This window comes from Salvelinus alpinus, chromosome 37, assembly GCF_045679555.1.
Source record: "Salvelinus alpinus chromosome 37, SLU_Salpinus.1, whole genome shotgun sequence".
Lineage (NCBI taxonomy): Eukaryota > Metazoa > Chordata > Actinopteri > Salmoniformes > Salmonidae > Salvelinus > Salvelinus alpinus.
Genome location: NC_092122.1, coordinates 11,629,043 through 11,884,042, shown reverse-complemented (window position 1 = coordinate 11,884,042; position 255,000 = coordinate 11,629,043). Strand labels below are relative to the sequence as shown.

At 45.8% G+C, this 255,000-nt stretch overlaps 5 protein-coding genes and 3 pseudogenes across 46 annotated transcripts in view; 4 read left to right on the top strand and 4 right to left on the bottom strand.

Annotated features, from left to right (window-relative positions):
- LOC139566125 (carbohydrate sulfotransferase 11) overlaps window positions 1–46,963 on the top strand; it is a 91,359-nt gene extending 44,396 nt beyond the window's left edge. For all 3 annotated transcript variants that reach the window (XM_071387064.1, XM_071387065.1, XM_071387066.1), the window contains exons 3-4: window positions 39,900–40,129; window positions 41,915–46,963. In XM_071387064.1, coding sequence (XP_071243165.1) covers window positions 39,900–40,129; window positions 41,915–42,539 — 855 coding nt within the window. In that variant the 3' untranslated portion in view covers window positions 42,540–46,963. The remainder of the gene's footprint in view (window positions 1–39,899; window positions 40,130–41,914) is intronic.
- Window positions 6,450–14,762, top strand: LOC139565683 (uncharacterized; annotated as a pseudogene).
- On the top strand, window positions 21,376–33,016 carry LOC139565682 (uncharacterized; annotated as a pseudogene).
- A 7,361-nt stretch (window positions 46,964–54,324) lies between the features above and the next one.
- LOC139566123 (solute carrier family 41 member 2-like) lies at window positions 54,325–82,911 on the bottom strand. Its single transcript, XM_071387061.1, has 11 exons — window positions 82,489–82,911; window positions 80,898–81,543; window positions 80,246–80,353; window positions 74,881–74,952; window positions 70,179–70,323; window positions 69,827–69,973; window positions 67,446–67,593; window positions 67,253–67,332; window positions 64,865–64,996; window positions 64,429–64,577; window positions 54,325–55,879 (listed from the first exon to the last, which is right to left on the bottom strand). Exons 2-11 carry the CDS (start codon window positions 81,414–81,416, stop codon window positions 55,694–55,696), a joined length of 1,686 nt encoding a protein of 561 aa, XP_071243162.1. The 5' UTR covers window positions 81,417–81,543; window positions 82,489–82,911; the 3' UTR covers window positions 54,325–55,693.
- On the bottom strand, window positions 61,320–64,404 carry LOC139566128 (E3 ubiquitin-protein ligase TRIM47-like; annotated as a pseudogene).
- Window positions 82,912–83,062: 151 nt separating the features above from the next.
- Window positions 83,063–85,783, top strand: LOC139566127 (enoyl-CoA hydratase domain-containing protein 3, mitochondrial-like). Its single transcript, XM_071387067.1, has 6 exons — window positions 83,063–83,199; window positions 83,546–83,667; window positions 83,760–83,857; window positions 84,056–84,256; window positions 84,318–84,496; window positions 84,743–85,783. Exons 1-6 carry the CDS (start codon window positions 83,063–83,065, stop codon window positions 84,897–84,899), a joined length of 894 nt encoding a protein of 297 aa, XP_071243168.1. The 3' UTR covers window positions 84,900–85,783.
- A 480-nt stretch (window positions 85,784–86,263) lies between these two features.
- Window positions 86,264–177,176, bottom strand: LOC139566122 (USP6 N-terminal-like protein). Of its 4 annotated transcripts, XM_071387059.1 has the most exons (15): window positions 176,968–177,176; window positions 162,690–162,790; window positions 111,717–111,790; window positions 109,104–109,186; window positions 107,388–107,427; window positions 106,888–106,968; window positions 102,503–102,610; window positions 101,831–101,940; window positions 100,983–101,031; window positions 98,995–99,115; window positions 92,884–92,978; window positions 92,431–92,496; window positions 92,070–92,169; window positions 91,680–91,832; window positions 86,264–89,272 (listed from the first exon to the last, which is right to left on the bottom strand). In XM_071387059.1, exons 2-15 carry the CDS (start codon window positions 162,691–162,693, stop codon window positions 87,606–87,608), a joined length of 2,751 nt encoding a protein of 916 aa, XP_071243160.1. In that variant the 5' UTR covers window positions 162,694–162,790; window positions 176,968–177,176; the 3' UTR covers window positions 86,264–87,605. The 4 variants fall into 4 exon arrangements, with proteins under 4 accessions (XP_071243160.1, XP_071243158.1, XP_071243159.1 ...); XM_071387057.1 differs by lacking the exons at window positions 162,690–162,790; window positions 176,968–177,176 and adding an exon at window positions 140,243–141,735; XM_071387058.1 differs by lacking the exons at window positions 162,690–162,790; window positions 176,968–177,176 and adding an exon at window positions 120,804–121,194.
- Window positions 177,177–207,145: 29,969 nt separating this feature from the next.
- The window catches only part of LOC139565913 (CUGBP Elav-like family member 2), a 213,320-nt gene continuing 165,465 nt past the window's right edge, over window positions 207,146–255,000 (bottom strand). For 4 of the 37 annotated variants that reach the window (XM_071386573.1, XM_071386565.1, XM_071386574.1 and 1 more), the window contains 11 exons: window positions 252,977–253,025; window positions 250,041–250,175; window positions 243,855–243,884; window positions 242,105–242,184; window positions 231,471–231,701; window positions 230,560–230,623; window positions 226,319–226,450; window positions 223,434–223,553; window positions 214,263–214,460; window positions 213,760–213,903; window positions 207,146–213,575 (listed from right to left, as the gene is read on the bottom strand). In XM_071386573.1, the coding sequence (XP_071242674.1) occupies window positions 213,448–213,575; window positions 213,760–213,903; window positions 214,263–214,460; window positions 223,434–223,553; window positions 226,319–226,450; window positions 230,560–230,623; window positions 231,471–231,701; window positions 242,105–242,184; window positions 243,855–243,884; window positions 250,041–250,175; window positions 252,977–253,025 (1,311 nt within the window). In that variant the 3' untranslated portion in view covers window positions 207,146–213,447. The remainder of the gene's footprint in view (window positions 213,576–213,759; window positions 213,904–214,262; window positions 214,461–223,433; window positions 223,554–226,318; window positions 226,451–230,559; window positions 230,624–231,470; window positions 231,702–242,104; window positions 242,185–243,854; window positions 243,885–250,040; window positions 250,176–252,976; window positions 253,026–255,000) is intronic. The other 33 variants (XM_071386594.1, XM_071386598.1, XM_071386566.1 and 30 more) reach the window with 32 other exon arrangements.

Below are 255,000 nucleotides of genomic sequence, written 5' to 3'. Positions count from 1 at the left end.
AAGGTGCCATTGATTGTTGGAATGTCTGGCTCTCTCTTTCTCCCGCTCTCTTTCTCCCACTCTCTCTCTGTCTCTCTCGCTCTCTCTTTCTCCCTCTCTGTCTCTCTCGCTCTCTCTTTCTCCCGCTCTCTCTCTGTCTCTCTCGCTCTCTCTTTCTCACACTCTCTCTCTCTCTCTCGCTCTCTCTTTCTCCCACTCTCTCTCGCTCTCTCTCGCTCTCTCTTTCTCTCTCTCTCTCTGTCTCTCTCTCTCGCTCTCTCTTTCTCCCACTCTCTCTCTGTCTCTCCCTCTCTTGGAAGAGATCCAACACAGCGAGAGAGAGAGATGGGAAGAAGATGCAATTAAAAAATGGGAAGATTAGGAGAGGGAGGGAAAGAAAAACTGAGGATGTTGTGAGAGAGGAAAATGAATAGAATCCGAGCTGTGTATATATGTTTGTGTGTGTGTTGTCAGAATTTATGTCAATTGTAAAATATTTATGTCTGTAATGTCTTTTTCATGTTTGTCAGACCGCAGCGAGACCAGCTGTTGCCATTGGCGGTCAAGTGGTTCCTCTCCCCAGACACCTCAGCCTCTGACCTGTCAGCTGTCTCTACAGCTTATACCAGGGCATCTTAGTAACCTCAATACCATCTCTACCGTCCGTAACCTTGCCCTACAGGAATACGCACACACACACACACACACACACACACACACACACACACACACACACACACACACACACACACACACACACACACACACACACACACACACACACACACACACACACACACACACACACACACACACACACACACACACACACACACACACACACACACGACCACCACATTACAATGCTCCTCGCATCTCTGCTGCGGCTGCAAGCCACCAGTTATCTGACTGATCAGATGTGCTCCATTGGATTCAGGCCAGGAGACACAGACCTTCATTCCCGTATGGGTTAATAGTTCCACCTCCTGTATGGTAATACCTTCTTCCCAGGCTGATGAGTACTGCAGAGTCTGTAAACTCACAATACTGTCATTACCAACCCAGGGCCTACCTGTTAAATGCTGATGCAGAGATCTGGCTGGGATGTTGGGAAGGGAACTGTATGCATGCAGATATCAGTTGTACAGCCGCCTGGCTGGGACATAACTGGGATGAATGGAACTGAGCTATTGTGACTTGTAATGTGGTGTCAGTGGAGCGGAGGAGAATGATAACACGTGTGCTGTATGTGTAGACAGCAGATAAACCTGTCTGGGTAGTAGCAGAGGAACAGAGAGAGCTGTATGTGTTAACCGTTTAGGCAGTACTAGGAGCTTATATCGTTCTTTGTTGAATATTCTGTGTGTGTGTGTGATTCTGTGTGTGTGATTCTGTGTGTGTGTGTGTGTGTGTGTGTGTGTGTGTGTGTGTGTGTGTGTGTGTGTGTGTGTGTGTGTGTGTGAGTGTGTGTGTGATTCTGTGTGTGTGATTCTGTGTGTGTGTGTGTGTGTGTGTGTGTGTGTGTGTGTGAGTGTGAGTGTGATTCGGTGTGTGTGAGTGTGGTTCTGTGTCAGTGCCTCTACTAGTGTGTGTGATTCTGTGTGTGTGGTGTGTGTGTGTGTGTGTGTGTGTGTGTGTGTGTGTGTGTGTGTGTGTGTGTGTGTGTGTGTGAGTGTGTGATTCTGTGTGTGTGATTCTGTGTGTGTGTGTGTGTGTGTGATTCTGTGTGTGTGTGAGTGTGATTCTGTGTGTGTGAGTGTGGTTCTGTGTCAGTGCCTCTACCAGTGTGTGTGATTCTGTGTGTGTGGTGTGTTTGTGTGTGTGTGTGTGTGTGTGTGTGTGGGGGGGGGCCTTCATGTCACTGGTTTAGACAGCTTCATCCTTAAACAGATGCTGTGTTTACCCCTCTAACACTGCTCTGGTTGGATTCTCAAACCTCCCCTGGATGGTTTTGGTTGGATGATTGGACGCTGGGCTAAACATGTTGATGACTGAAGAGGCAGTGCAGTGCACCATGGAACAGGAAGAGAGAGAGGCAGATTTGGAGCCTGCGGTTTACATGATGTCGTGGCAGAAGTCTTCTATCCTGTTTTCCTCAATGAGAGAGTGGCCTGTCAGTGTAACAGTATAACTTTAAACCGTCCCCTCGCCCCGACACGGGCGCGAACCAGGGACCCTCTGCACACATCAACAACTGACACCCACGAAGCGTCGTTACCCATCGCTCCACAAAAGCCGCGGCCCTTGCAGAGCAAGGGGCAACACTACATATTGGTTTCAGAGCAAGTGACGTAACTGATTGAAATGCTACTAGCGCGTACCCGCTAACTAGCTAGCCATTTCACATCCGTTACACTCACCCCCCTTTCAACCTCCTCCTTTTCCGCAGCAACCAGTGATCCGGGTCAACAGCATCAATGTAACAGTATAACTTTACGTCGTCCCCTCGCCCCGACACGGGCGCGAACCAGGGACCCTCTGCACACATCAACAACGGTTGCCCACGAAGCACGGTCGTTACCCATCGCTCCACAAAAGCCGCGGCCCTTGCAGAGCAAGGGGCAACACTACATATTGGTTTCAGAGCAAGTGACGTAACTGATTGAAATGCTACTAGCGCGTACCCGCTAACTAGCTAGCCATTTCACATCCGTTACATCAGCATAGATGTCCCCCACCTCTCTCTCTTTCTCTCTCTCATACCAGTGGTGTGTGTGTGTGTGTGTTCTCACGGTGGTTGGTGAAAGCAGACAGTGAGAGCTGTATCTATTGTCTGTGAGGGCGAGACTCAACAGGCACACGGGGGAAAGTCTCTCACCTGAACACAACTAACTACCACCACACCCCAACCGAGCCTAGCCTGGAGCAGATTACACAAATACAAACACATTACAGCGTTACAGCACTGTTTTGTGTACTCGTACAGTACCTTTGTACAGTGTAATCCTCAGTATGGTAAAAACAGGCTTTGGTCTCTATTCTGTTCTGTAATGCACTTTAATGAGAGTAACTCATCATGGTTTCTCTATGTATACAGTATGTATACTTTCCAACTGCAGCAAAGTTTAGCCAATAGACAGAGACCGGTACATATGTGTTATGTCTCTCTCTGTGTATGTGTGTGTGTTTGTGTATGTGTGTGTGTGTGTGTGTGTGTGTGTGTGTGTGTGTGTGTGTGTGTGTGTGTGTGTGTGTGTGTGTGTGTGTGTGTGTGTGTGTGTGTGTGTGTGTGTGTGTGTGTGTGTGTCAGGAGATGTTGACAGCTCATGGAAAGTGGGAGCAGTTTATCATTATCCTCTATAATTATAATTTAGGACTTCCTCCTTCCTGCCTCTGTGTGCGTCTTACATACATGCACACACTCCGGTACACTCCATCAGTATAGCGTTGTGTATACTCAGAATATAGTTGTGTATACTCACATACTCTATCCGGTGGTGTGTTAAGTGCAGGTATGTAGTGTTATGCTTCACCAGAGCTGTAGATACTATACACCTGTCATGTCTCTGGTACTCTGGTAGACTGTAGATACTATACACCTGTCATGTCTCTGGTACTCTGGTAGACTGTAGATACTATACACCTGTCATGTCTCTGGTACTCTGGTAGACTGTAGATACTATACACCTGTCATGTCTCTGGTACTCTGGTAGACTGTAGAGACTATACACCTGTCATGTCTCTGGTACTCTGGTAGACTGTAGAGACTATACACCTGTCATGTCTCTGGTACTCTGGTAGACTGTAGAGACTATACACCTGTCATGTCTCTGGTACTCTGGTAGACTGTAGATACTATACACCTGTCATGTCTCTGGTACTCTGGTAGACTGTAGATACTATACACCTGTCATGTCTCTGGTACTCTGGTAGACTGTAGATACTATACACCTGTCATGTCTCTGGTACTCTGGTAGACTGTAGATACTATACACCTGTCATGTCTCTGGTACTCTGGTAGACTGTAGATACTATACACCTGTTATGTCTCTGGTACTCTGGTAAACTGTAGATACTATACACCTGTCATGTCTCTGGTACTCTGGTAAACTGTAGATACTATACACCTGTCATGTCTCTGGTCCTCTGGTAGACTGTAGATACTATACACCTGTCATGTCTCTGGTACTCTGGTAAACTGTAGATACTATACACCTGTCATGTCTCTGGTACTCTGGTAGACTGTAGATACTATACACCTGTCATGTCTCTGGTACTCTGGTAAACTGTAGATACTATACACCTGTCATGTCTCTGGTACTCTGGTAAACTGTAGATACTATACACCTGTCATGTCTCTGGTACTCTGGTAGACTGTAGATACTATACACCTGTCATGTCTCTGGTACTCTGGTAGACTGTAGATACTATACACCTGTCATGTCTCTGGTACTCTGGTAAACTGTAGATACTATACACCTGTCATGTCTCTGGTACTCTGGTAGACTGTAGATACTATACACCTGTCATGTCTCTGGTCCTCTGGTAGACTGTAGATACTATACACCTGTCATGTCTCTGGTACTTGGTAGACTGTAGATACTATACACCTGTCATGTCTCTGGTCCTCTGGTAGACTGTAGATACTATACACCTGTCATGTCTCTGGTACTCTGGTAGACTGTAGATACTATACACCTGTCATGTCTCTGGTACTCTGGTAAACTGTAGATACTATACACCTGTCATGTCTCTGGTACTCTGGTAGACTGTAGATACTATACACCTGTCATGTCTCTGGTCCTCTGGTAGACTGTAGATACTATACACCTGTCATGTCTCTGGTACTCTGGTAAACTGTAGATACTATACACCTGTCATGTCTCTGGTACTCTGGTAGACTGGAAGCAGTGGAAAAATACTGGGTTTATTTTCACAGGAGCGCCCTCTCAATTTCTCTCTCTCTTTCCTTATCTTTCTCTCTCTCTCTCCCTTTCATTCTCTCTGGTTCTATTTCCCATGAGAACCTGTCTCTATTCTCTGGTTACAGGTATTTAGTGTCAGTGGGGCAGGGAGAGATGGGATAGTGGAGGTATTAGATATCCCACACTCCTCTTATCTAAATCGGCCATCTCAGGGTGTGGTCTCAGTGTGACCTCACTTAGTCCTTTTGTGTGTGTGTGTGTGTGTTGTCTGGTCACATACAGTGGAAACATCCTGTGTTGTGCTGCTGGCGTAAACATTGCTCCCTTTCACCAGTGCACCCTCTCCCTCTCTACAATCACTCGCCTCTCTTCTTCCTTTCTCCTCTCTTCTTCCCACTCTCCCATCTTTTTCTCTCTGCCCTCTCATGGGATTTCACTGACCTGAAGCCTTGTTACACTGTTTCTCTGTAAGAGGGTTTCAGGCAGCTCTCTGTCTGGTCTTGCTCCTCATAAATGGCATCATGGAAAACTCATACCGCCTGGTCTGCCCTCTGTGGAAAATATGATTTTACCCCATAAAACAGTAACCTTGTCAGGGTTTATAGTGTGTGTGGTGACAGAGCAGTGTTCTTGTCAGGTGGTTCCTGGTTCTATAATACAGAGAGAGAGGGAAGAGAGGAGGGGGAGTTACAGGTGAGATTAGTATGAGAACGAGATTCTTCCTGTATTGTGTTTTCTCCCGGCTGTCTGATGATGTGAGCTGCTGCTGTAGAATCAGGTGGATCCTAATGTGAGCGATGCCCCTGCAACGGTGCGTGTGTGTGTGTTAGTATGTGTTTGATTGGTACACTGTCAGCTGAATACCTGTGTGGCCTGTGAATTCCAGGCTGTGGGAGACAGACTGCCCCAAGTCCTCTACACGGTGTGTATGTTAGTATATGTTTGATTGGTACACTGTCAGCTGAATTAACAAGTGACATCAATAAGGGATCTTAGCTTTCACCTGGATTCACCTGGTCAGTCTGTCATGGAAAGAGCAGGTGTTCTTAATGTTTTGTACATTCAATGTATATCTGTCATGCACTTTTTCTGTCTCATAAATGTCTCTCTCTCTCTCTCTCTCTCTCTCTCATAAACTTCTCTCTCGCTCTCTTTCTGCAAACTATTCATCACAGAACACATTTTAAAAGTATACAAGAAGCCATCAAACTGGTGTTTAACAGCTAAGTTTAGACTGGGTGCACGTGGACATATATCATTTTCCGCCAGGGAGTTTCCCACACCTCCTCACTCCTGTAAAGTCCCATTGATATGATGTGTGTGAGGTCAGAGGTCAGAGAGGGGTATTGGAGCCAGTGTAAGCCCCAGTGGGGTGTCTGGTGTCAGGGGTAGCGTTTTGGAAGAGGAGCGGGGAGTTGTGGGGTTGAGGGAGGGGGTGGGGGGGTCAGAATGACGTAAGACGTACTGTGCTAAAGTGTGTGCCCTGCCACCCACTACCCAATCCTAGAGCGCCTGATTGGTCATGTGACTGCCAATGAGGTACGAGAGGGTAACAAGGTGCTATTGATTGTTGGAACGTCTGTCTTTCTCTCTTTCTCTTTCTCCTGCTCTCTCTCTCTCGCTCTCTCTTTCTCCCGCTCTCTCTCTGTCTCTCTCGCTCTCTCTACACAGTGTGTGTATGTTAGTATATGTTTGATTGGTACACTGTCAGCTGAATACCTGTGTGGCCTGTGAATTCCAGGCTGTGAGAGACAGACTGCCCCAAGTCCTCTACACGGTGTGTGTGTGTTAGGAGGGGGTAAGTTATTGGAAATGGATGACATTTTGGAAGAGCACATTACAGTATATTCCATTCTCTCTATCCTTCACCTCTCTCCATATTTGAACAGGTTGTGTAAGGCGGATTGATAACTGTATTTCATCCTAGTCTACAGAGTCTACAATACACTCATCACAGCTCCTTCTTTTCCTGCCAATAGATCCCATTGTGAAGCTTAAACTCTGTTCTCTGGGTGGCAGCAGCATCAGGTTATTGTCCTCTTTATTTCCATTGACCCTCTTCATAGAAAATGAAGACTAGTGATTCATAGTTTCATACACCGACCGTTATTCTTGAAAGAATACAGTAATTGAAGCTGTAGTGACTTAATGGGTAACAATATTAAAACGATAGATATGAATGAATCAGATACAGACAACAGCCATGTAAAGGGTTAACTCTAATCCAGGAAGTGAAAAGCACACAGCAGTATCAGTTGGGGAGGGGCATTTCAACATGACTTTGCTGAAGCGAAACTGAAGTAGAGCGACATACAGACTATTTTATACAGGACAGGGAACAAACTTTAGAAATAGCTGAGTCTCCTATATCTGTGGCACCACAAACAGAAAGAACATTATCCACAAACGCATACAGGTGAATATAAATCATTATGGACAGTTAATATATGCTTTACCATGTTTGTCTTCTATTTTACTTTTATCTACAATATGTTAAACTGTTCATACTTAAAGGACTTTTATCTATATTGTTACATCATCTATGATTAGTTAATGTTGTCCTAAACTGAATTCTAGAAAATGTTTTATGGTTTCACCTTTGGTCTCTGTCTAGATATGGCCACCTCCAGCAGTCTCCTGTCTGAAGAGCAGTTCCTGTGCTCTGTCTGTCTGGATGTGTTCACTGAGCCAGTCTCTATTCCATGTGGACACAACTACTGCAAGGCCTGTATCAGTGGATACTGGGATACCAGTGACCTGTGCCAGTGTCCAATGTGTAAAAAAACATTTGATAAGAGACCAGATCTGTTTGTCAATACTTTAATTTCTGAGATGGCTGCTCAGTTCAGACAGACAGTTGAAGTTAAAGCTACCAGCAGCCCACACCAATGCCCTGACATAATTGTAGAAGTATCCTGTGACATCTGCACTGGGATGAAGCTCAAGGCCCTGAAGTCCTGTCTGGTGTGTCTGACCTCTTACTGTGAGACTCACCTGGAGCCTCATCAGAGAGTCCCAGCCTTAAAGAGACACAAGCTGATCAACCCTGTGGAGAACCTGGAAGACAGGATGTGTAAGAAGCACGAGAGATTCCTGGAGCTGTTCTGTAGGACTGACCAGACGTATGTTTGTGTCTTGTGCTTAAAAACAGACCACATGACTCATGACACTGTCCCTCTAGATGAAGAGTATGGAGAGAAGATGGCTCAACTGGGGAAAATGATGGCAGAGGTAGAACAGAAGATGCACACACATTTTAGGAAGGTTCAGGAGATCAAACACTCAGTAGATCTCAGCAAGAGAGAAGCAGAGAGAGAGATATCAGACAGTGTGCAGGTCTTCACTGATCTGGTGCGCTCCATTGAGAGAAGCCAGGCTGAGCTCATTGAGGTGATTGAGGAGAAGCAGAAAGCAGCAGAGAGGCAGGCTGAAGGGCTCATTAAAGAGCTGGAGCAGGAAATCACTGAGCTACAGAGGAGAAGCACTGAGCTGGAGCAGCTCTCACACACTGAGGACCAGCTCCACCTCCTCCAGAGCTTACCATCACTCTGCACCCTTCCACCAACCAAGGACTGGTCAGAGATCCGTGTTCACAGTGATCTGTGTGTGGAGACTGTGAGGAGAGCTGTATCTCAGCTGGAGGAGACACTGAATAAAGAGATGGAGAAGCTTCCTGAAGTCAAACTGAAGAGGATTCAGCAGTATGCCATAGCTGTGACTCTGGACCCTGATACAGCACATCCCAAACTCATCCTTTCTGAAGATGGGAAACAGGTGAGATATGGAGATACAGAACAGGATCTCCCAGACAAGACAGTTAGGTTTTCCATCTGTCCCTGTATCCTGGGAAAGGAGGGCTTCTCCTCAGGTAGATTCTACTATGAGGTGACAGTCAAGGGAAAAACTGACTGTGATGTAGGAGTGGCCAGAGAGTCTATCATCAGGAAAGGGTTGATCACACTAAGGCCTGAGGATGGATACTGGACTGTGGCACTGAGGGATGGGAGTAAGTACCTAGCCTGTAACTCCCCCACTGTCCCCCTCTCCCTGAGAGAGAATCCCCAGAAGGTGGGGGTGTTTGTGGATTATGAGGAGGGTCAGGTCTCCTTTTATGATGTGGAGGCCTGGTCTCATATCTACTCTTTCACTGGCTGCACCTTCACTGAGAAACTCTATCCATACTTTAGCCCCCATGTTAATGATGGTGGTAAAAACTCTGCCCCTCTGATCATCTCTCCTGTCAATCACAAATAATGACTTTTAACCTGAAAATCTACAAAAATATGTACATTTAATCTGTTGTCCTACATCAGAGAGAACATTTCACTGTAATATTCCTACTGACTTGGTTGTTGTTTGTTATCATCAGCATCATGTCAGTCTGTTAGACATGATGAGTAGCCTACAGTATGCAGCAGCATTGTAAGATATTAAAACATCTCTCCAAGCTCATAACAAGGTATGATTCATATCTGAGAGTTACATTTCTGTGGAAGTTCTGATCGTGAGATAATATAAGCAATATGTTTGTTTTTTAGCTCATGTATTGTCTGCACTGTATATCTCTGATCCACCTATAATAAACTGGGATGTGCATGGAGTCACATTCAGGATTTTCTGAAAATTAAATCCTGTTGAATATTGACAATTTGCTTTATTTCTAGTAGTCCTGCTGTCCCAGATGTTTACAATAGTGATGGCTATGACATCAGTTTGGAATAGTGGAGGTCAGTTGAGGTGTCTGATGTTGATATCATATGGAAATGGTCTGTTTACAGTGTTTTGCTGTCTCATCACTGCAATTATCAAAGATACATTTTCATGCTTTACAAATAGTCACCTGTTATGGCACCTTGTCTGTCTTTCTGTCTGCACATTCATTGTGAATAGAGTAAGATAATAAGTGAATGAAGAGGAATGAAAGAGAGACAGAGAAATATGACAGGACATGTGGTTGTTGACATTAAACCCATGCTATGCCATCAATTCAAACTCTAACAGATGTAAATAAGCACCAGAGAGAGAAAGAGTTGAGCCATGTAAAGGGTTAAAGGCCAATTCCTCCACTTTTCAACATCCTATTCATCATATCAGCACCAAACCAGTGTCTACATACTATTATGTGAAAACGGTACGTTTCTATGATCTGTGGTTAAAAATATGAGAAGAACAAAATAAATGCTCCTCTGTGACATCACAGGGTAGGATTAAACGTTTTTTTAAAACTGTGATTTTCAAAACCTGCAAAGAGTTTCTAGCCAGAGGGAGGGTATTGTCTTGCTTCCCACGTCACCACGAATCTCATAGTGTTTGAAAATCACAGTTTTTAAAAATGTTTTAACTTTGTCACCGTGTAGAACTTCTTAACACAACATCAGTGTCCGACCTCTCTAATGCTCTTGTGGCTGAATGGAAGCAAGTCCCAGCAGCATGTTCCAACATCTAGTGGAAAGTCTTCCCAGAAGAGTGGAGGTAGCTCTCCAGGAACAGGGTTGGAGAAAAAACCTACATGACGGTAGCTCTCCAGGAACAGGGTTGGAGAGCCCTGCTCTATATCCATTGATTCTTGAATAATATCATTGATAACCTCAAAATAGTATATTGGTTTACTCCATTGTTTGTAAACAACAATGTAGCTTATAGTTTCAAATTATGGTGATGCTGACATCATGGACTGTAAATCATTTTATCCATACCATATATCATTGATTTCACTTGGGGGCTCAACTTACTGTTGAGAAGTTGGACTAGTAGAATACACAAGGTGCAATTTCCAAATTTGGTTCCAATTTGTTTAGAAATGTTTCTCGTTCATCACTGACAGTCACTCAATTAACTCATGTCAGCTAACAGTTCTTTGTAGAATTGCAGGGATTAGCTGTAAAACTGCACCAAAAAAATCTACCCATGGTAAAATGAGTAGAATTGCAGAAAATTTGCTTTAAAACTGCAACATTTTCTTGACGCAGGGAGAGATGGGATAGTGGAGGTATTAGATATCCCACACTCCTCTTATCTAAATCAACCATCTCAGGGTGGGGTTTTAGTGTCACCACCTCAATTAGTCTGTTTGTGTGTGCCAGCGCCACTGTGCTGGTGTGTGTATATGTGTCTGTGTTGTCTGGTCAGAGACAGTGGAAACGTCCTGTGTTGTCTGGTCAGAGACAGTGGAAACGTCCTGTGTTGTCTGGTCAGAGACAGTGGAAACGTCCTGTGTTGTCTGGTCAGAGACAGTGGAAACTTCCTGTGTTGTCTGGTCAGAGACAGTGGAAACTTCCTGTGTTGTCTGGTCAGAGACAGTGGAAACTTCCTGTGTTGTCTGGTCAGAGACAGTGGAAACGTCCTGTGTTGTCTGGTCAGAGACAGTGGAAACTTCCTGTGTTGTCTGGTCAGAGACAGTGGAAACTTCCTGTGTTGTCTGGTCAGAGACAGTGGAAACGTCCTGTGTTGTCTGGTCAGAGACAGTGGAAACGTCCTGTGTTGTCTGGTCAGAGACAGTGGAAACGTCCTGTGTTGTCTGGTCAGAGACAGTGGAAACTTCCTGTGTTGTCTGGTCAGATGCAGTGGAAACTTCCTGTGTTGTGCTGCTGGCATAAACATTTCTCCCTTTCAACAAAGCACCCTCTCCCTATCCTCCCCTCTCCCTCTGTCCAATCACTCTCCTCCCCTCTCCCTCTCTCCTCTCCCTCTCCTCTCTTCTTCCCACTCTCCCATCTTTTTCTCTCTGCCCTCTCATGGGATTTCAGTGACCTGAAGCCTTGTTACACTGTTTCTCTGTAAGAGGGTTTCAGGCAGCTCTCTGTCTGGTCTTGCTCCTCATAAATGGCATCATGGAAAACTCATACCGCCTGGTCTGCCCTCTGTGGAAAATATGATTTTAACCCATAAAACAGTAACCTTGTCAGGGATTATAGTGTGTGTGGCCACAGAGCAGTGTTCATGTCAGGTGGTTCCTGGTTCTATAATACAGAGAGAGGGAAGAGAGGAGGGGGAGTTACAGGTGAGATTAGTATGAGAACGAGAGGTTACTTCTTCCTGCAGAATGTATTGTGTTTTCTCCTGGCGCTCTGATGGGAGCTGGTGTGTGTATGCTTGTATGTGTGTGTGTTTGATTGGTGCCTGCGTGGCCTGTGAATGCTGGCTGTGGGAGTGGAGAGCAGCAGGGGTCAGAGACAGACTGCCATCAGTCCTCTACACAGTGTGTGTGTGTGTGTGTGTGTGTGTGTGTGTGTGTGTGTGTGTGTGTGTGTGTGTGTGTGTGTGTGTGTGTGTGTGTGTGTGTGTGTGTGTGTGTGTGTGTGTGTGTGTTGACTGCAGTGATTCTAGGAAGTGTAATGTGAAAGCTGTATTGACTTTTGTCCTGGTTTATTCAGTACTGATTTAATTAATATGACAATTAAAATTAATCAGTTCCAAAGTTCAGCCATGTAAAGGGTTAACTGTTCCAGGAAGAGAACCACACAGCAGTATCTGGTGAGGAGGAGCATTATTGACGTCAACTTGCTGAACTGAAACTAAAGTAGAGAGACACAGTATATTGTGTACAGGACCAAACTCTCCAGCACATCCTAAATCTATTAAACAGCAATACATTCAGACTATACTCTGACTCTCCTGGCCTTTGACACCACAAACAGGAAGGACAAAGATATCATCCACGAAAACATACAGGTGAGTAGAGAGATTGACGTGGAAAGTTAAGTTGAGATTAGCTTTACTGTGTTACCCGTCTAGATTTACTTGTTTGTCCAGATTCTACTGTATGTTACACTTTTTATCCTATAGTTATAAGATGTATCTATGTTGTAACGTCATGTATCAACATTTGTTAATATCATGTAAGACAATATTGACCACTCTAAAGCTGAATCTATCAAGAACTGACTGATTCCACTAAATGTTTTATGGTTTCACCTTTGGTGTCTGTCTAGATATGGCCACCTCCAGCAGTCTCCTGTCTGAAGAGCAGTTCCTGTGCTCTGTCTGTCTGGATGTGTTCACTGAGCCAGTCTCTATGCCATGTGGACACAACTACTGCAAGGCCTGTATCAGTGGATACTGGGATACCAGTGACCTGTGCCAGTGTCCAATGTGTAAAAAAACATTTGATAAGAGACCAGATCTGTTTGTCAATACTTTCATTTCTGAGATGGCTGCTCAGTTCAGGCAGACAGTTAAAGCTACCAGCAGCCCACACCAATGCCTTGACCTAATTGTAGAAGTGTCCTGTGACATCTGCACTGGGATGAAGCTCAAGGCCCTGAAGTCCTGCCTGGTGTGTCAGACCTCTTACTGTGAGACTCACCTTGAGCCTCATCAGAGAGTCCCAGCCTTAAAGAGACACAAGCTGATCAACCCTGTGGAGAACCTGGAAGACAGGATGTGTAAGAAGCATGACAGACTCCTGGAGCTGTTCTGTAGGACTGACCACAAGACTCATGACACTGTCCCTCTAGAGGAAGAGTATGGAGAGAAGAAGGCTCAGATGAGGACGACTGAGGCAGAAGTGCAGCAGACGATCCAGAAACGACTGCAGAAGGTTCAGGAGATCAAACACTCAGTAGATCTCAGCAAGAGAGAAGCAGAGAGAGAGATATCAGACAGTGTGCAGGTCTTCACTGATCTGGTGCGCTCCATTGAGAGAAGCCAGGCTGAGCTCATTGAGGTGATTGAGGAGAAGCAGAAAGCAGCAGAGATGCAGGCTGAAGGGCTCATTAAAGAGCTGGAGCAGGAAATCACTGAGCTACAGAGGAGAAGCACTGAACTGGAGCAGCTCTCACACACTGAGGACCACCTCCACCTCCTCCAGAACGTACCATCCCTCTGCACCCCTCCACCCACCAAGGACTGGTCTGAGATCAGTGTTCACAGCGATCTGTGTGTGGGGACTGTGAGGAGAGCTGTGTCTCAAGTGGAGGAGACCATTGTGAGTGAAGTGAAGAAGTTGTGTGATGCTGAGTTGAAGAGGATTCAGCAGTATGCAGTGGATGTGACTCTGGACCCTGATACAGCACATCCCTACATCATCATGTCTGAAGATGGGAAACAAGTGAGACTTGGAAACACAAAACAACATCTCCCAGACAAGCCAGTTAGGTTTTCCACCTGTCTCTGCATCTTGGGAAAGGAGGGCTTCTCCTCAGATAGATTCTACTATGAGGTGACGGTCAAGGGGAAGACTGACTGGGATTTAGGAGTGACCAGAGAGTCTATCACCAGGAAAGGGCCTATCACACTGAGCCCTATGAAAGGATACTGAACTGTCTGGCTGAGAAAAGGAAATGAGTACAAGACTCTAGCTGGCACTGGTATCCTGCTCCACCTGAGAGAGAATCCCCAGAAGGTGGGGGTGTTTGTGGATTATGAGGAGGGTCAGGTCTCATTTTATGATGTGGAGGCCAGGTCTCATATCTACTCTTTCACTGGCTGCACCTTCACAGATAAACTATATCCATTCTTCTGCCCATGTCTTAATGATGCTGGTAAAAACTCTGCCCCTCTGATCATCTCTCCTGTCAATCACAAAGAATGAGTTTTAACTTGAATCTACAAAAAGATGTACATTTAATCTGTTGTCCTACATCAGAGAGAACATTTCACTGTAATATTAATACTGACGTGGTTGTTGTTTGTTATCATCAGCATCATGTCAGTCTGTTAGACATGATGAGTAGCCTACAGTATGCAGCAGCATTGTAAGATATTAAAACATCTCTCCAAGCTCATAACAAGGTATGATTCATATCTGAGAGTTACATTTCTGTGGAAGTTCTGATCGTGAGATAATATAAGCAATATGTTTGTTTTTTAGCTCATGTATTGTCTGCACTGTATATCTCTGATCCACCTATAATAAACTGGGATGTGCATGGAGTCACATTCAGGATTTTCTGAAAATTAAATCCTGTTGAATATTGACAATTTGCTTTATTTCTAGTAGTCCTGCTGTCCCAGATGTTTACAATAGTGACGGCTATGACACCAGTTTGGAATAGTGGAGGTCAGTTGAGGTGTCTGATGTTGATATCATATGGAAATGGTCTGTTTACAGTGTTTTGCTGTCTCATCACTGCAATTATCAAATATACATTTTTCATGCTTTACAAATAGTCACCTGTTATGGCACCTTGTCTGTCTTTCTGTCTGCACATTCATTGTGAATAGAGTAAGATAATAAGTGAATGAAGAGGAATGAAAGAGAGACAGAGAAATATGACAGGACATGTGGTTGTTGACATTAAACCCATGCTATGTCATCAATTCAAACTCTAAACAGATGTAAATAAGCACCAGAGAGAGAAAGAGTTCAGACATGTAAAGGGTTAAAGGCCAATTCCGCCGCTTTTCAACCTCCTATTCATCATATCAGCACCAAACCAGTGTCTACATAATATTATGTGAAAACGGTGCGTTTCTATGATCTGTGGTTAAAAATATGAGAAGAAAGTTCCTAAAAAATGCTCCTCTGTGACATCACAGGGTAGGATTAAACGTTTTTAAAAACTGTGATTTTCAAAACCTGCAAAGAGTTTCTAGCCAGAGGGAGGGTATTGTCTTGCTTCCCACGTCACTGCGAATCTAATAGTGTTTGAAAATCACCGTTTAAAAAAAATGTTTTAACTTTGATGTCACCGTGTAGAACTTTAACCCAACATCAGTGTCCGACCTCACTAATGCTCTTGTGGCTGAATGGAAGCAAGTCCCAGCAGCATGTTCCAACATCTAGTGGAAAGCCTTCCCAGAAAAGTGGAGGCTGTTATAGCAGCAAAGGGGGGACCAACTTCATTTGAGCAGGTGTCCACATTGTTGGTCATGTAGTCTACATTGACACTGGTATTGTGCTGGAGACAATGCAAATGAGGTTGAAAAGTGGTGGAGTTGTCCTTTAATTCTATTACAGGAAGATTAAAGCACATGGCAGTTTTTTTTAACGCTGATGGAGCATCGAGTGATGAGAGTGAGAAGGAATGGATTACAGCGGTAAACAAAAAGGGAAACAAGAAGTAAACTGGTCGTGGAGTCTACTAAATCCAAGCCTAGTTCTGATTGTTCTTTAGTCAGTGAGGGTTCTTGATTGATCGAGATACCTGGGAGATCGGTTTTGAAGTGAAAATAACAAGAAATTGGTTTATTTGTGGTTTTGTGTGTCCAAGGAGCAGAAAGTGTGTCTTTTGCACCTGAAAAAGATATTGAATTGTAATGTGTTATATGTGTGTGGATCTGTGAAGCAGGGCACATATCAAGGGGGTTATCTCTGGAGTGGCGCTAGAAGTGAGTCTAAAGGATGTAACTGGAGAAATAGGTGCAGGGGTTGGTGCACGCTGACTACCCCGTATGGTGGATGGAGGGGTTGGTGCACGCTGACTGACCCGTATGGTGGATGGAGTGGTTGGTGCACGCCGACTGACCCGTATGGTGGATGGAGTGGTTGGTGCACGCCGACTACCCCGTATGGTGGATGGAGGGGTTGGTGCACGCCGACTGACCCGTATGGTGGATGGAGTGGTTGGTGCACGCCGACTACCCCGTATGGTGGATGGAGTGGTTGGTGCACGCCGACTGACCCGTATGGTGGATGGAGTGGTTGGTGCACGCCGACTGACCCGTATGGTGGATGGAGGGGTTGGTGCACGCCGACTACCCCGTATGGTGGATGGAGTGGTTGGTGCACGCTGACTACCCCGTATGGTGGATGGAGCGGTTGGTGCACGCCGACTACCCCGTATGGTGGATGGAGTGGTTGGTGCACGCCGACTGAACCGTATGGTGGATGGAGTGGTTGGTCCACGCTGACTACCCCGTATGGTGGATGGAGCGGTTGGTGCACGCTGACTACCCCGTATGGTGGATGGAGTGGTTGGTGCACGCCGACTACCCCGTATGGTGGATGGAGTGGTTGGTGCACGCCGACTGAACCGTATGGTGGATGGAGTGGTTGGTCCACGCTGACTACCCGTATGGTGGATGGAGTGGTTGGTGCACGCCGACTACCCCGTATGGTGGATGGAGTGGTTGGTGCACGCCGACTGTCCCGTATGGTGGATGGAGTGGTTGGTGCACGCTGACTACCCCGTATGGTGGATGGAGTGGTTGGTGCACGCTGACTACCCCGTATGGTGGATGGAGGGGTTGGTGCACGCCGACTGAACCGTATGGTGGATGGAGTGGTTGGTGCATGCCGACTGTCCCGTATGGTGGATGGAGTGGTTGGTGCACGCCGACTGTCCCGTATGGTGGATGGAGTGGTTGGTGCACGCCGACTGAACCGTATGGTGGATGGAGTGGTTGGTGTACGCGCAGAGTCAGGCGCAGAGAGCAGAGGGTTCAGTGATTTGTAGATATACACTGCTCAAAAAAATAAAGGGAACACTAAAATAACACATCCTAGATCTGAATGAATGAAATATTCTTATGAAATACTTTTTTCTTTACATAGTTGAATGTGCTGACAACAAAATCACACAAAAATTATCAATGGAAATCAAATTTATCAACCCATGGAGGTCTGGATTTGGAGTCACACTCAAAATTAAAGTGGAAAACCACACTACAGGCTGATCCAACTTTGATGTAATGTCCTTAAAACAAGTCAAAATGAGGCTCAGTAGTGTGTGTGGACTCCACGTGTCTGTATGACCTCCCTACAACACCTGGGCATGCTCCTGATGAGGTGGTGGATGGTCTCCTGAGGGATCTCCTCCCAGACCTGGACTAAAGCATCTGCCAACTCCTGGACAGTCTGTGGTGCAACGTGGCGTTGGTGGATGGAGTGAGACATGATGTCCCAGATGTGCTCAATTGGATTCAGGTCTGGGGAACGGGCGGGCCAGTCCATAGCATCAATGCCTTCCTCTTGCAGGAACTGCTGACACACTCCAGCCACATGAGGTTTAGCATTGTCTTGCATTAGGAGGAACCCAGGGCCAACCGCACCAGCATATGGTCTCACAAGGGGTCTGAGGATCTCATCTCGGTACCTAATGGCAGTCAGGCTACCTCTGGCGAGCAAATGGAGGGCTGTGCGGCCCCCCAAAGAAATGCCACCCCACACCATGACTGACCCACCGCCAAACCGGTCATGCTGGAGGATGTTGCAGGCAGCAGAACGTTCTCCACGGCGTCTCCAGACTCTGTCACGTCTGTCACATGTGCTCATGTGCTCAGTGTGAACCTGCTTTCATCTGTGAAGAGCACAGGGCGCCAGTGGCGAATTTGCCAATCTTGGTGTTCTCTGGCAAATGCCAAACGTCCTGCACGGTGTTGGGCTGTAAGCACAATCCCCACCTGTGGACGTCGGGCCCTCATACCACCCTCATGGAGTCTGTTTCTGACCGTTTGAGCAGACACATGCACATTTGTGGCCTGCTGGAGGTCATTTTGCAGGGCTCTGGCAGTGCTCCACCTGCTCCTCCTTGCACAAAGGCGGAGGTAGCGGTCCTGCTGCTGGGTTGTTGCCCTCTTACGGCCTCCTCCACGTCTCCTGATGTACTGGCCTGTCTCCTGGTAGCGCCTCCATGCTCTGGACACTACGCTGACAGACACAGCAAACCTTCTTGCCACAGCTCGCATTGATGTGCCATCCTGGATGAGCTGCACTACCTGAGCCACTTGTGTGGGTTGTAGACTCCGTCTCATGCTACCACTAGAGTGAAAGCACCGCCAGCATTCAAAAGTGACCGAAACATCAGCCAGGAAGCATAGGAACTGAGAAGTGGTCTGTGGTCACCACCTGCAGAACCACTCCTTTATTGGGGGTGTCTTGCTAATTGCCTATAATTTCCACCTTTTGTCTATTCCATTTGCACAACAGAATGTGAAATTTATTGTCAATCAGTGTTGCTTCCTAAGTGGACAGTTTGATTTCACAGAAGTGTGATTGACTTGGAGTTACATTGTGTTGTTTAAGTGTTCCCTTTATTTTTTTGAGTAGTGTATTTCTCTGGCACAAAACGGTCACGCCAAATACAGGTTTGGAGTGAACCTACATGATGGTAATTCTCCAGGAACAGGGTTGGAGTGAAAACCTACATGATGGTAGCTCTCCAGGAACAGGGTTGGAGTAAAAACCTACATGACGGTTGCGCTCCAGGAACAGGGTTGGAGTGAACCTACATGACGGTAGCTCTCCAGGAACAGGGTTGGAGTGAAAGCCTACATGACGGTAGCTCTCCAGGAACAGGGTTGGAGTGACAACCTACATGACGGTAGCTCTCCAGGAACAGGGTTGGAGTGAACCTACATGACGGTAGCTCTCCAGGAAGAGGGTTGGAGTGAAAACCTACATGACGGTCGCGCTCCAGGAACAGGGTTGGAGTGAAAACCTACATGACGGTAGCTCTCCAGGAACAGGGTTGGAGTGAACCTACATGACGGTAGCTCTCCAGGAACAGGGTTGGAGTGAAAACCTACATGACGGTCGCGCTCCAGGAACAGGGTTGGAGTGAAAACCTACATGACGGTAGCTCTCCAGGAACAGGGTTGGAGTGACAACCTACATGATGGTAGCTCTCCAGGAACAGGGTTGGAGTGAAAACCTACATGACAGTAGCTCTCCATGAACAGGGTTGGAGTGAACCTACATGACGGTAGCTCTCCAGGAACAGGGTTGGAGTGAACCTACATGACAGTAGCTCTCCAGGAACAGGGTTGGAGTGAAAACCTACATGACGGTAGCTCTCCAGGAACAGGGTTGGAGTGAACCTACATGACGGTAGCTCTCCAGGAACAGGGTTGGAGTGAACCTACATGACAGTAGCTCTCCAGGAACAGGGTTGGAGTGAAAACCTACATGACGGTAGCTCTCCAGGAACAGGGTTGGAGTGAACCTACATGATGGTAGCTCTCCAGGAACAGGGTTGGAGTGAACCTACATGACGGTAGCTCTCCAGGAACAGGGTTGGAGTGAAAACCTAGATGATGGTAGCTCTCCAGGAACAGGGTTGGAGTGAACCTACATGACGGTAGCTCTCCAGGAACAGGGTTGGAGTGAAAACCTACATGATGGTAGCTCTCCAGGAACAGGGTTGGAGTGAACCTACATGACGGTAGCTCTCCAGGAACAGGGTTGGAGTGAACCTACATGACGGTAGCTCTCCAGGAACAGGGTTGGAGTGAACCTACATGATGGTAGCTCTCCAGGAACAGGGTTGGAGTGAAAACCTACATGACGGTAGCTCTCCAGGAACAGGGTTGGAGTGAAAACCTACATGACGGTAGCTCTCCAGGAACAGGGTTGGAGTGAAAACCTACATGACGGTAGCTCTCCAGGAACAGGGTTGGAGTAAAAACCTACATGACGGTCGCGCTCCAGGAACAGGGTTGGAGTGAAAACCTACATGATGGTCGCGCTCCAGGAACAGGGTTGGAGTAAAAACCTACATGATGGTCGCGCTCCAGGAACAGGGTTGGAGTAAAAACCTACATGATGGTCGCGCTCCAGGATCAGGGTTGGAGTGAAAACCTACATGATGGTAGCTCTCCAGGAACAGGGTTGGAGAGCCCTGCTCTATATCCATTGATTCTTGAATCATATCATTGATAACCTCAAAATACTATATTGGTTTGCTCCATTGTTTGTAAACAACAATGTAGCTTATAGCTTCAAATTATGGTGATGCTGACATCATGGACTGTCAATCCTTTTATCCATACCATATATCATTGATTTCACTCGGGGGCTCAACTTACTGTTGAGAAGTTGGACTAGTAGAATACACATGGTGCAATTTCCAAATTTGGTTCCAATTTGTTTAGAAATGTTTCTCGTTAGTCACTGACAGTCACTCAATTAACTCATGTCAGCTAACATTTTTGTGTAGAATTGCAGGAGATTAGCTGTAAAACTGCACCAAAAAAATCTACCCATGGTAAAATGAGTAGAATTTCAGCAAATTTGCTTTAAAACTGCAACATTTTCTTGACGCAGGGAGAGATGGGATAGTGGAGGTATTAGATATCCCACACTCCTCTTATCTAAATCAGCCATTTCAGGGTGGGGTTTTAGTGTCACCACCTCAATTAGTGTGTGTGTGTGTGTGTGTGTGTGTGTGTGTGTGTGTGTGTGTGTGTGTGTGTGTGTGTGTGTGTGTGTGTGTGTGTGTGTGTGTGTGTGTGTGTGTGTGTGTGTGTGTGTGTGTGTGTGTGTGTGTGTGTGTGTGTGTGTGTGTGTGTGTGTGTCTGTGTGTGTGTGTGTGTGTTTGATTGGTGCCTGCGTGGCCTGAGAATGCTGGCTGTGGGAGTGGAGAGTAGTGGGGGTCAGAGACAGACTGCCCTCAGTCCTCTACACGGTGTGTGTTTGTGTGTGTGTGTGTGTGTGTTGACTGCAGTGATTCTAGGAATAGTAATGTGTAAGCTGTATTGACTTTTGTCCTGGTTTATTCAATACTGTTTTAATTAATATGACAATAAAATTAATATGTTCAGCCATGTAAAGGGTTAACTGTTCCAGGAAAAGAACCACACAGCAGTTTCTGGTGAGGAGGAGCATTATTGACGTCAACTTGCTGAACTGAAACTAAAGTAGAGAGACACAGTATATTGTGTACGAGACCAAACTATCCAGCACATCAGAAATCTATTAAACAGCAATACATTCAGACTATACTCTGACTCCCCTGGCCTTTGACACCACAAACAGGAAGGACAGAGATATCATACACGAAAACATACAGGTGAGTAGAGAGATTGACGTCGAATGTTAAGTTGAAGATAAGCGTTTACCTTGTATATTTACTTGTTTGTCCAGATTCTACTGTATGTTACACTTTTTATCCTATGGTTATAGGACTTGTAAGTTATGTTGTATCATCATGTATCAACATTTGTTAAAATCACATAAGACAATATTGACAACTCTAAAGCTTAAACTATCAAGAGCTGATTCCACTAAATGTTTTATGGTTTTACCTTGGTGTCTGTCTAGATATGGCCACCTCCAGCAGTCTCCTGTCTGAAGAGCAGTTCATGTGCTCTATCTGTCTGGATGTGTTCACTGAGCCAGTCTCTATTCCATGTGGACACAACTACTGCAAGGCCTGTATCAGTGGATACTGGGATACCAGTGACCTGTGCCAGTGTCCAATGTGTAAAAAAACATTTGATAAGAGACCAGATCTGTTTGTCAATACTTTAATTTCTGAGATGGCTGCTCAGTTCAGACAGACAGTTGAAGTTAAAGCTACCAGCAGCCCACACCAATGCCCTGGTATAATTGTAGAAGTGTCCTGTGAATCCTGCACTGGGATGAAGCTCAAGGCCCTGAAGTCCTGCCTGGTGTGTCAGACCTCTTACTGTGAGACTCACCTTGAGCCTCATCAGAGAGTCCCAGCCTTAAAGAGACACAAGCTGGTCAACCCTGTGGAGAACCTGGAAGACAGGATGTGTAAGAAGCATGACAGACCTCTAGAGCTGTTCTGTAGGAGGGACCAGACTTGTGTGTGTCAATTCTGCACAGAGACAGACCACAAAACGCATGACACTGTCCCGCTAGAGGAAGAGTATGGAGAGAAGAAGGCTCAGATGAGGAAGACTGAGGCAGAAGTTCAGCAGATGATCCAGAAACGACTGCAGAAGGTTCAGGAGATCAAACACTCAGTAGATCTCAGCAAGAGAGAGGCAGAGAGAGAGATATCAGACAGTGTACAGGTCTTCACTGATCTGGTGCGCTCCATTGAGAAAAGCCAGGCTGAGCTCATTGAGGTGATTGAGGAGAAGCAGAAAGCAGCAGAGAGGCAGGCTGAAGGGCTCATTAAAGAGCTGGAGCAGGAAATCACTGAGCTACAGAGGAGAAGCACTGAACTGGAGCAGCTCTCACACACTGAGGACCAGCTCCACCTCCTACAGAACTTTCCATCCCTCTGCACCCCTCCACCCACCAAGGACTGGTCTGAGATCAGTGTTCACAGTGATATGTGTGTGGGGACTGTGAGGAGAGCTGTGTCTCAGCTGGAGGAGACACTGAATAAAAAGATGGAGAAGCTTCCTGAAGTGAAACTGAAGAGGATTCAGCAGTATGCAGTGAATGTGACTCTGGACCCTGATACAGCACATCCCTACGTCATCATGTCTGAAGATGGGAAACAAGTGAGACTTGGAGATAGAAAACAAGATCTTCCAGACAACCCAGAGAGGTTCAATCTTGTTGTCTGTGTATTGGGAAAGGAGGGTTTCTCCTCAGGTAGATTCTACTATGAGGTGAAGGTCAAGGGGAAGACTAACTGGGATTTAGGAGTGACCAGAGAGTCTATCACCAGGAAAGGGGTGATCACACTAAGGCCTGACGATGGATACTGGACTGTGGTCCTGAGGGATGGGAGCAAGTACCTAGCCTGTAACTCCCCCACTGTCCCCCTCTCCCTGAGAGAGAATCCCCAGAAGGTGGGGGTGTTTGTGGAGTATGAGAAGGGTCAGGTCTCCTTTTATGATGTGGAGGCCAGGTCTCATATCTACTCTTTCACTGGCTGCACCTTCACTGAGAAACTATATCCATACTTCAGCCCCTATGTTAATGATGCTGGTAAAAACTCTGCCCCTCTGATCATCTCTACTGTCAACCACAAAGAATGACTTTTAACCTTAAAATCTACTAAAATATGTACATTTAATGTGTTGTCCTACATCAGAGAGAACATTTCACTGTAATATTAATACTGACGTGGTTGTTGTTTGTTATCAGCATCATGTCAGTCTGTTAGACATGATGAGTAGCCTACAGTATGCAGCAGCATTGTAAGATATTAAAAAATCTCTCCAGGCTCTTAACAAGGTATGATTCATTCCTGGGAGTTACATTTCTGTGGAAGTTCTGATCGTGAGATAATATAAGCAATATGTTTGTTTTTTAGCTCATGTATTGTCTGCACTGTATATCTCTGATCCTCCTATAATAAACTGGGATGTGCATGGAGTCACATTCAGGATTTTATGAAAATTAAATCCTGTTGAATATTGACAATTTGCTTTATTTCTAGTAGTCCTGCTGTCCCAGATGTTTACAATAGTGACGGCTATGACACCAGTTTGAATAGTGGAGGTCAGCTGAGGTGTCTGATGTTGATATCATATGGAAATCGTCTGTTTACAGTGTTTTGCTCTCATCACTGCAATTATCAAAGATACATTTTCATGCTTTACAAATAGTCACCTGTTATGGCACCTTGTCTGTCTTTCTGTCTGCACATTCATTGTGAATAGAGTAAGATAATAAGTGAATGAAGAGGAATGAAAGAGAGACAGAGAAATATGACAGGACATGTGGTTGTTGACATTAAACCCATGCTATGTCATCAATTCAAACTCTAAACAGATGTAAATAAGCACCAGAGAGAGAAAGAGTTCAGACATGTAAAGGGTTAAAGGCCAATTCTGCCACTTTTCAACCTCCTATTCATCATATCAGCACCAAACCAGTGTCTACATACTATTATGTGAAAATGGTACGTTTCTATGATCTGTGGTTAAAAATTGGAGAAGAAAGTTCCTAAAAAAATGCTCCTCTGTGACATCACAGGGTAGGATTAAACGTTTTTTTTTTTAAACTGTGATTTTCAAAACCTGCAGAGTTTCTAGCCAGAGGGAGGGTATTGTCTTGCTTCCCACGTCACTGCGAATCTAATAGTGTTTGAAAATCACTTACATTTTTTTTTTTACTTTGTCACCGTGTAGAACCCAACATCAGTGTCCGACCTCACTAATGCTCTTGTGGCTGAATGGAAGCAAGTCCCAGCAGCATGTTCCAACATCTAGTGGAAAGCCTTCCCAGAAAAGTGGAGGCTGTTATGGCAGCAAAGGGGGGACCAACTTCATATGAGCAGGTGTCCACATTGTTGGTCATGTAGTCTACATTGACACTGGTATTGTGCTGGAGACAATGCAAATGAGGTTGAAAAGTGTTGGAGTTGTCCTTTAATTCAATTACAGGAAGATTAATGCACATGGCAGTTTTTTTTAAGCTGATGGAGCATCGAGTGATGAGAGTGAGAAGGAATGGATTACAGCGGTAAACAAAAAGGGAAACAAGAAGTAAACTGGTCGTGGAGTCTAGTAAGTCCAAGCCTAGTTTTGATTGTTCTTTAGTCAGTGCGGGTTCTTGATTGACCGAGATACCTGGGAGATCTGTTTTGAAGTGAAAATAACAAGAAATTGGTTTATTTGGGGGTTTTGTGTGTCCAAGGAGCAGAAAGTGTGTGCTTTGCACCTGAAAAAGATATTGAATTGTATTGTGTTATATGTGTGTGGATCTGTGAAGCAGGGCACATATCAAGGGGGTTATCTCTGGAGTGGCGCTAGAAGTGAGTCTAAAGGATGTAACTGGAGAAATATGTGCAGGGGTTGGTGCACGCTGACTGACCCGTATGGTGGATGGAGTGGTTGGTGCACGCCGACTACCCCGTATGGTGGATGGAGTGGTTGGTGCACGCCGACTACCCCGTATGGTGGATGGAGTGGTTGGTCCACGCTGACTACCCCGTATGGTGGATGGAGGGGTTGGTGCACGCCGACTGAACCGTATGGTGGATGGAGTGGTTGGTGCACGCCGACTGAACCGTATGGTGGATGGAGTGGTTGGTGCACGCCGACTACCCCGTATGGTGGATGGAGTGGTTGGTGCACGCCGACTACCCCGTATGGTGGATGGAGTGGTTGGTGCACGCTGACTGTCCCGTATGGTGGATGGAGTGGTTGGTGCACGCCAACTGACCCGTATGGTGGATGGAGTGGTTGGTGCACGCCGACTGACCCGTATGGTGGATGGAGTGGTTGGTGCACGCCGACTACCCCATATGGTGGATGGAGTGGTTGGTGCACGCCGACTACCCCGTATGGTGGATGGAGTGGTTGGTGCACGCCGACTACCCCATATGGTGGATGGAGTGGTTGGTGCATGCCGACTGAACCGTATGGTGGATGGAGTGGTTGGTGCATGCCGACTGAACCGTATGGTGGATGGAGTGGTTGGTGCACGCCGACTGAACCGTATGGTGGATGGAGTGGTTGGTGCACGCCGACTGCCCCGTATGGTGGATGGAGGGGTTGGTGCTCGCCGACTGACCCGTATGGTGGATGGAGTGGTTGGTGCACGCCGACTGACCCGTATGGTGGATGGAGTGGTTGGTGCACGCCGAATACCCTGTATGGTGGATGGAGTGGTTGGTGCACGCCGACTACCCCGTATGGTGGATGAAGTGGTTGGTGCACGCCGACTACCCCGTATGGTGGATGGAGTGGTTGGTGCACGCCGACTGACCCGTATGGTGGATGGAGTGGTTGGTGCACGCCGAATACCCTGTATGGTGGATGGAGTGGTTGGTGCACGCCGACTACCCCGTATGGTGGATGGAGTGGTTGGTGCACGCTGACTGTCCCGTATGGTGGATGGAGTGGTTGGTGCACGCCGACTACCCCGTATGGTGGATGGAGTGGTTGGTGCACGCCGACTACCCCGTATGGTGGATGGAGTGGTTGGTGCACGCCGACTACCCCGTATGGTGGATGGAGTGGTTGGTGCACGCCGACTGAACCGTATGGTGGATGGAGTGGTTGGTGCACGCCGACTACCCTGTATGGTGGATGGAGTGGTTGGTGCACGCCGACTGAACCGTATGGTGGATGGAGTGGTTGGTGCACGCCGACTACCCCGTATGGTGGATGGAGTGGTTGGTGCACGCCGACTGACCCGTATGGTGGATGGAGTGGTTGGTGCACGCCGACTGAACCGTATGGTGGATGGAGTGGTTGGTGCACGCCGACTGCCCCGTATGGTGGATGGAGGGGTTGGTGCTCGCCGACTGACCCGTATGGTGGATGGAGTGGTTGGTGCACGCCGACTGACCCGTATGGTGGATGGAGTGGTTGGTGCACGCCGACTGACCCGTATGGTGGATGGAGTGGTTGGTGCACGCCGACTGTCCCGTATGGTGGATGGAGTGGTTGGTGCACGCCGACTGAACCGTATGGTGGATGGAGTGGTTGGTGCACGCCGACTACCCTGTATGGTGGATGGAGTGGTTGGTGCACGCCAACTGAACCGTATGGTGGATGGAGTGGTTGGTGCACGCCGACTGTCCCGTATGGTGGATGGAGTGAGGAAGCCCAGTGGTTGCCTGTTAAGTTGGACTTTGTATTGTTTATTGCATTGGTTATAAACTGCACAGCGCAAACAAAGAAGAAATCAGACAAAATGGGCATCGCTGTGAGTGTGGCTGAAAGTTTGTTGGGACTCAGGGATTTTACAGCATTACAAGGAATCCTGTTGATGAATATTCCGTCCACACAGGCCCCTGAGTCTGTGTAGAGATGTGATTTGGATTATCAAATCACATGGGGTGGATGGGGATTTTTTGTATATATATTGTTTTTGTATGATGTTTTATTATTACATATATTTTTTTACAATGTATATTTTTCTATAGCTTACCACCCCTACAGTAGGTGGCAGCGGCATGCAACTTTAACCGCCGTAATACCATAGAAGAAGAAAATCAAGGAGGATGATTTTAATGTCATTTTGCTGGTGAAACAAATAAACATTCCCCAACAGTGAAACTAACATGGAAAGACATTTATCTTGCAGTCTTTCAAAATAAATATCTGCAGAAGTCTACGTCTGGTCTTGGGTCTCTTTTGACATCACAAACAGAAGCACCGATCCACAAAGAGTGAGTGCCGAGGACAGGTGGCACTTCATCATGTCTACAGTTTCTCCTGTTGTATCTGCAGTTAAATTTGTCATCCTTTTGTTAAACACTAGCACAATGCCCTATACATAAAATGTCTTTCTCACCAGTATTTTAGTGGGACATCTCTCAACCTCTCTTTTTAACAATATCATTGAGAAGGTGGCAATTGTTGCAGATTATAAAGAGTGCAAAAAAAGCAATAATCTTTAGGCCCACAATTGTGTTTACAGCTGTTTGAATATTTAAATTAATTATCTATATCCGGGCTCTCCAACCTTGTTTGTGGAGAGCTACCCTCCTGTAGGTTTTCGTCTCATGTCACGGTTTACTAGGAGGGGTGGGTAGGAGTCAGGCGCAGAGAGCAGAGGGTTCAGTGATTTGTAGATATATTTCTCCGGCACAAAACGGTCACGCCAAATACAGAGGCATAAACACTGACCAGCCCAAACACAGGGCGCATAAACACTGACCAGCCCAAACACAGGGCGCATAAACACTGACCAGCCCAAACACAGGGCGCATAAACACTGACCAGCCCAAACACAGGGCAAACGATCCGGAGAACAATGAAAAACACATCCACAACCGACAGAAAACACAAATAATCCTGCACAAACCTAAGCGGGCCTAACAGGCTTAAATAGACCAAAATCAAGAAACAAAAAGGAACAGGTGCAACTAATAAGACTAAACTAACAGAAAAGGAAAAAGGGATCGGTGGCGGCTAGTAGACCGGCGACGACGACCGCCGAGCACCGCCCGAACAGGCAGGGGAGCCACCTTCGGTGGGAGTCGTGACATCTCATCCCCAGTTGTAACTAAACTCATTCAGTTTATCAACCAGCTAATTATTAGAATCAGTTGCTCTGGATTAGTGTTGGAGCGAAAACCTACATGACGGTAGCTCTCCAGGAACAGGGTTGGAGGGAAAACCTACATGACGGTAGCTCTCCAGGAACAGGGTTGGAGTGAAAACCTACATGACGGTAGCTCTCCAGGAACAGGGTTGGAGGGAAAACCTACATGACGGTAGCTCTCCAGGAACAGGGTTGGAGTGAACCTACATGACGGTAGCTTTCCAGGAACAGGGTTGGAGTGAAAACCTACATGACGGTAGCTCTCCAGGAACAGGGTTGGAGTGAAAACCTACATGATGGTCGCGCTCCAGGAACAGGGTTGGAGTGACAACCTACATGACGGTAGCTCTCCAGGAACAGGGTTGGAGTGACAACCTACATGACGGTAGCTCTCCAGGAACAGGGTTGGAGAGCCCTGCTCTATATCCATTGATTATTGAATAATATCATTGATAACCTCAAAATACTATATTGGTTTACTCCATTGTTTGTAAACAATTTATGTCTAGTAAACCACAATGTAGCCTATAGCTTCAAATTATGGTGATGCTGACATCATGGACTGTAAATCCTTTTATCCATACCATATATCATTGATTTCACTTGGGGGCTCATCTTACTGTTGAGAAGTTGGACTAGTAGAATACACAAGGTGCGATTTCCAAATTTCGTTACAATTTGTTTAGAAATGTTTCTCGTTCATCACTGACAGTCACTCAATTAACTCATGTCAGCTAATAGTTTTGTGTAGAATTGCAGGAGATTAGCTGTAAAACTGCACCCAAAAAATCTACCCATGATAAAATGAGTAGAATTGCAGAGAATTTGCTTTAAAACTGCAACATTTTCTTGACGCAGGGAGAGATGGGATAGTGGAGGTATTAGATATCCCACACTCCTCTTACCTAAATCAGCCATTTCAGGGTGGGGTTTTAGTGTCACCTCACTTATTGTGTGTGTGTGTGTGTGTGTGTGTGTGCCAGCGCCACTGTGCTGGTGTGTGGCTATGCTGGTGTGTGTATACAGTATGTGTCTGTGTTGTCTGGTCAGAAACAGTGGAAACTTCCTGTGTTGTGCTGCTGCCATAGACATGGATCCCTTTCAACAAAGCCCCCTCTCCCTATCCTCCCCTCTCCCTCTCTACAATCACTCTCCTCTCTTCTTCCCTCTCTCCAATCTTTCTCCTCTCACTCTCCTCTTTTCTTCCCACTCTCCCATCTTTTCTCTCTGCCCTCTCATGGGATTTCACTGACCTGAAGCCTTGTTACACTGTTTCTCTGTAAGAGGGTTTCAGGCAGCTCTCTGTCTGGTCTTGCTCCTCATAAATGGCATCATGGAAAACTCATACCGCCTGGTCTGCCCTCTGTGGAAAATATGATTTTACCCCATAAAACAGTAACCTTGTCAGGGTTTATAGTGTGTGTGGCCACAGAGCAGTGTTCATGTCAGGTGGTTCCTGGTTCTATAATACAGAGAGAGAGGGAAGAGAGGAGGGGGAGTTACAGGTGAGATTAGTATGAGAACGAGAGGTGAACGAACCTATTCCAGCAGAATGTATTGTGTTCTCTCCTGGCAGTGAGCTGGTGCTGTGGTGCGGGTGTGTATGTTTGATTGGTGCCTGCGTGGCCTGTGAATGCTGGCTGTGGGAGTGGAGAGCAGCAGGGGTCAGAGACAGACTGCCCTCAGTCCTCTACACAGTGTGTGTGTGTGTGTGTGTGTGTGTGTGTGTGTGTGTGTGTGTGTGTGTGTGTGTGTGTGTGTGTGTGTGTGTGTGTGTGTGTGTGTGTGTGTGTGTGTGTGTGTGTGTGTGTGTGTGTGTGTGTGTGTGTGTGACTGCGGTGATTCAAACACTGTGATTCTAGGAAGTGTAATGTGAAAGCTGTATTGACTTTTGTCCTGGTTTATTCAGTACTGTTTTAAAAATAATCAGTTCCAAAGTTCAGCCATGTAAAGAGTTAACTGTTCCAGGAAGAGAACCACACAGCAGTATCTGGTGAGGAGGAGCATTATTGACTTCAACTTGCTTAACTGAAACTAAAGTAGAGAGACACAGTATATTGTGTACAGGACCAAACTCTCCAGCACATCAGAAATCTATTAAACAGCAATACATTCAGACTATACTCTGACTCCCCTGGCCTTTGACACCACAAACAGGAAGGACAGAGATATCATCCACGAAAACATACAGGTGAGTGGAGAGATTGACGTGGAAAGTTAAATTGAGATTAGCTTTACTGTGTTACCCGTCTAGATTTACTTATTTGTCCAGATTCTACTGTATGTTACACTTTTTATCCTATAGTTATAAGATGTTGTAACGTCATGTATCAACATTTGTTAATATCATGTAAGACAATATTGACCACTCTAAAGCTGAATCTATCAAGTGGAAAGTTAATTCCATTGATTCCACTAAATGTTTTATGGTTTTACCTTGGTGTCTGTCTAGATATGGCCACCTCCAGCAGTCTCCTGTCTGAAGAGCAGTTCATGTGCTCTATCTGTCTGGATGTGTTCACTGAGCCAGTCTCTATTCCATGTGGACACAACTACTGCAAGGCCTGTATCAGTGGATACTGGGATACCAGTGACCTGTGCCAGTGTCCAATGTGTAAAAAAACATTTGATAAGAGACCAGATCTGTTTGTCAATACTTTCATTTCTGAGATGGCTGCTCAGTTCAGACAGACAGTTGAAGTTAAAGCTACCAGCAGCCCACACCAATGCCTTGGTATAATTCTACAATTATCCTGTGACATCTGCACTGGGATGAAGCTCAAGGCCCTGAAGTCCTGCCTGGTGTGTCAGACCTCTTACTGTGAGACTCACCTTGAGCCTCATCAGAGAGTCCCAGCCTTAAAGAGACACAAGCTGGTCAACCCTGTGGAGAACCTGGAAGACAGGATGTGTAAGAAGCATGACAGACCTCTAGAGCTGTTCTGTAGGAGGGACCAGACTTGTGTGTGTCAGTTCTGCACTGAGACAGACCACAAGACTCATGACACTGTCCCTCTTGAGGAAGAGTATGGAGAGAAGAAGGCTCAGATGAGGACGACTGAGGCAGAAGTGCAGCAGATGATCCAGAAACGACTGCAGAAGGTTCAGGAGATCAAACACTCAGTAGATCTCAGCAAGAGAGAGGCAGAGAGAGAGATATCAGACAGTGTACAGGTCTTCACTGATCTGGTGCGCTCCATTGAGAGAAGCCAGGCTGAGCTCATTGAGGTGATTGAGGAGAAGCAGAAAGCAGCAGAGAGGCAGGCTGAAGGGCTCATTAAAGAGCTGGAGCAGGAACTCACTGAGCTACAGAGGAGAAGCACTGAACTGGAGCAGCTCTCACACTGAGGACCACCTCCACCTCCTACAGAACTTTCCATCCCTCTGCACCCCTCCACCCACCAAGGACTGGTCTAGGATCAGTGTTCACAGTGATCTGTGTGTGGGGACTATGAGGAGAGCTGTGTCTCAGCTGGAGGAGACTCTTATAAGTATAATGAAAAGCCTGTGTGTTGATCTGTGTGTTGGTGCTGAATTTAAGAGGATTCAGCAGTATGCCATAGCTGTGACTCTGGACCCTGATACAGCACATCCCAATCTCATCCTGTCTGAAGATGGGAAACAAGTGAGATATGGAAACACACAGACATATCGTCCTAATACCCCAAAGAGGTTTGATGAAAGTGTAAATGTCTTAGGAAAGAAGGGTTTCTCTTCAGGTAGATTCTACTATGAGGTGACAGTTAAGGGGAAGACTGACTGGGATTTAGGAGTGGCCAGAGAATCCATTAACAGGAAGGGGAATATCACACTGAGCCCTAAGAATGGATACTGGACTGTCTGGCTGAGGAATGGAGAACAGTACAAGGCTCTTTCTAGCCCCAGTGTCCTGCTCCCCCTGAGAGAGAAGTCCCAGAAGGTGGGGGTGTTTGTGGATTATGAGGAAGGTCAGGTCTCCTTTTATGATGTGGAGGCCAGGTCTCATATCTACTCTTTCACTGGCTGCACCTTCACTGAGAAACTATATCCATTCTTCAATCCATGTCTTAATGATGCTGGTAAAAACTCTGCCCCTCTGATCATCTCTCCTGTCAACGACAGACTGAGTTTTAATCTGAAAATCTAACTGGCCAGCAAAATAAATACATTTTAAAATAGTAATAATCTGTTGTCATACATCACAATTAATGCCTCCAAGACATGCTAACCTCTCACCTCTCACTCATCCTTATTCACGATTCATTCAGGATTATCTGTCATAATGGTAGCATACACATTAATGTAAAAGTTTTTAAAAACCTATTCTATTCTTTTATAAGTGACTCCAAAATGACACAATACATTATTTACAAATTAATTTATATTTGGTACAAAATAATCTGAAACGCAACCAAAACAAACAGCAAATGGATGTAACAAATGTGTAGAGTTACAAGTGTGATGTAGTCATTGTGTGCTAGGAATATGGGACCAATTACTCAACTTTTTACTACTCTAATACACATATAAGTGAATTTGTCCCAATACTTTTGGTCCCCTAAATGGGGGGACCATGTATAAAAAGTGTTGTCATTTCTAAATGGTGAAACCAGTATGTACACAAATACCCTTAAATAAAAGCAGAGAATCTATACTTTAACCTCATAGTAATAGTTTTGAGTTCAAATACAAACTATTGGAGTATAGAGACAAAATAAGAAGAAATGCTTCACTGTCCCAATAATTACGGAGAGCTCTGTATATAGTAATATACATTTTTTGTTCCGAAAATTTGGGGGTGCAAATAAAACCACCCGCGGGCCAAATTCTGCCATTTGGGGCCCCTGATGTAGAGAATCTAGTTTCAGGCGTTTCTTTTGCGTGTGTGTGTGTGTGTGTGTGTGTGTGTGTGTGTGTGTGTGTGTGTGTGTGTGTGTGTGTGTGTGTGTGTGTGTGTGTGTGTGTGTGTGTGTGTGTGTGTGTGTGTGTGTGTGTGTGTGTGTGTGTGTGTCAGTGTCACACTATTGGCCCCGCTCTGCTGGATTCCATTTTCTCCCTACGTTCCTGCCAGGAGCACCTCTGTGTTACACGGCGTGTGAGGGATTATTCCTTCCTGGGAATCCTGCAAATTAATCTTAATCACCGTGGAAACAGGCTAGTGGAACATATAGGGAGGGAGGGAGGGACAGATCCGGAGATGGGAATTCAAGAAGTTGCTCTGATTGGGATGTGGTGGTGTCATTCAGTGAAACAGAGGTTCTGTTCTCTTGTTTTATATAGCTATTGTATTTCATCATAACTGTGTGTTGTTGTGCGTGTCTGTAAGCCTGTGGATTGACGGTAGCAGCAGCACTGGTCTGAGCACCCAGACCTCTACTAGCCTATATTTAGTATGTGTGGTGGACATTGTTTTGAGCCCAAATGGACTACAGAGACTGGTAATAATGCAGTGAGAGAGGGTGAGTGTGTCAGCCAGCAAAGCAGTTACCCTGCCAACTGCAGTGCTTCTATTCTGGGGCATGGGCACAAAATGGCTGCCGTTAGTCACAAGATGTAAATTACATCTGCATTGAGACAGTCTTAAGATGCAGGTCCATGGGTGTAGACAGTGGTGCGGGAGCAGTTTTTTGTAAATGACGTTATCATTTCCTCAAAGTTTGTACCGACAGATGTAGACAATTGATTAGCCTGTCAGTATAGAAGATGCATAAAATGCATCATCCAATTGCAACGTCTGCCTATGCCCACTCATATTTCCTCAAGACAATGTTCCATTTTTAATACCCTCAAACATATAATTAGGAATAGGCTACCTGAAGTCAAAATAAGCCACCATCATTGTCAGTCATTTAACCGGTGAAACGTCCAAACTGCATCTCCAAGTCAGCCATTTGATGGATCTCAATGAGTTTCATGGGAATATGAATATAGATCTTCTTGAATCACTGTTTTTTGAGTGAATTAGAACAGATGGTGTTATCACACTTAGCCTTTCTTGTTTCAATTAAAGCATAAATCCTGCCTAGTGGTGCGCTCTGAGTTTTGGCACATGACATTTTCTTTTATGACTTTTCAGCTTCAGCTAACCATCCTAACCATCAAAATCTCACAGAGAAGACATGAAATAAATCTTTATTTGGTTTGTCATTATCTTGTTTTTCATGACATTTTAGTCGTAATTAAATTAAATTAATTTACAATTGTTCAGAATACATTTTTCAGAAAAGGTTTTACCCGCTCCGTGTATTGTCAAATTGAAAAGAGTGAGGGAGTGTCCGTCCCCCCCGCACTCCGGCTGCACTACATCGCTGGTTGTAGACCAGTGCGGAGAGACGGAGAGCAACTCTTTCTCTCTCTCACACACACACACGGAAATGTACAGCTTGTAGCATGCTGACGTGTTTATCCCAGTTGCTTTGAAATGCAATTTAGGAGAAGAGCATGAGAAAATTGAAAATGGAATTCAGACAATGCCTTTGCCAGCTGTGCAGTTCCTCGGCTGGGTCGGAAAATAAATAGTTTTCTATTTTCTGCTCTTTTCACCCTTGGCAATGTCGCAAAACTAGATTGTTGTATTATTGTGTGAGATTAAATGTAATAGTCTCAAGGGGCTTCTTAGCTGTGGATTATGAGAGAATAGGTGAAAACACACACACACTCTGACTGAAGGAGTTTGATGTCAGTAGACCTACACTTCCATCCAGACGTGACTCAGCCAGGTCCTGGTCAATAACATGATCCTGTCTGTTATGTAACAAACTTCTCTCTCTTGTAATGGATTAGGGCCTGTAAGGGTTGGGTGAGTCTATCGTTATGACAGAGGTGCACGGCAGGGGTACTATATATGTTCTCCTGTGTGTTCTCTGTAGGCTAATGTATAGGATGCCAAGAGCTTACTGTGTATCTTTCTTTTGGTGTTGTATACTGTAGCTGATTGAAATGGAGGTGCAGTAAGGTGCAGTGGTGGATTTAGGTACAGGCAACATGGGCAGCCGCCCAGGGTGGCATCTTGCCGGGGGCGGCCTGGGGCGCCTGCACAAAAAAAAATCGGAATGGTGACATTTTGCGCGATCGGTTTTCTATCGCCTATTTGATATCATGTCACAGTGTGGGAGTGTGGGTCAATGAACCTTGTCGGAGTGGGCGCACTGATTCTAGTTTGTGAGCTAGGTAGGCTACTGCCTGGGAAGGTCTCCCACTAAGAAGTATGAGATGGGGAGGGGGGCGGGGGTAGGTTGACCTCAGGTCTCCCCACTGAAAGCCCGAGGTAGGGGGAGCACCTCTAACTTTGTACAGTACTAATGCAATTAGTTAAACCAGTCACACTACAAAATGCTACCAAACAAACCACAATTCAGTCATAATACTGTGAATATATAGTTTCACAGACATGTTTGTTTTTCTGGTTTGTGTGAAATCGTTAAGAATAATATAAAACCAGTCTGCACACCACCAAGGTGAACTGGTTTCGTATTGACTCTTTGTTGACAGTGTTGGGGGATGGGTAATGTAGTCTTCACTCTTGGTTGACAGTGTTGGGGGATGGGTAATGTAGTCTTGACTCTTGGTTGACAGTGTTGGGGGATGGGTAATGTATTGATGCTTGAGTGCCAAATCAACACATTTGTTTCTATTTGTCTTTGTTACTACTTTTTCATATTTATGAGTCTTATTTTTGTATATATTTTTATATTTATATAGTTTTAAATGTTATGATTATTTATTTTTGTTGCAAATGTCTGAATAAAAATAAGTTAGTACATAATGGTGCTCTTTTGTTGTTGTATGTACACACTGGCAAGTTTGTTGAATGTAATTGTTGTGACATATAGAGTAGAGAATAAGGCGTGGGTGGGTTGAAGCACCCGTGGTCTGAAGAAGATGAAGTACATTGAGCCTGTTTTAGTATGGGGCCCTATAAACACACACACACACACACACACATGGAAGAGGTAGAACAATTGCAAAGTTGGAGCCATTTCAGAGTTTCATCAGATGTATGGTGTAGTATAGGTTCAGGAGCAGGATTTACAGCTGGATGTTTCTGTCCATTTCAGACTGGAATGCAGATGATGTCCCGCCCACAATTATGGCTGTCTGCCCTTTCTCCTTTACCTGTCTGTCCTTCTCCCTCTTTCCTTTCCTTCCCTCTACCTGTCTGTCTTTCTGTCTCCTGTCCCTGTCATTACTGTAGTACAGGTTTATTACAGTAGTCCAGTCCAGAGAGGAGGATGCTGGTCCTTCTGCCCTCTGGCTCTCCTCTTCCTGCTGCCTCCTCAGGAGAGTCCGCTCACCAGGGTTAATGATGCACATCTTATAGCTTCCTTTACACTTTTTTAATACTTTTTTTTATCACTCTCTGTCCCTGTCTCTCTTTCTCTTAGTCTTCTCCCTCCCTCCCTCCCTCCCTCCCTCCCTCCCTCTATAGCACATATCCTACATTTGCTCTAAAACAGAGTGAATCAAGTTGTACTGTATTCATGTAGGCCGCCAGCCTTTAGTCTCTCCTTCCCCTCCCCTCTAGTACTTCACCTGTGCCTATAAAGAGTTAGTCGTTAGTGTTTGCGACCATCAGCAGAACTGCAATGGGCTATTTATTATAGCTGCGCTGTGCAGAAGAGGAGCTATCGCATATTTCAACATGGGCATATTTCAACTTAACCTCAGTAAGACTGTTAAGTCAATTATGAAATGAAACATGGAAACGCAGATATTAATAGCTCCTTATTACTCACACATTTCACTAACAAAAGTGCAGATACAGGAGAGAACGCTTATGTGAATACAAACACAGTCTCTTGGCTCATCACCGAAGGCTAGTTTGATGTGTGGAAATGTGACAGGCTTGACTTAATATTAGCATATTCACTTATGGAGTCAGGGAGGGACATACTGATTTTAGCAAACTGGAAATGTTGCTGCATACACACACAGCACACATGCACACACAGTACACATACACACACAGCACACATGCACACACACGAACACTCTAATGTGGTTCGAGGGTTTTGTGTCAGTTGCACTACTCTGCGAACTATGAACACTATCAGACGTGCTGGCGTTTTTGATTGACTGCGCGCCCTGAGGGAATGGAACAAGAGATGACGTTGGAGACTACAGACATCACACACACAGAATCTCAATCGACGAGGACTTTATTGTAGTTACAGAGGAAGTGCTGATCTGATACAAGGGTCTGAGAAACCACGACTACAGAGAGGGAGAGACCGTCAAAGAGCGATGGCTCATCCAGATACCTAGGAGGACTCTTTCTAACACAGGCAGGAGAAGAGCGCTGTGCTCATGTACTTACCGGTATGCAGACTGAATGTCTGCGCTGTTACTCTACAGTATGTTGCTGTAGGTTGAGGCTCAGAGACAGACTTGGATAGTGTCTGTTCTCCCATAGGAACAGCAGGGCAGAATCACTTAGGGCCTTGTGAGCTCTGACTTCCACCACTGTAGGCTGTCTCTATGGAGAGACACATCTCTGATATCCTTTTCTACCTCCATCTCCTCCTCCCATCATTAACACCACATAAGAGCTTCCCTCGCTCCTCAGATAGGAGAGGAGATAAAACGACAGGAAGATAACTATCCAACGGGCAGGGGGAGACATGCCAAGATTCTCTCTCTCTGTCACTCTGTTAATTATAGTACTTGTTCTCCACTGAGAGAGATGTTCTTTCACTCCATGAAGTTCTGCTCAGTGTGATCTAGGGCCTTTATAGCCCTGCGAGGAGCAAAAGTGAAAATTCCACGTAACAAAGAGCTGGTATTCACAGTGTCTCGCCCTCCCAGTCAGCTTTGATGTGATGTGGCATAACAATGGAGTAGTGGAGATAAGACAAAGAAAAAAAGGGGGAGAAAAAAGATGAGGGGGAGGGTGTCACTTTTTTCCCTCCGACTCATTCATTATCTAGCATCACTTGTTTGTTGAGTCAGTCTCTCGGGCCTCTCAAACTAATTTGCGGAGAAGTGAAGTTGACATGTCGAGAGATAGAGAGGGAGATGGTGGAGAGAGAGGAGAGAGATGACAGAGACAGATACAGTAGAAAGACAGAGGGAGATTAGCATGCCTTGTTAAACTAGCAGTCCTGTCTCTGATGTGTATGGCTGTAGCTCAGTCCTGTCTCTCTGATGTGTATGGCTGTAGCTCAGTCCTGTCTCTCTGATGTGTATGGCTGTAGCTCAGTCCTGTCTCTCTGCTGTGTATGGCTGTAGCTCAGTCCTGTCTCTCTGCTGTGTATGGCTGTAGCTCAGTCCTGTCTCTCTGCTGTGTATGGCTGTAGCTCAGTCCTGTCTCTCTGCTGTGTATGGCTGTAGCTCAGTCCTGTCTCTCTGCTGTGTATGGCTGTAGCTCAGTCCTGTCTCTCTGCTGTGTATGGCTGTAGCTCAGTCTTCATCCAAGGTTCCTGAATACAAAGGAACTCCACCACAGCCTTCCAACTACTCTACTATAGAATGTAAACACACAGTACAGTACCTGTCCATACCTGTGTTTAGGACAGGAACTCAGATAAAGACATAGAGTGTGTCTGAAATGGCACCCTATTTCCTATAGTGCACTACTTTGGGGCCCAGGGCCTGGTCAAAAGTAGTGCACTATGTAGGGATTATGATGCAATTTTTAGATGCACAATAGACTTCACCCGTGGGACCATAACAGCAGTAGTAGTAATATCTCAGAGTTGATGTTTCTGTCACCCATGACCATCAGTCTCTGATTACCTCTTAAAGGGAATGGGCTTTACTTAAAGGGTAATAGACTGTGACATGAAGTGTAACTATCATAACCCCACTGCGTCTGCTCTTTTGAGCTTTTTGTTTGATCATATTTCCCATTGCTGTGCTATACACATGATCTCTTCAATGGCTAATTGATCTTAACTGGCAGAACCTGTCACACAGTTATATTTAGTTGTGCAAGCATAATTTCTTCACGTTTACTCAGATGCCATATACTGTATATACGTGTCACTTGATAAATGGTTAATGGGGGGGGTTCAAGTACTAACACAAGGCTTTTAGTTTGGTTAAGTGCTGAGAGCATGGAGGTTGTCCCAGACAGGAGTTATTTTAGCAACCCTCCTCAAAGGCCTAGCCCTATTCTCTACTCTCTGGTATGGCATACAGCTGTGGCACTGACTGGCTGTCGTGCTGTGTGTGCACGTGGGTGCGTCTGAGAATGTGCAGCGACTCAGGGCACGGTCTGATCGATTTAGAGTCCCCGGGGAAACAAGGGAATTCCCTGAAAGGGTTATTCAGGGTACAAAACAAAAATAATCACCAGCTCTAAGAAAACATTCCTGCTCTTTAGATCAAGAACATCCATCCCTCACTTCCTCCTCTCCCCTTTCCATTATTCCCTCCCTTCTTCCCCCATCCTTCTTCATTCTGAAATGTTAATGTGTGGGTCAAGAGAGCTACTGTTGAATGAAATGAGAACTATGCATATTGTAATAGTCAGCTCCCCATAGATCATCATTTGTATTCCAGAAGATTAATCTCTCTCTCCCTCTCTCTCTCTCCCCCCCCAGTCTGAGTTTTCCAGTGTCGCCATCCTCCACCAGGCCAGGAGAGACCATGTAGCTGAGTCATGTCGGGCCCACAGTGCATCCAGCCGCAAGCGCCGGGTCCTGACCCCCGGTGACCTCAAACACCTGGTGGTGGATGAGGAGCATGAGCTCATCTACTGCTATGTCCCCAAGGTGGCCTGCAGCAACTGGAAACGCGTCATGATGGTCCTCACGGGACGCGGCAAGTACAGGTCAGTAGCACAGGAAACTATTATTAAGATTTGAGAACATGCAAGACACATTTTCTGAAAGGGACACAATAAATAAACGATTAAAGATGTAAAAAGCTGAATAGTGGATAATGTTTTATTTATAATACTACTACTGATACGACTACGCTGTCACAAAAAATTACACACAGAACACAAAACACCTTCCTAATATTGAGTTGCATCCAGCCCTTTTGGCCAGTTCGTTGGGTCATGGACTCTACAAGGTGTCGAAAGTGGTCCACAGGGATGCTGGCCCATGTTGACTCCAATGCTTCCCACAGTTGTGTCAAGTTGACTGGATGCCCTTTGGGTGGTGGACCATTCTTGATACACACGGGTAACTGTTGAGCGTGAAAACCCCAGCAGCGTTGCAGTTCTTGACACAAACCGGTGCGCCTGGCATCTACTACCGTACTCCGTTCAAAGGCACTTAAATATTTTGTCTTGCCCATTCACCCTCTGGATGGCACACATACACAATCCATGTCTCAATTGTCTCAAGGCTTAGAAATCCTTCTTTAACCTTTCTGGCGCAGGCGTTCCATTAGCGACCCACCTCGACAACATCCGGTGAAATTGCAGAGCGCGAAATTCAAATTACAGAAATAGTAATATTTAACATTCATGAAAATACAAGTGTCATACATCAGAAAAAAGTTTTACTTCTTGTTAATCCAGCCGCTGTGTCAGATTTCAAAAAGGCTTTACGGCGAAAGCACACCATGCGATTATCTGAAGACAGCGCCCCACACACAAAAGCATAAAAAAAATGTTCAACCAGGCAGGTGCGCCACGAAAGTCAGAAATAACGATAAAATAAATGCCTTACCTGTGAAGATCTTCTTCTGATGGCACTCCAAAAGGTCCCAGCTACAGCACAAATGGTCCTTTTGTTCGATAAAGTCCTTCTTTACATCCCCAAAAACTCAGTTTAGCTGGCACGCTTCATTCAATAATCCACCGGTTTCCCTCCTTCAAAATGCATACAAAATGAATCACAAACGTTACCAATAAACTTCTCCAAACAAGTCAAACGACGTTTATAATCAAACCTCAGGTATCCTAATACGTAAATAAACGATACAATTTAAGACGGAGAATCGTTATTGTCTTTACCGGAGATAAACAACAAAGAACGCGCTCTCATCCACGCGCATGAAAACACTACAGCCAAAATGGGAGCCACTTAGAAAAACTACAAAATCTAGCTAATTTTTCCAAAAACAAGCCTGAAACTCTTTCTAAAGACTGACATCTAGTGGAAGCCATAGGAACTGCAAATTGGGAGGTTTTCCCTTCATATTAAACATGACAGCCATTGGAAACTCAGTAGCTCAGTCCTTTTTTTTCTGGATGGTTTGACCTCGGGTTTTTGCCTGCCATATCAGTTCTGTTATACTCACAGACATTATTTTAACAGTTTTAGAAACTTTAGTGTTTTCTATCCAAATCTACCAATTATATGTATACCCTAGCTTCTGGGCCTGAGTAACAGGTAGTTTACTTTGGGCACGCTTTTCATCCAGATGTCAAAATACTGCCCCCTAGCCCAAAGAGTTTAACAAGTGACATCACCAAGGGATCATAGATTTCACCTGGATTCACCTGGTCAGTCTGTCATGGAAAGATCAGGTGTTCTCAATGTTTTGTATACTCCGTGTTTATAACTGCTGTTACTATTACTACCACTCCTACAATTTAGATACTTTTCATTGTTTGTGTTTTTATTCTGTTCCTCATGGTCTTTATTTCTCTCCATCCCAGTGACCCTATGGAGATCCCTTCCAACGAGGCCCACGTCCCGTCCAACCTGAAATATCTGAACCAGTACAGCATCGCTGAGATCAACCACCGCCTCAAGAGCTACCTCAAGTTCCTGTTCGTCCGGGAGCCCTTCGAGAGGCTCGTCTCCGCTTACCGCAACAAGTTCACCCTCAAGTACAACTCCTCCTTCCACCGCCGCTTCGGCACCAAGATCGTCCGCCGCTACCGCAAGGACGCCACGCAGGAGGCGCTGCTCAGCGGCGCCGACGTCAAGTTCCGGGAGTTCGCCGAGTATCTTGTCGACCCGGCCACCCAACGCGACGGCCCACTCAACGAGCACTGGCAGACGGTGTACCAGCTGTGCCACCCCTGTCACATCCACTATGACCTGGTAGGCAAGTACGAAACCCTGGAGGAAGACGCCAACTACGTTCTGCGGCTGGCGGGGGTGGGCGAGTCGCTGCGCTTCCCGACCTACGCCAAGTCCACCCGCACCACAGACAGCATGACGGCCCAGTTCTTCAGCAACATCAGCTCCCAGCAGCACAGCCAGCTCTTCCAGCTGTATAAACTGGACTTCCTCATGTTCAACTATTCCACGCCAAGCTATCTGCGACTGGACTAACGACTAGAGGACCAGGACATGACTAGCCAGCTGGGACTCTGGGCACGATCCACTTTTATTAAGAGAAGAAAAAAAGAACAGAGAAAGAAGAGAATAGATATTTTTGCGGAAGCTTTATTCAAAAACTGTCGTAGCTGTTTCTGGGGGGTGAACAGGAAGGACTGAGGTGAATGGGAGGGACAGAGATTGAGGAAAGGTGCTGGATCCGATTTGACGTGAAAGATTCTTGGTTATCCAATCAGCATTGTCCTGAAGGTGAAAAAGGAGGAAGTGGAGATCCTATAGCATCAGAATGCAGGGTTCGGGTGGAGCTGATGTCAGAGGTTTTCTAAGAGGGGACAGAGGAGAGAAGCAGGACTCCTGGAGAGTGGTCGATGTGTGTTCTGTATGTACATGAGGTGGGACTCTTGACCAATTAGGCTGCTTTGGAATCTGCACAGCAAACGGTGGCCTCGCATGCACGTGCTCTGGCCCCAAAGCATCATGGGAGCTGAGCTTATTTTATAACGAACAATAACGAAACTCCGTCAAATTGTAAAACACACCCATGTCCTTCAGTGTGCTGTATCCTGGGTGTGTTTGATAGCACCCACCAATTATACATTTGATAAGTAAACTGGCTCTTGGCTCCACCTCAAGCCCTCCTCATTATAGCTGGCTATGAATTTTGCTCTAAAAACCTCTAGAACCATCAGGCGTAAACAGTGGAGCTACAATTTACAGCCAACTGCTCTAAAGTAGTAGCTATGCTGTCAGGATCGCCATCGTCATAGGTGAAAAGAACTCCTGAATCCTGAGGTTTGCCAGGTGAGGCCTCAGACTCCCACAGCAGGATCTGAAAAGGCGGCCATTTTAGAAAGACACTGAGCACCCTCGAGGCTTTGAGCCACAGGAAGTGGTCAGAAGGAGTGATTGACAGGTGTTAGGTGCCTCCCACTGACCCAGAGAGGAACTGAAGAAGAGATGGCCCGTGTGGCTGTGAAAGGGTTTAAGGGACATGATCTCATAAATCTGCCCACACCACGCCCCAAAACCAGGGAGGGCCATAACCCTGCCTACGGGCCATGCCCCCCACGACGACCAATGTTTTCATCAGACAATAAAACCAAGACAATGCTGCGAGCAGCAATAAAAAATATAATTTAAATTACTTTTACTGTCGGGGGTGGGTGTGGTGGATGAGAGAGAGGAAGATTTTAATATTTTTTTTCTTGGCAGATTTTTTTTAAAGATAAAATTGTTTTTATGAGTTTTGTTTTTCATGTTTTTTGTCCTGAGTTGCCTCCGGTACACTGTTAATGGTAACATTTTAATTGTCTTCCTTTTTCCCGAAGGGCGTACAATACAATAAAGTTAGGTCCATGGCTTTGGTTTCTCTGTGCGTGAGAACTGGGATATCCCATGGGATTTAGAGTTATTCCCTCTCTCCCCCTTAGTCAACTGAGTCTGGTGCCAAAGGGTTGGAACACTGCCAATGACAGAAAGGGACAGTCAACTCAACTCATCAGTACTTTTCGGTACATACAATAATTTACAAAACATTTACAATCCTGTGATTGAAAACAAACTATAGCATGAAAAAAGTATTCTACATACATATCTACAGTGCAGACTACTGCTCAGAATCAGAAACAACAGCAGTGGTTGACTTCATAATAATCGATAATAGAACCGTCTACCTTTGAGTCTGGCGGTGAAAGTCAGGTTCGTGTCCGCCCTCCTCAGGTGAAAGTGCGGTGTAATCATTACTCTGTGTAGTCTATGGGATCACAGAGAGTCGTATACACAGTGCAGGAGTGGGCGACGGAGGGAGAGAGAAGGCCACCTAATTAGCCAAGCTGGGAGGGAGGGAGTCCTCTTTATTCTTTACACCCCTTTGTCATTCTTCCTCCATTCAGGCTTCAAAGAGAGAGGGACGTTTAAGTTGTGTATTTTTATGTTGCTAGGTCTGAGCAGAAGTAACAGCAGCACAGAGGAAATGATCACTACTATATTCATCTGTACCTCTGACCGTTAGTTTAGACAGGCGTGGTGACTAATGACAGGCTCACCTCATTTTGTCATAGCTTCTAAAATATTGGTGGCAGTTGTGGTGTGTTTGCATGTATGTGTCGTTATAATTAGCAAACGGTTTGGAGGAACAAGGCCCTTCACATAGCCCTCTGATAAAGAGGAAGGCTATTGGTTTGGCCTACATCTCCGACCCCATCCACTTACAGAAACAATGGGAGCATTCTGAGCTCTCACACACACACACACACACACACACACACCCGCTGATGTTGATGCCACGCAGCCTCTTACTCAGCAGCTGTACTCTAGTGAGGGTTGGTAAGTGAGGTACGGAGGGAGAGGGGGATGGTTGGGTATGGACACATTTAAAACACCACACACTCAGCTTATCTCTAACTGCCTATTTAACCTCCAAAATGAGACACTTAACGCAAAGGCTTCACAACTCTGCAAACAGTTATGGAGTCCTCTCCTCTTTACTCCAACCTCTCTCTCAAAATGGCCCCATATAAAAACAGAAGTGGGTTTTTGGACAGTGGCAGTGATCTCTACCCTCACAACAGGAAAAGGGCAGGCTTCTTATACAAACAGAGCTGTTAAAATCCCACAGAAGCCCAGCCTAACGATCCCTGTGGAAATTCTGACCTGATTCAAAAAATATATATATTCTCCATTCTTATTCCATATCCTAGCTCACTCTACCTATAAATCCACCTGATTCCAATTCTGACATGTCCATTTAGTGTTCCTGTGCTGTAAGTATTTATTGACGAGTGTACGGGTATATTTATGTTGTAGAACGACGTCTATTGTTGGACTGAATTACATATTTACTGTGTTGCTAAATGCAGAAGCACAGGAAGTGCACGCCCCTCTGCACATTCGTAAACATATCCACTCTGGGGCCGGGGGGGTTCTAGCCAGAGATAAGCATGGATGGGGCAGTTATCTGTCAGTGTTTTTGGGGGGGGAATTATGTTTTTATCTTTATGTCTATGAGATATTCTTATCCAATCCATCTCTGTGCAACAGTGAAAACCTCCCCATAATGCCCATGGAACTTCCTTTGTGTTACACATAAAAGGGTCCCCATGACGTTTCCTGCTGTTACGAATTAGCCCTTTGGTACCAACTCTCAGACCATGAGGCTTTTCAGAAATGTTCGAAATATTGTCAACTGTTGAAATCACTGGAAGGTTGTTAGAGCAGATCTCCCACTCAACTGCACAGAAACCAAAGCCTGGAATGGTAATAGAGCTCTTTCCTTATCTTAATTATGGTTTTCCATGTTCCTCTGTCAGCAACACTCCACAGCAGCTTCCACACTTTTCATTGACCTCATAGAAATATAACATATAGATAGAACACAGTTTCTTAGATATGACCTGCAGCATACGTGTGTTGAAGTGAACCATGATCATTTTGTTAATTTCAATGATTCTGTCCAATCCATTCTATGGTTGCCTCCTACATAGCCTATAGTACATGACCACAGGGCACTCCAGTCACCACAGACAGTACCTTTTTATAGGGTCACCACAGACAGAGTCAATGGGTGCTGAAATGATCTGTGCCTTTTCATTCCTCTCATTGGAGCACTTTACTGTCATCTGATTGGTCAGTCCACACACACACTCTCCCTCATCAACTGTCAGATGAATGTTGTAAAACAGCATCCCACACACTAACACAGATCACGTGTAGACTCATGTGACCACATCAAGAGGATTTGCAAATAGAGGGTTTTAGAAATGCTTTCTCTGCTCAGATCTTCCCTCCTCTCCTAAGCCTTCAGATACTGAATGGTTTTCTGTGGCTCTGTGTTGCTCAGAGGTTGTACGTACACCCTTCAAATCCACACTTCAACCCTCAGATCTCTGTGTGCTGGTTTCAGTGTTCTCATCCGTTGCCAGATGGTGAGAGTGTGTGTTGAGGTGTGTTCACTTAAACCAATGTTGTTGACAGTCTAGGCTGGCTACTCTGCTGTTAGATACCATGTCATCGGCCGGCTTGTGTCGGAGAGGTCACTATGTGCTGTACCAACGAGTGTGTGTCTGAGCTGTGTGTGTGTGTATATATATACATATATATTGGAGGTCGCGCTGTACTGTATTGTACCTGCTCTGCCTTAGAGTAACTCCAGGAACTCAAACAGGCTACGTTGTATTTATTTAGTCATTCACCAACGACTACACATAACATTCCTCCTGGTGGTCTCCATGGCAACACACCTGGACTTTTCTCACGGGACAGACTGTTGGTTCATCGTCAAGGCCCTCTCACCAGAAACATGAATAATTGAATATATTGACTGCAGGTAGTGGGAGAGGAGTTGTGATTCCCCCAGCAGTGTTCATTCTGGTTCATTCTGTCTGATGTTTTCACAATAAAACGCCTCAAACTCAAACCCAGATGCCCGGACTACTGTTTTTTTCTTTACTCTGCAGACAAGCAAGTGTGCGAACACAGACACAACAAACACACCAAATTCTATATATCAAACGCTAATCACACACAGACATTTGTCACATTATCACTCACTGCCCAGTGGTTTCATGGGTATTTTCTGGTTGGCATGGATATCGTCTCGTCAACCCATGCCACCTGATGATTCCAAGCTTGGCATTACAACACATGCCATCTGTTTTGTTTGTGAAAAGCCTGCACATGCCGGTCTGCCAAAACAATTTCCCGGGTTACCATGGTTACTCCTGAGACATTCTTGTGCTCCATGATGGAAGTATATTCATGTGGTACGTATAACGTACCAGCTGTCATGTGTGGTTCACTGGTCATGTGTGGTAGCTGCTGTTATGCGGAGTAATAAAAGTGGACAGTTAGATTTTATCCATGACTGATGCTTTTTGCAGGAGAGGCAACCCCAGGTATTTACCTCATGATATCTACCAGCCTTCCAACCATTACTGAGTGTCAACGCAACTACACTCAAGAGCTGAGCCTGGGATTGAACCTACAACCCTGTGTACTAGAGGTGAGATCGTTACCTGGAGAGCCAGTGGCTCTTTAACACTCAGAACACTTATCTAGCTAAACTAGCTAATGACAGACATTTGACGAACTGTGAAAGTACAATTATAACTGGTGTAAAGCTGCTGCTATGCTGATGAATCAACCAAATGCTGAGTCACTGAGGCATCTGCTATTTATTGCACCCTGTAGTTCACATAGGGCACTTTCTCAATGTCAACAACTGGGTTTGAATCCGTCCCAATATGGCCACTTGTTCCAGTGCATGTATACAGCCTGCTCTCTGTGGAAAGGTCCTGAGCTCTCATTATACAGACCTTGTGCTCAGCACAGTGGTTCCTTTCAAGTGGGCACCTTTGAAGAAATGGCCAGGGCCACGGAATCTATAAAAAAAAAAAAGAGGAGTTGGAACGTTCTCATCCCTATCTCGCCACAGATCAGTCTCTCATTATTAAAAACACAGTACTGTCTCCTACCACCTTTCTGAACTACATATCAATCCCTAATATAAGCAGAGATAACCCACCCAGAGAACTACAACACAATACAAAGTTATGCATGAAACTTACTGCCACTGTAAATTCCACCACCTGCTTTTTCCAAGACATCGGAAACAAGTTAATAGTCCCATTCTAATACATCCAGCATCTCTCCACATACAGAGGCATTTCTCCACTTCTGTCAGAAATACATCCAGCATTTCTCCACATACAGAGGCATTTCTCCACTTCTGTCAGAAATACATCCAGCATTTCTCCACATACAGAGGCATTTCTCCATTCCTGTCAGAAATACATCCAGCATCTCCCCACATACAGAGGCATTTCTCCACTTCTGTCAGAAATACATCCAGCATTTCTCCACATACAGAGGCATTTCTCCACTTCTGTCAGAAATACATCCAGCATTTCTCCACATACAGAGGCATTTCTCCATTCCTGTCAGAAATACATCCAGCATCTCCCCACATACAGAGGCATTTCTCCACTTCTGTCAGAAATACATCCAGCATTTCTCCACATACAGAGGCATTTCTCCACTTCTGTCAGAAATACATCCAGCATCTCCCCACATACAGAGGCATTTCTCCACTTCTGTCAGAAATACATCCAGCATCTCCCCACATACAGAGGCATTTCTCCATTCCTGTCAGAAATACATCCAGCATCTCCCCACATACAGAGGCATTTCTCCATTCCTGTCAGAAATACATCCAGCATTTCTCCACATACAGAGGCATTTCTCCACTCCTGTCAGAAATACATCCAGCATCTCCCCACATACAGAGGCATTTCTCCACTCCTGTCAGAAATACATCCAGCATCTCCCCACATACAGAGGCATTTCTCCACTCCTGTCAGAAATACATCCAGCATCTCTCCACATACAGAGGCATTTCTCCACTCCTGTCAGAAATACATCCAGCATCTCCCCACATACAGAGGCATTTCTCCATTCCTGTCAGAAATACATCCAGCATCTCTCCACATACAGAGGCATTTCTCCACTCCTGTCAGAAATACATCCAGCATCTCCCCACATACAGAGGCATTTCTCCATTCCTGTCAGAAATATATCCAGCATTTCTCCACATACAGAGGCATTTCTCCACTCCTGTCAGAAATACATCCAGCATCTCCCCACATACAGAGGCATTTCTCCATTCCTGTCAGAAATACATCCAGCATCTCCCCACATACAGAGGCATTTCTCCACTCCTGTCAGAAATACATCCAGCATCTCCCCACATAGAGGCATTTCTCCATTCCTGTCAGAAATACATCCAGCATCTCTCCACATACAGAGGCATTTCTCCACTCCTGTCAGAAATACATCCAGCATCTCCCCACATACAGAGGCATTTCTCCATTCCTGTCAGAAATACATCCAGCATCTCCCCACATACAGAGGCATTTCTCCACTCCTGTCAGAAATACATCCAGCATCTCTCCACATACAGAGGCATTTCTCCACTCCTGTCAGAAATACATCCAGCATCTCCCCACATACAGAGGCATTTCTCCACTCCTGTCAGAAATACATCCAGCATCTCTCCACATACAGAGGCATTTCTCCACTCCTGTCAGAAATACATCCAGCATCTCCCCACATACAGAGGCATTTCTCCACTCTTGTCAGAAATACATCCAGCATCTCTCCACATACAGAGGCATTTCTCCACTCCTGTCAGAAATACATCCAGCATCTCTCCACATACAGAGGCATTTCTCCACTTCTGTCAGAAATACATCCAGCATTTCTCCACATACAGAGGCATTTCTCCACTTCTGTCAGAAATACATCCAGCATTTCTCCACATACAGAGGCATTTCTCCATTCCTGTCAGAAATACATCCAGCATCTCCCCACATACAGAGGCATTTCTCCACTTCTGTCAGAAATACATCCAGCATTTCTCCACATACAGAGGCATTTCTCCATTCCTGTCAGAAATACATCCAGCATCTCCCCACATACAGAGGCATTTCTCCACTTCTGTCAGAAATACATCCAGCATTTCTCCACATACAGAGGCATTTCTCCACTTCTGTCAGAAATACATCCAGCATCTCCCCACATACAGAGGCATTTCTCCACTTCTGTCAGAAATACATCCAGCATCTCTCCACATACAGAGGCATTTCTCCACTTCTGTCAGAAATACATCCAGCATTTCTCCACATACAGAGGCATTTCTCCACTTCTGTCAGAAATACATCCAGCATTTCTCCACATACAGAGGCATTTCTCCACTTCTGTCAGAAATACATCCAGCATTTCTCCACATACAGAGGCATTTCTCCATTCCTGTCAGAAATACATCCAGCATCTCCCCACATACAGAGGCATTTCTCCACTTCTGTCAGAAATACATCCAGCATTTCTCCACATACAGAGGCATTTCTCCACTTCTGTCAGAAATACATCCAGCATTTCTCCACATACAGAGGCATTTCTCCACTTCTGTCAGAAATACATCCAGCATTTCTCCACATACAGAGGCATTTCTCCACTTCTGTCAGAAATACATCCAGCATTTCTCCACATACAGAGGCATTTCTCCATTCCTGTCAGAAATACATCCAGCATCTCCCCACATACAGAGGCATTTCTCCACTTCTGTCAGAAATACATCCAGCATTTCTCCACATACAGAGGCATTTCTCCACTTCTGTCAGAAATACATCCAGCATCTCCCCACATACAGAGGCATTTCTCCACTTCTGTCAGAAATACATCCAGCATCTCCCCACATACAGAGGCATTTCTCCACTCCTGTCAGAAATACATCCAGCATCTCTCCACATACAGAGGCATTTCTCCACTCCTGTCAGAAATACATCCAGCATCTCCCCACATACAGAGGCATTTCTCCACTTCTGTCAGAAATACATCCAGCATCTCCCCACATACAGAGGCATTTCTCCACTCCTGTCAGAAATACATCCAGCATCTCTCCACATACAGAGGCATTTCTCCACTCCTGTCAGAAATACATCCAGCATCTCTCCACATACAGAGGCATTTCTCCACTCCTGTCAGAAATACATCCAGCCTATTTCCACGGCCCTGCCTTCTCATTGGCTATAAACCCTGTCATTAGAGGGAGGCTGCGGACAGTGGCACATCAGGGGAGTGTGTGTGTGTGTTCATGTGTAGGGAAGGGAAGTTAACAGCTGCTGTGTCCATATGAGCTGTGTCACTGTGGGTATCTGTGGTTTGGGTGAATGCATGTAATATTTATGCTTAAAGGCAAATGCAACACCTGACAAAGTGTTGCATCACCGCAGGTCTCCAAAACAATCTCTCTCTCTCTATTTATGCTGTTCTCTGTCACTCTGTGTATCTCATGGCTGTGTCCCCCTCAGGCTTCCATATGTTGCCACACACGCAGATGTGTGATTCCCACCTCAAATTAATGTTCACCACCCACCCAGTGGCTATCACTTTCTCCCTCTTTCTGGGTTTCTTGCCAAATGAGATCGATTGGGGTCTAAGTAAAGAAGAATCAATTGGTGTTTCACTTCCTCAGTAGAGTGAATGTACTAGGCTGAGTCATCGGGCCCTGCTGACAGCGTCATCGATTCCTCCCAGTCCCCCTCAGTGACATAGCCAGTATAAACCCTACTGTAGGTTCAGAGGTGATAAAGACACGGTTAGATTATGAACCAGGCCGACTGTAGACAAAAAAAAGACTTGAGCTGTTCTTATTTGAACTCTTGGCAACAGTTTAGGTCAGAAGGTTAAACCTGGCATCTGACGCCACCATCAGTCACCAAGGAATCTCACCCCTGGGAGGGAGGAAACTCTCCGTTTACGTCTCTTTCCTACCAGTTATTTCCCATCTCCAACCTATCCCTTTCTCTCTCTCAGTCATAGTAGGAAACCGTATGATAATGATGATGATTATCATTTTAATAACCCTCATTTCGTTTACCCCTAACAGCCATGATTATCTCTCACAGCAACACTGGGCCGATTGAGTTTCCATAGAGGCACACTCTGAAATCACTGGAGAGAAAATAATCAGGGGAAAAAAGAATCTGTTTCCTATTAGCTTCCAGGGTGAATCAGCTATAGTTTTCCCTTCAGTTAGAGCAGTAAGCCCAGAGAAGACCCCTGGAGTAGGCTTCAATGTCATGGTCCCCCTGGTGCAGACTGTACCCCTTTTCCCAAACCGTAGTCAAACCTGTCAACTCAAATCCCCCCCCCCCCCCCCGGTATCCCTCTCAGTCCCCCTCCCCCCAATACAAGGTTCAGCACCCCTCGTTAACACCAGAGCGTCTAGACATCAACAGAGGCACACTGTTACATGCCCACAGAATACTGTACATACCACAAGCATGGATAATTAAGAGTGAGTGTGTGTGTGTGTGTGTTGCAGTCATACAGTACATGATTCCATGATTCACGCCTTCTGACTTCACTGAGAAAGAACAAAACCACAGAAAAATTAAGGCGTATTACGGTACATGGGTTAACGTAGCATGGTATCAGTACTGTCAAATATGAAAAGATAAGAGAAATCCATTGGATAGACTTAGGCCTAGTTGAAACTAAAAGGTGGATGTGGTTGGAACGCTTCTCACCATCAGATCTACTAAGTATTGGTCAGACAACGGACTGTGATGCATTCAGAAACAAGCATTACAACAAACATGTTCTAGATCCTCTCTAGGTTAATGTTCTAGATCCTCCCTAGGTTAATGTTCTAGATCATCTCTAGGTTAATGTTCTAGATCCTCTCTAGGTTAATGTTCTAGATCATCTCTAGGTTAATGTTCTAGATCATCTCTAGGTTAATGTTCTAGATCCTCCCTAGGTTAATGTTCTAGATCCTCCCTAGGTTAATGTTCTAGATCCTCCCTAGGTTAATGTTCTAGATCCTCCCTAGGTTAATGTTCTAGATCATCCCTAGGTTAATGTTCTAGATCCTCTCTAGGTTAATGTTCTAGATCCTCCCTAGGTTAATGTTCTAGATCCTCCCTAGGTTAATGTTCTAGATCCTCCCTAGGTTAATGTTCTAGATCCTCCCTAGGTTAATTTTCTAGATCACCCCTAGATTAATTTTCTAGATCACCCCTAGGTTAATGTTCTAGATCCTCCCTAGGTTAATGTTCTAGATCCTCCCTAGGTTAATGTTCTAGATCCTCCCTAGGTTAATGTTCTAGATCCTCTCTAGGTTAATGTTCTAGATCCTCCCTAGGTTAATGTTCTAGATCCTCTCTAGGTTAATGTTCTAGATCCTCTCTAGGTTAATGTTCTAGATCCTCTCTAGGTTAATGTTCTAGATCATCTCTATCTCTGATCTTTCCCAGGAGAGGGTTAAGGACTACTGCTCAAGCTCATCTTTGATGTCCAGAACCAGAGAATATCTTTATTTTTGCCATGCAACTCTATTTGCAAGGCGTCAGAATGTAGAGATACTATAATGTATAAAACTTTCACCACTGTCAGACTGAGTCCATACGCTGTTATTCAAATGCTTTTCTCTTTCCAACTCCATACTCTGTGCCAAGTAAAACTTCAGCAATTATAGTAAACCCTTCTTCACACTTCCAATGAATTCCATAATCATAATCTGACGTGACACCTTTCAAACGAATCCTCTAACATGTATAACACCTCCAGAGACAGATCGACCTGTAGGTGACATAGCCAAGATATCATAACTTCACACACCAGTTGATATGATATGACATTTTTTATATAAGTACCCACCCAAAGGAGCATGTAATGTCAACATGTCTCTGGGGGTGCTGTTCCCACCTCTCAGGTCTCTCACATCTGAAAGAGAGAGCGATCTCTGAGAAAGAATGGTTAGAGAGCGAAACTAAGGGAATGAGAGAAGGAGTGAGGGAATGAGAAGACATAATGAGAAGGAAGCAGTGACAGGAAGAGGGTAGAAAGACAGGAGTGTGTGTGTGTGTGTGTGTGTGTTCATCAAGTGAAGGTCACGAAAGGTGAAATACCACACTGGTGTTACCATGGAGACTGGAGGAGATAGAGACAGTGATTGTCCAGTGATCTCCTGAGGGCATCCAAAGAGCACACAATATATTTCTACCACAGTAACACCTCAATCATAACATTGCTTTACTGCAGAGAAGTGTCGGTATACACGGATTTGTCTGAATCGGAGCTGATCTTGTACTTCCCTGTCTACAGGCATTTTATCCTAAACCTCTTTAGACAAGAGCTTTGACTGAACAACCACTAATACTACAACATCCAATTAACCTTTCTGAGGGACCGGCAAATCTTCACTCAGGATAATCACACATTTGAAGGCAGCTTATTTATTAAACATTTATGAGTCACAAAATGGTAATTCGTCTTCCGTTTCCGAGAACAGATTGCGAATATGAAAACAACAAACCCTTTTAACAGCACATTATTAGAGGTTAGAAAACAACAACAGCTCCAACAGAAAACTAAAGGAATATGGCATCAGAAAGAATAACATCTCATCACCCTGTGAATCTCCGCAGGCACATTTCATTGGAATATCAACGGCAGAGAGCCACCGTAGTGAACATACGTACATACGTGTAAACAGAGTGCGTTGCGTGTAAACAGAGTGCGTTGCGTGTAAACGTCCACGGTCAAAACCACATGATCGTGCGGGACCTGACTGCAAAACGCCACAATAGTACCTACTCTGTGTGACTGGACCCCCATTATAGATAGATAGAGATAGAGAGAAAGAGTAAAGAATCAAGTCCCTCGAGAGGTATAAAAATAGCAGGTATCCAATACATTCCTTTGCGTATCGTTAACTGTCACGATCAGGCTGCTGTCCCCAATTCTATTTGTCCTTCCTTGTGATCATGCAAAACAAAACTAAGGGTACAGATGGCCACATGAAACCCCACACAGATAAACAAGTGAGGTTCAATCTGTGACTGACCTTAATGAGAGACTATATGAAGTGCACCCACAGAGCGTGAGATGCATATCGTCTGGGCTGAGAGTAGACTCAGTGCTCTAGTATAGACTATATAAAGCTTTGGACCAGGGGAAGGCAATACTAGTCTGTAACAACATAGTGTGCAGGCTTTTGTTCCATCCCAGCTCTAAAACAGCTGATCCAGCGACTAACCCTGCAAACCCTGGCCCTAGCTGTCCAGGGCCAGTTGTGTACCTCCTGTAACCTGGCCTTTCTCCACCCTGTCTGTCCATGTATCTCCCCTCCGTCAGGACTAAACAATGCAGCCCGTTGATCTCACTAACTGAAGGCTTCCAGCTAAATTTGCAGTGTCCACCGGATATAAGTGACTTGTTGCAATGAAACAACAAAGGTCAAATCTCTTAATAAATTGCACTGTAAGAAGCATATGATTTTTAGAATGCAATGTCATTGGTTGAATGGAAAAAAGAAACCAGATGCAGAGAAATGTCTTTCCAAATAATATCGTTTTTTTTTTCTCTTCTAAATGAACATCTGTAGCTCCTCATTGGCTCAATCAGCATATTGTTAAGTGCTACTCTGCCCAATAGGAGAGACAGAGGAATGTTCCAGCGACCAATAGCTGAGCGAGGCAAACCGCCTCAACGGCAACAACCCCGCAAGGCATAAGAGAAGGGGTAGGGGTTCTGGGTCAGGGGTAGAGGCACGGGCGTGACCCCTCTGCCAGGGATCAGGGGTCATCTCAGTCACCCACGTCGCTGTCCTGGTCGCCGATGTACCACAGGAATTGGAAGCTGAGGGCCAGGAGGGCGGTGCCCAGGAGGTCGCCCAGGGCGGTCAGGTAGGGGATGGAGAAACTGTCTGGGTCTTTACCACTACGCCACATAGAGTACACCATCCAGTCTGCTATACACAGCAACAGGAACACCTGAGACACACACACACACACAGAGACTTTAATATACAGAATGACTTTACATAATGTAAATCTGTACAAGAGAAACATGTAATAATAAAGGGAGGGAGAGGGAATGAGAGAGCGCTGATAGCTTAAAGTTAGTTCGCTTAAAGACCTATCACACAGCAACACAATTACCATCACACGTGTAAATCAATGTAAGACATCATTGTAAGACATCACAACCCCAATATAAACAGATGCACACACATACATTTTCTAAGAAACACCATGGAAACACAAAGAAAACTGAGCCAAGGAATAAGGAGAGAGAGAGAGAGAGCTCACTCTGCTCCAGGGGAGAGGTAGAGACAGAAGTGCATTTCCTACTACACTGTGACAAATACTCAGACCTAAGAGCATATTTCTTTCCCAAAATTATAATTCAATACAAAGAATTTGAAACTATAAAAGATGAAGAAAAATTCAAATATTTGTTGGGTGAAAAGCCAAAATGTGCAGTTTTGGCAGCCAAATATCTGTCCTCCTGCCACAGCCTGAGGGACAGCCAGTGAAAAATGCAAAGTAATGTTGATAATATTTCCCATTTAGCTTAGTTTTGTTTTGTCTTTCGTACCAGGTCATGTGTCTTCTCAGTCATGTTGACACTGGTCTACTACTGTTGCTTTAATGTATTGTTGTTCTGATTAATATTGTTGTTGTAGCTGTTATTAATGGTAATCCCATGTCCACTACTACTATTATTATTACTGTTAGTCCCACCATTTATTTATATATTTTGTGTATATATATACATATATATTTTATTTAAATTTTTCGATATGTATACTTTGACAATGTAAGTAATAATAACTTGCCATGTCAATAAAGTCAATTGAATTGAATTGAATTGAATTGAGAGAGAGAGAGAGAGAAAGAGAGCGAGAGAGAGAGAGCGAGAGAATGGAGATGAGCGCTGGGCCATTGTGTTTTAGAGAAAAGAAACTGTCTGCCAGTGGTTGATGTTATTCCTGTTTCACTGTCCAAAAAACAAAGAGCTTGAAACTCTGCCCAATGCAATTAGCCCGACCAGAGACAGAGAGGCAGTATGACAGCTATACTATAAGGAATAAAACTAAGCATTCGACTGATAACCATATTTAAAGGAAAACAAGGAGAAATCTACTGTTACCAGCAGCAAATACATTATAGGGAAATGGATCATTTCAAATACCAAAATCACAAGAAGCATATACCAACCACGTCTTGGGATAAAGAGGGAATTATTTGTAACGGTGTGTGTTTCAAAGGTGTGTCTGAATTCCTCGGTCCATCTAGAATTCTAAGAATGATGGCTTTGAAATGTCTGCCTCTATGCAGAACGCGTTAAGTATGGAAACCCCCAAGGGTCACACGACAAAGTCTATTTGCCTCGTCACACATAGTGGGTAGCGTGCAAAGTAGGTAGCCTGAAATAATACTGACTTTACTCCTTGTGACAGAGCAGGGAATCAAACACTTCCTCTTTCTCTTAAAGCCCTCTCTCCTTGTCTCGGTCTATCAAGTTCAATCTTCTTTCCCCTCTGTCCTTTTATTGAGTGTCACTGTCCATCAAATACCCCTTCGACAGACCCCCACCACACAGACAATCAACAGAATAAAATGTTTAAAAGACTTTAAAAACTCTCCCCAAATCGCGTTGTCTAAATACGTTTTAGGAGACAAATCAACAGACAGACAAGCAGAGAGAACGACGTCCAACCTCCCCTTCCACCATAACAGTATTAACTAGAATGGTCTAATCAATGCAGAGAAGAGAGCAGAGGAGAAGACTCCAGAATGGAACCAGACACTGTTTGATGTCCTGCGGCTGGATGGGATCCTGCATCAGCCCTTTGTCTTCATCTTTCTAATGAAAAAGATTTACACAGGAAACGCTTTGAATGTGTTTGGTCTAAAGCGAGTGTCTTTGTTTGTTTTCAAGTGTGTGCTTTGAATGTGTTTGCTTGGAAAACGGATGTGAAATGCCAGAAGAATGAATAAGCAACAACAGAAACATACCTATCTAATACCTCTTTCTCCCTGCCATCCCTTTTCACACCAGCCAATTCTGGCTAGACAGTACTTTGTCCTTCTCGGAGCATATAACCAGGTTGCAGGCTAAGGTTACATCTAGGTTTTCTGCATCGTAATAGCTCCTCCTTCACCCAATTTGACAAACTAACCCTGATTCCGATGACCATCCTACCCATGCTAGATTACGGAGACGTAATATACAGATCGGCCAGTAACGGTGCTCGAGTGGCTAGATGCTCTTTACCATTCGGCCATCAGATTTGGCCATCAGATTCGGCCATCACAAATGCTCCTTATAGGACTCTATACTCCTCTGTTAACTGGCCATCTCTACATACTCAACACAAGATCCTCTGCTCATTTCTAAAATTCTCTTAGGCATCACTCCCCCTATCCAAGATACCTTTTGCAACCCTCATCCTCTACATACAACACCTGATTTTCCAGTCACATTCTGTTAAAGGTCCTCAAAGCTAACACATCCCTGGGACGCTCCTCTTTCCAGTTCGCTGCAGCTAGCGACTGGAACGATCTGCAAAACACTTAAACTGGATAGTTGGACACTCATTGACATTTGTAGCTGTTTTGTGTGATGTGCTTGGTCTCTGCCTTTTCTGTACTTCGTGCTGTTGTCTGCCCTTAAGGTTTGTGCCAGGTTGTGTTGTTGCCATAGGTCTCCCTTCACAATGGTGAAGGTCATGATGCTCCTCTGTCCCATCTCAATTACACACTAACATTTGAAATGACGTGTTTAGCTTGTGTCGTGGAAATTACCACCAGGGACACCTGAAGTCAATCTTAAATGAATCATTCTTTATTAATCAGCTGAGAGGTTCCAACAAACTTAATGCACCAAGTAGTACACGTCTTTCAGGAGCTCTGCCGGGGCAGTCCAGTTAGTTCTCTTATATACTGCTTACAAAGACAAGTTACACTGCAAAGTGTTTAGACCCTTCCCCTTTTCCACATTACAGACTTATTCTAAAATGTATTAAATGTTGTTTTTTTTGCCTACAAAATGTACACACAATACCCCATAAAAGACTCATCTAAAAACAGGTTCCTGGAACTGTTTGCAAATTTATTACAAATTTAAAAAACAGAAAAACCTGTACATAAGTATTCAGACCCTTTGCAATGAGACTCAAAATTGAGCTCAGGTGCATCCTGTTTTCATTGATCATCCTTGAGATGTTTCTACAACTTGATTGGAGTCCACCTGTGGTAAATTCAATTGATTGGACATGATTTGGAAAAGCACACACATATAAGGTCCCACAGTTGACAGTGCATGTCAGAAAAAAAAACAAGCCATGAGGTCGAAGGAATTGTCCGTGGAGCTCCGACACAGGATTGTGTCGAGGCACAGTTCTGGGGAAGGGTACCAAAAACTGTCTGTAGCATTGAAGGTCCCTAAGAACACAATGCCCTCCATCATTCTTATATCAAAGAAATTTGGGTCCACCGAGATCAGCATCATGCTGGAGGGATGTTTTTCAGCAGCAGGGACTGGAAGAAAAGTCAGGATCGAGGGAAAGATGAACGGAGCAAAGTACAGAGAGATGCTTGATGAAAACCTGCCCCAGAGTGCTCAGGACCTCAGACTGGGGCGATGGTTCCCCTTCTAAAAGGACAACGACCCTAAGCACACAGCCAAGACAACGCAGGAGTGGCTTCGAGATAAGTCTCTGAATGTCCTTGAGGGACCCAAGCCAGAGCCCCGGACTTGAACCCAATCGAACATCTCTGAAGAGACCTGAAAATAGCTGTGCAGCGACGCTCCCCATCCAACCTGACAGAGCTTGAGAGGATCTGCAGAGAATAATGGGAGAAACTCCCCAAATACAGGTGTGCCAAGCTTCTAGCGTCATACCCAAGAAGACTCGAGGCTGTAATTTCTGCCAAAGATGCTTCAACAAAGTAGTGAGTAAAGGGTCTAAATACGTATGCAAATGTAATATTTCAGCTGTTTTTTTAAATACATTTGCAAACATTTCTAAAAACATGTTTTTGCTTTGTCATTATGGGATATTGTGTGTAGATGGATGAGGAAACAAAATGTGGAAAAAGTCAAGGGGTCTGAATACTTACCGAATGCACTGTATATTTGCATGATTTAGCTTATTAGTTATTCATAATTAACGTTTGGTTCCTGCATGTGTCTGGCACATCTCCCATCTTATAGAATATATTCTGGGCGTTCTGCCAAAAGGTCTGAAGAGGGGGTCATGACCGTCTCCCCCTCATATCTCTACCCAGCACCTACAGGAACCAATGATTGTATGAGACAATATGTACAATTCAAGGCTCTGTTCAGAGAACAAAATGTTCCTTCACACTAGCTATCTACTTCGATCTAACTAATTGTGGAAGACATTGATGATCCTGGATGGGCCTCTCTGTATTGTCCGTGTCAGACTTGAGAGGTGGGAAAGGCACAGCAGGAATTGCATGATGCCATCTCTGAAACCACTGAAGCCCCATTCAAAGAATCCTACCAAGGAACGTGTGGGAAAGCAAAGGGAATTCTCTAAAGTAGAGGGAGACGGGGATAGAGGTTGAATTCTAAGAGAGAACACACAGTTCTTAGTATAGGGCAGAGTCGAGTGCAGCAGCTGAGGGTGTGAGTGTGTACTGGGGTTAGAGAGTGAGAGAGAGAATGAGAGAGAGACTGCTGACTGGGAGATAACACCCTGAGCAAACACAGCACAGGTAACTTTCCACTCCTCAGAGAGAGAACAGCCTGAACAGGCACTGCACACTGGGGTTGTTCACAAGCATAGGGCAACACGTCTATTTACATAACCACAGAAACATTGAAGCACTTTAGGACCAGCAGTTTAGTTGAAAGATACCACTGTCCTCTCTGTTGGACTGTAGACAAACAAGTTATTTTGTACTTTATAGCAGGCATGGAGGGGGGGTGGGGGATAACTGCATCACATGTAAATACAATAAATCCTACTTTATTTAAGCTGAATTGAATAGAATATATTCAACCTCTATCCTCGTCTCCCTCTACTTAAGAGAATTCCCTTTGCTTTCCCACACGTTCCTTGGTAGGATTCTTTGAATGGGGCTTCAGTGGTTTCAGAGATGGCATCATGCAATTCCGGCTGTGCCTTTCCCACCTCTCAAGTCTGACACGGACAATACAGAGAGGCCCATCCAGGATCATCAATGTCTTCCACAATTAGTTAGATCGAAGTAGATAGCTAGTGTGAAGGAACATTTTGTTCTCTGAACAGAGCCTTGAATTGTACATATTGTCTCATACAATCATTGGTTCCTGTAGGTGCTGGGTAGAGATATGAGGGGGAGACGGTCATGACCCCCTCCTCAGACCTTTTGGCAGAACTCCCAGAATATATTCTATAAGATGGGAGACGTGCCAGACACATGCAGGAACCAAACGTTAATTATGAATAACTAATAAGCTAAATCATCCATCTTGGCCATGTTCTGTTATAATCTCTACCCGGCACAGCCAGAAGAGGACTGGCCACCCCTCATAGCCTGGTTCCTCTCTAGGTTTCTTCCTAGGTTTTGGCCTTTCTAGGGAGTTTTTCCTAGCCACCGTGCTTCTACACCTGCATTGCTTGCTGTTTGGGGTTTTAGGCTGGGTTTCTGTACAGCACTTTGAGATATCAGCTGATGTACGAAGGGCTATATAAATACATTTGATTTGATTTGAATTTGATTTGAAACAGACTTTTCATGTGACAGAGAGATATTACCAGATATCCTTATTAAGGACCTTTAAAATAGTCATTTTCACACTACCATCTCTTCAAGACTGACACTTAGTTGTGACATTAAAAATCATGTTGGGTGATTGACAGAGGTGATGATCAGAGGGGCAGAGTTTTCACTACTTATATTATTACTGGGGCAGAAATATGGACAGCGATTCACAGCTCTCCTCACAGTCTTCACACACAGATCGCTGTGAACACATATCTCAGACAAGTCCTTGGTGGGTGAAGGGGTGTAGAGGGATGGGAAGCTCTGTAGGAGGTGGAGGCGGTCCTCAGTGTGTGAGAGCTGCTCCAGTTCAGTGCTTCTCCTCTGTAGCTCAGTGATTTCCTGCTCCAGCTCTTAAATGAGCCCTTCAGCCTGCCTCTCTGCTGCTTTCTGCTTCTCCTCAATCACCTCAATGAGCTCAGCCTGGCTTCTCTCAATGGAGCGCACCAGATCAGTGAAGACCTGTACACTGTCTGATATCTCTCTCTCTGCTTCTCTCTTGCTGAGATCTACTGAGTGTTTGATCTCCTGAACCTTCTGCAGTCGTTTCTGGATCATATGCTGAACCTCTGCCTCAGTCTTCCTCATCTGAGCCTTCCTCTCTCCATACTCTTCCTCTATAGGGACAGTGTCATGAGTCTTGTGGTCTGTCTCAGTGCAGAACTGACACACACAAGTCTGGTCAGTCCTACAGAACAGCTCTAGAGGTCTGCCGTGCTTCTTACACATCCTGTCTTCCAGGTTCTCCACAGGGTTGATCAGCTTGTGTCTCTTTAAGGCTGGGACTCTCTGATGAGGCTCAAGGTGAGTCTCACAGTAAGAGGTCTGACACACCAGGCAGGACTTCAGGGCCTTGACCTTCATCCCAGTGCAGGAGTCACAGGATACTTCTCCAGGCTTGGCAGGGGACTCATCTTTACCTCTGACTCTCATCTTCTTAAAATTCTTTACAACCTCTCTGAACGTTGTGTTGACACGAAGCTCAGGTTCTCTGTAGAAAATCTCCTTACATAATGGACACTGGCACAGGTATCCCAGTATCCACTGATACAGGCCTTGCAGTAGTTGTGTCCACATGGAATAGAGACTGGCTCAGTGAACACATCCAGACAGATAGAACACAGGAACTGCTCTTCAGACAGGAGACTGCTGGAGGTGGTCATATCTAGACAGACACCAAAGGTGAAACCATAAAGCATTTCCTGGACTCAGTTGGCTCTCTATATTAAAAATAACCAACTCAAAGGATTCAGAGTTGTCAAGCAAGCCAGACATTGATTCTAACCAATCTTTTGTATTTAAATATTTGAAAAAAGGTACCAGCCCGTTTTACTACTTAATTGTGAAAAAATACCTTTACCAAAGGCAGACATGTTTAACAAGTGATCATGCTACGGTATGAGGTTTATGTTACTACTTGTCCAGGTAAACGTTTTTTTTTAACTCACCTGTGTTGATGTTGACTGTTAAGATTCCTAGATAATAAGACGCTCACAGAGATCGAACGCAGCGTAGTTGTGTAGCAAGACTTCTGACGAGGAGTAGGGTTTCAGTGCCTGATACAAGTCTCTTCACTTTACTTTCACTTCAGCAAAGTGTGGTTTGCTTATTGCTTCTCTTAAAAAAGGTACAGAGCAAACATATTTACACGCGGACAGTAGTTCCCAACCCTTTCTGGTTACTGTACCATCAACTGAATTTTGCTCTGCCCAGAGTACCTCTGAAGTACCACCTCATGTGCATTTTACCAGTAGGCCTATGGTGTCATGAGTATGCTCAAGCACCCCATGTGGATAGGCCAAGTATCTCCAGGTGTCCTAGTACCCCTGGTTGGGAACCACTGCTCTAAAACAACTACAGCTCTTCTCAATCTGTTAATACTGTAATAATATTATCATATACCCTCCTGCTCATAGTATCTTACAGTGTTAAAAGGCTCACTAGTGAAGTTGAAGAGTAATGGCAACTAACATATGTCTTCCTTCCTATAAAGACCAGTGAGTAAGCATCGACACCCAAACTATCAAAGCTAAGTTCAATGGAACCAAGACTCACAGGATGGCAGTTAGGCCTTGCTGTGTACAACAACCCTCTAGGTGTGCATTTACTATAAGCACCAACTCACATTCTGAGCCTTTGCTTCCATAATCGATCCGAATGCCATCAAAGCGGTAAAACACACACAAGTCAGACTTCCTCAGGGATAAAATCACAGAGCTCTAGGAATGCTTAGGATACACACATTTCTACATTTACATTTTAGTCATTTAGCAGGCGCTCTTATCCGGGGCGATCTACAGGAGCAATTGGGGTTAAGTACCTTGCTCAAGGGCACGTCGACAGATTTTTCACCTAGTCGGGCTAGGGGATTTAAACCAGCGATGTTTCGGGTTACTGGCCCAATGCGCTTAACCGCTAGGCTATCTGCCGCACCTGATTTTCCTTCAAATGTCACTTTGTAAGGAGCACTCTCATCTCAAGTTGACGTTCATCATGTGTGTGGTTCATTTATGTTTAAGCGTTTTGAAAGCAGAGTGAAAAAGGGTCTCTGAACACAGCTCGCTTTTGATAGTGTCACAATAATAGCAGTGTCTCGCAAAATAACAGCTTTTAATAGAAAGTCATGTCAGCCAGTGAATTCCCAAGCTCAGATGAAGGTCACAGTTGGAAAAAGAACTTGCAGACTATGGGTAGATTGCCAAGGAACTATCCCCTACCACCTGATCACACACACACACACACACACACACACCACTGACCTGTAAGAGGGCGGCAGCCAGGTAGACGGTCATGAAGATAGGCGTCAGGGTGGTGTGGCCGCTCTTCATCAGGTGGATGGTGTACAGGAAGATCAGGTGACCCGGGAGCACCAATAGGAGCAGCACCTGGGCCGAACGGTGATTGGCTCCTGAGAGAGAGGAGACGAGAGGAGTTGGAACTGTGCAACTGAGTCTAACAATAGAACAGATGCTAAGATGGTTCCTAACCTGTGTATCTGTCAGCCTAAACACTGACTGGGGATAATTATGGGGTAGATCTTCTGCAGCACCTACAATTTATGTCTTAAAATCACAGCGAGATGGACTTGAAGAGGGGGAGAAATATCTCTATGTTAAGCAATCTGTCCTGTAGGATGCCCTGTTTAAAACAGATCACATTTCCACAGTTTAAGTGAGTATTGGTTAGGTGCTTTACCTGTGCCACAGAAGGTGCGGCAGGGGTAGTAGCAGCCTTTGGCTTCCTCTGGTACCTCCCCAGGAGCACTGTGGAAGTGCAGGTGAGTGGAGATACGGCTAGACTGGATGGCTACCAGGTTCCCCCCAATACCTGGAGAAGACAGAACAGGCAGGCTTAGGGCTGGAGCTGACTGGAGGCAGCTGAGTAGAGAACGGAAGTGAGGGTTAGAGAGAAACGCGAGGACCCAGATTTGTATCCTTCCCTAAACAGTTGATGCCTTCCAGTCACAGATCTAAGGTAACCCAACCTCTCCCTCCAAAGAGCAGGGACGTACTGTAGTTTCTGTCATATTACTTTCACATATCAAGTCCTTCCAGATCAATTAGGACAGAGGGATGGGTGTGAGTTTTGGTTTGGAATGCAGCCAGGTTGTGTTGTATCTCAGTACATTGCTCAACACGTCAGCCTGGCCTCAACCAGAAGGAGCATGAGACAGCAGTGATGCTTCGCCACAGTCTGAGACATAATGAATACATATTACTGTGTGGGATAACTGCATTACAGAGAGAGAGAAAGAGAGAGAGAGGAGGGGAAAAAGCGAGAGAGGTGGGGATAGACAAAGACAGGGAAAGTAGGGGGAAAGAGCGTGCCCCATCTACTTCGGCTCAGCTTCCTCATATAGATTGTCATTTGTATCAAGCAGAGGAACAGTGCTCATGAGAACAGCAGGACAAGGCAATTGATATCCACACACACAGTCAGTCAGGTGACTCAAGAGTAGTCTAGCCACGCAGCACAGGAAATGTAGAAACACTCACAGCTTCCAGGTGGGCAGACCAGACAACCACTCCAACCCAAAAATAGTGTATGAGACAAACAACACTGACAGAAAGTAGAGGAGATGAGAGAGGCTGTGGTCAATGAGACAAACAACACTGACAGAAAGTAGAGGAGGAGATGAGAGAGGCTGTGGTCAATGAGACAGACAACACTGACAGAAAGTAGAGGAGATGAGAGAGGCTGTGGTCAATGAGACAGACAACACTGACAGAAAGTAGAGGAGGAGATGAGAGAGGCTGTGGTCTGTCAGACAGAAAGGGACAGAAAGAGAGTTTGGGGTTGTGTTTTAGAGATGGGTATATTTTGGGGTAGCAGGGCTTATCTCCCCTCCTGTGCTTGTTATCCTGATCAGGCAGGCCTAAATGAGGACAGACACCTCTGCTGCCCGGAGATTATGGCCACTTAATCCAATCTTCGCTGCCAATCCGTCTCTCCACTGACATTTAACTTCTCCATGTTGCTGCTAAATAGAACTCCCCACCCTCCTCACGCCTCTCTCCCCACAATCTTATCTCTTTCCCCCCTCTTCATCTCTCACACTCCTCCCTGCCTAACCCCCGCCCTTCTCATTCCACCACATCCCTCATTTTCATTGCACCTCTCATCCATCTCCACTCCACCATTCAATCCCTCTTCTCCCTCTCCTCCAGAGGTCTGGGGAGAATGGTGGTTCCACCTCAGCAGGGGGACTAGCTGCTGTAATTTGGGTCACTGGGTCTCACGGCGGGAGAGGAGGGGTGGGGTGAGGGTAGACCACAGGGGGTCCCGTCTCCCACTATCTCCCGCCCCATCGGAGTAGCTCTGGGACAACAGACGGACTGTCTGCCTGCCTCTCCACATCTCATCTCCATTTTCCTTTCTCTAATTTCAAGTCTCCTTTCTCTCTCCCATCCATCTCCTTTACCAGCTTCACTCATCTATCTTCTTATATTCTGTATCCAGTTTAGAAGAGAGGAACTGTGCATGTTCAGAGTGAAAGCATCAAATGCTCAGTCTAGTCATCTCCTCTTCCCTATAGGATAGTAACCACCGCTATGTGTTGTAATATCACAGATAGTTACAGGGTTGGTGATGAAACCTCCCTTTTACAGCCCCAGAATCATTTGTCTGTGTGGTCCCCCTACACACCCTGACACACACACCCTGACACACACACTTCCCAGATCACACAGCCATTTCCTGATTTGTTGACATCTCAGCAGTAACATCGATTAGAGGCACACAGTCGTCTTCCATCGAGTTAAATGTCTCTCATTAACAATGTTTAATTAAAAGCTGATCTCCGGTTGTCAAAATGCCAGCAACAGCCTTGGCAACGGTCCCCCGGTAAGGATGGGAGGAGGGTGACAGTAGCAGTGATATAGAGACAGACGTTTGTGTTTAGTCCATTACTCATTATTTTTCTAACTATGAAGTTTGAATGTAAATTCAGTCAAATTGGTGCACATTGTAAGTCACATTGTAAACCCACAGTGTGTCAGTCACATTGTAAACCCACACAGTGTGTCAGTCACATTGTAAACCCACACAGTGTGTCTTTAATCAGTCAGTGATATTGCGTCTCACCGTTAATGACAGGGGTGTACACCACGATGCCAGCCAGGTTCGGGTCAGACACTGTTTTGTCCAAGATGAGACCTCCGATACTGCAGAGCACAGAACATTCACACATTAAATGGTGCTATTATTCTCATCACGTGAATGTACAATAGTCTGCTGCTATTTCTCTATGACAGTGAGTGAGAGCATCCACACACACCTGCTGATGACCATGGCTGTGATGACAGGCTCCCAGCCGGAGTAGAGCAGGGTGCGGCTGGCCGGGTGTTTGGAGGAGATCACCATCCACACTGGAGTCAGAGACAGGAAGAAGGCACACACCAGGGACGACGCGTACGGGTGAGAGTCTACAGAGACAGACAGCGAGCGAGAGAGACAAATCCAATTGTATTCATCACATGCGCCGAATACAACTGGTGCAGACTTTTACAGTGAAAAGCTTGCTTAAGAACATTTCCCAACGATGCAGAACTTAAAACTAACACAAAAGGAAAAATATACATGAGACAAGATCGAATAGAGCTATACTCAAGAATAGAGCTATATACAGGGAGTACCAGATCAATGTGCAGAGGTAGATATGTACATGAAGGCAGACAGACAGAGAGCGGCAGAGAGGAAAGGGATTTTTTTTTAAAGAATTAAAAACAGATGTAATCCCCAGAGTGAAACAACTGGTGGGAGTTACAACAACAAAACAACAAACACAATTTATCAGCTTCAGCTACATGAGGATTGACAGAGCAGGGGGGAGATACTGTCCCTCCGCTCCCCAGGAAAGACAGCGTGACACAGAGCAGGGGGGGAGATACTGTCCCTCCGCTCCCCAGGAAAGACAGCGTGACACAGAGCAGGGGGGGAGATACTGTCCCTCCGCTCCCCAGGAAAGACAGCGTGACACAGAGCAGGGGGGAGATACTGTCCCTCCGCTCCCCAGGAAAGACAGCGTGATACAGAGCAGGGGGGGAGATACTGTCCCTCCGCTCCCCAGGAAAGACAGTGTGACACAGAGCAGGGAGCAAGAAAACAACAGAGATTCATAACAAAACAAAGAAGTTCTGTATTTGTATGACTCAGTACAGTAGCTACAGAACATCTAACTTAAAGACCTGAGAAACCGATCATCACTCACTAGCAAGACACAATCCTTGGAGGGGTCTACTTTAGACTGAAATTTGCATGCGCACACACTTAATATTTGGCCAAAATCTAATGATTATTACAGCACTAAATCAGAGTCATGTTGGAGAATAGAGAAGGGGAAAACACCTGCTTAGTGCCCAGTAGTGAGATATGTGACTCCATCATCCCAGTCTCCTTACCCGATTTTCGTCTCACCATGATCCCATTCCACACTTAACGGCCCTCATCATCAACCCCCTGAAGACATAGATATAAAACCCAGAGAAGGGAGCTCTATGTAGTCACAGTGGGTGGAATTGGGTAATAGTCCCTGTCATGATGACACCGGTATACCCACCAGTCCCTGGGTTTAGCCTCGACTCTGGGTGTCACTGTGGTTCACCATTCCCTCACCACGTTTCAGATTTAGGTCTTAAGATAAATGTTTGCAGTAGCCGACCGTGGCCTGTGGCCTTGGGTGTGGGTATATATATATATTGTACACCATCAGGTTAAAATGACTAACTTTAGCTGTGAGTAAACTGCACATTAGTCCAATTAGGCAGAACACCGCGGACGGGACGGACACGGCTGGCCCTTACAACAGAGACACTGTCCTCTGTGGTAACATCCCAAATGGTACCCTATTCTCCATGTAGTGCACTACTTTTGACCAGGGCCCATAGGGAATAGAGTGCCATTTGGAACACAGCCTGTCCTAACTGGAAGGCCAATAGTAAAGGGCTTACATGTGTTACATATATATACTGTATGTTACAGGAGAAGGTCAATTTGGGAAATATATACGTTCCCCGTAACACATTTGAAACAGGAAAGGAGCCAGCATATATTACAAGTTAAATCAGTTGACAGACAGTGAGCTGGTATGGGTTGTATCAGGACAACTTAGGCCAGACAGATTTACTGAGCTGGTATGAACTCTTCTATTAAATTATCTCAGAGGTTTTACTGTAGCCTTTCATAGATTTTGAGTCTCTGGTGATGAATGCTTGTTTCATAGGGCTCAGACACGTCAAGGTTAGTAAAATACACTTTCCAAGGGAAACGCTTGCTGGTCCACTGTGTTGGGTAATGTAACACGAGGAAGCGTGTGTGAGGCTGGGCATGGCATATATTAAATATGAACTATTTTGTGGGAGATGGAGAGAGGGAAAGCGAGGGAGAGAAAGATATGGTCTGTTCTGATGAATTACCAGTAATGACACAAAAAATAACAGCGTAAGAGTGCCATCTAGTGGTTGAACGATGCAGTCTGATTCCAAATGGACCATTTCTTTACACTGTTGGACAGATATATTATTCACCTTTTTCAAGAGGAAATAAAACAAACAGAGGAAGGATGAAGTGAAGGATTGTGAACTCAATATAGAGGGTAAAAACTAGTTGACTGGTTTTGTGTCTTATTTCCAGATGGAAATATCCAGTCCAAATCCTTACCCAGGCAGTTGTAGAGCCCCTGGCTGATCCAGGCCAGGATGGCCAGGGTGATGAGGTCACCGAAGCTGGCGGCGATGGGTGTAGCCACGTTGTCGGGGTTGATGCCCGTCTTCTTGGAGCCCACGATCACCCCCACCATGATGAAGCCTGGGGTTCAGACGGTACAGAGGTCAGGGCGACATGCCTGCACATACCTCAACCTTCCATGTGTGTGTTTGCTACTAATATATAGCATGAGACCCATCAGCAGTAGGTGATAATATGTTGGGCTGTGACTGTTTGATTGTCTGACTGCGCACATTCCATATCAGAGTACATGTGTGTGTCCTTATCTATCTGTGCGTGTCTGTACCCTGCAGCATAGAGGCTATGAAGGCAGTGGCCACGCTGGCAGAGCAGAGCAGCACGGCATGACTCATCTGGAACTTCCCCTCTGGGATCCAACCCAGAACCACTGCTGCCACTGCTGCCAGGAAGCCTACTACTGTAGCCTGTACCTAGAAAGAGAGAGAGGATGACAGAGGGAGAAGGAATATAGGGAATGAGAGAAAGGGAGAGGTGTGGGGGCAGTGTTAACAGGAATAACATCAACCTGTTTTTCTAACAATGTTTTCCTATTATATGATACACTATCAACATTGAAGACACTTCCTCAAGGGGCCATTAAACACTGCGTGCTTGAACACTATCCATCACTCAGTCAATAATTACCACAAGTACTAACCAGAAGTACACACACTACGCAGATAGACAGATCGGGAGATAAGGGCACAAATTCAACACCGCTCGCCAATGATCCCTCTAAGACGAACACGGGCGCGCAGCTCCCCCGGGACTGCCACACAGAACAAATATTAGCTCACTGTGAGAAGCATGAGATTGAACTTTACTCAACTTTCTAGAGCAGTGTTCACCCAGGCATTCCTAGTTGATTGCCAAAGATTTCTGTAAAAAAACAACAACGATAAAGCCTAAAGTTCCTATTTTTATATATTTTGGTCTCGGCCTGTTGGCGGTAGGTGAACCCGATTCAGCTGCCCTGCGCACCGGGTAGGTGAACTGTTGCCATTTTGAACCAATTCATGTATCTGGCGGGCAAATCAAGTGCACTATAGGCTTACCGCAGGCCAATCGGATGGCTTAGATGACCGTGTCTGCAGTAACGTAGCAGGCATAACAGAAAGCTAGAGAAAAGTTGATACTGTGAGATTTCAAAACGTTTAAAACCATGACTAAATCAAATCAAATCAAATTTTATTAGTCACATACACATGGTTAGCAGATGTTAATGCGAGTGTAGCGAAATGCTTGTGCTTCTAGTTCCGACAATGCAGTAATAACCAACAAGTAATCTAACCTAACAATTCCACAACTACTACCTTATACACACACAAGTGTAAAGGGATAAAGAATATGTACATAAAGATATATGAATGAGTGGTGGTACAGAACGGCATAGGCAAGATGCAGTAGATGGTATAGAGTACGGTATATACATATGAGATGAGTACTGTAGGGTATGTAAACATAAAGTGGCATAGTTTAAAGTGGCTAGTGGTACATGTATTACATAAAGATGGCAAGATGCAGTAGATGATATAGAGTACAGTATATACATATGAGATGGGTAATGTAGGGTATGTAAACATTATATTAAGTGGCATTGTTTAAAGTGGCTAGTGGTACATTTTTACATAATTTCCATCAATTCCCATTTTTAAAGTGGCTGGAGTTGAGTCAGTATGTTGGCAGCGGCCGCTAAATGTTAGTGGTGGCTGTTTAACAGTCTGATGGCCTTGAGATAGAAGCTGTTTTTCAGTCTCTCGGTCCCTGCTTTGATGCACCTGTACTGACCTCGCCTTCTGGATGATAGCGGGGTGAACAGGCAGTGGCTTGGGTGGTTGTTGTCCTTGATGATCTTTATGGCCTTCCTGTGACATCGGGTGGTGTAGGTGTCCTGGAGGGCAGGTAGTTTGCCCCCGGTGATGCGTTCTGCAGACCTCACTACCCTCTGGAGAGCCTTGCGGTTGTGGGCGGAGCAGTTGCCGTACCAGGCGGTGATAGAGCCCGACAGGATGCTCTCGATTGTGCATCTGTAGAAGTTTGTGAGTGCTTTTGGTGACAAGCCGAATTTCTTCAGCCTCCTGAGGTTGAAGAGGCGCTGCTGCGCCTTCTTCACGACGCTGTCTGTGTGGGTGGACCAATTCAGTTTGTCCGTGATGTGTACACCGAGGAACTTAAAACTTTCCACCTTCTCCACTACTGACCCGTCGATGTGGATAGGGGGGTGCTCCCTCTGCTGTTTCCTGAAGTCCACAATCATCTCCTTTGTTTTGTTGACGTTGAGTGTGAGGTTATTTTCCTGACACCACACTCCGAGGGCCCTCACCTCCTCCCTGTAGGCCGTCTCGTCGTTGTTGGTAATCAAGCCTACCACTGTAGTGTCATCCGCAAACTTGATGATTGAGTTGGAGGCGTGCATGGCCACGCAGTCGTGGGTGAACAGGGAGTACAGGAGAGGGCTCAGAACGCACCCTTGTGGGGCCCCAGTGTTGAGGATCAGCGGGGTGGAGATGTTGTTACCTACCCTCACCACCTGGGGGCGGCCCGTCAGGAAGTCCAGGACCCAGTTGCACAGGGCGGGGTCGAGACCCAGGGTCTCGAGCTTGATGACGAGTTTGGAGGGTACTATGGTGTTAAATGCTGAGCTGTAATCGATGAACAGCATTCTCACATGGGTATTCCTCTTGTCCAGATGGGTTAGGGCAGTGTGCAGTGTGGTTGCGATTGCGTCGTCTGTGGACCTATTGGGTCGGTAAGCAAATTGGAGTGGGTCTAGGGTGTCCGGTAGGGTGGAGGTGATATGGTCCTTGACTAGTCTCTCAAAGCACTTCATGATGACGGAAGTGAGTGCTACGGGGCGGTAGTCGTTTAGCTCAGTTACCTTAGCTTTCTTGGGAACAGGAACAATGGTGGCCCTCTTGAAGCATGTGGGAACAGCAGACTGGGATAAGGATTGATTGAATATGTCCGTAAACACACCAGCCAGCTGGTCTGCGCATGCTCTGAGGACGCGGCTGGGAATGCCGTCTGGGCCTGCAGCCTTGCGAGGGTTAACACGTTTAAATGTTTTACTCACCTCGGCTGCAGTGAAGGAGAGCCCGCAGGTTTTGGTAGGGGGCCGTGTCAGTGGCACTGTATTGTCCTCAAAGCGGGCAAAAAAGTTGTTTAGCCTGTCTGGGAGCAAGACATCCTGGTCCGCGACGGGGCTGGTTTTCTTTTTGTAATCCGTGATTGACTGTAGACCCTGCCACATACCTCTTGTGTCTGAGCTGTTGAATTGCGACTCGATTTTGTCTCTGTACTGGGACTTAGCCTGTTTGATTGCCTTGCGGAGAGAATAGCTACACTGTTTGTATTCGGTCATGCTTCCGGTCACCTTGCCCTGGTTAAAAGCAGTGGTTCGCGCTTTCAGTTTCAGACTAGAGGGAGACTCAACAAATACAGCAAAGAGCTGCTGTTTTTATGAGTGAGTTCATGTTTAAGTTCTCTCTCAGCACTGTCAACACTTTGTATTCAACACTTTTATAAGCCATAAAATACACGTTCTTCCTATTTCCACTCAGCGCTGCAACAAGCACTGCAGCAGTAATGAATGAGTAGGAAAGTGAAACCTATAGGCTTGCGTTGTTGTTATTATTAGCAGCCTGGGTCTTTTTTAATATCCAGGAATATTACACTTTCTCTGTTCATAGGAGTAACAACATGAATTTGTGCATGAGGCAGAAATAATGCGGGGCGACTCGAGTTTGCTATCAGCTGGAAGACGTTCTCCCTTTTTGGTCATGGTCAGTGAAGGAAAGGGAAAGCGGAGGGATATTTGGCCCGAACAACAATGCATTGGCAGGGTAATTCAAGCATAGCCAATATGCGGTGATAATGTATTGGGCCTATAGCTTACTGCACAAACCTCATTGCTACAGTACCTTTTCTAATTGGTTAATATTGCATAGGCTTGTTAAGAAAAGATCAACGTTTCCCTTTACTGTGGCAATTGTGATCGAGTCAACGCAATATTAACCACTTTCAATGTAACATACCGAAACACAACAAACTAAGCAACACATTTGTTGTAGGCAGAACGCATTGGAGTAGGATTCTATTGCATTGACACGCACGACTCAGTCCGTACTCTACACAGACCTGTGCAGCATAACCAGAGCCGCAGTGGGCCTACATGCAAATAGACCATCGTCATATGGATCTGTGCCATTTACTTTGAACTGGACAGTGTTGACAGCATGAGCGGTCATGAGTAGATGTGCTTGTTTTGAGATCAAAGCGAGAGTTGCATGATGCACGTGCACATTCTGTTATTTTCCTTTGCTAGTTAATGAGTTATTAGCCCAGTTATAATTTGTAGTCAGCAATAGAGGTTTGATTGCTTCCTATAAGAGCACAAAACGTGTACATTTCTAGACTTCTTTGAAAAGCTTTTTTTTGTCTTAAAGGGGCAGTGTTGTATTTTGAGACAGGCTTGAATAAGCTAAATAGCCAATAGGCAGAGGGTAGCATAATTTGTCTGATTCTCTGTAATAATGGCATGGGAATAATAATACATTGTATTTTGTAAAGTGGTTTCTTGCATCAAGCAACACAACATGTTCAGTCATCTCGCTTTCAGACGGACAAGTGGATAAACCGTTTAATGTCAAGCCCTGCAAAGTCTCATGGAATGTAGGCCTACATTGAACACCATACATTGCCTGCTATTGTAGGCTGAATGATAGAACAGCTATTTCCATGTTAAAATGTTATGGGTGCATTTTCTCCATAGTTTTTTATGGTAGGCCACTGGTAGATCAAATATCCATAGCAGCTTACTTGGCCACTGTTATAACTAACTTAAAGTGGGTACAGCCTCAGTCTTCGCATTAAACACGTGCTGGAAGTTGTACAACATTTTCACAACGTTCAAGTTTGCGCTGAAATTTGCTCAGTGGCAAAAAACATTGCTGCTCGCTATGAAGCTGACTGTGTGTGTGTGTGTTTACCTGTTTTAACGCCAGGTTTCCTATGATCAGATTCCACTTCTCTATGGGAGAGTCCATCTTCCCCACATTCACCTGCACAGTGACAGACCACAATCAGCAACTCAAATCATTCAATATTCACTCCTACTCAAATAAACTGCCCAGGGCCTCCCGGGTGGCGCAGTGGTCTAGAGCACTGCATCGCAGTGCTATGCTGCGCCACCAGAGTCTGGGTTCGCTCCCAGGCTCTGTCGCAGCCGGCCGCGACCGGGAGGTCCGTGGGGCGACGCACAATTGGCTTAGCGTCGTCCGGGTTAGGGAGGGTTTGGCCGGTAGGGATATCCTTGTCTCATCGCGCTCCAGCGACTCCTGTGGCGGGCCGGGCGCAGTGCGCGCTAACCGAGGGGGGCGGGTGCACGGTGTTTCCTCCGACACATTGGTGCGGCTGGCTTCCGGGTTGGAGGCGCGCTGTGTTAAGAAGCAGTGCGGCTTGGTTGGGTTGTGCTTCGGAGGACGCATGACTTTCGACCTTCGTCTCTCCCGAGCCCGTACGGGAGTTGTAGCGATGAGACAAGATAGTAATTACTAGCGATTGGATACCACAAAAATTGGGGAGAAAAGGGGATAAAATTTAAAAAAATAAAAAATAAAAAAAATAAACTGCCCAAAAAAACAGATTAATAACTACTTTGAACAGTTTGCAGGAACCGCTAATCACATTACCAACTAATATGATTAAACTAAACACAATGTTCAATTGAGTGCATTGTTTCAGATGGGAAGGTTTGTGACTGTTCTTGTTCACTTAGCAAAAGTATGCAGAGCTTAGCAGTTTTGAGTTTAGTGAACAGGAAGTGAGCTGAGGGAACAAGTGAAACACAACACTGAGTTTCTCTGTGTGAGACCGAACAGAATGATGTGAATGTGTATCTGTGAGGAAAGAGGGAGGGGAGGAACGGGCCAAACTGAACAAAGAGAGAATTCTGTCCCATCACTTCATCAACTTCTCAACCCCAGATCATTTGAATAGGGGGAAAGAGAGGGAGGAAAAAAAGTAAGGAAGCAAGATGGGAGAACCAGAGTGTAATGGTGTGTGAGAGAGTGTATGTGTAAGACAGGAGTGGGAGACAGAAATAGAAATACACTTGAGTAATGTAACCTGTGTATCACCTTAAACTGTACACGGTTGTGTCTGGCATTCACTGAACTGTGGTTTATACTCCTGAGAGCTTCTACCCAGTCCTCATCTGAGATCTACCCAAGCCCTTTTAATAGTGTCTGTGGATACCTCTATGTGGGCCTGTAGCACATCATACAGTCTAGAGACCGACCCTTTTGAATGGGGTTTGGATCAGGCTATCTAATGTAGGATTATTGGGCTTAATGCCATACTGTGGGATATGTGTCCTTAAGAAATTCCTGATAGGAAGGTATCTGAAAATATGTGTTGTTGGCATGTTAAACTTACCCTGTAATTGTTGAAAGGAAGCTAACTGACCATCAATATATAAGTTACCAATTGTTGTGAGCCCCTTCTCCCTCCACTGTGAAAACACCATATCATCCAATGCAGGGTGGAAAGCATGAGTTAAGCAAATCGGGCAGTCAATGTATACAGTGGGTATGTTAAGAAAATACCTCATCTGTGTCCAGATCGTAAGAGTGTGGCAAATGACTGGGTTAGAGTCATAAGTGGCGTTTTCCACATATGCTGGACTGTTAACAAATACAGGGAGTGAGGAACGTTGACAGGAGGCCTGCTCAATCAAAAGCCATGAAGGCATATCATTCTGTCGCATCCCAGGAAAACTTTCCCTCCAGAAAGACACAATGTTCAGATTTGCAGCCCAATAATACGGTTTAAAGTGAGGAAGGCCAAAGCCCATCTCTATCTTGTACTTGTATAAATGCTTCTTTGAAATTCTGGCTGCCTTGTTATCCCATAAAAATGGAATTACTATTGAATGCAGTTTCTTAAAATAGCTTTGTGGTATGAAATTGGGTAGACATTGGAAGAGGTAAAGAAACCTGGGTAGGACAACCATTTTAATAGCGTTTATACGACCAATCAAGGAGATAGGCAGAGTTTTCCAAAAATCTATATTTTGTTTAAGCTGATAAATTTTCATGTCCCAATTCACTTTCAATAGCTGATTAAGTTCTTGTCACTACAATGCCAAGGCTTGTGAACTTGTCCATCACTGTTCTAAATGGGGTAGATTGCAGAAATTGAATATCCACAGGCTGTGATATGGGCATCAATTCGCTTTTGTTGCCAGTTTATCTTGTAGCCAGAGAAGGAGTCGAACGTATTTATCAAGTTAAGTAAGGGGGGAATAGAAGTGTTAGGCTTGGATGAAAACAAAAGAACATTGTCTGCATATAGGGCAATTTTGTGCTACGTGTCTTTTATTTTAACCGGAGCAATATCGGCACATGCCCGAATGAGAGTAGCAAGGGGTTCCATGGCTATAACGAAGAGAGCAGGCGAAACAGGGCAACCCTGTCCAAACCCGAAATGCTCCAGAACCGACATCATATACTTCCACTCAATCTGATCAAATGCCTTTTCTGCGTCAAGAGCAATTACCACTGCCTTAACTTTATGATCATGATACATTACGTTGAAAAGGCGTCTCAAATTGAAGTATATGTCGGCCCGGGATTTTATTTTTACCTTTATTTAACTAGGCAAGTCAGTTAAGAATAAATTCTTATTTTCAATAACGGCCTAGGAACAGTGGGTTAACTGCCTTATTCAGGGTGAAAACAACAGATTTTTACCTTGTCAGCTCAGGGATTCGATCTTGCAACCTTTCGGTTACAAGTCCAACGCTCTAACCACTAGGCTGCCTGCCGATAAAACCTGTCTGGTCAGGGTGTATTATGTCAGAAATATATTTTTTCAATCGGTTTGCCATTATCTTTGTCAACACCTTATTTTCTATGGGGAGTAACGACACGGGGCGATAAGACGACATCTCCATGGAATCTCTATCTTTTTTTTAAAAGATCAGTGCTATTGTAGCCTCATACAGTGTTTGCGGGAGTTTGGCATTTTCTTTGGAATGTTTAAACATTTGCAACATAAGTGGAGCTAGACTGGCGCAGTACTTCTTATAAAATTCTATTACATATCCATCAGGCCCAGGGGCCTTTCTGTTTGGAACTTGTGCTATCGCTGTGTTAATTTCCTCTAAAGTTATCCCAGCATCGAGTGCAGCAGCTGCCCCCTTGTCTAGTTTAGGAAGTTCACATTCAGTGAGAAAGCATTCCATAGTTTGTGGATCAGCAGCATCCCATTTTGATTGATATAGCTCTGAGTAAAACTGCGCAAAGCATTTATTAATATCCTGCGGATCTGTTACTATTTTACCCTTCTTGTCTTTAGTTTTGTGAATAGCTCTAGATGCCTGTACATGCCTTTGCTGTCTTGCTAATAATTTATGTGGTTTGTCACCCAGTTCAAAATAACTTTGTTGCATTCTAGCAAGTAAAGAGCCCACCCGTTTCGAAAGGATGGTATTGTATTCATATTTCAACTTTGTGATCTTCTCAAGGACTGAATTCGAGGAATTCGTCCTAAAAACATTCTCCTAAGTCTCAATTTCTCCCAGCCCAGTATTGGCACATTTCTTCCTCTCTGATGTATAACAAATAATGTAACCTCTAATCACAGCCTTTACAGATTCCCAAAGGGTGGAGTCGTCAAAATCCCCAGTGTCGTTAGCTCCAAGGAAAAAGGCAATCTGCTCCTTCAAATACTGACAAAAAGCCTCATCTTTCAACAGGTATGCGTCTAAGCGCCACGGTCGCCAACCTGATATTGTCGAGTTTCAGCACCATGGACAGAGGAGAGTGGTCCGTAATTAGAATGGGGTGATAGGTAACCGACTCAGCTGCTGAAATTAGTTTGGAGTCCAACAAAAAAGTCAATTCTGGAATATGATTTATGAACTGACGAAAAGAAAGAATAATGCCTATCTGTTGGGTCAGTCTCCAAATATCGACAATGTTAAGGTTTGTCATCAATGTATTTAGACAGACACTGGCATTTGATTGTTGAAGTGACCTTGATAGGTGTTTATCTAAAAGAGGATCGTACAGTTAAAGTCACCTCCAACAATAACACTTGTATCCGAGATATTTGGTATGGCCTTAAATACCATTTGAAAAAATTATGGATCATCGAAGTTGGGTCCATATAAATTGACGAAGGTTATTGGTTTCGAATTCAGTGTACCAGCCACAATAATATACCGACCATTAGGATCTGAAATCGAGGATGAGTAAACAAAAGGAATGTTTTTCCTTATCAGGATTGCTACTCCTCTTGCTTTTGCATCAAAATTAGACTGGTATATCTGACCGATCCAGCCGACTCGTAGCTTGGCCTGAGCCGAGCATTTAATATGAGTTTCTTGAAGAAGCACTATGTCAGCGCCCAGTGATTTAAGATGAGGAAAAAACCGTTTCACGACATGACCTAAGCCATCACAGTTTCAACTGACTATCTTTATTCCACCAGGTCTACTCTGTGCTCCGTCACTATGTGGCATTTCTTATTCTAGAGCAAATTGTTGCTGTCATACAAAACCCAAAAGAAAAACGTCCCGCCGTGCAAGAGCTTGTCATGCCACCTGTACTAAATGTGAACATAAAACACAGACCCCATCCCATCCCATTACTGAGTGACTTCCCCAAACGAAGCACTCCTTGACTAACACACAAACCTTAGGGTGTCTAGACATACAGCTTAACTCGTCATCTATAAGTGCTCCGCATATAAACTAACATTAAATAACACTTAACCTTCATGTTAGGGGGTGAGTGGCTCTAAAACATGATAGGCTAAACAATGCTATATAAGCCATAACATCTCACCCATCATATAAGTCCCAATTTCTGATCTTCTGATCGAAAAGACATAGGCAGGAAATTCAAACACATTCCTGGCCTGTATTTGGCCATTTAGCCGGTTGACACAGCCGTTCTGTATCCTCAGCCAGGGAACGTGCCTGACAAGAACAGATCGGCCTCTTTTGGGTTGTCAAACGTACGTGTTGATCCCTCGACTTAGTGAGTTTATAGCAGCCAGCAGGTCACTGAGCAGGTTCTGTGGAGAACTCTCGGTAGCTCGCATCTTCAGCTAACTCCTCGTGGGTCTGCGATGTTGAAATTGGTTCATTGTCTATCTCATTAAAATGATCTTGTTTAGCTCCCCCTTTTTTGGTGGCTTTTCTCTTTGTCATATTGCCAGACAATGTTATAGGTTGTGAGAGGTTAAGATAAATATGAATTTGTTTCAAAATTGAGCGGAGCACTAGCAAAGCACGTCTACTCCATAGCACGCTCTCTAGCGCCTCCCTGTGTGTGTGTGTCTTACCGCGGTGGATAGTCTGGATGCGAGGGTCATCTCCAGGTTGCCCTTCAGGCCCAGCAGAGCCGGAACCAGGATGAAGATCTCTGTAATGTACTTAAAGGCATCCCAGTGCTGGGTGAGAGGAGAGAGAGTGAGGAAGAGGAGAGAAAGAGAGGAAGAGGGGGAGACAGAGAGAGAAAGAGAGGAGAGAGCGATATTAGACATGTCATTGTTGGCTACTGGCTAGTACAGCGCAGATGGGAGCTTACTATTTGTTCATTGTCAGCAAATCTTAGTTGTCCCCATTCAAATATTTACATTCAAATTCAAATGTTATATCAAGAAGTAAATAAGGCGAACTGCCGTAGCTTCCAGTCGTATGTTCCTTCCTAGTAGCCTATCCCTACTAGTATTGGCTGAGTGGCTATGAGAATCCCTTAAACAATGTAATATCAATAGACAGATATCCCTTTATCACCTTCCTTGAAAGCTCTTACAGCCATTTACTCTGGACTACACATGAAATGGAGTCAAAAGTAAACAATAAAAAACAACTGATTTAAACTGTCCATCTCCTCCAAATCCATCTCCTCTACCCATTTGAACTTCACATGCACTAGCCCACACCCCAGTCTCAACAGGACCTATGCTCTACCATGCCCCATCCCAGTCTCACCTGTACTATGTCCAGCACCATCCCTGCCGACACCGTGCCAAACCCAGCCAGCAGGAAAGGCACCACGATCTGCAACGCCATGGCCAGGGGCGACTCCTTGGGCATGTTCCGCGTGGGGGGCCTCTGACTCTCCTCTTCCTCCTTCTCCTCGTCATCACCCTCCTCCCCTGAGAGTGTCCCCTCAGGGAGCATGGGCTCAGTCTCAGAGTACCGCACATCCCCACCGTCTGACAGGCTAACGGACGTCCGCGCTACCCGGTCCGAGTGCCGGCGCACCTCCAGGTGAGGGGGGTCAGGCCGGTAGCCGTTCCCATCAGGTTTGGGCCCCAGGTCGGCCATGGCCAGACCACGCTCCTCCTGGAGCTTGGTGTATCCCGTAGGGACCATGGTTTGGAACAGAGAGGGGATCCACCCGGTAGGCACTGGCTTCAGAGAGAGACTGCTCCAGCCACCGGCGGCTCCGCTCATACGCACCGCTAGGCTAGGGCCCAGAGAGTCACCCAGTGTGTGGATGTTCATGCTAAGCAATGCTGCTGATGAGTCCGTAATGTCTCATCTCCATTCATTCATGCTGGGGCAGTGTGAAGGAGGGCAGGCTGGGCTGGTTAAATAGGAAGAGGGGCATCCATGTCCACTACGATCAGCACTGTGGAGACCAGCCAAGGAGAAAGACTGTCACTGTTCTCTCCAGCTCATGCAAGCAAAACAAACACAAAGATAGTCTAGCTATTCTCCCCGGGGCAAAGGCAAACCACATTTCATTTCAAACAGACTAGATAGCCTACATTGTTTGTTTTGGTTCTGTTATCAGAAGATCCTGAGGCTGAGGAGAGGAGGAGCTGGTCTGCACAATGCATGCTGAGTAATAAGTCACTATCTGGTTGCTTTCAGGTAGGCCTATTGTATGTCTGGTTGAATGTCTCTAAAAACCTGCACAAATATGATATCAAAGTGCATATGTGTTGTCTATGATTGTATTTATTTTTTAATCATATAACATAAGCTCTGCTTATGACCAAGTCTTGAAACAGTGAAATACATAAGCAACATTGAATAGTAGGCTGCTGGTTGCTTCTCTGGCCAACGTAATTCAACACAACCTTTCTTCTCAGATAAATTGATATGATATTTCGGGAAAATGTAGAAAGCTATGCCATATGGATAGTTCCATAATATATTGTTTTTACATTGGAGAGGCCCATGTCGCACCAGCAAAGGAAAAAGACGGTTGATGTGTTAGAAATCAGTCTGTCTGTCAGTCTACGTGCGTACTGTCAGAACCAGGCTAAAAGCTCTCACTAAGTCCTGTGCCTTGGTGGATAGATACTTCCTAACAAGTGTTTAACACAAATAGAACGGGTAGCAAACTGAAAAGCGAATTTGACAAGGAAGTGAATAATAACTGCGTTATCCCGCTTTTAAAGAATAGTTTTATTACCGTTATCACATTTATGTCAAAATGTTCTTCTGGCAAGGCAATCTAGCCACATAACGTTAAACATCCTGCTTGGATGTTAGCGCGAGCTAACATAACTGGCTAGTAGTACCGCCAAGCTAGCTAAACAAACAGGGGGAAAGCAAAAATGCTTACCTATACAGGGGAAATGCGCTTAACTTCAGGACGTTGATACTAATTTAGACTGTTATTATTTTCCTTTTTCTGTTCCGGATTTCTCTGAAGGATGCCCTTTTCGACACTAAGCTCGTCGCGTCACAGGAAAAGTGCCACACAGACTAGTAGTACGCAAGCGCAGAGCACACCTTGCACGCTACATCTGGCAGGACTGTCTTGACCAGGGGCTACTAGTTGTATCCTTATAAAATGAGTTCAGAACATTTATGTCAAGGACGTCAAATAGGCGCCGATTCCTATGCGTAAATATGATACTTGAAATATGAATTCACAAATTTTGATAGACAGTTTGTGATTTTGCATTGATGCGCTTGTTACAAAAGAGCTATTCTGAAATTGTATTGTGTTATGACATAATACATGCAGTAGTTGCAATCAATATACAGTTCGTCAATTTATAATCCATTACCCCAGAGGGAAGTATGACAATGTTTTGAGTTTTGTCACTCCGAAACAGTAGAAGGCGCTATACACCAATATAATGCAGGTGTTCAACCGGTGACCCAAATGTTGACGCAAGGACAGTCGAAACATGACTCGAAATTTGTTTTACCGAGCTGCTAATATTGTCCAATTCAACAGGTTTACACATCTAGCTGGGTCAAGGTTACTTTGCACGCAAACTCAAGCAGAGCCACTGACTGTCAGACAGCAAAACAATGGAATAAGGTATTCAAGTTGTCAGCAAACTAACAAAGCTAGCTAGCTTGACTACTCTATCAGTTTGATTCCTGTGGTTAAAGACCTTATGCATTGGTCGGCGACTCTTTTGCAAAAGGTGTGCTCATGTCGCGCGCATTGTACATAAGCTGTCCATTTTGGGCACGCGCTTCCATCTCTTTAATACAAAAACGGATCACCTGAAACGTGAAATGCTGTATCTAGCTAGTAAGCAATATGTCCTATAAAAATCTCACTATTACACTTCAGGTACACAGTGCATTGCTCGGTACTGTGTATTGATTTGTGTTCCTCTTTAAATGATTCTTGCTACTGTAACTAATTACATGTGCAGGAGAATAACCCTGAACAACCCCAAGAAGAGGAATGCCCTGTCTCTGTCCATGCTGGAATCACTGAGAGGCAACATCCTGGCTGACATCGACAGCGAAGACCTCAGAGTCATCGTCATATCAGGTAAGATACCAACAGAGTGCTGATCCATGATCAGATGTGCCCCTTGGTCCCCCCTTCATAAACACTGTTGTATTGTGTTATGTGTGTTCCAGCTAAGGGACCAGTGTTCTCCTCTGGGCATGACCTGAAGGAGCTGACGTCAGCACAGGGCAGAGATTACCACACCAAGGTGTTTCAGGCCTGCTCAGAGGTGTGGTTCACTGTCGTACTGTATACAAATATACTGTACACACACATCATCATCATTATTGGCGGTCGCTCCAGTCGAGTATGATTGTCCTCCATAGTCTTCTATTTGGGGGTCTTCAGATGGCTGTGTACATACAGTACACACACACACACACATTCTCATCTACAAACACACTCATACCTCTTGTTGTTATTGAAGGTTATGACCCTGATACAAGACATTCCCGTGCCTGTGATTGCCATGGTGAATGGGGTTGCCACAGCAGCAGGATGCCAGCTTGTTGCCAGTTGTGACATTGCCGTGGTGACGGAGAAGTCCACCTTCGCCACGCCAGGGGTCAACGTGGGTCTGTTCTGCTCAACACCAGCTGTGGCAATAGGAAGAGCTGTCCCCAAGAAGGTAAACACACATGCACACAAACACACACTGTGCAGCACTGATATATTCTGATATTTTACAGGTCGCCATGAAGATGCTGTTCACAGGAAGCCCGATCTCGGCCCAGGATGCTTTGAGGCACGGGCTGGTCAGTAAGGTGGTTCCTGAGGAGCATCTAGAGGAGGAGACTTTAGCCATCGCACGGCGGGTCTGTCAGGCCAGCCGGCCCGTTGTAGCCCTTGGCAAGGCCACCTTCCACAGGTGTGTGTCTCTCACTCCACAGATGTTTTACCACACTGTAGCACTCAACCCTTCTGCCTACCATGTATTCATTCCTTGTTTGCATTACGTTTCGATGTTTTTGTTGGTTTGAGTGGATATCCACTGATACTTGCATGCAAAAAGACAGCAAAAGACTCCCTAATTTTTGTCTAGAAAGATAAATACTATATATATGTGTAGTTTTATACATATTTGAATCATAATTTCATTTAATTCCTCTCCCAGACAGATGGCCCAGGGGCGGGATGCGGCCTACGCTACAGCCTCTCGTGTCATGGTGGATAACCTCGCTCTCAGAGACGGACAGGAGGGGATACGGGCCTTCATAGAGAAACGGAAGCCTGTGTGGACAAACAAAGCAGAGAAGGCCAATGACGAGTGATGTCTGCTGGGCTGGCCTACCATGGCCTGTGAGGGGTGCACGGGCTGGTGAGGTGTGCTTGGCCTGCTCGAACCAGGGACCCTCTGCACACATCAACAACTGACACCCTCAAAGCATCGTTACCTATCGCTCCACAAAAGCCACAACTACTTCAAGGTCTCAGAGCGAGTGACGTCATCGATTTAAACGCTATTAGCGCGCACCCCGCTAACATGCTAGCCATTTCACATCAGTTACATCAGCAGCTTCTGGAATGGAGAGGGAGCCTGTGGATGGTTGAGGTGTTAACAGGATGCACCTGAGCTCAATTTCAAGTCTCATAGCAAAGGGTCTGAATACTTGTGTAAATAAGGTATTTAAAAAAAATGTATTTGTATACATTTGAAAACATTTCTGAACCCGTCATTATGCGTAGATTGATTTTAATCACTTTTAGAATAAGGCTGTAATGTAACAAAACGTGGACAAAGTTGAGGGTTCTGAATACTTTTCAAATGCACTGTATATTTCTGAATTTAAGTGAAAAACAATATGTAGCATTCAAATTACCTCATGTATTAAACAAACATAAAATACATTTACTAAAGAACTGATGAAGCCAATCTTCCGATTGTTTTATATTTAAACATAATAGGCACAAATACATGAATGGGATGCAGAGGTATTGTATAATAGATCCTGTGTTTAGTTCAGCCTGCACTGGTTACATGGTGGCTGTGGGATTGAGGCATCCATTGAATGTTTAACAGTGGCTGTACTACCACCAAAGACAGTGCTACTAAAGTACAGTAATGTTCCATGTTCTATGCATTAGCACTGTACCGCCACATGATGGCACCATTGTATCCCTTGAGAAGCAAAGGTCTGATAAAAGGCAAATTGAGTGGAGTGTTCAGAACTTTTTTTAATGATCTTATGGTAGCCTATTGCTATGACCAAATTCCTAGTTTGGCCCACATACAAATATTTTGATCTCAATAAAGTACAAGACAACAATGTGCTAAGTGAAAAATACCATGCAATACTCTTAGGAAAGCACGCAGGGGTCCTGGAAAAACTGGCCTGTATAATCCTTTAAGAAAAAATGGTCTGTAAAATTAAGATGAGGGTGTTGGCAGCTGCATAGGGTTGGAAGAGGTTGCAATTCATTTTGACTGACGTTTCTCTCCACTAGAGGGCAGTGTTTCCTCAAATATCAGCAGATGAATAACGTTGGCACTTCTTATCCCTTTTTCCAGTATCCGGCATGAGCTTTGTGGTCCATGCATGTAGAATATGTACGAAGACACTTCACTGATGTATGAAGGGAATAGCAATAACATTCTTACAGAAATAAATCCGCACACAAATATACAGACACATGATCAGAAATGCACACCCCAATTTGTTTTATTAAGTAAAGAAAAGTCTCTGAAGAATGACCTGAAACCATTTTGCAATTAATTATTTAACAAAAAGAAGGAATGACTTATTTGCATGTTCAAATAATAACAGTATAATTATAACCGTGAGAACGATAAGCATTGTATCAAAAAGTACATAGTTGAGAATCAACACTAAAAAGGTAGGTGGTTGAATATGTATTCAAATGTGTGACGTCACACTACAAAGTAGTACGTACAGGTCAGTAAGTATTGATGTGTGTATATGGAATGATTTAATATGTAAGTGCTGGTAACTGAACAGCAGTGAATGTGACTGCTGAAAATACAAGACATGAGTTGACAATTAAAGCATATTGCGGCTTAGTAAGTACTTCAATACCAGTACACATTCCCCCTCTATAGAAACCTCTTGCAGCTAGCTGACACCTACTCTGTGGTGATGAAAATACCGTACTGTTAATATGCAATTAATGTTCATGTAAACTTTTCAGAGGGAAGTAAATTATACATTACCCTCAGGGGAGAAAATAGGTGTTTTTTCTACGGACGCCAAAACAGTTCACTGTTACAGTCTCAATATGGGGTATAAAGCAGACACTGGCCTCGATACCCAAACATACTGTACACACTATTCGGGTTACAGAAATGCTTTGCAATGACTAGAAATGACAGTGGTCGCTAAACTGAGCGACAACAGAATAATACCAATGAAAAAATTAAAGTTGTAAAAACTGTCCTTATACAGTGGAGGTGCTTCAGAATTTAAACGATTTATTTTCGACAATGATTTTAAATCGTCACTGATCCGTAGTTCTACTATTTGACATAGCTTTGTTTCTTCTTTCAGAAAAATAAGATATTCACAAGCATATAGAGTAAATTGACCTCTAAAGTAGATATTTTGGAAGTAACTCCGAAAAAAATAAAGATGGAAAAGAAAAATGGAATCACTGAGTTTGTCTCGCCAGGAGAAGTGTCCCCTGCTACTCATAACGTTTCAATAACTCAGTATATTAACAAAACATCATTTACTGTACATTTTCAACTCTAAAATATATATATACTTTTAACTCCTGTTGTTAATGATTTAACATCCGAAAAATAAAATAATCAATCTTCAGTGGGTTTTCAAAAGGGATCCATAAAAACGTCAAAAGCTGGTATCCTGCAGCATTCATGATGCAGTATGACTTTTAAGGTCAGAACGTCACATATAAAGCACAAACCAAAGTAAAACTCCTTAACTCCAGTAGGACTCCCGCTTGTCTCTGCTGCCACAGTGTCAGTGACTACACCTCAGTGTCTTTCTATCCCTCTCTCCTCACAGCAACATAGACTCCTGCATGGTGAACGCCTCTGGTGCGTGCCTGTAGTGTGGTCCTCCGAACAGCGGGGGGAGCTGCTGCCTCATGGTGGGCTGCTGCTGCTCGTGGAACTGTGTCCTGTAGTGAGCCAGGCCGTCAGGGCCGGGGGGGAAGGTGAACTCCTGCACAGGGGACATCTGGGCCCTCTGGAAGCTGGGGGATCGGGGTACACCTAAAGGGGCACGTGTCATGTCACCACCTTCCTGCTGCCCCCACGGCTGCACGTCCGCTGCCCCTCCCCAGCCTGGCCCCTCAGGCAGGTAGGGCGGGGTCTGCTCCCCTCTCCTGCGCTCCTCGTACCTGTTGTAGTCAACAGGAGGGTACACCGGATAGGCGGCTGCAGCGGAGGTGAGCCGTGTGGGCTGGCGCAGGTATGTGGAGGCGTTACTACCAGGGCTGTCCAGCTGCTGTATGGTGCGGGGGGCCAGCGGGCCTACAATGGTCCGGGGGGGCTGGGCTGAGCTGGGAGGCTGCCTGTGGGTGGTGGCATAGGAGTTGTTCATGAGGGCCTTCTCCGGAGAGTGGCTGGGCCGCTGGGTGGTGACGTACGCTCTCTCCCCATACATCAGACCCATAGGTGGGGTGCCTCGGGAGGGCGGGGGGCCGTAGTGCCTGTCCTCTCCCAGTCCCCTCTGCTCAAGGCTCACACTGTACGGGGGGTAGTGGAGTGGCACCATAGCAGGCCGGCCGGGGGAGTACTGCTGGGGGGGCGTGTGGTACTGGCTCTGGCCGTTGGGGTGGACATAGGGTTTACCCCCCGCAGGGCTGTTGAGGGACAGGGCAGCAGGGATGGGGCGTTTGGCCTGCCTACCCACTGGTCCTTGCAGGCTGGGGGTGGGGGGTAGGGACGGCGTCTCGCTGCGCCTCATCTGCGACGGTGGCCTCTCCAGCTCCAGGACCTCCACAAAGTCCTGCTCTGCCCCCCCGGGCACGTTGTCGTACTGGGAGGCGTTGGAGCCGCGGTTGGAGCCTGGGATCAAGCCCCTGGAGCGGGGCCGGCGGTTGAGCAGCAGGGTGTCGTCAGGGCTGGAGGGGGCCGGGGAACCACCGCGGCTCAGCTGGATCTCCCTGGCCGCCGCTGCCTTGGCCGCTTCCAGCTTGGTCTCGGACGGCTTGACCCAGCGCGGGGCGATGTCTTTACGAGAGCTGCTGGAGGCGGCATTGGAGTTGTGGTTGGCCGTGGCGTGGTTCTGAGGCTTCCCTCCGTCCACCACTTTTGTAGGAGGGTTGTTATGTGGCGAGGGAGAGGGCGCCGGAGATGGTGTAGGTGTGGACCCTCTCTCTGGGGTAGCAAGGGGGGGGGCGGAGGGCTGTTTGCAGTGGGGGTCGAGGTGGACGGAGGGCTGTTTGCAGTGGGGGTCAAGGTGGACGGCGTTCTCTCCGGACCCCCGTGATCTGGCCTCCCTCTTCTCAGCCTTGTGCTGCCGGACCAGCTTATCCAGGGAGTCCCTCCCCGCCCGGTTGGGGGGTCGGCTGTCCCGCTGGTGCTCGGGGGAGGGGCTGGGCGCTTTTGGGGGCTCGGCCGGCTGGGCGTGGCTCTGACCATTCGCCACGTGGTTCTGGTTCACCGCCGGCTCTGGGGGAAGCTGCCCAAGAAGCTTCTTGGGATACTCGTCCTCTTTACCTGCACAGATACAACAGACAGGCGGGTTAGAGCACCTGGAGGGAGAACACAAAACGGCAAAGGCATGTTTTCAAACAATGAATATTAAAAAAGGGCAATATGGATTCATGCAACATCACTGCCGACGGGGGGTGAAAATAAAGAGAGAATTACATTCACCACAACACTGAATAATCACGTCTCCACAGGCGAGAAACCAACCAAGGACATAACAAAATACAACATCTGAAATATATTTACTGATATTAAAATCCCAGAGTGCGAGCCAGAGGCGTCCAATTAGGAAGGGCCATTCAAAAGTGTAGACTGAAATAATATGTTTTCCCTCAGTTTCATTAAAATGTTCTTAGCTGCAGCAGCAGGCCGACTTCAAAAGGTCAGACTGAAATGAGCTAACGGACTGTACTTGAAGACTTTAGAAGCGCTTGTAAGAGGTTAAGTAGGAAACATGGCTGAGTTAGCACTCAAGGACAAAAACCATAAATATCTCAACTCCATGCTGTTTTAAACTCTATTACTTGATGAGTATATTATTACTACTACTATTACATAATCGTATCTACCAGTGTCACGAAAAAAAAAGTACAGTACAGGGGACACAGATACAGAGAAACAGAGAGTGAAGGTGTGACACTGGATGTGTTGGGCTCTGGTAGGAACAGTGTGTCCACAATCACCATAGAAACCAGGAGAAACAAGCTGGAGAAGAGGAAGTGATGTGACAGGACCAGGAAGTGTTATGAGTTTGAACCAGGAAGTGCTGTCACTGACTGTTATTGAATCCACAAACTAAAGTGGCTCTCTATTGTGTAAAAAAGTGTCCCATTTTCCTGTTCTTAGACTGAATGGGTGAAAACAATATGGAGAAACTCTGCCTGTAAGTCACAGCCTCCATCACTCCTACACAGCTTCCTGTCCTTCTCTACTTTCACTTAGAACCACTGATCTGAAAAGCCTGGATAAGGGAAATAATGGCTCTTAGGTTGGGGATAAAGGAAAGGAGACAAGAAGTCGGAAGCCATTCAAATGTATTGGGACCCAGCCGAGATCAGTACTTTATTGCTTTCACCCACCCAGTCTTCTCAGTTTGGACTCAGGAGAGGAAGCCACTTGAGAGTATTGAGGATTCACCCAGGAAATATGTGTTCACTGATACAGGTGCTTAAGGGTTGCCAAGTTAAGGGTAGGATGCAGTCTCCACCCCACAATCAAACGTAAACACAGACAACAACCTATTCAAACCTTTGTTTAGCCTCTTATTAAAAACCTCATCCAGCAATTTAACTGTCAAAGTTGGAAGAGTTCTGGGTTGAAGATGAGCGCCGAGTGCTGCAGTCGAACAAAAAGCATCCGCTGTTGGATGATACTTATTATCCTGACACCAGGAAGAGAAAATAGCTCTCTCAGTGTGTGTGTGTGTGTATGTGTGTGTGCGCACAACCAGGGTGGTAGGATGCCACAGTACATTAGGACATTTGGAGGTTAAGCCATTATGTAGTCTACAATGTTGAGCGGTGACCAGTCAAAGCTTTAGGCAAGATGTATCTTACTAACTGAAAGTATTGACTTAAAGTATCTTATTAACTGTAAAGTAGGAGTTAAATGGTTACTACTGTATTGATAATGACTATCTGCAGTACCTCACTAAAAGCAGTCAGAGACAAAGAGTTTGGGAGTAATAGAGAAGGACAATCCCTCCACTACAAGACTCCAAGGTAGCTTTAAAGCAATAGCAGCCTGGCCTGAGTTGCAGTAGCTACTGCACAAGGTTGCGGTAACATTGTGAGAATGCTCTGTAGGAGAACCCCAGGGCTGCTGGGTAGACAGGCGACAGACAGACAGACGTAAAACGGAGGGACTGACGGAGGGAGGGAGGGATGGACAGATGATGAAACAGGGGAACACCAGTCAGGATAGCCCACCGGTTACTGTCGTAGGAGGGGATGTGGCCCCCACTCCCACCCACACTTTTGTAGGCTGGGCCGAACCATTGGGAGAAGAGGGAGAAGAGGCAGATTAAGCAAGAGACAGAAAGCAAGATGAGACACAGACTGCTATCACTAATTACTACTACCACTGGTAATACTACTACACAGCAGCCAGCAGGAGAGCTATGTGAGTGTGTGTGTGTGTGTGTGTGTGTGTGTGTGTGTGTGTGTGTGTGTGTGTGTGTGTGTGTGTGTGTGTGTGTGTGTGTGCGCGCTTGAACTGGAACTGTGTGGTTGAGGGTGAATGTAAGTGAAGTAACATATGCAGGGTGATACATCCGTGTGTGTGTGTGTGTGTGTGTGTGTGTGTTGATATTTTGAGCTTGTGTGTGGCAGTTGTCTAATCTGTGTGTGTGGGACAAATGTATAGCCTACTGTAATCAGTGTGTGTATGAGATGTGTTGGGGGCAGGAGGCTACCTGGTGCAGCCAGCTCCAGTTTGGACCTCCTTAGCTCCAACATGTTGTTCTGCAGCTGCTCAATCACAAAGTCATCCTCATAGAAGAAGTCCTTGGCCAGAGTCACCTGCAGAAACTCAACCAGATCCTCCATAGACAGCTTCAACAGGTGCTCTGCAAACAAACACACACACGGTGTGAGAACACTTTCTCCTGTGCAGTTTGACGACAGTCACAGATCTTAGAGGTTAGCGGAGGTGGTTCAGTGAACATGAAGAGCAACTTTGCCTGAGCCCTGAAACTGGGACTTTAGTTCAGCGGGCTAAAACAGTCTGGTGGCGCACAGACAACCACGTGGTCACAAGGCAACCACGTGGTCACAATAGCACAATCCTACTGTTCTGGTCTTACTCTTGTGCAGTTTGAGGACCGTGTAGGACATGGCGGTCAGAACTCTCTCTCCCTCCAGGATATAGATGTCCCAGATCCGCAGGGTCAGGGTGAAGGGGGTCTGAGGGAGAGATTGGAAGAGAGAGAGAGAGGAAGAAAGACAATGAAGGAGAGCGAAAGAGATATGGAGAGAGAATGAGAGAGCCAGAATGGAGGAGAAATAAATATATTTTCATAATATAATTTTTAACACTTTCTTTAGCCCAACACCCGCAGTAGGCATGGTGTGATAACGACTGTTGCTTTACAAAGACATATTTAGAAAACAAAATCTGCAGGCCTAAAGGATACAGAGGGAAGGGGATGTGATTCAGCCACTCACCCTGTCCAGGAAACACTGGAAGAACCACTTCATAGTGTACAGGCTGGTGAACACCTCCTGTGTGTCCTGAAACAGAGGCCAATGAGCCATTACCACTCCGTGTCCGTGTGTGTGTACGTACGTGCGTGCGTGCGTGTTAAAAAATGTCAGTGGCCTTGGTTAAACAGCAGTGGTGAATCCGCCAATGTGCCCAAGGCCCCATATTAAAAGCAGAATAAAAGCCATGTTTGTCTGTCTGTGTGTGTGTCTGTGTGTGTGTATGGTTGTGTGGTGTATGGTTGTGTAGACATGGCATTTCTTTCTCATTCCACCACCCTTTAATCTCAACACATCAAAGGCTGCTGCTGTGCCACTCAACTCAGTCCCCCATACCAGCAGGCTTAGGGCTGTCATTTATATACCACTACCCCCTCCCCAGGCTGTGTGTGTGTGTGCGCGCTCTGTGTGCCTCACCAGGTGTGACTTCAGTTTGGGCATCATCTTCTTGAGGATGCGGTCATGGTGCTCCTGGAAGCGCATCAGCTTGGGGAAGCCGGGGATAAAAAACCCTAGAGGGGAGGAGATCACAGAGCATTTTATCAAATGTAGAAATTTACTCTGGTGGTTCTCGCTGTGTGTGGGTCTGAATGGAAGGGACGTGAGATTGGGTGTGTATACAGTGTGTGTGTGTGTGTCTGAATGGAAGGGACGTGAGATTGGGTGTGTATACAGTGTGTGTGTGTGTCTGAATGGAAGGGACGTGAGATTGGGTGTGTATACAGTGTGTGTGTGGGTCTGAATGGAAGGGACGTGAGATTGGGTGTGTATACAGTGTGTGTGTGGGTCTGAATGGAAGGGACGTGAGATTGGGTGTGTATACAGTGTGTGTGTGGGTCTGAATGGAAGGGACGTGAGATTGGGTGTGTATACAGTGTGTGTGTGGGTCTGAATGGAAGGGACGTGAGATTGGGTGTGTATACAGTGTGTGTGTGGGTCTGAATGGAAGGGACGTGAGATTGGGTGTGTATACAGTGTGTGTGTGGGTCTGAATGGAAGGGACGTGAGATTGGGTGTGTATACAGTGTGTGTGTGGGTCTGAATGGAAGGGGTCTGAATGGAAGGGACGTGAGATTGGGTGTGTATACAGTGTGTGTGTGGGTCTGAATGGAAGGGACGTGAGATTGGGTGTGTATACAGTGTGTGTGTGGGTCTGAATGGAAGGGACGTGAGATTGGGTGTGTATACAGTGTGTGTGTGGGTCTGAATGGAAGGGACGTGAGATTGGGTGTGTATACAGTGTGTGTGTGGGTCTGAATGGAAGGGACGTGAGATTGGGTGTGTATACAGTGTGTGTGTGGGTCTGATCCGGCATCCGGCGCCGAAACGAGATGGCCGCCTCGCTTCGTGTTCCTTGGAAAATATGCAGTATTTTGTTTTTTTATGTGTTATTTCTTACATCGGTACCCCAGGTAATCTTAGGTTTCATTACATACAGTCGGGAGGAACTACTGAATATACGATTAACGTCAACTCATCATCGTTCCTACCAGGAATATGACTTTCCCGAAACGGATCCAGTGTTTTGCCTTCCACCCAATACAATGGATCTGATCCCAGCCGGCGACCCTGTGCGACGCCGTAAAAGGGGCAAACGAGGCGGTCTCCTGGCCAGGCTTCGGAGACGGGCACATCGCGCTCCACTCCCTAGCATACTACTCGCCAATGTCCAGTCTCTTGACAATAAGGTTGATGAAATCCGAGCACGGGTAGCATTCCAGAGAGACATCAAGGATTGCAACGTGCTCTGCTTCACGGAAACATGGCTAACTCAAGAGACGCTAACGGAGTCGGTGCAGCCAGCTGGTTTCTTCATGCATCGCGCCGACAGAAACAAACATCTTTCTGGTAAGAAGAGGGGCGGGGGGGTATGCCTTATGATTAACGAGACGTGGTGTGATCATCATAACAACACACAGGAACTCAAGTCATTCTGTTCACCTGATCTAGAACTCCTCACAATAAAATGTCGACCGTATTATCTACCAAGGGAATTCTCTTCAATCATAATCACAGCCGTATATATTCCCCCCAAGCAGACACATCGATGGCCCTGAACGAACTTTATCTGACTCTTTGTAAACTGGAAACCACACACCCTGAGGCTGCATTCATCGTAGCTGGGGATTTTAACAAGGCTAATCTAAAAACAAAACTCCCTAAATTCTATCAGCATATTGATTGTGCTACCAGGGCTGGAAAAACCCTAGACCATTGTTATACTAATTTCCGCGACGCATATAAGGCCCTCCCCCGCCCCCCTTTCGGAAAAGCTGACCACGACTCCATTTTGTTGATTCCGGCCTACAAACAGAAACTAAAACAACAAGCTCCCGCGCTCAGGTCTGTTCAACGCTGGTCCGACCAATCTGATTCCACGCTTCAAGACTGCTTCGATCACGCGGATTGGAATATGTTCCGCATTGCGTCCAACAACAATATTGACGAATATGCTGATTCGGTGAGCGAGTTCATTAGGAAGTGCATTGACGATGTCGTACCCACAGCAACGATTAAAACATTCCCAAACCAGAAACCGTGGATTGACGGCAGCATTCGCGTGAAACTGAAAGCGCGAACCACTGCTTTTAACCAGGGCAAGGTGACCGGAAGCATGACCGAATACAAACAGTGTAGCTATTCTCTCCGCAAGGCAATCAAACAGGCTAAGTCCCAGTACAGAGACAAAATCGAGTCGCAATTCAACAGCTCAGACACAAGAGGTATGTGGCAGGGTCTACAGTCAATCACGGATTACAAAAAGAAAACCAGCCCCGTCGCGGACCAGGATGTCTTGCTCCCAGACAGGCTAAACAACTTTTTTGCCCGCTTTGAGGACAATACAGTGCCACTGACACGGCCCCCTACCAAAACCTGCGGGCTCTCCTTCACTGCAGCCGAGGTGAGTAAAACATTTAAACGTGTTAACCCTCGCAAGGCTGCAGGCCCAGACGGCATTCCCAGCCGCGTCCTCAGAGCATGCGCAGACCAGCTGGCTGGTGTGTTTACGGACATATTCAATCAATCCTTATCCCAGTCTGCTGTTCCCACATGCTTCAAGAGGGCCACCATTGTTCCTGTTCCCAAGAAAGCTAAGGTAACTGAGCTAAACGACTACCGCCCCGTAGCACTCACTTCCGTCATCATGAAGTGCTTTGAGAGACTAGTCAAGGACCATATCACCTCCACCCTACCGGACACCCTAGACCCACTCCAATTTGCTTACCGACCCAATAGGTCCACAGACGACGCAATCGCAACCACACTGCACACTGCCCTAACCCATCTGGACAAGAGGAATACCCATGTGAGAATGCTGTTCATCGATTACAGCTCAGCATTTAACACCATAGTACCCTCCAAACTCGTCATCAAGCTCGAGACCCTGGGTCTCGACCCCGCCCTGTGCAACTGGGTCCTGGACTTCCTGACGGGCCGCCCCCAGGTGGTGAGGGTAGGTAACAACATCTCCACCCCGCTGATCCTCAACACTGGGGCCCCACAAGGGTGCGTTCTGAGCCCTCTCCTGTACTCCCTGTTCACCCACGACTGCGTGGCCATGCACGCCTCCAACTCAATCATCAAGTTTGCGGATGACACTACAGTGGTAGGCTTGATTACCAACAACGACGAGACGGCCTACAGGGAGGAGGTGAGGGCCCTCGGAGTGTGGTGTCAGGAAAATAACCTCACACTCAACGTCAACAAAACAAAGGAGATGATTGTGGACTTCAGGAAACAGCAGAGGGAGCACCCCCCTATCCACATCGACGGGTCAGTAGTGGAGAAGGTGGAAAGTTTTAAGTTCCTCGGTGTACACATCACGGACAAACTGAATTGGTCCACCCACACAGACAGCGTCGTGAAGAAGGCGCAGCAGCGCCTCTTCAACCTCAGGAGGCTGAAGAAATTCGGCTTGTCACCAAAAGCACTCACAAACTTCTACAGATGCACAATCGAGAGCATCCTGTCGGGCTGTATCACCGCCTGGTACGGCAACTGCTCCGCCCACAACCGTAAGGCTCTCCAGAGGGTAGTGAGGTCTGCAGAACGCATCACCGGGGGCAAACTACCTGCCCTCCAGGACACCTACACCACCCGATGTCACAGGAAGGCCATAAAGATCATCAAGGACAACAACCACCCAAGCCACTGCCTGTTCACCCCGCTATCATCCAGAAGGCGAGGTCAGTACAGGTGCATCAAAGCAGGGACCGAGAGACTGAAAAACAGCTTCTATCTCAAGGCCATCAGACTGTTAAACAGCCACCACTAACATTTAGCGGCCGCTGCCAACATACTGACTCAACTCCAGCCACTTTAAAAATGGGAATTGATGGAAATTATGTAAAAATGTACCACTAGCCACTTTAAACAATGCCACTTAATATAATGTTTACATACCCTACATTACCCATCTCATATGTATATACTGTACTCTATATCATCTACTGCATCTTGCCATCTTTATGTAATACATGTACCACTAGCCACTTTAAACTATGCCACTTTATGTTTACATACCCTACAGTACTCATCTCATATGTATATACCGTACTCTATACCATCTACTGCATCTTGCCTATGCCGTTCTGTACCACCACTCATTCATATATCTTTATGTACATATTCTTTATCCCTTTACACTTGTGTGTGTATAAGGTAGTAGTTGTGGAATTGTAGGTTAGATTACTTGTTGGTTATTACTGCATTGTCGGAACTAGAAGCACAAGCATTTCGCTACACTCGCATTAACATCTGCTAACCATGTGTATGTGACTAATAAAATTTGATTTGATTTGATTTGAATGGAAGGGACGTGAGATTGGGTGTGTATACAGTGTGTGTGTGTGTCTGAATGGAAGGGACGTGAGATTGGGTGTGTATACAGTGTGTGTGTGTGTGTCTGAATGGAAGAGACGTGAGATTGGGTGTGTATACAGTGTGTGTGTGTGTCTGAATGGAAGGGACGTGAGATTGGGTGTGTATACAGTGTGTCTGAATGGAAGGGATGTGAGATTGGGTGTGTATACAGTGTGTGTGTGTGTCTGAATGGAAGGGATGTGAGATTGGGTGTGTATACAGTGTGTGTGTGTGTCTGAATGGAAGGGACGTGAGATTGGGTGTGTATACAGTGTCTGTGTGTGTCTGAATGGAAGGGACGTGAGATTGGGTGTGTATACAGTGTCTGTGTGTGTCTGAATGGAAGGGACGTGAGATTGGGTGTGTATACAGTGTCTGTGTGTGTCTGAATGGAAGGGACGTGAGATTGGGTGTGTATACAGTGTGTGTGTGTGTGTCTGAATGGAAGGGACGTGAGATTGGGTGTGTATACAGTGTCTGTGTGTGTCTGAATGGAAGGGACGTGAGATTGGGTGTGTATACAGTGTGTGTGTGTGTGTGTGTGTGTGTGTGTGTGTGTGTGTGTGTGTGTGTGTGTGTGTGTGTGTGTGTGTGTGCTGAATGGAAGGGACGTGAGATTGGGTGTGTATACAGTGTGTGTGTGTGTCTGAATGGAAGGGACGTGAGATTGGGTGTGTATACAGTGTGTGTGTGTGTGTCTGAATGGAAGAGATGTGAGATTGGGTGTGTATACAGTGTGTGTGTGTGTCTGAATGGAAGGGACGTGAGATTGGGTGTGTATACAGTGTGTCTGAATGGAAGGGATGTGAGATTGGGTGTGTATACAGTGTGTGTGTGTGTCTGAATGGAAGGGATGTGAGATTGGGTGTGTATACAGTGTGTGTGTGTGTCTGAATGGAAGGGACGTGAGATTGGGTGTGTATACAGTGTGTGTGTGTGTGTCTGAATGGAAGGGACGTGAGATTGGGTGTGTATACAGTGTCTGTGTGTGTCTGAATGGAAGGGACGTGAGATTGGGTGTGTATACAGTGTGTGTGTGTGTCTGAATGGAAGGGACGTGAGATTGGGTGTGTATACAGTGTCTGTGTGTGTCTGAATGGAAGGGACGTGAGATTGGGTGTGTATACAGTGTGTGTGTGTGTGTGTGTGTGTGTGTGTGTGTGTGTGTGTGTGTGTGTGTGTGTGTGTGTGTGTGTGTGTGTGTGTGTGTCTGAATGGAAGGGACGTGAGATTGGGTGAGCTCTATAGATATCTGGTAAGAAGGTGTAAGGGAGGGTTCTCTAGAAATGCGTTTCCTCACATTTTATGGGGCCCAGAAGAGACAGCCTAAGTCCTTGAAAGGTATGTGAGAGTGTGTATACAGTGTGTGTGTGTGTGTTTATATTCTATCCGTAGGGCACGTTCCTGTGTCAGTGGGGTCATGTTGGCCTTAAGGAATGTTTGGAGTAAAAGACCAGAGCTAACTATCCTATGTGGTCTAGGGCACGGCTGTTCATGCCTACTTAGTGTCTGGTCTAGTATGCTACCCCTGAATTGACTTGTATCCTATATGGTGAAATGTATGGCATGACTTAGGCGTGGGTTTTGCGTGGGCTACTGAATGACGGTCTAACACTTCTATAGGATGTTACACAGTGTGTAGAGTGTGTGTTTTGGTGTGTTTACCATGCATGGCGTGTTTCTGTCCAGACAGCAGTTTGACCAGAGCCCAGAAGGCATCCTCTTCATTCATATAGATGAGCAACAGAGCAGTGATCTGACTCATGCCCTGGCAGTACCCCACCTCCTACACACACACCACACACACACACACACACACACACACACACACACACACACACACACACACACACACACACACACACACACACACACACACACACACACACACACACACACACACACACACACACACACACACACACTTGTATAATGTATAGACAAACATAGTTGCAGTTGGAAGTTTATATACACCTTAGCCAAATACATTTAAACTCAGTTTTTCACAATTCCTGACATTTAATCCTAGTAAAAATTCCCTGTCTTAGGTCAGTTCGGATCACCACTTCAATTTAAGAATGTGAAATGTCAGAATAATAGTAGAGAGAATGATTTATTTCAGCTTTTATTTCTTTCATCACATTCCCTGTGGGTCAGAAGTTTACATACACTCAATTAGTATTTGGTAGCATTGCCTTTAAATTGTTTAACTTGGTTCTAACATTTCAGGTAGCCTTCCACAAGCTTCCCACAATAAGTTGGGTGAGCTGATGTAACTGAGCTGGTGTAACCGAGTCAGGTTTGTAGGCCTCCTTGCTCACACATGCTTTTTCAGTTCTGCCCACAAATGTTCTATGGGATTGAGGTCATGGCTTTGTGATGGCCACTCCAATACCTTGACTTTGTTGTCATTAAGCCATTTTGCCACAACTTTGGAAGTATGCTTGGGGTCATTGTCCATTTGGAAGACCCATTTGCGACCAAGCTTTAACTTCCTGACTGATGTCTTGAGATGTTGCTTCAATATCCACATCATTTTCCTGCCTCATGATTCCATCTATTTTGTGAAGTGCACCAGTCCCTCCTGCAGCAAAGCACCCCCACAACATGATGCTGCCACCCCCGTGCTTCACGGTTGGGATGGTGTTCTTCAGCATGCAAGCCTCCCCCCTTTTTCCTCCAAACATAACGATGGTCATTATGGCCAAACAGTTCTATTTTTGTTTCATCAGACCAGAGGACATTTCTCCAAAAAGTATGATCTTTGTCCCCATGTGCAGTTGCAAACTGTAGGCTTTTTTATGGCGGTTTTGGAGCAGTGGCTTCTTCCTTGCTGAGCGGCCTTTCAGGTTATGTTGATATAGGACTCGTTTTACTGTGGATATAGATCATTTGTACCCGTTTCCTTCAGCATCTTTACAAGGTCCTTTGCTGTCATTCTGGGGTTGATTTGCACTTTTCGCACCAAAGTACGTTCATCTCTAGGAGACAGAACGCGTCTCCTTCCTGAGCGGTATGACGGCTACGTGGTCCCATGGTGTTTATACTTGCGTACTATTGTTTGTACAGATGAACGTGGTACCTTCGGGCATTTTGAAATTGCTCCCAAGGATGAATCAGACTTATGGAGGTCTACTATTTATTTTCTGAGGTCTTGGCTGATTTTCCCATGATGTCAAGCAAAGAGGCACTGATTTTGAAGGTAGGCCTTGAAATACATCCACAGGTACACCTCCAATTGACTCAAATTATGTCAATTAGCCTATCAGAAGCTTCTAAAGCCATGACATAATTTTCTGGAATTTTCCAAGCTGTTTAAAGACAGAGTCAATTTAGTGTAAGTAATCTTCTGATACAGTGAATTATAAGTGAAATAATCTGTCTGTATATGACTCCAAACTAAGTGTATGTAAACTTCTGACTTCAACTGTACATACAAACTCACTTTTCTATTTCTACACAGGAACAGAAAAGGTTGGTGGATGGAGAGAACGGGGAGGATGTACAGGAGGAGCTGGATGAGGGGAAAAAAGAAGGACGAGGGAGAGGAGAAGGAAGAGGCTGTAGAAAATAGTTGATTGGGAAAAGGAGAGGTAGAATAAAGAAAAGCAGTTTCAGGGGATTCATTCTGGAATGTGTGTAGTGTGACTCACCGTGTTGTACATGGAGTAGGCTGTTAGGACGTGGAACAGAGCCTGCTGCCTGAAAACAACAACAAACAGTCAACCTACTAATGACTAGACGTCATCTGATGGAAGTGCAGGTTAACTAACAGGAACACCTCAGGAGCTTCACAATTGATCACAAAAGGGGAATTCAGGTTGCTTTTTTATTTAACCAGGTTAGTCTCATTGAGATACATTTTTCAAGAGAGATCGGGTCTTCTCTCATCATTCAAATGCTCTAATAGTCGTACTGTCTTCTAAATGAGATGAACAAGTGCATTAGTGATTTTTACTTTCTATATTTGGCCAGTAATGGCAACCTTTGTGTTTGAGGTAGTAGGAAATGTTATGCTTTCATGGTCAGTACTGAGGCAATGTGTTTAGTTCCTGTGAGGCTGTGGCTGCCAGGTCCATGCTGCTCTCTGACTCTGCAGGCCACAGTGTTTACTTCCCAGGGGCCCCTGGTTCTGGCTCTCTCCATGACGTCATCAAGCAGAAGTAAAAACACAGAAAAGGGAAGTGTGTCCTCTGACTTCCTTATCGGGAAATGTCAATGTCAGCCACCATTATGACAGAAAGAGGTATGGCCAGATAGATGTGCATCATGGCCCAGGCTACGACCAGGGGGTTTTCCTAGTCAGGGCACATGGTCAAGAAAAAGTCCAGACCCTAATTACGGGTACTATTCTGTAGTAACTAAGTGTAGATAATGTACTTCTCATCATGTTGAGTATGAGATACTGACTTGACGTCGTAGCGGGTCATGAACATGATGTGGTTCCTGTGTTGTGTGTGTGTGTATGTGTGTGTGTGTGCAGTCGGAGGGAGATACTGACTTGACGTCGTAGCGGGTCATGAACATGATGTGGTTCCTGTAGGTTCGGTTCACATCCAGGTCAATCTGACGGACGTCAGGAGACAGACCTCGAGCCCTGAGCTTCAGCTTCTACACACAGGAAACACAACAACACAGAGTCACTGAGGGAGTGTGTGTGTGTGTGTGTGTGTGTGTGTGTGTGTGAGTGAGAGAGAGTTTGTGAGAGTGAAATACAAAGGAATAAAACTACTCATCCATCCCGCAAATGTTTGAGTTATATTAAAGCTCAGTTGTGACTAGAAACTCAGTATTCCAGTGCTCACACACACACACACACACACACACACACACACACACACACACACACACACACACACACACACACACACACACACACACACACACACACACACACACACACACACACACACACACACACACACACACACACACACACACACCTTCCCCTCCACACACATTCATCTCCCCCATAATAATGGATGAAGCTCTGAAATGTAATAAATCCAGGGTTTGCCGGCCTGGTTATGAATGTTAATGAAGCTGGCTGAGTGGAGAGAGACAATAGGAGAGTGTGAATGTGTGTAGTTTCTACATGACTTTGCCCGGGGAGGAAGGAGGGAGGATATTGGTCCTATGCTGTGAGCTCTTGTCTCGTGCTTCCATAACGTACCTCGTAGAAGTCTTTCTTCTCCTCCTTTATTTTGGGAACGTCGAGGAGCAGACACCACACCTCTCCTCGGAGCTGTAGGGGAATTCCCTTATAGATCCGCCTCACCAGCTGGAGGTAGACATGAATACGGGGAAAAGGACATTCTTAGTGCAACATCAAAGAGACCATGCTTCACCTTTCAACCACACCCCCTAGCCCTAACGCTCAAGGTTCAAAATGCCTTTGTGCCCAATCAAATGAGCTACACAACCGAACAGTTTTCATGATGAATTGACAGTATGAATAATCTGACTCACATTCAGCATTAAGGGGGTACAATCAATCATCAATCAAATGTTACTCAAGTGGATAGTATGAGAGGACAGGTGTGTGTGTGTGTGTGTGTGTGTGTGTGTGTGTGTGTGTGTGTGTGTGTGTGTGTGTGTGTGTGTGTGTGTGTGTGTGTGTGTGTGTGTGTGTGTGTGTGTGTGTGTGTGTGTGTGTGTGTGTGTGTGAGAGAGAGGACAGGTGTGTGTGAGAGGACGTGTGTGTGTGTGTGTGTGTGTGAGAGGACAGGTGTGTGTGAGAGGACAGGTATGTATGTGTGTGTGAGGACAGGTATGTGTGTGTGAGGACAGGTATGTGTGTGTTGTTTTACAGGGTCACACACAGACAAAAGTATGTTGACACTTTGAACAAAATCATGGCTATTAATATGAAGTTGGTCCCTCCTTTTCTGTAATAACAGCCTCCACTCTTCTGGGAAGGCTTTCCACTAGCTGTTGGAACATTGCTGCAGGGACTTGCTTCCATTCATCCAGAAGAGCATTAGAGAGGTCGGGCACTGTTGGACGATTAGGCCTGGCTTACAGTTGATGGAGTTGAGGTCAGGGCTCTGTGCAGGCCAGTCAAGTTCTTCTACACAGATCTCGACAAACCATTTCTGTATGGACCTCGCTTTGTCCACAGGGGCATTGTCATGCTGAAACAGAAAAGGGACTTCCCCAAACTGTTGCCACAAAGTTGGAAGCACAGAATCGGGGGGGGGGGGGGGCCTAGCCCGAACCATGAAAAACAGCCCCGGACCATTATTCCTCCTCCACTAAACTTTACAGATGGCACTACAATAAGGCAGGTAGCGTTCTCCTGGCACCAAACCCAGATTCGTCCGTCGGACTGCTAGATGGTGAAGCGTGATTCATCACTCCAGAGAATGCGTTTCCACTGCTCCAGAGTCCAATGGCGGCGAGCTTTACACCACTTCCAGCCAATGCTTGGCATTGCGTTGATCTTAAGCTTGTGTGCGGCTGCTCGGCCATGGAAACTTTGCTTCCAGAGGCAGTTTGGAACTCAGTAGTGAGTGTTGCAACCAATGTTCCCTCAAATTTCTTGGGGCACTGAGCAAATTTCTGGTCTGCTGAGGGCAAACTTGAAAATTCTGTGCAACTTCCAGCTCGTGTTTACTGTGAACACTGAGGCTGTACCCTCCTTTATGTTAGTTATAATAGTGGCCAAGTAGGCTACTGTGGCTATTTGATCATAATATAGGCCTACCAGAGTGGCCTACCATCAAAAACTATGGAGAAAATGCATCCCATAACATTTTAACATGGAAATAGCTGTTCTATCATTCAGCCTACAGTAGCAGCTTTACAAAGATGCCTAGAAATGTACACGTTTTGTGCACTGTAGGATTTAATCACTCCCCTATTGCTGACTACAAATGTTCTATAACTGGGCTAATAACTCACTAAGTAGCAAAGGAAATTTAAATATAGGCCTAATACATTATCAACGCATATTGGCTTTGTTTGAATTGCCCTACCAATTAATTGTTTTCTGGGTCATTAAAAAAAATTATATTTCGAAATTTGAGGAAGGCTATATGATCACACTGGTAATAGATCCGTTGTTGTATTTCTTGTGAGGCACAGCTGAGTGAGGTGAGCATTCAGTGAGCATTTAAATAATATGCTTTATTTTTATTTTACTGGGCTGATGGTGACTGCATTTGACGGTCAGTCTCAGCGGAGGGAGAGAGCAGCAGACGGAGGGTCCGCCTCTCAACATCCCTCTGCTCTCCCTTTCCTTCACTGACCCTGACCTAAAAGGGTGGGGAAACTCGAGTCGCACAGCATTATTTCTGCCTCATGCACAAATTCATGTTGTTACTCCTATGAACAGAGAAAGTGTAATATTCCTGGATATTAAAAAAGACCCAAGCCGCTAATAACAACAACGCAAGCCTATAGGTTTCACTTTCCTACTCATTCATTACTGCTGCAGTGCTTGTTGCAGCGCTGAGTGGAAATAGGAAGAACGTGCATTTTATGGCTTATAAAAGTGTTGAATACAAAGTGTTGACAGTGCTGAGAGAGAACTTAAACACTCACTCATAAAAACAGCAGCTCTTTGCTGTATTCATTGAGTCTCCCTCTAGTCATGGTTTTAAACGTTTTGAAATCTCACAGTATCAACTTTTCTCTAGCTTTCTGTTATACCTGCTATGTTACTGCAGACACGGTCATCTAAGCCATCCGATTGGCCTGCGGTAAGCCTATAGTGCACTGCTTTCCAGGCCCGCCAGACACATGCAATGGTTCAAAATGGCAACAGTTTGCCTACCCGGTGCGCAGGGCAGCTGAATCGGGTTCACCTACCGCCAACAGCCCAAGACGAATAAAACAAAATAGGAACAAGGCTTTATCGTTGTTTTTTTACAGAAATGTTTGACGATCGACTAAGAATGCCTTGGAGATCAACCAGTCAGTGAACACTGCTCTAGAAAGTTGAGTGAAGATCAATCTCATGCTTCTCTCTGTGGGCTGATATTTCTGCACGGTAGTCCCGGGGAGCAGCGCACATTTTAGAGGAAATAATGGCTGCAACCAAGGCCAGACGATTTTTACTCACTACGCGCTTTAGCACTCTGCGGTCCCGTTCTGTGAGCTTGTGTGGCCTACCACTTCGCGGCTGAGCCGCTGTTGCTCCTAGACGTTTCCACTTCACAATAACAGCACTTACAGTTGACCGGGGCAGCTCTAGAAGGACAGAAATTTAACGAACTGACTTGTTGGAAAGGTGGCATCCTATGACGGTGCCACGTTGAAAGTCACTGACCTCTTCAGTAAGGCCATTCTACTGTCAATGTTTGTCTATAGAGATTGCATGGCTGTGTGCTCGATTTTATTCAGCTGTCAGTCAAGCAACGGAGGTGGCTATAAATAGCCTAATAGCCTAACACACACACAGTGCATCTTCATTACTCAGCAGGCGGAACACAGAGAGAGGTGGGAGAAGAGAGAGAAACATTGATTTGGAAGGAGATGTGTTTAGGCATCGGATGGCCAGTGATGGGTGATAATTAAAGGTTAACAAATCAGTTTAGGTTGTATGCTCATAGTGCATGTTAGTATGTGTATGTGAGTGAGTGTGTGTAGTATACGTGTTCTCTGAGTGTGGAGGTGTGTGTTTGTACTGTGTAGTATGTGTGTGTGTGTAGTATGTGTGTGTGTGTGTGTGTGTGTGTGTGTGTGTGTGTGTGTGTGTGTGTGTGTGTGTGTGTGTGTGTGTGTGTGTGTGTGTGCCAGATAGACCCACTCAGGGCTTGACGTCTCTACAGCGACAGCCCTGTAATTAGGGCTCTGATGAGGAAGTCAATGAGTGCACCTGCTACACTAATCATCAATTGGTGTGTGTGTGTGTTTGTGCGCATGGTTTCTTTTGGTGAGTTTAGTGTCTGTTTGTGTGTGTGTGTGTATGTATGTGTATGAGATCTAATGGCTCTTCAGCGTAGAGAACCTGCCTTACAGACGCTAGAACCTGCCTTACAGACGCTAGAACCTTATGACTGCATTAGTATGCTATTGTTTTCAGCAGCACAGGAAACAAAAAGAGCCATCAACCGTAACCTGTTTAACCAGCCGAGAGAAACGAGCGGAGCACTGACTGACAGAATACGGATACCCCTAAAGGGGAGGTGGGGGGGAGAAACAACAAGTCCTTGGTGGTTGTTGCTTGTCACGCAATTCTTGAAACCAGAGAAAGAGAGAGAACAAAGCTAAAACATTCCCCTAGCCAAGGTTAATTTAAAGACAAATCTCCAATTCCCACTGGAACCACCTCAGCGTACAGCTGAAGGACTTCAGAACTGAATGCCCGAGGGCCCAACACCTATCATAAAGAAGACCCCAAACTCAGGTACTAACAAAGACCCCTACAAATGCTCTTCAGGGAGAGACTCACTAATATTTGTTCACCAAAGAGAAGAAGAGATGTGAGGCATGAGGAGTGGAGGAGAAGAATGTGGAATGTAATATTTGACAACAGGAATGTGGGAATGAGATATTTTAAGAGAGACTGCAAGAAGGGGGAGAGATGGTGAGGGAGGAAGAGAGAGATCGTACCTTTTCACTGTTCTTATACTTGTCCCAGCTCTTCATCATCTTCAGCCATTTTGAGGTCCTTTCTACCTCTATGTGTTTTTGCTGAGGGGACACAGGAAGTGGCATGTTAACACTTCCTCATTACCAAAACTCTGGAGGAACTGTATATGCAGACAAATATGCAGTAGCATACATTTTGCTTCATAAACTTAACACTTTTTATGATGTAGGATGAGGCAAAGGTTACAGTGAAATTAGAATGCAATCTTAAAATCAGCTCAGAACAATATGAAACTCATCGTGAGCTACAGTAGAAGCCTACAAAGTGTTAGGATTCTGAAAAGGAAAGAACTTCTACATTCTCAGCAACCAAAGTTCTATTCATAGCAGTAATAATAATCGTTATGCATGTGAAAGACATTTTCTTCTTTCTCATCTGTGAAGGCCATTTTACAGCGGCATAGACATGTGGGATGGGAGAGATGTAGTTAGCCCTGAGGGTCTGAAACATGGTCGCTCACCTTCTCTTCCACCGAGTCGTAGGACGGAAGGTCATTCTCACTGGAGAGGAGAAACAAACAAGCTTTTGCATTGCACAGCTTTGGTTTATTTTATAGACACATTCTTGCTTTGAAAATATGCAAGGTATCAATCATTGTTTGACCATGGGCTTAGCTAAGGCTTTGCTGGTCTGGGCCTTTAAGAACATTACACATTTGGTAGATGGGTGGAATGTTAGTAGGCTGTCTCTCTGTCCAACTCAACTCCCTCATACGCAATGAAGACGGACAAGATGGAGCCCCAAGATGATATGTCTCAACGTGAATACGGACCACTCAAAGATTCTTTCCAGAGGAAGTGGAGTCATTAAAGAAAGAAATGCTGTTTCTGCCAGAGCTCGTTTAACCTTCCCTTTAACACTCATCAAAGGGAGGGAACATTACACGTCAGCAGCCAAGCAAACAGGAAATAACACATTAAAACATTCCTCCATTCTGGCTACTGTCCTGTCCCAGTTTCAATGCCTCTATGGCTATCTGTCAGTTACACTATGAAACTAACAGTTCACAGCAGCACAGTTCTGTCTGTGCCACTACACCCACTGGCTTAGAACATAAAAATGGAATTTCCCCATGGTGGGGGCCTGTTCCAATACTCTCAAAATGCATCCTTCCTTCTTTTAGTAATATTAACTAATCTGTCCATGACTGGGCAAGTGAAAGTAAGGTTTCCTCTCCATTGCTTTAACCAATCCAACATGGTCAGACCTGTGATCAGGTCAGATCTGTGACGACTTCATGGAAGGGAACAGAGTCTGGGTCCCAACCCCCACTTCCCGTGTCTCTGTCCCGGGACTGCCCTGACCCCTGAACCTGGCCTTTGACTGCAAACTCTCTGTGCTTCCTGTATGAGTTAGTTTGTCGGTGTCTGCCTGTAAATGGGGCATTCCCTTCTTTTCTCCCTCCTTGTCGTCGTCACACCTAGTCAGTATGACCTAGAAAGGGCTCTCCTTCATAGGCTATTTCATGGAGCCTGAGGCCTCATCTCTACTGTCTTAACCATGGGCCCCAGCTCTGTGTCCTAACCAGTCCAAAGTCCTGGCATTAGGCCAGAACCATAACCTTCAGCCAAGCCCCCATCTGCTCTCTTTCCATCCCTCTCTCTCCCAGACCATAGCCTTCACCCAGGGCCTCAACCTCTCCATCCTTCCTTCTCTCCAGACTGGAACCTTTTCTCCATCTCTCTCCAGACCGTGACTGGCCCTGGGCTCCGGCACATCATCCCTCTCTCCCCTATACCGTGACTGGCCCTGGGCCTGAGCTCCCACACCGATGCCCTGTGATTGTGGCTAACCCGGCAGCTTCCTGCCTGGACCAGCCCACATGTGCCAGCCTATATATAACTGTTATAACTGCCTAAGAACAGTGTTGTTTAAGAGCCATGCAACCCCACTGCTGGCCATGCCAAAGCCACATAGCACACCAGGATATAGAGAGGGGCTTATACTCAACACCAAGCTGTATAGAGAGTCACTTTCTCCTACTTCAAGACAATGGTACTATTTTAAACTAGTGTTCTTTGAAGTTTTTACTGAAGTTAAATATCAGAACACAAACAAGGGGGAAGATTGTGGTGTGTGTGACTGAATCACATTTCAAAGATTATTTGCCATGTTTAATGAATTGATCACCTAAGGGTGTGTGTGTGTGTGTGTGTGTGTGTGTGTGCGCTCTTACTGTACGAAGCCGAAGCGGTCAATGACTTTGTACAGGTGGAAGCTTGCATCCTCCCAGGGTTCCACAGTGGCGCCCTCTTTTCCCTGCAATCAAAGAGCCTCATGGGTAAAGCAATAAATAACAAGTAGTTTGAAATGCATTTGTGCTTTAAAAAAAAACATTCTTGGGAAGAAAAATGTTTTTTTACTTTGAATGCAGCACAAATGAGAATGAATACCAATGAGATACTTTGAATGTTAAGAAGTAAAGTAACTTAATGCCTATATAGAACTGAATGGCTACATACTTTGTAAACATCGACACTATTACAATTGAGACAGAACATGAACATCAGTGTTATTCTATACTGAACAAAAATATAAACGCAACATGTAAAGTGTTGGTCCCATGTTTCATGAGCTGAAATAAATGATCCCAGACATTTTCCATACGCACAGAAAGCTTATTTCTCCCAAATTGTGTGCACAAATTTGTTTACATCCCTGTTAGTGAGCATGTCTCCTTTGCCAAGATAATCCATCCACCTGACAGGTGTGGCATATCAAGAAGCTGATTAAACAGCATTATAATTACACAGGTGCACCTTGTGCTGGGGACAAAAAAGGCCACAAAAAATGTGCAGATTTATCACATAACAAAATGCCACAGATGTCTCAAGTTGTGCAATTGGCATGCTGACTGCAACAATGTCCACCAGAGCTGTTGCCAGAGAATTGAATGTACATTTTTCTACCATAAGCCGCCTCCAAAGTAGTTTGAGAATTTGGCAGTACGTCCATCCGGACTCACAACCACAGACCATGTTAATGGCGTTGTGTGGACACGCGGTTTGCTGATGTCAACGTTGTGAACAGAGTGCCCCGTGGTGGCGGTGGTGTTATGGTATGGGCAGGTAGGTATAGGCTACGGACAACGAACACAATTGACTTTTAACAATGGCAATTTGAATGCACAGAGCTACCGTGATGAGATCCTAAGGCCCATTGTTGTGCCATTCATCCACCGACATCACCGCATGTTTCAGCATGATAATACACGGCACCATGTCGCAAGGATCTGTACACAATTCCTGGAAGCTGAAAATGTCCCAGTTCTTCCATGGCTTGCATACTCAGACACATCACCCATTGAGCATGTTTGGTATGCTCTGGATTGACGTGTACGACAGCGTGTTCCAGTTCTCAACAATATCAAGCAACTACGCACAGCCATTGAAGAGGAGTGGGACAACATTCCACAGGCCACAATCAACATCCTGATCAACTCTATGTGAAGGAGACGTGTCGCGCTGCATGAGGTAAATGGTGGTCACACCAGATACGGACTGGTTCTGATCCACGCCACTACCTCTTTAAAAAAAAAAGGTATCTGTGACCAACAGATGCAAGGCAGTTAACCCACTGTTCCCCGGTAGGCCGTGATTGTAAATAAGAATTTGTTCTTAACTGACTTGCCTAGTTAAATAAATGTATAAAAAAAGTCAAAAAAGGTGATGAATCGAAAAGAGAGCGAGCTAAACGATGTCCAGCTGGCTGAGGTCTGCAAGGCCTGAAGACCAGCTGGATGTCTAAAAACATCTCTTCCTCCCGCACTCCCTCTGTTTACTGGAAATCCTGTCCTAACTTAACCCAGCTCCCTCACACAGCAGAAACAGGGTAACATGAATATAAATACATAAAAAAGACACATCTGGGATGAATAGATTGTTGTTACATCCAACCTCAGGCCGAACACACACAGAGCCTGGAAGAGATGTCAGTGGAGACACAGACTGTGTCTAAAGCCCGTGTCATGTGGTATCTGCGTATAGACACAGGGGCGCACGCACAAGACAGCTGTGTAAAATCAATGCCATAGCAGAATTGGAGCATGATTCTGTTCAGTGTTCCACTTTGTCAAGCTTTCCATGTTTCTGGTGTCTATGATTGCCTCTGTCCCAGTTCGAGAGCGTATACAAGGCTTCTTCCAGTATTCTCCTGTAGTCAAAGGAAACCGGAGGGATAGGCCGTACTCCATCATACCCTTGACTGAAACCCCATTGATAAACATTTGAGGTCTGTAGTGAGAGCATGAACTCCATCTTTGTCTTGATGTTTTGATATCAGTCCCCTTCCCCCCCGACACTGTCATTATGAAACTGAATTGGTTTTGATTGGACTCGTTCCGCCTCGCCAACGAGAGAAAATGGACTCCTCTAGTAATCAGGGTCAAACATCAAAACATAATTAAACTCTGTGTCAGAGTGCCCGCCTCTCTCCTACACGCCATCCCTCCCTCATTGCTCCTCTCTTAACGAGCGGGCTTGATTATACTGCCCGCTGGACTAAATTAAAAAGGCTCATTTATAAACCAGGAACGATGGCTGGTTATAGTGATGATGCCACAGGCAATGGAAAGAGGTGCCACACACACACACACACACGATGGTGTGGATGGACACAGACTTTTCACCATCAGTCTGACAAATATCACAATTTTATGACAAGAAAACAAAGCACAAATCTCTGGAAACTTCCTGGAAATATTGTTAGCCCAGCTTCTGTCTGGTAGTGACAGACGAACATTCAATGCTGCAGGTGATTTACTGTCCTTCATTAGTGGAGGGGTTCTTACCTTGTCATATTTGGAGATGATCTCAGCCCTCTCCTTCTCAAGCCTCAGCACAGCATCCTGCTCTGTACCAGACGCTGCCAGAGAAAACAGAGGGGGGGGGGGGGTAGAAGTAGAAGGAGATGGAAGAAAAGGAGAGGAGAAGAGTTCAAATGTCAACCTTTATATTGTGGTCCCAGTAGGCTCAGTGAAGGCCAATACAGACTGGAAGTGGTCGTGCTGTACCTTTTCACTACTATCAAACACTAAGTGGTTCAGTTCTCTGGCCCCACACTGAGCCAGGGGTCAAAGGTTAAAGCCTGGCCTACTGTAGCACACACTGGGGGGCATGTCTGAGTCACACTGGTGGAACCAGCAGGACTCACCAGGGGTGGTGTGTATCATACACAGCTAAGAGGCTGTTTGAGAGCGGTAGTGTGTGTGTTTGAGAGCCGTTGAGTTGAGCCACTTTGAGCTCAAAATGGAGACCAGTGTCATAGAGGGGCGTCCCTATGTGACAGACGCGGTGTGTGCACACGTCAGCTATTACGCTCCAGGATGACCAGGATGCGTGACCAGGATGACCAGGATGCGTGAGCGTGACCAGGATGCGTGAGCGTGACCAGGATGCGTGAGCGTGACCAGGATGCGTGAGCGTGACCAGGATGCGTGAGCGTGACCAGGATGCGTGAGCGTGACCAGGATGCGTGAGCGTGACCAGGATGCGTGAGCAGGATGCGTGAGCGTGACCAGGATGCGTGAGCAGGATGCGTGAGCGTGACCAGGATGCGTGAGCGTGACCAGGATGCTGAGGGCGCCGAACAAAGGTGCGCGCACACCTCTATCTCAACTGTACCACTCAACCAAGTGAGTTTCCTCCATTTACAATCCTTGGTTTCCTCATCAGATGATGACTGTAGGAGCTGACCGGTCGAATGTAAAGGTCCGACAAACAGTCACTCCACACACACACTGCCACTTCCTGATTCAGCAGCCAATGGGAAGCTCAAAATACAGGAAAACACGCTAACAAAGCTGGCACAGAATATACGTGTGTGTGTGTTGTGGGTAAAATTGTGGGAAACTAAAAAGTCTAGGTCAGATTTATTGAAAGAGCCCCATTGGTTCTATGAGTTCACCAATAACAGGTAGTTCTTGTGATGGAATGCGGTCAGCCAGAATATACTGTGTATCTGTGTTTTCTATTAGCAAAAGGCTGGTACTAAATCATCCTTCCTGATGGAAAAAGATAGTGAATCTTTCCAGGCGACGGACCAATTGGCATTTCACCTGCTTTGATGTACCTGCACTGAGCTGCCAGCCAAATGCAAATCAGAAAGACAAGGTCTGTGTGTGTGTGTGTGTGTGTGTGTGTGTGTGTGTGTGTGTGTGTGTGTGTGTGTGTGTGTGTGTGTGTGTGTGTGTGTGTGCACCTCAGACACATTGGACTCACGCGGCGATTGAGAATAAACAAAGCACTGAACTAATTTTCTGTAAATCTATTTTTACACAGATTGAGGCAGCTTGCCAACCATGTCAGTGTGAGAATAAATACATTGCTCCACACACAGCACAAGAAACAACACAATACTGTGTTCTTAGTGAAAGAGGCTATTGTAGATACTCTGTGTGTGCTACTGTGTTTACTGAGCTGGTGTGAGACATGACGTAATTCTCTCCGTTCACCAGAGTGGCAGAGCAGCAACCACCAATGAGGATACAGCTTTTCAACCCTCTCCACCAATGAGATGTGCTGCTTCGCCTCCACCTAAGAAGTACAAGGTCCCAAGAGAAGGGTGGTTTTACAGTTTTAAATCATTAGATTTTTTCTCTTATCTTTCACATTTTCAGTCACTATTCCGACAGGAACTATTCCACTTTGATTCTTCCCCACTTCCTCCCTGGGCTCGTCCGGAATTCCAATATGTCCGAACAAACGTCGCTCTTATCGAGCCGGCCGGAATTTTTATGACAGGGTGGTGTGTAACTGTCTGTCACAGTGAAAGGCATGCCGCCATTTTCTGACAATGGCACACAGAGTGGGAGAAGGGACAGCAGGGGGACACTGTCTGGAAACAAATACCCCCCCCCCCCCCACTGAATTTTTCCATGGTTCAGTGGAATGGAATTCTGGGTCTTGAGTCTTCCCATAGTAAAGCCCAGTGTTGGCAGCAGTAACACACACTGAACCCCCCAGCGGCCATATTAGTATTCAACAGGGGCAGCGCTTAAGCTAAACGCAATTAGACTCTTTCATGCTCGGGGAATGGCACTGGCATCCGTGACTCCGTGTTTGTAAGGGGTTGGAGGCTCATTCAGAATGATTGTGTTTGTTGTGTTGCTTGGACTGCTGTGACTCCTCGTGCCTACAGAACACTCCTGGACAAGCCCCTTCCTTGAGGCTACAGGGCTGCTTGAGGAAAACCTACATCCCTGAACCTTTGCACTTCCAGCGAGTCACGCCATCCTCCTCCCCATTCCTTCCCCTGTCCACTCCTACTCCTCTTTTCCCTGGTTAGACCCCCTACCTCCCTGACCTTTCACCCCTCCCTCATCCTCCTCTGCCAGTCTCAATCGCTTCCTCTTCACATGGCAGTGCCCTGTGGCGACGGCTGCGTAGAACGGCAGGTCATTTCCCTCTCCCGCTGCGATTAAAATGTCCCCATCGGTTTAGTGCTTTGCCTGAGTGGAAATTGCCCGGTTCTCCGCTTTCCCCTTCACTCCTGCTCTCTACCACCCGTCAAACAGCTGTCCCTCTCTTTCTCTCCATCCATCACAGAGGTCATAACAGAGTATTAGAATAGAAAGCTGTCATTTTCCTTGCTGAAAGGTATTAATCATACATTATGCTTCTGAAAAACGCTGGAAAACGTCACTGAAAGAACTAAGGAGAGAACTGGTCTCGCTCACTCACAGGTTAGGGACAACAAGTTGTCAATCTGTATATAACCTGTTTGTCCATGATGATTCAACTGTAGATCAAGTCTATAAAATAATTAACTTAGGATCATGCATTCCTCCAATCAGACTCAGTCATCGGGACAACAGCATCATCAAAAACAACAGACGTTAAAATAACATCCCTCTCAGTTAACATAATAACACTGTGTCTTCCTGTGTCGTCTTTCTGTAAAGTATGTCTGTATTCATCACAACTCCTGTCAAAGAATGAGTCTGGATGACTGTAAACAACTGTATGACAATAGACAATATGTAATATTCTGCTCCTCTCTTTTAGAGTCTAGCGGTTTCTAGTCCAAGAATTGTCTTTATAAGAAGTAGTGTTATTTTGCTCTCTGCTCCTCTCTCCCTCCAAGTTAACACTCATTGCCGGTTCTTATCTGCAAAGGTACTGAAGTTGCATGGTTCTAATGGAAAGCCTGCATGGAGGAGAAGTCATTTCTTGTCCTTTGATCTTGAACTCACAGTGCCTCACACTTCACTTTGTTCATCCGCCTCTCAGCCTGCCTGTGTTCAGCCAATCAACACGTCCCAAGGCCAGACCTGGAGCCGACCAAGCTGAGAGTGCTGCCTCTAGTCACCTTACCGCATTACATATTGGGAAAAAAGGATCTATACAGGCAATCACGAAGTACACCAAGGCCATGTCAAATCATGCCTTGAAATGAATAGAATGTAAAAAGTGAACAAAAAGAGAAATGCCTACTGGATAAGGACTGAAAGTGAAGTAAAACATTGGCGTTTGTGGTACGCCAAAGTTCTAAATGGAGCCTGTGTGTGTTGTCACACCATTGTGTGTTCAAATATACAAACACACACACTAGCCTGATGTCACCCAATTGTCAGGGTAACAGCAAAAAAAACTGTAGGCTAACCACATGTGGCATAACACTGGGCATGCTATTAGCATTAGAGGTCGACCGATTATGCTTTTTCAACGCCGATACCGATACCGATTATTGGAGGACCAAAAAACGATACCGATTAAATCGGACGATTTTTAATGACAATTACAACAATACGGAATGAACACTTATTTTAACTTAATATAATACATCAATAAAATCAATTTAGCCTCAAATAAATAATGAAACATGTTCAATTTGGTTTAAATAATGCAAAAAATACAAAAACAAAGTATTGGAGAAGAAAGTAAAAGTGCAATATGTGCCATGTAAGAAAGCTAACGTTTAAGTTCCTTGCTCAGAACAGGAGAACATATGAAAGCTGGTGGTTCCTTTTAACATGAGTCTTCAATATTCCCAGGTAAGAATTATTAGGTTGTAGTTATTATAGGAATTGTAGGACTATTTCTCTCCTATACCATTTGTATTTCATTAACCTTTGACTATTGGATGTTCTTATAGGCACTTTAGTATTGCCAGTGTAACAGTATAGCTTCCGTCCCTCTCCTCGCTCCTACCTGGGCTCGAACCAGGAACACAACGACAACAGCCACCCTCGAAGCAGCATTACCCATCGCTCCACAAAAGCCGCGGCCCTTGCAGAGCAAGGGGAACAACCACTCCAAGTCTCAGAGCGAGTGACGTTTGAAACGCTATTAGCGCGCACCCCGCTAACTAGCTAGCCATTTCACATCGGTTACACCAGCCTCATCTCGGGAGTTGATAGGCTTGAATTCATAAACAGCAGAGCTGCTGGCAACACGCACGAAAGTGCTGTTTGAATGAATGCTTACGAGCCTGCTGGTGCCCACCATCGCTCAGACTGCTCTATCAAATCATAGACTTAATTATAACATAATAACACACAGAAATACGAGCCTTAGGTCATTAATATGGTCGAATCCGGAAACTATCATCTCGAAAACAAGACGTTTATTCTTTCAGTGAAATACGGAACCGTTCCGTATTTTATCTAACGGGTGGCATCCCTAAGTCTAAATATTCCTGTTACATTGCACAACCTTCAATGTTATGTCATAATTACGTAAAATTCTGGCAAATTAGGCGGCACGAACTGTTGCATATACACGCACCGCATTGATTATATGCAACGCAGGACACACTAGATAAACTAGTAATATCATCAACCATGTGTAGTTAACTAGTGATTATGATTGATTGATTGTTTTTTATAAGATAAGTTTAATGCTAGCTAGCAACTTGCCTTGGTTTACTGCATTCGCGTAACAGGCAGGCTCCTCGTGGAGTGCAATGTAATCAGGTGTTAGAGCATTGGACTAGTTAACTGTAAGGTTGCAAGATTGAATCCCCCGAGCTGACAAGGTAAAAATCTGTCGTTCTGCCCCTGAACGAGGCAGTTAACCCACCTTTCCTAGGCTGTCATTGTAAATAAGAATGTGTTCTTAACTGACTTGCCTAGTTAAATAAAGGTGTAAAAAAATATAAAAAATAATAATAATCGGCCAAATCGGTGTCCAAAAATACCGATTTCCGATTGTTATGAAAACTTGAAGTCGGCCCTAATTAAAATCGGCCATTCCGATTAATCGGTCGACCTCTAATTAGCATAGCTTCAAAACTATATTCATTTGCCCAAACTAGATGTAAAACACAAACATGTTTCTACCTGTACCCAACCACATCACACACACAGTTGAAGTCAGAAGTTTACATACACTTAGGTTGAAGTCATTAAAACTCGTTTTTCAACCACTCCACAATTTTCTTGTTAAAAAACTATAGTTTTGGCAAGTCGGTTAGGACATCTACTTTGTGCATGACACAAGTCATTTTTCCAACAATTGTTTACAGACAGATTATTTCACTGTATCACAATTCCAGTGGGTCAGAAGTTTACATACGCTAAGTTGACTGTGCCTTTAAACAGCTTGGAAAATGGCTTTAGAAGCTTCGAATAGGCAAATTGACATCATTTGAGTCAATTGGAGGTGTACCTGTGGATGTATTTCAAGGCCTACCTTCACAGTCAGTGCCTCTGCTTGACATCATGGGAAAATCTAAAAGAAATCAGCCAAAAAAACAAATTGTAGACCTCCACAAGTCTGGTTCATCCAAAACGCCTGAAGTTACCACGTTCATCTGTACAAGCAATAGTACGCAAGTATAAACACCATGGGACCATGCAGCCGCCATACTGTTCAGAAAGGAGACACGTTCTGTCTCCTAGAGATGAATGTACTTTGGTGCCAGACTATGATTTGCAACTGCACATTGGGACAAAGATCATACTTTTTGGAGAAATGTCCTCTGGTCTGATGAAACAAAAATAGAACTGTTTGGCCATAATGACCATTGTAAAATTTGGAGGAAAAAGGAGGAGGCTTGCACGCCGAGGAGAACACCATCCCAACCGTGAAGCACGGGGTGGCAGCATTATGTTGTGGGGGTGCTTTGCTGCAGGAGGGACTGGTGCACTTCACAAAATAGATGGCATCATGAGGCAGGAAAATTATGTGGATATATTGAAGCAACATCAAGACATCAGTCAGGAAGTTAAAGCTTGGTAAATGGGTCTTCCAAATGGACAATGACCCCAAGCATACTTCCAAAGTTTTGGCAAAATGGCTTAAAGACAATAAAATCAAGGTGTTGGAGTGGCCATCACAAAGCCATGACCTCAATTCCATAGAACATTTGTGGGCAGAACTGAAAAAGCGTGTGTGAGCAAGGAGGCCTACAAACCTGACTCAGTTACACCAGCTCTGTCAGGAGGAATGGGTCAAAATTCTCCCAATTTATTGTGGGAAGCTTGTGGAAGGATACCCAAAATGTTTGACATAAGACAGAGAATTTTTACTAGGATTAAATGTCAGGAATTGTGAAAAACTGAGTTTAAATGTATTTGGCTAAGGTGTATGTAAACTTCCGACTTCAACTGTAGTTGACCTCAACAGTAGGGTTGCACAATTTGGGGAATATTCAGAGGTGGAAACTTTCTGTGGGAATTAATGGGAATATATGCAAATTAATATTAAATCCATTTAAATGTAGATTATTTTTGCATTGATATATTTACCATATATGGAGACAGAAACAAACATTTTACCTTATCATAAGTAGACATAATTGCAAATGATTAAATCCTTCCAATAGAAATAAAAAAAACTATTTAGTAATGAATTGAACTTTAATTAAATGAGTTGACTCTTCACATGGGATGATTTCACTGAAAAACAAAAAGGGAATATTGAATGATCACCAATGATCCATCGCATCTCCCAAAAACATTATCATACATCTGTAAAATGATAGTCTAGAAACGAAAGCTTTGGTTGTCTTCCTCTCAGGCTTCCATGTCTTCTCCCTGGACCTCCTTAATGTCCACCTCTTGAACATCAGACTGAGGCCTCATCTTCACTGTCACTTTCCAACCTTGTTGAGGATGGCTCGTTGTCAGGCTCAAAAAGCTTCAAATCTTCCCGGATGGCCACCAATTTTTCAACCCTTGTATTGGTCAGCCTGTTGTGTGCTCTGGTGTTTGTGTTCCCAAACAAGGACCAGTTGCGCTCTGAGGCAGCTGATGTTGGTGGGATTTGGAGGATGACGGAGGCAACAGGGGAAAGAGCCTCAGATCAACAAAGTATTTTCCATCAGGTGGCTGATGAGATATGTTGGCACGACTGCCATATTGCATCTCCATCCCAAAGCCCTTGCTTGGAAGTGTACTTCGCCAGACTGCCAAGAACCTTGCCCTCATCCAGGCCAAGGTGGTGAGACACGTTAGTGATGACATCATAGGCCTTGTTGATCTCTGCACCAGACAGGATGCTCTTGCCAGTATACTTGGGGTCCAACATGTACGCTGTGGCGTGTATGGACTTCAGGCAGAAGTCTTCACGTTTTTTTATGTATTTCAGAACTGCAGTTTCCTCTGCTTGGAGCAACAGTGAAGTGGGCAGGGCAGTACGGAATGGTTCTCTTACATCAGACAGGATGGCACTGTCTCCCTCAATTCATGCAATGGCTACTGCTATAGGTTTCAGGAGTTTCAGGATGCTTACCACTCTCAACCAAAATACATAATCCAGGAGGATCCTCTTGATGAGGCTGTCCATTTCGGCAGACTGTGATATGGCCATTTCTTGGAGAGACTCCGTCCCCTCCAGGAGACTGTCAAACATGATGACAACGTCACCCCAACGGGTGTTGCTGGGCAGCTTCAATGTGGTGATCTTATTCTTCTCACTTTGCTTGGCGAGGTAGATTGCTGCTATAACTTGATGACCCTTCACATGCCTAACCATTTCCTTGGCTCTCTTGTAGAGTGTATCCATTGTTTTCAGTGTCATGATGTCCTTGAGGAGCAGATTCAATGCATGAGCAGCACAGCCAATGGGTGTGATGACTGCCTTCAGCTCATCTGCAATGTGTTGACCCTTGTGGCTGTGCTCTTCTAGAATACTGATTGAGGGGTGGAGATGATGTAGTTAATTATTCCTTGCCCACAAACATTCGACCACCCATCAGAGATGACTGCAATATAGCCTGCTTTCTCTATGATTTGCTTGACCTTCACTTGAACTCTGAACTCTGCATCCAGCAAATGAGTCGATAAAGCATGTCTGGGTGAAGGGGTGTATGCTGGGCGAAGAACATTCAGAAATCTCTTCCAATACACATTGCCTGTGAGCATCAGAGGTGAACCAGTTGCATACACAGCTCAAGCAAGACATTCATCATCATTTCTCTGACTACGTTCCTCCATTGAGTCAAAATAACTTATGATTCCAGGAGGACCATGAGCTGTTGCTATCGATAAGGTGTCTGATTCATCATTTTCACCTCGAATAGAAGTAGAGGGACTTTTGTCAGAGGTTGCTTGTTGTGAGCGCTGAGCGAAGTTTATGCACTTGGCCAGATGATTCTGCGTCTTTGTTGCATTCTTCACATATGATTTGGCACAGTATTTGCAAATGTACACCATGAAGACATGTCTACCCACAGAGTAGTTGACCCTCAATCTACGTTGACAGACAGGTTATAAATACCATATGAACTTTCATGTCTCCGAGTACCTGAATCTCAATTGTAAACTGTGCAACACCATTAGAACTATCATTTAAGTTACATTTTTCAACAGAATTCAATCTGACAGAAGCAATAGCTGTTCTTGAACACCAGCAGTTTGTCCTAGTAAGGTGGCAAAAAACCAAAGCAGTATTTTTTGCCTGAAGTCAGTTGCCTCAGTGACATCAGGTCTTACCTCTCTTCACGCTCTCTGTTGGATCCTCCAGTCTACTGAGAGATTTAGTCCGCATTAGTGACAGCCCGGGCTAGACAAACAACCCATCCCAGAACCACCGACTCTGCCACGGCAACTACTTCGCATGACAACAGTCCACGTACCAATGAGAGGAACCAGAGAGACAGACAAATGGTGGCTTGTATCGATACACTCTTCTGAGCAGCAGACGGGAGATCAGAGTGGTCGAGTTTGAGGGCCTCTTGTCACAATGCAGCCGTTTGTTTACTTTACAAAGAGATTAGAGAAGGAGAGAATGAGAGGGAGAACGAGGGACACTGACTTCAACATCAAGTCACAGCTATCCCACTCACGACATTCCACACCCAAACACACACACACAACAACAGCCCCTATTCAATACATCAGAGAAGAGAGGGAGGGAGAGAAGTCGCAAATAAGAGAGAGGGAGGGAAAGAGAGAGATGAGGAAGACAGTGGGTGGGACACAAGGAGAGGGAGATCCGAAATCAAGGGAGAGCCAAGCGTTTTTGAGAAACAGCCTTCATTAACGAGACTCATTTTCAACCCCTGTGGCGAGTCGTATACCCGGAACGATCATGTTGATCAGGCATATTGCAGGACAGCCGGGGAGAGAAGAGGGAGGGAGAAAAGGAGAGGAAGTAAGAAAATGGTTTCCATCTCCTCCCTCGATCGCTACAGTATGTATCTACCCTGGCACACACAAACGACCCAGGCCAACGCCCAGTAAGGGAATGGCTGATGTGGCTGAAATGGCATTTTAAAGCATCGAGGTCATCCTGCAGGGCAGGCAGGCAGGCTTGGAGGTTCTGGCGTTCTTTCTGGGAATGTTCTCACACACTGGATACTTTCTGAGAAGGGACACGTCCACTGCTACCATGCTGTCAGTAACATGGCTTGAGAGCTATTGAGCACATTCCAGTGAATCCTCTTCAAAATAAGGACAGAGTAAATTCATTTCAAATTAATGTTATGAAACGCATCTCGCCTTCACTCTTGCCCTCTCTGTATTTGTTAAGAGCAGCAGGATATTGTCATCTCGTGTGAGAAGTTGACCCTTCACCTCAATCTCGACTGTTGTACAGCGCGTGCTCTCTCTCTCTCCCGACTGTTGTACACCTCTCTCTCCCGACTGTTGTACACTCTCTCTCTCTCTCTCCCGACTGTTGTACATCTCTCTCTCGACTGTTGTACACCTCTCTCTCTCTCTCGACTGTTGTACACCTCTCTCTCTCTCGACTGTTGTACACCTCTCTCTCTCTCCCGACTTGTACACCTCTCTCTCTCTCTCTCTCGACTGTTGTACACCTCTCTCTCTCTCTCTCGACTGTTGTACACCTCTCTCTCTCTCGACTGTTGTACACCTCTCTCTCTCTCTCGACTGTTGTACACCTCCCTCTCTCTCTCCGGCTGTTGTACACCTCTCTCTCTCTCTCGACTGTTGTACACCTCTCTCTCTCTCGACTGTTGTACACCTCTCTCTCTCTCTCGACTGTTGTACACCTCTCTCTCTCTCGACTGTTGTACACCTCTCTCTCTCTCGACTGTTGTACACCTCTCTCTCTCTCTCGACTGTTGTACACCTCTCTCTCTCGCGACTGTTGTACACCTCTCTCTCGACTGTTGTACACCTCTCTCTCTCGACTGTTGTACACCTCTCTCTCTCGACTGTTGTACACCTCTCTCTCTCGACTGTTGTACACCTCTCTCTCTCTCTCTCGACTGTTGTACACCTCTCTCTCTCTCCCGACTGTTGTACAGTTCTCCCTCTCCAGAATTGTATATAAAAATCTGCCAAGCACGTTGGCAACTGTTTGTGTGGGCGATCTCTGGCACCACATAGCAAGATGAAAACAGAGAGGAGTGTCATACAAACTCCCCCATACTAAACTTTCATGCGAATATAAAACAAGAGATTTAAATCTGTCCTGCACTCCAGTGACAAGGGGATCCGAGCTGTCTCTGTTCTGTTAGGTGTGTGTGTGTGTTGCGTACAGTGTGTGAGGTTCACAGCTGAAGGTGTCAAATAACAGAAGTGTCAATCTATGCATACACATCTTCGCTGGAGTGTTTAATTAAAAACCTTTATAAAAATCATACTTTCCCTGATCTACTGGTGCTTTCCGTATGCTACTGTAAAACTGTCGTCTAAGCTTTGTGAAATCTGACACCAGGCATAGAGGGACTAAAGCATCACTTCACAGTTAGGATCAATACTCTCTCCCCAAAGGACAGCTAATCAACATTCAATCAGCAATCAATCAGCAGCAGTGTAGAGTACAACCACACTGTTCATCTAAATACATGACATCCACACAGAACAACTTTATGAGCAACTAAAGAGCCCATACAGTCTTCATCCACCTATTCTGATTATCACTTAGAGACACTCTGGACGAAAGCCTTGGTGTGGGTTAACAACAGTAAAGACGGGGACACAGAGAGAGAGACAGAGAGAGAGAGAAACAGACACAGAGAGAGAGAGAGACAGCGAGAGAGAGAGAGAGAGAGAGAGAGAGAGAGAGCCACGATGAGTGACACGCACAGTCTCATTGTTCCTTTGGGCGGAGCCTGACGCCATCTCTCACTCTGTCTATCTCTGTCACACAAGCCACTTGTGTCCCCACACCACACTACGGACGATGAAATCATCTGCTATGAGTAATGACAGCTTGACAAGTGCAGTGTGTGACTAGTACAGTACACACACACACACACACACACACACACACACACACACACACACACACACACACACACACACACACACACACACACACACACACACACACACACACACACACACAACACTATAGATCCCAAGTGTGTGTGTATCTTCAATGTATCAAACAAGGAACGCAACAATATTAGTACATTGAATGAGGCGATTGAGAGAGAATGTGCCTAGATTCAGCAGTAGTAAACAGACTGTGGAACCACTACTGAGACACGCAGCTGTGATTCTTACAACACCACCACTGTCACCAGCCCGGCAAGACAGGTGTCGTAAGAGTCAGACAGAGAACCAACAATAAAGAACGCATCTAGTGTAATAACAGGTGTACACAAAAACAAATAGGACTGTCACAACTCGTCTGGAGGGGGAGAGAGAGAGCTAACATCCATCACTCCCCATTTCATCTCTACCTGGCTGGTCAGTAGGGGGAGGGGGGTGGAGAGAGTACTCTGGCTCCTTTGATATCTACACTACTGAAAGACCTCTAACCTAAGGGCCTGTGTATAAGCATTCACAGTCCAGCCATTTCAAGGCTAAGACAGAGCTACCCTTCACTGTGAGCATGTTTCACATTAAAACAGAAAGCAGTGAAAACTAACTGGATGGGAACTCTGTGCCCTTTTTTTTTTATTTTTTTTTTATTTATTTATTTTATTTTATTTAACCTTTATTTAACCAGGTAGGCAAATTGAGAACACGTTCTCATTTACAATTGCGACCTGGCCAAGATAAAGCAAAGCAGTTCGACACATACAACAACACATAGTTACACATGGAGTAAAACAAACATATAGTCCATAATACAGTGAAAAGAAATAAGTCTATGTACAATGTGAGCAAGTGAGGTGAGATAAGGGAGGTGAAGGCAAACAAATATATGTATAAATAAATAAAAATATAAAAGGCCATGGAGGCGAAGTGAGTACAACACAGCAAGTAAAATAAAAACTAAAAAAAACACTGGAATGGTTGGTTTGCAGTGGAAGAAAGTGCAAAGTAGAGACAGAAATAATGGGGTGCAAAGGAGCAAAATAAATTAATAAATAAATACAGTAGGTAAAGAGGTAGTTGTTTGGGCTAAATTGTAGATGGGTTATGTACAGGTGCAGTAATCTATGAGCTGCTCTGACAGCTGGTGCTTAAAGCTAGTGAGGGAGATAGGTGTTTCCAGTTTCAGAGATTTTTGTAGTTCGTTCCAGTCATTGGCAGCAGAGAACTGGAAGGAGAGGCGTCCAAAGGAAGAATTGGTTTTGGGGGTGACTAGAGAGATATACCTGCTGGAGCGCGTGCTACAGGTAGGTGCTGCTATGGTGACCAGCGAGCTGAGATAAGGGGGGACTTTACCTAGCAGGGTCTTGTAGATGACCTGGAACCAGTGGGTTTGGCGACGAGTATGAAGCGAGGGCCAGCCAACGAGAGTGTACAGGTCGCAGTGGTGGGTAGTATATGGGGCTTTGGTGACAAAACGGATGGCACTGTGATAGACTGCATCCAATTTATTGAGTAGGGTTTTGGAGGCTATTTTGTAAATGACATCACCGAAGTCGAGGATTGGTAGGATGGTCAGTTTTACAAGGGTATGTTTGGCAGCATGAGTAAAGGATGCTTTGTTGCGGAATAGGAAGCCAATTCTAGATTTGACTTTGGATTGGAGATGTTTGATGTGAGTCTGGAAGGAGAGTTTACAGTCTAACCAGACACCTAGGTATTTGTAGTTGTCCACATATTCTAAGTCAGAGCCGTCCAAAGTAGTGATGTTGGACAGGCGGGCAGGAGCAGGCAGCGATCGGTTGAAGAGCATGCATTTGGTTTTACTTGTATTTAAGAGCAGTTGGAGGCCACGGAAGGAGAGTTGTATGGCATTGAAGCTCGCCTGGAGGGTTGTTAACACAGTGTCGAAAGAAGGGCCAGAAGTATACAGAATAGTGTCGTCTGCGTAGAGGTGGATCAGAGAATCACCAGCAGCAAGAGCGACATCATTGATGTAAACAGAGAAGAGAGTCGGTCCAAGAATTGAACCCTGTGGCACCCCCATAGAGACTGCCAGAGGCCCGGACAACAGACCCTCCGATTTGACACACTGAACTCGATCAGAGAAGTAGTTGGTGAACCAGGCGAGGCAATCATTAGAGAAACCAAGGCTGTCGAGTCTGCCAATGAGGATGTGGTGATTGACAGAGTCAAAAGCCTTGGCCAGGTCAATGAATACGGCTGCACAGTATTGTTTCCTATCGATGGCGGTTACGATATCGTTTATGACCTTGAGCATGGCTGAGGTGCACCCATGACCAGCTCTGAAACCAGATTGCATAGCGGAGAAGGTGTGGTGGGATTCGAAATGGTCGGTAATCTGTTTGTTGACTTGGCTTTCGAAGACCTTAGAAAGGCAGGGTAGGATAGATATAGGTCTGTAGCAGTTAGGGTCAAGGGTGTCCCCCCCTTTGAAGAGGGGGATAACCGCAGCTGCTTTCCAATCTTTGGGGATCTCAGACGACACGAAAGAGAGGTTGAAGAGGCTAGTAATAGGGGTGGCAACAATTTCAGCAGATAGTTTTAGAAAGAAAGGGTCCAGATTATCTAGCCCGGCTGATTTGTAAGGGTCCAGATTTTGCAGCTCATTTAGAACATCAGCTGACTGTATTTGGGAGAAAGAGAAATGGGGAAGGCTTGGGCGAGTAGCAGAGGGGAGGGCAGTGCTGTTGTCCGGGGTAGGGGTAGCCAGGTGGAAAGCATGGCCAGCCGTAGAAAAATGCTTATTGAAATTCTCAATTATAGTGGATTTGTCGGTGGTGACAGTGTTTCCTATCTTCAGAGCGGTTGGAAGCTGGGAGGAGGTGTTCTTATTCTCCATGGACTTTACGGTGTCCCAGAACTTTTTTGAATTTGTGTTGCAGGAAGCAAATTTCTGCTTGAAAAAGCTAGCCTTGGCTGTTCTAACTGCCTGTGTATATTGGTTTCTGGCTTCCCTGAAAAGTTGCATATCACAGGGGCTGTTCGATGCTAATGCAGAACGCCATAGGATGTTTTTCTGTTGGTTAAGGGCAGTCAGGTCAGGAGAGAACCAAGGGCTATATCTGTTCCTGGTTCTAAATTTCTTGAATGGGGCATGCTTATTCAAGATGGTGAGGAAGGCATTTTAAAAAAATGACCAGGCATCCTCTACTGACGGGATGAGATCAATATCCTTCCAGGATACCCCGGCCAGGTCGATTAGAAAGGCCTGCTCGCTGAAGTGTTTCAGGGAGCGTTTGACAGTGATGAGTGGAGGTCGTTTGACCGCTGACCCATTACGGATGCAGGCAATGAGGCAGTGATCGCTGAGATCTTGGTTGAAAACAGCAGAGGTGTATTTGGAGGGCAAGTTTGTTAGGATGATATCTATGAGGGTACCCGTGTTTACGGAATTGGGGTGGTACCTGGTAGGTTCATTGATAATTTGTGTGAGATTGAGGGCATCAAGCTTAGATTGTAGGGTGGCTGGGGTGTTGAGCATGTTCAAATTTAGGTCGCCTAGCAGCACGAGCTCTGAAGATAGATGGGGGGCAATCAGTTCACATATAGTGTCCAGAGCACAGCTGGGGGCAGAGGGTGGTCTATAGCAGGCGGCAACGGTGAGAGACTTGTTTTTAGAGAGGTGGATTTTTAAAAGTAGAAGTTCAAATTGTTTGGGAACAGACCTGGATAGTATAACAGAACTCTGCAGGCAGTCTTTGCAGTAGATTGCAACACCGCCCCCTTTGGCCGTTCTATCTTGTCTGAAAATCTTGTAATTGGGGATGAAAATGTCTGAATTTTTGGTGGTCTTTCTAAGCCAGGATTCAGACACGGCTAAAACATCCGGGTTGGCAGAGTGTGCTAAAGCAGTGAACAAAACAAACTTAGGGAGGAGGCTTCTAATGTTAACATGCATGAAGCCAAGGCTATTACGGTTACAGAAGTCATCAAAAGAGAGCGCCTGGGGAATAGGAGTGGAGCCAGGTACTGCAGGGCCTGGATTCACCTCTACATCACCAGAGGAACAGAGGAGGAGTAGGATAAGGGTACGGCTAAAAGCTATGAGAATTGGTCGCCTAGAGCTACTAGAGCAGAGAGTAAAAGGAAGTTTCTGGGGGCGATAAAATAGTTTAAAGGAATAATGTACAGACAAAGGTATGGTAGGATGTGAATACAGTGGAGGTAAACCTAGGTATTGAGTGATGATGAGAGAGATATTGTCTCTAGAAACATCATTGAAACCAGGTGATGTCATCGCATATGTGGGTGGTGGAACTGAGAGGTTGGATATGGTATAGAGAGCAGGGCTAGAATCTCTACAGTGAAATAAGCCAATAAACACTAACCAGAACAGCAATGGACAAGGCATATTTACATTAAGGAGAGGCATGCTAATCGAGTGATCAATAAGGGTCCAGTGAGTAGAGGTTGGTTGGGGTCGTGGCGATCCAGACAGCTGGCCGGGTATATGGCTATCGGTAGCAGCATAGGATGGAGGTCTGTTTGTAGATACCTCGTGCGTTTCCGTCGGTAGGTTAGTGGGGTTCCGTGTAGTGGGGTTCCGTGTGGTAGAGGGGATCAATCCAAATTGGCAAAATAGATATAGTGACCCAAGGAAAAAAATAAAATAAATAAATAATAATAATAATAATAGTTGTCCGATATACTTGTTCAGATAGCAGCCGATAAGACAGCTAACGATTAGCGGGCCTCAGATGAGCGTTCAGGTAACGTCGGGACGGAGGTGCCAGTTGGATAAATCCCTCGGGCAGATAACGTCGGCAGTCAGTCGCGGCAGTCAGTCGTGAAGGCCCGGTGGGGTTCCGTATCTGCAGCAGCAACAAAAGAAACGGGTCCGGATGGTGATGGAACTCCTCAGCTGGCTAGCTCCAGAATGATTTGAGTTTGCTCCGGGGTCGACGTAAGCCAATAGTCACACGGTTTGCAGCTAGCTAGCTGCGAAATCAAGGTGCAAGTGTCCAGAGCCTGCGGCTGGAATCCGGGGAAACTGAGAGAAAAAAAGTCCCGGAATGCTCCGGTCCGAGTCGCGTTGCACAAAAGTGCCGGTAGATTATCGAGCTAAAGGAATAGCTGATGACCACTAAACGTGGGCAGCTGAAACACCAACGCTAGCCAGCAAACCGGCTAATTTCGGGGCAGCTACAGATTAGCTTCTGGCTAGCTATCGGAGTAGCTTCTGGTTAGCTTTCAGGCTAGCTTCTGAATTAGCCCCTGGCTAGCTTCCACGATGGATTTTCAGATTGAGGTAAATAATACTTTTTGTAATTGGTGAAGCGGGTTGCAGGAAAGCTTTTGCAGGAAAGCTTTTGTAGTTGAGTTCTTGGATAATAAAATAAATAAAAGATATGCGAAGAAAGGTGTAAATATATATATATACAGGACACGACAATACGGAACAGAAAAAGACGTCTGAACTGCTAAGCCACCTTGGACAGAAAATAATTGAATACTGGTTCAGATTTTATTTTGTAAAGGAGCCCTGAGACAGAGAGAGAAACAGAAGCAGTGCTGAGTGCCATTTGCTATCTTATCTAATATGTTGCTCTTACAGACACAGCTCCGTCCACCACATGGGTACATTCTCCTGTGAGGCCAACATTACAGAATAAACCGGAGGTCATATGTAGCCTAGCATTTCCCTCTAGGTGCTTATAGGGCAAATAATTAGACTAGATGCTAAAATGGCTTTGATATCGGTGGGCAGATGCTAACCGGCTACCTGCGGTTTAACGTGAGGGGGGGGGGGGGGTCTGAACTCTACCTCTACCCCTCTGACAACCCAGCATGCAATGTTGGAAGCCGCGCTAACACACACACCGCACCAATAGTTGACACAACTTGATGCGTTACACTACAGCAAAAACAAATCTTCCTTTTTTTAAGCTGCTGGCACATCATTTGAATAATTGAGCGAGCGGCTCTCTCCTAGCAGTTACAAACATGACCGTTTTAAGATGAGAGGGAGATGGAGAGGGAAGAAGAGAGGGAGTGTGAAGAGGAACATCCTTCATGCAGAATTCATTACAGAGATAGTAAGATGCCAGCGCTGCTGACCAGAGCAGAGTGGCTGAGAGGGAAGAAGACTGCAGCTTGGCACTGGAGCAGCAGGCTGCAACAGACTGGTTATAATCCCTATGGACCCATCTCAGTTCCAGCACAGTACAGCAGTATGGGGAAGGGGGAAACCTAGTCAGTTGTACAACTGAATGCATTCAACTGAAATGTGTCTTCTGCATTTAACCAACCCCTCTGAATCAGAGAGGTGCAGGGGGCTGCCTTAATCAACATCCACGTCATCAACACCCGGGGAACAGTGGGTTAACTGCCTTGCTCAGCGTCAGATTTTTACCTTGTCAGCTCGGGGATTCGATCCAGCAACCTTTTGGTTACTGGCCCTACGCTCCTACCTGCCGCAGCAGGCTGGGTGGTGATCGGTGGGACACAGTGTAGCAAAACGTTGTGCAACGGAAAACAAATATCGGTGTTCTTATCGGACAAGTTCAGAGCGTAACTTGCTCGCTACTGAACACAACCCTAGTGAGCATGGGCAGGCATGCTGGACTGTAGTAATGCCCCTAGCTCCTCCTGCCACCTGCCTGGCCAGCAGAATGCTGGACTGTAGTAATGCTCCTAGCTCCTCCTGCCACCTGCCTGGCCAGAATGCTGGACTGTAGTAATGCTCCTAGCTCCTCCTGCCACCTGCCTGGCCAGCAGAATGCTGGACTGTAATACTGCTCCTCCTCCCGTCACCTGCCTGGCCAGCAGAATGCTGGACTGTAATACTGCTCCTCCTGCCACCTGCCTGGCCAGCAGAATGTTGGACTGTAATACTGCTCCTCCTGCCACCTGCCTGGCCAGCAGAATGCTGGACTGTAATACTGCTCCTCCTGCCACCTGCCTGGCCAGCAGAATGCTGGACTGTAATACTGCTCTTCCTGCCACCTGCCTGGCCAGCAGAATGTTGGACTGTAATACTGCTCCTCCTGCCACCTGCCTGGCCAGCAGAATGCTGGACTGTAATACTGCTCCTCCTGCCACCTGCCTGGCCAGCAGAATGCTGGACTGTAATACTGCTCCTCCTGCCACCTGCCTGGCCAGCAGAATGCTGGACTGTAATACTGCTCCTCCTCCCGTCACCTGCCTGGCCAGCAGAATGCTGGACTGTAATACTGCTCCTCCTGCCACCTGCCTGGCCAGCAGAATGCTGGACTGTAATACTGCTCCTCCTGCCACCTGCCTGGCCAGCAGAATGCTGGACTGTAATACTGCTCCTCCTCCCGTCACCTGCCTGGCCAGCAGAATGCTGGACTGTAATACTGCTCCTCCTGCCACCTGCCTGGCCAGCAGAATGCTGGACTGTAATACTGCTCCTCCTCCCGTCACCTGCCTGGCCAGCAGAATGCTGGACTGTAATACTGCTCCTCCTGCCACCTGCCTGGCCAGCAGAATGTTGGACTGTAATACTGCTCCTCCTGCCACCTGCCTGGCCAGCAGAATGCTGGACTGTAATACTGCTCCTCCTGCCACCTGCCTGGTCAGCAGAATGCTGGACTGTAATACTGCTCCTCCTGCCACCTGCCTGGCCAGTAGAATGCTGGACTGTAATACTGCTCCTCCTGCCACCTGCCTGGCCAGCAGAATGCTGGACTGTAATACTGCTCCTCCTCCCGTCACCTGCCTGGCCAGCAGAATGCTGGACTGTAATACTGCTCCTCCTGCCACCTGCCTGGCCAGCAGAATGCTGGACTGTAATACTGCTCTTCCTGCCACCTGCCTGGCCAGCAGAATGCTGGACTGTAATACTGCTCCTCCTCCCGTCACCTGCCTGGCCAGCAGAATGCTGGACTGTAATACTGCTCCTCCTGCCACCTGCCTGGCCAGCAGAATGCTGGACTGTAGTACTGCTCCTCCTCCTGCCACCTGCCTGGCCAGCAGAATGCTGGACTGTAATACTGCTCCTCCTCCCGTCACCTGCCTGGCCAGCAGAATGCTGGACTGTAATACTGCTCCTCCTGCCACCTGCCTGGCCAGCAGAATGTTGGACTGTAATACTGCTCCTCCTGCCACCTGCCTGGCCAGCAGAATGCTGGACTGTAATACTGCTCCTCCTCCCGTCACCTGCCTGGCCAGCAGAATGCTGGACTGTAATACTGCTCCTCCTGCCACCTGCCTGGCCAGCAGAATGCTGGACTGTAATACTGCTCCTCCTCCCGTCACCTGCCTGGCCAGCAGAATGCTGGACTGTAGTACTGCCACCTGCCTGGCCAGCAGAATGCTGGACTGTAATACTGCTCCTCCTCCCGTCACCTGCCTGGCCAGCAGAATGCTGGACTGTAATACTGCTCCTCCTGCCACCTGCCTGGCCAGCAGAATGCTGGACTGTAATACTGCTCCTCCTGCCACCTGCCTGGCCAGCAGAATGCTGGACTGTAATACTGCTCCTCCTCCCGTCACCTGCCTGGCCAGCAGAATGCTGGACTGTAATACTGCTCCTCCTGCCACCTGCCTGGCCAGCAGAATGCTGGACTGTAATACTGCTCCTCCTGCCACCTGCCTGGCCAGCAGAATGCTGGACTGTAATACTGCTCCTCCTGCCACCTGCCTGGCCAGCAGAATGCTGGACTGTAATACTGCTCTTCCTGCCACCTGCCTGGCCAGCAGAATGTTGGACTGTAATACTGCTCCTCCTGCCACCTGCCTGGCCAGCAGAATGCTGGACTGTAATACTGCTCCTCCTGCCACCTGCCTGGCCAGCAGAATGCTGGACTGTAATACTGCTCCTCCTGCCACCTGCCTGGCCAGCAGAATGCTGGACTGTAATACTGCTCCTCCTCCCGTCACCTGCCTGGCCAGCAGAATGCTGGACTGTAATACTGCTCCTCCTGCCACCTGCCTGGCCAGCAGAATGCTGGACTGTAATACTGCTCCTCCTCCCGTCACCTGCCTGGCCAGCAGAATGCTGGACTGTAATACTGCTCCTCCTGCCACCTGCCTGGCCAGCAGAATGTTGGACTGTAATACTGCTCCTCCTGCCACCTGCCTGGCCAGCAGAATGCTGGACTGTAATACTGCTCCTCCTGCCACCTGCCTGGTCAGCAGAATGCTGGACTGTAATACTGCTCCTCCTGCCACCTGCCTGGCCAGCAGAATGCTGGACTGTAATACTGCTCCTCCTGCCACCTGCCTGGCCAGCAGAATGCTGGACTGTAATACTGCTCCTCCTGCCACCTGCCTGGCCAGCAGAATGCTGGACTGTAATACTGCTCCTCCTGCCACCTGCCTGGCCAGCAGAATGCTGGACTGTAATACTGCTCCTCCTCCCGTCACCTGCCTGGCCAGCAGAATGCTGGACTGTAATACTGCTCCTCCTGCCACCTGCCTGGCCAGCAGAATGCTGGACTGTAGTACAGCTCCTCCTCCTGCCACCTGCCTGGCCAGCAGAATGCTGGACTGTAATACTGCTCCTCCTCCCGTCACCTGCCTGGCCAGCAGAATGCTGGACTGTAATACTGCTCCTCCTGCCACCTGCCTGGCCAGCAGAATGTTGGACTGTAATACTGCTCCTCCTGCCACCTGCCTGGCCAGCAGAATGCTGGACTGTAATACTGCTCCTCCTCCCGTCACCTGCCTGGCCAGCAGAATGCTGGACTGTAATACTGCTCCTCCTGCCACCTGCCTGGCCAGCAGAATGCTGGACTGTAGTACTGCTCCTCCTCCTGCCACCTGCCTGGCCAGCAGAATGCTGGACTGTAATACTGCTCCTCCTCCCGTCACCTGCCTGGCCAGCAGAATGCTGGACTGTAATACTGCTCCTCCTGCCACCTGCCTGGCCAGCAGAATGCTGGACTGTAATACTGCTCCTCCTCCATTCACCTGCCTGGCCAGCAGAATGCTGGACTGTAGTACTGCTCCTCCTCCCGTCACCTGCCTGGCCAGCAGAATGCTGGACTGTAATACTGCTCCTCCTCCCGTCACCTGCCTGGCCAGCAGAATGCTGGACTGTAATACTGCTCCTCCTCCCGTCACCTGCCTGGCCAGCAGAATGCTGGACTGTAGTACTGCTCCTCCTCCCGTCACCTGCCTGGCCAGCAGAATGCTGGACTGTAATACTGCTCCTCCTGCCACCTGCCTGGCCAGCAGAATGCTGGACTGTAGTACTGCTCCTCCTCCCGTCACCTGCCTGGCCAGCAGAATGCTGGACTGTAGTACTGCTCCTCCTCCCGTCACCTGCCTGGCCAGCAGAATGCTGGACTGTAGTACTGCTCCTCCTCCCGTCACCTGCCTGGCCAGCAGAATGCTGGACTGTAATACTGCTCCTCCTCCCGTCACCTGCCTGGCCAGCAGAATGCTGGACTGTAATACTGCTCCTCCTCCCGTCACCTGCCTGGCCAGCAGAATGCTGGACTGTAGTACTGCTCCTCCTCCCGTCACCTGCCTGGCCAGCAGAATGCTGGACTGTAGTACTGCTCCTCCTCCCGTCACCTGCCTGGCCAGCAGAATGCTGGACTGTAATACTGCTCCTCCTCCCGTCACCTGCCTGGCCAGCAGAATGCTGGACTGTAGTACTGCTCCTCCTCCCGTCACCTGCCTGGCCAGCAGAATGCTGGACTGTAGTACTGCTCCTCCTCCCGTCACCTGCCTGGCCAGCAGAATGCTGGACTGTAATACTGCTCCTCCTCCCGTCACCTGCCTGGCCAGCAGAATGCTGGACTGTAGTACTGCTCCTCCTCCCGTCACCTGCCTGGCCAGCAGAATGCTGGACTGTAGTACTGCTCCTCCTCCCGTCACCTGCCTGGCCAGCAGAATGCTGGACTGTAGTACTGCTCCTCCTCCCGTCACCTGCCTGGCCAGCAGAATGCTGGACTGTAGTACTGCTCCTCCTCCCCTCACCTGCCTGGCCAGCAGAATGCTGGACTGTAATACTGCTCCTCCTCCCGTCACCTGCCTGGCCAGCAGAATGCTGGACTGTAATACTGCTCCTCCTCCCGTCACCTGCCTGGACAGCAGAATGCTGGACTGTAATACTGCTCCTCCTCCCCTCACCTGCCTGGCCAGCAGAATGCTGGACTGTAGTACTGCTCCTCCTCCCGTCACCTGCCTGGCCAGCAGAATGCTGGACTGTAATACTGCTCCTCCTCCCGTCACCTGCCTGGACAGCAGAATGCTGGACTGTAATACTGCTCCTCCTCCCGTCACCTGCCTGGCCAGCAGAATGCTGGACTGTAATACTGCTCCTCCTCCCGTCACCTGCCTGGCCAGCAGAATGCTGGACTGTAGTACTGCTCCTCTTCCCGTCACCTGCCTGGCCAGCAGAATGCTGGACTGTAGTACTGCTCCTCTTCCCGTCACCTGCCTGGCCAGCAGAATGCTGGACTGTAGTACTGCTCCTCTTCCCGTCACCTGCCTGGCCAGCAGAATGCTGGACTGTAATACTGCTCCTCCTGCCACCTGCCTGGCCAGCAGAATGCTGGACTGTAATACTGCTCCTCCTGCCACCTGCCTGGCCAGCAGAATGCTGGACTGTAATACTGCTCCTCCTCCCGTCACCTGCCTGGCCAGCAGAATGCTGGACTGTAGTACTGCTCCTCCTCCCGTCACCTGCCTGGCCAGCAGAATGCTGGACTGTAGTACTGCTCCTCCTCCCGTCACCTGCCTGGCCAGCAGAATGCTGGACTGTAATACTGCTCCTAGCTCCTCCCGTCACCTGCCTGGCCAGCAGAATGCTGGACTGTAGTACTGCTCCTCCTCCCGTCACCTGCCTGGCCAGCAGAATGCTGGACTGTAGTACTGCTCCTCCTCCCGTCACCTGCCTGGCCAGCAGAATGCTGGACTGTAATACTGCTCCTAGCTCCTCCCGTCACCTGCCTGGCCAGCAGAATGCTGGACTGTAGTACTGCTCCTCCTCCCGTCACCTGCCTGGCCAGCAGAATGCTGGACTGTAGTACTGCTCCTCCTCCCGTCACCTGCCTGGCCAGCAGAATGCTGGACTGTAATACTGCTCCTCCTCCCGTCACCTGCCTGGCCAGCAGAATGCTGGACTGTAGTACTGCTCCTCCTCCCGTCACCTGCCTGGCCAGCAGAATGCTGGACTGTAGTACTGCTCCTCCTCCCGTCACCTGCCTGGCCAGCAGAATGCTGGACTGTAATAGTGCTCCTCCTCCCGTCACCTGCCTGGCCAGCAGAATGCTGGACTGTAGTACTGCTCCTCCTCCCGTCACCTGCCTGGCCAGCAGAATGCTGGACTGTAGTACTGCTCCTCCTCCCGTCACCTGCCTGGCCAGCAGAATGCTGGACTGTAGTACTGCTCCTCCTCCCGTCACCTGCCTGGCCAGCAGAATGCTGGACTGTAGTACTGCTCCTCCTCCCCTCACCTGCCTGGCCAGCAGAATGCTGGACTGTAATACTGCTCCTCCTCCCGTCACCTGCCTGGCCAGCAGAATGCTGGACTGTAATACTGCTCCTCCTCCCGTCACCTGCCTGGACAGCAGAATGCTGGACTGTAATACTGCTCCTCCTCCCCTCACCTGCCTGGCCAGCAGAATGCTGGACTGTAGTACTGCTCCTCCTCCCGTCACCTGCCTGGCCAGCAGAATGCTGGACTGTAATACTGCTCCTCCTCCCGTCACCTGCCTGGCCAGCAGAATGCTGGACTGTAATACTGCTCCTCCTCCCGTCACCTGCCTGGCCAGCAGAATGCTGGACTGTAATACTGCTCCTCCTCCCGTCACCTGCCTGGCCAGCAGAATGCTGGACTGTAGTACTGCTCCTCTTCCCGTCACCTGCCTGGCCAGCAGAATGCTGGACTGTAGTACTGCTCCTCTTCCCGTCACCTGCCTGGCCAGCAGAATGCTGGACTGTAGTACTGCTCCTCTTCCCGTCACCTGCCTGGCCAGCAGAATGCTGGACTGTAATACTGCTCCTCCTGCCACCTGCCTGGCCAGCAGAATGCTGGACTGTAATACTGCTCCTCCTGCCACCTGCCTGGCCAGCAGAATGCTGGACTGTAATACTGCTCCTCCTCCCGTCACCTGCCTGGCCAGCAGAATGCTGGACTGTAGTACTGCTCCTCCTCCCGTCACCTGCCTGGCCAGCAGAATGCTGGACTGTAGTACTGCTCCTCCTCCCGTCACCTGCCTGGCCAGCAGAATGCTGGACTGTAATACTGCTCCTAGCTCCTCCCGTCACCTGCCTGGCCAGCAGAATGCTGGACTGTAGTACTGCTCCTCCTCCCGTCACCTGCCTGGCCAGCAGAATGCTGGACTGTAGTACTGCTCCTCCTCCCGTCACCTGCCTGGCCAGCAGAATGCTGGACTGTAATACTGCTCCTAGCTCCTCCCGTCACCTGCCTGGCCAGCAGAATGCTGGACTGTAGTACTGCTCCTAGCTCCTCCCGTCACCTGCCTGGCCAGCAGAATGCCAGACACAACATACTGCGGGAGTTTAGTAGTATCCCAAGATCTCAGTTCAAATACAGGGACATTTGCGTTCACAAACGCTCACTAGTCCTTACTGATTCTGCACATACATATTCAGACATGTACATTCTACATCCAGAGAGATAAAGACCAGTGGTGGTACTCAAATCATACTTGTAAAAGTAAAGATTCTTTAATTGAAAATGACTCAAGTGAAAGTCAACCAGTCAAATACTACTTGAGTAAAAGTCTAAAAGTATTTGGTTTTAAATATACTTAAGTATCAAAAGTATTAATAATTTCAAATTCCTTATATTATGCAAACCAGACAGCAGAATGTAAGTTTATTTTTTTTTTACATTTACAGATAGCCAGGGGTACACTTCAACACTCAGGCATAATTTACAAATGAAGCATGTGTGTTTAGTGAGTCTGCCAGATCAGAGGCAGCAGGGATGACCAGGGATGTTCTCTTGATAAGTGTGTGAATTGGACCATTTTCCTGTCAAAATGTACTTTTGGGTGTCAGGGAAAATGTATAGGAGTAAAAAAGTACATTATTTTCTTTAGGAATGTAGTGAAATAGAAGTAAGTTGTCAAAAAATATAAATAGTAAAGTAAAGATACCCCCCAAAAAACTATTTAAGTAGTACTTTAAAGTATTTTTACTTAAGTACTTCAACACCACTGATAAAGACCCTGCTGATACGTCAAAGGGCTCAGTGCATTACACATACTGTGTTCAAGCAGGCTGAAGTGACAGACTGAAATGTCATCCTCTCACCACGCTCCCTCTCTCACCAACCCCACACCTCAGCAGATAACCCACTGACAGACAACACCTTTACCACAGAACACTACCTAACAACCAAGGCTACAGCTGCTGTCTGGGGGTTGAGATAACCCACTGACAGACAACACCTTTACCACAGAACACTACCTAACAACCAAGGCTACAGCTGCTGTCTGGGGGATGAGATAACCCACTGACAGACAACACCTTTACCACAGAACACTACCTAACAACCAAGGCTACAGCTACTGTCTGGGGGGATGAGATAACCCACTGACAGACAACACCTTTACCACAGAACACTACCTAACAACCAAGGCTACACATACTGTCTGGGGGATGAGATAACCCACTGACAGACAACACCTTTACCACAGAACACTACCTAACAACCAAGGCTACAGCTACTGTCTGGGGGATGAGATAACCCACTGACAGACAGCACCTGACTGTCTCAGGGGCTCTGTGGTGTGTGTGTGTGTGTGTGTGTGTGTGTGTGTGTGTGTGTGTGTGTGTGTGTGTGTGTGTGTGTGTGTGTGTGTGTGTGTGTGTGTGTGTGTGTGTGTGTGTGTGTGTGTGTGTGTGTGTGTGTGTGTGTGTGTGTGTGTGTGTGTGTGTGTGATTCTAAAGCGAAGTGTGTACATATTAGTGTGTGTGCACCTGTGTATGTTTGTGTGAATTGAGAATTTCTCCGCAGGGTCGATGGCCGGAGATTGTGTGGCTCAGTTGGTAGAGCATGGCGCTTGCAACGCCAGGGTTGTGGGTTCAATTCCCACGGGGGGACCAGGATGAATATGTATGAACTTTCCAATTTGTAAGTCGCTCTGGATAAGAGCGTCTGCTAAATGACTTAAATGTTAAAAATGTTAATTAAAATGGCTGGAAGGCGGAGGGCCCTAAACTCAAGGTGCCCTTTGTAGTGGGCATCACAGATCGATGAGAAGCTCAACTCTCCACAACACCAGCTCTGTTCCACTGCTCCTGCCTCCAGCACAGTGATTACATGCTGCTACACAGGGAATGGGACATGTTTGAGTCATTATCAGGCTCAATATGTTGAGACAAACCAGTTCCTTTCAGGATTCTGTTTTTTTTTGGCAAAATCAAGAATTCACGGCATATTATTATGGTCTTGCAAATTTGACCAATCACTGCACTATTTCCGCATAAAACAGTCAAATCCTCGCAATATTATCGCATAACACTGACCCATCACCACAGTACAAAAAGAGGGCTCACAATTTCAACCAATTAGCACATAAATATGGTTAAATCAAGCCACACGTCAACTGTATCCCTCGTCAGCGCAATTTCGCTACTAAATCACAGCATTGCCAACCAAAATGTCCAAATTGTCACAGCAAAATCAAGCAGTTTTGCCTGCAAATATCACCCCCAAAAATCCCTGTGAAATCCCGAGTAGCGCAGCGGTCTAAGGCACTGCATCTCAGTGCTAGAGACCCTGGTTCGATAACAGGCTGTATCACAACCGGCCGTGATTGGGAGTCCCACAGGGCGGCACAGCGTCGTTAGGGTTTGGTCGGGGTAGGCCGTCATTGTAAATAAGAATTTGTTCTTAACTGGCTTGCCTTGCCTAAAAGGTTAAATAACAAATCCTGGAGGGACTGACAAACATTCATACACGTTACAAACATACACGCATGTGCACACGCACACAGAATTCATCATTAACAAGCAGTGAGGCGAGAAGTGTGTAATCGGTTTCCTCCCCCTGGCACATCAGAAAGCTTAGATACACAGGGCTAAGAGAATAGAGGCAGCCTTTGTTAAGGAGATGCTTGAGGCCTAGATGTCTTTAAAAGAGCCTGTTGATGTTTTAAAATAACTCACATCACAACCCATATAAAATCACTAGCCAGCCACTAGCCAGTAGCCTGAATGGGGATGCAGAGTGTTACGGCTCCACCCAGAGCCCACACTCATCAGAGCCCACACTCATCAGAGCCCAGGTGATTCTCCTCAGAGTGTAGACTGAGCTTTTGGCAGTGAAAAGCTTTAGCCACTCATTAGTGCCCACAGCCCAACACTGACCCCTCAGAGCTGGTCCAATCAGAAGACAGGACTAGATCGGGGTCACCAAGTGTCCCATTACCCCAGGGAACCTTCCTTCATTATTAATTACTCACCGGACACACACACACACACACACACACACACACACACACACACACACACACACACACACACACACACACACACACCCCATAGCAACAGAGCCATTACAGCAGTACCAAGGGAATCTCTTTCTCTCTAGCCAACTGTCTCAAACACAGACACACAAGGGATGTGTCAGAAGTTAATGACATTCAGTACAGCTAATGTACTACACAGTCAGATACACACAGAGACAGACACACTCAGACAGAGACGCACACACACTCAAAAGAAAGGCATTTCACTGCACTTGTCCACGAGACAATAAAACTTGAAACACACACCTCCGTATCTGGCGGCTGCTCTGCGTCGGGAGGGAGACACCAGCTCCCTGACCATATGAAGCACCTGCATACTCATAGTGGGGAGGGGCCAACCATGCACACCGGGCGTGGGGAGCCCGCTCTCGCCCTCGCACCCCCGACAACCTCATCCCTCACATGGTCCTCTGAAATCATCCCAATGTCTTAAAAGTCAAGCCCATCGTATCCCCAGGCACCAGGTTTAGGGTCCACAGAGTGAGGATCTTTCCCCAGTCCTAGTTCCTCTCTTTGGGGTGGAGTAGTGGCGGCAGCCCCTCAAGGTTCCAAGGATGATTCCAAGGTTAGCTTTAGCCTCCAGTTCCACCCAGTCGTCCCTAAGCCTTTTTCCTCTCTGCTCCGATCCAACCTCCCTCAGTCTCTCTCAGCACCAGCTGCAAGCCCTCAACACTCCCTTACGCGATCACACATGCACGTCCCTAGCACTCACACACACTTTCTCTCCTACATGTGAATATCTACGGCAGTCACATTTAGGTCGACCTAGAGAGGCAGTCTGTTCTAAGACACTGAAGGCAGTCTGCATCACTGCTCTTCCTCTCCTCTCTCTCCAGGGGTCAGCGGTTGTTCCTGTCCAGGTAGATGATCGCCTCCCGTCCTCCTACGGCTCTCACATGTCCAGCAATACCAGACCGCCGCTCTCACATATCCATTAATACCCAGACCGCCACTCCCACATGTCCATTAATACCCAGACCGCCACTCTCACATGTCCATTAATACCCAGACCGCCGCTCTCACAGGTCCAGAAATACCAGACCACCGCTCTCACAGGTCCAGAAATACCAGACCACCGCTCTCACAGGTCCAGAAATACCAGACCACCGCTCTCACAGGTCCATTAATACCCAGACCGCCGCTCTCACAGGTCCAGAAATACCAGACCACCGCTCTCACATGTCCAGGTAAAGCAGATCACGCTCAAGTGACGCTCAAATCACACACAATGTCATCAACCCGACGGCTGGGAGCTGGAGGTCGTTGGTTTGTTAGCTGCCGTTGGCTACTCTTCTGAGACTCTCCGGCTCAGCGGAGAGAGAGGGCGTGTTCTTCTTCCCCAGTCGGTGCTCCCACACACAGAACACACACACACTTATCTTGTTCGGCAGAGGCAGTAGAGGTGAACACACGCACCCAGCTCTGAGGAACACAGGGAGGAGACTGTCAGATCCCTCTCTGTTTCTCTCCCTCTCTGTTCAGAGAGCTGTGCTGTAGGAGTTCACCTGGCTGGCAGAACAGAGGAAGGTGGTTTGGATCAATAGCAGCAGTATCCCTGCTCCAAATACACGCCACTCTGCTCACATCCACAGCTAGCTAACTCACTGGGGTAAGGCAGTCAGTCCACCCAACTCTCATCGTTCTCTCGCCCTGTTTAATACTCTCTCACTTCTCCCTCTCTCCCTGTGCACTGCTTTCTCCCCATCTCTCTTGTTCCCTTTCATGGAGTACATCCTCATTCACGGACAGCCTCGCTCTCCCCCCTCTGCCTCGATCTTTCCTCTCCCTCCCTCTCAGTTTTTCTCCCCCTCTCTTTCTCAGTCGTCCCCGCTTAGTAGCGACGCCCTGCTCCACCATCACTCTGAAGCCTGGTACATGAACAGAACGGGAAAATACAGGGGAAGGAAAAGACCAGCCGTGTGTGATCATCAGTATTTGTCTCTCTGTGTGTGTCTGAGCCAAATATATATATATGTGTTTGTGTCGTAGACAGTGATAAATTGTGCTCACTAGCATCTTATGTCCTTTTACATTTTCAATCAGTCTCCCGCCGTCTCTGTCTCCCCCATCTCAGTGTCTCTCCCTGCGTCTCCCCCATCTCAGTGTCTCCCTCCGTCTCCCCATTTCCCTCCGTCTCCATGTCTCCCCTCCGTCTCCCCTTCCGTCTCTCCCCATCTCCCCTTCCGTCTCTCCCCGCTCCCCTTCCGTCTCTCCCCGCTCCCCTTCCGTCTCTCCCCATCTCCCCTTCCGTCTCTCCCCATCTCCCCTTCCGTCTCTCCCCATCTCCCCTTCCGTCTCTCCCCATCTCCCCTTCCGTCTCTCCCCATCTCCCCATCTCCCCTTCCGTCTCTCCCCATCTCCCCTTCCGTCTCTCCCCATCTCCCCTTCCGTCTCTCCCCATCTCCCCTTCCGTCTCCCCATCTCCCCTTCCGTCTCCCCCCATCTCCCCTTCCGTCTCCCCTTCCGTCTCTCCTTCCGTCTCTCCCCATCTCCCCTTCCGTCTCTCCCCGCTCCCCTTCCGTCTCTCCCCGCTCCCCATCTCCCCTTCCGTCTCTCCCCATCTCCCCTTCCGTCTCTCCCCATCTCCCCTTCCGTCTCTCCCCATCTCCCCTTCCGTCTCTCCCCATCTCCCCTTCCGTCTCTCCCCATCTCCCCTTCCGTCTCTCCCCATCTCCCCTTCCGTCTCCCCCCATCTCCCCTTCCGTCTCTCCCCATCTCCCCTTCCGTCTCTCCCCATCTCCCCTTCCGTCTCTCCCCATCTCCCCTTCCGTCTCTCCCCATCTCCCCTTCCGTCTCTCCCATCTCCCCTTCCGTCTCCCCATCTCCCCTTCCGTCTCCCCATCTCCCCTTCCGTCTCTCCCCATCTCCCCTTCCGTCTCTCCCCATCTCCCCTTCCGTCTCTCCCCATCTCCCCTTCCGTCTCTCCCCATCTCCCCTTCCGTCTCTCCCCATCTCCCCTTCCGTCTCTCCCCATCTCCCCTTCCGTCTCCCCCCATCTCCCCTTCCGTCTCTCCCCATCTCCCCTTCCGTCTCTCCCCATCTCCCCTTCCGTCTCTCCCCATCTCCCCTTCCGTCTCTCCCCATCTCCCCTTCCGTCTCTCCCCATCTCCCCTTCCGTCTCTCCCATCTCCCCTTCCGTCTCCCCATCTCCCCTTCCGTCTCTCCCCATCTCCCCTTCCGTCTCTCCCCATCTCCCCTTCCGTCTCTCCCCATCTCCCCTTCCGTCTCCCCCCATCTCCCCTTCCGTCTCTCCCCATCTCCCCTTCCGTCTCTCCCCATCTCCCCTTCCGTCTCTCCCCATCTCCCCTTCCGTCTCTCCCCATCTCCCCTTCCGTCTCTCCCATCTCCCCTTCCGTCTCCCCATCTCCCCTTCCGTCTCCCCATCTCCCCTTCCGTCTCCCCCCATCTCCCCTTCCGTCTCTCCCATCTCCCCTTCCGTCTCTCCCTATCTCCCCTTCCGTCTCTCCCCATCTCCCCTTCCGTCTCTCCCCATCTCCCCTTCCGTCTCTCCCCATCTCCCCTTCCGTCTCTCCCATCTCCCCTTCCGTCTCCCCATCTCCCCTTCCGTCTCCCCCCATCTCCCCTTCCGTCTCCCCCATCTCCCCTTCCGTCTCCCCATCTCCCCTTCCGTCTCCCCATATCTCCTTTCCATCTCCCCATCTCCCCTTCCGTCTCCCCCCATCTCCCCTTCCGTCTCCCCATCTCCCCTTCCATCTCCCCATCCGTCTCCCCATCTCCCCATCTCCCCTTCCATCTCCCCTTCAGTCTCCCCCCATCTCCCCTTCCGTCTCCCCATCTCCCCTTCAGTCTCCCCCCATCTCCCCTTCCGTCTCCCCATCTCCCCTTCCGTTTCCCCTTCCGTCTCCCCATCTCCCCTTCCGTCTCTGCCTTTGGCTCCCTCTCTCCAAAACACTCTCGATATCTTCCCCTCTTTCTACCTCCACTAATTTCCCTCACTCATCTTTCTGTTTATAATGGTTAATCAAAAGAGAACTATGGTGCTCTCTCAGAAGCATGTCTGGTGCGTTAAACCTGCCAATTCAGGCAAACAAAAATGTAATGATGTCGCATAAGGCTTACTTCATTTTTCAATGTTTTTCAATTATTTTCACTGCATCAGACGTACTTTACCTTTTTTGTTTCCTGTTATGTATTCTCCATAAATGTATTTTTCACCCTCTGCATGGCAATATAACGTGATGCCATTCAGTTTCAGAAGATCATACACTTGACTCATTTCATTGACCTTGCAAAGAGATATGACTCATACATGCACAAAGGTGGGAACCTGCACGCAAACACACATGTACACACACAGGGGGGAGGCACGCAGGCACACACACCCTGCAGTCCCCCCCGTGTCTCAAGCCAAGGACAGTGTGCAGTCTGCATAGCAAGCTGTAATGGAGCAACCAGTGTCATTCTATATCCAAATGACATTTCCCCACAAAGAGGAAGACACACACACACACACTTCTTTAACTCTGCACGCACACACAACAAACAAAGCTGTGCAAGAGAGTGTGTGTGCAGCCCTTCTAAGGCATTGAGTCGCTACGCCCCAACACTACGCTGCTGTCGCTACGCCCCAACACTACGCTGCTGTCGCTACGCCCCAACACTACGCTGCTGTCGCTACGCCCCAACACTACGCTGCTGTCGCTACGCCCCAACACTACGCTGCTGTCGCTACGCCCCAACACTACGCTGCTGTCGCTACGCCCCAACACTACGCTGCTGTCGCTACGCCCCAACACTACGCTGCTGTCGCTACGCCCCAACACTACGCTGCTGTCGCTACGCCCCAACACTACGCTGCTCTCTGTCTGTGACCCTGAATTCCCAGGAGTATGGGGCCCATCACAGAGATAGTACACCACCTCTAAGTCCCCTGGACAAACACACACACACCGGTACAAACAGTGTAGCGGACTTCAGCGTTTACTATCTAGTCTTGCTGGTTTCCCCATCTTCTACAGTTCCTGTGTCATATGCCGTCTTAATATGATCAGCATACACCTTTCTGACTTGAAGGAAGATAACCAAGGGAAATAAAGGTGTGTGTATCTGTACTGACCAAAGGCGTGCAAAGCAAGAGAGGTAAAGAGAAGAAGACCCGGCGGAGTATGGATTGATCTCCTGTCGATGGAGGAGACATACAAAGGCGTATATCGACAGTCTCCCCTCTCTCCGACGGCCCCTCAGCCCTGGTCATAAGAGGGCCAGTCATACACACATCAAATCAATGGCCCCTCCACGGCGCTCGGTTAACACCTGCCTGACTGGAAAATGACAGATAAGTCCGTCTAAACTGGGGAACCATCACCTCTTCAATCTAGGAGGAAGATCGAGTTCAGCCTGTCAACAGTCCTCAATCTGTGAATCAGCAAAGTCGAGAAGGAACTGTCAATGTGGGTTTTGGGGTCTTCGATTGAGGACACTCAAGATGGAACACACTTCAGAGGTCAAGATACCAGAAAGTGTCTCCAGAGACGAGGGAGGGATGAAAGGGACAAAATTGAGAATGAGAAATGGGGAGAAAGAGCGAGCAAGGTAGGAGAAAATGAAATAAGAAACGGCAATAGACTGATAGAGAAAGAGGGAAAAGAGAGTAGAGGTTTGCACAGGCTCATTTTCACTCACTGAAATCAGTCAAGAGACGTCTCCAATTTTAGCAGTCACAACATGAATACAGCTCTTTGATTGCTGTCTGTTTGCTGCTAGACAGTAGTAACTCCATTTCCCCCAAACATTCCCTCTCTCTCTCCCTACATATATCTCTCTCTCTCTCTTCAGCAGGTTCACTCCAGGTCGAGCTAGCTGACAAGGGGCTAATGCACAAACAAATCAACGTGACAAGGTGAAAACACCCAGTCGCTGTTAGCATGGACTGGTAGGAACACACTGTAGAAGGCCAATAAGAAGTACAGGAACTTTACACTGACAGTGTGTTGTATTCTGAACTAAACCAGCTTCCATTACTCATCTCCTTTCTTCCATGAACACTGATCTGACAGGGTATGACAGGTCTAAGCAATATGATAAATCCCAGTCCCCTGTCCCTTCCCCATCCCTCCTCTCTCCCTTTCCTTCCTCCTTCCTCTGTTCTGGCTCCGTGCCACAGGGAGCGAGGGAATGGAACACGGGGGGGCAGACTGGAAAAACATCACTGGGCTCCCTCACACTTCCTGTTTGCACCGTGTCACTTCCTGCTCTCAGGGTTTAACTTTCCAACCAATCAAAAGACTGCTATTATTCCACTGACTGTACGGTCCTGCTGCATGCCCACACTACTTTAGTCTCCAAACTCTACAATGACATCTGACCTTTCCTCATCTCTCAACACTTTCAGTCTCAGTCCTCACCCAAACCAGTTCTGGCCAATGAACGCCTCACACCTCACTCTTATACTCTCAAAGGCCACTCCCACATCCATGGCAGTCCTCCCCTCACACAAATCAGGCCTCTGCCTCACCAAAGTCTACTCATCATCCCAAACCTGGCCTCACCCCTCATGCCTACATCTGTCCCTCCCCATAACCCCATACTTTCCCTCTGCAAGCCCAGTCTGTCCTTCACCCTACCCTCTGTAGCCAGAGTGACCTATACGTCACGGCATGTACCGATCATCTGCTGTAGCCTTTTACAGGATGGTGAGAGATTCAGAGAGCCATAAAGGCCCTCTATGGGGAGAGCTGAGCAAACAGATGTGTGTGTGTGTGTGTGTGTGTGTGTGTGTGTGTGTGTGTGTGTGTGTGTGTGTGTGTGTGTGTGTGTGTGTGTGTGTGTGTGTGTGTGTGTGTTAGGAGGAGGGTGGAGTTGTTTACAAGCCAACAGTAAAATCAGCAGCTGCTAATACAGTAGAGCACTAGAGGTGGAGGTGACCATGATGTGTAGTCGTGCTGTAGGGGCAAGAAGAGGAACGACACACGCAAACCAAAACTTCGGGACCACGAGCGTGGGAGTTTATGAACGATACCCATGCTGCTCTGCTCAGGCACGCTCGCGGTCAGCCAGCCGTTCGTGCGTCTTCAGGTCTATCCCGGTTTGACATTGGTCGATACAATGCGCGTCGTTCGCCATCGGTTGACGGGTTGCACGCCATTTGTCAGAGAGTGTGTGTGCGGTTACTCAATGCTCAGTAGGGTGTGTGTGTGTCATTTGTTATTGGTCATAGGGGTGAGGCCAGCTTGCCAATGGTCAGTGGAGGTGGGGGGGGGGGGGGTATTGGTCACGAGGTGTGAATGATTTGGCCATTTGTCACAGGGTGCGGTAGGGTGCTTTCTCATTGGTTAAGGTGTGTTGTGTCCTCGCCACTAGGGAGACGGGAATGACTGCCTGAGCACCAGCTATTTATGAGCGTGCCAGCGTGTTCTGCAGTGTAGGCCAGGTGTGTTTTACAGCTCGCCTGTGTGTGATATGCATTCACCTCATCACAATTACACAAATGTACACCACGAATGTGTGTGAGTGCATGTCCTGAGGTATAGATTTACGAGCCCCATTCATAAACCGCGGGTATATAGAGGCACTTGAATCAAGAAGATACCGCACCGCTTTCCTTTCAACAGCCACGTTGTGTATATGAGGCTTTCAAAGCAAAACACGAAGCAAGTAAACCGTCAGTTTGAGCTAGATGTTTGAACACATGGGGTTCTGGTCAAAAGTAGTGTACTATATAGGGAATATGGTGCCCTTTGGGACACGTACTGAGAGAGTGGCATAACGGAGTGAGTAAACATGATGTGAATAAAGGCCCAGCCTGTCTCGGTTCTATACATAGTGCTGGACTCAACTCCAACACATTAACTATTGAGAGGTTCAACTTTGTGAGGAGCAGCGGGGTGCCAGGGTAGAGCTGGGAGTAGAGATCGCCATGCCAACATGCAGACTACAACGCCCATGATAGGCCAACAACCAGCCTTATGGTAGTAGAAAAGTCACAACAATTACTGTGTGTGTGTGAGAGAGAGTGGAGAGAACTGCTAAGTGGTAATAGAATTGACCCTAATTCTATGAAAATGTCTGTCAGTGAGTGAGTGTGTATGTATAAACGTTTTACTATACTTATGAGTACCAGAACTAAGTTCTCACAAGAATAGTAAACCAAAAAAATTCAGGGAAGTAAGGACATTTTGCCGGTCCTCACTTGTAAAAAGGCTATTTTAGGGGTTAGGTTTAGGGAAAATAGGATATTGAATGGGAATGAATTGGTTGGTCCCCAAAACGTCCTCACAAAACGTCCTGTGTGTCAGTAAGTGTGTACTGTATGTATGTGTGTGTGTGTCAGTAAGTGTGTACTGTATGTATGGGTGTGTGTGTGTCAGTAAGTGTGTACTGTATGTATGTATGTGTGTGTGTGTGTTCTAGTAAGTGTGTACTGTATGTATGTATGTTTTATTTTCATAAAATTATACCGTTTTCTTAGCTAGCTAAGTTGTTTACCTGTTGCTAGGCAGTTGCTAGGGACATTCCTGAAAGAAGCTAGCTAGCTAACAAGGAGTGTCTAGTTGGCAGAAGAGAAGAAGGGACAAAGAAGGGACAAAGTGGGACAAAATAAGGACAGAAGAAAAGGGAAAGGGGACATTAAGGTGAAGCAGTCCTCTAAAGACACAAAAGACAATAATACAAGAAACAACACTTCTATTGCCTCTCCCTCTACGATACGCACTTCCGGTTTGGTTTGGAGCGAGTAGTTGCATTCCGCTTTGCTCCACAGGTAGTATTACAGGTAGTATTACATTTCATTTCATTACAGTACAACAGTTTGATTTGTTTGATCTTAGCTGGCTACATAGCCGTCTTTGTATCCAAGATAATTGTGTAGTCTAGAGTAATTGTCGAGGTTACCTAGCCAGTTAGAGGTTACCTAGCCAGCTACACTTTCAAACAAAGTCAACAACGCAGCCACTGCTAGCTAGCCTATTTCACCAGCCAGCAGTACTATATCATTTTAGTCAATAAGATTTTTTGCAACGTAAGCTTAACTTTCTGAACATTCGAGACGTGTAGTCCACTTGTCATTCCAATCTCCTTTGCATTAGCGTAGCCTCTTCTGTAGCCTGTCAACTATGTGTCTGTCTATCCCTGTTCTCTCCTCTCTGCACAGACCATACAAACGCTTCACACCGCGTGGCCGCTGCTACTCTAACCTGGTGGTCCCAGCGCGCACGACCCACGTGGAGTTCCAGGTCTCAGGCAGCCTCTGGAACTGCCGATCTGCGGCCAACAAGGCAGAGTTCATCTCAGCCTATGCTTCCCTCCAGTCCCTCGACTTCTTGGCACTGACGGAAACATGGATTACCACTGATAACACTGCTACTCCTACTGCTCTCTCCTCGTCTGCCCACGTGTTCTCGCACACCCCGAGAGCTTCTGGTCAGCGGGGTGGTGGCACTGGGATCCTCATCTCTCCCAAGTGGACATTCTCTCTTTCTCCCCTGACCCATCTGTCTATCGCCTCCTTTGAATTCCATGCTGTCACAGTTACCAGCCCTTTCAAGCTTAACATCCTTATCATTTATCGCCCTCCAGGTTCCCTTGGAGAGTTCATCAATGAGCTTGACGCCCTGATAAGTTCCTTTCCTGAGGATGGCTCACCTCTCACAGTTCTGGGTGACTTTAACCTCCCCACGTCTACCTTTGACTCATTCCTCTCTGCCTCCTTCTTTCCACTCCTCTCCTCTTTTGACCTCTCCCTCTCACCTTCCCCCCCTACTCACAAGGCAGGCAATACGCTTGACCTCATCTTTACTAGATGCTGTTCTTCCACTAATCTCATTGCAACTCCCCTCCAAGTCTCCGACCACTACCTTGTATCCTTTTCCCTCTCGCTCTCATCCAACACTTCCCACACTGCCCCTACTCGGATGGTATCGCGCCGTCCCAACCTTCGCTCTCTCTCCCCCGCTACTCTCTCCTCTTCCATCCTATCATCTCTTCCCTCTGCTCAAACCTTCTCCAACCTATCTCCTGATTCTGCCTCCTCAACCCTCCTCTCCTCCCTTTCTGCATCCTTTGACTCTCTATGTCCCCTATCCTCCAGGCCGGCTCGGTCCTCCCCTCCTGCTCCGTGGCTCGACGACTCATTGCGAGCTCACAGAACAGGGCTCCGGGCAGCCGAGCGGAAATGGAGGAAAACTCGCCTCCCTGCGGACCTGGCATCCTTTCACTCCCTCCTCTCTACATTCTCCTCTTCTGTCTCTGCTGCTAAAGCCAATTTCTACCACTCTAAATTCCAAGCATCTGCCTCTAACCCTAGGAAGCTCTTTGCCACCTTCTCCTCCCTCCTGAATCCTCCTCCCCCTCCTCCCCCCTCCTCCCTCTCTGCTGATGACTTCGTCAACCATTTTGAAAAGAAGGTCGACGACATCCGATCCTCGTTTGCTAAGTCAAACGACACCGCTGGTTCTGCTCACACTGCCCTACCCTGTGCTTTGACCTCTTTCTCCCCTCTCTCTCCAGATGAAATCTCGCGTCTTGTGACGGCCGGCCGCCCAACAACCTGCCCGCTTGACCCTATCCCCTCCTCTCTTCTCCAGACCATTTCCGGAGACCTTCTCCCTTACCTCACCTCGCTCATCAACTCATCCTTGACCGCTGGCTACGTCCCTTCCGTCTTCAAGAGAGCGAGAGTTGCACCCCTTCTGAAAAAACCTACACTCGATCCCTCCGATGTCAACAACTACAGACCAGTATCCCTTCTTTCTTTTCTCTCCAAAACTCTTGAACGTGCCGTCCTTGGCCAGCTCTCCTGCTATCTCTCTCAGAATGACCTTCTTGATCCAAATCAGTCAGGTTTCAAGACTAGTCATTCAACTGAGACTGCTCTTCTCTGTGTCACGGAGGCGCTCCGCACTGCTAAAGCTAACTCTCTCTCCTCTGCTCTCATCCTTCTAGACCTATCGGCTGCCTTTGATACTGTGAACCATCAGATCCTCCTCTCCACCCTCTCCGAGCTGGGCATCTCCGGCGCGGCCCACGCTTGGATTGCGTCCTACCTGACAGGTCGCTCCTACCAGGTGGCGTGGCGAGAATCTGTCTCCGCACCACGTGCTCTCACCACTGGTGTCCCCCAGGGCTCTGTTCTAGGCCCTCTCCTATTCTCGCTATACACCAAGTCACTTGGCTCTGTCATATCCTCACATGGTCTCTCCTATCATTGCTATGCAGACGACACACAATTAATCTTCTCCTTTCCCCCCTCTGATAACCAGGTGGTGAATCGCATCTCTGCATGTCTGGCAGACATATCAGTGTGGATGACGGATCACCACCTCAAGCTGAACCTCGGCAAGACGGAGCTGCTCTTCCTCCCGGGGAAGGACTGCCCGTTCCATGATCTCGCCATCACGGTTGACAACTCCATTGTGTCCTCCTCCCAGAGTGCTAAGAACCTTGGCGTGATCCTGGACAACACCCTGTCGTTCTCAACTAACATCAAGGCGGTGACCCGTTCCTGTAGGTTCATGCTCTACAACATTCGCAGAGTACGACCCTGCCTCACGCAGGAAGCGGCGCAGGTCCTAATCCAGGCACTTGTCATCTCCCGTCTGGATTACTGCAACTCGCTGTTGGCTGGGCTCCCTGCCTGTGCCATTAAACCCCTACAACTCATCCAGAACGCCGCAGCCCGTCTGGTGTTCAACTTTCCCAAGTTCTCTCACGTCACCCCGCTCCTCCGCTCTCTCCACTGGCTTCCAGTTGAAGCTCGCATCCGCTACAAGACCATGGTGCTTGCCTACGGAGCTGTGAGGGGAACGGCACCTCCGTACCTTCAGGCTCTGATCAGGCCCTACACCCAAACAAGGGCACTGCGTTCATCCACCTCTGGCCTGCTCGCCTCCCTACCTCTGAGGAAGTACAGTTCCCGCTCAGCCCAGTCAAAACTGTTCGCTGCTCTGGCACCCCAATGGTGGAACAAACTCCCTCACGACGCCAGGTCAGCGGAGTCAATCACCACCTTCCGGAGACACCTGAAACCCCACCTCTTTAAGGAATACCTAGGATAGGATAAAGTAATCCTTCTAACCCCCCCCCCCTTAAAAGAGTTAGATGCACTATTGTAAAGTGGTTGTTCCACTGGATATCATAAGGTGAATGCACCAATTTGTAAGTCGCTCTGGATAAGAGCGTCTGCTAAATGACTTAAATGTAAAATGTAAATGTATGTATGTATGTATGCATGTCAGTAAGTGTGTACTGTATGTATGTATGTATGTATGTATGTATGTATGTATGTATGTATGTATGTATGTGTGTACTGTATGTATGTATGTATGTGCGTGTGAGTAAGTGTGTACTGTATGTATGTATGTATGTATGTATGTATGTATGTATGTATGTATGTATGTATGTATGTATGTATGTATGTACTGTATGTATGTCAGTAAGTGTGTACTGTATGTATGTATGTATGTATGTGTGTGTGTGTAAGTGTGTACTGTATGTATGTATGTGTGTGTGTGTGTGTGTGTGTGTGTGTGTGTGTGTGTGTGTGTGTGTGTGTGTCAGTAAGTGTGTACTGTATGTATGTATGGGTGTCAGTAAGTGTGTACTGTATGTATGTATGTATGTCAGTAAGTGTGTACTGTATGTATGTGTGTGTGTCAGTGAGTGTGTACTGTATGTATGTGTGTGTCAGTAAGTGTGTACGTGTGTGTGTGTGTGTGTACTGTATGTATGTGTGTGTGTCAGTAAGTGTGTGTGTGTGTGTGTGTGTGTGTGTGTGTGTGTCAGTAAGTGTGTACTGTATGTATGTATGTGTCAGTAAGTGTGTACTGTATGTATGTATGTATGTATGTATGTATGTATGTATGTATGTATGTATGTATGTATGTATGTATGTATGTATGTATGTATGTATGTATGTATGTATGTATGTGTGTGTGTGTCAGTAAGTGTGTACTGTATGTATGTATGTGTGTCAGTAAGTGTGTACTGTATGTGTATGTGTGTGTCAGTAAGTGTGTACTGTACGTATGTGACCGAGTGAGTGTGCCTAGCCCAGAGTGCGTTTCCCGTGTCCCTGCGCCGCTGGTGAGATGCCCTGAGGATAGCTCAGCAGATCCATCTCCTCCTGCTGCTGTGTTTACTGCTAGATGTAATCATAATCCTGGGAGGCTTCCTTCCTGTTCCCCTCAACGACACACACTACAGCCCTAGGAGAACAGCCATCATACCATCATCATCTACAGAGAAAAGCAGAGACAGGCAAAGAGCAAGAGCGAGAGAGAAACAGGAAGCCAGGTCAGTCTAGTGGGAGACTTGGTTCCATTGTGAACACAGAACTGAGACTACAGCTCCACAGGAGGAACTGAGATCAGAGGATATGGAAGAGGACATAAACACTACTGTGCTAAAGCCCAAAACATAAACACTAGTTGAATACTGCACTGCAGCAATGGACACCAGCAATACAGCAACGCTACTACCTCTATACAGTAGCAGCTACAACCCATTGCAGTCGGTTGCTCCGGTTATAGACGGGTTGGTTGTTAAGCAACACTAACCAACGCAAAACAGACGGGGTTGGCTTAGAAAGTTGACAACCTGTAAACTAGATTTCGTCTCCAATGTTTATTGACAACAAATACATTCGCACAACGAGCACTACTCTCAAATACATCGTTACAGTTGTTGGTTAGCTCGCGAAAATTTGCCATATTAACACTGACATCAGTCAAAAAAACAAACAAAAAATTGTATCAGGAACAAGATAAAACTAGCTGAAACGCGCCACCTACGATTCCCCACGTGGCATCTTGTCATTGTTGCTAGCCAACTGGCCATCTAGAACCACAACACACCGCCTTCCCGCCCCACTGAAGCGTGCACACCGTTGTCATGCCGTTGTCAGCTAACCCATCTATAGCTACTACAAACTGTCCTGCCTGTTAGAGGTGACACCTTCAACGTGAGATAAATAATTTACATTTTGTAGAAATAAGTTAACTACTGTACTAACACCTATGTGGACTCTCCCATACTCAAACTTCTCAACTTGTTCAGGACACAGCCCAAGTGGGGCAGTGTGTGATAGATTAACTTGTCCAACCTGTACCACACAAATGAGCTTTGTCCCTCAAAAAAAATAGTTCTCACTCTAGTAATTATCCCTGTGACATTGTGTCAGTCGGAGGGCCTGCTGGAGTCTCACTGTGCTACGCAGAGCTGTCCTGTCCAGAGAGAGGGATGATAGCAGGCCTGGCCCTACACCAAGAGACAGAGAACCAGGGGTTGGATACTTCTGCTTTATCAGTGCCGACATTTCCCATGTTAGATTGTATAGCCCTAGACTGGGCCAAGTTAACATGTTAATGGATTGGAGACCAACTGCTTTTAACCAGGGCCAAGTGTTAGCATTTTAGCAGATAGCCGCTCAGCATGAACAGGTCCAAGGATTAGCATTTTAGCAGATAGCCACTCTGCCCTGCTCAGCATGAACAGGTCCAAGGATTAGCATTTTAGCAGACAGCCACTCTGCCCTGCTCAGCATGAACAGGTCCAAGGATTAGCATTTTAGCAGACAGCCACTCTGCCCTGCTCAGCATGAACAGGTCCAAAGATGAGCATTTTAGCAGATAGCCACTCTGCCCTGCTCAGCATGAACAGGTCCAAGGATTAGCATTTTAGCAGATAGCCACTCTGCCCTGCTCAGCATGAACAGGTCCAAAGATGAGCATTTTAGCAGATAGCCACTCTGCCCTGCTCAGCATGAACAGGTCCAAAGATGAGCATTTTAGCAGATAGCCACTCTGCCCTGCTCAGCATGAACAGGTCCAAGGATTAGCATTTCAGCAGATAGCCACTCTGCCCTGCTCAGCATGAACAGGTCCAAGGATTAGCATTTTAGCAGATAGCCACTCTGCCCTGCTCAGCATGAACAGGTCCAAGGATTAGCATTTTAGCAGATAGCCACTCTGCCCTGCTCAGCATGAACAGGTCCAAAGATGAGCATTTTAGCAGATAGCCACTCTGCCCTGCTCAGCATGAACAGGTCCAAGGATTAGCATTTCAGCAGATAGCCACTCTGCCCTGCTCAGCATGAACAGGTCCAAGGATTAGCATTTTAGCAGATAGCCACTCTGCCCTGCTCAGCATGAACAGGTCCAAGGATTAGCATTTTAGCAGATAGCCACTCTGCCCTGCTCAGCATGAACAGGTCCAAAGATGAGCATTTTAGCAGATAGCCACTCTGCCCTGCTCAGCATGAACAGGTCCAAAGATGAGCATTTTAGCAGATAGCCACTCTGCCCTGCTCAGCATGAACAGGTCCAAAGATGAGCATTTTAGCAGATAGCCACTCTGCCCTGCTCAGCATGAACAGGTCCAAGGATTAACATTTCAGCAGATAGCCACTCTGCCCTGCTCAGCATGAACAGGTCCAAGGATTAGCATTTTAGCAGATAGCCACTCTGCCCTGCTCAGCATGAACAGGTCCAAAGATGAGCATTTTAGCAGATAGCCACTCTGCCCTGCTCAGCATGAACAGGTCCAAAGATGAGCATTTTAGCAGATAGCCACTCTGCCCTGCTCAGCATGAACAGGTCCAAGGATTAGCATTTTAGCAGATAGCCACTCTGCCCTGCTCAGCATGAACAGGTCCAAGGATTAGCATTTTAGCAGATAGCCACTCTGCCCTGCTCAGCATGAACAGGTCCAAAGATTAGCATTTTAGCAGATAGCCACTCTGCCCTGCTCAGCATGAACAGGTCCAAGGATTAGCATTTTAGCAGATAGCCACTCTGCCCTGCTCAGCATGAACAGGTCCAAGTGTTAGCCGGTTAGTGTTTTGGGGGCCTGGATTTGCATTCAGAACATTATTATTCAGTCAAATCAGTGAAATCAGTGAAATCCTATATTATTGTGTTCCAGTAGCCTGTTAGCATGTTCCCCATGACAACAGGGCTAGTGTTATCAGGCCATCAGCAGGCTGTCAGAGAGCAGTGGTAGCCAGCATACTAGGATAGCGGTGCTGTCTCAGTGCCCAGCAGATGGAGACCAGATGAGGCTTTAGAGGAGATAATGACCCTGGTCTGCACCACGCCTAGCCACTGTGGACCCAACAGCACGCTAGCTACCGAATTACATCAGATCAGTTCTCAGCTCAGAGATAGAGAGGGGGCAGAGACAGAGATAGAGAGGGGGCAGAGACAGAGATAGAGAGGGGGCAGAGACAGAGATAGAGAGGGGGCAGAGACAGAGATAGAGGGGGCAGAGACAGAGATAGAGAGGGGGCAGAGAGACCCCCCCCACATCAACCATGCCCACACCCAATTTAGGCCCCCTCAGATCAGACCCATGCCACTCCTGCCCACCCCATGCACCCCACCCCCGCAAAGAGGGCATCAACATGGAAGTCACACATACGCCCAGGTAGTGAGCGGGCAAACAGGCCCAACCCCCACTCTTACACTCGCCCAAGCCAACGGCATGTACCAGATACTCAGCAGGCTCTGCTCACACTTACTGGCCTGAGGCCAAACCCCGACCAACAACTTTGGACACTTTATGGAACAAAAAGCCTTCACTATATCATCCTGGAATATCCAAGGCCTGAGGTCATCTGCCTTTGGCCTAAAGAGCAGGAACCCGGACTTCACCAAAGAAATCGGTAATGCAGACATTGTCATCCTGCAAGAAACATGGTATAGAGGAGACGGACCCACTGGTTGCCCTCTAGGTTACAGAGAGCTGGTAGTCCCATCCACCAAACTACCAGGTGTGAAACAGGGAAGGGACTCAGGGGGAATGCTAATTTGGTATAGAGCAGACCTAACTCACTCCATTAAATTAATCAAAACAGGAACATTTTACATTTGGCTAGAAATTCAAAAGGAAATTATCTTAACAGAGAAAAATGTCCTCCTGTGTGCTACCTATATCCCCCCACTAGAATCCCCATACTTTAATAAAGACAGCTTCTCCATCCTGGAGGGGGAAATCAATCATTTCCAGGCCCAGGGACATGTATTAGTCTGTGGCGACCTAAATGCCAGAACTGGACAGGAACCTGACACCCTCAGCACACAGGGGGACAAACACCTACCTGGAGGTGACAGCATTCCCTCCCCCATATGCCCACCTAGGCACAACTATGACAACATAACCAACAAAAACGGGTCACAACTCCTGCAGCTCTGTCGCACGCTGGGTATGTACATAGTCAATGGTAGGCTTCGAGGGGACTCCTATGGTAGGTACACCTATAGCTCATCTCTTGGCAGTAGCACTGTAGACTACTTTATCACTGACCTCAACCCAGAGTCTCTCAGAGCGTTCACAGTCAGCCCACTGACACCCCTATCAGACCACAGCAAAATCACAGTCTACTTGAACAGAGCAATACTCAATCATGAGGCATCAAAGCCAAAGGAACTGAGTAACATTAAGAAATGCTATAGATGGAAGGAATGCAGTTTGGAAACCTACCAAAAAACAATTAGGCAACAGCAAATTCAATCCCTTTTAGACAACTTCCTGGGTAAAACGTTCCACTGCACTAGTGAAGGTGTAAACTTGGCAGTAGAAAATCTTAACAGTATATTTGACCTCTCAGCTTCCCTATCAAATCTAAAAATCTCAAATAGAAAACCGAAGAAAATGAACAACAATGACGAATGGTTTGATAAAGAATGCAAAAATCTAAGAAATAAATTGAGAAACCTGTCCAACCAAAAACATAGAGACCCGGAAAACCTGAGTCTACGCCTTCACTATGGTGAATCACTAAAACAATACAGAAATACACTACGGAAAAAGAAGGAAAAATCAGCTCAATGTAATTGAAGAATCCATAGACTCTAACCAATTCTGGGAAAATTGGAAAACACTAAACAAACAACAACACGAAGAATTATCTATCCAAAATGGAGATGTATGGGTAAACCACTTCTCCAATCTTTTTGGCTCTATAACAAAGAATAAAGAGCAAAAACATATACATGATCAAATACAAATCCTAGAATCAACTATTAAAGACTACCAGAACCCACTGGATTCTCCAATTACCTTGAATGAGTTACAGGACAAAATAAAAACCCTCCAACCCAAAAAGGCCTGTGGTGTTGATGGTATCCTTAATGAAATGATCAAATATACAGACAACAAATTCCAATTGGCTATATTAAAACTCTTTAACATCGTCCTTAGCTCTGGCATCTTCCCCAATATTTGGAACCAAGGACTGATCACCCCAATCCACAAAAGTGGAGACAAATTTGACCCCAATAACTACCGTGGAATATGCGTCAACAGTAACCTTGGGAAAATACTCTGCATTATCATTAACAGCAGACTCGTACATTTCCTCAATGAAAACAATGTACTGAGCAAATGTCAAATTGGCTTTTTACCAAATTACCGTACAACAGACCATGTATTCACCCTACACACCCTAATTGACAACCAAACAAACCAAAACAAAGGCAAAGTCTTCTCATGCTTTGTTGATTTCAAAAAAGCCTTCGACTCAATTTGGCATGGAAAGTGGTGTTGGGGGTAAAACATACGACATCATAAAATCCATGTACACAAACAACAAGTGTGCGGTTAAAATTGGCAAAAAACCCACACATTTCTTCACACAGGGTCGTGGGGTGAGACAGGGATGCAGCTTAAGCCCCACCCTCTTCAACATATATATCAACGAATTGGCGCGGGCACTAGAACAGTCTGCAGCACCCGGTCTCACCCTACTAGAATCCGAAGTCAAATGTCTACTGTTTGCTGATGATCTGGTGCTTCTGTCACCAACCAAGGAGGGCCTACAGCAGCACCTAGATCTTCTGCACAGATTCTGTCAGACCTGGGCCCTGACAGTAAATCTCAGTAAGACCAAAATAATGGTGTTCCAAAAAAGGTCCAGTCGCCAGGACCACAAATTCCATCTAGACACCGTTGCCCTAGAGCACACAAAAAACTATACATACCTCGGCCTAAACATCAGCACCACAGGTAGCTTCCACAGAGCTGTGAACGATCTGAGAGACAAGGCAAGAAGGGCATTCTATGCCATCAAAAGGAACATAAATTTCAACATACCAATTAGGATCTGGCTAAAAATACTTGAATCAGTCATAGAGCCCATTGCCCTTTATGGTTGTGAGGTCTGGGGTCCGCTCACCAACCAAGATTTCACAAAATGGGACAAACACCAAATTGAGACTCTGCATGCAGAATTCTGCAAAAATATCCTCAGTGTACAACGTAGAACACCAAATAATGCATGCAGAGCAGAATTAGGCCGATACCCACTAATTATCAAAATCCAGAAAAGAGCCGTTAAATTCTACAACCACCTAAAAGGAAGCGATTCCCAAACCTTCCATAACAAAGCCATCACCTACAGAGAGATGAACCTGGAGAAGAGTCCCCTAAGCAAGCTGGTCCTAGGGCTCTGTTCACAAACACAAACACACCCCACAGAGCCCCAGGACAACAGCACAATTAGACCCAACCAAATCATGAGAAAACAAAAAGATAATTACTTGACACATTGGAAAGAATTAACAAAAAAACAGAGCAAACTAGAATGCTATTTGGCCCTAAACAGAGAGTATACAGTGGCAGAATACCTAACCACTGTGACTGACCCAAACTTAAGGAAAGCTTTGACTATGTACAGACTCAGTGAGCATAGCCTTGCTATTGAGAAAGGCCGCCGTAGGCAGACATGGCTCTCAAGAGAAGACAGGCTATGTGCTCACTGCCCACAAAATGAGGTGGAAACTGAGCTGCACTTCCTAACCTCCTGCCCAATGTATGACCATATTAGAGAGACATATTTCCCTCAGATTACACAGATCCACAAAGAATTCGAAAACAAATCCAATTTTGATAAACTCCCATATCTACTGGGTGAAATTCCACAGTGTGCCATCACAGCAGCAAGATTTGTGACCTGTTGCCACAAGAAAAGGGCAACCAGTGAAGAACAAACACCATTGTAAATACAACCCATATTTATGTTTATTTATTTTAACTTGTGTGCTTTAACCATTTGTACATTGTTACAACACTGCATATATATAATTTGACATTTGTAATGTCTTTATTGTTTTGAAACTTCTGTATGTGTAATGTTTACTGTTCATTTTTATTGTTTATTTGACTTTTGTATATTATCTACCTCACTTGCTTTGGCAATGTTAACACATGTTTCCCATGCCAATAAAGCCCCTTGAATTGAATTGAATTGAGAGAGGGGGCAGAGACAGAGAGAGAGGGGGCAGAGACAGAGATAGAGAGGGGGCAGAGACAGAGATAGAGAGGGGGGCAGAGACAGAGAGGGGGGGGGGCAGAGACAGAGGGGGGGGGGCAGAGAGAGAGGGGGGGGGCATAGACAGAGAGGGGGGGGGCAGAGACAGAGAGGGGGGAGCAGAGACAGAGAGGGGGGGGCAGAGACAGAGAGAGGGGGGACAGAGACAGAGAGAGGGGGGGCAGGTGATAGCTAGACATCTGGTAACATACATCACTCCCCCTTTCATCACTACCTCCATAACCCAGACATGTGAAGTCTGGATTGTTTATCAAACACGGCTGGTCAGTAGGGAGAGGGGGGTGGAGAGAGTACTCTGGCTCCTTTGATATCTACACTACTGAAAGACCTCTAACCTAAGGGCCTGTGTATAAGCATTCACAGTCCAGCCATTTCAAGGCTAAGACAGAGCTACCCTTCATTGTGAGCATGTTTCACATTAAAACAGAAAGCAGGTTTTTTTTTTACCAATTGCTCAAAGCACTTTACAAAAGCCAACACATCTTGTATCTGTCAAAACTTTGTGTGATGCAGAGACAACTCCTGTCCTCTCTCTGTCCTCTCTCTGTCCTCTCTCTGTCCTCTCTCTGTCCTCTCCAAATGCACAGGAAATTACTCCATCCAGAACGAGTCATCCTCCATCTACAGTCGCTCATTAACAGACTCGTTAGTGAGAGCAAACCCCCCTCTCATCTCCCCATCCTACAGGCTAATGGGCGGGTGGAGGCTAATTAGGGTAATTAACTAGGGATATCAACGAGAGGGCACAATCACTGACTGAATTTACCAGAGGGACAGATAAATAATAAAAAGGGATAAAACAAAGCCGTTTTATCCAATCAAAACATGTATATTTTCTATAATCATGTTTATATTTTTCAATAGTCAAATGTAAGAAATGTGTTATTGAAATCAAAATACTACTCATATCACAGAGCAAGCAGTAAAGCTTCAAATGACACCAACTTTTACTTTGTAGCACCTACAGATGAAACACTATGGAGTCTTAAAGGAGGCCTGGGCAACTTCAATTCTGCTTTAATATACTAATGTCAACAATCCTTCCTCCAAAAGACACACACGCTTACAACCGCTGCTCTGTAAAATTTCATTTTTCTTTTTTTTCCATAAAAAATAATAATAATCCGTCTTTTTTTTGGGCTACTTTCATGAGGAATCACCAGGTGTGGTCCAAGAGTAGTTTCCCACCTAATTCTCTCCTAAACCTAATAGCCCAGTTCTGCAGTGTGAGAGCACAGAGCAGCGGTGCTGCTATAAAGCTATAAATACCTGCTTAGCACCACGTCCCTGGTAGGTGTCTCTAGCCTGTTACTATCAATTATATTTTCATCCATCACTCAAAATCTCATCACTCCCCTCCACAGCATCTGGCTAACCCAATCACCTTACAGTAAATACCACACATGCACAGGGTCTGCCCCAGCCAGAGACCTAGCCTACTCAGAGCACTGCAAATAGAAATCAACTGTATGGAACAGACATGTCTATTATAGTAGAACGTGGACAATCAGGCCAGCTCTATGCAATACATTCTATCTGAAATGCTGTTCAATATTTTTGCTTTGTTGAATCTGGAATTCGACTTGATAAAGAGCCGTGGAAAAGTCCCCTTTTAAAGAAGATATCCAGATAACAGCCAGATAACTTTGTTTGTTATTAAAACTAAAGTTTTAGTCCTAAGTGAACGCACCTTTTCATTCCTTTGATACCGCTAACTTAATTCACACTCAGCAAAACACAGACACACCCGAAGCTCTTAATTATTGCCCATGCATTCTGAGCCAAGACACATTCCAAGTGCAATATCTTAAGATAGAACTGAACAGAAGCCCAGACATGGTGTGATTCACAGCTCACTTTCCATAGAATGCAGCATGTCCCATTAAACACCGTCAGACTCAACACCATAGACAAAGATGAGCCAGGCACAGCTGTACACACACACACACACTGGAGTGTGCATCACGCTACACCACATGCCCCTTCCCATCATGCATTGCGGGGCTGATTGATGGGTGATTGCCGTGGCGAGGCAAGGACGCGGCACTCTCTCCTCTCTGCCATATGGTTCAGCCACAGGGAGCAGGGAGGAGGAGGTGCAGACAGACTGAGCCCATTTAACACCTCTCCACATGATGCATCCATAGGCCACATGTAGTGGAGCACTGTGGACCACAGAAGCATTGCTCAGAGCTACTTCTCTTTTCTCCAGCTTCTATCCAGACGGGTACATCAAATAGCTACCAATGATAAAAATGACTTTTCCCACTAGTGAGCTGAACCGAACAGTGCTAAACCGTGCTGGCCGGCACAGTCCGGTTCAGGCCGGTAAGATGGTGTGAAAAGGGTAGTGACCTATGATAGCCCTGGCTGCGTTGTTGAGGGGCATGGTGAGGGGTTATAAGTACTTACTCATAGTGGAGGCCGGGGGCGGGGAACAGGGCAGGGCCCAGGCGGGGTTTTGGACAGGTGCGGTCGTTCTCCACAGGTGCCCTCCTAGAGGCACTCATGACCTGCAGAGAAGGAGAGGAGTCATTCAAATGAGCGGAGACCAAAAACAAACTAAGTAGGTTCTCAAACACTATTTGAATGTTTCAGGGACAAATGCGTCAGGTTTTTAGAGGAAACACACTGTCAAGAAGACAAAATCATTATAACGTTCAGAAATATCATGTCTTTCATATGAGGAATCACATTAGGCCTGCGTCACTGACTCCATGATGGGTACAATCTATCCTATGTCCTGTCCACCTCACTGCCATACACCCCTGGAGTGACGTGCTCCATGACACAAACACACAGTACGTGCAGGGTACACACACACACACACACACACCGATGAAGAGGATTAGAGATGACAGTTGGCATGATCATTAGTGTCATCATTGAGCTAGTAAGACAGGGTGCGGTAAGAGTGACCAGGCCTGTGTGTGTGTGTGTGTGTGTGTGTGCACGCACCCATATGGCCCAGCCACCGGCCCACCAAACTAAATAACCATCATCTGATGACAGTGGTGTTCCTCTGTGGTGGGGTAATAACAGGTAATTGGATAGCGCTGCAGATGCAAGCCATGCAGGGTGAGGGAGGGGTAAATTAACTGGTTCATGTTGCCATGACACAACAGGGCAGAAGCCACAGAGGATCTGATTCTTCCTAGAGACCTCTGCTATTGGTCAAGCACAGGTCAGAAAAACACTTAAAGATGGAATCACCATTAGGGGAAACAACTCTGTTCGCCCCCAGCGCCTTAGTTATCGTTTTGTTGATGAAAACAGAGGAGAGGAGAATTCGGTAGCGGGGTAAAATAAATTGCAATGCATATTCTGCTGTCCTAATGTGTGTGCAATTTTGTCAGAGGGGAAAAAAACTGTTTGTTGTTTGCAGTAATTTCCCCATTGTTGTAATTTCCCCAAACAGACATTGCCGTTTCACCAATTAAGGATTATAGGCTTTAATTAACAGAAGACAAAACAAGCACTGAACTAGTTTCATGTGTCAATCCAAAAATGCCAATACTTACAACTGTGTTCATGAATCCAAGTTGTAAATATTAGGGGTATACACTAGAGGTCGACCGATTAATCGGAATGGCCGATTAACTAGGGCCGATTTCAAGTTTTCATAACAATAGGAAATCGGTAATTTTGGACGCCAATATTGCCAAATTGATTTACACCTTTATTTAACTAGGCAAGTCAGTTAAGAACACATTCTTATTTTCATTGATGGCCTAGGGACGGTGGGTTAACTGCCTTGTTCAGGGGCAGAACGACCGATTTTTACCTTGTCAGCTCAGGGATTCAATCTTGCAACCTTACGGTTAACTAGTCCAACGCTCTAACCACCTGCCTCACGAGGAGCCCGCCTGTTACGCGAATGCAGTAAGAAACCAAGGTAAGTTGCTAGCTAGCATTAAACTTATCTTATAAAAAATTATCAATAAATCATAATCACTAGTTAACTACACATGGTTGTTGATATTACTAGTTTATCTAGCGTGTCCTGCGTTGCATATAATCGATGCAGTGCGCATTCGCGAAAAAGGATTGTCGTTGCTCCAACATGTACCTAACCATAAACATCAATGCCTTTCTTAAAATCAATACACAGACGTATATATTTTTAAACCTGCATATTTAGCTAAAAGAAATCCAGGTTAGCAGGCAATATTAACCAGGTGAAATTGTGTCACTTCTCTTGTGTTCATTGCACGCAGAGTCAGGGTATATGCAACAGTTTGGGCCGCCTGGCTCATTGCGAACTAATTTGCCAGAATTTTACGTAATTATCACATAACATTGAAGGTTGTGCAATGTAACAGGAATATTTAGACTCATGGATGCCACCCGTTAGATAAAATACGGAACGGTTCCGTATTTCACTGAAAGAATAAACGTTTTGTTTTCGAGATGATAGTTTCCAGATTCGACCATATTAATGACCTAAGGCTCGTATTTCTGTGTGTTATTATGTTATAATTAAGTCTATGATTTGATAGAGCAGTCTGAGCGATGGTGGGCACCAGCAGGCTCGTAAGCATTCATTCAAACAGCACTTTCGTGCGTTTTGCCAGCAGCTCTGCTGTTTATGAATTCAAGCCTATCAACTCCCGAGATTAGGCTGGTGTAACCGATGTGAAATGGCTAGCTAGTTAGCGGGGTGCGCGCTAATAGCATTTCAAACGTCACTTGCTCTGAGACTTGGAGTAGTTGTTCCCCTTGCTCTGCATGGGTAACGCTGCTTCGAGGGTGGCTGTTGTCGATGTGTTCCTGGTTCGAGCCCAGGTAGCGGCGAGGAGAGGGATGGAAGCTATACTGTTACACTGGCAATACTAAAGTGCCTATAAGAACATCCAATAGTCAAAGGTATATGAAATACAAATGGTATAGGAGAGAAATAGTCCTATAATTCCTATAATAACTACAACCTAATACTTCTTACCTGGGAATATTGAAGACTCATGTTAAAAGGAACAACCAGCTTTCATATGTTCTCATGTTCTGAGCAAGGAACTTAAACGTTAGCTTTCTTACATGGCACATATTGCACTTTTACTTTCTTCTCCAGCACTTTGTTTTTGCATTATTTAAACCAAATTGAACATGTTTCATTATTTATTTGAGGCTAAATTTATTTTATTGATGTATTATATTAAGTTAAAATAAGTGTTCATTCAGTATTGTTGTAATTGTCATTATTACAAATACATTTTTAATTATTATTATCTTTGAATTTTTTTTAATCGGCCGATTAAATCGGTATTGGCTTTTTTTTTGGGGTCCTCCAATAATCAATATCGGTATTGAAAAATCATAATCGGTCGACCTCTAGTATACACAGTGTACAAAACATTAAGAACACCTTCCTAATATGGACTCGAAAGTAGTCAAAATAAGTAGAATTGGTCTCATCAAAGATGCCCATCCCTGGTCTATGTCATGGAAAGAGGTGTTCATAATGTTTTGTACACTCTGTATATGAATGAGATTTGCTTTGCGCATTTAATTATACAATGACATTTTTCTTTGTTCATGTAACTGTGATAACATACTGATGTGATTTTGAATTGATTCTTATTTTATTTTTTTAGAACCCATGGGGATGGTGTTGAAAATTAGCAGTAGCTAAAGACGCTACTGCAATGCATTGGACGATTGCTTAATGTGTTTGTACTGGTCACCATCAAAATATTTATTTATTTAACACACACACAGTTGAAATCGGAAGTTTACATACACTTAGGTTGGAAACATTAAAACTTGTTTTTCAACCACTCCACAATTTTCTTGTTAAAAAACTATAGTTTTGGCAAGTCGGTTAGGACATCTACTTTGGCATGACACAAGTAATTTTTCCAAAAATTGTTTACAGACAGATTATTTCACTTATAATTCAGTGTATCATAATTCCAGGGGGTCAGAAGTTTACATACACTAAGTTGACTGACTTTAAACAGCTTGGACAATTCCAGAAAATGATGTCATGGCTTTAGAAGCTTCTGATAGGCTAATTGACATAATTTGAATCAATTGGAGGTGTACCTGTGGATGTGTTTCAAGGCCTACCTTCAAACTCAGTGCTTCTTTGCTTGACATCATGGGAAAATCAAAAGAATTCAGCCAAGACTTCAGAAAAAACATTGTAGACCTCCACAAGTCTGGTTCATCCTTGGGAGCAATTTCCAAGCACCTGAAGGTACCACGCTCATCTGTTTAAACAATAGTACGCAAGTATAAACACCATGGGTCCACGCGGCCGTCATACCGTTCAGGAAGGAGACGCGTTCTGTCTCCTAGAGATGAACGTATTTTGGTGCGAAAAGTGCAAATCAATCCCAGAACAACAGCAAAGGACCTAACGATGCATTAGGAAACAGGTACAAAAGTATCTATATACACAGTAAAACGTGTCTTATATCGACATAACCTGAAAGGCCACTCAGCAAGGAAGAAGCCACTGCTCCAAAACCGCCATAAAAAAGCCAGACTACGGTTTGCAAGTGGACATGGGGACAATGATTGTACTTTTAGGAGAAATGTCCTCTGGTCTGATGAAACAAAAATAGAACTGTTTGGTCATAATGACCATTGTTATGTTTGGAGGAAAAAGGGGGAGGCTTGCAAGCTGAAGAACACCATCCCAACCATGAAGCACGGGGGTGGCAGCATCATGTTGTGGGTGTGCTTTGCTGCAGGAGGGACTGGTGCACTTCACAAAATAAATTACATCATGAGGAAGGAAAGTTATGAGGATATATTGAAGCAACATCTCAAGACATCAGTCACGAAGTTAAAGCTTGGTCGCAAATGGGTCTTTCAAATGGACAATGACCCCAAGCATACTTTTATTTTTTATTTCACTAGGTAAGCTAGTGAGAACAAGTTCTCATTTACAACTGCGACCTGGCCAAGATAAAGCAAAGCAGTGCGACAGAAACAACAACACAGAGTTACACATGGAATAAACAAGCGTACAGTCAATAACATAATAGAAAAAAGAAAGTCTATATACAGTGTGTGCAAATGGCGTGAGGAGGTAGGCAATAAATAGGCCATAGTAGCAAAGCAATTACAATTTAGCAGATTAACACTGGAGTGATAGATGAGCAGATGATGGTGTGTAAGTAGTGATTCTGGTGTGCAAAAGAGCAGCAAAGTAAATAAAAACAATATGGGGATGAGGTAGGTAGATTGGTTGGGCTATTTACAGATGGACTATGTTTAGCTGCAGCGATCGGTTAGCTGCTCAGACAGCTGATGTTTAAAGTTAGTGAGGGAAATGTAAGTCTCCAGTTTCAGCGATTTTTGCAATTCGTTCCAGTCTTTGGCAGCAGAGAACTGGAAGGAAAGGCAGACAAAGGAGGTGTTGGCTTTGGGAATGACCAGTGAGATATACCTGCTGGAGCACGTACTACGGGTGGGTGTTGTTATCGTGACCAGTGAGCTGAGATAAGGCGGAGCTTTACCTAGCAGAGACTTATAGACTTCCCAAGTTGTGGCAAAATGGCTTAAGGACAACGAAATCAAGGTGTTGGAGTGGCCATCACAAAGCCCTGACCTCAATCCTATAGAAAATTTGTTGGCAGAACTGAAAAAGCGTGTGAGAGCAAGGAGACCTACAAAACCTGACTCAGTTACACCAGCTCTGTCAGGAGGAATGGGCCAACATTCATCCAACTTATTGTGGGAAGCTTGTGGAAGGCTACCTGAAACATTTTAACCAAGTTAAACAATTTAAAGGCAATGCTACCAAATACTAATTGAGTGTATGTAAAATTCTGACCCACTGGGAATGTGATGAATGAAATCATTCTATCTACTATTATTCTAACATTTCACATTCTTAAAATAAATGATTAAATGTCAGGAATTGTGAAAAACTGAGGTTAAATGTATTTGGCTAAGGTGTATGTAAACTTCCGACTTCAACTGTGTGTGTGTACCAGTCAAAAGTTTGGACACACTTCTCTCAACCATTCAGGTGACAAACAATGCCTTTTCCAGCATGATGGAGCACCTTGCCATAAGGCAAAAGTGATAACTAAGTGGCTCGGGGAACAAAACATCATATTTTGTTTCCCTGGCCAGGAAACTCCCCAGACCTTAATCCAATTGAGAACTTGTGGTCAATCCTCAAGAGGCGGGTGGACAAACAAAAACCTACAAATTCTGACAAACTCCAAGCTTTGATTATGCAAGAATGGGCTGCCATCAGTCAGGGTGTGGCCCAGAAGTTAATTGACAGCATGCCAGGGCGGATTGCAGAGGTCTTGAAAAAGAAGGGTCAACACTGCAAATATTGACTCTTCGCATCAACTTCATGTAATTGTCAATAAAAGCCTTTGACACTTATGAAATTCTTGTAATTATACTTCAGTATTCCATAGTAACATCTGACAAAAATATCTAAAGACACTGAAGCAGCAAACTTGGTGGAAATTAATATTTGTGTCATTCTCAAAACTCTTGACCACAACTGTACATGATTCCATGTGTTATTTCATAGTGTTGATGTCTTCACTATTATTCTACAATGTAGAAAATAGTAAAAATAAAGAAAAACCCTTGAATGAGTATCTGTGTCCAAACTTTTGACTGCTACTGTATATATCCTCAAGAGGGTGTTAAATGATGAGACAGATACATTCCTACAATAGTGCTGTACATGAGACTACAGGTGGATTCCAATCCTCTACCCTGGTTGACTCACATCTAAATAGCCCCACCTACTGTAACTATATCTAGTCAGCCAGACATGTTGCGTACACCTGTTGTGGTTCAGTCAGCAAAGACCTGACTAAGGAAAACAATGGGTTAATAGGTTGGACTCAGGCCTGAGTGTGTGGGCTGAGAGTCTTAGCTTTAAGGCGGTGAACTGGGATAAGGGAAACCAGACCATATGTTCACCTCTGCCCCAGGTCTACAGCCAGCCAATCAACAGCAGCATTACTGAGCAGCCAGAGGAAAGAGTCAATCAACAGTAATGTTACAGGAAGATTGAGGAGACAGAGGGAACTCAAAGCCCTATTAAAATAGGCCCAACTCTGTATTATTATGGGGTTAGTAGTATCTCTCTCCAAAGCTGAGAAGGTCAGGCATAAAGGAACATTGGCCCAAGGCAGAGTGAGGGAGATGGGCTAGGGGCAGGGTGTACTGATCAGTGGATGGACCTCTCTTCCTTCTCCAAGGACTGAGAGGTACCCTGGCAGAAATGAGAGCGTCAGGTACTGCCAAAGCAGCATCCATGCTTACATGCAACGGAGGCTGCCAAACAGCGCGCACACACTCACCTACTCACTCGCGTACACACCTACTCACTCGCGTACACACCTACTCACTCGCGTACACACCTACTCACTCGCGTACACACCTACTCACTCACTCTCCCACACACCTAACTCACTCACGCACACACTCACCTACTTACTCACGCACACACCTGCTCACACACCTACTCACACACACACACCTACTCTCATACACCTACTCTCACACACACACACACACACACACACACACACACACACACACACACCTACTCTCTCACACACACACACACACCTACTCTCTCACACACACACACCTATCAATCAATCAATTTTATTTTATATAGCCCTTCGTACATCAGCTAATATCTCGAAGTGCTGTACAGACACCCAGCCTAAAACCCCAAACAGCTAGTAATGCAGGTGTAGAAGCACCTACTCTCTCACACATCTACTCTCACACCTACACACAAACACACACACCTACACCTACTCTCACACACACACTGCTTGGCTGAGGTTGCGCGAACATCTGGTGTGCTGTGTGTGGGCCGGCCACTTCAAGGTCAGGCAGAGAGAAAGCAGACCAATGTGCCAGCGGGCATAAGCACCCACCAGAGACTGGCACCCGGAGCTCTGCCAGCGCCTGGAGAAAAGAAGGGGAATGTAATAACACTATACCCTCTCTAACATGTGGTCTGTGTGTTTGAGAGGCAGGATGTGTGTGTTGTATTGTAATCTATTTAACTATTATCAGTGTGGGCTGACCTGTGATCACACACACGCACAGTTAAGGTCACATTTAAAGAGCATTTTGTCTCTGGCAGTGTTTTATGTGTGGGGAAGTGGAGAAACTGAATCCTCCACCCACTCAGTGCCCACAGCACCATTTTGCAGACTGTGTGTGTGTGTGTGTGTGTGTGTGTGTGTGTGTGTGTGTGTGTGTGTGTGTGTGTGTGTGTGTGTGTGTGTGTGTGTGTGTGTGTGTGTGTGTGTTTTATTACAGAGAGAACCCATAGCAAAGGCCTGGTTGCTATGCTACGGAAGCTCAGCCGGGACCAGCTTTTCAGGCAGTCAAAGAAACCCCTCCAACTCACACAAGACACTGCCCAGACGGACAAACAGACTGCTCTTTCATTACAAACACACATCTACACACTAGTTCTCTCTCTGTGGAGAGGCATTACAAGAGGCACGACTGCTCTTTGTGCCAACTGTGTACAGATCCCATGTGGGAAAGTGTGTGTGTGTGTGTGTGTGTGTGTGTGTGTGTGTGTGTGTGTGTGTGTGTGTGTGTGTGTGTGTGTGTGTGTGTGTGTGTGTAAAACAGAGAGGGGCAGATGATAGGGGGGAGATGAGATTATTTGTGGCTGCTGACTCTTGCAAGCTGCTCTGTTTCCTCACTGTCATGGTCTCAGGGCAGAAATACAGAGATCCTTAGCATTGTCCAAGAACTATGAAATAAGGAAACATGTTTGAGATGGCACTAGGGGTATTTTAAGTGTTTTCGTTTTTTTAATTCTGTAGGCCTATCTTTTTAGTCTATATGCCATGGTATTCTATGCAGTAGTAGCTAATAGGATCAGTAGTACCAAATTAATGAATGGACATAAATAGGATACAATACTGGTGATGATTCATTCACTCACTTTTTTAAAAATCAGGACGATTCTAGTATTGGAAAGGGGGGTGACGGAGTTCTCTCTTTCGATTCAACATAAACTTGCCGCATTCATTGTGCAAACGTGAATGTACAGCTTTAAAATTGAGTTTTTACAACATAACTCTTGATAATTCAACCAATTAAAGCGGTTGAGAGAGAAAAGTTATGGCCGGATAGGGCTACTTTCCTATCCAGTCCAACATTGTTCAAAAATATAGACAAGACCAAATCACCTGTTGCAAAAAAATAGGCCGAGCTCTACAGGTGGTGAAGGGCAGGCATGAGCTCTTTCTTTCTTGTGTAACTATTTCATATTCTGTCTATAGGTCTACTACCTAGATTCAAGTGGCTACTACCTAGATTCATTTGGGAGTTGAGAAATGTTGCTATAAATAGGGGGAAATACATTTTTAGAATCCAATTTGCGTTTGCTTTACAGGTAGCTAGGATAATTAAGCTCGCTAAATGGCTACATCTGGTTGCTTTGCCCATCAATATTAATGGACTCCAGCACAGAGTTGTATCGATAATAAACAACTCACCATGAGCCACAACTTCCTCAACAATGCCTGGAATTGTCTGCATCAACAAACAATACTTACCATAGCTCCAACTCCCACTGCTTAACATTTAATGCCCTTCATCAGCATGCCTATGCACAACTATCTGTGTGGACACTTGGGTCTTAATTTTATGAAGGGCAGTAAAAGTAACCTAGCTAGAAATAGCGTTAACCCACCTAGCCAACAGTAGCCACAACGAATTGAGATGTGTAACATATTGCAAATTCGTAACATATCGTACTAATTGCCATTCGTAACATATCGTACGAATTGTAATTCGTAACATATCATACGAAATGGATGATGGACATCCACAAATGAATACATACCATATATGGGTGTGAACATTTAGACATTAAAAAGTTTAAACCAAATTGGGATCCTAACATTTAGGAAACAAATCCCTTACTGAAAAACATATTTTTTCTTCCCAAAATGTAAATCAGTGGGGTAATCACAAAATTACCACTAAAAGGTCCCGATCATCATCATAAAGGGAAAAAACTATTGAAAAAATACCTAACGCAACAATGCTGCAATGTTAGGAAAAAAATACATGTTTGCTACTTTATTAACAGGAGCTGTAATGCATGAGGGGGAGCGAGAGGCTCGACGCAGCACACATGTTTGTGACTAGGGGAGCAGGGAGGGGAATAAAGATAGCAACCAGATCGACTCGCGCTGGTAAACTCACTTATTGCTAGTTATTTATCATCATCTGATTACATAGTACCTGTTTTGACTGCATCAAACTGAGAGACGCTAGTTAAACTAGCTAACATTAGCTAGGCTAATTGAGACTACATAACTCACCTTCCGAAACCTACAGTAAATAACAACTCCATTCAGATTTTTTTATTTTTTATTTATTTCACCTTTATTTAACCAGGTAGGCTAGTTGAGAACAAGTTCTCATTTGCAACTGCGACCTGGCCAAGATAAAGCATAGCAGTGTGAACAGACAACACAGAGTTACACATGGAGTAAACAATAAACAAGTCAATAACATGGTAGAAAAAAAGAGAATCTATATACAATGTGTGCAAAAGGCATGAGGTAGGCAATAAATCGAATAATTACAATTTAGCAGATTAACACTGGAGTGATAAATCATCAGATGATCATGTGCAAGAAGAGATATTGGTACTGGTGTGCAAAAGAGCAGAAAAGTAAATAAATAAAAGCAGTATGGGGGGTGAGGTAGGTAAATTGGGTGGGTAGTTTACAGATGGACTATGTACAGCTGCAGCGATCGGTTAGCTGCTCGGATAGCAGATTTTTAAAGTTGTTGAGGGAGATAAAAGTCTCCAACTTCAGAGATTTTTGCAATTCGTTCCAGTCGCAGGCAGCAGAGAACTGGAAGGAAAGGCGTCCAAATGAGGTTTTAGCTTTAGGGATGATCAGTGAGATACACCTGCTGGAGCGCGTGCTGCGGGTGGGTGTAGCCATCGTGACCAGTGAACTGAGATAAGGCGGCACTTTACCTAGCATAGCCTTGTAGATGACCTGGAGCCAGTGGGTCTGACGACGAACATGTAGCGAGGGCCAGCCGACTAGGGCATACAGGTCGCAGTGGTGGGTCGTATAAGGTGCTTTAGTAACAAAACGAATGGCACTGTGATAAACTGCATCCAGTTTGCTGAGTAGAGTGTTGGAAGCTATTTTGTAGATGACATCGCCGAAGTCGAGGATCGGCAGGATAGTCAGTTTTACTAGGGTAAGTTTGGCGGCGTGAGTGAAGGAGGCTTTGTTGCGGAATAGAAAGCCGATTCTTGATTTGATTTTGGATTGGAGATGTTTGATATGAGTCTGGAAGGAGAGTTTGCAGTCTAGCCAGACACCTAGGTACTTATAGATGTCCACATATTCTAGGTCGGAACCGTCCAGGGTGGTGATGCTAGTCGGGCGTGCGGGTGCAGGCAGCGAACGGTTGAAAAGCATGCATTTGGTTTTACTAGCGTTTAAGAGCAGTTGGAGGCCACGGAAGGAGTGTTGTATGGCATTGAAGCTCGTTTGGAGGTTAGATAGCACAGTGTCCAAGGAAGGGCCGGAAGTATATAGAATGGTGTCGTCTGCGTAGAGGTGGATCAGGGAATCGCCCGCAGCAAGAGCAACATCATTGATGTATACAGAGAAAAGAGTCGGCCCGAGAATTGAACCCTGTGGTACCCCCATAGAGACTGCCAGAGGACCGGACAACATGCCCTCCGATTTGACACACTGAACTCTGTCTGCAAAGTAGTTGGTGAACCAGGCAAGGCAGTCATTAGAAAAACCGAGGCTACTGAGACTGCCGATAAGAATATGGTGATTGACTACTAGATTATTCATTACAGTTTCCCTTTTGGCTCTTGGTGTTGTAGCTTGTCCTTAGCATTTAACTTTTAGTTGTGGCATTTTAATTCCATCTTCCATTGATTAGCCTACTGATACACTACATGGCCCTTCAACTTAGTGGATTTGGCTATTTCAGCCACACCCGTTGCTGACAGGTGTATGAGATCGAGCACAAAGCCATGCAATCTCCATAGACAAACATTGGCACCTTTCCAACAAGTCGGTTCATTACATTTCTGCCCTACTAGAGTTGCCGTGGTCAACTGTAAGTGGTAGGCTACACAAGCTCACAGAACAGGACAGCTGAGTGCTGAAGCGCCTAAAAATCCTCTGTCCTTGGTTGCAACACTCACTACAGAGTTCCAAACTGCCTCTTGAAGCAACGTCAGCACAAGAACTGTTCATCGGGAGCTTCAATAAATGGGTTTCCATGGCCGAGCAGCCACACACAAGCCTAAGATCACCATGCACAATGCCAAGTGTTGGCTGGAGTGGTGTAAAGCTCGCCGCCATAGGACTCTGGAGCAGTGGAAACGCGTTCTCTGGAGTGATGAATGACACTTTACCATCTGGCAGTCGTACGGACAAATCAGGGTTTGGCGGTTGCCAGGAGAACGCTACCTGCCCGAATGCATAGTGCCAACTGTCAAGTTTGGTGGAAGAGGAATAATGGTCTGGGGCTGTTTTTCATGGTTCGGGCTAGGCCCTTAGCTCCAGTGAAGGGAAATCTTAAAGCTAAAGCATACAATGACATTCTAGATGATTCTGTGCTTCCAACTTTGTGGCAACGGGGAAGACCCTTTCCTGTTTCAGCATGATAATGCCCCCATACACAAAGTGAGTTCCACACACAAATGGTTTCTGCATGACAAAGCAAGGTCCATACAGAAGTGGTTCATTGAGATCGATGTGGAATAACTTGACTGGCCTGCACAGACCCCTGACCTCAACCCCATCGAACACCTTTGGAATGACTTGGAACGCCGAGTACAAGCCAGGCCTAATCACCCAACATCAGTGCCCGACGTCTCTAATGCTCTTCTGGCTAAATGGAAGTAAGTCCCTGCAGCAATGTTCCAACATCTAGTGGAAAGCCTTCCTAGAAGAGTGGAGGCTGTTATAGCAGAAGAGGGAAACAACTCTATATTAATGCCCATGATTTTGGAATGAGATGTTCAACAAGCAGGTGTCCACATACTTTTGGCCATGTAGTGTATATCCTAATAACTTGCCATAGGGAAGCGCTGACTGTAGCCTAGTACCAGTTTGATGACTTGTGATTGGACCAGTAGCATAAATTATACCATTTTCTCTCACCGCAGGAAGCCCGATGTAGACCCTCTCCATTGTGAATTCACGTGGACTTTAATGAATTTCGTATCGTTTGAATGGAAAACCGAGAATTAAACGTTAATTGTTTTCCCATTTGTCACATCTAATACCAAAGGAAACATATCATATACTAAATAGAGGGACAGATTTACATTAACTATGTTACGTTCACCACTGAATCCAGATTGCGTTTGTTAATGCAGATAACTCCAAGCTAATTCCAACACGTAGCATTTGTATCCTCACTAAAGTGGTAGGCATAGCCATAGCCTACCTATGGATGGCATGTGAAACCACAGCACGACATAGCTCATTACTATTAATAAAACATTTAAACAGGCTTTAATTTAAACGATGCATCTGTCAGGAAATGGCGTATATTTCTTTGATGCAGGAGGCTGTGACAGGTAAACACATCCGTTCCTCATCGTTCGGGCCATTCGGCGGCAAGAGACACGATGGGGAGTGCTCGTGAGCTACTGCACGAGAAATGCGATACTCAGCAACCACGCTGCCAGTACCGCCTAGTGATACAATGGAGCACAATAGTTGATATCGCGAATATATTCTCTCCCTGATATCATAACGTCCACTACCGGTTAAACAAGCCAGTAGGCTATAGCTTATTGACTTGCAGTATGATACTGTACACGTGATTTGTTTTTGTGCTCTGCTCATGCTGCTGGGTGGAAGCCAGGCAGGAAACTTTCATTCGTGGGTGACATTTGTGAAACAATGTATCGGTTTGCGAGTTCTATGTTTGCAATTTCGCTCTTTGTGGCATGGCTACAAACTATCCCTAAAGCAGTTTTTTTCGGTCGAGCCGTAAAGCCAAGAATGTGTTAAACCGCATTATCCCGAAACGGGATAGGATTGAGGCACTGCTACAAAAGGTAACTACTACTATACCCATTATCCCATGCAGCTCATCGCTACTACAGTAGCCTATAGTCCCAGACGTGGTAAAGAACCATGGATCGCCTTATTTACTCAGAACACAGCCACATGCGCAAAATACCATTCAATAACTCTAATTCAAATCGTTTAATTCTACAATTGATCCCCTTAAATCAATTAGGCTACAGGAGAAACGTTGAAAGCCCCACAAACGTCAAATGAGTGAAAGGAAAGCCAAGCCAACCAGAGCCGCGGAATGCAGGTCTGTGACCAATGGGAGAGCTTGATTCGTGTTTCTGCAGTCTGTCAACATCGACTCTGCTGCAGGAGGCCGTCCGGGGGTTTGGCTAGGTACTGTAGGCCTCGATGAATAGAAATAAGAACAAAGTTTGAAGCTATTAAACCATATTCCCGATTGTAAACAAAACACTGGAATAATACCGCATACCGAGTCGTTCAGTGCGGACAACACTACACAAACACGTGCCCCTGGTTCCCATCACATATGCCACTTTCAAAGCCGCAGTCCGCTTGCTAGCGTTTAGCCAACAGTAGTACACTGACATCCATATCGGGGAAGTTGATAAGTTATATTTCCCAGAACATTTCGAAAATGGAAAGGACAGGTTTACCTTGTTCTAACTCGACGTGTCCGTCTTGATCACATCGCTGCGTGTGTTTTCCCGGCCAAACTAGAGTAAAACATGTCCATTGTCCCGTACCAGGAAGTCAGCGCTCTGCCAGAACAGACCACTTCTCAAACTCACTATGGAACCCCTGCAGGGCGCTATGCAATCGATCCCACTCCAGGTAGCAATGCGCCGCCCGACAGGCTTATCTCACCCGCCATGTTGGATCCGAAACGAGGTTGCGGCACATAGTTGGCGAATAGTAAATGACCATTAGTTGTCACTTGCACCTTTTCATTTGATAGAAAAAAACTTAACCACAAAGGAAAAGTAGTCTCATAGTCTTCATAGGCATCATGAAAAGAACAGCGCACGAGTCTTGCTAATAGCCTGTCAATCAACCTGGTCGCCTTTAAATTTATGATAATGATATTAAAGGAAATAACTATTTCTCAGACTTCTCATTTCAAGTGAAAATATCTGGGGTCTTAAAAGTATTTTCTAGGTTATTTAGAATAGGCTACTTTGTTTTTTGTTACACAAAATTACACAAATTCTGCTATTCTGTTATTTGTAACCAGCAACTCATAGCCATAACCCTTGTATTTGTTATTGAATGCTGAATAACTAAAGTGTATATTCTGCAACGTGATACTGCTCTTCTTTTCTCAGCGGGCCACCAACAAAACAAACCAACCTCTATTTATCCTCAGTGTGAAGTATCCACTCGAGTCTAGCTATACAGTATACAGAGTCTAGCTATATAGTGTTTACATACCAGTGATCCCACTGAGGGAGAGAGAGACAACTGCTTGTGTGCACAGCCAAGTCAGCCTACAATACATTATCAACTTTTTAACAATGTTATACAAATATAATGTTTAAACAACATTATAACAGGGCCTGAACCTATCCGTATGATCTGAAGGTTTTGCAAAACTGCACAGTACCTATAGCCCATGGCTAAGGCCCTTGAGAACAAACAGAGTAGTTGTGTTTGCAGGACAGTGATAGTGGGAATGGCCACTTATTGTATTCTACGGATAACAAATAGCCTACCCCAAAACCCTTTCATCTTGAAAGTCATTTTATGCCTGCCAGTTTCCTGGTATATTATGTACAGTACCCACTTTTTAAAACAGGCATGATATCAGATACTCTCTTTCTATGACACATCTAGATTCTGGACTGGATGTCTAAAATTAAACCAGCCACAATAATGTGGGTCCTAGTCTTAGTATCCAAATCTGTTTGTCTCTGTTGTGTGTGTATGAAACGGACGTCAGTGCGCTGCTAACATCTTTGCTTTCCTCCACTGTCCCTGTCCCCATACCAGGCTCTTAATCGGTGACCTTTCAACCTAACTGTGGAGTGAGCTTACGGTACGTGACGTTCTTAACTCCGTTACACTCACCCCTAAACTCGCCACACAGTGAGCGACCCTGGCCGTTAAGCTGAGCCAAACTGTGTATCCGGGTCACGGCATCAGTGAAACAGCCATCAGTGTGCTGCTACATATATGGCTTCCTCCACTATCTCTGTCTCCATACCGGGCTTAAACAAGTGGTCCTCTTCTCACAAACACACATGACCCCCCTCCTTGAAAATGAACCAACCATTTCCACTATCCCTAAATATCTAATTCGATAGCTCCATCGGCGACATTTGTAGCTAGCTGTGGAGGGTGTTTGCGGTACGTTCTTAACTCTGTTACTTGTGCTTCCTAGTGATGTGGCCCTCTCCTAGCAGAGGCTTTGAGCAACAAAGATGGTGTATAATGTGTGCAGCGCAGTGCGGTAGAGTATTTACCTTTGTGAGAGGGTTATTGGAAGAACATAGAGACTGCTTAAAGGTTATGCTAACTGGGGCCTGTGCCTGCTTGGCTGACTTCAAATAAGAACAAATAGTTCTTAGATTTCACTACAAGTCACTAGCAATGTCTACACATTTTTATTTTATGATTTCACCTTTATTTAACAAGGTAAGCTAGTTGAGAACAAGTTCTCATTCACAACTGAAACCTTATCAAGATAAAGCAAAGCAGTAGACACAAACAACACCACAGAGTTACACATGGAATAAACAAACGTACAGTCAATAACACAATAGAAAAAAGAAAGTCTATATACAGTGTGTGGCAAATGGCGTGAGGAGGTAAGGCAATAAATAGGCCATAGTAGCGAAGTAATTACAATTTAGCAGATTAACACTGGAGTGATAGATGAGCAGATGATGATGTGCAAGTAGTGATACTGGTGTGCAAAAGAGCAGAAAAGTTAATAAAAACAATATGGGGATGAGGTAGGTAGATTGGGTGGGCTATTTACAGATGGACTATGTACAGCTGCAGCGATCAGTAAGCTGCTCAGATTGATGTGTTTGTTTTGAGGTTACTATATAAAGAGACTAGACACAATAAACAGGGTATACCGTAGCAAGGTTTGATGTTTATTATATCTAGATTCAATTCAGAAACAGTCACAACAATTTAGTCAAGCAATGTATTAATTTATGTATTTGTCACTTGTTTTTGGAACACACAGTATGACAGACATTAATGAACCGCAGCTCCGTTCAATTAGAAAGCAAACTAGGAGTGCTGTAGAGAAGTCACAAACAGACAAATTAAACTATTTCACCAGCGTCAGGGGTCAATAACCCTTTACAGAAGAGATAGAGAACACAGTGTTCTTCTTGGAACAGTTAGCTAGCCTAGGTGTCTGAGTCACAGGTGGTAATCTGTTGACAGCAGTGCAATCTCTTATCTATCTCTCCCAGTTAGAAACTCTGTCTCGCTCACCTTGTTAGTGTCACACTTTATGTCCCATCAGTTATATTAATGTCACACCTAACGAGGTTAAGGCATTGGGGAGAGTGTCACACTCCCGCAGTTTACCCACTGTGTGTGTTGATTTCATGGCCTATTAGGCCTGTGATTGTGGCAGCGGTGTCTGCAAACCAAGTCTGCCCCAACAAGAGTAACTACTCAAATAAACAGCAAAGTATGCTGCCTGACTGATGCACAGAGGGATACCAGTAGATTGTTTTCACTTTGTGTACAATTTTTGTTTGCAGAAATGATTTAATAATTGTATTACAGTCCTGGAGGACATTTCAATACAGCCCTCAAAAAATAAGAATAGTCTGTCTATCCCAGCAGGGAAGAAGTGGAGGCAGATGTCTCCATCCTAATGATCCTTATTAATTGTGGTGACTGTGGACCCACAGATACACAGGGGTTCTCTGGGTGTGGACCAGGAATCAAACACCCACGAGGAGCCCAGGATGCTTCCAACACTGGAGAGCCTGCATAGGAACAAGCAGGAGAGGTAAACAAACAACACACCCAAGCTTCAATAGGAATCATGTAATAATAGATCACATTTATGGGCTCTAATCACCTCATAACTTTAATGGTTTACCTTTTACATTTCATGTAAAGTGATGGGTAGCACTTACTGTGGCCTTTTGGTATTTGAAGGAAAATACTTATTTAATGGTGCATAAAGTTTAACAGCATCACATGTTTTTATGAGACTGTTCAGTTCAGACTAATGGAAATAAAAGCATATTCCAGCTGCATGTTCCTTTGTAGTCACAAGATGGCAGCAAAGTACTGTCTAAATCAAATAGGGGTGTAAGTAATTTTGGAGCATTTCTGAAAATGCAAGTTTTGGATATTAACACTACATACATTGAATAAATAATTTGCCAAAAAACATCCAGTGTCTATTTGGTTATTACAAAGTTTGTTGAAAAGTACTATGAGAAAACAAAAGTATGCCTTTGTATTTTGTATTTGTATTTATTAGGGATCCCCATTAGCTGATTCCAAGGCAGCAGCTACTCATCCTGAGGTCCAAACACACCAAAGCACCCACATTACATATACAACAACAGATAAAACAATGAACTATGTTTGTACTGAATGAGCTAAAGATAAAACAGTACATCATATAACATCCCTACATCACCACATGTGATCCGTTTTGTCACCAAAGCCCCATATACTACCCACCACTGCGACCTGTACACTCTCGTTGGCTGGCCCTCGCTTCATACTCGTCGCCAAACCCACTGGTTCCAGGTCATCTACAAGACCCTGCTAGGTAAAGTCCCCCCTTATCTCAGCTCGCTGGTCACCATAGCAGCACCTACCTGTAGCACGCGCTCCAGCAGGTATATCTCTCTAGTCACCCCCAAAACCAATTCTTCCTTTGGACGCCTCTCCTTCCAGTTCTCTGCTGCCAATGACTGGAACGAACTACAAAAATCTCTGAAACTGGAAACACCTATCTCCCTCACTAGCTTTAAGCACCGGCTGTCAGAGCAGCTCATAGATTACTGCACCTGTACATAACCCATCTACAATTTAGCCCAAACAACTACCTCTTTACCTACTGTATTTATTTATTAATTTATTTTGCTCCTTTGCACCCCATTATTTCTGTCTCTACTTTGCACTTTCTTCCACTGCAAACCAACCATTCCAGTGTTTTTTTAGTTTTTATTTTACTTGCTGTGTTGTACTCACTTCGCCTCCATGGCCTTTTATATTTTTATTTATTTATACATATATTTGTTTGCCTTCACCTCCCTTATCTCACCTCACTTGCTCACATTGTATATAGACTTATTTTTTTTTTCACTGTATTATTGACTATATGTTTGTTTTACTCCATGTGTAACTATGTGTTGTTGTATGTGTCGGAACTGCTTTGCTTTATCTTGGCCAGGTCGCAATTGTAAATGAGAACGTGTTCTCAATTTGCCTACCTGGTTAAATAAAGGTTAAATAAAATAAATAAAAAATGTCCACAACACAACATTTTCAATACCACCATACAACAATGTGTGTGTATTAGAGGTCGACCGATTATGATTTTTCAATACCGATACCGATTATTGGAGGACAAAAAAAGCCGATACCGATTAATCGGACGATTTTATTTTAGATTTTATTTTTTTAATATATATATATCATACACACACATGTTTGTAATAATGACAATTGCAACAATACTGAATGAACAATGAACACTTTTATTTTAACTTAATATAATACATAAATACACACACACGCACACAGCTCTGAAGTGACAATGACACTGAAGAGTCTGCTTAGGAGACAAATACTCTCAACTGTTTGAATAAAAATAGAGTTTAAGTTACCTGTGATGAATGTTGAAAGCAAAAACTTTAATTTCTATATGCAGGAAATCCTATTTTAATAATGGGCATGGTAAGAATTGACAACCAAAGTGCGAGTCATAATTCCCATGACACCTAGCAAAATCTGAAAAGCGGTTCATTCATTTATTCCATAGGATATTTTTAGATTCACTTAAAATAAGGTCTGTGTTTCGTGTAGGCTTACATCACCGTACCAATTGTATAACTGTGTAGATATCCATAGGACAAGGTAACTCTGATCAATATTGGCTAAATATAAGCGAAGATACATTTTTTTGTAGAGTGGATTTATGAAAATATGTTGACAAACGTTACCTTATCCTAGTGAGATTTACACGGGTATCAAAACGTCGAGGCGGTTTAAGCCTGCACGAAACACAGACCTTATTTGAAGTAGATCAAGACATTCTCTATGGAAGACATGAACGGTAAAATAACGAAGGAACCCCTTTCAAATTCAGCCGCAAGTTATTACAGGAATTATAACGTGTCGACTATTTCTCTCTAAACCATATACCTTTGACTAATCCGGAAACTATCACCTCGAAAACAAAACGTTTATTCGTTCCGTACTTTATCTAACGGGTGGCATCCATGAGTCTAAATATTCCTGTTACATTGCACAACCTTCAATGTTGTCATAATTATGTAAAATTCTGGCAAATTAGTTCGCAAAGAGCCAGGCGGCCCAAACTGTTGCATATACCCTGACTCTGCGTGCAATGAACGCAAGTGAAATGACACAATTTCACCTGGTTAATATTGCCTGCTAACCTGGATTTCTTTTAGCTAAATATGCCGGTTTAAAAATATATACTTGTGTATTGATTTTAAGAAAGGCATTGATGTTTATGGTTAAGTACACATTGGAGCAATGACAGTCATTGATTGATTGTTTTTTATAAAATAAGTTTAATGCTAGCTAGCAACTTACCTTAGCTTACTGCATTCGCTAACAGGCAGGCTCCTCGTGGAGTGCAATGTAATCAGGTGTTAGAGCATTGGACTAGTTAACTGTAAGGTTGCAAGATTGGATCCCCCGAGCTGACAAGGTTAAAAATCTGTCGTTCTGCCCCGTTCCTAGGCCGTCATTGAAAATAAGAATGTGTTCTTAACTGACTTGCCTAGTTAAATAAAGATTAAATAAAGGTGTAAAAAAAAAAAAAAAAATCGGCACCCAAAAATACCGATTTCCGATTGTTATGAAAACTTGAAATGGCCGATTAATCGGGGCCGATTTCAAGTTTTCATAACAATCGGAAATCGGTATTTTTGGGCGCCGATTTGCCATTTTTTTTTTTCACATCCTGCCTGTTAACTAAAAGCTGTCGACCTCTAGTGTGTATGCATATGTCTGTACCTTTGTGTGTGTCTCTTCACCATCCCAGTTGTTCCATAAGGTGTATTTTTACCTTCTTTCTAAATCTGATTCTAATACTTGCATCAGTTACCTGATGTGGAATAGAGTTCCATGTAGTCATGGCTCTATGTAGTACTGTGCGTTTCCCATAGTCTATTCTGGACTTGGGGACAGTGAAGAGACCTCTGGTGGCATGTCTTGTGGGGTATGCATGAGTGTCCGAGTATTTTAAACAGCTCGGTACATTCAGTTTGTCTACACCTCTTACAAAAACAAGTAATGATGAAGTCAATCTCTCTTCCACTTTGAGCCATGAGAGATTGACATGCATGTCATTAATGTTAGCTCTCTGTGTACTTTTAAGGGCCAGCCGTGCTGCCCTGTTCTGAGCCAAATGCAATTTTTCCAACTCCCTTTTTGTGGCACTTGACCACAATACTGAACAGTAGTCTAGGTGCGATAAAACTAGGGCCTGTAGGACCTGCCTTGTTGATAGTGTTGTTAACTTCTTATGGCTGGGGGCAGTATTGAGTAGCTTGGATGAATAAGGTGCCCAGAGTAAACTGCCTGCTACTCAGTCCCAGAAGCTAAGATATGCATATTATTAGTATATTTGGATAGAAAACACTCAGAAGTTTCTAAAACTGTTTGAATGATGTCTGTGAGTATAACAGAACTCATATGGCAGGCAAAAACCAGAGAAAAAATCCAACCAGGAAGTGGGAAATCTGAGGTTTGTAGTTTTTCAACTCATCGCCTATCGAATATAAAGTGGGATATTGGTCATATTGCACTTCCTAAGGCTTCCACTAGATGTCAACAGTCTTTAGAACCTTGTTTGATGCTTCTACTGTGAAGAAGGGGGGAATGAGGGCTCTTTGAGTCAGGGGTCTGGCAGAGTGCCATGAGCTGACCACGTGTGTTATTGAGAGAGTTAGCTTGCGTTCCATTGCATTTCTGAAGACAAAGGAATTCTCCGGTTGAAACATTATTGAAGATTTATGATAAAAACATCCTAAATATTGATTCTATACATTGTTTGACCTGTTTCTACGGACTGTAACTTAACTTTTGGACTTTGTCTGCTCGCCCCTCATGAATTTGGATTATTGGGCTAAACACGCAAACAAAAAGGAGGTATTTGGACAAATGATGTACTTTATCGAACAAATCAAACATTTATTGTGGAACTGGGATTCCTGGGAGTGCATTCTGATGAAGATCATCAAAGGTAAGTGAATATTTATAACTCTATTTCTGACTTCTGTTGACTCCAACATGGCGGATATCTGTATGGCTTTGTTGTCTGAGCCCTGTACTCTGTTTTTCCAGTAAAACATCGGTTTTTCCAGCAGCAGACTATGATCGATAATGTCAAAAGCTACACTGAAGTCTAACAAGACAGCCCCCACAATCATTTTATCTACAATTTCTCTCAGCCAATCATCAGTCATTTGTGTAAGTGCTGTGCTTGTTGAGTGTTCTTCCCTATAAGTGTTCTGAAAGTCTGTTGTCAATTTGTTTACTGTGAAATAGCATTGTATCAAACACCATTTTTTACAGAAGTTTACTAAGGGTTGGTAACAGGCTGATTGGTTGGCTATTTGAGCCAGTAAAGGGGGCTTTACTATTATTGGGTAGAGGAATGACTTTAGCTTCTCTCCATGCCTGAGAGCACACACTTTCTAGTAGGCTTAAATTGAAGATGTGGCAATATCGTCCGCTATTATCCTCAATCGTTTTCCATCCAGATTTTCTTTCATAATTTGGTCAGATATACTTGGATGTGTAGTGTCAGAATTTGTTGCTGGCATGTCATCCCTAAATTTGCTTATCTTGCCAATAAAAAAGTCATTAAAGTAGTTGGCAATATCAGTGGGCTTTGTGATGAATAAGCCATCTGATTCAATGAATGAAGGAACAGAGTTGGCTTTTTTACCCAAAATGTTATATAAGTTGCTCCAAAGCTTTTTACTATCATTCTTTATATCATTTATCTTTGTTTCATACTATTGTTTATTTTCCCATTTATTTAGTGTAGTCACATCATTTCTTAATTTGCAATACGTCAGTTGGGCTGCCAGACTTATTTGCTATACCTTTTGCCCCATCCCTCTCAACCATACCATTTTTCAATTCCTCATCAATCCGAGGATATTTAACAGTTTTTACAGTCATTTTCTTAATGGGTGCGTGCTTATTAGTAATTGTAATAAGCAATTTCATAAATGTGTTAAGTGCAGCATCTGGTTGCTCCTCATTACACACCACAGACCCGCAAATATTCTTTATATCATCAACATATTAATCATGACAAAACTTCTTGTATGACCTCTTATACACTATATTAGGCCCAGCCTTTGGAACTTTGGTTTTCCTAGATATGGCTATTATATTGTGATCACTACATCCTATGGATTTGGATACTGCTTTAAAGCTAATTTCTGCAGCATTAGTAAAGATGTGATCAATACATGTTGATGATTTCATTCCTGTACTGTTTGTAACCACCCTGGTAGGTTGACTGACAACCTGAACAGGTTGCAGGCACTGGTTACAGTAAAAAAAATGATTGAGTGGGCAGCTTGATGAAAGCCAGTCAATATATAAAATCACCCAGAAAATATACTTCTCTGTTGATATCATATACATTATCAAGCATTTCACACATATTATCCAGATACTGACTGTTAGCACTTGGTGGTCTATAGCAGCTTCTCTCAAGAAGGGGATTTAGGTAAGGCAGATGAACCATATTATTTCAACAGTATTTAACATTAGATTGTCTTCAAACTTTGCAGGAATGTGGTTCTGAATATAGACCGCAACACCACCCCCGTTGGCATTTCTGTCTTTTCGGTAGATGTTATAACCATGTGTTTCTACCACTGTATCATCAAAAGTATTATCTAAGTGCGTTTCAGAGAGTCAGAATATGAATGTCATCTGTTACAAGCAAGTTATTGACTTCTTGGACCTTGTTCCTAAGGCTGCATATGTTAATATGGACTATTTTGAGCACTTTTCTGGGTTGCTTGGTTTATAATGCTTTACTGGGAAGCTTATAAGTAGACTTGCTCATGTTATTTATATTGGAGCTGATAGTGCAGGGTGAGCTGCATAAAGTGGTCTTCCTACTAGGTGCTAACAGTGTAAATCTGGTTCATAGGCTCATGATTACTGCATACAAAAGCTGTAGGATCAACAGGTACACCGGGCAATTAGGTGGACATAAATTATGTTACTTACATTGTCTGACAACGCCCCTAGTATAATGTACATTTGATGCAGCATTATGACGACTCATTGTCACAATGGTAGGGATTAACTGAGCTGGTCTTGGGTCATTGATAAGTCATTGTTTCAACGCAGCCTTGAAATGCGTGAACAGAGTCAAAGTTATCTATAAAAGTGACTCCAGCAGAGCTACAGTAGTCTTTTAGCCAAATGTGTAATGCCAGTAGCCTGCTGAATCTTTCACACCCACGGCGCAACACTGGTACTGGACCTGAAATGATTGCCTGTTTTTTTTGGTTGTCTTTTAATGCTAAAATCAGTTCTGTAAAATCAATTTTCAGATGTTCCGAGCTAGCCCACCTGATGTCGTTCGACCCCACATGGACTACGACAGTGTCAGCTCCCGGCATCTGTGGTAGAACAGTCGGAAACAGCCTTGTTATGTCCTGTACTCGTGCTCCTGTAGCACAGGGTTTTTGCCTTGGGGACCGAGATGTTTCTCACCATAGAGCTGCCTATGATAACAGCTGGTGATGTTGAATGGGCCGGTCTCTCAGGCAGCCTCACGGTCTGATGAAGGTGGGAGCTCCGAGGATCTGAACCCGAGGTAGAAGACACCAGAGAGAGAGACAGAACAGAGGACGAAGACACAGGTACCTCCGGATCCAATCTTTTTTTTATTTTTTATAATATGTTTATTATTTTCCAATAAAAATAAAGTAAAAAAGACAGCAATACAAACAATGACATTCATTGTACTGTTGAATGGGATGGCCAGTTTAGAGGACAAAACAAAAGTTAACTCACACATACACAAAATAAAACAAAATCCTATTAGGTGGTACATGTATAAGAAGACAGCATATAGTCATTACAAGCAGTGTAGTTCAGCCAAAAATAAATATTGAGTGGAGTACAGCACAGAGTAGCAGCAGATCGTCAGCCCAGTTATGAAGCGGGGCTAGACCATTTATCCAGTATATAAAATACTGCCATATTTTGTAAAACAATGGACTTCTATTGGAGGTGTTGTATCGAATCTTTTCCATATGTATTACATTCCCTAAATCCCGTAACCACATTTCAAAGGTAGGTACAGTCTCCAATTTCCAAAATTGCAATATGAGCCTTTTGGCTAATAGAGTACACAGAGAGACAGCTTTCCCTTCCTGGTTATTCCCATCAACTGTACCAAACAGAGCGATCAATGGGTCTGGGGCTAGAACTCTATCAAAGGCCTTAGATAAGTAATCAAAAATGAGAGCCCAGTAAGCATGTAATTTAGGGCATGTCCAGAATAAGTGGGTCAACGTCCCCTCATCCTGCTTGCACCTCTCACACAGTGGTGAGGTGTCCGGGAATATTTTATGCAGTTTTACTTTTGAGTAGTGTAACCTGTGTATCACCTTAAACTGTACAAGGTTGTGTCTGGCATTCACTGAACTGTGGTTTATATTCCTGAGAGCTTCTATCCAGTCCTCATTTGAGATTTCTGAACCAAGTTCTTGTTCCCAAGCCCTTTTAATGGTGTCTGTGGATACCTCTATGTGGGCCTGTAGCACATCATACAGTCTAGAGACCGACCCTTTTGAATGGGGTTTGACAAGTATCAAGCTATCTAATGTAGGACTATTGGGCTTAATGCCATACTGTGGGATATGTGTCCTTAAGAAATTCCTGATTTGGAGGTATCTGAAAAAATGTGTTGTTGGCATGTTGAACTTTGCCTGTAATTGTTGAAATGAAGCTAACTGACCATCTATGTATAAATTACCAATTGTTGTGAGCCCCTTCTCCCTCCACTGTGAAAACACCACATCATCCAATGCAGGGTGGAAAGCATGATTCAGGCTAATCGGGCTGTCTATGTAAACAGTGGGTATGTTAAGAAAATCCCTAATCTGTTTCCAGATCCTAAGCGTATGACAAATGACTGGATTGGAGTCATAAGTGGGTTTTTTCACATATGATGGGCTATTAACAAGTGCAGGGAGTGAGGAACGTTGACAGGAGGCCTGCTCGATCAAAAGCCATGAAGGCATATCCTTCTGTCTCATCGCAGGTAAACTTTCCCTCCAGAAAGACACAATGTTCAGATTAGCAGCCCAATAATACAGTTTGAAGTGAGGAAGGCCAAAGCCCATCTCTATCTTGTACTTGCATAAATGCTTCTTTGAAATTCTGGCTGCCTTGTTATCCCATAAAAATGGAGTTACTATTGAATCCAGTTTCTTAAAATAGCTTTGTGGTATGAAATTGGGTAGACATTGGAAGAGGTAAAGAAACCTGGGTAGGACAACCATTTTAATAGCGTTTATACGACCAACCAAGGAAATAGGCAGAGTTTTCCAGAAATCTATATTTTGTTTAAGCTGATATATTTTCATGTCCCAATTCACTTTCAATAGCTGGTCAAGGTCTCTTGTCACTACAATGCCAAGGCTTGTGAACTTGTCCCTCACTGTTCTAAACGGGGTAGATTGCAGAAATTGCATATCCACAGGCCGTGATATTGGCATCAACTCACTTTTTTGCCAGTTTATCTTGTAGCCAGAGAAGGAGCCGAATGTGTTTATCAAGTTAAGTAATGGTGGAATAGAAGTTTTAGGCTTAGACAAAAACAAAAGAACATCGTCTGCATATAGGGAAATTTTGTGCTGTGTGTCTTTTATTTTAACAGAAGCTATATCGGCACATGCCCGAATGCGAGTAGCAAGGGGTTCCATGGCTATAGCGAAGAGAGCAGGCGAAATAGGGCACCCCTGTCGGCACCCCTTGAACAGGCGGAATGACTGCGACATTTCCTGATTGGTCACAACGGACGCCATTGGGTGTGCATAAATAATTCTTATCCAATTAATAAATTCCTTTCCAAATCCGAAATGCTCCAGAACCGACATCATATACTTCCACTCAATCTGATCAAACGCCTTCTCTGCATCAAGAGCTATTACCACTGCCTCAACTTTATGATCATGATACATTACGTTGAAAAGGCGTCTCAAATTGTAGTATATATGTCGGCCCGGGATAAAACCTGTCTGGTCAGGGTGTATGATGTCGGAAATATATTTTTTCAATCGGTTTGCCAATATCTTTGTCAACACCTTGTTTTCTATGGGGAGTAACGACACGGGGCGATACGACGACATCTCCATGGAATCTCTATCTTTTTTCAAGATCAGGGCTATTGTAGCCTCATACAGTGTTTGCGGGAGTTTGGTATTTTCTTTGGATTGTTGAAACATTCGCAGCATAAGTGGAGATAGACTAGCGCAGTACTTCTTATAGAATTCTATTACATATCCATCGGGCCCAGGGGCCTTGCTGTTTGGAAATTGTGCTATCGCTGTGTTAATTTCATCTAAGGTTATCCCTGCATCGAGTGCGGCAGCTGCCCCCCTGTCTAGTTTAGGAAGTTCACATTCAGCGAGAAAGCGTTCCATAGTTTGTGGATCAGTAGCATCGCATTTTGATTGGTATAGCTCTGAGTAAAACTGCGCAAAGCATTTATTAATGTCCTGCGGATCTGTTACTATTTTACCCTTCTTGTCTTTTATTTTGTGAATAGCTCTAGATGCTTGTACATGCCTTAGCTGTCTTGCTAATAATTTATGTGGTTTGTCCCCCAGTTCAAAATAACTTTGTTGCGTTCTAGCAAGTAAAGAGCCCACCCGTTTCGAAAGGATGGTATTGTATTCATACTTTAACTTTGTGATCTTCTCAAGGACTGTATACGAGGAATTTGTCCTAAAAACGTTCTCCTGTTCCCCTAACTCTCTTTCAATTTCTCTCAGCCTAGTATTGGCACGTTTCTTCCTCTCTGATGTATAAGAAATAATGTAACCTCTAATCACAGCCTTTAGAGATTCCCAAAGGGTGGAGTCGTCAACATCCCCCGTGTCGTTAGTACTGAGGAAAAAGGCAATCTGCTCCTTCAAATACTGACAAAAAGCCTCATCTTTCAACAGGTATGCGTCTAAGCGCCACGGTCGCCGACCTGTCGACATATTGTCGAGTTTCAGCACCATGGACAGAGGAGAGTGGTCCGTAATTAGAATGGGGTGATAGGTAACCGACTCAGCTGCTGAAATTAGTTTGGAGTCCAACAAAAAATAGTCAATTCTGGAATATGATTTATGAACTGCTGAAAAGAAAGAATAATCCCTGTCTGTTGGGTGCGTCAGTCTCCAAATATCGACAATGTTAAGGTTTGTCATCAATGTATTTAGACAGACACTGGCATTTGATTGTTGAAGTGACCTTGATAGCTGTTTATCTAAAAGAGGATCTAACGTACAGTTAAAGTCACCTCCAACAATAACACTTGTATCCGAGATATTTGGTATGGCCTTAAATACCCTTTGAAAAAATAATGGATCATCGAAGTTGGGTCCATATAAATTGACCAAGGTTATTGGTTTTGAATTCAGTGTACCAGCCACAATAATATACCGACCATTAGGATCTGAAATCGAGGTTGAGTAAACAAAAGGAATGTTTTTCCTTATCAGGATTGCTACCCCTCTCGCTTTTGCATCAAAGTTAGACTGGTATATCTGACCGATCCAGCCGACTCGTAGCTTGGCCTGCGCGGAGCGTTTAATATGAGTTTCTTGAAGAAGCACTATGTCAGCACCCAGTGATTTAAGATGAGAAAAAACCTTAGCTCGTTTCACGACATGCCCTAATCCATTACAGTTCCAGCTGACTATCTTTATTCCACCTGGTCTACTCTGTGCTCGGTCACTATGTGGCATTTCTTATTTTAAAGCAAATTGCTGCTGTCAAACAAAACCCTGAAGAAAAACGTCCCGCCGTGCGGGAGCTTGTCATGCCACCTGTACTAATAAACGTGAACATAAAACACAGACCCCATCCCCCCTCCCGTCCCTCCACCCGTCCCTTTACTGAGTGACTTCCCCAAACGAAGCGCTCCTTGACTAACACACAAACCTTAGGGTGTCTAGACATAAAGCTTGAACTAACTCGTCGTCTATAGATGCTCCGCATATAAACTAATATTAAATAACACTTAACTTAACTCTCACGTTAGGGGGTGAGTGGCGTTAAAACATGACATGCCAAACAATGCTATATTAGCCACAACATCTCACCTATCATATAAGTCCCAATTTCTGATCTTCTGATCGAAAAGACATAGGCCGGAAATTCAATTCACACACATTCCTGGCCTGTATTTGGCCATTTAGCCTGCTGGCACAGCCGTTCTGTACCGGATCCAATCTTAAATGGGAAGTCACCAAGGAAGAAGGTGGCGGAACCTCTGGATCCAGGGCGGCAAAGCCGTTTCTGGTCTGTGTCAGGTCCGGGCTCAACATCTCCAAGGAGACTCCCGTTGCCAGAGGATGCTTTATTTGACTTCCACAGCGAGTGACGTATCTCCATGGCTGGTTGGTTGGGTCGAGAACAGCTCCGTTCTCCAGGGAAGGGGGAGACCCCTTCAGGGATGGAACCCTGCTGAGCACCGGCCAGTCGACTGTGGAGAGCCAACACGGCGGCGACACTTCCACCAGACCAGAGCAGCGGCGGTGATGCCCACATATAGAATTCAACTTTGTTACAATTCGATTATTAAGTCTTTGTTTGCTCTACCGAAGCAGAGATTGTATTCTGGATAAGGAATTTTGTTTTGCTCATACTTTCATTGAATGCTCTTGTACCTGCAAAATAAATCTGGAGATGCAGAGGACACCCCTCATTCAAAGGCTCTCTGTGTGGCCATCCTGCCCTCTTCCTTATAATGATGACAGAGCGTTGTTGATCTTGGCTTTAGAGTTGGACATAGGATTTCAATCAACCATGCCATGGTTAAGTCAATGATCAGGGAACACTTTTTATTTGAAGCTGCTGCCCTGGCTCGATTCAAACCTTGGGCTAGATTCGATCAAATCCGCACTAGCTGGCATCCACATAGCGGTAATTCTGACGTGCCGGAGGTGGAACCGCGTTAGAGATCCACAAGTGGCTCCTTGTGTTACTTTATTGCGGACACTGCCATTGGATGCAATGAAACCACACCCAAGTTTATATCCGACAAATCTCATGCAGCCGCGTAAGAAGTTCTTGCAGCCGCGTAAGAAGTTCATGCAGCCGCGTTATAAGTTCATGCAGCCGCGTTATAAGTTCATGCAGCCGCGTTACAAGTTCAAACATTTGAATGCGTGATGTTCTATTGCCTACACCTCGATTAGTCTGGTATAGCTGTTCCCATAGACACGTATAGGGGAAACACTTGACTGCCTGTAATTATTTCTCGCACCGTTTTGAACTGCTAATGCAGTTGGGATAATAAGGAAGGGAGTGGTTGGTGACGCACAAGAGCAGCCGCTCATCAATTTGTCATCTCCTACCGCAGTTACGCCGCCAAACATCCTCTATGTGGATGTCGGCCAGTGCGGGTTAATGCTCGATCTGATTGAATCGAGGCATACGTTATTGTTCCGTGGCTTTAGGTGTTGTGGAAGGTGAAGAGGGGGAGAGTTCAATCAGAACTAGTGGAGCTCTCTGGAATGACTCCCACCTTGTCCACCAGAGGTCATGAGTTCACTACTTTCTCAACTTGTCTCCTGTAATGGCAGTGGCAGCGGAGAAACATTGGATGCTAGTGTGTAACTCTTATATTGAAGTTGTATGTACTATGTAGCCCGGGAATGTGATTTCTGTTACGTAAGTCTGCAGAGGTGCCTTTCCATCTGAAATACACAGATATGTGGAATAATCTGTGGCTGTGGGTTCAACCTTAGTTCAATCCTTGTGTGTATTTCTTCACATTCAGAGTGTGAAAGAGCCGGTGGCTCTGTGTTAAGGTTCTCGCCTCTGAAGCGCAGGGTTGCATGTTTGATCCCTGGCTCATCACCTGGTTGTGTTGACACTCTGGGATAGTTGGAAGGCTGTCATAATTCATGAGGATGAATACCTGGGATCCCCTCTCCTACGAAGTGCAGTGGTTATGGAGAAAAACTCCCAGAAAAGTTAACCTATCGTCTGGAAACGCAGTGGGGAACCCCAGGAATTCCCCCCCCCTGCCCCAGGAATTTCCCCCTCTGCTTATCATGCCTTTCCAGCCAATTCCACTTTGTGTGGCAGCAGCTCCCCAAGTGGCTCTGACTCACTGACCAGCAGAGTCCTCAGTAGGCAACCATGCCCAGGAGATGGCACCTAGGTTCAAACCTACAACCCTGTGCTTAGGGGGCAAGATCCTTACTCTGTGGCATTGATAGGTGCAGAAATGTAATCAAAAGCACAGGTGAGACTTGAAATCCCAGAACCTTAGCTTCAAAGTAGAGATTTATCCCCAGAGCCACTGACTCATCACACTTTTGCCTCTTCTCTTATATATTTAACATTGAGAGATGCGGAATTGTAGACAAAAGTGCAAGATATAAGATTTGAACCTATGACCTCTAGGTTGTAAGACAGGGTCTCAACCCCAGAGCCACTGACATTGTGAGTTGGGAAGATTAACCTACCAGTAGTAGATCCCTTGTAGATCTTACTGTGGTCTTCTGGGCTCTGCCAGTGACACACTTTGGCTCCCATGATGTAGATGCACTCATGTCTGTTGCGATGTCCATAGACATTAGTGTCATTCATTTACATAATGATAATTAGAGCAGCATATTGGCCACTTTTAAAGTGTCACCTCCCTTTACAGTCAGTGGGACTGGAATGTCTCTGTCTGTTTGCAGCACCAACCTCAATCTGTTTGGAGCGTCTGCGTACTGCCTGTCGACAAAGTTCCGCTGTAATATGAGCACTTTGATAGATTAGATCAGTTTCCTGTATCTCTGCTAGGAGGTGGGGGGCAACAGCTGCCTCTGGGTGATTAATCTTCATTAGGCTCATCAAACAATCATCTTCCTCTCCCTCTCTCTCTCTCAAACTTTCTCATCTCCTGTTCTCTCTCTTACACTTTCTCATCTCCTGTTCTCTCTCTCACACTTTCTCATCTCCTGTTCTCTCTCACACTTTCTCATCTCCTGTTCTCTCTCTTACACTTTCTCATCTCCTGTTCTCTCTCACACTTTCTCATCTCCTGTTCTCTCTCTCACACTTTCTCATCTCCTGTTCTCTCTCTTACACTTTCTCATCTCCTGTTCTCTCTCACACTTTCTCATCTCCTGTTCTCTCTCACACTTTCTCATCTCCTGTTCTCTCTCACACTTTCTCATCTCCTGTTCTCTCTCACACTTTCTCATCTCCTGTTCTCTCTCACACTTTCTCATCTCCTGTTCTCTCTCTCACACTTTCTCATCTCCTGTTCTCTCTCTTACACTTTCTCATCTCCTGTTCTCTCTCTTACACTTTCTCATCTCCTGTTCTCTCTCACACTTTCTCATCTCCTGTTCTCTCTCACACTTTCTCATCTCCTGTTCTCTCTCACACTTTCTCATCTCCTGTTCTCTCTCTTACACTTTCTCATCTCCTGTTCTCTCTCTTACACTTTCTCATCTCCTGTTCTCTCTCTTACACTTTCTCATCTCCTGTTCTCTCTCACTTTCTCATCTCCTGTTCTCTCTCACACTTTCTCATCTCCTGTTCTCTCTCTTACACTTTCTCATCTCCTGTTCTCTCTCACTTTCTCATCTCCTGTTCTCTCTCACACTTTCTCATCGCCTGTTCTCTCTCACACTTTCCCATCTCGTGTTCTCTCTCACACTTTCCCATCTCGTGTTCTCTCTTACACTTTCTCATCTCCTGTTCTCTCTCACACTTTCTCATCTCCTGTTCTCTCTCTCACACTTTCCCATCTCCTGTTCTCTCTCATGCTTTCTCATCTCCTGTTCTCTCACACTTTCTCATCTCCTGTTCTCTCTCACACTTTCTCATCTCCTGTTCTCTCTCACACTTTCTCATCTCCTGTTCTCGCTCTTACGCTTTCTCATCTCCTGTTCTCTCTCACACTTTCTCATCTCCTGTTCTTTCTCACACTTTCCCATCTCTTGTTCTTTCTCTCACTTTCCCATCTCCTGTTCTCTCTCACACTTTCTCATCTCCTGTTCTCTCACACTTTCTAATCTCCTGTTCTCTCTCTCACTTTCTCATCTCCTGTTCTCTCTCTCACACTTTCTCATCTCCTGTTCTCTCTCACACTTTCTCATCTCCTGTTCTCTCTCACACTTTCTCATCTCCTGTTCTCTCTCTTACACTTTCTCATCTCCTGTTCTCTCTCTCACACTTTCTCATCTCCTGTTCTCTCTCACACTTTCTCATCTCCTGTTCTCTCTCTTACACTTTCTCATCTCCTGTTCTCTCTCACACTTTCTCATCTCCTGTTCTCTCTCTCACACTTTCTCATCTCCTGTTCTCTCTCTTACACTTTCTCATCTCCTGTTCTCTCTCACACTTTCTCATCTCCTGTTCTCTCTCACACTTTCTCATCTCCTGTTCTCTCTCACACTTTCTCATCTCCTGTTCTCTCTCACACTTTCTCATCTCCTGTTCTCTCTCACACTTTCTCATCTCCTGTTCTCTCTCTCACACTTTCTCATCTCCTGTTCTCTCTCTTACACTTTCTCATCTCCTGTTCTCTCTCTTACACTTTCTCATCTCCTGTTCTCTCTCACACTTTCTCATCTCCTGTTCTCTCTCACACTTTCTCATCTCCTGTTCTCTCTCACACTTTCTCATCTCCTGTTCTCTCTCACACTTTCTCATCTCCTGTTCTCTCTCACACTTTCTCATCTCCTGTTCTCTCTCACACTTTCTCATCTCCTGTTCTCTCACACTTTCTCATCTCCTGTTCTCTCTCACACTTTCTCATCTCCTGTTCTCTCTCTTACACTTTCTCATCTCCTGTTCTCTCTCTTACACTTTCTCATCTCCTGTTCTCTCTCACACTTTCTCATCTCCTGTTCTCTCTCACACTTTCTCATCTCCTGTTCTCTCACACTTTCTCATCTCCTGTTCTCTCTCACACTTTCTCATCTCCTGTTCTCTCTCTTACACTTTCTCATCTCCTGTTCTCTCTCTTACACTTTCTCATCTCCTGTTCTCTCTCTTACACTTTCTCATCTCCTGTTCTCTCTCACTTTCTCATCTCCTGTTCTCTCTCACACTTTCTCATCTCCTGTTCTCTCTCTTACACTTTCTCATCTCCTGTTCTCTCTCACTTTCTCATCTCCTGTTCTCTCTCACACTTTCTCATCGCCTGTTCTCTCTCACACTTTCCCATCTCGTGTTCTCTCTCACACTTTCCCATCTCGTGTTCTCTCTTACACTTTCTCATCTCCTGTTCTCTCTCACACTTTCTCATCTCCTGTTCTCTCTCTCACACTTTCCCATCTCCTGTTCTCTCTCATGCTTTCTCATCTCCTGTTCTCTCACACTTTCTCATCTCCTGTTTTCTCTCACACTTTCTCATCTCCTGTTCTCTCTCACACTTTCTCATCTCCTGTTCTCGCTCTTACGCTTTCTCATCTCCTGTTCTCTCTCACACTTTCTCATCTCCTGTTCTTTCTCACACTTTCCCATCTCCTGTTCTCTCTCACACTTTCCCATCTCCTGTTCTCTCTCACACTTTCTCATCTCCTGTTCTCTCACACTTTCTCATCTCCTGTTCTCTCTCTCACTTTCTCATCTCCTGTTCTCTCTCTCACACTTTCTCATCTCCTGTTCTCTCTCACACTTTCTCATCTCCTGTTCTCTCTCACACTTTCTCATCTCCTGTTCTCTCTCACTTTCCCATCTCCTGTTCTCTCTCACACTTTCTCATCTCCTGTTCTCTCTCACACTTTCTCATCTCCTGTTCTCTCTCACACTTTCTCATCTCCTGTTCTCTCTCTTACACTTTCTCATCTCCTGTTCTCTCTCTTACACTTTCTCATCTCCCTGTCTCTCTCTCACACTTTCTCATCTCCTGTTCTCTCTCACACTTTCTCATCTCCTGTTCTCTCTTACACTTTCCCATCTCCTGTTCTCTCTCTCACACTTTCCCATCTCCTGTTCTCTCTCACACTTTCTCATCTCCTGTTCTCTCTCACACTTTCTCATCTCCTGTTCTCTCTCACACTTTCCCATCTCCTGTTCTCTCTCTTACACTTTCCCATCTCCTGTTCTCTCTCTCACACTTTCCCATCTCCTGTTCTCTCTCTCACACTTTCCCATCTCCTGTTCTCTCTTACACTTTCCCATCTCCTGTTCTCTCTCTCACACTTTCCCATCTCCTGTTCTCTCTCTCACACTTTCCCATCTCCTGTTCTCTCTCACACTTTCTCATCTCCCTCTCTCTCTCTCACACTTTCTCATCTCCTGTTCTCTCTCTCACACTTTCTCATCTCCTGTTCTCTCTCTCACACTTTCTCATCTCCTGTTCTCTCTCTTACACTTTCTCATCTCCTGTTCTCTCTCACACTTTCTCATCTCCTGTTCTCTCTCTCACACTTTCTCATCTCCTGTTCTCTCTCACACTTTCTCATCTCCTGTTCTCTCTCACTTTCCCATCTCCTGTTCTCTCTCACACTTTCTCATCTCCTGTTCTCTCTCACACTTTCTCATCTCCTGTTCTCTCTCACACTTTCCCATCTCCTGTTCTCTCTCACACTTTCTCATCTCCTGTTCTCTCTCTTACACTTTCTCATCTCCTGTTCTCTCTCACACTTTCTCATCTCCTGTTCTCTCTCACACTTTCTCATCTCCTGTTCTCTCTCACACTTTCTCATCTCCTGTTCTCTCTCTCACTTTCTCATCTCCTGTTGTCTCTCACTTTCTCATCTCCTGTTCTCTCTCACACTTTCTAATCTCCTGTTCTCGCTCTCACACTTTCTCATCTCCTGTTCTCTCTCTTACACTTTCTCATCTCCTGTTCTCTCTCACACTTTCTCATCTCCTGTTCTCTCTCACACTTTCTCATCTCCTGTTCTCTCTCTTACACTTTCTCATCTCCTGTTCTCTCTCTTACACTTTCTCATCTCCTGTTCTCTCTCACACTTTCTCATCTCCTGTTCTCTCTCTTACACTTTCTCATCTCCTGTTCTCTCTCTTACACTTTCTCATCACCTGTTCTCTCTCACACTTTCTCATCTCCTGTTCTCTCTCACACTTTCTCATCTCCTGTTCTCTCTCACACTTTCTCATCTCCTGTTCTCTCTCACACTTTCTCATCTCCTGTTCTCTCTCTCACACTTTCTCATCTCCTGTTCTCTCTCACACTTTCTAATCTCCTGTTCTCTCTCTTACACTTTCTCATCTCCTGTTCTCTCTCACACTTTCTCATCTCCTGTTCTCTCTCACACTTTCTCATCTCCTGTTCTCTCTCTTACACTTTCTCATCTCCTGTTCTCTCTCTTACACTTTCTCATCTCCTGTTCTCTCTCACACTTTCTCATCTCCTGTTCTCTCTCACACTTTCCCATCTCCTGTTCTCTCTCACACTTTCTCATCTCCTGTTCTCTCTCACACTTTCTCATCTCCTGTTCTCTCTCACACTTTCTCATCTCCTGTTCTCGCTCTTACACTTTCTCATCTCCTGTTCTCGCTCTTACACTTTCTCATCTCCTGCTCTCTCTCACACTTTCCCATCTCCTGTTCTCTCTCACACTTTCCCATCTCCTGTTCTCTCTGACACTTTCCCATCTCCTGTTCTCTCTCACACTTTCTCATCTCCTGTTCTCTCTGACACTTTCCCATCTCCTGTTCTCTCACACTTTCTCATCTCCTGTTCTCTCTCACACTTTCCCATCTCCTGTTCTCTCTCTTACACTTTCTCATCTCCTGTTCTCTCTCACACTTTCTCATCTCCTGTTCTCTCTCACACTTTCTCATCTCCTGTTCTCTCTCACACTTTCCCATCTCCTGTTCTCTCTGACACTTTCTCATCTCCTGTTCTCTCTCACACTTTCTCATCTCCTGTTCTCTCTGACACTTTCCCATCTCCTGTTCTCTCACACTTTCTCATATCCTGTTCTCTCTCACACTTTCCCATCTCCTGTTCTCTCTCTTACACTTTCTCATCTCCTGTTCTCTCTCTTACACTTTCTCATCTCCTGTTCTCTCTCACACTTTCTCATCTCCTGTTCTCTCTCACACTTTCTCATCTCCTGTTCTCTCTCTCACACTTTCTCATCTCCTGTTCTCTCTCACACTTTCTCATCTCCTGTTCTCTCTGACACTTTCCCATCTCCTGTTCTCTCTCACACTTTCTCATCTCCTTTTCTCTCTCACACTTTCCCATCTCCTGTTCTCTCTCTCACACTTTCCCATCTCCTATTCTCTCTCTTACACTTTCTCATCTCCTGTTCTCTCTCACACTTTCCCATCTCCTGTTCTCTCTCTTACACTTTCTCATCTCCTGTTCTCTCACACGTTCTCATCTCCTGCTCTCTCTCACACTTTCCCATCTCCTGTTCTCTCTCTTACACTTTCCCATCTCCTGTTCTCTCTCTCACACTTTCCCATCTCCTGTTCTCTCTTACACTTTCCCATCTCCTGTTCTCTCTCTCACACTTTCCCATCTCCTGTTCTCTCTCACACTTTCTCATCTCCCTCTCTCTCTCTCTCACACTTTCTCATATCCTGTTCTCTCTCACACTTTCTCATCTCCTGTTCTCTCTCTCACACTTTCTCATCTCCTGTTCTCTCTCTTACACTTTCTCATCTCCTGTTCTCTCACACGTTCTCATCTCCTGCTCTCTCTCACACTTTCTCATCTCCTGTTCTCGCTCTCACACTTTCTCATCTCCTGTTCTCTCTTACACTTTCTCATCTCCTGTTCTCTCTCACACTTTCTCATCTCCTGTTCTCTCTCACCCTTTCTCATCTCCTGTTCTCTCTCACTTTCCCATCTCCTGTTCTCTCTCACACTTTCTCATCGCCTGTTCTCTCTCACACTTTCTCATCTCCTGTTCTCTCTCACACTTTCCCATCTCCTGTTCTCTCTCACACTTTCTCATATCCTGTTCTCTCTCACACTTTCCCATCTCCTGTTCTCTCACACTTTCCCATCTCCTGTTCTCTCTCACACTTTCCCATCTCCTGTTCTCTCTCACACTTTCTCATCTCCTGTTCTCTCTCACTTTCTCATCTCCTGTTCTCTCTCACTTTCCCATCTCCTGTTCTCTCTCACACTTTCTCATCTCCTGTTCTCTCTCACACTTTCTCATCTCCTGTTCTCTCTCACACTTTCCCATCTCCTGTTCTCTCTCACACTTTCCCCATCTCCTGTTCTCTCTCACACTTTCCCATCTCCTGTTCTCTCTCTCACACTTTCCCATCTCCTGTTCTCTCTCTCACACTGTCCCATCTCCTGTTCTCTCTCACACTTGCCCATCTCCTGTTCTCAATCTCTCAAACTTTCCCATCTCCTGTACTCACCCTCCCTCACGTTCCCACAGTGGTGGAAAAGTCGGAAACTATCATACTTGAGTAAAAGTAAAGATACCTTAATAGAAAATCACTCAAGTAAAAGTCACCCAGTAAAATTCTACTAAAAGTATAAAAGTATTTGGTTTAAAATATACTTCAGTATCAAAAGTAAAAGTATAAATAATTTCAAATTCCTTATATTAAGCAAACCAGATGGCACTATTTTCTTGTTTTTTTAATTTACGGAAAGCCACGGGCACACTCCAACTTTCAGACACCATTTACAAACAAAGCATTTGTGTTTAGTGAGTCCGCCAGATCAGAGGCAGTAGGGATGACCAGGGATGTTCTGTTGATAAGTGCGTGAATTTGACTATTTCCTGTCCTGCTAAGCATTCAAAATGTAACGAGTACTTTTGGGTGTCAGGGAAAATGTATGGGGTAAAAAGTACAATATTTTCTTAATGAATGTAGTGAAGTAAAAGTTGTCAGACATATAAATAGTAAAGATCCCCCCGAAAAACTACTTAAGTAGTACTTTAAAGTATTTTTTACTTAAGTACTTTACACCACTGCTTTCCCATCTCCTGTACTCACTCTCCCTCACTTTCCCATCTCCTGTACTCACTCTCCCATCTCTTGTTCTCACCATCTCTCACTTTCCCATCTCCTGTACTCACTCTTCCTCACTTTCCCATCTCCTGTACCTACTCTCCCATCTCTTGTTCTCACATTTTTACATTTGACATTTTAGTCATTTAGCAGACGCTCTTATCCAGAGCGACTTACAGTAGAGTGCATACATTTTATTACATTTTTTACATACTGAGACAAGGATATCCCTACCGGCCAAACCCTCCCTAACCCGGACGACGCTATGCCAATTGTGCGTCGCCCCACGGATCTCCCGGTTGCGGCCGGCTGCGACAGAGCCTGGGCGCGAACCCAGCCCAGCCTGGGCGCGAACCCAGAGACTCTGGTGGCGCAGCTAGCACTGCGATGCAGTGCCCTAGACCACTGCGCCACCCGGGAGACCCACCGGGTGGCCATCTCTCACTTTCCCATCTCCTGTACTCACTCTCCCTCACTTTCCCATCTCCTGTACTCACTCTCCCTCACTTTCCCATCTCCTGTACTCACTCTCCCTCACTTTCCCATCTCCTGTACTCACTCTCCCATCTCTTGTTCTCACCATCTCTCACTTTCCCATCTTCTGTACTCACTCTCCCTCACTTTCCCACCTCCTGTACTCACTCTCCCATCTCTTGTTCTCACCATCTCTCACTTTTCCATCTCCTGTTCTCTCTCTCTCTCTCTCTCTCTCTCTCTCTCTCTCTCTCACTTTCCTATCTCTTAAGGGGTATACTACAACGCAGGAGCGCAACTTTGGTTTTAGAAGTGGGGGGGACATAATAATAAAAAAATATATATTATTATTATAATTCGTTTTTTTATGGTTAGATCAGCTTTAATATTGCAGATAGATGGTGGCTTCCATCAACGTAATTGTCTACATAATTTCCAATCCCCCATATATTTTTTTGTAAATATAGAGTACCAGTCAAAAGTTTGGACACACCTACTCATTCAAGCAGTTTTCTTTATTTTAACTATTTTCTACATTGTAGAATAATAGTGAAGACAAACTATGAAATAACACATATGGAATCATGTGTTAAACAAATGAAAATATATTTTATATTTGAGATTCTTCAAAGTAGCCACACTTTGCCTTGGAAAATAGTAAAAATAAAGGAAAACCCTTGAATGAGTAGTTGTGTCCAAACTTTTGACTGGTACTGTATGTATTGAATAGCCCTGAATAACGGGTCGCCACTGTAATGTAAGCCAACTTTTGGCCAGCTCTCTATCTAACGGGACATCAACTGGCGAAAGCTTGCCAAGTTAATTTACTTCTGAAACGGGACAAAACAAAGGCAACAAAACATGTCCGTACAAACAACTGCTGTTAGATAGTGATAATAGCCACCTCATATCACTATCTGACAGATAACTAGAAGCTAGAGCTGACCTGGCTGTATGGTAGCTACTCACTAGCGTAGCTTATTCATTCACCTCAGTCGAGAGGTGTTACTTTTTGAACTTTTTGTTTTTACTTTAGTTTATTTAGTAAATCTTTTCTCAACTCTATTTCTTGAACTGCATTGTTGGTTAAGTACTTGGTTAAGTACTTAAGCATTTCATGGTAAGGTTGTACCAGAATACCTGTTGTATTCTGCGCATGTGACAAATACAATTTGATTTGACATATCTACACTGAACTAAAATATAAACGCAACATGTAAAGTGTTGGTCCCATGTTCCATGAGCTGAAATAATAGATCCCAGCTAGTTGCCATTAGTACAAAAAGCTTATTTATTTCAATTTGTGCACAAATTAGTTTACATCCCTGTCAGTGAGCATTTCTCTTTTGCCAAGATAATCCATCCACCTGACAGGTGTGGCATATTAAGAAGCTGATTAAACATCACGATCATTACACAGGTGCACCTTGTGCTGGCGACAAAAAAAGTCCACTCTAAAATGTGCAGTTTTGTCAAACAACACAATGCCACAAATGTCTCAAATTGAGGTAGCATGCAATTGCCATGTTGACTGCAAGAATGTCCACCAGAGCTGTTGCCAGATAATTGAATGTTCATGTCTCTACCATAAGCCGCCTCTCCAACGTCATTTTAGAGAATTTGGCAGTACGTCCAACCGGCCTCACAACCGCAGACCACGTGTAACCACGCCAGCCCAGTTCCTCAACATCTGGCTTCTTCACCCGTGGATCATCTGAGACCAGCCACCTGGAGAGCTAATGAAACTGTGGCTTTGCACAACTGAAGAATATCTGCACAAACTGTCAGAAACCAGATGGCCGACAGCGTGTATGGCTTCGTGTGGGCGAGCGGTTTGCTGATGTCAACATTGTGAACAGAGTGCCTCATGGTGGCGGTGGGGTTATGGTATGGGCAGGCATAAGCTACGGACAACGAACACAATTCAATTTTTATCAAAGACAATTTGAATGCACCGAGATACCATGACGGGATCCTGAGGCCCATTGTGCCGCCGTCCTCACCTCATGTTTCAGCATGATAATGCACAGCCCCATGTTGCAAGGATCTGTACACAATTCCTGGAAGCTGAAAATGTCCCAGTTCTTCCATGGCCTGCTTATTCACCAGACATGTCACCCATTGAGCATGTTTGGGATGCTCTGCATCAACGTGTACGACAGCGTGTTCCAGTTCCTGCCAATATCCAGCAACTTCGCACAGCCATTGAAGAGGAGTGGGACAACATTCCACAGGGCACAATCAACATCCTGATCAACTCTATGTGAAGGAGATGTGTTGCGCTGCATGAGGCAAATGGTGGTCACACCAGATACGGACTGGTTCTGACCCACGTCCCTACCTCTTTGTATGGTCCATATTTGTATTCCCAGTCATGTGAAATCCATTGATTATAAGGACTAATGAATGTATTCCAATTGACTGATTTCCTATTAACTATAACTCAGTAAAAATTTTGAAATTGTTATATGTTGCTTTTATATTTTAGTTCAGTGTTTATTTAAACCCCCCCCCCCCCCCCCGCTGACAGCACCCCCACCCCAAAACTTCCCGCGCCATGGGCTAACTCATTGATCCTGCTTTTTAGTATACCCCTCTGTTCTCACTTTCCAGTCTCCTGTTCTTTTCTCTCTCCCTGTTTCTTTCCTTTGTAGAAGTGTCTGGAAAGTACACCTCCCAGTTACAGAAGGAAGTGTTTTTACTGTGCCCATAGGGAGTCTGGTAGAGGGAGAGTGTGGCAGTGTAGTGTTGGATGTGTGTGCTGTGCCCATAGGGAGTCTGGTAGAGTGTGGCAGTGTAGTGTTGGAAGTGTGTGCTGTGCCCATAGGGAGTCTGGTAGAGGGAGAGTGTGGCAGTGTAGTGTTGGAAGTGTGTGCTGTGCCGGTATCCCTGTAGGGTGTCTGAACATTTGAATAATGGAGCAGTTCCTTGTAGCGGTGATGTAAACACTGCTGTGTCTGACAGTTCCCTCTCAGACTTTTCTATAGTATAAACATAGTGCAGTGTATTACTTATATATCATTTGTAACTGTCAGTGCCCTACTATTTCACTACTATTAGTCTATGAAAACATTATTGCTAGTGTCTACTACTATCTTGACAGTACCTTGCCTGAATACACGTTTTTAAATAAGTGACCCTGATGGCATGTGTCATGAACAAATTAGCATGATCTGATGTGTGATTGACTGATTTGAGTTTTAGTGATGTGGATTACCTGGTTAGACGTAGTACTTTACCATGTTACTTAGATGTTATGTGTTGGAGGATCTTACCTGACATGTGGCTGTAGTCTCCAGGTGAGGTCAGAGGTCATAGTGAGTGTGCACCTACCTGATTGGCCCTTTTTGGTAGCAGGTGATGCCATGGTAGAGTTGCTTTCGCAGTCCTGGATGCGAAACTCAAATCCGGTGAAAACACCTTCCTAGTATTGTTTCACCCGTACGCCCCAATTTGTCGGGGGCATGGACTCTGCAAAGTGTCGAAAGCGTTCCACAATGATGCTTGCCAATGTTGACTCCAATGCTTTTTGATACACACAAAACTGTTGAGCGTGAAAAACTGGATTCACCTGGTCAGCCGATGTCATGGAAAGAGCAGGTGTTCTTAATCTTTTGTATACTCAGTGTAAGTTTGGATATTTACCAGGTTGAGTGTGTGTAAATTGTAATAAATAAATACATTTCATAATAATGTCAACCTGACATGGCAGAATTGGAGGAATTTTCCTTGCGTCCCCTTTTTCTGTCAGACAAGTAAAGCATTAAATGTGCTTTTTAAAATACCCTTTCCCCACCTCCTTTGGCTTTGGGTTGTTGAACGGAAAATGGGTAACCACATGAGAGAGAAAAAAAAATGATCCTCTTTCTGAAATTCTAGGCGAGATTATGATAATAGTAATCTACCCACGGTTATGAACCACACGCTATATGAGTTTTATTGTATGTCCTCCCTAAAAACCCACAATCAATATTTCATAATAGGCTTGGTTGAGTATTGCACTGATGAAAGCAAATAATATCCCTTGGCGCAACAAAAAAAGCCTGAATCGTTGCAGTTGTTGGCCTCCAGCACCAGCCAGACCTCATAGAAATGAAGGGTCCTGTAAATGTAGCAAGACACACATAGTGTGAGATCTTTCTATACGAGTACACACATCATTCTTTATTTGGATACATTGACATAGGTCAAATTGATAGGGAATCTATGTTTAAAAGGTGTAGCTTTAACTCTTTCCTTTCCTATTTCTCTACATATTAGGGGATGCAGTACTGACACGGTACAGAAGTAGAGTTGGACACAGACATAGTAGACAGACCATGCCCAGAACAGTGTACAGCACAGGCCAATCCCTGATGAGGGAACCCTCACATTGGCCAATAGCAGCCGTTTCCTAATCAGGGACAGCAGAAAGACCTGCCCTCTTTTGAAACCTTCCGGCCAATTAGGTAGTCAGGCAGACACACATTGGAGGATGATGCAAGGCCAGGAGGCACAGAATTCGATTTATGATAATTCAATTGTTGTGAGAGTGATTAAGTAAGATAATAGTTTTGTGTTCCTACAACTCACAAAATCCTGTCAGGCTATTTCTTGTTGAAATATTTTTCATTATCATGGCCCCCAAGCACCACAGCCTAAAGTAGAATTTTGTTTTACAAATTTGATTGTCAATTGGATTTTTTTCAAAAAGGTGATGAACTGTCACATCATCTTGGGCTACACAGTAATATACATAGACACACCTTGATGTATATTTACCATGTTTACTGAGGACACCATAGTGAATTGTCACTTGGGGATGAAATCAACTGTACTATGTGTAAAACAAGGAACAAACACCAAAGAGGAAAAGAGAGATCGAGAGAGAAAAGGAGAGACAGAGACGTGAAACGTGGGGTTGTGTGAAACGTTACGACATCAGACAGCCACTGGAACACCACAACAACAACAACAACAACACACACACAGAGACGAGTATTAGGAAAAATGGTTTAATATCGGAGACAGAAGCAAGTAACTGCATCACACAAGAACATACGTTTACAAAAATAATCCTGACTGCTTCAGCTACACAGTTAGTTCACAGAGGACAGAGAAACCAGAAAAATCTAAACAGTTAAAAGCAAAAACCTCTAATTAGTTTATCTTTTTATTAAACTAATACATTAATCCACTGAAGGTGACTAAATATTTATATTCCTAATTGTCTTATCATGTAGACGTCACAATACAGAAGTTAAATGAAACTTACCGGGTTTTTTTGTATAGACAAACGGCTATAACTATTTATAAGCCAAAAAGAAATCAACACTCGCCTAACTCCTCTTTGCGAAAAGAACAACACTAAAGTAAGGAAAAATAAGAAGTTAATTAATTAAAGAAACCAAGCCAAAGTTCTTTTAGAAAATTGTATATCAAAAGACAACTTTCTTGATGCCAGCTCTACATCATACTCGGGAACCAGTCAACAAAGGTCAGGCCACATCATGAGGCCAGACAGGTTTGTTTTTCTAATAGTTTTTTTTGTTTCCTTTAATCTCCAGTATAAAAAGTTTCACTGGTACAAAATGCATAAGTACAATCATTTGTAGAAATAGGAAAGCCTGCATTTTTTGTACTTTTTCAATCCCATCCAATGACAGATTTCAAAGTGTTGTCAAACAAACAATACGCTTACAGAATCCACTGAAATGCACCGACTTTGGCTTCTCTCAAGACAATACTTAAAACTATTGAAATCCTTTAAAATCAAACAAAATTATATTAATCTACAGACAACACGCTCTTTACGGCACAGAAAGAGAGAGAAAACAAACATTTCCCCCCAAAACTAGACATAATAAGCCAAAATGCAAAGAAACTACAAGTTGTTTTTTTCCTTTAAAATGTCATTTTTTGATAAATAGCACTTTAGATAATTAAGAAAAAAAAAGAGAACAGAGAACGGAACAGTGAGAAGATTGAAAGATTACAACAAGCATCGGTGATGACAGCCCCTGAGATGTGAGGCACTCAACAGACACTCCTGTCTAACGGTCTGTCTGCGGAGGACACTCTTGTGCTTTTTCAGAAACATCTAACAGACTGCAACTTCAATCAGACTACACTGTGCCAACCCGCTGTGTGTGTGTGTGTGTGTGTGTGTGTGTGTGTGTGTGTGTGTGTGTGTGTGTGTGTGTGTGTGTGTGTGTGTGTGTGTGTGTGTGTGTGTGTGTGTGTGTGTGTGTGTGTGTGTGTGTGTGTGTGTGTGAGAGATTTGGGAATTGGGGGATGCTTAAGTTCTGTAAAATCACACACATGTCCATACATTACCATCTCCCAAAGTATAAGTAGTTGGCTACGGGATGAACCGAAAACAAACAGAAAAACCAAAGCCTCTACGCCTGCAACACATTATGCTGCACCGTGAGTTGATGTAACCCTGTTGTCTGTTTATGTTACCTAATGTATTTAGAGTGCAAAGATGTTCCTCACAGAGAGGATTCCTGAAGGGTCTTAGGCCTAATACGGCAGCTGTCTTTTAAGGAGACTACGATCAGCGCACGTTAATGACAAAATGATCTATTAACACTGATATATGTGTAGTATGACATATTGGCAATCCTGATTACTTTTATGCAGGTAGTTAGAGCTGTTTTTATGGCATTACTCATGCTTACTGCTTTAGGAAATGTCAATTTGATATGCTATGGACTCAACGGAAGTTTGGCATTGACTTGGTCGTTTGACATGGTAGCGGCTCTGCCTCTTGGCCGAGACTGTTGTTTTGCTGTCTAAGAACTGAAGATAGCTACCCTTTCATCTCATTTTATTTCCCCTGTCTGCACTTTACGAACCCTCCTCCGTTTGGCTCGGTATTTCAAATAAACCTTGTTATTCTGTAAAAAGACGATGGAACAGATAACAATAACTTATTTATCCTCCCTTGGTTTTCAGTTTGAGAGCCACACTAAAGAAGAAGGAGGCCATTTTGCTTCTCTACTCTGTGTTGTGGGACAAAATGGTGACACGCTTACCCAGAGTTGGAGAAGCTGGAGGTACAGTACAATACAGTACATTTAGACTTGGCAAACACCACCTACTTACATACAGATTTTAGATCCTATTAGACAAGTCTTTCGATACAACACTCCCTGGTTAAGGCGACTGGTGAGTTTTTGTATAAAATAGTGCTGCGTTTTGCAGACCGTAAACTAGGTTTCCAGGGAAGGGAATCGGGGGCAGTTTTACAGAATACTGAGACTGACGGACAGACAGCATTGTGTCATGTAAACGGATTGACTGTGAGAATCTTGACGTAATACTTTGGCATCTCAACACTGTTTTGGCCAGTTACACTACATTACACAGCATTTACAACAGGGCAAACATATTTCTGTAATAATGGTGTAATTACCAATACTGGTACATCTCCAGAAGAAACTGTCAACGGAAGAAACAACAAAACCAAACAGCTGAAAATCATTCTGTACTATCAACGTCATTTTGTCTGGGTCTGGGGAGGGGTTGAGGCTTGTGTGGGAAGGTCTTGCCCTTCACTTACCTCATGAAAGCAATGCATTCATGTTGTTTGAGGTGACACAAACATGACCAGCAAATAACAATGTCCCCATCCCAGTCTGTAGCAACTTCAACTAAAAACTTGTCCTTGATTTAGGTTATAATGAGAGAGATGAAGCTTAAGATAAGGCTTGAAATTTGTCAAAGTGAAAGGATGAAGCGAGAGTGTTTGGCGAGAATGTGAGTGTTCATGTAAAGGCTTGTGATAAGGCTTTGAAGAATGCTCTGTATAATGGCTCATGTGAGGACTGTGTGTGTGAGTGACGTGTGAGAGAGAGAGAGCGTGTGAACAGCAATGTAAAGACTGGTGGGCAGGAACATGGAAACTGGACTGTAGAGGCGTACACACTCAGGGGCTCTCATACACAACAACAAAGTAAAGTCAACTGTGAGGTCTGCGTGAGTGTGTGTACGTGCGAGTGTGTGTGTGTATATATAATATATATATATATATATATATATATATATATATATATATATATGACACATGGGCACTTTTTACATCTTTACAAAAAAAAGCAAAACATAAACAGTTTCAGGCAACAAGACCACAGAATAGCAAGTTAACAAACTCTTTTTTAAATCTATATTTTTACATATGAGGGATCCATACAAAACACTTAATAAAATACCCATGTTATCAAATAATTTCACAAGAAGTACACTGACGCGCTATAGACAGGATGTACCTTCAAGATTTGGCACTAAACTCCACCGATCTTGTCTTTTTTTCTTTATAAGAAAAGAAAATCACATTATAATGAACAACAAAACACATCTAAATATTGTTTCCCACGATAGAAATAAAATTATATTAACATTGATGCTTCACAAGCCGACATGTTATATATATATATATATTTATATATTCATATATATATTTTTTAGGAATTTTATATAGCTAATTACCCAACAATAAATTTAGCAAATCGGGACTGCTTAAAAAAAAAAGACAAAAGGAACAATTATAATAGTATTCATATGAAAGGCTTTGTCTATTGTTCAAGTAAACAGATTTTTTTTGTCTTCTCTTTAAAAAACATGAGACACTTAAGACCGTTAGACTTGTAATGAAACCAAAACTAAACTCACAAGAAGCACCAACGTTAACGCGGGTTACAGGTATTTTCTTATTTTTTTTCGCTCTATAATTTAAACAGTAGAAAATATAGGTCATTTCTTTATCATGTGCATTTAAACCACGGATTGTCTATCTGTGAGTCAGTTCAGCAAAAGGTGACACGTAGGTAGCATTTCTCCCCCCAAACAGGGCAAGTCTTTTTTTGTTGACATTTTTGTAATACCTTAAACTACTCTAGAAAAAAGTGGTTCTATATATACTTTAATGAGAAACAGAGCCACTTAAAATGGCCTTATCAAAAAACTTTACACTGCCTGAAAAATGTAAAAACAATTACAGAGCTCTGAGAGAGTCTAATATTGATCAGACAGTTTTTATTCAGAACTGTTTTGGAAGTAGTCTATTTTTCATGGAAACTGACAGTGTCCGCTTCTGGCCTCATATTGCTAGTGGAGCCAGAAACAAGACAGCCAATCCCTGTGCTGAACTTTCAAGTTTACTTTAAATGAAAAAAGGAACAAAAAACGAAACCCAACATAAAAGAAGGAAACTAAACATAACTAAATAAATCTAATGGAAATAATTTTGCCACAGGGTTTTTCTGTTTTTAAAAAGAAACGTTTTGTTTTTGTCTGTAAGAGTTCAGTCTTTTTGTATGAATGATGCTATACTTCTTCACATTGATTCGCTCCCCCCCTCCCTCCTTCATGCACAATGTACCCCATTTACCCCACCTCCCCAAAATTGAACAAAATGAGGTCACATGCAAAAAAAGTCCAAAAAGGTCACGCTAAGTTCAAAAGGTCAGTAGGCGGAGACCAGGTTATGATCAGGTGAGCTCAGAAAAGACATCAGAAAACAATGACGGGACGATGAGACTTTTTGTATTTTTTTTTTGTTTTTGGACGCCACGCCACAGAGACATGCTAGGCAAACGATGAGCTAACAGGCATGGAGATGGGTTCTATAGGAAGAAAACAGGGGAGAGGAGAGAGTTACACACAGAACAGAGAGCCAGGGCACCACATTACTACAGCATTAAAATCAGGGGAACAACAACAACAAACAACAATGCAAACCACCAGGTCATAAGGGCAACACCACTCACTACACAATTGGCATTTTTTTTTAAATCTCTCGCTATTTCTTTTTTTTTTTACAAAAATGATTTACAATTTGGATTAATACTAACAGACACACATTTACTGTACAAACACACTATCACACACTCATACACAGAGCAGCCAAAGTTATATCCATCAGTACCACATGCTCCTAGAGAGCAAGGAGGATGGATTGTCATTTGGGAGAAACTGTTTAAAGGTTTTTGTACAGTACAAACGAACGAAACGTAACGAAACAAACACGTGAACAAAAAAACGAAACGCAAGGAAAGGTTGAAATTTGACAGGTGAAGTACCGATACTGATGGAGAAAGAGAAAGAGCTGATCACAGACGGATGTGATGCACAGACAGAGAGAGGTGTGTGAAAGTGAAGGGAGCAGAGGCAGAGCGAGGTGTGAACGTGGCTCTGTTCTAGAGAATTCTACAGTTCCGAATTTCAGAAGACTACTCGACAAGGTTCTATTCTAACGGATTCTGTTCTTTATAGGAGTCAAATAACTTAACGATAGGCAATAAATAAAATCCTTTTTTCTGAGGCAGTAAAAATTTTGTATAAAAATAGAACTGCTTTTTTTACAAATAAAATGTACAGGCCTGTGGCTTTCGCTACTTTGAATTAATTTTTTTATCTCTCAAGAAACATCAAGTATTTTCAGTATTCCCACCCATACATTTATTTTCTTGTAGCCTTCATCAGATTCTGGATGTTACTTTGAAAATGTTCTACACAATATCCCCTTCAACAAAGACCAATGTGATCTGACCCAGAAAATCATAGTTTGCTAACATTGTTCTAGTGTGAAATAAACATTCTTCACATAAAGAAATGACTGGAGTCATGATATTAATGAAATAGAAGAGTGTATGGGATGCTGTCGTTGACTGACTAACAGGTGAGAGGCCACTAAGTTTTGTTTTTTAACCCTTTGTTCCCTGGTGTCTGTCAGCAGGCATCAGGGGTCAGAGAAGCAGCGGCGGTTGGCCCGGAAACCAACACCAGGAGGTCAAGGGTCATGTGCATATCGGTGCGTGGTGTGTCAGAAATGAACCCTTTATATCGACATTTTATCAGGCCTCAGGTTCACAAAGAGAACAAACAAAATCATATAGCTTGTTTTTTTTTTCTTACTCTGTTTTTCGAGTAATGAAATTCTTCTCATAACAGTATATAAATAATCACGTAGAAAATTAAATATGTTTTACAACTGAAAAAGCTACCGATGATAGCTACCTTTTTTTTAAAGTGGTACAAAATAAAGGTGGTAATGGAAGCATTCATGTGAAAGATAATACAAAAAATCATAATAGTAATAATAAATAATACTGCTGAACAAAAAAGCTAAAAAAAAAAAAAAATACTAAAGGAGAAATTAGTGTCTCCCTCTGGTGGTCAAATGTTGTCTCCCCCCTCCCTCCACTTCCCTCCCCCAGTCCCTGTGTAGAGGTCGTGGCTCGTATGGGGACTTACCCTAGCAGTGGTAACATGGGAGCAGATAGGCCCTAGTGCTAAGATCAGTAGGGTTTGCTGTCGTTCTTGGAGCGTTTGAGCTGCACCTTCAGCCTCTTCATGCCGATCTGGAAGCCGTTCATGGCCTGGATGGCTGCCTGCGCCGACACCGGATTGTCATAGCTGACGAAGCCTGGGAGGCAGAGAAGGAAATGGACAGGGTACAAGAGAAGAGAGAGGGAGAGCGAGTTAGAGAGAGAGAGGGTGCCCAAAAGGATGTAGGAGGCGTAGAAGAAACTCAAATGATTGAAAAGGAATACAACATGTCATTCATACACAGGTGTTTGTTTTCAGTGTGTTTGTGCTGGTGGATGTACCGAAGCACTTGCTCAGGTTTGTCTGTTTGTCAATGAAGACTTTGGCAGAGACCACATTTCCAAAAGGCATGAACATCTGCAGGATGTCCTGGTCCCCAAACTCCTGGGGCAGGTGGTAGATGAACAGGTTGGCACCTTCAGGCCCTAACAAGAGAGAGACACGGGACAGTACCGGGTAAGGGTTAAACCCAGAGACATACAGTGTAAAGAGATTATAGAGAGTTAATGCATACGTCTTTATCCCTCTATGCTCTCCCCTCTACCCTCAGTGCCCAACCTGTTTCTGGCATCCTGTGGTTAGTATCGTTGTTGCATTAATAATCTCACTAGAAGGCTACTTATGCCAGTTCGACTATTGCAGTCGGGTCTGGCTGTATTGGGAGTGCATACCTCTCTCCCAACACTCCACCGCTTGATACCTTCACTTCCCCCTCCGCCCTCCTGCCTCTTCCCTCCCCCTGTCCCTTCCCTCCGCTCCCTGGCTCCACCCCACGCCCACTGACCCTCTTTCTGGCTGCCGGCGGCACCTTGCTGCTGCAGCAGGGACTGGCTGTAGAGGGTGGGCAGGGCTGCGGCTGCATACTGCTGGATCCCTGAGTAGGCTTGTGTGAGCGCGTCCATGGTGCCCGCCGTGCCGTTGGTCAGCCCCACGCCGCCCAGGCCTCCGTTCAGGGCCGCCATACCTGAGAGCATGTGAGCAACTTTACATAAAACCCAACAGTACAAAAAGAAGAGTGCACTTACTCATTATACATACAGTACACACTCATTATAAATACAGTACACACTCATTATACATACAGTACACACTCATTATACATACAGTCATGGCCAAAAGTTTTGAGAATGACACAAATATTAATTTCCACAAAGTTTGCTACTTCAGTGTCTAGATATTTTTGTCAGATGTTACTATGGAATACTGAAGTATAATTACAAGCATTTCTTAAGTGTCAAAAGCTTTTATTGACAATTACATGAAGTGGATGCAAAGAGTCAATATTTGCAGTGTTGACCCTTCTTTTTCAAGACCTCTGCAGTCCGCCCTGGCATGCTGTCAATTAACTTCTGGGCCACACCATGACTGATGGCAGCCCATTCTTGCATAATCAATGCTTGTGAGTTTGTCAGAATTTGCGGGTTTTTGTTTGTCCACCCGCCTCTTGAGGATTGACCACAAATTCTCGATGGGATTAAGGTCTGGGGAGTTTCCTGGCCATGGACCCAAAATATCGATGTTTTGTTCCCCGAGCCACTTAGTTATCACTTTTGCCTTATGGTAAGGTGCTCCATCATGCTGGAAAAGGCATTGTTCGTCACCAAACTGTTCCTGGATGGTTGGGAGAAGTTGCTCTCGGAGGATGTGTTGGTACCATTCTCTTTATTCATGGCTGTGTTCTTAGGCAAAATTGTGAGTGGCTGAGAAGCAGCCTCACTGTGCGTGCAGATGCACTCACACCTGCCTGCTGCCATTCCTGAGCAAGCTCTGTACTGGTGGTGCCCCGATCCAGCAGCTAAATCAACTTTAGGAGACGGTCCTGGCGCTTGCTGTACTTTCTTGGGCGCCCTGAAGCGTTCTTCACAACAATTGAACCGCTCTCCTTGAAGTTCTTGATGATCCGTTAAATGGTTGATTTAGGTGCAATCTTATTGGCAGTAATATCCTTGCCTGTGAAGCCCTTTTTGTGCAAAGCAATGATGACGGCACGTGTTTCTTTGCAGGTAACCATGGTTGACAGAGGAAGAACAATGATTCCAAGCACCACCCTCCTTTTGAAGCTTCCAGTCTGTTATTCGAACTCAATCAGCATGACAGAGTGATCTCCAGCCTTGTCCTCGTCAACACTCACACCCGTGTTAACGAGAGAATCACTGACATGATGTCAGCTGGTCCTTTTGTGGCAGGGCTTAAATGCAGTGGAAATGTTTTATGGGGATTCAGTTCATTTGCATGGCAAAGAGGGACTTTGCAATTAATTGCAATTCATCTGATCATTCTTCATAACATTCTGGAGTATATGCAAATTGCCATCATACAAACTGAGGCAGCAGACTTTGTGAAAATTAATATTTGTGTCATTCTCAACTTTTGGCCACGACTGTACACTACATACTCATTATACATACACTACACATATTATACATACACTACACACACATTATACATACACTACACACTCATTATACATACACTACACATATTATACATACACTACACACTCATTATACATACACTACACATATTATACATACACTACACACACATTATACATACACTACACACTCATTATACATACACTACACACACATTATACATACACTACACACACATTATACATACACTACACACACATTATACATACACTACACACACATTATACATACACTACACACACATTATACATACACTACACACACATTGTACATACACTACACACATTATACATACACTACACACTCATTCACTCAACACACACACACACACACACACACACACACACACACACACACACACACACACACACACACACACACACACACACACACACACACACACACACACACACACACACACACACACACACAACATACATTTAACATACACACACTCACTCACTCTACATACATACACACGCAATGTAAAACACATTCCAAAACATTTTGTACAGGATATGCACAAAATGTTTATTTATTTGATCTCTCACACACACTCACACACACACATAATACACGTGTATAGACATTAAAACACGTAACACAGAGGTGAATGGAGAGCCTGGCCTGACCCATGCAAACTGGAACACCACAGCAGAAATAAGCAGCCAGTCGCTGAAATATCACCATGGCAACATCCCTAGCCCCCCCCCTACACACACACACACACACACACACACACACACACACACACACACACACACACACTGCACGTCAACACACACAAGACACTCAAGGCCTAATGTACGAGTTTAACATCCACACTTCAGAACCCGCTAGTGTACTCAAGAACCAATATCTCAATAGCATCCCTCAATCTATCGCTCTTCGCTGTTTTCACCACCCACACAGAGGAGAAATCACCTCACTACTCTTTGACCAATCAGACTTCAGACCAACAATGTCAAACACCAATCAAATGGCCCATCCTTATTTGGCCATTTAGAAGGTAACGACGAGCAGCAAGGTTAAAAAGGACAGCTACACTTGTTAGTGTGGCTTCACTGCCTGGCAGGGCAACAGTCTGAGGGGATCAATATTCCCAAATGTCCCGCCGCTCCCCACCATCTGACAGAGATGTAAATGATGACCACGGCGCTGGAAATTATAGGTCACTCATTTATTCAGGAATAATTGCACCGTTGACCTTTACGATTCAATTAAAGCCTAGATGTGCTTAAATGAAAGAAGGAGGGGAAAGGGGGGAGAAGATTAATGTCAAACTGGCATTCTCATCGTGTTTGAGCGGTGGGGTGATTTATAAAGCGGATATGGCAACTGTAGAAGAAGCAGGAAAAGGTCAGGGGAGAATATGTGGAGAATGGGCTGGTTTTACAGGATCTCTGCTGTCATAACAACCCTGATTAAGACTACACACTTTGACTTTCCCCCAGAGGTGTAGCAGGACATGACAGGACAGAGACTTAGTGTGGCCATCAGAGAAACTCACTGGCATGGCCTGTGTAATGGGTGCGTGCTGGTGGCAGGGAAGTCAGGCGCAGGAGAGTGAACTTGGTATAAACGGAACAGTTTAATAAATGCTAAAAAACTCAGAAAACCCGTTACAGTGGGGCAAAAAAGTATTTAGTCAGCCACCAATTGTGCAAGTTCTCCCACTTAAAAAGATGAGAGAGGCCTGTAATTTTCATCATAGGTACACTTCAACTATGACAGACAAAATGAGGGGGAAAAAATCCTGAAAATCACATTGTAGGATTTTTAATAAATTGATTTGCAAATTATGGTGAAAAATAAGTATTTGGTCAATAACAAAAGTTTATCTCAATACTTTGTTATATACCCTTTGTTGGCAATGACAGAGGTCAAACGTTTTCTGTAAGTCTTCACAAGGTTTTCACACATTGTTGCTGGTATTTTGGCCAATTCCTCCATGCAGATCTCCTCTAGAGCAGTGATGTTTTGGGGCTGTTGCTGGGCAACACGGACTTTCAACTCCCTCCAAAGATTTTGTATGGGGTTGAGATCTGGAGACTGGCTAGGCCACTCCAGGAACTTGAAATGCTTCTTACGAAGGCACTCCTTCGTTTCCCGGGCGGTGTGTTTGGGATCATTGTCATGCTGAAAGACCCAGCCACGTTTCATCTTCAATGCCCTTGCTGATGGAAGGAGGTTTTCACTCAAAATCTCACGATACATGGCCCCATTCATTCTTTCCTTTACACGGATCAGTCGTCCTGGTCCCTTTGCAGAAAAACAGCCCCAAAGCATGATGTTTCCACCCCCATGCTTCACAGTAGGTATGGTGTTCTTTGGATGCAACTCAGCATTCTTTGTCCTCCAAACACGACGAGTTGAGTTTTTACCAAAAAAGTTCTATTTTGGTTTCATCTGACCATATGACATTCTCCCAATCTTCTTCTGGATCATCCAAAGGCTCTCTAGCAGACTTCAAACGGGCCTGGACATGTACTGGCTTAAGCAGGCGGACACGTCTGGCACTGCAGGATTTGAGTCCCTGGCGACGTAGTGTGTTACTGATGGTAGGCTTTGTTACTTTGGTACCAGCTCTCTGCAGGTCATTCACTAGGTCCCCTCGTGTGGTTCTGGGATTTCTGCTCACCGTTCTTGTGATAATTTTGACCCCACAGGGTGAGATCTTGCGTGGAGCCCCAGATCGAGGGAGATTATCAGTGGTCTTGTATGTCTTCCATTTCCTAATAATTGCTCCCACAGTTGATTTCTTCAAACCAAGATGCTTACCTATTGCAGATTCAGTCTTCCCAGCCTGGTGCAGGTCTACAATTTTGTTTCTGGTGTCCTTTGACAGCTCTTTGGTCTTGGCCATAGTGGAGTTTGGAGTGTGACTGTTTGAGGTTGTGGACAGGTGTCTTTTATACTGATAACAAGTTCAAACAGGTGCCATTAATACAGGTAATGAGTGGAGGACAGAGGAGCCTCTTAAAGAAGAAGTTACAGGTCTGTGAGAGCCAGAAATCTTGCTTGTTTGTAGGTGACCAAATACTTGGTGGAGGAGTGGCGGAGGAGTGGCGGAGCGAGTTCTGGGCCATCACTGCCCAGGGCACGAACGCTGCCCACTCCCCCGGCTGGTCCTGGCAATAAGACCTCAGAAACCTACCCACATCCTGGTTAACTCTCTCCACCTGCCCGTTACTCTCGGGGTGAAAACCTGAGGTAAGGCTGACCGAGACCCCCAGACGTTCCATGAACGCCCTCCAGACCCTCGACGTGAACTGTGGACCCCGATCAGACACTATATCCTCAGGCACCCCGTAGTGCCGGAAGACGTGTGTAAACAGTACCTCCGCAGTCTGTAGGGCCGTAGGGAGACCGGGCAAAGGAAGGAGACGACAGGACTTAGAAAAACGATCCACAACGACCAGGATCATGGTGTTACCCTGTGAAGGAGGAAGACCGGTCAGGAAATCTACCGACAGGTGCGACCACGGCCGTTGTGGAACGGGTAAGGGTTGTAACTTACCTCTGGGCAGGTACCTAGGACCCTTACACTGGGCGCACACCGAGCAGGAGGAAACATAAACCCTCACATCCTTAGCCAAAGTGGGCCACCAGTACTTCCCACTATGACAGCGCACCGTCCGACCGATCCCAGGATGACCAGAGGAGGGTGACGTGTGGGCCCAAAAGATCAGCTGGTCGCGGACAGCAGACGGAACATACAGACGCCCAGCTGGACACTGGAGGGGAGTGGGCTCTGCACGTGACACCTGCTCAATGTCCGCGTCCAGCTCCCACACTCCATGGGCTGCTCCTCTGTGTCATACAGCCGGGACAATGCGTCTGCCTTAACGTTCTGGGAGCCTGGTCTGTAAGAAAGGGTAAACACAAAACGGGTTAAAAACATGGCACACCTTGCCTGGCGTGGGTTCAGTCTCCTTGCCGCCCGGATGTACTCCAGATTGCGGTGGTCAGTCCAGGTGAGAAAAGGGTGTCTAGCCCCCTATGTCTCCACGCCTTCAAGGCCTTGACGACAGCCAACAGCTCCCGGTCCCCCACATCATAGTTTCACCCCGCTGGGCTGAGCTTCTTCGAGAAGAAGGCACAGGGGCGGAGCTTCGGTGGCGTACCCGAGCGCTGAGAGAGCACAGCTCCTATCCCAGCCTCGGACGCGTTCACCTCCACTATGAACGCCAAAGAGGGATCCGGATGGGCCAGCACGGGAGCCGAGGTAAACAGAGCCCTGAGGTGACTAAAAGCCCTGTCCGCCTCAGCTGACCACTGCAAACGCACTGGGCCCCCCTTCAGCAGTGAGGTAATGGGAGCCGCTACCTGACCAAACCTGACCAAACCTCCAGTAGTAGTTGGCAAACCCTATGAATCGCTGGTGGGAGTCGGCCAATTACGCACGGCTGAAATGCGGTCACTCTCCATCTCCACCTCTGAGGTGGAAATGCGATACCCTAGGAAGGAGACACTGTTGAAAGAACAAGCACTTCTCAGCATTGACATACAGGTCATGTTCCAAAAGGTGACCAAGCACCCTGTGCACAAGGGACACATGCTCGGCGCGTGTAGCAGAGTATATCAAAATGTCATCAATATACACCACCACACCCTGCCCGTGCAGGTCCCTGAAAATCTCATCTACAAAGGCTTGGAAGACTGATGGCGCATTCATCAACCCGTACGGCATGACGTGGTACTCATAGTGCCCAGAGGTGGTACTGAAAGCCGTCTTCCACTCGTCTCCCTCTCGGATATGCACCTGGTTGTAAGCGCTCCTGAGATCTAGTTTAGTGAAGAAGCGCGCCCCGTGCATTGACTCTATTGCTGTGCCTATGAGCGGTAGCGGGTAACTATACCTCACAGTGATCTGATTCAGACCCCGATAGTCAATACACGGGCGCAGACCTCCCTCCTTCTTCACAAAAAAGAAACTCGAGGAGGCTGGTGAAGTGAAGGTCCGAATGTACCCCTGACGCAGGGATTCGGAGACATATGTTTCCATAGCCTCCGTCTCCGCCTGTGAGAGGGGATACACGTGACTCCTGGGAAGTGCAGCGTCTACCAGGAGATCTATCGCACAATCGCCCCGTCGATGAGGTTGTAATTGAGTCTATGCCAAATCGGCATATTCAGGAGGAATGCGCACGGTGGAGACCTGGTCTGGACTCTCCACCGTAGTAGCACCAACGGAAACCCCTAAACAACTACCTGAGCACTCTCGCGACCACCCCGTGAGAGCCCTCTGTGGCCAAGAAACAGTGGGGTTATGACAAGCTAACCAGGGTAGGCCCAGCACCACGGGAAACGCAGGAGAGTCAATAAGGAAAATACTAATTCTCTCCGTGTGACCCCCCTGCGTCACCATGCCCAAAGGAGCGGTGACCTCCCTAATCAACCCTGACCCTAATGATCTAAGGCGTGAACGAGGAAAGGCACATCCACGGGAACAATGAGGATCCCTAAACTATGGGCTAACGCTCTATCAATGAAATTCCCAGCCGCGCCTGAATCGACGAGCGCCTTATGCTGGGAATGTGGGGACAACTCAGGAAAAGTGACAAACACAAACAGTTGTGCAACAGAGGGCTCTGGGTGAGAATGGTGCCGGATCACCTGGGGTGACGCCAGAGCTCCCTGCCTGCTGCCTCGATTCCTAGAGGAACCAACCCGGCACCGACCGGCAGTGTGACCTCTGCGGCCACAGATGGTGCACGAGCGGGAACCCCCTCCGGTCTCCCTGCGCACCGCCCCTCCCAGCTCCATGGGTATCGGAGAGGGGGTGCGAGAGGATGGAACCACCAGACCCTGATCTGGACATCCGCGAGTAGCCAGCAGGTTGTCCAGCCGGATGGACAGGTCCACCAGCTGGTCAAACGTGAGGGTGGTGTCTCTGCAGGCCAGCTCCCGACGGACGTCCTCTCGCAGACTGCAGCGGTAATGGTCGATCAGGGCGCTGTTGTTCCATCCTGCACCGGCAGCCAGGGTCTTAAACTCCAGTGCGAACTCCTGGGTGTTCCTCGTCTCCTGCCTCAGATGGTAGAGCTCCTCAAACTGGTCCAATGCCGCATCTCCCTCTCTCCACACGGCGTTGGCCCACTCCAGGGCTTTCCCGGTGAAGCATGAGACGAGGGCGGACACCCTCCCACGGCCAGATGGAGCCGGGTGGACAGTGGCCAGGTATAGCTCCAGTTGAAGTAGGAACCCCCGGCAGCCCGCAGCCTCTCCGTGGTACTCCTGGGGCAGGGAGAGACAAATCCCACTGGACCCAGGTAGAAGAGGGGAGCTCAGGGGAGACCCCGGTTGTGCTGGTGGAGGCCATTTTCTGGACAACGCGGTCCATGGCGATACCAAGATGGTGAAGTATTGCTGCATGCTCCTGGACGCGCTCCTCCACCTCTATGGCCGGGGTACCTTGTCCTGCTGACTCCATAAATTGGTTGGGGATTGTGTAATGGGTGCTGGTGGCAGGGAAGTCAGGCGCAGGAGAGTGAACTTGGTATAAACGGAGCAGTTTAATAAATGCCCCCCCCCAAAAATATGTACAAAAATAGTATACAAGGGTACAAAACCCGTCGCACCAGAACATGACACAAAACATACAACAAACAATCACCGACAAAGACATGATGGCAAACAGAGGGTTAAATACACAACATGTAATTGATGGGATTGAAACCAGGTGTGATGGAAGACAAGACAAAACCAATGGAAAATGAAAAATGGATCAGCGATGGCTAGAAGGTCGGTGACGTCGACAGCCGAACACCGCCCGAACAAGGAGAGGGACCAACTTCGGCGGAAGTCGTGACAGCCTGCTACTGTACGACTACTGGGACACAGCTCAACTCATAAATGTAGACTTACATATACCTGATTAAGGCCACTTCTGTATTCTTCCAAGAGTTGCAGAATATTTTCTTCTCTTCACCTCTACTAAAAGGTTTTTTGTTTTTTTGTTGTTGAAAAAATGTACCTCTACTTATACACGAGTGTGCAGATTCACTAGTGACACGTACACGACACCACACAGACGTGAAGCGGCATCAGCACGCTGACAAAGCGACAGCACAAACAGCAGCACTCTTACAACAGGCACCACCCTGTGTGACACAACCAGGAAGCGGATGGATTCATGAATAAATGGATGGATGTATTGGTAGCTGTGGTCTTTGTGAGGATGTGGTGGGTTAGGGGGTGCAGCCTGGAGCATAAAGCCAGGCTGAACAGGTGATTTCTCAGGGAGCGGACACAGAGAGATGCCACATGGCAACCACGGGCATAGTTTGAGGGTCAAAGTGACAGATGTTTGGATCCGGGACTTTGGTGGATTTTGATAGTGTTTAGAGTACCGTCTTTAGATCATTACCAGTAGTATTATAAATGTTTGTAACACTTTGAGGTGGTTTCTAGATATGACGTTCCTCTGCAACAGCAGCGTATCCCTGTGTCTGAGTGATGGCGATGGCGGTGGTGGTGAGATGAGTGGTGAGCGGCCGATGGCGGTGAATACTCACTGTTGACGCTACCTGCTAGTGCATTAATGTTGTTCAGACCCATGGTGGCGCCAGCCAGGCCCTGCAGAGTGCCCAGAGAGGTCAGAGAGGTCATGCCCGAGGAGTTGGCTGTGGTGCCCGCTGTCGGGAAGAGAGGATACCAGGGGGAGGAGGAGGAGAGGAAGGAGTGGGCGAGGGAGGGAGAGAAAGAGGAAGGAAGAGCAAGACAACAAACACGCGCGTTAGAGAAGCGGAGGCATCCAATTGGACGTTTTAGTGATATAAGCAACAACATCCTCCCTGCTCAGACAAACTGGAGCTGGGGAGAGTGGAAGGCAGGAAGTACATATCTCTGCCCTCATTCAACACCGAATGTCCCATAAATGAGTGTAGCTGCCAGGTAACATATAAAGATCCCTCCCACATGTGAATGCAGAGCACGATGAACACAGTAGTTGTGGATGCGTGTGTAGCGATGAAAAGGTGAGGGACTGGGTTGTTCCTTCGTGAAGCGGTCATGTAACGACCAAACCTAAAGCAGGCAGACAAGCAGGCAAGAGCGCCAGATGACCAAATAGACCCTACGCTAGATTCCTGTTTAGGATCCCTAAGTAAGATATAAGTATGACAGAGATATATCTCGGCATACATGTTACATGTATTTTTTATTTTACAAGGTTAATTTAGCCCTAGAACAGAGACACAGACACACACACACACGATTGTGACACACACACACACACAGACACGATTGTGACACACACACAGACACGATTGTGACACACACACAGACACGATTGTGACACACACACAGACACGATTGTGACACACACACAGACACAATTGTGACACACACAAATACAAAAGAACAGATCATGAGTGACAAGAACATGCCTAAGTGCTACATGGTCACTAAGTACAATGTGGGTGAATAACAATTGTCCTTTAGAGACAGTCGTTTATTTGATTGTCCAGAAAGTGTCCATCTTCCAGTAGACATAATTTCCACACACACCTCTAAGTCACGCTTACACTGCATCAGAAAGAGAGGATATCTTAAAATATACTTAGTACAAATGAAAAGCAAGACAGTCTCTCAATGGTAAATTGGCTGTCTTTTTATCAAATTGATACTAATATTCAGTCAAAATGTCATTGACGGAGAGTGTCGCCTTTCATTGGCACTGAGCAGAGCATGCACTAGTAATGTAGCTCTAGTAACCACAGAACACATGAGAGCAAGCGAGAGAGCAGAATTCACATTCAAACCTATGCTAAGCAGCTGGCTGAAAGCAGGGAGCAGGACAGGCAAAGGGTGATGGGTTCATGAGAGAGAGACACTAAACAAAGCTCTTATTCACGCTCTGTTACTTGGCTACTCCAGAAAAGACAGCAACCAGGGAACTGGAGGAGCAAGGCAGAGAGGATGAGAGAGAGAGGACAAACAGAGTGAAAGAGAGAGAGAGGATAAACAGAGTGAAAGAGAGAGAGAGGGAGGGAAGCAAAAGAAGTAGAATAAGAGAAAAACAGAGAGAGAAAAAAGAGAGCAGAATAAGATAAAAGCAAAGGGAGAGAGAGCAGAATAAGAGAACAGCAGATGGAGAGAGAGCGAGAGAGAGAGAGAGCAGAATAAGATAAAAGCAGAGGGAGAGAGAGAGAGAGAGCAGAATAAGATAAAAGCAGAGAGAGAGAGAGTGCAGAATAAGATAAAAGCAGAGAGAGAGAGAGCAGAATAAGATAAAAGCAGAGAGAGAGAGAGAGAGAGAGAGCAGAATAAGATAAAAGCAGAGAGAGAGAGAGAGCAGAATAAGATAAAAGCAGAGAGAGAGAGAGAGAGAGCAGAATAAGATAAAAACAGCGAGAGAGAGAGAGAAAGAGAGAGCAGAATAAGATAAAAGCAGAGAGAGAGAGCAGAATAAGATAAAAGCAGAGAGAGAGAGAGAGAGAGAGAGCAGAATAATAGAAAAGCAGAGAGAGAGAGAGCAGAATAAGATAAAAGCAGAGAGAGAGCGAGAGCAGAATAAGATAAAAGCAAAGAGAGCAGAATAAGAGAAAAGCAGAGAGAAAGAGAGAATAATAAGAGAAAAGCAGAGGGAGAGAGAGAGCAGAATAAGATAAAAGCAGAGAGAGAGAGAGAGCAGAATAAGATAAAAGCAGAGAGAGAGAAAGCGGAATAAGAGAAAAGCAGAGAGAGAAAGCAGGAGAGTGAAGAAGAGGAATAGAAGGAGAGAAGAGTGTCTCCATGTGACCTAGATGAACCCATCTCCTCCAGAGAACTCCTGACTGCAGCTGTCTGTCTCTCTAGTCGCCAGACCCTGACCATGTCCAGAGGCAGATCACACACGACACATAAAGGTGCCAACAACCATCCCTCCCCCGGAAACAACTCCACTGCACTTAAGGTTCCCGTGTCTCAGAGGGCTTGTGAAGCGAAGAGACAAGAGTCACTTTAAAGGCACAACAAACCCACACAAACAACCACACCCACCCACAGACAACTCTCAGTGTGGAAACCGAACACAGAGGACATTGAGCTGCAGTACGTTTTACACACAACGCGTGGGACACGGAATGATATGGCCGTAGGGTGTACACGTCACATGACACGGTGAAGTGCTGTCAGACACAGACACGCAGGCAGGCGCCGGGACGAACACGGCATGGGGTCTCCGTGGTAACAATAACACAATAACAAAACGCAGAGGTGGCGGACACACACCATGGAGCGATATCTTGTGGGTGTCGACGGCAATGACTACTGATGGTGATGAAGATGGTTCGATCATCAGCAATGATGACGAAGAGGATGGTATTGTTGACGACAGTGAAAATGATGGTGGTGGTAGGACAGGAGGGCAGGTGTCCCCCGCGTTTGACCCCCCCCCCCCCCTCTGAAGCGGCGTTACCTGGGCTGGCCAGCGCTCCGAGGGAGGCCGCGTTGGAGGACAGGGGGTTTGCGTTGGGGCCGGCTGAGTTTTGGGCCGCCGCTGCTGCCGCTGCTAAAGTGGCCAGGTTCTGCAACTGCAGAGCACTCATACCTGGAGGAGAGGAGCCAGAGAGGGTGTTGTCAAACCTGGGGACCACGTCTGGACCGCATCGGAACCGGGTGCTAACCGCGTGGACGCCGAAGGAGATGAGCGGCGTCTGGTTGACAAGCTGAGTGTTACGGATGGTGGTTGAGGTGGAAAGTGCTACAATACAATACTATCACTTCTCAATGCTAATCTTAGGCCACTATTCGGGGGGTTGCATGTCAAGATATGACCAATTCAAGACAGAGGTGATCCTGACAACTGTGGACCACTAACACACACAGACAGGCTGGACTTAAACTCCTGCAAGGGGGAAGAGAGACGGCACTGGCAACCGCCTGTCCAAGCTCTTCCATGAAGACCTGTGGAACATCTCTAGACGTCATCTACCCTACTTTGTCTAGCTTCCTGTTTGATTCTGTTGTTGTCTTTTACAGATAACAACGTGTAGTATAACAAGGCATTTGGATTCTACATTAACATAGAGCTTTGTTCTCTCTGTACCGTGAGGTTTCTGTGGGCAGTAATTCATCAACATGTACAGTATGTAGGCTAACTGTAACCTGGTTTACTCATTAGCTACATGGCATTAGCATATGGGCCATTACTTAAGCATAATTAATGAGGCCATGCCAGCTTCTGACTGATGATAAAGTAACGCCCATTAGACACCTCCAGGGGTGGTCAACCTCGCACCCTGCACTGTGTGTGACAGCAGCGTGGGTGTGTGTGAGAGAGAGAAAGTGTGTATGTGAGCAGTTGGTGTGTATGTATGCATGTGTGTGTGTGTGAGGCAGAGCGCGTGTGTGTGAATAGAGAAATATGGCGTAGTAGATTGAACATACGCTGAAGTGCTGTTTGGCTTATTGAGAGACAGCTGGACAAGGCTCCATAAAGCAGACAGACTCACTCTGTAGAACAGAGCAATGGAGCTCCAACGACCAACTCACAGAGAGAACTACGCCCGTTTATATAACACTCCTATGGACCCAGGAAAGAGGGGCGGACACCTTGTCAAATGCGAGGTATGTGTCGTATATACAGTCTGAATGTATATACAGTACCATGAACACACACACACAAACATACACACACACACACACACACACACACACACACACACACACACAACATCACATGAACGAGACACCATGAAGAAACATTTGGAGCTTGGCACCTGGGTGAATGGTTTAAGGGGGTTTTATGTTTTCACTGAACAGTTTTCATTGGACCAGATGGCTAAACCCAGCTTGACCAATAAAGAGAAGGCGCTAGAATAATTGGTTAGTGAGGCGCTCGTGTCCAGATAGGCCCGCCTGACAGCGTGAAATAACAAGCGTTGAAATCTTCCGTCTCCTCTTCTTCCGAAACAGCCTGATCAGAATGTTCCGTTTCTGTGGTTGCCGTGACGACCGGTCTGGACAGGAGGTGTGTGTGTGTGTGTGTGTGTGTGTGTGTGTGTGTGTGTGTGTGTGTGTGTGTGTGTGTGTGTGACGCAGTCACAGTGCAGACTTCTCATGCGATAAACAACACGTGTGCATCCGCCAGCTGTCTGTTGTTGCCTACTCATATACATGCCGTTAGCCTCTGAAAAGAGCAGGCTGGGGAAAAGAATCACTACTTCCAAGAAAATACAGTTCTGTTCTTCACTTCACATCCTTCACATTATAAATATATTTCGTAGCACATTGTGAAAAACTTGTTCCAACCAGTCATCCTGATAAACAACATCATTCTTGTAAAACACAACTCTATAAGATCATTTATAATCTTATTAGCATAGCCCTTTTTGAGAAACTAATTTGTCACAGAGTGCTTAAGTGGTAAGGAGAAACTCCTAAAGGAGAAAGAAACCTGAAGAGGAACCAGACAGACCCTAGAAGAGCTCATCTTCTTCTGTCTGATAAACCATGATGAAAGCCACGGTATGTGCTGTGTTAGAAGTATTCCCTGTGGTATTGTATAACACACTGTATTTTTCCACTCTGCGGATGGAGGGCAGCGCTGTTGAGTGGCTTTGTCACTTTGTGGGTTTAGAGTGGAGCAGATGACTCAATCAGGCTCGGCTGAGTGGAGAGACACTGATCTGACCCTACACTCTATACACTCAGTCAGTCAGTCAGTCAGTCAGACACACACACACACACACAGATGGGGGCCTAATGCCACTTAATCAAGCAAAACAGGGAGGATTATAGCACTATTCCCTAGTGCAGGGGTGTTCAACTCCCACCCTACGAGGTCCAGAGCCTGCTGGTTTTCTGTTCTACCTGATTATTAATTGCACCCAATCAGTCCCTGCTTAGAGGGCAACAATGGAACAAGGGAGTGGAACTGGCTGCGAGGTCCAGAGTTGAGTTTGACGGCCCTGGAGGATGACTAAGACTAGGAGACACAGCTATGGGGGAACCAGAGAGCAGAGCAGAAGAATCATCAACGCTACCAGCATACCATCACTTTAATACGGACAGAACCGCTCTCTATAATATCAAACCTCTCCACGGTACCTGTTCATAAAGACTGAGATCTAAGGAAGCTATTCATGTGCAATGGATACACTTCATCTGGAATGTCAAACAGCAGAGTGCAGCTGTCCTGAAACGGCAATATTTATCAGAAAGAGGAAGAGAGACACAGAGACAGCTCTGCACACACCAGGAGCTCCAGTATTGGGGCTATACAGCTGGCAGGCTGTGCTGTGTGCTCCGGGCTGTATAGCTCTATGGAGGCTCCCTATGCCACCTGGGCTGAGCTGGGCCGGGGCTCTATCGTAAGCGCTAGCTAGCTAGCTGGCTCTAATTGAATGCTCATTGGGGTAATTGAGCCTCTCACTGCTCTCCGACTCCTCATGATGAAGACTGGGACCAGATGTCACTGAGCTGTCTCACATCTACTGCCAATCACGTATGGTTGCCCAGCGACAGATGGATGGCCAAAAGGATTCCGGAATGCAGCCGCGATTTCGCTTCCAGTTCCAACAGTTCCAAGTCCCTGAGCGTGTGTGTGTGTGTGTGTGTATGTGTGTGTGTGTGTGTGTGTGTGTGTGTGTGTGTGTGTGTGTGTGTGTGTGTGTGTGTGTGTGTGTGTGTGTGTGTGTGTGTGTGTGTGTGTGTGTGTGTGTGTGTGTGAGAGAGTTCTAACAGCCATTCACTGAGGTAAAAGATCCTCAGAGCCCATCCTCACTCAACTACACCACATCAACCAACATTACGGTCTCTTAAAAATGTCCCCGTGTCCAGAACGCTCAACCCACCTCCTTTGCAAGACATAAATAAATAAATACCTTTTTTACTTGAGCCAATGAGCTTACTACTTTAGAAATACATTATTTCTACCCTGCAACAACCAGTTCCTCAAATCCATTCAGTTTTGCACTACTTATTAAAATGTATTTTTTCCTTCAGCGGTGCTGGCAATTACAGTACTCCTGTGCCAATAGCTGCTATAAATATTCCACCTCTGCTTCTCTCTGTCAGCCAGCTAAACAGTCTACAATCAGGAGCTGACAGCTTACTGAGCACCCAAGGAGAGGGAGAGAGAGAGGGAGAGAGAGGGTGGGAGTGAGGCGGCAAGAGGGAGAGAGGCAGGGCGTAGGAGGACGGGAGAAAAAGGGGGGGTAGGTGGGATGACAGGGTGAGGGATTCAGAGAAAGCAATTGAAGGAAAGAAGGAGGGGAGATACAGATACAAAGGAGCGGGATAAAGAGGATAAAGGATGGAGAGAGACAGGTGGGAGTGTGGGTAGGAGAACATGCAGAGGAAAAGACAAAGGAGACCAGCAGGGGGAAACAGTGAGCAGAGCTCCTATCTCATCTCTCTCTATTTTCCTTCTCTGTTGCCTTATTGCCGGACTAAACATCCCTCCTTTGAGGCCTGGTACACTCTTCTGTCCTGATGGATAACAGACTCAAGACAAATCTGAACAACAGAAACATCTTAAAAAACTACAGCATAGTTTCTACAATATCACTCAGTGTGTGTGTGTGTGTGTGTGTGTGTGTGTGTGTGTGTGTGTGTGTGTGTGTGTGTGTGTGTGTGTGTGTGTGTGTGTGTGTGTGTGTGTGTGTGTGTGTGTGTGTGTGTGTGTGTGTGTGTGTGTACATCTGCTGGACTCACCTGCCATCTGTTGGATCCCACTGAAGGCTCCAAGGTTACTGGAGGAGGTGGCCTGCTGAAGCAACTGAGGGAGAAAGAAAGAGAGGAGCGATAGATGGATAGAGAGATAGATAGATAGATAGGAAAATAATAAAAGAGAGAGAAACAGAGTGAGGAGGAAGGATTGGAAATAGAAACAGTGATCACCCTCACTATCTCAGCTCTGCTAGTATCATCATGATCTTGGTAGCATTACTGCATGTGGGCTATAGGCTATATAAACATTGAATATGACATCTACTACTGTGCATCTAACCACTGAGTCACTGAGACATTTCAGAATAGAACACTGAGAGTAACTGTCAAAAAACGTATGTACATTTACAACTTTGTACACCTATTTCCAAGTTTACAGTTTCAGGAAAGATCCTAGCTGTGATGAAGGGGACTCAAGGAAGAGTAGACTGGTCTGTTTCAGAGAAGTTGGGGACAGAAGGTTTCAGAGTGAAAGAGGAAGAGGGTCAGTTCTGAAAGAGGCTACCGGAGGAAGGGGGTCCTAAGAATGAGTTGAGAGGGGGGTTCTGAAATGCTATAATGTACTGAAGCGGGGAGGGGGAATGAGGCTTCTGAAACACCACATGCCAATCTGTCAATCAATCACCGCTGTGACCCAATAGGACGACGATATTAGACATGGGAAAGACCTCTTATTGGATCACACCAACGATTGGCCCCGCCCATTGAACCTTTACACCTATTATTCAAAGACCTCATTTCCCTGTCACGGAGGGGGGAGTGGACCCTTAAGGGGGGAAGAGAGGGGGAAAGGGATAGGAAGCGGGGTCTGACTCTCTGGGGGTGTGGACAGGGGCGGGGGTCGGCGGTTGGCGACGGCAGGGAGGGTAGCGGGGGGCGGGGAGGGTGGCACTGACTGCGGCGGCGATGGACGCGTTGGCTGCGGGGCTGCAGTAAGGGGTGGGCGACGCGGCGTGTCCTCTTACAGCCAGATACTGCGGGGTGAGGCCGCCCAGCCCCGTCAGACTCCCCCAGGTCGTGGCGTTGTTGAGCTGCTGCATCTGCTGAGCTAGCTGCTGCTGCAGGCGCCGCTGCTCCTTGTCCTTCTGCGTGTCAGCAAACTTCACCACAATGGGAGACGAGCAGCCCTGGGGGAGGGAGGAGGGAGGGTGGGAGAGAAGGGGGAGACAGGGTTCAGTATTGCACAAGGAATTTCCTGAATTCATGTTCAAAATATACAAAAACTTGATTGGTTGCACGCACGCACGCACGCACACACACACACACACACGTAGCACGACACTAACAAGCACACATAACTAAGGGGAAGGGACTAGCTTCCCATAAGGGACAGTTATCTTACAGTCCAGAATGGGTTTATTTCCACAGAAAGCGATTTCCTGAGTTCTAAAAGTATTTCATCATCTCACGGAGAGTGGGGAAAAGAAAGAGCGAGAGGGACGGGGAGACGGAGGTAGAGAGAGGGAGCAGGGATGGTCAGAGGGAAAGGGAGACGAGAGCAAGAGAGGTGAGAGAAAGAGATTTAGAGAGAGAGATTCAGAGCATTGTGTCCGTAAATGAGGTACATGTGTTTCTGTGTGTGTGTCACTCTTTCTCACTGTGTATGTGTGTGTGTGTGTGTGTGTGTGTGTTTCTGTCTTTCTGTCTCTGTGTGTGTTTGTGTTTGTTCAGCTGCAATATGCTGATGACAGTACTGTGTTTGAGTCTGAATATTCAATATTATATTGACAGCTTGGTTAGGGAATAGAATTTGGTACCGGTACCCCCTGTATATAGCCTCGTTATTGTTATTTTATTGTGTTACCTTGTATATAATGTTTCACTTTAGTTTATTTAACTCTATTTCTTGAACTGCATTGTTGGTTAAGTTGTTGGTAAGTAAGCATTTCCCTGTAAGGTTGAATTCGGCGCATGTGACAAATACAAATTTATAAAAAAAGAAAACTTGCACACACACACGCACCCGCACGCACGCACACACACACGCACACACGCACGCACGCACGCACGCACGCACGCACGCACGCACACACGCACGCACTAAACAGTGAGCTGTAACATAACAGACACAGCAGCGGTGATTAAACTACAGAGGACACTAAACCACAGACATTATAATCTATCATATCACACCAGTACATTACTCACTCTGAAATCAAAGCCTAACTGGGGGAAAAACCTGCTCAAACACACAATCTGCCACGGGAGAATAAAAAGCGTTTAATTGAAACATTTAGTTGGAGGCGAGTTTTCAGACTCAGTTAGGGAGTTTGTGATGGGGTTTGGCTCATACTGTGATCGCCATCCTAACCAGATGGCATATTATATCACCTCTCTATCATACTGTAGGGCTGGCCTGTGTGTCTGTCTGAGTGTGGGTCTCTCACTGTGTGTTCATCTCTGAGGGTTTGACTGTATCTATCAGCCGATGAACATGTCTCTTTAGCTGAAGGCAGCTCAGCCATATTTACTCCCTCTCTCCAGCACTTATTTTGAGCTAGACGAGAGATAAAGAAGGGAGAAAATTACATTCGGAGGAGAGTCAGTCAGGGGCCTCTTGTGTTAGAGCGCATTCCACCTGGAGACACGCCTTTCTCTTTCTCTCTCTCTCTCTCTGTCTGCTAAATATCTCATTACTCCAGCTGACACCCAGCAGGCCGGGAAAACACGGCCCAGAATGAGAGGCCGATCCTGGGAGGTGGTGGAGGGGCAGGGGCCATAGAGCTCCAGAGATTGATACTCGAGTGATTCGGGCTAAATCATGGCTTTTCTCTAAGGGGGGGATTTCCGACCTGAGTTAAGCATGCGTAAATGGAACATAATTCCCCTTTTATGCACTTTTCTCTCAATGTGTATTCTGACCTTGAACTTAAGCATGAGAATAGCATGCTACTCACCCGCTATTCGTTTAGGGTGGAGATGGAATAAATGAAGGTGTGGCGGAAGTGTGTCTACAGATACGCCGTATTCCCTAATAATTCCACCACCTTCACGCGCAAATAATATCAACTTTCCCACAGTAAGGTTTATGAAATGCTGTGCCGTTATGCAGAATTTAAAGTGTACAGACAACTTGTAGGGATGGGCACTCTCGATTATCTTAATTATAGGCTACCCCGACTTTCTCTATTTCCTGTTTCTATCATGTTAAATATTAGCCACTATCAATATCGACCGTCAGTAGCCCTAGTAACCACACACATTCAACTACTGTTAGTTCCCTTCAGTTGGTATAGCCGACATTATCATTCCATTTAATTACATTGTTTAGTTTACCTTCATTTGCTTCCTCTGTGGCCATGTGGTTGTTGCTGAGGCTCATTAGTACTAGTTGATAATATATCAAAAATGTATTTTTGCTAATTTAAATTGTTACGAGTGGAGCGCAGACCAAGCCGTAACAGTTTGAACCCGATGCATACTTGGCCGTGTCATCCCACAACCTGGTCTCAGAGCATTTCATATTATTCTGGAGGTAAATCCTTTTAGTATGATATGTTACATTTCATATGGTATGTATTAATTTGTGGATTTTCCATCACCCATTTTGTATGTTACTGTATGTTACAAATTCTAGCAAGGTGGCTAACGTTAGCTAGGCTAGGGGTTAGGTTTAAAAATATATATATTTTTTCTTTTATTTCACCTTTATTTAACCAGGTAGGCTAGTTGAGAACAAGTTCTCATTTGCAACTGCGACCTGGCCAAGATAAAGAAACGCAGTTCGACACATACAACAACACAGAGTTACACATGGAATAAACAAACAGTTTAATAATACAGTAGGAAAATCTATATACAGTATGTGCAAATGAGGTAGGATAAGAGAGACAAGGCAATAAATAGGCCATGGTGGCAAAGTAATTACAATATAGCAATTAAACACTGGATTGGTAGGATGTGTAGAGGATGAATGTGCAAGTAGAGATACTGGGGTGCAAAGGAGCAAGATAAATAAATAAATACAGTATGGGGATGAGGTACATTGGATGGGCTATTTACAGATGAGCTATCTACAGGTGCAGTGATCTGTGAGCTGCTCTGACAGCTGGTGCTTAAAGCTAGTGAGGGAGGTAAGAGTCTCCAGCTTCAGATATTTTTGCAGTTTGTTCCAGTCATTGGCAGCAGAGAACTGGAAGGAGAGGCGGCCAAAGGAAGAATTGGCTTTGGGGGTGACCAGTGAGATATACCTGCTGGAGCACGTGCTACGAGTGCGTGCTGCTATGGTGACCAGTGAGCTGAAATAAGGCGGGGCTTTACCTAGCAGAGACTTGTAGATGACCTGGAGCCAGTGGGTTTGGCGACGAGTATGAAGCGAGGGCAAGCCAACGAGAGCATACAGGTTGCAGTGGTGGGTAGTATATGGGGCTTTGGTGACAAAACGGATGGCACTGTGATAGACTACATCCAGATTGCCGAGTAAAGTGTTGGAGGCTATTTTGTAAATGACATCGCCGAAGTCGAGGATCGGTGGGATGGTCAGTTTTACGAGGGTATGTTTGGCAGCATGAGTGAAGGATGCTTTGTTGTGAAATAGGAAGCCGGTTCTAGTTTCAATTTTGGATTGGAGATGTTTAATGTGAGTCTGGAAGGAGAGTTTACAGTCTAACCAGACACCTAGGTATTTGTAGTTGTCCACATATTCTAAGTCAGAACGCGGGCAGGTGCGGGCAGCGATCGATTGAAGAGCATGCATTTAGTTTTTAGTTTTACTTGCATTTAAGAGCAGTTGGTTAAGAGTTCAGTTAAAGGGTTAAGGTTAGGGAAGGGATAGCTAAAATGGTTAAGGTTAGCTAAAAGGGTTAAGGTTAGGGGGAGGGTTAGCTAAAATGTAAAGGTTAGGGTTTGGGGAAGGGTTAGCTAACATGCTGAATAGCTAAAAAAAAAGTAGTAAATAGTTGAAAAGTTGCTAATTAGCTAACGTCGTCCGTGAAGAGATTTCAACTCACATCTTTGGATTGATCGACTTATACATCCGGCCAAATACCCTACTTTCGTTTCTGCCTTAATTAACCATCTGTCTTATGTAACCATACCAAAACGTAACATATCATACTAATTTAGGTGTCCTGGATTTACTTTCACTATGTTACGTCTAGTCTATAAGACCAGGCTGCATCCCATAGTTCCATGGTTGGTGCAGGCAATAGACGAGGGTATAGCCTACTATTGTACACTATTCTCCCTATTATAATTCTATGTACACTAATCCTCTAACATTACCATGGAGAGTCTCAATTTGGTGTTTGTCCCATTTTGTGAAATCTTGGTTGGTGAGAGGACCCCAGACCTCCCAACAATAAAGGGCAATGGGTTCTATAACTGATTCAGGTATTTTTTGCCAGATCCTAATTGGTACGTTGAATTTTATGTTCCTTTTGATGGCATAGAAGGCCCTTCTTGCCTTGTCTCTCAGCTCGTTTACAGCTTTGTGGAAGTTACCTGTGGCACTGATGTTTAGGCCGAGGTATGTATAGTTCTTTGTTTGCTCTAGGGCAATGGTGTCTAGATGGAGTTTGTATTTGTGGTCCTGAAAACTGGACCTTTTTTGGAAAACCATTATTTTTGTCTTACTGAGATTTACTGTCAGGGCCCAGGTCTGACAGAATCTGTGCAGAATGTCTAGGTGCTGCTGTAGTCCCTCCTTGGTCGGGGACAGAAGCACCAGATCATCAGCAAACGGTACACAGTACACAAACAGTACACATTTGACATCAGATTCTAGTAGGGTGAGGCAAGGTGCTGCAGACTGTTCTAGTGCCATCGCCAATTCGTTGATATATGTTGAAGAGGGTGGGGCTTAAGCTGCATCCCTGTCTCACACCACAGCCCTGTGGAAAGAAATGTGTGTTTTTTGCCAATTTTAACCGCACACTTGTTGTTTGTGTACATGTATTTTATAATGTTGTATGTTTTTCCCCCAACACCACTTTCCATCAATTTGTATAGCAGATTCTCATGCCAAATTGAGTAAAAAGCTTTTTTGAAATCAACAAAGCATGAGAAGACCTTGCCTTTGTTTTGGTTTGTTTGTTTGTCAATTAGGGTGTGCAGGGTGAATACGTGGTCTGTCGTACAGTAATTTGGTAATAAGACAATTTGACATTTGCTCAGTATATTGTTTTCCCTGAGGAAATGTACGAGTCTGCTGCTAATGATCATTTGTATTTTTATTTATTTAACCTTTATTTAACTAGGCAAGTCAGTTTACAATGACGGCCTACCAAAAGGCAAAAAGTATTCTGCGGGGACGGGGGCCTGGGATTATTATTATTATTTTTAAACATTATAAATATAGGACAAAACACACATCACAAGAAGACAACACAACACTACATAAAGAGAGACCTAAGACAACAATATAGCAACACAGCATGGTAGCAACACAACATAACAACAACATGGTAGCAACACAACATGAAAGCAGCACAAAACATGGTACAAATATGATTGGGCACAGTCAAAAGCACAAAGGTCAAGAAGGTAGAGACAACAATACATCACACAAAGCAGCCACAACTGTCAGTAAGAGTGTCCATGATTGAGTCTTTGAGATAAAACTGTCCAGTTTGAGTGTTTGTTGCAGCTCGTTCCAGTCGCTAGCTGCAGCGAACTGAAAAGAGGAGCGACCCAGGGATGTGTGTGCTTTGGGGACCTTTAACAGAATGTGACTGGCAGAACGGGTGTTGTATGTGGAGGATGAGGGCTGCAGTAGATATCTCAGATAGGGGGAGTGAGGCCTAAGAGGGTTTTATAAATAAGCCTCAACCAGTGGGTCTTGTGACGGGTAAACAGAGATGACAATTTACAGAGGAGTATATTGGGGTCAAATTTGTCTCCACTTTTGTGGATTGGGTGATCAGTCCTTGGTTCCAAATATCAGGGAAGATGCCAGATTTAGGATGATGTTAAAGAGTTTAAAGGATAGCCAATTGGAATTTGTGGTCTGCATATTTTATAATTTCATTGAGGATACATCAACACCACTGGCCTTTTTGGGTTGGAGGGTTTGTATTTTGTCATTATGTTCATTCAATGTGGGGAATCGTAGGTGGCGGATTTCAGCTATTTTTATCTTGTTCTAGAGGTGTTTTGACTGATGTCACGTCTATGCTAATATGGCTCAAATTCGCTAGCTAGCTAACCGACAACTGTAATGATGTACACTATATATACAAAAGTATGTGGACCCAAATTAGTGGATTCGGCTATTTCAGTCAAACCCGTTGCTGACAGGTGTATAAAATCGAGTACACAGCCATTCAATCTCCATAGTCAAACATTGGCAGTAGAATGTCCTTACTGAAGAGCTCAGTGACTTTCAACGTGGCACTGTCATAGGATGCCACCTTTCCAACAAGTCAGTTCATCAAATTTCTGCCCCGCTAGAGCTGCCCCGGCCAACTGTAAGTGCTGTTATTGTGAATTTGAAATGTCTAGGAGCAACAACGGCTAAGCCGCAAAGTGGTAGGCAACACAAGGTCACAGAACGAGACCGCCGAGTGCTGAAGCGCGTAAAAATCGAGTTCCAAACTGTCTCTGGAAGCAACGTCAGCACAAGAACTGTTCATCAGGAGCTTCATGAAATGTGTTTCCATTGCCGAGCAACTTAAGATCACCATGCGAAATGCCAAGCGTTGGCTGAAGTGGTGTAAAGCTCGCCACCAATGGACTCTGGAGCAGTGGAAACGCGTTCTCTGGAGTGATGAATCACGCTTCACCATTTGGCAGTTCGTCAGACGAATCTGGGTTTGGCGGATGCCAGGAGAACGCTACCTGCCCGAATGCATAGTGTCAAATTCAGAGTTTGGTGGAAGAGGAATAATGGTCTGGGGCTGTTTTTCATGGTTCGGGCTAGGCCCTTAGCTCCAGTGAAGGGAAATCTTAAAGCTAAAGCATACAATGACATTCTAGATGATTCTGTGCTTCCAACTTTGTGGTAACAGTTTGGAGAAGGACCTTTCCTGTTTCAGCATGACAATGACTCTGTGCACAAAGCGAGGTTCATACAGAAATGCTTTGTCGAGATTGGTATGGAAGAACTTGACGGACCTGCACAGAGCCCTGACCTCAACCCCATCGAACACCTTTGAGATGAATTGGAATGCCGACTGCGAGCCAGGCCTAATCGCCCAACATCAGTGCCCGACCTCTCTAATGCTCTTGTGGCTGAATGGAAGCAAGTCCCCGCAGTTCCAACATCTAGCGGAAAGCCTTCTCAGAAGAGTGGAGACTATTATAGCAGCAAAGGGGGGACCAACTCCATATTAATGCCCATGATTTTGGAATGAGATGTTCGACGAGCAGGTGTCCACATACCTTTGGTCATGTAGTGTATTTGAGAGACAATTGCTCATTGTGCAATACTATTTATGGTTTCAAAAAACATTGGAGATGAAATATAGTTTACATATTGTCAACCGTCTAAGCCAATCATCTGTTTTGCCCCATAGTTGCGCATACGTGAGTTTTGTTGCTAAACAACCAACCCATCTATAGGACTATGAGCTTGTTAGTTTTAATGGGCTGGTGGTAAATAGCAGACACAGAGACGTCTGTTTCTCTGCTATACCTCCCTCACTCTCCATCCCTACATCCCTATTTTTTCTCCCATTAACTTGTCTAGTTTGTCCAGTCTCCAAACATACATGGCTGTGTTTCCTCACTCACAATCCACTTACTGTGTTGTGCGTATCCTCGGTCTCTAGAAGTCCTGATATTAGCCAGGGCCGGCCCTAGCTTTTTGGGGGCCCTGAGCGAGATTTGGTTGTGGAGGTCAAAACATTTTGGCCCCCCCTCTTGATAGCAGAGAGAAACATTTACATTTTAAAGTACATTTTCGGTAATTCTACACATTTTGCCATGGGGTGGAGACAAAATGTAGCAATTTCAAAACAAATGTCATGCAATTCTAGCCATTTTGCCATGGGGCAGAAAGAATATGTGGCAGTTTTAAAGCAAATTTCCTGCACAACCACATTTTGAAATTGCACCTTGTGTATTCTACTATTCTAACTCTCAACAGTACGTTGAGTTCCCTCCCCAAAATGTTCTTTGCTTATGTCACTTATGTCGCTTATACCTGGACCCGGACCTGATATTAGCCAGAGCAGAGAGAACAGCCCTCTAACCACTCAAACAGCCTTTATAGGCAGGATGAATATTATACACACAGCCACAAATCACCAGGCTTTACAGAGCACCGTGAGTAACACAAATACAACCACATTAGTCTGCCCTACTTCTCTCCACCGGGAACAGTCAACATCCGCCACTCTCTCTCTCTCTCTCTCTCTCTCTCTCTCTCTCTCTCTCTCTCTCTCTCTCTCTCTCTCTCTCTCTCTCTCTCTCTCTCTCTCTCTCTCTCTCTCTCTCTCTCTCTCTCTCTCTCTCTCTCTCTCTCTCTCTCTCTCTCTCTCTCTCTCTCTCTCTCTCTCTCTCTCTCTCTCTCTCTCTCTCTCTCTCTCTCTCTCTCTCTCTCTCTCTCTCTCTCTCTCTCTCTCTCTCTCTGTGTTTGTGTGTGCGTGCACGTGTGTGCGCGCATGCGTGCACGTGTGTGTGTGCCTACATGGGTGTGTAAATGAATGTGCTTTCTCGTAAATGACCTGTCCTGTCCATATCCACTTTCATAATGCCGTGACATTTATAAAGTACGTGTGTGTGTGTGTGTGTGTGTGTGTGTGTGTGTGTGTGTGTGTGTGTGTGTGTGTGTGTGTGTGTGTGTGTGTGTGTGTGTGTGTGTGTGTGTGTGTGTGTGTGTGTGTGTGTGTCCTGAATGCCAGAGTATAATGAGAATGGATACGACAGTGACAAGGCCATTAGTGAAAGGCAAAGTCACACAAATACACATACAACTGCACACACACACACACACACACACACACACACACACACAGACACAGACACAGACACACACACACACACACACACACACACACACACACACACACACACACACACACACACACACACACACACACACACACACACACACACACACACACACACACACACACACACAGAGACACACAATCTAAAACAGTGGGGGACGATAGAGCCAAGACAATAACCAAACTCTATTTACCAATCCTCATTCGGACCCAAAGTAATTACTTTAAAATTGCAAACTGGGGACGTCACAAAAACGCTGCAGCAATTTGGTTCCTGCCTCAGAGCTAGTCAGCAGAATGTTTTTCACATTGGAAATTAAGATTTCTTCCATTATCATTGTCCACTGCAATCTCTGCCTCCTGTTTAGGGCTTTATGTGTGTGTGAAAAAGCAGAGGATATTGGGAAAGTTAACTGGGCCAAGGTACAGAATGTTATAATAGTATAAATAGGGAACACTGATTAAGAGCAATATGGGGGGTAAACACACAAACTGCAACACAAAGTCATACACACACACCGCACGACACAGACATCATAGACATGTATACAAGCAAGTACACATGCACATGCACACACACACACACACACACACACACACACACACACACACACACACACACACACACTTGAAGATTGTGTGTACATACTGAGACACAAAGGGACGCCACAGACAGCCCTTTTCCTGTCAGGGTCACAGCACATCAATATGGATGCCTACCATCCTCATCATCCATAATGAGAGAGCCACTAAGGTGACTGTCAATCTCTGTCTTTAATACACTGTGCCATTACCAGATCGCACACACACACGCACGCACGCACGCCTGACCAAGGCCCTGTAATTCTCCTGCAATCACATCCCTGTCATCTCCTACTGTCAAAAACCCTACAAACTGACAAGGACACCACAACCCACACAGAAACACTCCCAATGGCCATCACCATGGCGATGGAGAGGTTATAGGATCACTGATGGGGGTCCTGTCTAAATGTGGGCGTCTATAATGCTGCCTGTCTCATCTCTTCTCTTTCTGAGGAGTGTGACATCCTTAACAGAGCCAGTCAGGCTGATCAGTGTGATCTGGGGTCCTTGCTTATGTTACCTTGTCTGTTTTGACACTTTTTCACAAAGCTTTTATGTTATTTTATTATCTGGGAAGAATGACTGTGGTTCTGAGAGAGTTTTGAAAGTTACTTTTCTTCTTTGTCCTACGTTGACATATTTGGCCAAAGGATGACGAGCATGTGATAGCATCCGACAGATTCTATCACACAGAGATGGAGAGAGAGAGAGAAAGCGCGAAAGATGGAGAGAGAGAGAGATGGAGAGATGGCGAGAGAGAGAGATGGAGAGAGAAAGAGATGACAAAATATAGAGAGAGAGAGATGGAGAGATGGCGAGAGAGAGAGATGGAGAGATGGAGAAAGAGCGAGAGATGGAGAGAGATGGAGAGATAGAGAGAGAGAGATGGAGAGAGAAAGAGATGACAAAATATATAGAGAGAGAGAGATGGAGAGAGAGACAGATTGAGAGACATATGGAGAGAGAGAGAGATGAAGAGATGAAGAGAGAGAGATGGAGATGGAGAGAGAGAGACGGAGAGAGGAAATTGAAGAGAAAGGGCGAGGGTACAGTACCTCCATAGTCTGAGACTGGTGCATGGCTTTGATTGCATTCTGTGCCATAGCCCTGGTAGAAAACGTGACAAACGCACATCCTGTAGGGAGGGAGGGAGGGAGGGGAGGGATGGAAAGATGGTGGGAGGGATGGAGAGATGGTGGGAGGGAGGGAGGGATGGAGAGATGGTGGGGAGGGAGGGAGGGAGGGATGGAGGGAGGGATGGATGGAGGGAGGGAGGGAGGGAGGGAGGGAGGGAGGGAGGGAGGGAGGGATGGAAAGATGGTGGGAGGGAGGGAGGGATGGAAAGATGGTGGGAGGGAGGGAGGGATGGAGAGATGGTGGGGAGGGAGGGAGGAGGGAGGGAGAGATGGTGGGAGGGAGGCCAGGAGGAGGGAGGGATGGAGAGATGGTGGGAGGGAGGGAGGCCAGGAGGAGGGAAGGGAAGAGGGATGGAGAGATGGTGGGAGGGAGGGAGGCCAGGAGGAGGGAGGGAAAGAGGGATGGAGAGATGGAGGGAGGGAGGCCGGGAGGAGGGAGGGAGGGGAGGGAGGGAGAGATAGTGGGAGGGAGGAGGGGAGGGATGGAGAGATGGTGGGAGGGAGGGAGGAGGAGAGGGATGGAGAGATGGTGGGAGGGAGGGAGACCGGGAGGAGGGAGGGAGGGATGGAGAGATGATGGGAGGGAGGCCGGGAGGAGGGACGGGACAATGGGATAGGGGGAGAGGAGAAGGAACGGGAGGAGGAAGAGGAGGAGACAAGAAAAAACAAAACAAGACAAAAGGGTTGGACACGTCGTTGTTATAAACCCAAAACAGAGATTGTACAGAGAACTAAACAAGCAGACAACAGTGTTTTCAGGTTGCTAAGGAACAACAGCCAAAGAGCACAGCTAGCACCATGACGACCACACCCAACCCCATCTACAATAGGACAGCTCCAATCAGAATCAGTAAGAGTTTTTGATTGGCAGGTTGTCGTGCACCAATGGGGATAGCTGTTGAGATGAGGTTGGGTGGTTGAAGCTCTCTCCCTCCCTCTTCATCTTCCCCAGTCTCTTTCTTTCTCTCTCTCTCTGCCCATCTCTCTCTCGCTCCTACACAGAAATAACTGGTTGTACAAGTATCCTCCCACTCTTCATCTTCCCCAGTCACTCTTCCTCCCACTCTTCCAGAGAATGTAAATCTGTCCAATTTGCATTAAAACGATTTGAACTCATTAGGCCTGCATTGTGTGCCTGATTGGATGCCCCCTCTTCTCTCTCTCTCTCTCTCTCTCTCTCTCTCTCTCTCTCTCTCTCTCTCTCTCTCTCTCTCTCTCTCTCTCTCTCTCTCTCTCTCTCTCTCTCTCTCTCTCTCTCTCTCTCTCTCTCTCTCTCTCTCTCTCTCTCTCTCTCTCTCTCTCTCTCTCTCTCTCTCTCTCTCTCTCTCTCTCTCTCTCTCTCTCTCTCTCTCTCTCTTCCCCCCCCCCTCCTCCTTCTCTCTTACTGTCCTATTCTGGGACATGAAGCCGACGAGAGAGAGAGGGGAGGGGGGCGGGGCGGGGCGGACGACTGTGACAAACCGTCTCTAGGGTTCTATGAAGAATGCGTTCTGAAAAGACATCACAGAAAATCACACAAATTGAGCAAATCTTGGGGGAGGGAGAGTGCGTGTGGCGGGCAGAATGATGCACATTCTTTGGGAACTCTTAACTATTTGGCGATTTGGAGTTTGATCGGTTGGATCGTAATTGTTGGGTAATAGACTAGTATTAAATTAAATGGTATTACCCTTAACGTTGGCTTCCCTCTGGCTGAGGCCTGTTGGTTGGGGAGTGATCAGAGAGAGGCAGTGTCAATATACTGGAGGAGAGCTTCAACACCCCCACCCCCCAAGCTAACACGCTAACACGCTAACACACTAACACACACTGAGCCATGCTAGCAGTAGTAGCACAGCCGTCCCCCGACCCACTCCACACACACTTTGTAGCTAGCTGACTGCACAGGATACAGTTAGCTAGCTAGTAGACAGGTCATCTAGTCAGAACTGTGTGCATGGGGTGGGGGTGGACGGATGGGAAGAGAGACAGAGAGAGAGAGAGAGAGAGAGAGAGAGAGAGAGAGAGAGAGAGAGAGAGAGAGAGAGAGAGAGAGAGAGAGAGAGAGAGAGAGAGAGAGAGAGAGAACAGATGAGTGTCTGTGATTCATCCTCTACCTTTATGATTGTCTTAGTCTTGTCCTCTGTGATAGAACGGGGTTGAGGGTTAGGAATAGTCTAGACTATTCATTATGGGCCTGCCTAACGGTACCAATAAAAGCTAACTAGGTCTGTGTCGTAGCAAGATGTGGCAAATGAAGTTGCCTTGGGGTTCAAGTGTGAGAAGACTGTCCAGGGTCTTGCTCTATCTGGCATCAGTTGAGAAAGGCCAAGGTCGGGCATCTTTGAGCAAGTTAGAGAAACTAATATGGGGTAATTCTAGATGGGCCAAAATCTTACAAATAGTTTGAAGACCTCTTAGAGTACATGACTCAGATGTTGTGCTCCAGAGAGAATCCACCGGTTAAGGTGACCTGCTAGACTGGCTCTTTTAAGGCCGTCTACTCTCGGTCTTTCATCATTAAAACGCCAGGCAGTTCCTGTGGACTCTCCATTGAAATACTGTTTCCTGGCCGTTATACCATAGAACCAATGAAGCATTTTACAATAGAAGACAGACATTCTCTCTTTCCTCCACCAAAATGCGTTCGTTAGTTTCCGAGCCCGTTCCTTCATTTGATACCCAAAATAAACCCCTCTGTTGAACTGAACCATATTAAGGTCAGTGCTAAAAATGACCTGATAAAAGCTTCTCTTTCCATTCCAGTATGTTTTTTATCATCCAGCGAAGAAGATGGGATTTAGCCGCCTAGCCTATAAATATCTAGCTGGCCGCATTCTGTCGTCATGCACCGGGCTCCGATAGGAGAGGAGAAAGAGAACAGTCCTTTCATGAATGTAGGGTAGCTCCCCAGGCCCAGCCGTGGATCCACCAGTGGTGTGATCCATATTTTATTAATAGTGGGTGGCGGAACAGAACAGGCTTCTGATTGGTATTGTGGTTTAATAGCAGCTCCGTGTTAGTGCAGAGCCAGGTGGGACAGTGCAGAGCCAGGTGGGACAGTGCAGAGCCAGGTGGGACAGTGCAGAGCCAGGTGGGACAGCGCAGAGCCAGGTGGGACAGCGCAGAGCCAGGTGGGACAGCGCAGAGCCAGGTGGGACAGGCAGAACCACTTGAAGGCCTATTTATCTGCAGCCTCACTCTGATTCATGTATTTACTGCTCTGGACCAGGCTGGACTAAGACTGCTCTGACAGGCTGGACTAAGACTGCTCTGACAGGCTGGACTAAGACTGCTCTGGACCAGGCTGGACTAAGACTGCTCTGGACCAGCCTGGACTAAGACTGCTCTGGACCAGGCTGGACTAAGACTGCTCTGGACCAGGCTGGACTAAGACTGCTCTGGACCAGGCTGGACTAAGACTGCTCTGGACCAGGCTGGACTAAGACTGCTCTGGACCAGGCTGGACTAAGACTGCTCTGGACCAGGCTGGACTAAGACTGGTCTGACAGGCTGGACTAAGACTGCTCTGACAGGCTGGACTAAGACTGCTCTGACAGGCTGGACTAAGACTGCTCTGGACCAGGCTGGACTAAGACTGCTCTGGACCAGGCTGGACTAAGACTGCTCTGGACCAGGCTGGACTAAGACTGCTCTGGACCAGGCTGGACTAAGACTGCTCTGGACCAGGCTGGACTAAGACTGCTCTGGACCAGGCTGGACTAAGACTGCTCTGGACCAGGCTGGACTAAGACTGCTCTGGACCAGGCTGGACTAAGACTGCTCTGGACCAGGCTGGACTAAGACTGCTCTGGACCAGGCTGGACTAAGACTGCTCTGGACCAGGCTGGACTAAGACTGCTCTGGACCAGGCTGGACTAAGACTGCTCTGGACCAGGCTGGACTAAGACTGCTCTGGACCAGGCTGGACTAAGACTGCTCTGGACCAGGCTGGACTAAGACTGCTCTGGACCAGGCTGGACTAAGACTGCTCTGACAGGCTGGACTAAGACTGCTCTGGACCAGGCTGGACTAAGACTGCTCTGGACCAGGCTGGACTAAGACTGCTCTGGACCAGGCTGGACTAAGACTGCTCTGGACCAGGCTGGACTAAGACTGCTCTGGACCAGGCTGGACTAAGACTGCTCTGGACCAGGCTGGACTAAGACTGCTCTGGACCAGGCTGGACTAAGACTGCTCTGGACCAGGCTGGACTAAGACTGCTCTGGACCAGGCTGGACTAAGACTGCTCTGACAGGCTGGACTAAGACTGCTCTGGACCAGGCTGGACTAAGACTGCTCTGGACCAGGCTGGATTAAGACTGCTCTGGACCAGGCTGGACTAAGACTGCTCTGGACCAGGCTGGACTAAGACTGCTCTGACAGGCTGGACTAAGACTGCTCTGACAAGCTGGACTAAGACTGCTCTGGACCAGGCTGGACTAAGACTGCTCTGGACCAGGCTGGACTAAGACTGCTCTGGACCAGGCTGGACTAAGACTGCTCTGGACCAGGCTGGACTAAGACTGCTCTGGACCAGGCTGGACTAAGACTGCTCTGGACCAGGCTGGACTAAGACTGCTCTGACAGGCTGGACTAAGACTGCTCTGGACCAGGCTGGACTAAGAATGCTCTGGACCAGGCTGGACTAAGACTGCTCTGACAGCCTGGACTAAGACTGCTCTGACAGCCTGGACTAAGACTGCTCTGGACCAGGCTGGACTAAGACTGCTCTGGACCAGGCTGGACTAAGACTGCTCTGGACCAGGCTGGACTAAGACTGCTCTGGACCAGGCTGGACTAAGACTGCTCTGACAGGCTGGACTAAGACTGCTCTGGACCAGGCTGGACTAAGACTGCTCTGACAGCCTGGACTAAGACTGCTCTGACAGGCTGGACTAAGACTGCTCTGGACCAGGCTGGACTAAGACTGCTCTGGACCAGGCTGGACTAAGACTGCTCTGACAGGCTGGACTAAGACTGCTCTGGACCAGGCTGGACTAAGACTGCTCTGGACCAGGCTGGACCAAGACTGCTCTGGACCAGGCTGGACTAAGACTGCTCTGGACCAGGCTGGACTAAGACTGCTCTGGACCAGGCTGGACTAAGACTGCTCTGGACCAGGCTGGACTAAGACTGCTCTGACAGCCTGGACTAAGACTGCTCTGGACCAGGCTGGACTAAGACTGCTCTGGACCAGGCTGGACTAAGACTGCTCTGGACCAGGCTGGACTAAGACTGCTCTGACAGGCTGGACTAAGACTGCTCTGGACCAGGCTGGACTAAGACTGCTCTGGACCAGGCTGGACTAAGACTGCTCTGGCAGGCCTGTTAGGAAGCCTGGAGTTTGTGGATGTTATGTGCAGTAAAGATTCTAATATTCATGAGGACAACAGACACGTGATTGAGAGGAAGAGAGAGAGAGATGGGAAATAGGATGCTCATGTGTAATAGAATTCTGGGATAGTGCAGAACAGAGAGAGAGAGAGAAAGATGAAGAGGATGATGGGATAGTGGAGGACAGAGAGAGAGGAGGATGAAGGGACAGGAGGACAGAGAGAGAGGAGAATGAAGGGACAGGAGGACAGAGAGAGAGGAGGATGAAGGGACAGGAGGACAGAAAGGAGAATGAAGGGACAGGAGGACAGAGAGAGAGGAGGATGAAGGGACAGGAGGACAGAGAGGAGAATGAAGGGACAGGAGGACAGAGAGAGAGGAGGATGAAGGGACAGGAGGACAGAGAGGAGAATGAAGGGACAGGGGGACAGAGAGAGAGGAGGATGAAGGGACAGGAGGACAGAGAGGAGAATGAAGGGACAGGAGGACAGAGAGAGAGGAGGATGAAGGGACAGGAGGACAGAGAGAGGAGGATGAAGGGACAGGAGGACAGAGAGAGAGGAGGATGAAGGAACAGGAGGACAGAGAGAGAGGAGGATGAAGGGACAGGAGGACAGAGAGAGGAGGATGAAGGGACAGGAGGACAGAGAGAGGAGGATGAAGGGACAGGAGGACAGAGAGAGGAGGATGAAGGGACAGGAGGACAGAGAGAGGAGGATGAAGGGACATGAGGACAGAGAGAGGAGGATGAAGGGACAGGAGGACAGAGAGAGAGGAGGATGAAGGAACAGGAGGACAGAGAGAGAGGAGGATGAAGGGACAGGAGGACAGAGAGAGAGAGAGAGGGAGAGAGAGTGGAGAACTGAGTGTGTGTGATAGTAGAGTATTAGAGACCGCTAGTGGCTAGAGGCACCTTGAGGAGAGAAGAAGAAGAGACCTTCAGATAATGAGAGACGGTCAACAGTAACAGTAAGAACAACCGACACGTCCACAGAGAAACACACAGCAACTGACACACCCACAGAGAAACACACAACAACCGACACACCCACAGAGAAACACACAACAACAGACACACCCACAGAGAAACACACAACAACAGACACACCCACAGAGAAACACACAAGAACAGACACACCCACAGAGAAACACACAACAACCGACACACACACAGAGAAACACACAACAACCGACACACCCACAGAGAAACACACAACAACCGACACACCCACAGAGAAACACACAACAACCGACACACCCACAGAGAAACACACAACAACAGACACACACACAGAGAAACACACAACAACCGACACACACACAGAGAAACACACAGCAACTGACACACCCACAGAGAAACACACAACAACCGACACACCCACAGAGAAACACACAACAACAGACACACCCACAGAGAAACACACAACAACCGACACACACACAGAGAAACACACAACAACCGACACACCCACAGAGAAACACACAACAACAGACACACCCACAGAGAAACACACAACAACCGACACACACACACACACAGAGAAACACACAGCAACCGACACACCCACAGAGAAACACACAACAACCGACACACCCACAGAGAAACACACAACAACAGACACACCCACAGAGAAACACACAACAACCGACACACCCACAGAGAAACACACAACAACCGACACACCCACAGAGAAACACACAACAACCGACACACCCACAGAGAAACACACAACAACCGACACAGAGAAACACACAACAACCGACACAACCACAGAGAAACACATAACAACCGACACAGCCACAAAGAAACAACAAAGAAACACACAACAACCGACACACCCACAGAGAAACACACAACAACCGACACAACCACAGAGAAACACATAACAACCGACACAGCCACAAAGAAACAACAAAGAAACACACAACAACCGACACACCCACAGAGAAACACACAACACCCGACACACCCACAGAGAAACGCACAACAACCGACACAGCCACAAAGAAACACACAACAACTGACACAACCACAGAGAAACACACAACAACCGACACACCCACAGAGAAACACACAACACCCGACACACCCACAGAGAAACACACAACAACCGACACATCCACATAAACCTGTGTGACGATGACAGTGACAGCCTGGTGTGACGCCGAGCAGGACAGACAGTTTGTTTTGGCAGACCCCGCCCCATCTCCTCAGCACATAGAGACCACAGAGGGAGGGGGAGGGAGGAGAGGAGGCAGGGGGATTGGAGGGGGTGAGGGGGGGAGGGAGGCAGTGAAGAGGAGATTGACTCAGGGGGACACTGCACTGCTGATTGCGTAGTAGCTCTATGGTTGGCCAAAAGCGAGGGAGAACATAATTTCTCCTTCTGCCTAGAGGAGAACTGTAAGGGGAGGGATGAGGGGCTCAGAACTGAATAGGGGGTGGATATAATAGATGGGAGGGGTGAAAGGGATGGTGGGTAAGGGAGGAGGGGGTCAGGGTGAGTGTGTATATGGACGGAGCCCAAGAAACACACACCTCTGCTGAGTCCGTCGGGCCCTCGCAGGATCCGGCATTCCTCGATCTGTCCGAACGCAGAGAACATGACTCGGATGTCGTTCTCATTGCACTTCTTCGACACCATGCCGATGAACAGCTTCCTGTCCTCCACCGCTGCAGGGGAAGAGAGGAAGACATTCACATGGGTGAGAAACAGAAAGAAAAGGAGAAGAAAGAGAGAGAGAGAAAGTTTCACCATTTCATCTGCAGACTGTGATCAATGTCTCATTACCACTTCAACACCAAGTCTCTGTGCGACTCTCTCCCTCTATTCGTTTCTCTCTCCCTCTATTCGTTTCTCTCTCCCTCTATTCGTTTCTCTCTCCCTCTATTCGTTTCTCTCTCCCTCTATTCGTTTCTCTCTCCCTCTATTCGTTTCTCTCTCCCTCTATTCGTTTCTCTCTCCCTCTATTCGTTTCTCTCTCCCTCTATTCGTTTCTCTCTCTCCATCTCCTCCTCTCCCATCTCTCCGGGTTTCTTTTTGTTTGCCTGCCCCTCCTCCTCCTTCTCCTCCCCTTTAATCCTTTTCTCTCTGACCCAATCGCTCCATTTATCTTGCAATACCTCGGCCTGTGTATGTGTGTGTGTGTGTGTGTGTGTGTGTGTGTGTGTGTGTGTGTGTGTGTGTGTGTGTGTGTGTGTGTGTGTGTGTGTGTGTGTGTGTGTGTGTATGACCGTGGGAAAGAGACAAGAGAGAGAACGTGTGTGTATGTGTTGCTCACCATTCAGAGTAATGCTAATTCAATTCATTTTTAATGAGGAAACTGTCAGCTCTTACCGGGAGGCGAAAGAGATAAGCGGTCTGTTGCACTCTGGGAAATCAATAGAGCACTTGTTTATTTTGCTGTTTGAATTGTTTGTGCGTTTAAAAAAAATAACACAGGGAAGATAAGTGTTGTTTCAAAGGCTTCCAACTCGTCTGTATACGTTCGCTGACTATCAGCACTGTAATGAATTAACTGGGAGTGGATATGGAGAAACAGCAGAGATATCCTCAACGGTGACTAAACGTCTGTTAGTCGACCTGAGTCCGAGTTAGTGATGTATTGGGAAGCAGAGAAACAGCGTTTTACTGATTCCAGATCAGATTTCAAGAAAGAAAGAAAGCGGAAAGTGAAGACGGGCTATCGATACAGCAGTGCAGCGAAGACGCGCGCGCACACACACCTCTTAATTGACTAAAGCAACAAACCGCTGGCTGGAGCTTTACTATCTCCCATTACAGTAGATGATGACTGCATCTACAGATGGCTGGAGCTTTACTATCTCCCATTACAGTAGATGATGACTGCATCTACAGATGGCTGGAGCTTTACTATCTCCCATTACAGTAGATGATGACTGCATCTACAGATGGCTGGAGCTTTACTATCTCCCATTACAGTAGATGATGACTGCATCTACAGATGGCTGGAGCTTTACTATCTCCCATTACAGTAGATGATGACTGCATCTACAGATGGCTGGAACTTTACTATCTCCCATTACAGTAGATGATGACTGCATCTACAGATGGCTGGAGCTTTACTATCTCCCATTACAGTAGATGATGACTGCATCTACAGATGGCTGGAGCTTTACTATCTCCCATTACAGTAGATGATGACTGCATCTACAGATGGCTGGAGCTTTACTATCTCCCATTACAGTAGATGATGACTGCATCTACAGATGGCTGGAACTTTACTATCTCCCATTACAGTAGATGATGACTGCATCTACAGATGGCTGGAGCTTTACTATCTCCCATTACAGTAGATGATGACTGCATCTACAGATGGCTGGAACTTTACTATCTCCCATTACAGTAGATGATGACTGCATCTACAGATGGCTGGAGCTTTACTATCTCCCATTACAGTAGATGATGACTGCATCTACAGATGGCTGGAGCTTTACTATCTCCCATTACAGTAGATGATGACTGCATCTACAGATGGCTGGAACTTTACTATCTCCCATTACAGTAGATGATGACTGCATCTACAGATGGCTGGAGCTTTACTATCTCCCATTACAGTAGATGATGACTGCATCTACAGATGGCTGGAGCTTTACTATCTCCCATTACAGTAGAGGATGACTGCATCTACAGATGGCTGGAGCTTTACTAAGGTCATCGTTACCTAGACAGATATATCTTACCAAGTCCTATTTCATAACCTCACAGAAGATGTCTGGAGCAGTAAAGCATTATTAAGGTCTCATCATGACTTATATGGCTGGATCTATAGGTTTCTAGTGCATTGTATTTCCTTCGTGGGTCGAGTCTAGAAGATGCTGCTACGAGCGGCTTTATTAAGCTTTAAGTGATGCCTGTGTGCTGTCAGTGGCTTTATGACACGACTCTGTCTCTCTCGGTGTGGTACTGTTCCGTCTGTCCCAATGTTATTACCCTCTATCCTTCTATACTTTCAGTGGTCCAGTGGATGAGGAAAAGAGGCTATTAGTATTGGGACGTGGCCCCTGTCTGGCTTCTCTCAGATGCAGTAAAGCTTTATGGCTGGATAAATGGGGTTGTAACCGCATCTGCAATAGAGCCATTTGTCTGTGTGTGTGTGTGTGTGTGTGTGTGTGTGTGTGTGTGTGTGTGTGTGTGTGTGTGTGTGTGTGTGTGTGTGTGTGTGTGTGTGTGTGTGTGTGTGTGTGTGTGTGTGTGTGTGTGTGTGTGTGTGTGTGTGTGTGTGAGAGAGAGAGAGAAGCAGGGAGAAAGGCTGGTTCACTGTGGGGCCAAAACAGTTGAACTCTCCCTGACCCCCTCCCAGAACACTTTAATAATTCATACATCTCTCTTTCTCTCTCTGAAACAGGATCACTGAGCCACAGAGACACTGAAGTACACACACACACACACACACACACACACACACACCCCTGAACACGTAATACTCAACCCAGTGTGTGTGATCACTCACCGTTTGATTTCTCACTGTCTGCAGGCTTCATCTGAATGGGATGGTGCATCTGGAAAAGACAGGACAAATACACCTTTACAATACTACACACACACACACACACACACACACACACACACACACACACACACACACACACACACACACACACACACACACACACACACACACACACACACACACACACACACACACACACACACACACACACACACACACAGACACACACAGACACACACACACCTAGTGAGGACTGCACACACTCAGAGATCACACACACTATATCAGACACACGCTGACTGACTGTCTGTCTGTCTGTCTGTCTGTCTGTCTGTCTGTCTGTCTGTCTGTCTGTCTGTCTGTCTGTCTGTCTGTCTGTCTGTCTGTCTGTCTGTCTGTCTGTCTGTCTGTGTATGTGTCGGTGTCTGTCTGTGTCATTCTGTGTCTGTCGTTCTGTGTCTGTCTGTCTGTCTGTCTGTCTGTCTGTCTGTCTGTCTGTCTGTCTGTCTGTCTGTCTGTCTGTCTGTCTGTCTGTCTGTCTGTCTATCTGTGTCTATCTGTCTCTCTCTCCCGATCTGTCTGTCTGTCTCTCTCTCTCTTTCGTTCTTTTTACAATATGTTTATACATTGACTTTATTCATTTTCCACAACACTCCTACATCCAGCACCCCAGTGTCACCAGTAGTGTTCATTCAACTGAATTCACTCCCTGGACCCATCGTGCCCATTTTGGTTTATATCTCCCTGATTGAGTGAGTGACTAGTTGTACAAGACTGTGTGTGTTTGAGAGAGAGAGGTAGTGGATCACATGTTGGAGGGCTACAGTACAGACATAACTGCATCCTCAGGCTACAGGCGCTGGCTAGCGGCTATCCTCTGCCTCTCACACTCTCTCTTCTGTCTAGATGCCATCCTTCTCCCAGATCTGGCTACCCAGAAGGCCTTGCAGGCTTCATGCCTGGGCTCCACCACTACCCCACAATTCCACACTGCTGGTTCTTCACTGAGAGCCCTGGAGCTACCTACTGCGGTCACTCTTCATCCAATCACCATGACAACCCAAGCCTCCCCCCGACCTTTTTCCCCCCCTTTCACAATACCAAACATCTAAATCTGTGCCATGTGTCATTGAGAATGTGGCCTACACTGGTGACATTTCCCTCTGGTATGGTAGTTGGTCATTCGATTATTGACTGTGACACTAGTCCACTTGGAAACATCTCCTCTTTCCCCTCTTCCTGATTTCCAGTCGGCTAGTCGGGGCATGCCATGCAGTGCCCGTTCTGTGCCAGCTCTTCTGGCGGCGACGTCGAGGTGTCTATCCGTCAGAGTAGCTGATGACATGGAGGTAACATTACCTCTCCAGCAGGGTATTATCCCCTTATCACTACCATACTGTTTCCTACCCAACCAACACTATGCAACACTACTCTCTGGACAGGGTTCAGGTGGGCTGCGTTCCAGTACAGTTACCCTCTAAACATTTCCTTCCAGGACACAACAGAAACCCAATACCCCTCAGCATTTAACGTTCACCCTCTCACCTACAGCATGTAACCCATTCCTCGAACCCCTCTGACCCCCCGGCCTGCGAGGAATGCCCCAGGGCTTTAAAGGTCAGAGTTCAACTTGTCGGGCTACCACAAAGTGTGTGTGTGTCTACAGTAAGTGTGTGTGTGTGTGTGTGTGTGTGTGTGTGTGTGTGTGTGTGTGTGTGTGTGTGTGTGTGTGTGTGTGTGTGTGTGTGTGTGTGTGTGTGTGTGTGTGTGTGTGTGTGTAGAGAAACTCCCACTGAGTCCTGCATGCTGCCAGCAGTCAGCACCTCGATAGCACTTTCACCTGACTAGTGTGTGAGCCAATAGAAGAGCTCTCAGCTACTGTACCGTACACCCTGGTATCATACACACCAAGTCTATTCAGCAACACACACACACACATTTTCAGGGTCACACATGTTCACATATCTCATAGTAGCAACACTACACATTGTAGCCACTCTTCCGTCTAGTTTCTACCTATCCCT

What these genes read in the sequence shown, in the direction of transcription:
- LOC139566127 (XM_071387067.1), top strand. Translation starts at nt 83,063, where the DNA reads ATGACTCGAAATTTGTTTTACCGAGCTGCTAATATTGTCCAATTCAAC. An exon ending in CAGCAAAACAATGGAATAAG is followed by an intron (nt 83,200 to 83,545) that starts GTATTCAAGTTG and finishes TTACATGTGCAG; the next exon opens with GAGAATAACCCTGAACAACC. An exon ending in CAGAGTCATCGTCATATCAG is followed by an intron (nt 83,668 to 83,759) that starts GTAAGATACCAA and finishes TGTGTGTTCCAG; the next exon opens with CTAAGGGACCAGTGTTCTCC.
- LOC139566123 (XM_071387061.1), bottom strand. Translation starts at nt 81,416, where the DNA reads ATGAACATCCACACACTGGGTGACTCTCTGGGCCCTAGCCTAGCGGTG. An exon ending in CATCCAGACTATCCACCGCG is followed by an intron (nt 74,953 to 80,245) that starts GTAAGACACACA and finishes GTCACTGTGCAG; the next exon opens with GTGAATGTGGGGAAGATGGA. An exon ending in ACAGCCATGGTCATCAGCAG is followed by an intron (nt 67,333 to 67,445) that starts GTGTGTGTGGAT and finishes TGTGCTCTGCAG; the next exon opens with TATCGGAGGTCTCATCTTGG.
- LOC139566122 (XM_071387057.1), bottom strand. Translation starts at nt 140,318, where the DNA reads ATGAGTATGCAGGTGCTTCATATGGTCAGGGAGCTGGTGTCTCCCTCC. An exon ending in AGCAGCCGCCAGATACGGAG is followed by an intron (nt 111,791 to 140,242) that starts GTGTGTGTTTCA and finishes TTTCTCTGGCAG; the next exon opens with CGTCTGGTACAGAGCAGGAT. An exon ending in ACGACTCGGTGGAAGAGAAG is followed by an intron (nt 106,969 to 107,387) that starts GTGAGCGACCAT and finishes GTGTCCCCTCAG; the next exon opens with CAAAAACACATAGAGGTAGA.